Source organism: Lepisma saccharinum, chromosome 8, assembly GCF_977018435.1.
Source record: "Lepisma saccharinum chromosome 8, izLepSacc3.1, whole genome shotgun sequence".
Classification (NCBI taxonomy): domain Eukaryota; kingdom Metazoa; phylum Arthropoda; class Insecta; order Zygentoma; family Lepismatidae; genus Lepisma; species Lepisma saccharinum.
Window position 1 is genome coordinate 47762211 of NC_139236.1, and position 237725 is coordinate 47999935.

Genomic DNA, 237725 nt, shown 5'->3' on the forward strand with positions numbered 1-237725 from the left:
ATTTTTCGAAAGCCCTTGACACTGTAAATCATGATGTACTACTTAGTATATTGGGCATTTTCAACTTTTCCTATCCTCTCAGGAAATTTATGGCGTCATACTTAATGAATAGAAAACAATATATTTCGTATAAATGTCATACATCCAGCGAATTTCTATTACGTTCCGGAGTACCTCAAGGGTCCAACATAGGACCTCTTCTATTTCTTGTATTAATAAACGACTTACCAGAACAATTGATTAATTCTAGGAAACTGTTATATGCAGACGACCTAAAATTCTTCCAAAGAATAAAAAAGTATTGAAGACTCTGTTTGTCTACAACAAGACTTAAATAGATTTAGTACGTGATGCTTATGCAACTGTCTTTCTTTGAATGCAGCAAAATGCTATTCCGTTACTTTTTCTAAACAGAGAACGGTCTTAACTTTTCAATATAAAATTAATGATATCAATCTTAAAAAATCGGAAACGGCTAAGGACCGAGGATTCTATTTTGATTCTACGCTAAATTTCACTCACCATATTAACAAAGTAATAAACGACGCTTACAAACTTATCGGGTTCATTATTAGAATGGACAGTGGCTCTCGAGACACCCAAACCCTTAAAGTATTATATTACTCTTTACGAGTAGTACGCTCACAACTTGAATTCGCGTATCTTATATGGAACACTGACAGTAAAGCACAGACTACAAAAATAGAGCGAGTACAATCGAAAATGAAGGTACTTATCCCAGATTTGATTCGTACAATAATCTAATTGACGAGCTCCGAATACACAGGCTTGACGATCGAAGGACAGTCAGCGACCTATTGCTGCTCTGTAAAATATTTAGTGGGAAACTTCTCTCTCCTCTTTGGATCTCAAAATTTAAATTACGCGTTCCTGACAACAAGACGCGACACAATCATCAAACATTTTTTGCGAATAGAGCGCGAACAAATATTGTCAAGAAATCCCCTATCTGGAGAATGAGTGTCCTCTACAATGCATTAGAAAAACGTAAAGAAAATATTGATTTGTTCTGTATGCCATATATGCAATTTAAAAATAATGTAATGAATACACTATCAAATAACGCTCACTGAAACATGTATGATAAGCAGTAGTGTGATTTGACCTATAACCAGCACGAGAAATGATGAACCCCTCTCAGGCAGATTTGGCTACACTTAAAACTTGCTCAACATGCCCATATGAGCTTTTTGCTCAAGTGTGGAACCCTGTCTAATCCAAGATTTTTGTAAAAATGCCCTCGGGAAGTTCCTGTGAAATGATGAGCCCCCTCAGATTGATTTGTCCACACTTACAAAAGGCACTTCTGTCAGATTGTTGTCCATAAGCTTGTTAAAAATATGCCCCTCTTGATATTTTTTTGCCCACACCTAAAACTAAGCTACACCCACCCACACCCACCCACACCCACCCACACACACACACATTTACTTCCGGTCCACTTCCGGTCCACTTCCGGTTCACTTCCGGTCCACTTCCGGTTTGCCTACTTCCGGTCCACTTCCGGCCTACTTGTGACCTATTTCTGGTTTATTTCAATTGCATCATGTTGTGCAACAAATTATTAGACATGTGTTGTTTTCTGATTGGTTGGTTATGACATAATGTGATGATGTGTTATATTCTGATTGGCTTATTGTTTCAGATGTTTTCAATGCGGTCTGTGCTTAGGCTATATAAAGAGATTTTGCATTGCATGTCAGCCAGTATTGTGAGAGTTGTTGAAGAGTAAGGGTGTGTTGTTGCAGTGCTGCTCATATTTTTTAAACACAAAAATATTGCAGATTTGTATAAATTGAATTACAAATCTATTTGATTTAATATACAGAATTTTTGACAACCTGTCATAGGTTTATTAAGTATAAAGTTTTGATTTGGACCCCAAGAAATTTTATATAAATAGCAAAGCCAAAAATATTAACACACACACACACACACACACACGCACAAATCACACTGCTTAACCCAACTGATATTTTTTATTAAGCATAGAATTTTGATTTGAACCCCAGGAAATCTTATATAATAAACAACAACAAAAATGCCAAATGAAAAATATTGTAATCAATGCAAAAAGAATATAACCAGCCCCAATTGGGCCAGGCATCAAAGGAATTGTAATCCAGACAAATGCAGAACTCCCACAAAAATATGCCCTAAATGCCATAGAAAATATAATCTGGAATATTTCACATATAAACATAAAGGTACTTGCTCTGCACAGTCATCAACATTGCCCCCACAACCATGTACATCTGGTCTGAAAAGGAAGCATGAAACACCTGTTAATGCTGGACCGGCAAAGCAGCCACGCTATGAACCCATCCATAGCAGTTTTGCTGGCCAATTAAGGGATTACCGGTTTGTATCAGAGCCAAGATGTGGTATTAAGAATTTTTTGAACAGTTTAAATCCTGATGTGCAGGCAATTCTATATGCACAAAATGGCTCTTATAAGCTGTCCCTCAAATTGTTTACACAATATAAGAAGCCAAATGGCACAAAATTTACACAGCCCCACATAACAGAAACTGTACCTGTATATTCAAATACAAATTCAGACAAAATAATAAGCAGTTTGATAGATCAATTGATTATTAAACACTCTGAATTTGCTGCAAAAGAATCTGGATGGAGCCTATGCGGAACTCCACACAAGCTCTATGTTAATATTTCTGAATTCAGCCCATTACAAGGATCTATATATTTGCCATTACCTGCCAATATTAAAAACAAACAAGCCGTGGTTAATATAAAAAATAATGATGAGAAATGCTTTTTGTGGTGTATTTTAGCTGCTTTGTATCCAGTTTCAAGGAATCCTGATAGAATAACTTATTATAAACAACATGAAAATGATTTTGATGAGGCAATGGAGGGTTTAGAATATCCAATGTCTGTTCAGAATATTGATAAATTTGAAAAAAAGGCCAGGAATATCAATGGCAAACAATTATCTATTAATGTATTTACTTGTTCTACTGGCCGTGGCAATTGCTTGATAGATCCTCTCAGAATCAGTACACTTGATGATGATTCTGCTGTTCCGATTGATCTGCTCTTAATTGAAGATGATGGCACATATCATTACACTCTGATACATAATCTTGAAGCTTTAGTCAGAACACAACTAGACAAATCCAATACAATATTCAAGTTGTGTAGAAGATGTTTAATTGTATTTGATGGTAGAAAAATGGTGAATGGTGTTTGTCAAAAGAATACAGAAATTGCTAAAAACAAGTTAATTGAGCATCTGAAATACTGTGGCAACCATAAACCTGTTCATATGCTTATGCCTAACCCAAATGAAAATGCCAAATTCAAAAAATTTGAAGCCTTGTTGGAACACCCAGCATATATAGTCTGTGATTTTGAATCAAACCTCAAACCTCTTGCATTCTGTAGCCCAGATCCTGATGAATCTTCAAGTACATCATACCAGTTACATGAACCTTCTAGTTTTTATTATGTGATTGTACAGGATGGTGTTGTTAGTAAAGAAAATTTATACATGGCAGCAGATGCCATCAAAAAATTTGCAGATGAAATAGAAAATGAGTGCCATGACATAGCATCTAATTAAAATCAAAACCCATGTTGCCTTTAACAGAGGATCAGATTGAAGATTTCAACAATGCAGAAAAATCCCCGGTATGTGATTGTGAATTTTCAGATGCAAATATTAAGGTGAAACACCATTCCCATACAGATGGTAAATTCTTAATGGCCCTGTGTAATAGCTGTAATATTAAGATCCAGAGACCAAAATTTGTTCCCATATTTTGCCATGGTGCATCCAATTATGATTTTCATCATTTGATCAGGTACGAGGGGTTTGACAAGCAGAATTTAAATATTTTAGCTGAAAATAATGAGAAATATATTGCCATTAGCAAAATAATTAAAGTTAATGGTGTTCCTATTCACTTAAGATTTCTTGATTCCTACAGAATTTTATCGGCTAGCCTGGCTACACTGGCCACTCAATTATCTGATGATCAATTCAATATCACATGTGCTTCGTTTCCAAATCAGGACCTGAAATTAATTAGGCGGAAGGGTTTATATCCATATGATTATGTTATAGATTTTTCTAAATTTGATGAGTGTTCTCTGCCACCACAACAAGAGTTTTACAGCAAAATCAGAGGATCTGGAATCACTGATGAAGATTATCACCATGCCCAGTTGATGTGGAACAATTTAAAATGCCAGACATTTCGTGATTATCACAAGGCTTATTTAAAACTTGATGTGACCCTCTTAGCTGATATACTGCAGGCATTTAGAAAATCTTCCATGCAAAATTATAAGCTGGATCCAATGTATTTTTACAGTGCTCCGGACCTAGCATGGTCTGCAATGTTTTTAAACACTAAAATGCAATTGGATCTGATCCAGGATCAAGATATGTATCTGTTTATGGAGCAATGTATAAGAGGAGGCATGGTGCAATGTTCTCAGAGATATGCCAGAGCAAATAACAAATATATTCCTGATTATGATCCAGCACTGCCATCAAATTATATACTGTATGTAGATGCCAACAGCCTCTATGGTTATGCCATGATGAGAAAACTGCCATATGCAGGGCTTGAGTGGGTCGAAGATTTCAACATTGAAGATCTTCATGATTTTGATGACAGTAACTATGGCCTGTTCTTAGAGGTTGATCTGACAATTCCTGATGATTTACACAACACATTTTCTGATCTGCCCCCAATTCCCGACGTTAAGTGTTCACCTGGCTCTAAACAGAAGAAATTGATGATGACTCTAGAGCCGAAACAGGATTATGTCATATATTACAAAAACCTCCAGTTCCTGATGAATCATGGTGTTCAAGTGACCAAAGTTGGAAAAGTTTTGAGGTTCAGGCACTCAAGATGGTTGAAACCATACATTGATACAAACACAGAGCTTCGAACATCTGCAATGAGCCAATTTGATAAGACCTTGTTTAAATTGATGGTCAATTCTGTGTATGGCAAAACAATTGAAAATGTCAGAAAACATATTGATGTTAAAATAATTACTGACCCCAGCCGGAGCAAAAAATTGATTGCAAAGCCCAACTTCAATTACTGAAGAATTTATGATGAGAATATGGCACTTTTCAACATGAAAAAAACAAAGATTAAGTTTGATAAGCCTATTTATGTAGGGGCTGTGATATTGGAATTGGCCAAATTACACATGTTAAAATTGTATTATGATGTGTTGAAGCCTTTTTATAAGGATCGTGTAAAACTGATGTACATGGACACAGATAGTTTTGTTCTTGATATTCAAACAGAAGATGTTTATCAAGATATAGCACAGCCTGAATTGTTTAAATATTTTGATACCAGTGAACATACAGAGATTCAACACCACAACAAAAAGGTGCCTGACAAGTTAAAAGATGAAACACTTGGTGATGTTATTGTGGCATTTGCTGGGTTAAGGGCCAAGATGTACAGTTTTGAAACATGTAGTGGCGCTGTTGCGAAAAAGGCCAAGGGCATTGGCAGAGTGACTGTAGACAAAGAGCTTGAATTTGAAGATTACAAAAATTGCCTCAAATTATGTAGTACAATCAGAACATCAGAATCCAGAATTCAGAGTGTCGATCACTTGTTGACTACAAATATTGTAAGAAAAGTGGCTCTGGATCCACATGGTGATAAGAGATGCATTTTATCATGTGGCATACATACTCTACCATGGGGTCATTGTGATTTGAAAAGTGGCAAACAATGCCCAATTACAGAGCATGATTTGAAATAAATAAACATGCCTATGAACTTATTTGGGTTCAAAAAACAGGCTATTATGGACCTGCCAACACCACAACCCTCTTCTGATATGATATCTAAACTAAGTGCTTTGTTAATTATTCATCTGAACAGCATACTTACAGATGTTGATGATGAAACAGGTAAAACATTGTACATATTTAACAATAATTTAAATCATTACCAATTACCTGTAGGTGGTCAATTACAATTTATTACAACCCCTGAGGGTAATGTCAAGATTTCAATAGGGAGAAATATTTATAGAATTAAGCACTCAAACATGGTTTCTGGCACTCTATACACTGTTTCTGCTGGTGACTGCTTATATATTGAGGTTCCGGCATCCTATGACAAGCTAATACCTTTTTTTATAGAATTAAGAATTAGATATTCAATAATAAATAACCACTAAAACAAAATGCCTAATTATATATTTGGCCATACAAAACATGAAGATCACAGTGATGAGATTCTTATGCTTGATGTCAGAGTCAAGAAATTAAGAAGTGATTTACAAGCTTTACAAACCACACTCAATGCCAGTCTTCAACTAGAAATTACAAATTTGCAATCACAATGCATGGACCCTCTTCTTAAAATTGATTCTGAACTCAAATTGCTGCTTCAAAAATATACTGACTTGGCCACTTTAGATAATTTTCAAAATTTAGAAGAAGCTGTAGCAGCTCTTCAAGCCAAATTTAAGACCCAGGCCACCAACTCTGAGCAATTGAAACAGCAATTGGAAGAGCAGATAAATAATATCCAGGCACAGCTCCAAACAATTGTCAAAAGCATAAAATCACAAGAAGATTTTGATCTAGTGATTTCCACTCTAAAGGAACAGATTCAATCACTCCAAATACCTAATCTGGACACCTTGAACAATGCCATAGCCGAGGTTAAAGAAAAAATTGAGACACTTGAAAATTTTATGAACAACTTGCCATCTTCTGATGCTTTGAGTGCAATAACTCGGAGTGTTGCCAACATCAAGCTGCAACTTGAAACATATGAAGATTTTGGAAAAATTCAAAGTACCATAACCCATCTTGAGGGTACAATAGCAGCAGTGCAAAGTGATTTGACAAGTGTACAAGAATCTCTAGAATCTCGCCTGCCTGGTATTGTAGACACACTTGTCAGTGTCCAGCAACAGATCACAAAGCTTGAAAACCTCAACACTGAATCTGAGCTATCTCATTTTCATCACTTGATCGATGATATCCAAACAAAACTTGAAATTTTACAACAATCAACAACCACTCAGGCAGATATAGCCCTGCTCCAAAATGCTATGCAAAATGTGGCTGATGCTTCTGAATTAAATAATGTGAAATTGGCACTTGAATCTTTGCAAAATACTGTATCAAATCTGCCTACATCACAGGAACTTAAAAATATTAAGACAGCAGTGAATCGCATATTGAAATCAGAAGATATCAAGAATATCCAGACAGAGATCAAACAACTTACTCAGACAGTGGCCACTCTACCAACCAATCAACATATTAATGAACTGCATGCCCTGTTTGAGGATATCAGAAGACAGGTCCATGATCTTACTGCTCAAAATTCAAAATTGGCAGTTATTGAAAATTTGCAACAAATTGTAGCTAATATCAAGCAACAGCTAGGAACCATGGAATCCAATCAAGCAAATGCTCTGTCTGTTTTTGCCACCGAGCTACAAGAAATTGTGCAACAATACAAGAAACTTGTTGTGGACATAAAAACCAAGCCAGGCCATGATGATGTTGTTAGGACCATCAATGAGCACCTTGAAGCTGTAACAAGCAGATTGCTTACAGCAGAAAAAGAAATAACAGGCATAATCGAGAATCCTAAACATACAGTAATTCTTGAATTGTATTGCATCCCCAACAAATAATATGATTCACCATTTACACCAGGTGACAAAATATATATGCTGTCCCCTGCTCAATTTTATTACCAGTTTTTTGTTGGGGGCACACTGAGACCAATCAAGATCAAATATTGGCTTCAACCACAGGCACACCACTACCCCACCTTATCAATAACAAATGCTGACAACAAACCAAAAATCACCAGTGTAGAGTTAGAGGATTTTACAGATCCCAATACATTAGAAACATCTTATGCTGAAGATGAAGGCTCTCTGGAATTTCTTATACAAATAGGAGACAAATTATATTTAGAAAATCCTGTTGTATCAGCTGCTGAACACACCATAGTTGCAATATTCTTGTTTTCATATTATGTCTTGACAAATTATTGTTGATGAATTACACAGACAAGCCAGACATAATTAAAAGAGACTGGCAGAAGTCACAAAAGTCATAGATGATTTATGGCAGAGCGACTTGATTGAGATGGCAAGTGGACAGCTGAAAAACTTAGACAAAATCAACAAGGGCTACAAATATCTACTCACTGTAATAGACACATTTTCAAAATTTGCCTGGGCTGTGCCACTCAAATCCAAGACTGGAAAATGTGTTACAGAAGCCTTCAGGACAATCATCAATCAGAGTGGAAGATCACCGCGCTATTTGCAAACAGATAATGGCAAAGAATTTTATAATTCTGTGTTCCAACAATTTATTAAAAGCCAGTCAATACAACATTATTCGAGTTACAGTGATCTCAAAGCCTCAATTGTAGAGAGATTCAACAAAACCCTAAAAAATCTTATGTATAAACAATTTACACTTCAAGGTAATTATAAATGGCTTAATATTCTTCCAGAACTTCTACATAAATATAACAACTCGGTCCATTCCACAATCAACATGAAACCCTCTGAAGTAACTTCATCTGATGAGCAAAAATTGATCAAGACTGTTTATTATCCTAGATACCAGCCAACAACAAGAAAGGCTAATACAAGGTGGGTGATCAAGTAAGAATCAGCAAATATAAGCACTTATTCAAAAGAGCCTTTACAAGAAACTGGAGCACGAATTATTTACAGTGGTTCAAGTTAAACCTGGGACCCTTAACACATATATAATAAAAGACCACCGAGGAGAAATTCTCAAAGGCAGATTCTATGAAGAAGAACTCAGCAAAACTAAACAGCCTGACACATATCTCATAGAAAAAATTATCCGCAGAAAAGGCAACAAGTTATTTGTCAAATGACTTGGACTTCCAGAACACAGCTGGATCGATGCAGACAAAGTGATAATATGAGCACCTGGGATGTTATAAAAAGGCTGCCAGAACCTGAACAGCAGATTAAGAGAAATGGCAAGTTGCTGCCTGAAAATATTAGATGTCTTATTGTTGGGCCATCAGCTTGTGGTAAAACTACACTAACGATGGATAATTTTTTATTGGCACCCAACTGGTTAGACTGGAAAAACAGGCACTTGTATGTTTTCTCTAAGAGCTTGGAACAATTAAAATATCAGCAGCTGATGAAGCTATATGATGGATTGGATATAGCCACTTTTGAATCAGATGTTAAGCCACTCCATGAATGTCTCGATAATTCTGTTGTTGTGTTTGATGACATTATACTGGATAATCAAAACAAGGTTAGAAATTTCATTACACAGGGGCGGCACAAAAACATAGATTGCTTCTACCTGGCACAGACTTTTTCAAAAATACCGAAGCAGCTGATCCGAGACAACAGCAATTTTATATGTGTGTTTCATCAAGATCATACCAACCTCAAACACATACATGATGAATATGTAGGTGGGGACTTGAGCTACAATGATTTTTCCAAGTTTTGCAGTGGGTGCTGGAATCAAGACAGTTATGGGTTTGTCACAATTAATATGACAAGAAAACCCAATAGTGGCAAATACAGAAATAAAATCAACAATTTTCTAGACATTGAAACATATATAAATAACCATGAAAAGGCCAATCATTGATGATCTTAAATTAAGAGATTATCTTGTAAAAAGATTTAAGGGATGGAAATCACAGAACCGAGGAATTTATGAACAACACAAACAAAAAACAGAACAGCCTATTATTGATGCTATTAGTGAATTAGGTAAAAATATCAAAACTGTTACAGAGCAAAATCAAAATTTGATCACAGAGCTTGTACCTGTAGCTGCAAGGAACATATTAGATTATCCAATCACCCCACTTTCCAGTATCCATACACCTAGTCCTGTTGCTCCTCGAAGAATTGAAGCTACTCTGGATCCTATTGAATTGGGTCTTCTTGCTCAAAAATATTTAAGCACACCTAAAGACAACAAAGATGAGCTCTTTGGCTTATATGCTGACACAGAGCGTGATTTTAGCATCATACATAGAATTGGCAATTTCAGAGTAACATTTATGGGAGATGATCTAATTGTATATTCAGAATCTCATCTTGGAGAAAAAGGTGGTTTTGTTAAATATCCCGGCACACCTGGGTTGTGGGAACTGATGACTAGGAAAAGGCCTGGCAACTGTACAGATCAAGATTATGAGCATTACAAAGAAATATTAATAAAATCAGATGCTCTATACCAGAACAATGATCCCACACAAAAAAGAGTCAAGTCTAGCAGTGGAGCAAAATACAACAATTTAATCAAGCCCATATGGTCACAGATCAAGACTGGCAGTGGAATCAAACAATACAACACCCTGCCTAAAGAATTTGTCTGGGTTGATGATGTCAGGAAACTTGTAGACAGGTTATTGGTGATAGCTGGGGAGGAAAATGCTGGCAACCACAATTTTTACAATGAAAAGGTTGGAATTATGGACATGATAAGCACAAAATACTCTAATTATATAGTGAATGACACTAAGGGGATTGGATATCTTATAAAAATTATTAATACTCTACCACCTAAATTTTGGAATATTTCTGAAGGCCGGGGGTTGGTTAATGACATTATAAACAAGCTGCCATTTGAACTACACATTCCAGGCTATCAGTATTGTGGTCCAGGCACATAATTGGACCATAGATTAAACAGAGGGGACCCTGGTGTTAATCCCCTAGATGCTGCTTGTAGAGACCATGACATAGCATACAACACACATTGTGATCTAGACAAGAGACATGTTGCAGACAAGAAATTAGAAGAGGCTGCATTTGCTAGATTTGTAAGCAAAGATGCTTCTTTGAGTGAAAGAATAGCAGCATTGGGGACCACCATAGCTATGAATACCAAACAAAAACTGGGGTGGGGGCTGTGAATATATATATAATTAACCTAGAATGAAGGCCAAGGGTGTTATGTATCAAATACCTTATGCAGGTCTTAAATCTCTTAAAACTATTGATAGCCTTTTAACCAAAAAGCAGCGCAAGAAAAAAAGCTCTTGTTTTGCCAAGGGCCATGGTATGAAATTGTTGCTTAGTACCCCCCAATTAAAAAAATTACAACAATCCAGGAAAAAATCACATGTGGGTGGATTCATATTTACTATCCCGGCCATCTTAGCAGCACTTGAGGCTGTTGGGAGCTTGGCTGGGGGATCAGCTGCCATAGCAAAAACAGTAATAGATGCCAAGAAAAATAGGGCAGAATTAGATGAATTGAAGCGCCATAACCTGGCCATGGAGAAACAAGGCAAGGGTGTTAAGAGAGCCATAAATAAGTTTAAAAAGCAAGAGCCGCTTACAAACCAAGATATTGAAGCTTTAATCAAGCCACTGGGCATCAAAAATTTTAGAGGTGTGTACATGTCTGATTCTTTACCAGAACAACCACTCAACAAAGAGTGTGGCATTGTTAATTTGGATAAGTACAAAAATCAGGGCACTCACTGGATTTGTTATCTTAAATATTTAAACAATGAGGCATTTGTGTTTGATTCATTTGGAGGTGTTCCACCTGAAAATTTAGTACAATATCTAAAATCAGCTAATCTTTATTACAATAATGCCCGTGTTCAAAATTTCAAAGATGTTAATTGTGGACATTTGTGTTTATCTGTTCTTAGATATCTGTCTCAAATAAATAAACCATCAATTGAAAATTTTCAAAAAGCCTTGTGGTATTTAGAACATCATGGGGGTATTCCATCTCACCAGCCAAAATTCAATATTGAAACTCAAATTACATGATGATATAGTGTATCCCAAAACAATAGCTATCAGAGCATTTTATGGCATGTACTTGATCCCTAATATTACACACCACAACAACAAAATTGCAGTAGGGGATCAAAAAATTGTCATCACTCCAGGGCAATATAATCTGTCCACTCTAAATGCTCAATTACCCAGAGGTATAGTATTAACTCAAAATTCTGTCACTCACAGAGTAGAGATTGTATCTGCTACAGAAACAGTGGATCTGGGTACTATAGGAGAGCTGTTAGGCTTTGAGAACAACACAAAACTTGAACCGGTCATCAAACACACTGCTATTAATATACCTAAATTCTTAGCCATAGAGACTCTGAATATTCACTGTAATGTGGCTGAGGGTATGATCACCAAATCAAATGGCATAGGCACTGACAAACAAACTGGCATCATTGCAACATTTAAACCTAATTCTGAATTTATGGAGCCCACCATCTACACTCCATCCCCAACATTATATTTTCCTGTGTGCCATAATAGAATAGATAACATTGAATTGATGGTCACTAATGAAAAAGAAGAATTAGTTGATTTTGCTGGAGCCACAACAACTGCAATCATAGAGATTAATATTTAAATAAAAATACATACAAAAAAAATGGAAAATATTGAGAGTTATGAGCTACGATCATTCCCTCCAAACAGGAGGACATTTGCAAATTTAAATAAACCCAACACAGAGATTGGGGTTGATCTTGATGTAGGGGATGGATTTATACACCCCCACAGAGCAGATCTATACATCAAATTTGATGTTGTAAAGCTCGATGGAACAGATTATCCGGCAAATTCAAATATAAGATTGGTAGATAATTTTGTGCATCATCTGTTCTCTGGAATTGAGATCAGAAAGCATGGTGTTGTTATAAACAGAGTGGATTATCCCGGCATTACCTCCACAGCTTTGGCCACACTAAAATTATCCAAAACCGAGGCTTCTTACTACAAAATAGGTGGATTTGAGGCTGGTGATAAAATTATATCTAAGAGCCACACAGTGCTGTTCCCTATGCGCCTGTTGCCAGGATTCTTCTCAGATTACAAAGATATTATGTGGAAGGGTGGTTTAAGAATCACATTTAGAAGAGCTGCCAATGATAATAATGCTTTGATGAGGTACAGCACATTAAACTCTACAGGGGAAGCTCTGCCCAATATCCTACCTGATGAAGGCAAATGCATTATTCAGACTATGGAGCTAAGAATCCCAGTTGTTGAATATGAAGCCAGTTATGCTCTTAAATACAAAGCAGATATAATAAAAAATCCACAGATTCCTTTACAATTTTATACATATCAATGTGTACAGAAGCCTGCCGCTGGTACTTATTATGAGATTGATGCTACAAATTCATTCTCCAGTATACAATATGACATGCCGGATTTTGTGGTGGTATTGTTTCAGACTGGAAGACACAATAATCAGAAAAAAAATTCAAGTAGATTTGATAACTGCAACATCAAGAACATATATCTTAAAAATGGCAGAAATGAGGTATTCCCTAGAGAAAATTATAATTTAGACATGTCCAAGGATGATTTCCTTAAATTATATGAAGCATTTACAGCATACAAAAGGGTCACTACTGGTAATACTGACATGTATTACACACCAGATGAATTCAAAGCACAGAGACCCATGTTTGTAATCAACACTTCAAAAAGGAAACTAGTTGTGGTTAATGACAGGACAAACATTAAAATTATGTGTGAATTCCACGATACACTCCCCGATGACACCATATGTAGTGTTATTCTCATAGGTGAAAAATCATATGTTTATGATGTAAGAAATGAGAGAGTCACAGAGCAATTCTAAAAGATCTTTGCATATTACATTGTTTTAATATTAGATAAACAAATTGAACCTGGTATCCAATTGAACTTAAACCGGAAGTAAATATGTGTGTGTGTGGGTGTGTGGGTGTGGGTGTGTGTAGCTTAGTTTTAGGTGTGGGCAAAAAAATACCAACAGGGGCATATTTTTAACAAGCTTATGGACAACAATCTGACAGAAGTGCCTTTTGTAAGTGTGGACAAATCAATCTGAGGGGGCTCATCATTTCACAGGGCATTTTTACAAAAATCTTGGATTAGACAGGGTTCCACACTTGAGCTAAAAGCTCGTATGGGCATGTTGAGCAAGTTTTAAGTGTAGCCAAATCTGCCTGAGAGGGGTTCATCATTTCTCGTGCTGGTCATAGGTCAAATCACACTACTATAAGCCGTATCACTGTTCCATTATGTAACATGAATTCTCTAACTGAGCATCAGCCTGTTGGGTTCATTTATGTAAATAAATAAATAAATAAATTTCTAGGTGAAAATATAATAATATAGGGGCATGGACGTCTGAAAGTGGGGCAAAGATGGCCACAGTCGAATTCGATATCCTTGTTCGGATCGTTGAGGTTGCCGAACATTCTCCTGTTCGGAGGGAAGGTTTGCAGTTCGTAGCTTTCTATTCCGTCCATCGCGCAGCGATACTAGTAATTTCCGCCGGCTATTATATTGCGGCGCGACTATTTCATCATGCTATTGCCAGCACGGCGGTGCTTGTAGCTCCGGCGAAAACCATGAGTTCGCCTCTCTCATTCGTGACGGACAGTTCCACTTCGCTGAAATTATCGTGCTGGAGGCGGAAAAAGATTGGCGTGGCCGGTTCGTAAAGGATCGGCTCCAAGAATTCTGAATTTGGCTTGAACATACCGATTATGCCAGTTTTCTTGTGCGTCAGTCCCCGCTGATTCGTCGTCACGGCCATGCCCTGTGCCAGGTTACGGTGCACGTTCAAAGTTTCTATAGACAATAATTTGGGGATGGATGACTCGACGTGATTGATTCCCGGTGCCAACTTGCTGTCCTTGGGAAAACCCAAGAGCTCTACCATGGATCCGAGGTATACTTCCTCGGTGGCGGTCGTGATCCTCACGCGATGGGTGACCGAACTTTCGGAAAGGATCATGTTACAGGGTTTGTCCGGAAAGTAATAGGACTGAATTTTTTTCGCCGCGACTGTACTTTGGAGCGCGCGCACACTGACTGTATTCGGTAGAGGGGGTTCCTACCTAACCTACAAGCGGCTAGTCAGTTGTCTCCGAGCACCCGGAGAGTCAGGACAGGCTTTTTCGCGCGACGTGTTTCTGTGAGTGGTGCAAGCCGAAAATGCAGCGTTCGTTAGAGCAGAGGTACGCGATTAAATTCTGTGTGAAACTCGGTAAATTTGCGACAGAGACGTTTGATATGATCAAGCAGGCTTACCCAGATGATACTTTAGCAAGAAGTGGTGTGTTTCGGTGGCACAAGGCCTTTTCGGACGGCCGGGAAGAGGTCGCCGATGAAGACCGTGCTGGAAGACCTTCGACTTCGACAAACACCGACAATGTGACTCGTGTGCGCGCAGTTTTGAACTCAGACCGTCTACTGAGTATTCGCTTAATTGCCCAGATGTTACATTTACCTAAATCTGTGGTTAATGACATTGTGACGGAGCATTTGAACATGCGCAAGGTGTGCGCGAAGATGGTCCCAAAAGTGCTTACTGACGACCAAGTTGCGGCGAGTGGAAGTGTGCCAAGAAAATTTGAAAATGTGTGAAAGTGACCCCCAATTTTTGGATAACGTTAACACAGGTGACGAGTCATGGATCTTTGAGTATGATCCAGAGACAAAGAGGCAATCTTTTGAGACGACAGAGGGGATCCAAGCATCTTGCACCGCGGCTCTAAAGGCTATTCCGGAGAATGCCTTCCGTGACGCCCTCAATGATTGGAAATCGCGCTGGCAGCGCTGTATCGAAGCAGAAGGAGACTACTTTGAAAGTTTTTAAAGAATTGTAACGATTGGCTCAATATTTTTTTTTTAAATCGACTCAGTCCTATTACTTTCCGGACAAACCCTGTAGGTTACAACTGGGTCTGCAACGTGGTCAGGTTGTACTGGCCGGGCGGAACGGTGATCTTCCTGCTTCCCACGTAAAGAATGTTGTATTCGGTGACGTTGGGAATGAGGTACATGCCGTAGAAAGCCACGAGCGCCAAGGATTCTTGCTGCAACGTGCCCTTCACCACGTCGATGCAGTTTCACCCTGAGGACCGAAGTGTCGCTGGACATGTGAAGGACCAGCATTGTTGTTTGTCACAATTCTTTTATCAAATTCGTGGCTCTCTGAAACATTTCCAAGGGGGTTTAATCGCTGCGGCTGCTGCTGATGGTTAGTCACGAAAGAATGACCAGCATGACGATGCACAGATGACCGCACACCACTTCGTCGAAACCCTGTATCCTTTGGCTGTTGTACAAGATTTCGGCCGTGGCGGCGGATGATTTCAGGTAGTACGCGAGCGAAAGATGCAGCACGCCACCGAAGGAGTGGAACACGAAAGTGGCCCTTCCGTCATCGGTGATCCAGTAACATACCCAGTGGGTTCCCGGGTTGCGAGAAGCGTCCAAGTTGACCAAGCCGCTTTCGTCGTCGCTTTGAGGTTCGTCTTTCGGCAAGGTGTCGGACATGAACACTCCTCTGAAGTTTCTCACGTCGAACAGTTCCGCTAGAGATTCAATATTTTCGTTTGGAAGGGGCACTATTTTTAAGGTTGAATTTCTTCAATACTGCAGCGGAAATTTTCTGCTTCTTCGTTCTTCTTCGTCGTCGTCCCTCTACGTTAGCATACCGTAAAAGGCTACAAAAATATACACCGTAAAAGGCTACGACTCGCCCGCTTTGCTCGTACCTCGCCCGATTTGCTGGTACGTACACTAACGCACGAGAATAGCTCGTAAAGGTTTACGGCTCGCCCGATTTGCTCGTTCCTACACTAACGCGCAAAATAGCTCGTAAAAGGCTACGGCCCATACGAACACACGTACGCTCAAGTACAAAAAAACTGTAAAAAGAAGCTCGTAAAAGGCTACGACGCGCCCGAGGTGGCAACACTACTATTGAGGTTAACACACACCATAAGAGGGAACGGCTCGCCCGGGCAAGTAAGAGGTGGCAACACTGCTAGTGAGGTTAACACGCACCGTAAAAGGCTACAAACCATCAGATTTGGCAACACTGCTAGTGAGTAACACACCATAAAAGCCCACAAATCGTCAGAGTTGGCAACACCGGTACTGAGGTTAACATACACCGTAAAAGGCTACAAAAATATACACCGTAAAAGGCTACGACTCGCCGGATTTGCTCGTACGTACTTCGGGCTCTTCAGAACCACCCTTTGCTACCTACTATCTGCCTTCTACAAAATGTTTCGTGGACTGGCAACTCCGATTCATTCTTCCACAAGAACGCTATGTTTTCGGGGATAGCTGTGGGAGGTTGTTGACTTTTACTTTCTTCTGTCGTGTGAAATTTGCAGTGAGTGTCTCGTTCATATTATTTGCATTGCAGGATATCTATTGATTGTCGATGCAGTGAAGTGATAGATTAGGTTATAGGGGAAACCGGGAATTATTGATGATATTCTGGAGAAGGAATTTTCGGCATTTACGAAAAAGTGCAAACAATCCGAAATGGAAGGTCAGTAGTGTAATTGGATAGTTTCAAAATAATACTTTGTAGGTATCCCTTTTTTTATCAATTGAATATCAGTTTTTGACATATTTTGACAATTTTTGTCGATGTTTTAGCGTTCAGCGATGTTTTAGTACAAATTTTCACTGCACCACTTTTTCCCCCACTCATACTTGGTAGGTATATCACGATCTTACGTGATATAACTTAACCTATCTTTTTTTCTTACGATTTTTTAATTTTTTTACGATCCTAAGTGATATAACTTAACCTATCATTTTTTTTATTTACGCACCGAACAAACTTACATTGGACTCCGTTTGTTTTATTTATTTCAGTATTTTAAAGTTTTTTCACATATTTTTTATATACCCTAAAAATGTGTAGATTTTTTTAGTATGTGGCAATTTTGTTTACGAATTTTAAAACTGTTCCGTAACCCTCTCGTTCTTCACGTCGTACGCGAAGGACTTCTCTGCAATCAGGATGACGCTGCACACGGTATCATCGGGCAGCGCGTCGTGGAACTCGCACACGACCTTGATGTTGGTGCGATCGTTGACCACCACATGCTTCCTCTTCGTCGTGTTGATGACGAACATGGGTCTCCGTGCTTTGAATTCGCTGGGCGCGTAGTACATGTAAACGTTTCCCTCTCTTACTCTCTTGTAAGCGGTGTAAGCTTCGTAAAGTTTGAGGTAATCATCTTTGGTCATGTCGAGGTTGTAATTTTCGCGCGGGAACACTTTGTTCCTGCCATTCTTGAGATAAATGTTCTTGATCTTGCAGTCGTCGAATTTGCAAACAGATTTTTCCTAAGTCTTACCGTTTCCAAGATAACCCCACTTCCGGTCGCCATTTTGGATTTCCGAACATAGGTTCTATTCATATTTTACTCACATATAGGCGTACGTGATGAATCCGCAAACAGATTCTTGCTAAGTCTTACCGTTTCCAAGATAACCCCACTTCCGGTCGCCATTTTGGATTTCCGAACATAGGTTCTATTCATATTTTACTCACATATAGGCGTACGTGATGAATCCGCAAACAGATTCTTGCTAAGTCTTACCGTTTCCAAGATAACCCCACTTCCGGTCGCCATTTTGGATTTCCGAACATAGGTTCTATTCATACTTTTTCTCAGATATAGGCGTACGTGATGAATCCGCAAACAGATTCTTGCTAAGTCTTACCGTTTCCAAGATAACCCCACTTCCGGTCGCCATTTTGGATTTCCGAGCACAGGATCTATTTATTCTTTTTCTCACGTATAAGTGTACGTGATGAATCCGCAAACAGATTTTTCCTAAGTCTTACCGTTTCCAAGATAACCCCACTTCCGGTCGCTATTTTGGATTTCCGAACGTAGGTTCTATTCATACTTTTTCTCACATATAGGTGTACATGATGAATCACCAAACAGATTTTTCCTAAGTCATGAATTGGAGGGTTCTATGAGAACCTATATTAATTCTCGTAAGAGAACAGAAAACACAAAAAAAAAAACAATACTGTGGTCACTACAACAAATAGTCTTCTTCAACCCCAATCCAACAACCCAAAAATCATCATCCTAACTAGAACCATGTAACTATCTGCCCTCTGTTAGAGGTTTTGTGAACTAAGTGGTGTTTTGTTTGTGTGTAAAAGAAAAGAAATGCAATGCTTTTTATCATCACCTAACATGTTATTAATTTTTTTTAAAATTAATTACAACTGAAAACTAATAATTAATATTATCTAAAGTTACTAATTAATATTATACAAGTAATTGATATATTTTTTTGTTTTTGTTGCTAGTGTTGGGTAATTATAGTTGTTGCAAAATATAGCTCTCGCGTAGGACAGTTTCTGAGTTTTGTTGGGTATATAAGAACAATTTTACACGACCTCTCTCGGTTCTCCTCCGTAGCCGTGCGTGTTAAGGCGTTCACTCGTTCTTGTCATTGTTCGTTCTACGTGTGGCCTATAGGTTCGAACCCGGTCGTGGTCGAAAGTTTTTCAGCGTGTCTAGGAGTCTTGATCAGCGTGTATATTTACTTCCCAAGTGTTGAATCTACGGATTCTGATCGGGGTTGTTTAATGTATATGTTGTTCTTGATATATATATATATATGGTGTTCATGTATGTATCCAAAGCACATTGGAAACAATATTCGATCATTAGCTGCGTTCAACCACTGCTGCGGTGGAGTGACCACCCCCTGTCCACCGGGGGTCCCCCCTGTCCCTGGACCCCTGTCCCCGGGGTCCTATTCCTGTCCCTGGGCTCGTGTTCCCGGGAGTCCCTTTCCCCTTGTCCCTGGACACCTGTTCCCGGGGTCCTATCCCTGACTCGGGGCTCGTATTCCCGGTTAAGTTAGGTTAAGTTGTCTAATGTCTATGTCTATGTGTAATGTCTATGTCTATATGTAATGTCTATGTCCATGTCTCTGTCTTTGTAGGTTTTTTTTGTCCTAAGATTTTTTTTTAACGCAGGACTTGGAAAAAAATTTCGATTGATGAAAAAAGAAATGGTTCCATGACGACCTATGTTTATTTTGGTATGGGTGGACAGAGGACACCGAGACTCGACCGACGCACTAAACCCGACCTCTCTACGACTATTTGTTCAAAAGTTACGAGTGATCAAAGTTTTTTGGGCGGGTGGGCTAACTTCTTAACCCTTGACCCCAGGACCACCAAAACTTGGTATACGTATTCTACACCTCCAAAATCGACAGGTGGTATCTAACGATGCCGTATGGGGGTGTTTTTCGATATATTTTTTCGATAACTCTTACCATTTTCGAGATATTTGCAATTTAAGATTTTTTAACGCTGGACTTAGAAAATTTTCGGTACATTTTTTTTGTTCCATGACGACCTATGTTTATTTTGGTATGGGAGGACAGAGGACACCGAGACTTGACCGACACACTAAACCCAACCTCTCTACGCGTACTCTACGTCACCAAAAAAGGTTAAAGGTTCCAAATAACAATAGTTAGAGTTTCCCCAATCTAGTAAAGTGGATTGGTTGAAATCTCCAAGGCGTATTTTGCATTTTTTTTCAAATATGAACACGTTAAAACTGAACTGTCTCGGATTTTGAGTTTTGTAATTACCCCGAGAAATTCTATATAAAATAACATACCTGGAAATTATATTCACGTTAAGTTAAATTTTGATTTTTGTAATCGCCCCGAGAAAATTCTATATAAAATAACATACCTGGAAATTATATTCACGTTAAGTTGAATTTTGATTTTCGCAAATCACCCCAAGAAATTCTATATAAAATAACATACATGAAAAATATATTCACGTTAAGTTGAATTTTGATTTTTGTAATCACCCCGAGAAATTCTATATAAATAACATACTTGAAAATTGTATTCACAGTAGATTGAATTTTTTGAGTTTTGTATTCACCCCAAGAAATTCTATATAAATAACATACTTGAAAATTGTATTCACAGTACATTGAATTTTTGAGTTTTGTATTCGCACCCAAGAAATTCTATATAAATAACATACCTGAAAATTGTATCGCTATATACTAGACTTTTTGATTTCTGTGATTTTGGAGAAAGCATAATGGCATCCACCACCTGTTTCGATCGTAAAAATGATAAAACTGAATGTGTTACTTGTGGGAAGCTAATCTCAAGGAACAATTTAACGGTACACAGGGCAAGATGTAGCGAAACAGGTTCGAGAATTAATCGTTCGTTACATTCTAAGCCCTGTGCTCGATGCGGAAAAATGATCAGCATTGCAAATTTAAGTAAACACCTCAAAATTTGCAAACCATCGACCGGACAAGCATCGAAAAGGAAAATCGATAATTCAGAAACGGAAGATTCCACTTCCAAGCAAATTAAATTATCCAATGAACCCAAACCAATTAGATCTGCATTCAACGACCAACTCCAGGATTTTTCAATTAAGTCAGAACCAGGCCGTGACATCCTTAGTTTCTTGGATGAAACAAAAACATCTGTACTAAATATTTTGAAAGATAAACTTGAAAACAACTCTATAAAAGTATACGTTGTTCTGTTTTCTGAATACGAGAAAGTTGATGGCACAACGAGTATTTTTTATCATCGTACAAAAAACCAGACTCTTTATTTTGCCGACGTCGAAAATTTGGACAACTTATATTATAAAGTTTCCAACGAGCTGGTTAAGAAACATGACGATTTCGAGGCTAAAGGGTCGGGATGGTCTCTGTGTGGAAGTCCTCACACGTTAACTGTTTACGTGAACCAATTCTTGCCTCTTCCCGCTTCCAGCTACGTTCCTCTTCCACCGAACATTCAACACAAGAGGGCTGTGTTAAATATACAGAACAGCGATAACAAGTGTTTCCTTTGGTGTATATTGGCTGCACTGCATCCTGTTCATTGCAAAAATAATCCACAGTGGGTTGGACATTACAAACAATACGAGTCCGAGTTTGAAAGTGTAATGTCTGACATTGAATACCCGGTGACATTGTCGGATATAACAAAGTTCGAAAATCGTGCAGGAAAACGCATCGCTATTAATGTATATTCCTTCACGTCAGATAAATATCTCGTGCATCCAGTCAGGATAAGCGATATCGACGATGACGATGCTTGTGTAATAAATCTCCTTCTGATTTCCAACGAGGATGTCTATCATTACACGCTAATTCGTTCTCTATCACGTTTGGTCAGAAGTCAAACTACCAAGTATGCAAACAACATCGAAGTTTGCCCGAGATGCCTAACCACGTTCGACGATCGTGACCGACGTGATCATCAAAATCTTCATAGTCGTCAAATTGCTATCGAGAAACTTGCCGAACATAAAATTTATTGCGGTGACAACAGACCGGCTAGAATTTTGATGCCCGAAACGAACGAAGTCGAAGAATTCAAAATGCACAAAGCATTGTTGGAACATCCCGCAATCATCGTCGCAGATTTCGAGTCTTTCCTGAAACCACTCTCCTACTGCGAACCGGATCCTGAAATTTCCTCCACAACGCCGTACCAGCTTCATCAACCTAATAGTTTCGGCTATGTTGTTGTGCGACGTGATAAAATAAATGAAGCATATATATACCGCGGGCCAATTGTAATCGAACACTTCCTGGAAAAAATGGTGGAGGAGGTTGAGGTAATTGGTAGCGTACTGCTTACATCAAAACCGATGGCACCTTTAACTGAAAATGAACTTCAAAATTACAATTCCACTGAGGTGTGTCCGGTATGTGATCAAAGTTTCACTGATGAGAACAAAAAAATATTCCACCACGATCATTTTAGCGGAAACTACATAGGTGGAATTTGCAACACGTGCAATCTTAAAATCCAGAAACCTAAATTCATCCCCATATTCTTTCACAACGGAAGCGGATATGATTTTCACCACCTGGTGAGACATCTTGGCTACGATCCGAAACGTATAGGTGTCTTGGCCGAGAATGAACGCTACATTAGTCTCAGCAAGCAAGTGTCGATTCCGGGAACGAAAAATACAATCGAGATGCGCTTCCTGGATTCGTATAGATTTCTCTCTGCAAGTCTGGATGCTTTAGCGAACAAAATCACCGACGATCAATTCAAAATAACTAGAGCTAGTTTTTCCAACGTAGACATATAACTCGTTAGACGTAAAGGGGTTTATCCTTACGAATATGTTAGTGATAATTCTAAATTTAACGACGACGCTCTCCCACCTCCAAGAGAATTTTACAGCAGACTCAGAGAGAAAGGAATCACGGACGAAGAATACCAACACGCGCAACGCATGTGGGAGAAATTAGAATGTAGGACACTCGGAGACTACCACGACGCATACTTAAAATTAGACGTGACGATACTCGCGGATGTTTTACAAGCGTTCAGGAAAACGGCAACGAATATTTATAAATTAAATCCAGCGTATTTCTACAGTCTACCGGGATTAGCGTGGTCGGCAATGTTATTCCAGACAAAGGTCAAGCTGGAACTGATATCGGACGTTGACATGTTGCTATTTATCGAAAGAGGGATACGAGGTGGACTGGTGCAATGCGTACAGAGACATGCAAAAGCTAATAACGTACATATGAAAGAAGATTACGATTCAAATCGAGCATCGAATTACATTTTCTACTCCGACGTTAATAATCTCTACGGACATGCCATGGTTCAGAAACTTCCTTACGGGGGATTCGAATGGTTAGATCCCACTTCGATAGACATTATTCATTTCGACGATAGCGAGTGTGGTTTCTTCGCAGAGGTAGATCTCCAATTCTCCGACCACATGCACGACACGTTTTCGGATTTGCCTCCGACTCCCGAAATCAAATGTCCACCCGACTCGGTTAAAGACAAGCTTTTGTTAACATTGGACCCTAAACAGAGATACGTCGTCCACTACAAGAATCTCCGGTTTTTGATTGGGAAGGGTGTTCAGATAGTAAATGCTAGAAGAATACTAAAGTTTAAACATTCCACGTGGTTAAGACCTTACATAGAAACGAACACACAACATAGAACAGCTGCCACTTCCGATTTAGACAAGGATTTCTTTAAATTAATGAACAATGCGGTGTACGGAAAGACCATGGAGAATGTTAGAAAGCACGTAGACGTGAAATTAATTTCTGATAAGAATAAATGTCGGAAGTGGATAGCCGATCCTACATTCAAGTCGAGAAAAATTTACAACGAGAATTTGGCACTTTTCAATCTAGATATAAAATTGATAAAATTCAGAAAACCAATTTACGTTGGCGCAACGGTTCTCGACTTGCCGAAACTTTACATGTTCGAATTTCATTATGACGTGATGAAACCCTTCTACAATGATAAAATATCACTTTTGTACACGGACACCGACAGCTTTATTTACAGCATACAAACACCTAACCTATACGAAGACATAAAAAATCCTTCCATGCTTGAGTATTTCGATATTTCTGCGTATCCTCAACCCAACAGATTTGGAATTCCATCTCGTAACAAAAAAGTCCTAGGTAAACTGAAAGATGAATGTAACGGTGATATTATTGTCGAGTTCGCGGGTTTGCGTTCGAAGATGTATGCCATGAGAACAGAGAGTAGCGTCACGAAGAAAGCAAAAGGTGTGGGCAAAAATACGGTGGAGAACAAACTCACCTTCCACGATTACATCGATTGCCTCCTTCCACGATTACATCGATTGCCTTTATTCACAATCGACGATACTAAGTATAGAACAAAGAATCCAGAGCGTCGACCATATCATCAAAACAAACAAAGTTAGAAAAATTGCGCTGGATCCCGATGACGATAAGAGGTGTGTCCTCGAGTGTGGTATTCACACATTGCCTTGGGGATATCGTCGTTTAGAAATAAATAAGAATTGCGCACAGTGCAAATAATTAGCACTCACCACCACACACAACAATATTCACTAACTCAAAAAAAAACATTTTGTTACTCAGTAAAAAAAACACTTTGACTGTCATTACAAAATAAAACTTTGACCGTATCCTTAAATAACCAGCATGCCTATGAACTTGTTCGGTTTCAAAAAACAGATCATCATGGAAACTGCACCGTCCATACCAGATCATGAAGTCTTACCTTCCGTGTTACCTAAACTCAACGATCTGTTGATCATTCACCTCAACAGTATTTGGACGAAATTGGATGAAGACGTCGGCAAAACTTTTTACATCTTCAACAACAATTTACATTTTTACGAAATTCCGATCGGTGGGAAAATTCAAATCACCGTGAATCCGGAAAACGTAGGCGAAATCAAAATATCTACCGGCAAGAACATTTTTCGAATGAAGCACGACAAGATGTTTTCTAACATTCCGTACGATGTTTCGGCAGGAGATTATCTTTACGTGGAACTCCTCGGAGATTACGACAAACTCGTTCCTCTTTTCGTAGAATTACGAATCACCTATCTTATAATAAATAACCGTTAACAAAATGCCCAACCACATTTTCGGCCACACCAAGCGTGTAGACCACGCAGAAGAGATTATCATGCTCGACGTTCGAGTTAAAAAGTTGAGGAGCGATTTGATCGCTTTGCAGGAGACCTTAAACAAAAGTTTAGAGTCGGAGATCGCTACGCTCCAAACGCGATGTCTCGATCCTATTCTGAAAATCGATTCCTAACTGAAAACGCTCATAAAAAATTATGTTGACGTACCTTCTTACGACAACGTTCAAAATATACAGTTGAGCGTGGATTCGCTTCAAAATGATTTGCTCAAATTACAGCAATTTCAATCGAAAAATGAAGATTTGGAAAAATTGAAACTCGAAATCGAAGAACGAACTTCCGCAATCGAAAAGAATTTCTCTGAACGTCGTTTCTAAATTACAAGAAGAATTCACCAGCACGTTGGAAGAAATTAAATCCAAGTTACAGACTTTGGAAGATACCATGACGAACCTATCATCGTCAGACGAACTGCAGGTCATCGGTAAAAGCGTCGCGAACATAAAAATTCAATTGGAGGCTTATCAAGATTTCGAACACATTGAAACCACCATCGCTACGCTTCAGGCGTCTTTGGAGTTGATCAACGAAGAGATTAAAAATATTCACGCTCAAGCAAGCGCGTTGACGAGCATACAAGACACGTTAAGCACGGTTCAGCATAAAATCGAATATTTAGAAAATTTGAACGTCGAATCGAACCTTGCTCATTTTCATCACGTACTCGACAACATACAGGTTGACTTGGAATCGTGCGTGCCTTCGAAGGAAGATTTGGAAAAATTGAAAACGGCGGTGACGGCGCTATCTGATTCGAGTGACATCAAAAGTTCATTGAGCGATCTCGAAAGTACGGTGACCAATCTCCCCACCTCCAAAGAATTACACGCTTTGAAAAGGAACATATCTCGAATGCTGAAACGACTAGAAACGGAAACGGCGAACGTGGAACAGATTCGAGAGGAAATTAGTTCGCTGGTGTCGACGCTGCCCACTTCGCAGAGCGTCGCGGATCTTCACACGCAGTTTACCGAGATGCGAAGCATCGTGAAAGATCTTACCGAGAAAAGCTCGAAATTGAATCAAGTCGAGAACCTTCAGAACATTGTCGTCAACATCAGAGATCAAGTTGGAGTGCTGGAATCCACGCAGGAATCGACGCTGGCCTCTTTCGGTGCCAAGTTCCAAGAACTGAACGAAAACTACAAGCAGTTGAACGTGGAAGTGAAAATCAAACCGTCATTTTCTACCGTAACGGATACCATAGTCGAGCATCTGTTGCCCATTGAAAATAAACTTGGACACGTTCACAGTAATTTGCTCAGCGTCGACACTAAAATCGCCAAATTGTTCACCTTGCAAGCCATCGAAATCAACAGCTTACCCAATCAACAGAGAATCTCCACGTTCGTCGAAGGTAACAAACTGTACATGTTGCATCCTTATCATCCGTACTACAAGTTTCTCCTCGATGGCACGATTCAGATAAACGAATTTTCGTACTGGTCTCACGGCAGAAAAGCTAGCGTTCCCACCATGACCTTGATATCGAATCGTAGTGTCCAGAAAGCAGGAAACATTCCTCTGGCACGTTGGAACGAAACGCACAACATATATGAAATACACGAAGACGAAGATCTTACCGTTTTCGACGAGAGTGCCGGCGATAAGCTGATCATTCAAAACACGAGCGAGGTGCCACCCTCTTTGAATCCCATCACGCTGGTGCTTCTCTTCAAACGTAATCTCTAAAAAAAAATGTCTAGGCAAGCCATCGTCGAAGAATTGCATAAACCTGCACGCCGCAACTACGAACGTTTAGCAGTGGTAACCAAGGGCATCGACGACCTCTGGGAAAGCGACCTCGTGGAGATGAGTAGCGGCAAGTTAAAAAATGTACATAAATTGAACAAGGACAACAAGTACCTCCTCGCCGTCATAGACACATTTTCGAAATTCGCATGGGCTCTGCCGTTGAAAGCCAAAACGGGGACATGCGTCACGGAAGCATTCAAATTAATTTTTCGCGAAAGCGGCAGACGACCTCGGTTTCTGCACACGGACAAGGGGAAGGAATTCTACAACGCCGTATTCCAAAAGTTTATTCAAAAACACGACATTCGACATTATTCCACCTTCAGTCACGTCAAGGCCAGCATCGTGGAAAGATTCAATAGGACTCTGAAATCGCGCATGTGGTCACGCTTTACGCTTCAGGGAAGCTACAAGTGGGTCACCATTCTTCCGGAACTCGTCAACGACTATAATCACACGGTGCACAGAACGATAGGCATGAAACCAGCTGACGTTACCAAGTACGACGAACAGCGATTAATTTCTACCGTTTACTGTCCAAAGTACACACCCACGACAAAAAGACCTAAATACAAAATTGGAGTCCAGGTGAGGATCAGTAAATTGAAGCGAACGTTCGACAGGGGTTTCACACGAAACTGGAGCACGGAACTTTTTACAGTGGTTCGAGTTTTACCCGGGAACCGTCACACGTATATAATAAAGGACAGTGGCCGTGAAATTTTATTGGGGCGCTTCTACGAGGAGGAACTCTCTAAAACTAAATACCCCGACACGTACCTTATCGAAAATGTTTTGCGTAAGAGAGGTGACAAACTTTTGGTGAAATGGCTGGGACTTCCGGGAACGAGTTGGATCGATTCGAACGAAGTGATTCTATGAGTACGTGGAATGTTGTGAAACGTTTACCTGATTCGGAAAGTCAAACGAAAAAAAAGAACGGCGAATTGCTCCCCGATAGCATACGATGTCTGATCGTAGGTCCTTCGGGGTTCGGAAAGATGACACTGCTCATTGATAATTTTATCCTCGCACCCAATTGGTTAGACTGGGAAAACAGACACTTCTACGTATTTTCGAAAAGTCTCGAACAACCGACTTTCCAGCAACTTATGAAACTGTACGAGGGACTGGGATTGCAACTTTCGCGTCTGAAATCATTCCACTGGACGATTGTCTCGAGAATTCCGTTGTGGTGTTCGACGACATGATCCTGGAAAATCAAAACGAGATTCGTAATTTTTTCACTCGAGGTCGTCACAAAGGATTAGATTGTTTCTACGTGGCATAAACTTTTTCCAAGGTTCCGAAACAACTGCTACGCGGCAACGCTAATTTTATTTGCTTGTTTCGAAAAGACCACACCAATTTAAAACACGCACACGATGATTACGTAGGGGCTGACATGAATTATAATCTATTTTCTAAATTCTGCTCCCACTGTTGGAACAGTGGTGATTTCGGATTCGTGACCATTGACATGACTCGAAAAGCAAACCATGGAAAGTATAGGAATAAAATAAACGTTTATCTAGACGTCTCAGAGTATATTAATCACCCTGAGGCTAACAAGAGGAAAATTTCAGATTTGCAACGAGAAGAAAATCCCCCCCAGAAAAATCAAAAGGTCGTGAGAATCTAAAAAATAAAATTTGAAAAAACGTTCTTTTTTTTCAAACGTCTGACAAGCATATATAAAATAACCATTACAACAAAAAGTGAGTGTTAGAAAAAGTGGATAGTCTCAAGCGGGTGACAGCAAGAAAACTACGAGAACCGAACGTATAGGCTGAGAAGTCGACGTTTCAGAAACGTTTCAACGTATATAGAAAAATGTCAAAACGTCAATTTCAAGAAAAGTACAATCTCAAGTTGCGTGAATATCTAGTGAAGGGATTCAAAGGCTGGAAATCCGAGAATCGCGGATCCTACGAAGAGAAGAAACGTCAAGATCAACCTGTGATCGACGCCATCAGCGGTCTAGGTAAAGAAATTGAAAGTGTCACGGAACAAAATAAAAATTTGATCAACGAACTCGTACCACTCGCAGCTAAAAGTTACGCTGTACCCACGCCCATTTCGACCATTCCTTCGACGCCGTTCGAACTGAAGGACGTACCGGCACGACGTCAAGCATTAAACAGTACCTCTTCGTCTTCGGATGAGATCGAGTTGGGACCTTTGGCACGAGACTACCTGAGCACGGGGAAATTCGACAAGGATGAAGTGTTCGGATTATATCCGAGCCTGGAAACCAACGAAGGCGGTGTGGTGTGGAAGATAGGGAAATCGAAAGTCACCTTCGATGGCAACGACATTAAAGTTAATTTAGGCGATGAGAACAGTTGGACCAGGTATCCGGGTACGGTGGGACTGTGGGAACTCGTTGCCAAAAAGCAACCGAAAGATTACACAGACGAAGATTACCAGAGTTACAGGGAAATTCTAATCATGACGGATGCCATGTACCAGAACAACGATGCCTCGCAGAATAGGGTGAAATCGAGTAGCGGTGAGAAGTACAGGAATCTCAACAAACCGATTTGGAACGAGGTGAAGAGTGGAAGCGGCGTCAAACGCTACAACACGTTACCCAAAGAATTCGTTTGGGTGGACGACGTGAGGAAGCTCGTGGATCGATTGTTGGTGATAGCCGGCGAAGAGAATGCAGGCAATCGTAATTTCTACAACGAGAAGGTTGGCATCGTGGACATGATCAGCACGAAACTTTCCAACTTCATCGTGAACGACGACAAGGGCATCGGCTACCCGATCAAAATTATCAACACGCTGCCTCCGAGATTCTGGAACGTGGCCGAAGGAAAGGGACTCGTGAACGACATCATCAACAAGTTACCTTTCGAGATGCATTTACCTGGCTACCAGTACTGCGGTCCGGGTACCAAACTCGAGAAAAGATTGGAGAGAGGAGACAAGGGTGTGAATCCGTTGGACGCTGCATGCAAAGATCACGACATCGCCTACAACAACATTCGCACCGATCTGGATGCACGTCACGAAGCAGACAAGAAATTGGAACATGCCGCTTTCGAAAGATTCGTCAGCAGAGACGCATCGTTGGGAGAAAGAGTTGCGGCACTGGGCTCCACCATCGCCATGAACACGAAACAAAAATTTGGGTGGGGTGTATAAATAAATAACATACAGTAAAAAAACAACATGTCTTGTATAACCAACTTACCGCACGAACTGTTATGTAAAATATTGAAACACGCAGTAAACGGAGATGTAGGGAAACTTTTGATCATAGCAAAAACGACGCCGGAATTTCGTATCCCTTGTGAAATGGCTGTCAAGGATTATCTTCGGGAGATCAGTGGCATGAGGTGCGGTGATCTCGACACTCTTCTTTCGGCCGCAGGGGAAAAATTAAACGAGAGAATGGACGAACTGCACGAGGCGAGGCAGGGGAGAAGACGATACACGGATGATTGGCGCAAGTCTAAACAGGAAACTGAAGATATTATTACGCACATCATCGCGCTTTCAGAAGCACGGGCTTTCTTCCTCCGTGAAAAAAATAATAATAATATACATGTCAAAAAAAAATGTACAAGTAAAAAATAAACTTGATATATAAATAACACACATCGTGAAAAAAAATAATCTTCGGTATATAAATAACACACAAGTAGTATAAAAGTATATAGGGAGAGGACAGAATTTTTCAGAAAGGAAGAGCCCCATCTCATGCAGATTTGCTACACTTAAAACTTGCTCAACATGGCCATATGAGCTTTTTGCTCTTGTGTGGAACCCCGTCTAATCCAAGATTTTTGTAAAAATGCCCTCGGGAATTTTTCAGAAAGAAAGAGCTCCCTCAGATTGATTTGTCTATACTTAAAACTATGGTAAGTTCTCTTATCATCTTATTGTTTCTGTCAAAATCCCAGGAATCTTGAATTGATATTTATTGGGTTCTGAGACCCAGTGGAGTGTGGTGCATGGTTTTTATTGCCTTGTAATCAGGAGGTTTTTGGGTGTGAATCCTGGTAAAATGTGAAGCCTCCCCTGATGGCAAAATGTTAATATTGTTGTCTTGTAAACAAGGGGCTCTGGGTTCGAGTCCTGATAGATTGAAATATGTGTGGCAAAATAATATCTCCACACGTGAGATTTTGAGAACTCCCAGATCTGAAAACATGGTAAAAAGTGTTTTACAACAATATATTGTATAAAAACTGAATTTCTCAGTTTCCTTATTTTTTCATGTTTTATAACCACTCGCTCAATACAATAGGAGAAGAGCGGGTAAGCATAATTAATTGCCTCCATGTCTTGCCGGCACGCAAGAGATAAAATCTACACGCTAGAAGGGAACATTAATGATTTTTCTGTACGATTCACTGAAGGGGCCATTAATTTTTCTGTGTGACAGGGGAAAAAGTGTAACATGTCTGCAACATGTAAAAGTGTAACAAAGATTATTGAGATAATTTCACACAGTGGCAATGAACTGCCCCCCTTCATGCTGAAAGCAATTCTATTCTGATAATATGAGCCTAGGCAAAGACTTAGAAAATATTATGGCAGTTCAAAATCCAATTTTGTCTGTATTAAGGTCCCAGAACCCAGTAAAATGTGGGCATATTCCATATTGAGAAGTGTTAATATTGTTGCATTGTAATCAGGGGCTTTGGGTTCGAGTCCTGATATAAGATTGAAATATATACAACTGCCCACACATAAGATATTCACTGCTAGCTGATAATACAGTTGAGGTTTGTGTGTTGTATAACAGCATAATAGAAGCAAATATCTTCTAGAATTGCTCTGTGACCCTCTCATTTCTTACATCATAAAGATAAGATATTTCACCTATGAGAATAACACTACATATGGTGTCATCAGGTAATGCCTCATGGAATTCACAGATAATTTTAATGTTTGTCCTGTCATTCACCACACCTTGTTTTCTTTTTGAAGTGTTGATTACAAACATGGGTCTCTGTGTCTTGAATTCATCTGGTGTGTAATACATGTCAGTATTGCCAGTGGTGACCCTTTTGAAAGCCGAAAATGCTTCATATAATTTGAGGAAATCATTCTTGGACATGTCTAAATTGTAATTTTCTCTAGGAAAGACCTCATTTCTGCCATTTTTAAGATATATGTTCTTGATGTTGCAGTTATCATATCTACTTGAATTTTTTTCCTGATTATTGTGTCTTCCAGTCTGAAACAATACCACCACAAAATCCGGCATGTCATATTGTATGCTGGAGAATGAATTTGTAGCATCAAACTCATAATAAGTACCAGATGCGGGCTTCTGTACACATTGATATGTATAAAATTGCAGAGGAACCTGTGGATTTTTTATTATATCTGCTTTGTATTTAAGAGCATAACTGGCCTCATATTCAACAACCGGGATTCTTAGCTCCATAGTCTGAATAATGCATTTGCCTGCATCTGGTAAGGTATTAGGCAGAGCTTCCCCTGTAGGGTTTAATGTGCTGTACCTCATCAATGCATTGTTATCATTTGCAGCTCTTCTAAATGTGATTCTTAACCCACCTTTCCACATAATATCTTTGTAATCTGAGAAGAATCCTGGCAACAGGCGCATAGGGAACAGCACTGTGTGGTTCTTAGATAATATCTTATCACCAGCCTCAAATCCACCGATTTTGTAGTATGAAGCCTCGGTTTTGGATAATTTTAATGTGGCCAAAGCTGTGGAGGTAATGCCGGGATAATCTATTCTGTTTATAACAACGCCATGCTTTCTGATCTCAATTTCAGAGAACAGATGCGGTACAAAATTGTCCACCAATCTTATATTTGAATTTGCCGGATAATCCGTTCCATCGAGCTTTACAACATCAAATTTGATGTATAGATCTGCTCTGTGGGGGTGTATAAAGCCATCCCCTACATCAAGATCAACCTCAATTTCTGTGTTGGGTTGATTTAAATTTGCAAGTGTCCTCCTGTTTGGGGGGAATGATTGTAGCTCATAACTCTCAATATTTTCCATTGTATGTATTTTTATTTAAATGTTAATCTCTATGATAGCAGTTGTTGTGGCTCCAGCAAAATCAACTAATTCTTCTTTTTCATTAGTGACCATCAACTCAATATAATCTATTCTATTATGGCACACAGGAAAATATAATGTTGGGGATGGATTGTAGATGATTGGCTCCATAAATTCGGAGTTAGGTTTGAATGTTGCAATGATGCCAGTTTGTTTGTGAGTGCCTATGCATTTGATTTGGTGATCATACCCTCGGCCAAATTACAGTGAATATTCAGAGTCTCTATGGCTAAGAATTTAGGTATATTCATAGCAGTGTGTTTGATGGCTGGTTCAAGTTTTGTGTTGTTCTCAAAGCCTAACAGCTCTCCTATAGTACCCAGATCCACTGTTTCTGTAGCAGATACAATCTCTACTCTGTGAGTGACAGAATTTTGACTTAACACTACACCTCTGGGTAATTGAGCATTTAGAGTGGACAGATTATACTGCCCTGGAGTGATGACAATTTTTTGATCCCCTACTGCAATTGTATTGTTGTGGTGTGTAATATTAGGTATCAAGTACATGCCATAAAATGCTCTGAGAGCTATTGTTTTGGGATACACTATATCATCATGTAATCTAAGTTTCAATATTGAATTTTGGCTGGTGAGATGGAATACCCCCATGATGTTTCAAATACCACAAGGCCTTTTGAAAATTTTCAATTGATGGTTTATTTATTTGAGACATATATCTGAGAACAGATAAACACAAATGTCCACAATTAACATCTCTGAAGTTTTGAACACGGGCATTATTGTAATAAAGATTAGCTGATTTTAGATATTTTACTAAATTTTCAGGTGGAACACCTCCAAATGAATCAAACACAAATGCCTCATTGTTTAAATATTTAAGATAACAGATCCAGTGAGTGCCCTGATTTTTGTACTCATCCGAATTAACAATGCCACACTCTTTGTTGAGTGGTTGTTCTGGTAAAGAATCAGACATGTACACACCTCTAAAATTTTTGATGCCCAGTGGCTTGATTAAAGCTTCAATATCTTGGTTTGTAAGCGGCTCTTGTTTTTTTTAAACTTATTCATGGCTCTCTTAACACCTTTGCCTTTTTTCTCCATGGCCAGTTTATGGCGCTTCTGCTCATCTAATTCTGCCCTATTTTTCTTGGCATCTATTACTGTTTTTGCTATGGCAGCTGATCCCCCAGCCAAGCTCCCAACAGCCCCGAGAGCAGCTAAGATGGCCGGGATAGTAAATATAAATCCCCCCACATGTGATTTTTTTCTAGATTGCTGTAATTTTTTTAATTGGGGGGTACTAAGCAAAAATTTCATACCATGGCCCTTTGCAAGACAAAAACTTTTTTCTTGCGCTGCTTTTTGGTTAAAAGACTATCAATAGTTTTAAGAGATTTAAGACCTGCATAAGGTATTTGATACATAACACCCTTGGCCTTCATTGTAGGTTTATTATTTATATATATTCACAACCCCCACCCCAGTTTTTGTTTGGTGTTCATAGCTATGGTGGTCCCCAATGCTGCTATTTTTTCACTTAAAGAAGCATCTTTGCTTACAAATCTGCCAAATGCAGCCTCTTCTAATTTTTTGTCTGCAACATGTCTCTTGTCAAGATCAGTATGTGTGTTGTATGCTATGTCATGGTCTCTACAAGCAGCATCTAGGGGATTAACACCAGGATCCCCTCTGTTTAATCTATGATCCAATTTTGTGCCTGGACCACAATACTGATAGCCTAGAATATGTAGATCAAATGGCAGCTTGTTTATAATGTCATTAACCAACCCCCGACCCTCAGAAATATTCCAAAATTTAGGTGGTAGAGTATTAATAATTTTTATAAGATATCCAATCCCCTTAGTGTCATTCACTATAAAATTAGACAATTTAGTGCTTATCATGTCCATAATTCCAACCTTTTCATTGTAAAAATTGTGGTTGCCAGCATTTTCCTCCCCAGCTATCACCAGCAACCTATCTACAAGTTTCCTGACATCATCAACCTAGACAAATTCTTTAGGCAGGGTGTTGTATTGTTTGATTCCACTGCCTGTCTTGATCTGTGACCATATGGGCTTGATTAAATTATTGTATTTTGCTCCACTGCTAGACTTGACTCTTTTTTGTGTGGGATCATTGTTCTGGTATAGAGCATCTGATTTTATTAATATTTCTTTGTAATATTCATAATCTTGATCTGTATAGCTGCCAGGCCTTTTCCTAGTCATCAGTTCCCACAATCCAGGTGTGCCGGGGTACTTAGCAAAACCACCTTTTTCTCCGAGACGAGATTCTGAATAAACAATCAGATCATCTCCCATAAATGTTACTCTGAAATTGCCAATTCTATGTATGATGCTACCATCAAGCTCTGTGTCAGCATATAAGCCAAACACCTCATCTTTATTGTCTTTAGGTGTGGTTAAATATTTTTGAGCAAGAAGACCCAATTCAATAGGATCCTGAGTAGCTTCAATTCTTCTAGGAGCAACAGGACTAGATGTATGAATACTGGAAAGTGGGGTGAATGGATAATCTAATATGTTCCTTGCAGCTACAGGTACAAGCTCTGTGATCAAATTTTGATTTTGCTCTGTAACAGTTTTGATATTTTTACCTAATTCACTAATAGCATCAATTACAGGCTGTTCTGTTTGTTTGTGTTTTTCATAAATTCCCCGGTTCTCTGATTTCCATCCCTTAAATCTTTTTACAAGATAATCTCTTAATTTAAGATCATCAATGATTGGCCTTTTCATGGTTATTTATTTATATTTCAATATCTAGAAAATTGTTGATTTTATTTCTGTATTTGCCAGTATTAGGTGTTCTTGTCATATCAATTGTGACAAACCCATACCTGTCCTGGTTCCAGCACCTACTGCAAAACTTGGAGAAATCATTGTAGCTCAAGTCCCCACCTACATATTCATCATGTATGTGTTTGAGGTTGGTATGATCTTGATGAAACACACATATAAAATTGCTGTTGTCTCGGATCAGCTGCTTCGGTATTTTTGAAAAAGTCTGTGCCAGGTAGAAGCAATCAATGTTTTTGTGCCGGCCCTGTGTAAAGAAATTTCTAACCTTGTTTTGATTATCCAGTATAATGTCATCAAACACAACAACAGAATTATCGAGACATTCATGAAGTGGCTTAACATCTGATTCAAAAGTGGCTATATCCAATCCATCATATAGCTTCATCAGCTGCTGATATTTTAATTGTTCCAAGCTCTTAGAGAAAACATACAAGTGCCTGTTTTTCCAGTCTAACCAGTTGGGTGCCAATAAAAAATTATCAACCATTAGTGTAGTTTTACCACAAGCAGATGGCCCAACAATAAGACATCTAATATTTTCAGGCAGCAAGTTGCCATTTCTCTTATTCTGTTGTTCAGGTTCTGGCAGCCTCTTTATAACATCCCAGGTGCTCATATTATCATTTTGTCTGCATTGATCCAGCTGTTTTCCGGATGACCTAGCCATTTGACAAATAACTTGTTGCCTTTTCTGCGGATGATTTTTTCTATGAGATATGTGTCAGGCTGTTTAGTTTTGCTGAGCTCTTCTTCATAGAATCTGCCTTTGAGAATTTCTCCTCGGTGGTCTTTTATTATATATGTGTTAAGGGTCCCGGGTTTAACTTGAACCACTGTAAATAATTCAGTGCTCCAGTTTCTTGTAAAGCCTCTTTTGAATAAGTGCCTATATTTGCTGATTCTTACTTGATCACCCACCCTGTATTTGGCCTTTCTTGTTGTTGGCTGGTATCTAGGATAATAAACAGTCCTGATCAATTTTTGCTCATCAGATGAAGTTACTTCAGAGGGTTTCATGTTGATTGTGGAATGAACCGAGTTGTTATATTTATGTAGAACTTCTGGAAGAATATTAATCCATTTATAATTACCTTGAAGTGTAAATTGTTTATACATAAGATTTTTTAGGGTTCTGTTGAATCTCTCTACAATTGAGGCCTTGAGGTCACTGTAACTCGAGTAATGTTTTATTGCCGGGCTTTTAATAAATTGTTGAAACACTGAATTATAAAATTCTTTGCCATTATCTGTTTGCAAATAGCGCGGTGATCTTCCACTCTGATTGATGATTGTCCTGATGACTTCTGTAACACATTTTCCAGTCTTGGATTTGAGTGGCAGAGCCCAGGCAAATTTTGAAAATGTGTCTATAACAGTGAGTAGATACTTGTAGCCCTTGTTGATTTTGTCTAAGTTTTTCAGCTGTCCACTTGACAACTCAATCAAGTCGCTCTGCCATAAATCATTTATACCCTTTGTGACTACTGGCAGTCTCTTATAATTATGTCTGGCCTGTCTGTGTAATTCATCAACAATAATTTGTCTAGACATAATATGAAAACAAGAATATTGCAACTATAGGGTGTTCAGCAGCTGATACTACAGGATTTTCTAAATATAATTTGTCCCCTATTTGTATTTTAAATTCCAGAGAGCCATCATCTTCAACATAGGCTGTTTCTAATGTGTTGGGATCTGTAAAATCCTCTAACTCTACACTGGTGATTTTTACTTTGTTGTCAGCATTTGTTATTGATAAGGTAGGGTAGTGGTGTGCCTGTGGTTGAAGCCAATATTTGATCTTGATTGGTCTCAATGTGCCCCCAACAAAAAACTGGTAATAAAATTGTGCAGGGAACAGCATATATATTTTGCCACCTGGTGTAAATGGAGAATCATATTCTTTGTTGGGGATGCTGTACAATTCAAGAATTACTGTATGTTTTGGATTCTCGATTATGCCGGTTATTTCTTTTTCTGCTGTAAGCAATCTGCTTGTTACAGATTCAAGGTGCTCATTGATGGTCCTAACAACATCATCATGGCCTGGCTTGATTTTTATGTCCACAACAAGTTTTTTGTATTGTTGCACAATCTCTTGAAGCTGGGTGGCAAAAACAGACAGAGCATTTGCTTGATTGGATTCCATGGTCCCTAGCTGTTGCTTGATATTAGCTGCAATTTGTTGCAAATTTTCAACAACTGCCAATTTTGAATTTTGAGCAGTAAGATCATGGACCTGTCTTCTGATATCCTCAAACAGGGCATGCAGTTCATTAATATGTTGATTGGTTGGTAGAGTGGCCACTGTCTGAGTAAGTTGTTTGATCTCTGTCTGGATATTCTTGATATCTTCTGATTTCAATATACGATTCACAGCTCTCTTAATATTTTTAAGTTCCTGTGATGTAGGAAGATTTGATACTGTATTTTGCAAAGATTCAAGTGCCAATTTTACATTGTTTAATTCAGAAGGATCAGCCACATTTTGCATAGCATTTTGGAGCAGGGCTATATCTGCCTGAGTGGGTGTGGATTGTTGTAAAATTTCAAGTTTTGTTTGAATATCATCGATCAAGTGATGAAAATGAGATAGTTCAGATTCAGTGTAAAGGTTTTCAAGCTTTGTGATTTGGTGCTGGACACTGACAAGTGTATCTACAATCCCAGGCAATCGGGATTCTTGTAGATTTGCCAAATCACTTTGCACTGCTGCTATTGTACCTTCAAGATGGGTTATGGTACTTTGAATTTTTCCAAAATCTTCATATGTTTCAAGTTGCAGCTTAATGTTGGCAACACTCCGAGTTATTGTACTCAAAGCATCAGAAGATGGCAAGTTGTTCATAAAATTTTCAAGTGTCTCAATTTTTTCTTTAACCTCGGCTATGGCATTGTTCAGAGGATCCAGATTAGGCATTTGAAGTGATTGAATCTGTTCTTTTAGAGTGGAAATCACTAGATCAAAATCTTCTTGTGATTTTATGCTTTTGACAATTTTTTGGAGCTGTGCCTGGACATTATTTATCTGCTCTTCCAATTGCTGTTTCAATTGCTCAGAGTTGTTAGCCTGGCTCTTAAATTTGGCTTGAAGAGCTGCAACAGCTTCTTCCAAACTTTGAAAATTATCCAATGTTGCCAGGTCAGTGTATTTCTGAAGCAGCAATTTGAGTTCAGAATCAATTTTAAGAAGAGGGTCCATGCATTGTGATTGTAAATTTGTAATTTCTAATTGAAGACTGGCATTCAGTGTGGTTTGTAAAGCTTGCAAATCACTTCTTAATTTCTTGACTCTGACATCAAGCATCAGAATCTCATCACTGTGATCTTCATGCCTTGTATGGCCAAATATATCATTAGGCATTTTTGTTTTAGTGGTTATTTATTATAGAGTATCTGATTCTTAATTCTATAAAAAAAGGTATAAGCTTGTCATAAGATCCAGGGACCTCAATATATAAGCAGTCACCAGCAGAAACAGTACATACAGTGCCAGAAATCATGTTTGAGTGCTTTATTCTATAAATATTTCTCCCTACTGAAATCTTGACATCACCCTCAGGGGTTGTAATAAATTGCAATTGCCCACCTACAGGTAATTGGTAATGATTTAAATTATTGTTAATATGTACAATGTTTTACCTGTTTCATCATCAACATCTGTAAGTATGCTGTTCAGATGAATAATTAACAAGCCACTCAGTTTAGATATCATATCAGAAGAGGGTTGTGGTGTCGGCAGGTCCATAATAGCCTGTTTTTTGAACCCAAATAAGTTCATAGGCATGTTTATTTATTTCAAATCATGCTCTGTAATTGGGCATTGATTGCCATTTTTCAAATCACAATGCCCCCAAGGTAAAGTATGTATGCCACATGATAAAATGCATCTCTTATCATCATGTGGGTCCAGAGCCACTTTCCTTACAATATTGCTAGTCAAGAAGTGATCCTCACTCTGAATTCTATTTTCTGATGTTTTGATTAAATTCTGGGATTTGAGGCAATTTTTATAATCTTCAAATACAAGATCTTTGTCAACAGTCACTCTGCCAATACCCTTGGCCTTTTTGGCAGCAACACCACTACATGTTTTAAAACTGTACACCTTGGCACTTAACCCAGCAAATTCCACAATAACATCACCAAGTGTCTCATCTTTTAACTTGCCAGGCACCTTTTTGTTGTGGTGGTGTTGAATCTTTGTATGTTCACTGGTGTCAAAATATATAAACAATTCAGGCTGGGACATATCTTGATAAACATCTTCTGTTTTAATATCAAGAATAAAACTATCCGTGTCCATGTACATCAATTTTACACGATCCTTATAAATAGGTTTGAACACATCATAATACAATGTTAACATATGTAATTTGGACGATTCCAATATTGCAGCCCCTTCATAAATAGGTTTATCAAACTTAATCTTTGTTTTTTTCATGTTGAAAAGTGCCATGTGCTCATCATAAATTCTTCTGTAATTGAAATTAGGCTTTGCAACCAATTTTTTGCTCAGGCTGGGGTCAGTAATTATTTTAACATCGGTATGTTTTCTGACATTTTCAATAGTTTTGCCATACACAGAATTCACCATCAATTTAAACAAGCCCTTATCAAATTGGCTCTTTGCAGATGTTCGAAGCTCTGTATTTGTATCAATGTATGGTTTCAACCATTCTGAGTGCCTGAACCTCAAAACTTTTGCAATTTTGGTCACTTGGACACCATGTTTCATCAGGAACTGGAGGTTTTTGTAATATATGACATAGCCTTGTTTTGGCTCCAGTGTCATCATGAGCTTCTTCTTTTTAGAGCCAGGTGAGCACTGAACCTCGGGAATTGGGGGCAGATCAGAAAATTTATTGTGCAAATCATCAGGAATTGTCAGATCAACCTCTAAGAACAGGCCATAGTCACTGTCATCAAAATCCTTAAGATCCTCAATATTGAAATCTTCGACCCATTCAAGCCCTGCATATGGCAGTTTTTGCATCATGGCATGACCATAGAGGCTGTTTGCATCTACATACACTATATAATTTGATGGCCGTGCTGGATCATAATCAGGCATATATTTGTTATTTGCTCTGGCATATCTCTGGGAACATTGCACCATCCCCCCTCTTATACATTTCTCCATAAACAGATACATATCTTGATCGTGGATCAGATCCAATTGCATTTTAGTGTTGAAAAACGTTGCGGCCCATGCTAAGCCCGGGGCACTGAAAAAATATATTGGATCCAGTTTATAATTTTTCATGGAAGATTTTCTGAATGCCTGCAATATATCAGCTAAGAGGGTGACATCAAGTTTTAAATATGCCTTGTGATAATCACCAAATGTCTTGCATTTTAAATTGTTCCACATCAACTGGGCATGGTGATAATCATCATCAGTTATTCCAGATCCTCTGATTCTGCTGTAAAATGCTTGTTGTGGTGGCAGAGCACACTCATCAAATTTAGAAAAATCTGTAACATAGTCATATGGATATACACCCTTCCGCCTAAATAATTTCAGGTCCTGATTTGGAAACAAGGCACGTGTGATTTTGAATTGATCATCAGATAATTGATTTGCCAGTGTAGGCAGGCTAGCAGATAAAATTCTGTAAGAATCAAGAAATCTTATGTGAATAGGAACACCATTAACTTTAATTATCTTGCTAATAGATATATATTTCTCATCATTTTCAGCTAAAATATTTAAATTCTGCTTGTCAAACCCCTCGTACCTGATCAGATGATGGAAATCATAATTGGATGCTCCATGGAAAAATACGGGGACAAATCTTGGTCTCTTGATCTGAATATTGCAGCTATTACACAGGGCCTGTTTATATCGACCATCTGTATGAGAATGGTGTTTCACCTTGATATTTGCATCTGAAAATTCACAATCACATAGTGGGCATTTTTCTGCATTGTTGAAATCTTCAATCTGTTCCTCTGTTAAAGGCAACATAGGCTTTGATTTTAATAAAATATTAGATGCTATGTCACGGCTCTCATTTTCTATTCTATGTTCAAATTCTTTGATGGCATTTGGTCCCATGTATAAGTGTGGCTCACTAGCTACACCATCCCGTATAACTATATAACAAAAGCTGGAAGGTTCATGTAGCTGGTATGGTGTAATTGAAGATTCTTCAGGATCTGGATTGCAGAATGCAAGAGGTTTGAGGTTCGATTCAAAATCACAAACAATATATGCTGGGTGTTCCAACAAGGCTTCAAACTTTTTGAATTTGCAATTTTCACTTGGATTGGGCATCACCATATGAACAGGTTTATGGTTCCCACAGTATTTCAGATGCTCAATTAACTTGTTTTTGGCAATTTCTGCATTCACTTTACGAACCCCTTTTATTATTTTTTTACCATCAAATACACTTAAGCATCTTCTGCACAACTTGAATATTGTATGAGTTATGTCTAGTTGTGTTCTCACCAAAGCTTCAAGACTGTGTATCAGAGTGTAATGATATGTGCCATCCCCTTCAATTAAGAGCAGATCAATCGGAACAGCAGAATCATCATCAATTGTACTGATTCTGAGAGGATCTATCAAGCAATTGCCACGGCCAGTAGAACAAGTAAATACATTAATAGATAATTGTTTGCCATTGATATGCTTGGCCCTTTTTTCAAATTTATCAATATTCTGAACAGACATTGGATATTCCAAACCCTCCATTGCATCGTCAAAATCATGTTCATGTTGTTTGTAATAACTTATTCTCTGAGGATGGCTTGAAACTGGATACAAAGCAGCTAAAATACACCACAAAAAGCATTTCTGGTCGGTATTTTTTATATTAACCACGGCTCTTTTGTTTTTAATATTGGCAGGTAATGGCAAATATGTAGATCCTTGTAATGGGCTGAATTCAGAAATATTAACATATAACTTGTGTGATGAACCGCATAGGCTCCATCCGGACTCTTTTGCCGCAAATTCAGAGTGTTTGATATTCAGTTGATCCATCAAACTGCTTATTATTTTGTCCGAATTTGTATTTGAATAAACCGGTACAGTTTCTGTTATGTGGGGCTGTGTAAATTTTGTGCCATTTGGCTTCTTATATTGTGTAAACAATTTGAGGGAGAGCTTATAAGAGCCATTTTGTGCGTTAAGAATTGCCTGCAGATCAGAATTTACACTGTTCAAAAAATTCTCAATGCCACATCTTGGCTCTGATACAAACCGATAATCCCTAAGTTGGGCATTAAAACTGCTGTGGATAGGTTCATAGCGTGGCTGCTTTGCTGCTCTGGCATTAAGAGGTGCTTCATGCTTTCTTTTCAGACCAGATGTGGATGGTTGTGTTGATGATTGTGCAGAGCAAGTATTTTTATGCGTATATGTGAAGTATTGCATGCTGTATTTTCTATGCATTTGGGGCAAATTTTTGTGGGAGTTCTGCATTTGTCTGGGTTACAAATCTTTTGGTGTCTGGCCCAATTAGAGCTAAATATATTTTTATTGCACTGATTACAATATTTTTGATTCGGCATTTTTGCTGTTGTTTATTATATACAATTCCCTGGGTTTCGATTCAAAACTTTATACTGAATCAGTTGGGTTCAGCTGTGTGCTTTGTGTGTGTGTGTATATGTGTGTAGGTGTGTATGTGTGTATGTGTGTTAATATTTTTGGCTTTGGTATTTATATAAAATTTCCTGGGTTTTAAATCTAATCTCTATGCTTATTATGACAGGTTGTAAAGCCAATAGCTTACAAAATACCTACACAGACATGCAGGACATGGGACAAATATAAGCTTGACTAAATATGAGTGGATTACAACAAATATCAGATTTTATATTGTTCAATATGAATATTTAAACCAGTAAGTATGAGAAGCACTGTATCAACACATCTGTTCTCCTCAGTCACTCTCACAATACTGGCTGATGCAATACTCGGGAATTTCTGTAAGTACTGGCGCTGAGGAGAAACATGCAAAGCAAAAATCAATACTACCGTCTCGGGAATTGTACACACTGACACAGAGGAGAAACATGCAAACATATAATATAAAAAAATGAGAGTGTCATGGAGCAATTCTAGATATTGCATTGTTTTAATATTAGATAAGCAAATTGAACCTGGTATCCAATTAAACTTAAACCAGAAGTAAATATGTGTGTATATGTATGGGTTTTTGCTTAATTTCTGGTGTGGCCAAAAATATATCAATTTTTGACAAATTTATGGACAAAAATCTGGCTGATGCAACTTTTGTAAGTATGCACAAATCAATCTGAGGGAGCTCTTCCTTTCTGAAAAATTCCCGAGGGCATTTTTACAAAAATCTTGGATTAGACGGGGTTCCACACTAGAGCAAAAAGCTCATATGGCCATGTTGAGCAAGTTTTAAGTGTAGCAAATCTGCATGAGATGGGGCTCTTCCTTTCTGAAAAATTCTGTCCTCTCCCTATATACTTTTATACTACTCACACATTGTGAAAAAATTAAATTTCTATAACACCCTGAAATTTCTCCTTCGATATGACTGAAAAAATGAGTGATCTCCAAGCATTAAAACAAATGCTAAATTTGTCAGTCGAGTATGTAAAAATTCAGGAATTGGAAGTCGACAAACCTTACACGATAACTTCCGGTTCAATTGTTTCTACCCAGTATGGTCCCAAGGTGCGTTTGTTGCTCAACGGACAATACAGTCTATTTTTACCAGATCGATACGCTAACATGTTATCCGACGAGAAGCTATCTATTTTAATCGAGAACAAAACTCGAATCGTGTACAAGGGGACAAAGGAACTTCTTGGTAAGAAAACAAAGCACGTAATAGAATTTGTGTAACGGGGCTGCGCGGAGTATATATAAAATAACATACCTTGAAAAAAAATTACACGAGAGAGGGAAACAAAAAAAATCTCACAAGATATATATAAATAACATACTGTAAGAAAACCATGAAGCCCAAGGGTGTCGTGTACCAGATACCATATTCGAATCTGAAAACGCTGGGTGCCCTCGATGGGTTACTCACCAAGAAACAACGCGAGAAGAAACGTTCTTGCTTGAGCAAAGGACACGGAATGAAATTACTTCTCAGCACTCCACAATTGAAAAGGTTGCAGCGTTCGCGGAAACAGCAAAAGATCGGAGGTTTCATATTCAGCATCCCGGCCATCCTGGCAGCATTGGGGGCCGTTGGAAGTTTGGCTGGGGGTAGCGCCGCCATCGCGAAAACCGTCATCGACTCGAAGAAGAACAAGGCGGAATTGGAAGAACAGAAACGTCACAACCTGGCCATGGAGAAGAAAGGGGGGAAGGGCGTGATGAAAAAGTTTAAAAAAAGAAACAGCACTCACCAACCGAGACATTGAATCTCTGATCAAACCGTTACGAATCAAACACTTCAGAGGCGTTTTCATGTCCGACTCGTTACCTTCAACCGTTAAAAGAAGAGAATGCGGAGTAGTCAACTTGGACAGTCAAGAAAATCCAGGCACGCATTGGATATGTTACCACAAAAATGATAAAGCATTCGTTTTCGATTCTTTCGGAGGTGTTCCACCTACAAATTTAGTTCATTATCTGAAAACGAACAATCCTATATACTACAACGACGAACGCATTCAAAATTTCGGAGACGTGAACTGCGGTCATCTCTGCCTCTCCATGCTCGCGTTTCTCTCTAAAATAAATAAACCACAGGTGGAAGATTTCCAGAAAGCATTGTGGAACCTGAAACAGCATCACGATGGGCGTGTTCCATCTCACGAGCGAATCTTCGATCTTGAAACTCGTGCTGCACGACGACACCGTCTATCCTAAATCCATAGCTCTGCGTGCATTCTACAGCATGTACCTCATACCTAACGTCACCCAGCACAACAACAAAATTAGCGTCGGAAGCGAACATATCGTCGTCACGCCAGGCCAATACAATCTTTCTACTTTGCAAGCTCAATTACCCAAAGGCACGTACCTTTCTCAAAATTCGGTCACGCACAGAGTGGAAATCGTGTACGCGACGGAGACCGTGGACCTGGGCACCATAGGAGAACTTTTAGGTTTCGAGAACGACACAAAACTCGAAGCTGGCATCAAGCACACGGCAGCAAACATTCCTAAATTCTTGGCCATAGAAACTCTGAACGTTCACTGCAACGTAGCGGAAGGCATGATCACGAAATCCTCGGACGGGTTGTTGGGTAGTCACAAGCAGACGGGAATCATAGCCACGTTCAAACCAAGTTCCGAATTCATGGAACCGATCATCTACACACCCTCTTCGCCGATCTATTTTCCAGTATGTCGCAACCGCATAGACAACATAGAGTTGGTGGTGACGAACGAGAAAGGAGACGTGGTGGATTTCGCAGGTGCCACGACAACGGCATCGTGGAGATCAACGTATAATAAATAACACACATAGTGGAAAAAAATGGAGCAAATCGAAAGTTACGAATTGCAATCCTTCCCTCCGAACGGCCGCACGTTCGCAAATTTGAACGAAGCGAACAGGGAGATCGAATACGACGTGGACGTAGGCGACGGGTTCGTTCATCCTCACAGAGCGGACCTCTACCTTCAATTCGACGTGGTGAAGAAGGAAAGCGGACGCGTTCCCCGCAACAGCAAATTTGATACTCGTGGACAACTTCGTGCCTCACCTGTTCTCGCAGGTGGAGGTGAGGAAACACAACACCGTCATCGACAGAATCGATTATCCAGGCATCACGTCGACGGCAGTGGGAACATTGAAATTATCCAAAACGTACGCAGCATACTATCAGGCGGGAGGGTTCGAAGCGGGGAGGAAAATATCGACGAGAAGTCACACGGTGCTCTTTCCCATGCGTCTGCTTCCGGGATTCGTCTCGGACTACAAGGAGATCATGTGGAAGGGAGGACTGAGAGTCACATTTCGAAGAGCGGCCAACGGCAAGGACGCAATGATGCGATACACCAACTTGAACGCAGACGGCACGCCGATAGCCAACACTTTACCCGAAGCAGCCAAATGCGTCATCCGGAGCATGGAGTTGAGAATGCCGATCGTGGAATACGAAACGAACTACGCCCTCAAGTACAAGGCGGAGATCTTGAAGAGTCCGCAGGTGCCGATTCACTTTCACGGTTACCAGTGCGTGCAAAAGATAGCGTCGGGAAGTCACATGGAATTCGACGTGACGACGCAGTTCAACAACATACAGTTCGACATGCCAGATTTCGTCATTGTACTCTTTCAGACCGGACGCAATAACAATCAGGAAAAAGATTCCAGCAAGTTCGACGACTGCAAGATCAAGAACGTTTATCTCAAGAATGGCAGGAACGAAGTCTTCCCGCGCGAGAATTACAACCTCGACATGACCAAAGATGATTACCTCAAACTTTACGAAGCTTACACCGCTTAAAAGAGAGTAACAGAGGGAAACGGGGACATGTACTACGCCCCCAGCGAATTCAAAGCACGGAGACCCATGTTCGTCATCAACACGACGAAGAGGAAGCAGGTGGTGGTCAACGATCGCACCAACATCAAGGTCGTGTGCGAGTTCCACGACGCGCTGCCCGATGATACCGTGTGCAGCGTCATCCTGATTGCAGAGAAGTCCTTCGCGTACGACGTGAAGAACGAGAGGGTGACGGAACAGTTTTAAAATTCGCAAAAAAAAATTGCCACATACTAAAAAAAATCTACACATTTTTTGGGTATATAAAAAATATGTGAAAAAACTTTAAAATACTGAAATAAATAAAACAAACGGAGTCCAATGTAAGTTTGTTCGGTGCGTAAATAAAAAAAATGATAGGTTAAGTTATATCACTTAGGATCGTAAAAAAATTAAAAAATCGTAAGAAAAAAGATAGGTTAAGTTATATCACGTAAGATCGTGATATACCTACCAAGTATGAGTGGGGAAAAAAGTGGTGCAGTGAAAATTTGTACTAAAACATCGCTGAACGCTAAAACATCGACAAAAAATTGTCAAAATATGTCAAAAACTGATATTCAATTGATAAAAAAAAGGGATACCTACAAAGTATTATTTTGAAACTATCCAATTACACTACTAAGGTCTTTTCCTGATTTGGATGACTTGTTTCAGGCAGGAGTTATGAAGGAAGGTAAGCAGTATATTAAAAATTTTCAGAAAAAAAAACTATCTGCAGAGTGGCTGGCAGTAGAAAAACCGTGAAACTTTATTGTTGGCCTCTTCCGTCTGTTTCCTCTGAGAAAGGTGATGTGAAATAGTAGAGGATATCGAGATTTATCAAATTTATCACATGCGATTTAAAAGCACGAAAAATGGATGTGCCATTTCTTTCACGTTCAATGTTCATCGCACTGCATGAAGGAATTAATTGAAGTACAATTGTTGGACTCTACGTAACTACTATCAGAATATATTTGCGAATATAAAATATCGTACATATATTTTACATTGGTACATTTGGATAATAATACAAGGATGAGAATTTTCCCGTTATGAAATTCTGGAAAGAAGTAATTTTCTGAATAACACGATGACCCAAGATGAGGGAGGGTCTGGCCCCCATAACCCCCTTCCGTTCGCAAATGTTGCGTACCCTAGTTTAAATGTCACCTCACGTCACTGAGGTCTCTGTAATTGTTACGACACTATAATTGTTAGATAATATGTTTTGAGAGAACATCTGCATTTTAGTACGCAACCCGGGAACATTTTGGTACACTATGTTCAATATTTAATCTCAGAACTTACGTGTTTATGTTTGTGGGAGTTGCCCCCGGGCTGGCATTGTTCCTCCGTTGCTCTCACTGTTACCACGTCGCTTGGGGAGGGGTGGGATGTGAGAGGGGATGGGGATTCCCGACCATCCTTTTCATACTTCCATAGAAGCTGCACGTACATCCCCATCCACATATCTTGGATGTTTTGGATGTCCACGTTCTTTCAGCTGCAGTTCCAGACACTGGCGATTGTCCACTATGTGAATAAGTGGGAGGAAGTCCTGCTGTTTCCGCAGAGTTAGTCGACTTCCTTCTTTCTGGGAGATTAGTGGGGTCCTTTGTTCCAAGATGTTGCCAAGTTTACCTCTGCGTTTCGGGGACTTGGTGAAGGCGGATTTGACGAAACACTGCCAGGGGACTTTAGTTCATCCAGGGTATACGGTTTTCCATTTATAAGTAGCTTCTACTGTAATTTAGCATGCTGCCCACGAGCATTTGCTTCAATAAGAAAAGGTATTAGTTCCGAACGTACCAAGCGCGTTTTGCCTGTGACGTCCTCTTGGATGAAGACCGGCATATTTTCGGCTCTAAAACTGTTCATTAATATATCCTCCCTCTTCTTGTAATATGATAATTTAATAATAATTGGTCGGGTTCTACCGTTTGGTCTACCGAGACGATGCGCTCAGTCAATATCAAAGTCGTCTGTTTCGATACCCATCTCCGTCGACAAAAACTCTCTCACCAAGTCCTCTGTTCTGGCCCAAGTCTCGTCACGTTCCTCCCTTATGTTATAAAGAACAAGGTTATTCCTTCTTCATTGGCCTTCCAGTCGGTCTATGGCGTCCTCGTTCAGTAGCACTTGTTGCTTAAGCCTGGCATTTTCCTCTCTCGTATCATAAAGTTCCTTTCTAAGTTTTGATATTTCAACATGGCCGTATCTTTCGTCACTGCGTTAAGATTTTCATCCATGGAGTCCAGTTTGGCCATGACGTCCTCGATGGTGCAGGGGCCAGGATTCTCTTCCACGCCACTCATCACTAATAACACAAAAGTAATCATGTCCACAAAAAGCAAACGCACATCCTTAGAGGGGAGCTGCCCTCTGGCTTGCCCCGATTGGGGCCTCCACCTGCCGCAACACGTGCCTATAGACAGGTGCCACTGCACAATACTGATCCCCAATCCGTCAGGAGCTCCGCGAAAACACATCCGTTCGACTCGCTCTACAAACTATAGGATTGAGGAATCTTATCCCCGTTATTAAACTATATTAAACTCTTAAAGAAAATGAAGCAATTTCAAGCCGATTGAAGTTCAAAGCAATTACGGGGAAAGGGTGTTCAGTGGCGGAACCATAGGGGGCAGGGGGCATTGCCCCCAAAACCTTGGACGGAAATCAATTTTAGGGGGCAAGCATGGAAGTAAAGAAAAGGTAGACTAGCAGAATCTAAGACTAGCAGGACAAAAGTATACTCAAGATGGAATTAGTTTTCACGTCTTTCTTGCATTATTTCTTCCAGACGGCAAAGAGCACCTGCAGGGGGGTCACAGAGCTGAAATTGCTCCCTCGATTTTAAATTTTATACAAATAAAAATACATTTGGTAAAATTTTCTTGATCTAAATGAAAAGATTGTAAAATAGAATGCCATGGCGTAAAATGAATATTTTTGCGCCATATAAAATAAAAATTGTTTTCATTTTGCAAAAAAACTGGATTTGAAAATTTTCTTGCTCACTTCGCTCGCAATTAGTTGTCTGTAATGCACTGTAAATTACCAGGGAGAGAAGTACTGCTGCTAAACGGTATGAACAATTGTTTGGAGGAAAAGAGGCGCGCACATTTGAGAGACAATTTATATGATTTTTGCTGTTGGTTTGTTATGGGGCAGATGAATTGATTATGTATGTATGCAATGCACACACACAACATACATATATATGCTGCAAACACCGAGGCATTCTTGATAAGACGCTTGAGGAGCGTCGAACAAACTTTACTGAAAAGCTCAACTCCAGTATCGAAGTTCATGTGAATTCTATCATTCACTACAAAGCAATAGCAATAAATATTAGATAAACCTGATACGAGGGGTTAGTGTTCATCATAAGAGAGTTGCAGCAGGTAGAACAAAATACATATGTAAGGAAGAGGTGTGTAAGTGTACGTTTCTATGTGAAAATTGACTGAGTGGTAGCACTAGACGACTTTACGTCAGGGATCCTAGATTCGAATACTAGTCTGGGCATTGGTGTTCTATTCATCACAATATTCACTTATCTTCATCATCGCGATTGCCCAAAAGTGGCAGAAAAGCAACTCTCAATAACAAAAATAAGAATATATGTGAAAATTAAAAGGTAAATTAAAAGCTGAGAGGTAAACATATTTCATGAGCGATGTTCGATAGAAGGTCTGTGAAGATGTCAAACCTGTAGCAAGCAAATAGTGAAGTTGTGTGAAGGGTTGAAGATAAGCTTCCATCACATTTCATCTAAGCTCACACGAAGAGCTAGAGCAATGCAAAGCACAGAAAGCGCTTAATTATTGAGAGAAACAATGAATTTCAAGGCTGCAAATTTCTACAAATGTCAGAATTTAAAATATAAAATAATAATTCTTATGTATCGAATAGTATCATGTTTTAAGGCAGTGGGGTTTGAGGTGCATTGCGTATTGTTGCTTTTCGAAATTATTTTCGTTGTTACCATTCTTGATATAGGCAGCATTTTGCGACAAGTTCTTAATTAGTTTGATTGTTTTTTTCTTTCAAGTCCATTTTATGCACAGATAGGATAATTGGAATTGGGCCTACAGTTTACAGTTGGATCCAAACCTTTATGTGTTTACACCGGGTATGGAACCCTGAGCCCCTTGACTGCAAGGTTTCACTTGATCACTACGTCATCCTGAAGACCCTTCGTAATGGGTTACACCTGCATGGATTAACATAAATTTATTTTAAACATATTTCGCACACTAAATAGAGTTCGTTATCACCACACTGGAAATTAGTTTTTTGCGAAAATACGAGGAATACTTATCGCTCTTCTCTTGTTACTATTCATTAGAAAATAAGAATCATTTCATTTCTATCGTTCCTATTGATTGGCGAAACAACAATGCTTCAAACTCAGAAGCCAATATCGAAGATTATATTTTTGTTATTGCACGCAATTGTTCTACAACTCTCCATTAATTGCGATGATAAAGATTAAATATGTAAGGTGGAGGTGGGACGAAGACCAGGTTCTAAACCCAGCTACTCGAGTTTGAAGCGCGTTACGCAAACCAATTTGCCACGTTGTTGGCTTTCTCGTGTATGTCAGTTCATCAAATCAATCTATTCGTCATTCAAGTTCCAGAGGTAGCAAAGCAACGTAAAGTAACGAGAACAGAAAACAATAACATATACACTTATCATCACCCAGCAAATCCACACACAAACCTCTTCTGGCATTCGTTTTGCAGAATAGCCTTGGTGATTAAAGATCGCCCATTTTCTGGTTCAGCTCGAGACAATTCAGGTGCCTTATCAAAGCTGCCCTGCAGCACTCAGGGTTCCTAACCCACTTCGCCGTGCTGTCTACTATTATCTTTGCCGTTGATTGTACTTTTAGGTGCCCACCCGGTACACACACACACACACAATCACACACACACACACACACACACACACACACACACACACACACACACACACATATATATATATATATATATATATATATATATATATATATATAAATGTGTGGGAAAGTACATATAGACACATACCCATCGATACAATAAAAATTAAACAGTGAAATAAAATTAGGTTTATCTTTTCCGACTGAACATTCATCAAGGCTTTGCCCCCCCCCCTAATCAGAGGGTCTGAGCACGCCTATGCTCTTGGGTTACGTCACCTTTCACGAAAAAATGTATATGTTATACGTTACGTGTAGAAAAATGTCTGGTGTTGAAATTTACCATGTACAGAGGCACTGGAGTAAATCAATAGTCGTGCATAAGTGATTGCTTTCGTGCATGCACCGACATTCAGTTGCACAATAAGTACTTATATTCTGTGAGCATTGCGAGTTCATTGCACAGAATAATGGAACCAGTAATTTTAAGAAAGGAAGCCAAACTCTTCGATACATTCAGATCATATCAGGCCAGGTCAGGTCATATCAGTTACATCAGAACAAAACGTCGCATTTTAGGGCTATATTACTAAACGATGTTGCTACGAAATGTCACGCGAGGTAGAATGATAAATAAATTAAACACGACAAAACACTGAATAGATCCATGGCTCAGTTAACAGAACGCTTAATGCCTCATTGTAAGTAAAGCAGTTGCTATTTTTCTTGCTGAAAATTCTCTGTTGGAAGTGGGTTCAAATCCACACATGATTCTATTTATAGGAAATATAGTTCATGATATAAAACACAATGGATAATTATTCCATGCTGCATAACACTTTCTAGTTTCGAAGAAATGATTTGCCGTGGATTTGCATTCAAGTTGGCACTGTAGAAATAAAATCAATAGAATAAATATCTAAGTTCTCACATGCAATTAATTATTAATTAGTATAATTAATATTATTAATTAATATTCTACCTTCTATTATATAAGCAAATTATTTACACATACATTGACAAAGAAGAGGCGGGCGACATCGACAATAATAATTAATTGACCAGTGCCAAGAATACTTACAGCTTGATCATAACATCTGCCTTGTGTATACTTGCTACTTCGAATACGCCTCGACTCTTCATTGATAATATACAGAACAACAGATATGACGTGTGGGTGAAAATAATTCTACATTCTTTGATTTGTAACATATTATTGCATGTCACCACATGTTAAGATTTAAGTAGATGTAATAAAGGCTAATATGTAATAATAATAATAATTGAAAAATGTTCAACAAGCATAGTATGTTATATATTCTGCAGGTATGCCGTATTCTCCACCACATGAAACAAACCACCGTTAAGCGAGTAGATCAGTGGCGGCTGGCCAAGTGCAACAAGTGCAGATGTTTTCACCTAATTTTCAAATTAATATTGACATTTTTCATTTGCTTGTTAAATTAAACTATTTCTCAGCAGAACGTACGCGATAATACTCAAATTACGCCGCTCTGCGCTACGCACGTGAGTTCGTCGAAGAGCAAACCTCGCCAGGGTGCGGAAGACTTAGCCGGTTGTCATGGCAACGGTGACGTCACCTAGCGTTGGCCTTGAACATGGTGTCGCCCTCTACGTGAATCAGTTCTCTCGTCGGAGAAAACATTGCATCCAGTGGTTGTGACAAAATCTTTGCGTTCTCGCGAGATCTTGTTCCGCGTGTGTGTTTCGCGTTTCCTAATCGTGTGTTGTGTTCATGTGTTGAGCTGTGGTTTGTACAATGAACCCAGTAAATGACTTAGTGTGTAATTTGTTGCAGACACCATTTTCCAGATGGACGGATCAAGACAAAAAAGACGTTTTAAATTGTGGGCGGCCAACTGACATTCTTCAAATATCAGTTAAGCGAGAGAACAAAAAGGCAGGGAAATCATACAACATTAAATTTAAAAGTTCCTGGTTTGTCGACTTTCCTTGGTTGTGTAGTAGTCGATATTTGCAATCGTTGTTCTGCTGGCTTTGTTTACTGTTTAGCAACAAATACAATGTGTGGAATAAAGAAGGGTATAACGATTTTGTCAATATAACGCGTTCTCTGCATAAGCACAATGATTCGGTGGAACATTTAAAGTGTAAATTACAATTCAAAGTTTTTGAAAAAAACAGGAATACCATAGCAGATGCCCTTCAAGAAAATAGTAGGCTTTTAAATGTACGGTTCAATGAAAATGTAAGATTAAATAGGCTTTTCCTACAATTAATAGTTGACGCAACGCTGTATTTATGTAAACAAGAACTTGCGTTCAGGGGTCACGACGAAAGCGTGTCTTCGCTTAATCGTGGGAATTTCAAAGAACTTGTTGCATTATTAATATCGAGAAGTTCGTTAGAAATACAGAACCATTACAAAAAAATAAAAAACGTGTTCAGTGGTGACTCTAAGACATTACAAAACGAACTCATTGCATGCATTTCTGAGTACCCTTCCATGAAGACATTATCGATAGATTTGCAGCCCTGAAAGATAGAAGGATCGATTTGATCTACAAAACGTAGGTGAGTCAAGCATGATTCAGTTCAACTTACTATTTGTTTTTCATTGCCTATAAATGTACTTCTTCACCTGTTATTTTAGGCACGAGCCGCTACTGGAGTAGATACATAAAAAAAGATGCGTACGTATCTGGAAAATGCGCTGGGCGACACAACTTTTCATGGTTTAGGAGAAATTGTGAAGAGGAAAAGCTTTTGTGGCGACAGGTAATGAAAAAAATTGTGATAGAGTTTTGTTAAATTTGATAAAAATTTGCACGTCTTCTTTTAGACTAAATGTAAAGAAGCATTGGAGAAAATACGCTTGGAAATTCTTTAAACATTGAAACTGGACAGTAATTCTCACCATGCTGGAACGGTTATACTATGTTGGGTTGGTCTCAACAAGTTGCTTTAAAACATTTTCTGTGTTTCGTTTTCTCATTCAGGACGTTGTGGGCTCTCCTCTTCATGGCTGGAATTGTAGCAAGCGCCGTCCTTGTCAACCAATCATGGCAGAAGTTCCAAGAAAATCCAGTGGTCGTCACGATAGAAAGGAATTACAACGAGTGGAAAATGTCTTACCCATCTAATATCGTTTGTCCCGCCAAAGCTCTGATTCGGAAATACAAGCCTGTGGTTTATGAGTACGTATTATATAGCAGGCTCGGATTTAGTGGGGAGATTAGGGTGGCTACAGCCCTTGCCTCCGCTAGGGGATTTGATTTGAAAAGGGGGATAAAATGAAAACATTAGATATTTGAGATGTAGTATAAAAATACAACTACATCATCTAACGAACTGTCAAACTTGGCCTAAAAGTTAAAAATGAAATTGTGTATTGGGGGACACGATTTGTCAGCACCGGCCTCCACATGTATAGATCCGAGCCTGCTAAGCAGATTTTAAACTCTGAAATACTTTACGAAACATTTTTTCTTCGTATCATAGGGTAATACCTAAAAATGATTTAGCAAATATTTTGATTTAAAATTTTAATAGATTTATACTAATAAACAGCTCTGAGTTTCGTTTTTTTTTCAAATTTGAATTAATAAAAGTTATTTAAGTAGGTTATGTAAGAATTTTACAGAAATTTAATTTTGCATGCTTTCCTTTAATTTTAAATATTTAATTGATAAGCACACTAACAAGTTAATTATACGTACATCAGTGGCGGCGATTAGGAGAGTAAATGAGGCCTTTCCCCCACTTTTCGCCACTTTTGTCCCCGCACTATGCTAAGCCTTATCTACAAAGGGAAATAAACTGTCTTTGCCCCCCATTTTTGGCACTTTCCCCCCTTCCCGTTTTGGAACCCATTCGTCGCCACTGCGTGCACCTTACATTAAAAACAAGATATAAATGCCTTACATTGCATTCACGGATAGGAATTTTGTGCTTACAAATTTCAGATTTTCTTGTGTTGTTTCACGCCATTGTACGTTTCTGTAAGATCAAATAAAATGTGCTCTTTATTAATAGGTCTTGGTACATTGCATTATTCTAAAACTCTTTGGTTTTGTGAAATGCTAAGGATAGGCCTTACTTATTTGGAATAGGTGATCCTAAAGAGACCAATTTCAAAGTGTTCAGAAAATAATTTTCTGCAGCTATGCTGTTTATGTTAGACAAATTTTAATATTTATACTGGATAGCCAACACAGTGCGGTTTATTGATTGATTGATTGATTTGGTATTTTAAGTCCACTATATGCGCAGTGGGTCTAATCAGAACTGGACGTACAGTTCAAATTGGGACTTATTGTCTCCAACGGGTATCGAACCCGGGACTCCTTACACTGCAATATATTCTACAATTTTCTCCGACTTGTAACTCGCTCAGAAAAAATACAAAAAGCACCAAACGTTAGGTTGGCCTTAATTGCTACATGGACTTTGTGACGTTCCTAGTAATACGATTTCTCTGATTTTGTTATTATTTAACATTCAGCGTAAAGTCTTTCTCTTGGTTCATGTAACTTACGCAATATTTATACACAATTCATTATAGTGTGCATTCATGATTGTTGTATCGAATCCATTCACCTCCAATTTTAACAAGAATAAATGAATGAACTATTTTGAATAATAAATATATATTGTCGATTGAAAGAGAGAATGTATAATATTTTATTAAATAATGAAAAATATTCAAGTAGTATGTAATTTTATTTCAAGTTGTTTATAAAACGTACCTATGTTCTCAAAAGTGCAGTTTTCCAAACGGCTGGTTTTCAATGTTCAGTTATTTTTTCTGTTAACTATCTGCCAATTGGAGATAATCGCCACTCTTAACAAGCACCGGGTTTTTCAATGTGAAAGTAACTGGCAGTTAGCAAATCGTAAGTTTGTACTACAAAATAGTATGTTGGTAATGCTGAAACGCGTAAAAATAGATAATCGATCTGCGCGCCATCTATTAGTATAGCTTCAAACCGCGTCGATTGGCACACAGCCTGGCGTTTAAAAATAGAACTACAAGCACGCCTCGCTCGAAAGGATGTTGTTGCATAGGAAACGAATGAAACAATGGCTGCGTATCCATTCTGTATGCTTACGAAATAAATTAACCTTCTAATAAAGGTCAATTCCATATGGGGGAAATACTATTATGAGGCGCAAGCGTAGATACTTTCTTGTAGAAGAAGCGTGATGAACTGGAAAGTCGATACATTAATAATACCTGTCTGTTGATATTGTACATTTGACTGCATGCTTTATACTTATCTATGTATGAATGTTGAGCGAAAAAAAGAACATGTTAGTAAGCATTCCTTGTATGTCAGGTTCTAAAAATATGAAGGTACGAGTAAAAATATGTTTTGAATTTACTGAAATATTTTTAGAGAAGATAATTCAACAAAAAGCTCGAATTGAAGGCAAGATACGTAATAAATAATTGACAACGGAAAAAATATCCGTAACCAGGACGCGAAAGCTTATTACAAAACACAACACGCTCCGCAAGGTTTTACCGCTAACCACTGCACAAAATTACCCTTTTTAGATTGTCCCGCCTGGTAGACCGGATATCCTTGTCGCAAATTCTATAACACGACCTCGCCATGCTGATTCTAGCAAATAAGCTGCTTAATTTTCATATTTGCATCGACATTGGTGAGCTCTGTCAAACAAAACAAGTTTTCTTCTGTACCAATTTAACATTTTTATGAATCATATCTTCATAATCTGACAGTGAAGTTGCGAGTGTGGAACTTCGATAGCTGCATGAGGCAGCCATATTGCTTCGCAACTTCCGGTTAGGCTGGTAACAGCAAGAAGAAGTAGCAGTAAAGTTAATCGCCACCAGATTTTCAGTTACGAGATAACTGTACATTGAAAAACCGAAATTTTCACAAACTACCAGTTACGTGGTAACATGAACCTTAACTGTACATTGAAAAACCGGCTCATCAAGAAATAACATAAGTGCATGGTTATCAGTACCGTGTATCAATTTTTTATGTGATTTACTTGTACGTTGGCTTTCTATTTAGGACATTCGGTCAGGTGGACAAGGAAAAGTTACAATATTACAAGAACTTCATGGCAGAGTTGGCTGTATTGAGTGGTTCCAGTATGAAGAATATGATCCAGTACGAAAACGATACGACACTCGCTAACCTCAGTTTAAACGATTTTCAACAAAAGGTAATATTCGAATCCATTAGGTCAGGATTCCTATAACTGTTTTTATATGCACCTGGGTCTTCCGTTGAATGTAACACACATGTGCATCCAACAGATGTATTTCAAGTGGCGAGTTGAAAGTGTTTTGGATGTTGGATAGTTAATTCTTCTCTTTCAATTTATTTATTTGACAGAGGATTCCAAATACAGCATTAACCATTTTACACTAGAATGTAATAGCTTTGACATGCACGTTGGATTTTCACTAAACCGAGATCAAGGTGGTTAAAATTAAAGAAATAAAACCCTTGCTTAAATGTCAACAATGACCATAGGAGCATTTTTATGTCTTACGTGCTTCGGTTTAGGACTTATTGTGAAACAGGAATTATGCTAACAGGCACACACAATGTTAAAAAGAACAAACGCTACAAATCACAAGAAAGATGATATCGAGAGCTGTGGTGCCAACTTCCAATTATTTTGGGTGGCAAAACAACTACGTATTTTACATGGCCGTAGGCAGGAAATATTTTCGGGGCGGGGTTCATTCATAATTGTTCCCATGGGCATCGCCATAAATTTGAATAATAGATATACTTACTTACTTACTTACTCCTTGGCTGCTACAGCCCCTAAAGGGCCTTGGCCTCTCTCACAATGATAGCCCTTTCTCTTCTGTCTTCTGCTCGACGTCTCCACCGTCTTACTCCCATCCTCCTAAGGTCCTCCTCAACGTCCTCCAACCATCTTTTCCTTGGCCTTCCTCTTAATCTTCTCCCTCCTGGTGTCCCTTTATAGACCTTTTTAACCGCTCTGTCTTCAGGCATTCTTACCACATGTCCTAGCCACCTCAGTCTCATGCTTCTTATATCGGAAACTATATCTAGTATTTTGTAGAGTGCTCTAATTTCATAGTTTCTCCTTATTCGCCATTGTCCATTCTCATTTACTGGCCCGTATATTTTTCTCAGTATCCTTCTTTCCCATCTTCGCAAAAGTTCTTCATCTGCTTGCACCAAAGTCCATGCCTCTGCTCCATATGTCACCACTGGCTTTACGACTAGCTGATATACTTTGATATTCAAATTTCTACTCAGGCTGTGAGATTTGAAAACTCTTAACAGTGAGAAATAGCTTCGATTACCAGCTTCAATTCTTGCTTTTATTTCTTCCTTAATATTATTATCCAGGGTAACTAATGTTCCAAGATATTTAAAACTTTTGCATTTTTCATAGGTGCCTCCATTAAGTTGTATATGTTGGCCTTTCCTGGATTCCATATTTCGCGCTGAGAACATGTATTTAGTCTTGGGTTGGTTTATTTGGGGTCCCATCTCACTAGCTGTGTTCTCTAATCTTTCCAGTCTTTCCTTCACTTCTTGCAATTATGACGAGACTAGGCAGACGAGGTTTCCCCGTTCCCATATATGTCCACCTGCAATAACTCTTCAAATACTAACTCTAAAATTTAGAGTCCTTGCACTTTGGACACACCCGTCAGGCAACGCACGATCACGCAGCAATGTAATTACTGTCGCGGACTTATTCCCTTAAAAGGATATCAAGTTAAAAAAAATATTATCCAACACCAAAACGGAACATTGATCAACCGTTAAAGATGATCAACCTCATGAGTGAATTTAGATTTCCCTTTCCCCTTACTTTTAGTTTAAACTCCCAAAATTCAAATGAAAGTTCAAATACTCCTCAAAAGAAAAATACAACTTTTAGACTTAACCAAAAAAATGGGGGTGCTAACTTACTGTGCGCCCCATCCTAAACATCAGACTCGAACTTAATACACTCTTGCTAAATGGACGTCCAGATAATTGCCTTTAAGGACCAGAGCAAAATGAACTCTCCCCGCCTGAAAGAAATTATGGTCATTAACATAATATTACATTGAGAATATACTACCACTTTTTCCTTTTCAGGTGAAAACCACAAACTCAGAGTCCGAAATGCTGGTTTATCCACATCAATTTATTTATGCCTGAACAAAACAATATTTGTTATGAAGTGTCCCTCTCATATACAATATTTCAAAGGTACGGTAATAACTCCCTTTCTAGGACTTGAAGAAAATGTTCAATGTACTGTAGTCGTACTTTCCGGGAATATATGAAACCAAAACATTCATCTAAAGAGTTTTTGATTTTATATCAACCAAAGATTATAATTGCCCTCCAACGTGCAACAAAATATCTTGGTCTCTCAATACTGATACAACGAACACAAATAGGTCAATTAAGTCAATTTCAAATTGAGACCTATATCATGCTTTATGCTCGATAAAATTGTTACAACGTATTCTAAAATGGCTACCTAGGACGCCGCGTTTCCCGCTAAAATTCACCACGAGGAATACACACGAATTATGGCCATAATTATTCATAGGGATGCTAGCATATATGGAATCGGGGGTGAAACTTTGTACAGTTCACATTCCTGCACGCTCATCAATTCCACTGCAAGAATTATCCAAAGATTTGTACTTACAGTTGGCTACCATCATGGAAAAATTCTCTCAACTTCAACTTATGACATCCATTTTTACACAGAATGGAGAATAAATGTTCCTTGGAATTTTCGATATACGGTCCTTGATAAACAATTTTAGCTAACTGGATCCATTTCTCAATTCCTATCGAGTCCGATTTCCATCTATACTTTTTACTGGTTACTTGACGACTGCCATAGGTTTTTCCTTCTCCCAGACCGAGTCCATGAATCGTTCCGCCCCTCCGATTCCTGAACCGATTCCATCTACGACAACTCCACGGCTTTTGCACAGTCAATGGGTCCCGCGATCAGCTCTTAGAACCAGTTCATTTTCAACATGTGTTTACCACCGGTTTTGTCGAACGTTTCACATTTCTTGCCAATTTGCAAAATACATTACTAATTGTGAAGACATTACTAACATACATAACCTAATTTGGAAAATATTGTCCTTCATTGCTTTTATAAAACAATCTTATACTTTCTCCGCAAATACTATCATTTGTATCAATTTATACCTAGGGTACTGTGAGGACATCTGTAATGAATTTTTTGTATTAATCCTCAGTTCAATGAGCTATTTGGCACTCAACTGCCATCTATCGGTAAATACTATCGGCCAGATTTTACAATTCAAGGCCGGACCATAAATATTATTTCACCTGACAGTTACTAGGACAGTTACCGTCATACAATCTTCGTGCCATCATATCAATGTCATCAGCATATGCTAGATTTTGGTTCACTCTGTTGAAGAGTTACACCCTTGACCCACTCTTCTCATGATCTTTTCTAAAGCTATATTGAACAATATCGTAGATAGCACATCTCCTTGTCTCAAACCTTGGTTCACTGCAAATTCCCTTGTGAGCTCTCCTTCAATCTTCACCTTGCATTTAGTACCCCTAAGCGTCATTCTGGTTAATCTTATTAGCTTGTTTGGGATCGCTAGCTACTTCATTGCCTCATACAATTTTCCTCGTATGATACTGTCATATGCCTGCTTAAAGTCTATAAATAACTGATGAATATTAATGTTATATTCATAACATTTCTCCATTATCTGCCTTACCATAAAGATTTGATCCATAGTGGATCTGTTTGGTCTAAAAACCACACTGGTAATCCCCTATTACTCCCTCAGTCAGTGGTGACAATCTGCCTGCTAGGATCTTTGCAAGCACTTTGTATATTACGCTCAGTAGGGCTGTACCTCTATAGTTCTCACAGCAAGTTTTATCGTTCTTTTTATGTATAGGGCAGATTATTGCCATACTCCATTGATCGGGCATCTGTTCATGTTCCCATATATATCAGATAACAATTTGTGTATATACTTTATTAGTTGATTTCCTCCATTCTTAACCATTTCAGCAGTGATATTATCAATACCTGGGGCTTTGTTATTCTTAAGAAACTTAATAGCTGTTCTAACTTCTTCGAGTGTTGGAGATGTTCCAGTTTCGTCATCATGGTCCTCCTCTGGGTACTCCTCTTCATCACTCAATTCTAGATCTTGGAACCCATCTTCCACATTAAGTAGCTGACTGAAGTATTCTGCCCATCTCTCTAAGATCTCATTTTTCCCACCTATTAGGTTTCCTACTTGGTCTTTACAGAAAGCTGTCTTCGGTTGGAAGCTTCTCCTTGTATCCTTCACTCTCATATACATTTTCCTTATTTGCTGATTACTATTATATTCTTCAAGTTCCTCAATCCACTCTTTCTCAAAGCATCGTTTCTTTCTCCTGCACACAGAGTCTGCTTTCTTTCTTCTAAGTCTGTATTGTTCTGTGTTATACCTGGTTTTCCTATTAAGCATTCTCTTTCGTGCCTCATTCCTTTCATTTATTGCTGTTCTACATTCCTCATCAAACCATTTACCTCTTCGGATCTTCGTCTTCTCTCCCATCACTTCCTGTGCTGTTTCATGTAGTATCTCCTTTACTATACTCCACTTCTTCAACACTTTCGCTTTCCCACTTTTGACTTCTTTGTTCAAGTTGGTTGCCTACCATTAAACGGAATTGTTTGGCAATGGCTTCATCTCTTTTTAACTTCTCATCATCATACCTTCAGGTCACTTTCGCTCTTCTTCCATCCCTATATGTAGCTATTCTCTGTGTATATTTAATGCGTACTAAATAATGGTCCGAATCACTGTCTGCTCCTCGACAGCTATCTACTTGTAGTATATCAGAGGCATGTCTTCCGTCTATCAGCACATGGTCAATTTGGTTTTGTGTTACACCATCGGGTGAACACCATGCCATTTTCCTCACGTTCTTCCTCTGATGCCAGGTGCTTCTAATGACCATGAAGTTACACATAGCCAGATCTATCAGTCTCAGACCATTATCATTTGAAAATTCATGCAAACTTTCCTTTCCTATAGTGTCTTGGAATACTTCTTCACGTCCAACCTTGGCATTAAAGTCTCCCATTATTATCTTAATGTCATGTTTTGGTATACGATCGATTACCTGATCCAGCTGCTGGTAGAATCCATCCTTTTCATCTTCTTCTGCCTCTTCCGTTGGGGCATATACACATACTAAGGTAATATTGAAGAACTTGGCTTTCTTTCTCAGCGTACATAGCCTCTCATTTATTGGTTTGAAGTTCTTTACTACAGTTTTATATTTATTGTTTAGTAGGAATCCTGTGCCACCTCTTGTACTTTCACTGCTTCCACTATACATTAATGTATAATCCCCAGTAGATAACATTCCATTTCCTTGCCACCTGATCTCCTGCAATGCCGCTACTATTATTCTGTATTTCTTCATTTCATCCTTTAGGTTTTGCAATGCACCTGGTTTACTTAATATTCTAACATTCCATGTGGCCAGGTATATATCATTCTTCCGTTTACATAGTCCTTTAGCATGCCTGTTTCTTTCCATAGAATCCTTCCGGCTATCATTGTTTCTGAGTTCCGTAACAATGTTTGTTTTATGGGATAGGGTCGTTAGCCCCATGCTCAACCCCCAACCTGGAGGACCAGGTTTGTATCAGGTTTGCTCCTTTAGAACGGTTGCCATCACTACAGCTGAGGAATCCGCTCCATCCTCCTCGTAACCTTGAGGACGGGACTAGGGACTAGGTAGGAATATTGGGATAGGATACAATAGGTAAGATGGGACGTTGCAGAACGCCTTAGTCTGGCTTCTCTTCTGAGAGCTGTCCATCATGGGTGACCCTGCTGGTAGAAAATCTACCGCTGGCATAGCTCTCAGCCTCAACAAAGCACGCAAACCCCTCCGCCCACACGGTCAGTGCTACTATAAGGCGGCGTTAATTAGAGAGGAATAATAGATATAATAACAATAATTATAATTTGATTATAATTTTTGGCAACATAATAATAATAATAAATATTATTATTATGATTGCTGTTGTTATATTCTTTAGGGGGCTTACTCAATCCAGCAGATGAGTGAATATCCAGTACAAATTTTTCTAATTTACGTTTCATACAGAAATGCATAATTATTACACTTTGTTATTAAATTTTAGGTACCTTCAAGTAAAAAGATTTATAAGTTAGATGGACATTTTAGTCATAAATTTTTGTTGTATGACTTTAAACTGTGGAACCAGTTACTATTTTTAATGCTACGAAACTGGAGATCCTAGTTTTGAACTTCTATCGGACAAGTAATTTAAAAGATGAAAAGGGAATATTAGGACAATAGTAATGGAATTCTCAGTTTTACCGAGGAACAACACTGGAAAGAGGACAGCAAAAGTAAAAATGGAGGAGTTGCGGATGGGCTGGGATTCAGGGAATAAATCCTGTTTCACTCAAGTTTCAGAATTCCAAATGTATGAAAATTCTAGCTCGATAGTTTCAACATTGTCAGCTTCTATTTTTGTGAATATTCGAAGAAAAGGTTTGAAAATGAGTTACAGATTATGGTGTTTGAACTTCCATTAATCCAACATGTCAGACGTTTCTAGGGGGGAGAGTTTGAACCCTAGAAACCCCCTCTAAATACGGCCATGGTATTATATACGTTTGCAAGATGTACACAATGGGCTGATTTCTTTGCAACCTAAAGAGACTCTGTCGTCTGGACCCACAGTTAGTATAATCAGCTATAGGGGTAGTTGTGTACCATCGTTATCTATTTGTTGTTTCTTCAAACATATTTCCACCATAAATCGCTATCGGCGCGATTAGCCAAAAGTAACAGAAAAGTGAAGTAATGTAAATTACACTACATCACACACACACACACAGACCATCACACACACACACACACACATATATGTATATATGACCTTGACATTATATTGTACAATGTTCCCCGTGCACATTGCCATGAAGGCACAACTGGAGATGTAGTCCCACGCATTCTCGATCTCGGCCATTTTTGGCGGTGATTTCATCAGCACCAGGCTCCGGCTGATTTCCCATGGTTGTCCCAGTTTGCATTTATTTCAGACCGCATGAACCCCAGGGAATCGAACCCTGGTCTGGCTCCCTACCGACTAGAATACGGAAGCCCCTACTTTGACACTATATATATATATATATATATATATATATATATATATATATATATATGGAGTTTATACAAATAAGTACCGTGATTCCTTAAAGATCCGAGATGGTTTCATCTTCGGAACGTATTACAGTATAAACATAAAAAATTCTTGTATTTCATGAACGTACAATTAAAAATAATTGTCAAGCCATTTTATTATTTCAGCTGAGAGAAAAGCCAAAGATAACGGTAACGAATTATGTTACCAAGAAATCGATCATTGGCGAATTCCTTAGGAGTTCTTACGGAGGGTGCGTTGCTTACAATTCTGCACTGACTCTATTGGCCAGGTAAGAAATGTTGGAGTTACGTTTACGCTCTGCAATCGTAATGTTTTCTAATAGTAACAATCAGAATAAATAAATTTGCCTATATTTCATGTTCAGAAGAGGAAATCAATGTCAAACTAAAAGTACGTAGATGAAACCTCAGGTATCGATGCAGTGATTGGAACGGTTGGCCAACGATTGAAACGACCTTTACAAGTCTTCATGAAGATTGTGACTGTCCAAAGTTGATATTCATAATTAGGATGAGCTTATTTGGTAAGAAAATCTTTAGTGTCAGATTGTTGCACATGTGTGTCGGATTTGGTAGTGAAACTTCAAACAACAATAGCTCGGTGAAAAGAAACTTCTAATAATCAAAATAGACACCATTAGATGCCAACGAGATACTAGTGCATTAATGTCACCTTCATAGACGTTCGACGTTCTGGACTGCAGAAACCCTTCAAAGGCCTTTCTGACAGCTGCTTCATTGGTGAACCATGCTTAAGAAAGTGCTAGTCTGTTTGCGAGAGATCTGGCGAGTATGGTGGATGCGGAAGAGTCTCAGAGTACAACCTGTGTAGTTATTGCACTCAGTGACGTAGCATGATTCTATGAAAGGTGTAAGGCTTCCTTAGATAAACCTGATCTGAATATTGGATAAAGAAAACCCAAAGATATTTTAACTAAATACAATCTATTTGAATGTAAGTCATGCATGGGCATACTCAATTTCAAACACAAAATGCACACACTCTATGTTAACAATAATAGCATTTGTATGTATTACTTAATAAAAATTCTCATTTATACTGTAACTCGATCCGACGATCCTTTAGTCTGAACACCTCCATCACGTCGTCGTAGAATCGGGAGTTTCTGGTCAATTTCTTTAGCAGCTCCTTTTCAATGGATATCAGTCACAAGTCAGATTTCCTTGCCTGAGTCTGTGTGCTGCGTTGAAATGTATGAATCCTCTTCAGTGCAGAAAACTACTTTTCCACCGACGAGCTTGAGGCAGGAACAGTGAGGAAGAATTCTGTTAGTTTGTACACTTGTTCAACAGCTTCATTCAAATGGGTAGTACGCAAGTACTCATGAAGTTCAAACACACTCTTTACTCGATATTCGGCTTCAGAATAAATTATCTGTAGGTCAACTTTCAACTGGTAGCAATTGACAAATTTCGCATACAGCTTAGTTAAGGACACAAACTCTTCTTCTGGAAAGGCCTTGCCATATTTTTATTCTTATTATTCTTTTTCTTTCACTAAAAAAACATTTGTGGGAAATTAGTAGGATACAATTTGCAAATGCTAATGCATTCGAGAATATTACTCATTATCATGGTTACGATATTTGCGCAAATTTTGAAAAGCATATCAAGCAACTTAGTCAAAGGAAAAGGTAAAACAAATCTGTAAATCATAACGCTAAGTATTACGCGTATGCTTTTAACATTACGGGCAACTGGGATGCAGGCGCCTAACTTTGCGGGCGCTGCCGGATCTAGGATTGCCAGACATTCGTCTTTTATCTTTAACTTTGCTGCTTCTAATGAATGTAATATCCAACATTAAAGCATCTCTTTGTGAACTTAATAGTTAGTTTACACATTTAAAATGACACCCGTTTTGTTAGCAACACTTCCCGTCAAGCATTGTTGAAACAACTCGGGAGTCGATTTTCTTGGTTCTCTTCCGACCGTGGCAAACAGACGCAGCGGGGACAGAAATCTGGTCAGTCAGCACCCACTGGTGATGCGCTTTACAGTGCGTGAGAATCGGGGCGCCCTGCCATTGGTTGAGAAGATACTACGTAAGCAAACACACCCGCCATGGGCGAGTCCAAATCATTTCTTCCATTCACCCGCACGTAAGTCCTCTCAAAAAGCCTTACAGAGAAACAACTCGAATCAAAACAAGTCCTCAATTGTGTCGTTAAAAGTTCTACTTGAAATCTGATATTCCTATGTGTGTTCAAGCGATAAATACGGGAATGAAATACGTTTTCTTCAATAATTTCAACTTGTAAGGTGGACTTACAAGCCTTACGTGGGCACTACGCCGCTGATTGCACTGTTGTTCTTGCCACATGGGCCTCGCGTTGTCGTGAAGCACTAATACTTCATTTCTGTTGACCCATCTAGGCTCCTTAATTCCTAAACTTTGATGCATTTCATCCAGCTGGGTTCAGTATTTCTCAGCACAATTGTTTCACCAGTTTTCAAAAATGGATAGTAAAGAATACGAAGAACATACCACCAAACTGTCACCATTATCTTCCTCGGATGACGGGTCGGTTTTGGCATATGTTTTGGGGCCTCATCAGCATATAGCTATTGTGCAGATCGGCGACGATTATCGTAAAATATTCTCACTTCGGAGTTCTAGTGGTTACTGAAATACAAAGAGTTGACGGAGATATACCAGTAAGGGGATGTAGTACTTGTCCGTAAGTATCTGTACAATTGCATTACGTACGTTACACCAATTTAAAAATCATTCTTATACGTAGTTATGAATGTAATCCTCCCGCTTAGCCGACAGGTTTCCATACAGCACAAATCTCCATATGATATCCTTTGGATATCCACAATGTCTCGATTAGATCCAAGGGTATTATGGATATCCATTTAACATCCATTAGATATCCAGTTAAGGATATATAATTCTGGATATCCAGTGGACGTTCATGGTATGTCCAGAACTGGATATCTATTGGACGTTCATGGGATATCCAAAACTGGATATCAAAAACTCATCCAAGTCTAGATATCCAATACATAGCCCAAGCGTGCATAGAACTGGCTATCAAATTCTATCCAATACACAGAACAAACTGGTTTGTTTGGAATTACCAAAAACGTTTGGTTGAGCTGTTTGGTTATGCTTTTTGTTTCCAAAAACCAAATGTTGCTTGTAATTACTAAATAATTTTGTTTAAGAATAACAAAAAATTTGGTCAAACAAAATATGGCATTCGTAAACAAAATGATACATATGTAAGTAAAGAGAAACAAAACGTTTGTTTAAATTTACTATATGTGCGTGAGCGTGCTTTCGAATTTGAAATAACGATTGTCCAGTTTCGTCGAGTGTAGTATGAAAATCCTTTGTCGAAAATTGAAACTCCTGTAGATAGATAATTACTCTTAGCGAGTCTTTAGGTTGTTGTGTAATCAGGGCCGTATCAAGGTTTGTGGAGGCCCCTCGGTAAATTTTTGGTGGGGGGGCCCATTTTTTAAATTTTTTACTAGGAGCTTTATTAGCTCAATATGTTAACCAACAATTTTCAGCAGTTGAAATGGTAGACCTGATTTTAGAATCAGTAGTCATTCACAATCGAACATATCGCAGGCAGGTTTGCAGGGAGAATAGCGCAGTAAAATAATGTTACAGGACGAAAATTGTAGCGCTATAGCAGCAGTAAAATTCTGCGTTTAAATGTCTACAGTATATTATGAAGAGTGAACACCGTAACTACAATATATAGTAAATACTAAGGGGGTTCAGACGGAAACAGAGAACTGAGCAGTAGACTGTACTTACGTACATAATTTATTATGAATGATATTATTTACAATTAAGACTAAACATGTCACTACATATGCACGGTCCATCTACTGGACAATTACCGACAGGTTCATTGTGGAAATTGTAATAACTACACTTTGTTCAAGAAAATTCCCAAAGTCTTATAGTAGACACACTTTTCTTGCCTTTTTCGTCGAAAATTCATGTACTATATCATCGAAGTCCAACTCACGAAGAAGTTCATGATCAATGTTTAATAAACAAAGATTGGATAAGCGATCCTGTCCCATGGCAGCACGAAGTCTGTTTTTCATTAATTTTCTTTTTGAGAAAGATCTTTCTTTGCTGCAGTTCGTTACCATTAAAACCAAATAAATTCTAAATAGAATTTCGACATTGGGAAATGTACTGCGGAACGTGTCCTTACATACAATAGTATACATAGACATTTCCATTGGGATGTCTTCCTGATGTTTGACATTGCTACTGCTTACTAGGTGTGCAAACTTTATCAGCTCATTCTCTAGCGAGGGTTACAGATCCTCCTCGTAGATGCTCACAAGCTTGCGAGCTGGAGATGTAATTTTGATGGAGTTGCCACTGCAAGTTCATTTAGAAAACTGAACCTCTTTACGACAGTTTCATAGGGAAAAATCCTGTCTGCGAGTGATGAGGTGATTTGAGAAATCACTGGTAGAAAACTTTCCACTCTGAAACGTTCACTAGGCGAGAGGTGGATTTGAGGTTCACTTTCATAGTCAAGAGGATTCAGTCGGACGTTTCTCACCCGCTGACGTGAGTGTTCCTTACTGTACTCTTCTGTGCCACTTCTTCTTCTGGCTATCTCCTTACATTCAGAAAACGAGTTCCTTTTTGATTCTATACGAACTTCTATACATATCTCAAAATGTCAATGGCAGACTGAAGAACTAACCTAGGATCCTGGAGTGTTTTGCTCGTAACATCAAATGCCTCTAAAATGTAAATCCAGAAGACGGCTAACAATGCTATTTCCAGGGATGACATCTGCCGTGAGAGCTCATTCGTTTCACTTCTTACAATACCCTTCTCTTCTTTGTCATTGCCTATTTCGACAAGAGCTTCCTTAAATTTTTCGTAACCTTGGACTATGACTTTTGTGGCATCTGCTCTATATGCCCACCGAGTTTCACTTAAACTCTTGGGAACATAGTATTTCCCTTCTGCTTGTCTTAACTTATCCAATGATTGATAATGGTGAGGTGATGCTGTAAAGAACACATAAAGACGTTGTACAAAATCGAAGAAATGAACATGCAGGACATCCATTAGCCGCTGCTTTCCCTACCCGATTCAAAGGGTGGGCACAACATGGTACTAGCTCTGCTAGTTTATTTAGCCGAAAGGAAACAATCAACTCATTCCGCCGTCCGTTAGCTTATGTTAGCGCGGTTCACAAAAGCGCTGCTTAAAGTTAGGTGTCCCTTAGTTCACTTATGCACCGAGAGAGAGCGCTAGTATCTCCACAATTGTGTTCCCTAGAGAAACTCACAGTTCTAAAACGATGCTATTAACGAAAGAAAGTTATGTAGTTCGTAGGATTATTTATTATCTTAATCGTATCTGAGAATTTATTGTTTGAATAAGTGTGACTTATTTCTACACCACATCCAAATCAATCCATGGTATAAAGTATACTGAGCTTCAGATATCTACAAACAGATCGACTGAGAGCTGTGCAACAATTGGATCCAGAAGAGTGTAGACATACGACAATATTGAAGTTTTTTTGTTTTTAAAATAAAACTTCTTATGTAATTTTTCACAAGCATAGCCAGCTGGTTAAAAGATTTTTTGGTGGAGGCCCTTCACAGCTTCCTTTTGGTGGGGGCCCTGGGGCAATTACCCCAGTTACCCATAGGTTAATCCGGCTGTGTGTGTAATCTAATATTCTTAAAAAAAGCTCAGAATATACTTACTTTATACTGAGTTTCCTACACCGGCCGCTAGATGGTTCTGTCAAAATGTGTAGATGAAACAAATAATCGTACGTTTGATTGTAATCGTAGTGAAAAATTGTGCTTTAACACTCTTCGAAAGATACGTGAACATCAAAGCTACAAATTAAAGAAGAAAATGTAGTGCAGTGAATAAAAGTGAATCTCCTATGAGCAACCTTTTTGATTCTGGACCATATAAGTAGAAGCTAAGTGTGGCGCAGAAAAACAAACACGCTCCAAAAACGGTTAGTTTATGTGAACTTTCTATTCTGAATGTGTATTTTGAGCTGCAAACTATCCATCCTAGCTAAAATTAGCCAGATTGTAACATAAGTAATTATGAATAAATTATTTAACAAATCGCTTCGTAATTTTCACTAAATTATTTGGTTTTCCTAAAAAATGGGCTACATTTTGTTAGATTCACCATAATAATATTTGGTTTTGGTAACCAAAATAATGTTTACGACAAACAAATAGAACTTGACCAAATCTTTTGGTTGATGCCTATTTAAACAAACGATATGTTCACCACTACCATTTTTGGTTAATCCAAACAAACATTTTTTTCTGTGTATGATGACAGATCTTGTCCAAAACTTGGGTATGCAGAACTCATACAATTGTGGATATCCAATAGAGATCTAGAACTTGCACAAAACTGGATATCTAGAACTCATCCAATTTTGGATATCCAATAAATAGCTAGAGTTTGTCCAAAACTGGATATCCAATAATGGATATAAATAGTATGTGTTTCGGATATTAGAAAATGAACATAGATGTTTTTCAACGCTCTCATATTTGATAAGAATGTTTCTCGCAATTGACGCCCAGCGGAAATCTCAAAATTTCGGTGTTGAAGTAGTATCGTGAGTACAATTGGAGAGCGACGTGTGAGAGGAAATAACTGACTTGGATCTAGGTAGCCACATGACAGATGTGATTGGGCTATATTCGCATCAAATTGTGAAAATCTGCCCTGTTCCTCCAGTAACTTGAATATAAATTAGAAATTATTACAGAATAGCCTTCACATATAATAATATTTAAGTAGTTTAATTAAGGTTTTGTATTTATAATGATTGTTTCTTTTCTTAATATTTCAGGAAAGGTTTGGAATATACAGAGAAAGAGATTTTAAACAATTCTGTTGAAAGTAGCGATGTAGAAGTGAATGTTTTGATCAGTTTCCTACAAAAAGGAATGAAGGTAAATCTCCTCGTTATAATAAGGCAATACTAGTGACATTTATGGTTAGGCCAGCAACTTCACATGGTTCTAATTTACACAAATATGTAATTATGACAACAAAGTAATAACTACACTATAACGAGAGATAAACGTGCACGTATATCTGTGCTCGTGGGCGTCGGGAGGGGGTTCGAACCGGTCCGTCGACCTCCACTGGAAATTGGCATTGTTCATTTCGAGTTAAGAATAGGAAGAAAGGTTGCTATTTTTATTGTTAATAACAGAAATAAGGTTCAATTACTTAGTATTCTAACAGAATTACCAAAGCAAAAGTTGCGTTAGATCGAAAAAAAATAGTGTAAAATACAAGAGCCAGGATCTATTTCCATGTTCTACCATATAATTCAAGAAATAAATAGTTCAACAGTTTTCAAAATTCCGAATAGTAAGACATTTTTATTACAGAATAGCTTAATGACTAAAAATGTCCCAAAACTTTTTTGTGTGAATTTCAATAACAAATAGAATAAGTATGCATATCAGTACACTGATTGTATGATATATAAAAAAAATATAGAAAAATTGTTTTGTTAGATCTTCATTCATCTATGGATCGGGTAGAAAAGTCTTCCCTTCCATAATGATAATAACAATAATTTCCTGTACAAATTGCAAATTTCTTTCAGTTTATAATAGTTCTTATTGTATACAGATAATAACAATCATAACCATGATAATAATTACTATTATTTTTACATTTAAATTTCATCAATGGTCTGAGCCACCTACAAAAGTTTCTGGCGGTGCCATAGATATCATCATGATATTACTATTTTGTATGTAACTTCAAACCTTCAATGCTTTACTTACTCCACTAATGTCCTGAAACTGCATCTGGAACAAGAGCTGTAACAACCGGGTACTATTCTTGGCCATCGTGTGGAGATCTGACCAAGACTGTCGCATCTCCCTCATCTCCTTCCCCAGCTCATCCATGGCCTTCTTCGTCGCCTACCGCTTTGGGGGGGGGGGTTCCATCTTAGAGCATCTCTCTCTCTCTCCACCACATTCCTTCAATACAAATTATTTAAAACCCATTAAAACCCTTGCGATTATTTACATTTCATTTATATGTTTTGCAATTTTACGTTGCTTTTCTACCTATTTTGGCTAATTGTCACGACGAGTGTGAGTGATGATTAAGTAAATGGAATTTATGAAAGACCTTATAAAGATTTTTTTTTTATTTCGCCACCAAAGATTGCGTGTTCGAATCCCGGCCTTCGAGCTAATATTTATTTTTCAAATTGTATGTACCAGACGATTATAATATAGTGTTCGAATTGGGGGTGCAATCCTTTCAATTGATTTACGCAAAGCATACCCCACCTATTCCCAGAACTTGAACATACTTCTCCCTTATCTATTTACTATCGGATTAAAAATTATGGATGCTCTAATTTGGACTCTCTTTGAAATTCTATAATTAAAAGAAACGGGTATCCGATCGTGATGAAATTTTAATAGAATGCAGCCAGAAAGATTGTAAATACAATTCTTAATTTTTAAAAATGGTCAAAAAAATTGTTCTTATTAATTTTGTGAATCAATTATTTCCTAGTATTGGGCAGTCCTACAAATATGATATTAGTATTGTATATTTAAGCTCTTTGCATTTATTTTTAAAATCCATTATCATTGTCAATTCATATAACGAATCATACTTTTTATTCAACGGAGTACAGATGTACGTGGAACGTGGCAACACCGCACACAGCGTAGTCCGTTGACCGTGGAAACTGCAGGCTGTCACTTGTTGCATATTACATTACACCTATACGGCCACGACAACGCTGTGTGTATAAGTATACCGGATGGGCTACCTAAAAGTACCCCCAAAAATATTTCGTGAACTACAATAAATAATGAAAATCTGCTTTCGCAGAAATATAGGTATGAGATGGGCTCATGAAATTGGTTTACACAATGCGTTCAACTACGTAACGAAATATGCTTTTAACACAAAATTAGTTTCTTAAATGGAAACCCCATTTTATTTTTAGCTCATTTGAATGTACTGAAAAATTAATATAGAATGGTGTTTGTTAGATTGTAATACGTCAAGTAGTTCTCAAGTAATTGTAACGTAAAGTTGAGCATGGATGCACATCCGACTATGCCTGTCGGCAGAGCCGAGTGTAAATACCGTCGTGCATACAACCCGCACGCTTGTGCTGCATTTTTCCTACACTCGCCATAAATAAGTATTATGTCGGCTTTTTCAGAGTTTGAAAATACTATTTTCTCAGCAACAGTTCTGACGTAAATACACTATCGCAAACGTCTGGTTAATCAATGTTCTTTGTTAAGCCCTTACTTTATTTGATAAATTTGATAAATCAATTTGAAAGAACGAAAGAAAGAAAAAAATATAGTTTGTCATGACCAAAGGAGAAAAGTTGATTGTTCCAATGTACTAAAAATTATGACGTAAATGAATGAACGACATTTTAAAGTTAGAAAGACGTTAATGTACTAACATTTATGTATGTAACTGATGGTGGAGTGTTTAAAATTTATACTTTTTAATTAACAAATATTTGTTAACTCAGGAAGATGTATCAGAATATTTTAGATAATTTGTCAAAGCTTACTCATGTATAAACTAACATATTTTATTGTAACCCGCAGTTGTTGGATCGTAACAACTTTCCTAAGCACAACGCATAGTTTGCAGAAGAGTAACAGGTTTGTTAGGATGCCCGAATGGCGTCAAGAGGGGGGAATATGTATGTTACGACATACGAATCAACTTCTGAAATGTTTGTTTCAAGCGTCAACTTCATGTTATAGTTACTTGAGAACTACTTGACGTATTACAATATAACAAACGCCATTCTTAATACATTTTTCCGAACTTTCAAATGATCTAAAACCATAATGGGTTCTCCATTTTAAAAAAACCCAACTAAGTTTGTGTTGAAAATCGTACTTCCTTACGTATAGTTGAACGTATTGTGTACACTAATTTCATGAACCCCTCTTATACCTATATATCTGCGAAAGCAGTTTTTCAATATTTATTGTTCTTCACGAAATAGGTGCCCCATCCGGCATACATGCACACTTTATGTATTGAAATAAATATTTGACTTTTCATCAATTTTAAATTATTATCATATATCTAATTGGATTGGAGTTAAGTTACATTGTATTTCTGAAAAACTCAATATGATGACCAAGACAGTAATTTATTTTATTATAAAACATAAACTAAATGTAACGTTTCAACTTTCTAGCAAGGTCTTCTTCAGACTCTGTATCAAGTACAAATGTAACAAGATATAAAAACAGGACGATATATATATATATACACACACATTACTCACCTCCAGACTATTGACTATTAGAAAGTTGTTTTGGAAAATTCTAGCAGGTGGAAGGAGGCCAAGGAAATAGAGAAGAAAGGTGAAGAAGACACAATGAACTGGAATGGGGGACTGAAGTTAAACAAAGAATGGAAGAAGGTGTTAGAAAGAGTGGAAAGGACAAGAGAGAGAAAGAGGAGAGACGAAGGAAGAAGAATGAAGAAAAATGAGCGTGAGATAAAGAGTCCAACCACATTCTATATGGAAGTAAATATGTTTAGCCTTTTAGGTGAAAGTACAGTTGACAAGGGAAAGCCACCTGCTAGAATGTTCCAGAACAACTTTCTAATACTCTGGAGGGGAGTAATGTTTGTGTATATATATCGTACTGTTTTTGTATCTTGTTACATTTGTACTTGGTGCAGAGTCTGAAGAAGACCTTGCTAGAAGGTTGAAACGTTTAGTTTATGTTTTATAATAAAATAAATTACTGCCTTGGTCAGCATATTGAGTTTTTCATATCATGGAAACAAGGCTTAATGTTGTTATAATTGTATTTCTGTGTAAGTATACTACGATGGTAAAATACTTGACTCCTCAGATGGGTGATACTGCAATACAAAAACTAAAGTTTGTATTCCAATCAGGTGTTTCTGAACTCACCCTACGAATATCCACAGACGATAATTAATTTTCACTATCACGATGTCAAGGGGAACGAATACAACGCATTCTACAACGGCTTGATATTGCACACAACTGTGAGCACACCCGACCTCAGGAGACTGAGCATCACCCAGAGGAAGTGCGTTTTCCGAGACGAGGTGAAGCTTCAAGTCAGCCACATCTACACTCCTGTGGCATGCCAGGAAGAGTGCGATTACGAGAAGGCCATTGAAGCTTGCAAGTGCTGTCCTCTGACGTTTTACAATCTAGGTAGGAAATAGTATTAGTTTTGAAGAACTATCAAATCTGCTAGTGATGTTATGTAACTTGTGGAGAACAGCTAGAAATTTATTTAATACCTCAAAGGAATTTGCAAACTTGTGTATTTATACTTATGCCTGTCTCCATGGCAGTGATGTCGGAAGTATTATGTGACTTTGGGAAGATATAAATTCAGATAATGTGCGGAGATACTTATTTTGAGTGTCGCATGAGACTCCAGCAATCGTAGTTCACTAAAAAGCACTGCTTTTACTTTAGAAAAGATTTTTTCTCCGAAAGTATCAGCAGCAAGTGTGCAATTTTTTCCACACGAATGGTACACCTATCGGCAATACTCAGGTATGTTTTGAACTTTCACGTTCTGGCGTTGCCTACGTAGGGACCTGACGAAATTCAAATTTCGTTGAATAAATAAGATTTTTAAAATTTTCGTCTTCTTCTTCCATTTGGTCAAGGAAAATTAAGGCTTTTGGACTATAGGATTATAGTCTAATCGTTAATAAACAAAACGAGGTATAATTTGTAACTATAGTGTTTGTAGTTTCCAAGTTAAAAATTAGTATATCGAACAAAAGAAGCAAATCGATGTGTATGTAGGCAAAGCAAACTGCATGTTGGTTGTTAATAAGTACTTATGTTACAGCACCTTGTATAACGTAGTGTGGAAAACGACCCAAGCAACTGGTTCCCGAGACGATGACAACATAGATGGCAGTGCGATCAGTACAGGTGCTAATTTTGTTATGAAAGTAATGCGGCTTAATTAGTTTTTGGAATATATTGTGTAGATTTGTTTGTCTTGAAAGGCGGTAAGTGAATTGATGGAAAGAGTTATATTTGTGGAGTGATTTGCAGTCACGAAATGGCATTAATTTACACAGAAAAGTAACATAATTACGTTTTATGTGCAACACAACACGAGCAGTAACATCGCAATGTGAGGCTGGGCCTCGAACGTTGGATTGTGTACACAAGTTTATTTTTGTATGCTAATAACATTTATCTTTTTGTTTGGGAACACTAAATATTCAAATACCCTTTTCTTTACTTGAACGATATCCACTAGAACAACCAGGCACAAAAGAGTGGCGATCATATCTTCGAGACATAGTGAAAATATAACTCAACCAACGTGTTGCTTACATTCTTCCAGTAAGCGGGAAACGAAAAGTGTTATATTTCAAGCTTGCGAGTTTTTGGGCGGTAAGTTAGTGGGTGGATGTAAAGCAGATGTTTGAAAAATTAACGAGTATTGTCTGTGTGAATTTCCATAAAAATAATGTTTGTGACAATGACAATTATAATGAACCTTTCAGGATAATGCATACACAATATTAATTCTCGCGGCAATTGTCATATTACGAGTTACGAGTAACAATCCATACCTATGTTTTCTTCCGCATTGTTAATAGAAGATTCAAGGACAGGTCATGATCGACGGTTCATAATGTTCTTTAATATTTTCGCGACTACTGTACCAAATATCAAAACGCTTTTCTGATACAAAGAAATGTTACAAGGAAAAGAATCAGACGTTGCAGCAAAAACTCCATTTACTTCCATTATAAGCAGATGAATACCATCACCTGTGCCGACACCAGCGCCTCTAGCGGTATCATTTCCGAGTGGAACCTGCCAGAGAGGCCAGAACCGTCCGTTTTCCACACTACATTATTCAAGGCACTGTACTTATGTGATTTCGTCCTCTAATTAATAATATTGCCTTCAGTGACAACTCTATCTTCTGTACTGTGTCTCTATATATCTTATTTCTTGCGCATGCCAATATGTAATCATATAGGCCTATTTTATTCAAACTTTGTGTTCTAATTATTTGAAACACGGAAACCAAAAAAAATAAAAATGTCGAAGTTAGTTCCTCAGAATGGACCCATAGTTTAAAATGCCACCCCAACCTGTGCATAATGAAGCTTTAGCGGAAACGAAGATCTACCAAGGCATCTAAAACCATGGCGTGGGAGCAGTGGCGCTAGTGTCGCCAGCTTAAGCTATGGGGAAGCCAACAGATCGCATATTTTCCGAGGTTTCAGAAAGCTTGCGTTTTATACAAGACAACAACAGTAGATATGGAAACCCCAATACTGGCACAGTCGCTAATTTTCCCTCATTGAAAACTCTTGACCGGTGAAGAGTTTTCCCCTTCTCGACTCGAATAAAGTGTGTTGTGTGAGATGAATCGATGAAATTCAGTCAAAAAAAGTGTGTCTGATCTCATACCGACTCATATCGATCTCGGGTATGAGAGTTGTTGTAGAAGGGTACAGTTCGAAAAATGATAGCTTGTTCCCTTTCAGGCTATTTCTAAACCTATATGTATATAAGCGTTTGATACATTCTTGCATTATTCTAAACTTTTTTGTTACCCGTTTTTTTTGTTTGTTTTTTTCAATCGTCTCTCATCTCATACCGGAATTCGAGTCCCCTGTCAGGCTATTTCTAAACCTACATGTAAGCGTTTCTTGAAAATGAACAACTCGTTCGCGCGCGTGTGTGTGTATGTGTGTCATAAAATATGAGCTTACCTGCGTTAAAACTGTTCCGCGATCCTCTCGTTCTTGACGCCTTGGACGAAAGCTTTCTCTGCCACCAGGATTACGCTGCAGATGAAAAACTAACCTCCATTTTTGCCAGCGTTCGAAGACAAGGAGATAAAGTGATCAGCCTTTGAAATATTTTCTTTTTTACTATCTCCCTTACAATCCTTGGTTGGAGTACAAGAATTTTAGATTGATGAGAAAAGGGTATCGCAGTTGTCAATCGAATAACACTTTTAGAATTCAACGGATTGTCAAAGAAACACTAAGAAAAGTCACTGGGTGGAATTTTTGAAACTATACGGAATGTGAAAATGTATTGTTTTTATCTATTTCTCATAAAGCTACAACATGCCATCAGAAAGTATCATATCTGTGAAATTGCTGCATGAAGAGTTGTAAAAAGTCTTGAAAAAGAAAGTCAATTTTTATGTATAGTAAAGTTAATCGCAAGTGAAACTAGTGACGGTTATTCATATTTCCAACACGGAACACACAAGGGCTGAAGGTTTTTTTGTTTGCTTTTAACACCAGCAGCGGAAGATAAAAATCATTGGACGGGTGCTCTCTCCTTCCACCTTGCTAATGGTTGAGATTTGTTTTTAAAGTTCTGTTTAGTTTTGTTGTTTTCGTATGAATTGGGTCTTATAGTATAAAATATTTCTGACCTCTTTTTTTATAAAATAGGTGATGGATATGAATGTGATTCCCTTTTCCCTTTATCAAAATGAGTTGGTGATTAACTTTCATTGCGTAATTTGAAGTATCGATAAAGGACGTTCATTCTATTGAAGGTATTACTGTATTGTGAATGGTATTGCTTGTAAATGTGGTATATTCGAAAAGTTCAACCCTCAGGTCAAATAGTATAAAAAGAACAATTTCAGCATGGGATGTTATAAAAGTTATTGATGATTATATATTTCGTTTAGTTATTAGTTATAGTTCTTCTGTTTTGTAATCAAGAAGTCCCGAGTTCGATATCTGGTGAAGGTACATGCCACTATAGAAACTGTAATAAAAATAGACACACATATCAGTCTAGCAATATTTTTGTTTTGCTTCTCCACTCTCCAGAGAGCTTTTTTTTGGACAATGTTTCTAAATTAACTGCTCTTAAATTAACTGGCGTCCAGAAACAAATGCATAGACTATAAATTAAAAAAAGAGAAACAGTAAAATTTTTTAATGATAGGATATCATATGCAGTTTTACAAGGTAAGTTTTTAATAAATGTTAATCTACCAACGGAAGTTAAAGATGATTTTTATGCAGAGTTAGAACAGGTTTTTTGATAAATTTTCCTAGTATGATATGAAATTTCTGTTAGGTGACCGTAATGGCAAAAAATGGCATTGGTAAAGAAAGTCTTCATGAATTAAGTAATGACAATGGTATAAGATTAATTATCTTTCTAACTTCAAAAAAAAAATTATTGTGGAAAGTATCATTTTCTTCTGCTTTTCTCCAGAAGTAGTATGATTTGTGGTATTATGAGCGCACTTATAGCGTAGAAAAGAAGAGCTCATATGATTAAACAGCCCGATTTGCCCACACTTAAAATTATGCCAAGATGCTCTTATTCCCCATCTCTTCAAGTCTGATATGCTCTTAATCCTAAGAATTTTGAATCCTAGTGTAGAAAAGAAGAACCCTTAATAGACAGATTTGCCTACACTTAAAACAATGTCAAGATGGCCATATGCCCCAATCGGCCATGTGTGTACATATTTAAATCTAAAGAATTTTGAATTCAAGTGTAGAAAAGAAGAAGCCTCAACATACAGATTTGCCCATGTGTGTAAAAGCTACATCTCTCAGTTTGTTGTCCATAAACTTGTCAAAAATATGCCCCTTCTTGATTTTGTTTTTGCTACACTTAAAAACTAAGGCAAAAATGCTTATATTCTCATCCTCTACAACTTACAGATCAATACAATAGGACAAGGACAGGCAAGAAGTTTCATGTTTTTTCTAATCTTTTATCAGTTTCATGTCCCGGCCAGCAATAAATTATGCACGCCTGGGAGATTTTAAATGCTTGCATGCATGAGATAAAATCTACACTGTGCCCTTTCAGGGAAAATTGCCATGCCATCAAGCTATTAACTCCAATTTACTGGAAGAGCATAAAACTTCACTCTTGCATGTTAACATATATGCCTAAATCCAATTCAGGTTTTGCCTTGTTCAGATAATATATACCCGAGTGAGACTTAAAGAGAATATTCATTGCACAGTTCAAAGTCCTACTTTGAATTGTATTTAGCTGATATAGAGCTCATAACTCCTGGGTTCTGATATTCAATGTGTATTGCATGTGGACATGGTCCCATGGCTTATATGCTTTATAATCAAAGGCTTCTGGGTTTAAGACCTCTCTATGGAGAAGTGCTAGTCTTGTTGCCTTGTAATCAAGAGGCCCCCAGGTCTGAAACCTGGTAGAGTGTGTGGGCCTCCCCTGATGGCAAAGTGTTAATATTGTTGCCTTGTAAACAAGAGCTCTGGGTTTGAGTCCTGATAAAATATGTAAGATTGAAATACATGTGGCAAAATAATATCTCCACACGTGAGATTTTGAGAATATTCACTGCCAGCTGATATACAGCTGAAGTTTGAAACCTGGTAAAGTGTGTTGTACAACATAAAAGAGCAAAACTATTTTATATTGGGGATCACCAGAGCCTAGTTATTGCTGTTGTTTGGGTATAAAAGCACCAGCTCATCCACTAACTGCTGTTATAATTGTTTTGGCATATTGTCCATAGTTCTGTTTTTTTTTGGGACCAGGAAATTTTATATAAATAAACAAAAAAAAATGCCAAATCAAAAATATTGCAATCAATGCAGAAAAAATATATCTAGTTCTAATTGGTCTAGACACCGGCATATTTGTGACCCTAAGAAATGCAGAAAGGCTACAAAAATGTGTCCAAGATGCCATAAAATATTAAACAAGGCTTATTACAAATGGCATAAGTGTATTTGTTATGAACAGTCATCAACATTGCCCCCACAACCATCTACATCTGGTCTGAAAAGGAAGCATGAAGCACCTGTTAATGCTAGAGCAGCAAAGCAGCCACGCTATGAACCCATCCATAGCAGTTTTAATGGCCAATTAAGGGATTACCGGTTTGTATCAGAGCCAAGATGTGACATTAAGAATTTTTTGAATAGTATAAATCCTGATGTGCAGGCAATTCTAAATGCACAAAATGGCTCTTATAAGCTGTCCCTCAAATTGTTTACACAATATAAGAAACCAAATGGCACAATATTTACACAGCCCCACATAACAGAAACTGTACCGGTATATTCAAATGCAAATTCAGACAAAATAATAAGCAGTTTCATAGATCAATTGAATATTAAACACTCTGAATTTGCTGGAAAAGAGTCTGGATGGAGCCTATGCGGATCTTCACACAAGTTATATATTAATATTTCTGAATTCAACCCATTACAAGGATCTACATATTTGCCTTTACCTGCCAATATTAAAAACAAAACAGCCGTGGTTAACATAAAAAAATAATGATGAGAAATGCTTTTTGTGGTGTATTTTAGCTGCTTTGTATCCAGTTTTAAGGAATCCTCAGAGAATAACTTCTTATAAACATCATGAAAATGATTTTGATGAGGCAATGGAGGGTTTAGAATATCCAATGTCTGTTCAGAATATTGATAAATTTGAAAAAAAAGGCCAGGGATATTAATGGTAAACAATTATCTATTAATGTATTTATTTGTTCTACTGGCCGTGGCAATTGCTTGATAACACCTCTCAGAATCAGTACATTTGATGATGATTCTGCAGTTCCGATTGATCTGCTCTTAATTGAAGGGGATGATACACACCATTATACTCTGATACAAAATCTTGAAGCTTTAGTCAGAAAACAACTAGACAAAACCAATACAATATTGAAGTTGCGTAGAAGATGTTTAACTGTATTTGATGGTAGAAAAATGGTGAATGGTGTTTGTGAAGAGAATGCAGAAATTGCTAAAAACAAGTTAATTGAGCATCTGAAATACTGTGGCAACCATAAACCTGTTCATATGCTTATGCCTAACCCAAATGAAAATGCCAAATTCAAAAAATTTGAAGCCTTGTTGGAACACCCAGCATATATAGTCTGTGATTTTGAATCAAATCTCAAACCTCTTGCATTCTGTAGCCCAGATCCTGATGAATCTTCAATTACATCATACCAGCTACATGAACCTTCTAGTTTTTATTATGTGGTTGTACAGGATGGGGTTGTTAGTAAAAAAGATTTATACATGGGAGCAGATGCCATCAAAAAATTTGCAGATAGAATAGAAAATGAGTGCCGTTGCATAGCATCTAATGTCTTATTAAAATCAAAACCCATGTTGCCTTTAACAGAGGAACAGATTGAAGATTTCAACAATGCAGAAAAATGCCCGGTATGTGATTCTGAATTTTCAGATACAAATATCAAGGTGCATCACCATTCTCATACAGATGGTAAATTCTTAATGGCCCTGTGTAATAGCTGTAATATTAAGATCCAGAGACCAAAATTTGTCACCATATTTTGCCATGGTGCATCCAATTATGATTTTCATCATTTGATCAGGTACGAGGGGTTTGACAAGAAGATTTTAAATATTTTAGCTGAAAATAATGAGAAATATATTGCCATTAGCAAAATAATTAAAGTTAATGGTGTTCCTATTCACTTAAGGTTTCTTGATTCATACAGAATTCTGTCTGCTAGCCTGGCTACACTGGCCACTCAATTATCTGATGATCAATTAAAATCACATGTGCTTTGTTTCCAAATCAGGAGCTGAAATTAATTAGGCGGAAGGGTGTATATCCATATGATTATGTTACAGATTTTTCTAAATTTGATGAGTGTTCTCTGCCACCACAACAAGAGTTTTACAGCAAAATCAGAGGATCTGGAATCACTGATGAAGATTATCACCATGCCCAGTTGATGTGGAACAATTTAAAATGCCAGACATTTCGTGATTATCACAAGGCTTATTTAAAACTTGATGTGACCCTCTTAGCTGATATACTGCAGGCATTCAGAAAATCTTCCATGGAAAATTATAAGCTGGATCCAATGTATTTTTACAGTGCTCCGGGCCTAGCATGGTCTGCAATGTTTTTGAACACTAAAATGCAAATGGATCTGATCCAGGATCAAGATATGTATATGTTTATGGAACAATGTATAAGAGGAGGTATGGTGCAATGTTCTCAGAGATATGCCAGAGCAAATAACAAATATATTCCTGATTATGATCCAGCACTGCCATCAAATTATATACTGTATGTAGATGCAAACAGCCTCTATGGTTATGCTATGATGAAAAAACTGCCATATGCAGGGCTTGAGTGGGTTGAAGATTTCAATATTGAGGATCTTAAGGATTTTGATGACAGTAACTATGGCCTGTTCTTAGAGGTTGATCTGACAATTCCTGATAATTTACACAACACATTTTCTGATCTGCCTCCAATTCCTGAGGTTAAGTTTTCACCTGGCTCTAAACAGAAGAAATTGATGATGACTCTAGAGCCGAAACAGGGTTATGTCATATATTACAAAAACCTCCAGTTCCTGATGAATCATGGTGTTCAAGTGACCAAAGTTGGAAAAGTCTTAAGGTTCAGGCACTCAAGATGGTTGAAACCATATATTGATACAAACACAGAGCTTCGAACATCTCCAATGAGCCAATTTGATAAGACCTTGTTTAAATTGATGGTCAATTCAGTGTATGGCAAAACAATTGAAAATGTCAGAAAACATATTGATGTTAAAATAATTACTGACCCCAGCCGGAGCAAAAAATTGATTGCAAAGCCCAACTTCAATTATAGAAGAATTTATGATGAGAATATGGCACTTTTCAACATGAAAAAAACAAAGATCAAGTTTGATAAGCCTATTTATTTAGGGGCTGTGATATTGGAATTGGCCAAATTACACATGTTAAAATTGTATTATAATGTGTTGAAGCCTTTTTATAAGGATCGTGTAAAACTGATGTACATGGACACAGATAGTTTTGTTCTTGATATTCAAACAGAAGATGTTTATCAAGATATAGCACAGCCTGAATTGTTTAAATATTTTGATACCACTGAACATTCAAAAATTAAACACCACAACAAAAAGGTGCCTGGCAAGTTAAAAGATGAGACACTTGGTGATGTTATTGTGGCATTTTCTGGGTTAAGGGCCAAGATGTACAGTTTTGAAACATGTAGTGGCGCTGTTGCAAAAAAAGCCAAGGGCATTGGCAGAGTAATTGTTGACAAAGAGCTTGAATTTGAAGATTACAAAAATTGCCTCAAATCATGTACCACAATCAGAACATCAGAATCCAGAATTCAGAGTGTGGATCACTTGTTGTCTACAAATATTGTAAGAAAAGTGGCCCTGGACCCACATGATGATAAGAGATGCATTTTATCATGTGGCATACATACTCTATCATGGGGTCATTGTGATTTGAAAAGTGGTAATCAATGCCCAATTACAGAGCATGATTTGAAATAAATAAACATGCCTATGAATTTATTTGGGTTCAAAAAACAGGCTATTATGGACCTGCCAACACCACAACCCTCTTCTGATATAATATCTAAACTAAGTGCTTTGTTAATTATTTATCTGAACAGCATACTTACAGATGTTGATGATGAAACAGGTAAAACATTGTACATATTTAACAATAATTTAAATCATTACCAATTACCTGTAGGTGGTCAATTACAATTTATTACAACTCCCGAGGGTAATGTCAAGGTTTCAATAGGGAGAAATATTTATAGAATTAAGCACTCAAACATGATTTTTGGCACTGTATATACTGTTTCTGCTGGTGACTGCTTATATATTGAGGTCCCTGGATCATATGACAAGCTTATACCTTTTTTTATAGAATTAAGATTCAGATATTCAATAATAAATAACCACTAAAACAAAATGCCTAATGATATATTTGGCCATACAAGGCATGAAGATCACAGTGATGAGATTCTTATGCTTGATGTCAGAGTCAAGAAATTAAGAAGTGATTTACAAGCTTTACAAACCACACCGAACGCCAGTCTTCAACTAGAAATTACAAATTTGCAATCACAATGCATGGACCCTCTTCTTAAAATTGACTCAGAACTCAAATTATTGCTTCAGAAATATACTGATTTGGCCACATTAGATAATTTTCAAAGTTTAGAAGAGGCTGTAGCAGCTCTTCAAGCCAAATTTAAGACCCAGGCCACCAACTCTGAGCAATTGAAACAGCAATTGGAAGAGCAGATAAATAATGTCCAGACACAGCTCCAAACAGTTGTCAAAAGCATAAAATCACAAGAAGATTTTGATCTAGTGATTTCCACTCTAAAGGAACAGATTCAATCACTCCAGATACCTAATGTGGACCCCTTGAACAATGCCATAGCCGAGGTTAAAGAAAAATTGAGACACTTGAAAATTTTATGAACAACTTGCCATCTTCTGATGCTTTGAGTGCAATAACTCGGAGTGTTGCCAACATTAAGCTGCAACTTGAAACATATGAAGATTTTGGAAAAATTCAAAGTACCATAACCCATCTTGAGGGTACGATAGCAGCAGTGCAAAGTGATTTGACAAGTGTAGAAGAATCTCTAGAATCCCGCTTGCCTGGCATTGTAGACACACTTGTCAGTGTCCAGCAACAGATCACAAAACTTGAAAACCTCAACACTGAATCTGAGCTATCTCATTTTCATCACTTGATCGATGATATCCAAACAAAGCTTGAAATTTTACAACAATCAACACCCACTCAAGCAGATATAGCCCTGCTCCAAAATGCTATGCAAAATGTGGCTGATGCTTCTGAATTAAATAATGTGAAATTGGCACTTGAATCTTTGCAAAATATTGTATCAAATCTGCCTACATCACAGGAACTTAAAAATATTAAGAGAGCTGTGAATCGCATATTGAAATCAGAAGATATCAAGAATATCCAGACAGAGATCAAACAACTTACTCAGACAGTGGACACTCTACCAACCAATCAACATATTAATGAACTGCATGCCCTGTTTGAGGATATCAGAAGACAGGTCCATGATCTTACTGCTCAAAATTCAAAATTGGCAGTTATTGAAAATTTGCAACAAATTGTAGCTAATATCAAGCAACAGCTAGGGACCATGGAATCCAATCAAGCAAATGCTCTGTCTGTTTTTGCCACCCAGCTTCAAGAGATTGTGCAACAATACAAGAAACTTGTTGTGGACATAAAAATCAAGCCAGGCCATGATGATGTTGTTAGGACTATTAATGAGCACCTTGAATCTGTAACAAGCAGATTGCTTACAGCAGAAAAAGAAATAACCGGCATAATTGAGAATCCAAAACATACAGTAATTCTTGAATTGTACAGCATCCCCAACAAAGAATATGATTCACCATTTACACCAGGCGGCAAAATATATATGCTGTCCCCTGCTCAATTTTATTACCAGTTTTTTGTTGGGGGCACACTGAGACCAATCTAGATCAAATATTGGCTTCAACCACAGGCACACCACTACCCCACCTTATCAATAACAAATGCTGACAACAAACCAAAAATCACCAGTGTAGAGTTAGAGGATTTTACAGATCCCAATACATTAGAAACATCTTATGCTGAAGATGATGGCTCTCTGGAGATTCATATACAAATAGGAGACAAATTATATTTAGAAAATCCTGTAGTATCAGCTGCTGAACACCCCATAGTTGCAATATTCTTGTTTTCATATTATGTCTAGACAAATTATTGTTGATGAATTACACAGACAAGCCAGACATAATTATAAGAGACTGCCAGTAGTCACAAAAGGCATAGATGATTTATGGCAGTGCGACTTGCTTGAGATGGCAAGTGGACAGCTGAAAAACTTAGACAAAATCAACAAGGGCTACAAGTATCTACTCACTGTCATAGACACATTTTCAAAATTTGCCTGAGTTGTGCCACTCAAATCCAAGACTGGAAAATGTGTTACAGATGCCTTCAGGACAATCATCAATCAGAGTGGAAGATCACCGCGCTATTTGCAAACAGATAATGGCAAAGAATTTTATAATTCTGTGTTCCAACAATTTATTAAAAGCCAGTCAATACAACATTTTTCGAGTTACAGTGATCTCAAGGCCTCAATTGTAGAGAGATTCAACAAAACCCTAAAAAATCTTATGTATAAACAATTTACACTTCAAGGTAATTATAAATGGCTTAATATTCTTCCAGAACTTCTACATAAATATAACAACTCGGTCCATTCCACAATCAACATGAAACCCTCTGAAGTAACTTCATCTGATGAGCAAAAATTGATCAGGACTGTTTATTATCCTAGATACCAGCCAACAACAAGAAAAGCCAAATACAAGGTGGGTGATCAAGTAAGAATCAGCAAAAAAAGCACTTATTCAAAAGAGGCTTTACAAGAAACTGGAGCACTGAATTATTTACAGTGGTTCAAGTTAAACCTGGGACCCTTAACACATATATAATAAAAGACCACCGAGGAGAAATTCTCAAAGGCCGGTTCTATGAAGAAGAACTCAACAAAACTAAACAGCCTGACACATATCTCATAGAAAAAATCATCCGCAGAAAAGGCAACAAGTTATTTGTCAAATGGCTAGGACTTCCAGAACACAGCTGGATCGATGCAGACAAAGTGATAATATGAGCACCTGGGATGTTATAAAAAGGCTGCCAGAACCTGAACAGCAGATTAAGAGAAATGGCAAGTTGCTGCCTCAAAATATTAGATGTCTTATTGTTGGGCCATCAGCTTGTGGTAAAATTACACTAATGATTGATAATTTTTTATTGGCACCCAACTGGTTAGACTGGAAAAACAGGCACTTGTATGTTTTCTCTAAGAGCTTGGAACAATTAAAATATCAGCAGCTGATGAAGCTATATGATGGATTGGATATAGCCACTTTTGAACCAGATGTTAAGCCACTCCATGAATGTCTCGATAATTCTGTTCTTGTGTTTGATGACATTATACTGGATAATCAAAACAAGGTTAGAAATTTCTTTACACAGGGCCGACACAAAAACATTGATTGCTTCTACCTGGCACAGACTTTTTCAAAAATACCGAAGCAGCTGATCCGAGACAACAGCAATTTTATATGTGTGTTTCATCAAGATCATACCAACCTCAAACACATACATGATGAATATGTAGGTGGGGACTTGAGCTACAATGATTTTTCCAAGTTTTGCAGTAGGTGCTGGAACCAGGACAGTTATGGGTTTGTCACAATTGATATGACAAGAAAACCCAATAGTGGCAAATACAGAAATAAAATCAACAATTTTCTAGACATTGAAACATATATAAATAACCATGAAAAGACCAATTATTGATGATCTTAAATTAAGAGATTATCTTGTAAAAAGATTTAAGGGATGGAAATCACATAAGCGAGGAATTTATGAACAACACAAACAAACAGAACAGCCTATTATTGATGCTATTAGTGAATTAGGTAAAAATATCAAAACTGTTACAGAGCAAAATCAAAATTTGATCACAGAGCTTGTACCTGTAGCTGCAAGGAACATATTAGATTATCCAATCACCCCACTTTCCAGTATTTATACACCTAGTCCTGTTGCTCCTCGAAGAATTGAAGCTACTCAGGATCCTATTGAATTGGGTCTTCTTGCTCAAAAATATTTAAGCACACCTAAAGACAACAAAGATGAGGTCTTTGGCTTATATGCTGACACAGAGCGTGATGGTAGCATCATTCATAGAATTGGCATTCAGAGTAACATTTATGGGAGATGATATAATTGTATATTCAGAATCTCATCTTGGAGAAAAGGGTGGTTTTGTTAAATATCCCGGCACACCTGGGTTGTGGGAACTGATGACTAGGAAGAGACCTGGCAGCTATACAGATCAAGATTTGAGCATTACAAAGAAATATTAATAAAATCAGATGCTCTATACCAGAACAATGATCCCACACAAAAAAGAGTCAAGTCTAGCAGTGGAGCAAAATACAACAACTTAATCAAGCCAATATGGTCACAGATCAAGACTGGTAGTGGAATCAAACAATACAACACCCTGCCTAAAGAATTTGTGTGGGTTGATGATGTCAGGAAACTTGTAGATAAGTTGCTGGTGATAGCTGGGGAGGAAAATGCTGGCAACCACAATTTTTACAATGAAAAGTTTGGAATTAAGGACATGATAAGCACCAAATTGTCTAATTGTATAGTGAATGACACTAAGGGCATTGGATATCTTATAAAAATTATTAATACTCTACCACCTAAATTTTGGAATATCTCTGAGGGTCGGGGGCTAGTTAATGACATCATAAACAAGCTGCCATTTGAACTACAGATTCCAGGCTATCAGTATTGTGGTCCCGGTACAAAATTGGACCATAGATTAAACAGAGGTGATCCTGGTGTTAATCCCCTAGATGCTGCTTGTAGAGACCATGACATAGCATACAACATTCATTCTGATCTTGACAAGAGACATGTTGCAGACAAAAAATTAGAAGAGGCTGCATTTGGTAGATTTGTAAGCAAAAATGCTTCTTTAAGTGGAAGAATAGCAGTATTGGGGACCACCATAGCTATGAACACCAAACAAAAACTGGGGTGGGGGTTGTGAATATGTATATAATAAACCTAGGATGAAGGCCAAGGGTGTTATGTATCAGATACCTTAAGCAGGCCTTAAATCTCTTAAAACTATTGATAGTCTTTTAACCAAAAAGCAGCGCAAGAAAAAAAGCTCTTGTCTTGCCAAGGGCCATGGTATGAAATTATTACTTAGTACCCCTCAATTAAAAAAAAATACAGCAATCTAGAAAAAATCATATGTGGGTGGCTTCATATTTACTATCCCGGCCATCTTAGCAGCACTTGGTACTGTTGGGAGCTTGGCTGGGGGATCAGCTGCTATAGCAAAAACAGTAATAGATGCCAAGAAGAATAAGGCAGAATTAGATGAAATGAAGCGCCATAATCTGGCCATGGAGAAACAGGGCAAAGGTGTTAAGAGAGCCATGAATAAGTTTAAAAAAAACAGGAGCCGCTTACAAACCAAGATATTGAAGCTTTAATCAAGCCACTGGGCATCAAAAATTTTAGAGGTGTGTACATGTCTGATTCTTTACCAGAACAACCACTCAACAAAGAGTGTGGCATAGTTAATTTGGATAAGTACAAAAATCAGGGTACTCACTGGATCTGTTATCTTAAATATTTAAAAGATGAGGCATTTGTGTTTGATTCATTTGGAGGTATTCCACCTGAAAATTTAATAAAATATCTAAAATCAACTAATCTTTATTACAATAATGCCCGTGTTCAAAATTTCAAAGATGATAATTGTGAACATCTGTGTTTATCTGTTCTTAGATATCTGTCTCAAATAAATAAACCATCAATTGAAGATTTTCAAAAGGCCCTGTGGTATTTAAAACATCATGGGGGTATTCCATCTCACCAGCCAAAATTCAATATTGAAACTTAGATTACATGATGATATAGTGTATCCCAAAACAATAGCTCTCAGAGCATTTTATGGCATGTACTTGATCCCTAATATTACACACCACAACAACACAATTGCAGTTGGTGATCAAAACATTGTCATCACTCCAGGGCAATATAATCTATCTACTCTAAATGCTCAGTTACTCAGAGGTATAGTGTTAACTCAAAATTCTGTCACTCACAGAGTAGAGATTGTATCTGCTACAGAGACAGTGGATTTGGGTACTATAGGAGAGCTGTTAGGCTTTGAGAACAACACAAAACTTGAACCAGCCATCAAACACACTGCTATTAATATACCTAAATTCTTAGCCATAGAGACTCTAAATATTCACTGTAATGTGGCCGAGGGTATGATCACCAAATCAAATGGCATAGGCACTCACAAACAAACTGGCATCATTGCAACATTCAAACCTAACTTTGAATTTATGGAGCCCATCATCTACACTCCATCACCAACATTATATTTTCCTGTGTGCCATAATATAATAGATTACATTGAGTTGATGGTCACTAATGAAAAAGAAGAATTAGTTGATTTTGCTGGAGCCACAACAACTGCAATCATAGAAATTAATATTTAAATAAAAATACATACAAAAAAATGGAAAATATTGAGAGTTATGAGCTACAATCATTCCCCCCAAACAGGAGGACATTTGCAAATTTAAATCAACCCAACACTGAGATTGAGGTTGATCTTGATGTAGGGGATGGCTTTATACACCTTCAAACAGCAGATCTTTACATCAAGTTTGATGTTGTAAAGCTCGATGGTACACATTATCCTGCAAATTCAAATATAAGATTGGTAGACAATTTTGTGCCACATCTGTTCTCTGAAATTGAGATCAGAAAACATGGTGTTGTTATAAACAGAGTAGATTACCCTGGCATTACCTCTACAGCTTTGGGCACACTAATATTATCCAAAACCGAGGCTGGTGATAAAATTATATCTAAAAGCCACACAGTGCTGTTTCCCATGCGCCTGTTGCCAGGATTCTTCTCAGATTACAAAGACATTATGTGGAAGGGTGGTTTAAGAATTACATTTAAAAGAGCTGCCAATGATAATAATGCTTTGATGAGGTACAGTACATTAAACTCTACCGGGGAAGCTCTGCCTAATACCCTACCTGATGAAGGCAAGTGCCTTATTCAGACTATGGAGCTAAGAATTCCAGTTGTTGAATATGAAGCCAGATTTGCTCTTAAATACAAAGCTGATATCCTAAAAAATCCACAGGTGCCTTTACAATTTTATACATATCAATGTGTGCAGAAACCTGCCACTGGTACCTATTATGAGTTTGATGCTACAAATTCATTCTCCAGTATACAATATGACATGCCAGATTTTGTGGTGGTATTGTTTCAGACTGGAAGACACAATAATCAGGAAAAAAATTCAAGTAAATTTTGATAGCTGCAACATCAAGAACATATATCTTAAAAATGGCAGAAATGAGGTGTTCCCTAGAGAAAATTATAATTTAGACATGTCCAAGGATGATTTGCGTAAATTATATGAAGCATTTACAGCATACAAAAGGGTCACTACTGGCAATACTGACATGTATTACACACCAGATGAATTCAAAGCACAGAGACCCATGTTTGTAATCAACACCTCAAAAAGAAAACAGGTTGTGGTTAACGACAGGACAAACATTAAAATTATCTGTGAATTCCACGATACACTCCCTGATGACACCATATGTAGTGTTATTCTTATAGGTGAAAAATCATATGTTTATGATGTAAGAAATGAGAGAGTCACAGAGCAATTCTAGAAGGCTTCTGCTTATTACATTGTCTTAGTACATTGTCTTAGTAGATATATGAGTTGAGCCTGGTGTCCAATTGAACTTAAACCGGAAGTGAACCGGAAGTGGACGGGATGTGGGTGAACCGGAAGTGGACTGGAAGTGGACCGGAAGTGACCGGAAGTGGACCGGAAGTAAACCGGAAGTAAATATATGTGTGTGTGGGTGGGTGTGGGTGAGTGTAGGTGGGTGTGGGTGGGTGTAGATGGGTGTATCTTGGCTTAGTTTTAAGTGTAGCAATAAACAATATCAAGAAGGCCATATTTTTGACAAGCTTATGGACAACAATCTCACAGAAGTGGCTTTTGTAAGTGTAGGCAAATCAATCTGAGGGGGGTCATACTTTCACGGGAAATTCCCGAGGGCATTTTTACAAAACTCTTGGATTAGACAGGGTGCCACACTTGAGCAATAAGCTCATATGCACATCTTGAGCTAGTTTTAAGTGTAGCCAAATCTGCCTGAGGGGGCCTCATACTTTCTCGCCCCAGTAATAGCATCAATTACACTACTATATTATTATGGAAGTAACTATTAATCGCTATATAACTTTGGATTAATTTTATTTGTATGTGTAGTGAACTTTCCCGCCTAAGCAGCAGCCACAGCGTCTGAATTTGAGGGTGGAGGCCAGAGTTGTTAAAGGTCCAGGAATATTAAATACATTCAATTCCCATCCAGAGAAAATCAGCAAGCCTAAATGGGTTCTGGACCGTAAGGAACCTCTTCACCTGTAACGTTTTCAATTCGGTCCATGATTTTTTTCCAGATGAATTTAATTTCGGTCCAGGAACCTTATTTCCTGAAGAATTTAAATACGGTCAACGAACATTGTTTTCCGGATCAATTTAAAGGGTCAAAGGTCCGCATTGAAATGAAACAATTCGCAACTTGGTACGAATTTAGATTGTGCAAGAGAATAGGTTTCGGTCCTATAACGGAATCCTATAGAACAAATAAGAGTGTATGCGTTCCCTAATCTTTAACAATCCCAGGGTTGTTAATGGTCCTGGTATTGTAAATAAATTCATTTCCCTTCCGGGAGAGAAAATGAGCAAGTGTAAATGGGTTCTAGGCCTCAATTCGGTCCAGGAACCTTTTTTCCGTATGAATTTAAATACGGTGCAGGAACTATTTTTTACGGTAAAATTTAAATACGGTCCAGGAACCGTGTTTTGCGCCTGAATATAAACACTGTCCAAGAACCTTTTCTCCATGATCAATTAAAATTCGGTGCAGGAATATTTTCCGGATCAATTTAAATATGATCCAGTAACCTTTTTTAAATAGAACAATACACTACTAGGACCGAATTTAAATTGTGCGAGAAGAAAGTTTCCGGTCCTGCAAGGGAACCCAATAAAACACATAGAAGTTATAGGTAGATGGACCTTTGACAACCCAAGTGAAGGCTAAATTAAGAAAAATCACATAATATACAGAATTTTGAAACATTATTTGTAGAGCATGCACACTACTATATAAAGTTGACTACATACCTCGTTTCCTTCCTTAATTGAAATGTGACTTATTCTTCATCACATGTGAGATCAACTGCCCTGGGAGTCAAACCCGGTCTCCTGTGTGGTAGTCGGACACCAATTTAGAAAGTCAATGTGTTGGACATTTGGTCGATCGGTCGATCCTACTTCAAATTTTTCGAGGAGGAATACAAGCTGGCAGATTCACACTCGAAATTTCACTTCGCCTACCCCCGTGGCAGAGTGGTTAGCACATCATGCTACGATGGCAGGTGTGCCGGGTTCGAATTCCGGACTGAGCATGGGTGTTTGTGAGTGTCCATTGATCAATTTAATCATATCATCACTCATCCCCATCTTCGCAATTAGCCAAATGTGGCAGAAGAGAAAAGTAAAATGAACCAAATCAATCAAAATTTCACTCGCAATGCATGAAAATGAGATCTCAAGCACTCCGTGATCCTACCGGAATCTCACGTTTACAGAAGCTAACTATAAAACCACTTCTTGGAACAAACTCTTCTTCGAACAAGCTGACAGTCATCAATTGTCGACCAATCAACACAGTAGGGCAAAAAGAAGCAGAAGGATATAATGTCGGTACATTACAAAGGCTTATTATGGCCTTTCCCTTCATTGCAGGTTATGAGCACAAGGGTTGAGTGTGGGAACCTGAAGGAACCGCGACATCTTTGTCATTCATCTCCCGCCAGATAAGGGACAAACATTAGAATTTTGTCTCTTGCAATTTGAAAAGCCTATGTCCATGCTGAACCATAATGTAATTAACCCAGAAAGTCCTAGCTACCTGCAGTGTATTTCGGCGCTGCCGATAACCAAACCCAGATGAAGAGAAGATTTTGTGGGAAGGGGGTGACCTGGCTTAGGCCCCCTGGTGTGCATGAAGGGAAAGTGTGTTTTCAAAAGGTCTCCGACTTCCCAGAAAGGGACGGCCCATAAAATCACTGCGTTTCCTACCAATGCATCCGTTTGTGTTCAACCAAAGTATATGTCACCGCAGGATCCGAGCGCTTCGAGTTCTGTAGGTTGCGGGACTTCTTGAGTCTTTTGTCAACATGGTGTCAATCAGAGTTTCTTTCTGCCAAGGTCGTTGCACCTATGAATCGGCTCTTCAGCTTGAGTGGCAAAAGACATGTACGGAGGAAAGTTGCACCGGAAAAATTACCTTCAAAAATACGATGAAACCTGTAAAACATCCACACGTATTTATTCGGGGATGGTTCCTTTGACAAAACATCAATATTCTAAAAATTCTTCGAACGGACTGTATAAAACATTGCAATACTCCAAAAACTGAACCTGCTCTGCAACACAAGGAAAATGCCTCATTTAGCAATCAATGTGCCTTTGATAAGTTGGTAAGTTCAGTATTGCACTACATTTTAAATAATGCTGATGGAATAAACCAATAAAGTTTGTTAAATGACAACGACTCCTTACCACAAGAATATAATTATTCTTTACGGATATCCCCTATAACGGTTGGGGGGAGGGGTCGACGTAGACCAAGGTCCTTCAGGGCTGTCGAACCACGGGTTATTATTTATTTATAGATGCTTAACTATATGTGCAACCTCACATGTCTTTCCAGTGACTTATTGTAAGGGTTTGTTATTGTACTTGACTCAACAAAATAAGCTTACTGTGTGAGGCAGATTCATACGAACCAAAAATACCCAAAATAATAACAACAATAATAATAATTTACTTCAAAATTACAAGAATGTATTTACTTGTTCTGGTTTAAATTTTCGATTCTTCGAAAACTTTGTCAAGGAGTTGAGTTGGTGATTTTAAGTCCACTTTATGCACAGTAAGGCAAATCGGGACTGGACCTACAGTTTAAAGTAAGATCCGGACGACTGTGTACCTCCACTCATGTATCGAACCCAGGACCCCACGATTACAAGGCAACAACGCTATCACTGCGCAATCGGGGAGGCATCGTTTGTTAAGGAGGATTCTCAAAATCGGTCTTCACGATATCGAGAAAAATATGCGACTCGAGAAATCGTACAGTTTGTGAAGATAATTACTTTTAACACGTTGCGTGTTTTTGACTGTTTCAATAGTAGAATAGATATTTGGTAATACTACTTACCTGGAGATATGAGGCATCCTGCCACCATTATACTTATTTAGCGTGTATTGCACTCTGATTCGGGACCAGTTGTAACAGTAGTGCAGGTCGACCGGTTGACAGTCACCAAGTGGGGTTCACCAAAACCTCAAAAACTCACTTTCTATCCACGTTCCGCGCCTTATTTATTGCGCTGACGATGTTTCACAGCGAAGAAAACAGCACCAAAACCTCAAAAACTCACTTTGACCAATTGGGATTCACCAAAACCTCAAAAACTCACTTTCTCTCATTTATTGCGCTGACGATGTTTCACAGCGAAGAAAATATCACCAAAAAACCTAAAAAAAAACTCACTTTCTCTCTACGTTCCGCGCCTTCATTTATTGCGCTGACACAGCGTGATGAGTAAATGCACTTTCTCATTCTTGAAGGATGAATGCACCTTATCGTAATTATCCAAGTCCGGCAATGTTTATATATCGTGACATTTGTAAACCTCTCGGGAACGATGTGCCACACACACATATGCGCGTGCGTGCCTCTCATTATTTCCGTATTGTGACGCAAGCAAACAAACAAAATAATAATTGTTTTTTTTTAGGATTCCTGGCCACTATAACCTCGCCAGGGTGCGTGGTGCCCAACCAAAAAAAGTAAAGGTTCTAACGGCTGCGGGTATAGATAACCACACCTCTATAGAGTTTCACGTGTTTTTTTTTCCTCTCAAACTTCCATGAAACTTGACAGAGGACCTCCGTAATGCATGCAACGTGTACTAACGACTCTAGTGTTATTTGATGTTGTAAATTTTGGATATAGAGTTTTATTGTGAGATAGATAAAAAATTATGTTTATTATAATATTTTCTTGATGATGATGGAGAATATGTGTGTGTTACAAATAAAGTTGCATGCTTTTTTTTGTGTTTTGTGTTTTTGATGTTCGACAGCATCTGAAACAATAATAAAAAAAGAATTTTATTGTTAATTTTCTCATGTAAAAACAACAAAAATTTTGTGCAAATTCTGATTGTCTCGTGCTATAGTGCAAAAACTGATGAAAAAAAAAGTAACTGATAATTGATGAAATTGACATTGTAACTGATCTGAACTAGTGAAATTCGTATTGTGCCATTGTAACTGATTGTGCTAGTACAAAATTCTTATTGTAACTGATTGTGCAAGAAAAGATGTTAAACCTGTTAAAACTGCTCTGTGACCCTCTCGTTCTTCACGTCGTGGATGAAGGACTTCTCTGCGACCAGGATGACGCTGCATATGGTGTCCTCGGGTAGCGCGTCGTGGAACTCGCAGACGATCTTGATGTTGGTTCGATCGTTGACCACCACCTACTTCCGTTTCGTGGTATTGATGACGGACATCGGCCTGTGGGTTTTGAATTCGCTGGGCGTGTAGTACATGTCGACGTTTCCCTCGGTCACGCGCTTGTAAGCCGTGTAAGCTTCGTAAAGTTTGAGGTAATCATCTTTGGTCATGTCGAGGTTGTAATTCTCGCGCGGGAACACTTCGTTCCTGCCGTTCTTCAGACAAACGTTCTTGATCTTGCAGTCGTCGAACTTGCTGGAATCTTTTTCCTGATCCTTATCGCGCAGGGTCTGAAAGAGTACAATGACGAATTCCATGTGACTTCCGGACGCTAACTTCTGCACGCACTGGTAACCGTGAAAGTGAATCGGCACCTGCGGACTTTTCAAGATCTCCGCTTTGTACTTGAGGGCGTAGTTCGTTTCGTATTCCACCACCGGCATTCTCAACTCCATGCTCCGGATGACGCACTTGGCTGCTTCGGGTAAAGTGTTGGGCAGCGGCGTGGTGCCGTCCGGACCCAAAGTAGCGTATCGCATCAGTGCGTCGTTGTCGTTGGCCGCTCTTCGAAAGCTGATCCTCAGTCCTCCCTTCCACATGATCTCCTTGTAGTCCGAGAAGAATCCCGAAAGCAGACGCATGGGAAAGCGCACCGTGTGACTTCTCGTCGATATTTTCGTCCCCGCTTCGAAACCTCCCGCTTGATAGTATGCTGCGTCCGTTTTGGATAATTTCAATGTTCCCACTGCCGTCGACGTGATGCCTGGATAATCGATTCTGTCGATGACGGTGTTGTGTTTCCTCACCTCCACCTGCGAGAACAGGTGAGGCACGAAGTTGTCCACGAGTATCAAATTTGCTGCTGCGGGGAACGCGTCTCCGCTTGCCTTTTTCACCACGTCGAATTGAAGGTAGAGATCCGCTCTGTGAGGATGAACGAACCCGTCGCCTACGTCCACGTCTTACCTTTTCCAAGATAACCCCACTTCCGGTCGCCATTTTCGATTTTCGAACATAGGTTCTATTCATACTTTTTCTCACGTATAGGTGTACATGACGAATCCGTAAACAGATTTTTAACAAGTCTTACCGTTTCCAAGATAACCCCACTTCCGGTCGCCATTTTCGATTTCCGAACATAGGTTCTATTCATACTTTTTCTCACGTATAGGTGTACATGACGAATCCGTAAACAGATTTTTAACAAGTTTTACCGTTTCCAAGATAACCCCACTTCCGGTCGCCATTTTCGATTTCCGAACATAGGTTCTATTCATACTTTTTCTCACGTATAGGTGTACATGACGAATCCGTAAACAGATTTTTAACAAGTCTTACCGTTTCCAAGATAACCCCACTTCCGGTCGCCATTTTCGATTTCCGAACATAGGTTCTATTCATACTTTTTCTCACGTATAGGTGTACATGACGAATCCGTAAACAGATTTTTAACAAGTCTTACCGTTTCCAAGATAACCCCACTTCCGGTCGCCATTTTCGATTTCCGAACATAGGTTCTATTCATACTTTTTCTCACGTATAGGTGTACGTGATGAATCCGCAAACAGATTTTTCCTAAGTCTTACCGTTTCCTAGATAACCCCACTTCCGGTCGCCATCGCTTCTTCGAAAAGATAATCGAGGAGGTTGGGAAAATTGGATGCATGCTAAAATTTATATATAAATACCGAGAAACTTCTATTTAAATAACATCTTGTAAAAATGACAACTTGTATAACTGACTTACCACTTGAACTGCTGTACAAGATTTTTGAGTACACAGTCGACGGAGGTGAGGATGTTGCGAGGCTCGTTGAGTTAAGCAAAATAGTGCCTGAATTTCGTGCACCGTGCGAGATGACTTTTATGGATAATCTTCGCAAAATAAGCGGTACTAAAAGTTTGCAGAATTCCGAGTCTCTTTTTCTGGCTGCAGGCAAAAAGTCAGCCGATAGGATGGACGAGCTTTATGAGGCGAGAGAAGGAAGGAGACGATATACAGATGATTGCTATGAGTCAAATGCGGAAACAGACAACATCATTACACAACTTATCGCATTGACTGAGGCGCGAACTTTCTTTCTAACCTGACATGATATATAAATAAAATACTATTACTATGAAACCCAAAGGTGTTGTCCATAGGCGGACTGGTGGTTTGCTTGGCTAAGGGAAATTCTTTCTATTCTAAAATATTCCTATGTGTGTGTGAGTGTGTGTGTAAAGATTGATGCACTTATGTATGTGTAAATATTAAGGCATTGACCTGTTAAGAATGTTTGTACTTACAATTATGTGTGGACATTAACTTGTTAAGAATGTCACATCAATAATACTGGCTCGGGAATGTCATGACCCCTGTAACAAAGTTACGTGAATTGTGTTGATCGGAATTCCCTGATTAGTAAATTGAGGTTATAAATATAATATATTCTTACTACTTATGTGCGTCTAGTTTCTTACACCACAGATAAACGGTTACACAGTGCAACATTAATTCGTCTATTTTATTGATTTGGTGTTAAGTAGTGTATTTGGGTGTTAGTATGTGTAGTATTATGTCTTGGAGGTGTGGTGTATGGTGCAAGCTAACTAAACAAAATGAATGTTTAAAGCAGAGGCAATTGTTGAATTTTTTTTGAACTTGAATACAGCTATTCGCCTATTTAGTTGAATACAGTTTTGCTCTACCTGCACTCCACTATATTTCTAAAAGTGCAGCGAACTAGACGGGGCTAATAATTTCTTAATTGCAATTATTTTTCCAAAGAAGCTAACACACACAGCGTAAATTTATTCTTGTAGTGTTCTATTGATTAAACTGCTTCATTTTACTTCGCTCTTGCTGCGACTGTTGAACATTTAAAGAAGGTAGGGAACATGTTTCTAAGAGGTAGGGATATAATTGATTGAGATAGAGATTATGTGAAAAGAGAAAATGTGTAAGCAGAGGATAAGGAAAATTCTATATTTTGAGTTTCTTATCGTGATAGAACAAGGAGATAAACAGATTAACTTTTGCAGGTGACCAAATCTCATGAAACATCGATAAAGGATGTGCTTTCTATCGAAAATATAATTACTTATAAATGTGCAATGCATGATATTCTCGAAAAACTCAACCCCTTCAAGAATTCGAATCCAAGCGATATTTTAAACAGATGGAAGAACTATTTAAATGTTCATGTAGGAGATAAATCGGAAGTAAATGAAGTACATACAGCAGAACCTAATTTGATTGAAGTTAAAGATGCTATTAAAAAACTAAAAAAATAAGAAAGCGCATACCAGCTGAGTTAATTAAATATGATGAGAATTCAATAATATGTCAAATTCATAAATTAATTTGTTTAATATGGAATAAAGAAGAAATCTCTCAACAGTGGAAAGAATCCACAATTGTTCCTGTGATAAAATGAACTGCAATAATTATCGTGGAATTTCTCTAATCTAAACAACATATAAAATATTATATAACATTTTTTTTACAAGACTAACCCCCATATACTAATGAAATAATATATGTGGTTATCGATGTGGATTTAAACGTAACAGATTATTATTTTTTTCACATCAGGCAGACACTTGAGAAAAGTGGGAATATAATTAAAATGTCCTATCAGCTATTCACTTATTTTTTTTTTAAAAAAATGCATATGATTCGGTCAAAAGAGATTTAAAATACAATACAATAACAGTAATTGCGCCTGTGAATGCGAAAAATTGACCCCTTGAAGATAAAGTGAGGTGTATTTGAAAATAAGATTCTTAGGAAAATATTTTAGCCTAAAAGGGATGAAGAAACAAGTGAATGGTGAAGGTTCCATAATTTAGAAATACATAATTTATGTTAGTTTCCAAGTATTATTAGATTGATGATTAAATCACGAATACTTAGGTGGACACGAATGAGAAAGGAATAAAGGAGATTTTACAGGAATCTTGTTGGGAAACCTGATGGTAAAGGACCAAAACGAAGATGGAGATGAATCTAAAAGAAATCTGTAAAGATTGGAATAGAAAATAAGTAGTGGGAAAGGCCATATTATAAACCCGATAAATGAGGAGGTGTTTTGACTGAATAGAAATACTTAAAACTAAGGCAAAATATCTATACAATTTTATTGTTACTGTGTAAAACCTACGATTTTTTTAAAAAAAAGCTTCCGAGAAAAGAGGACCCTCTCAAATTGATGTGGCTAAACTTGAATTTGCTAAAATATCTGTTTATAAATTTGTTAAAAATATGGCTTTTCACGATAATGTTTTAACCACACTTAAAACTAGGCCAAGATGCTTTTATGAGCCACACCCACACCCACCCACCAACACACCTTCCCATACTCATACTTACCTATCTACACATATTTACCCACACATATATATACCTATCTACACATATACCTATATCTATACATATTTATTTCTAGTTTATTTCTAATTATTTCTAGTTTAAGTTTAGAGTATTAATATGATAACTTGAATATTTTGATTGGATACCAGGCTCAACTTGTTTATCTAATACTAAACACAATATAATATGCAAAACTCTTCTAGAATTGCTCTGTGACTCTCTCATTTCTTACATCATAAACATATGATTTTTCACCTATAAGAATAACACTACATATAGTGTCATCGGGAAGTGTATCATGGAATTCACAGATAATTTTAATATTTGTCCTGTCATTAACTACAATTTGTTTTCTTTTTGAAGTGTTGATGACAAACATGGGTCTCTGTGCTTTGAATTCATCTGGTGAGTAATACATGTCAGTATTCCCAATTGTGACCCTTTTGTATGCTGTAAATGCTTCATATAATTTAAGAAAATCATCCTTGGACATGTCTAAATTATAATTTTCTCTAGGAAATACCTCATTTCTGCCATTTTTAAGATATATGTTCTTGATGTTGCAGTTATCAAATCTACTTGAATTTTTTTCTTGGTTATTGTGTCTTCCGGTCTGAAACAGTACCACCACAAAATCTGGCATGTCATATTGTATACTGGAGAATGAGTTTGTAGCATCAAACTCGTAATAGCTACCAGTGGCGGGCTTCTGCACACATTGATATGTATAAAGTTGTAAGGGAATCTGTGGATTTTTATTATATCTGCTTTGTATTTAAGAGCATAACTAGCTTCATATTCAACAACTGGAATTCTTAGCTCCATAGTCTGAATAATACATTTACCCTCATCAGGTAAGGTATTAGGCAACGCTGCCCCAGTAGAATTTAATGTACTATACCTCATCAAAGCATTATTATCATTGGCAGATCTTCTAAATGTAATTCTTAAACCACCCTTCCACATGATATCTTTGTAATCTGAGAAGAATCCAGGCAACAAGCGCATAGGAAACAGTACTGTGTGACTCTTAGATATTATTTTATCACCAGCCTCAAATCCACCTATTTTGTAGTATGAGGCCTCGGTCTTGGATAATTTTAGTGTGGCCAATGCTGTGGAAGTAATACCAGGGTAATCTACTCTGTTTATAACAACACCATGCTTTCTAATCTCAATTTCAGAGAACAAATGTGGCACAAAATTGTCTACCAACCTTATATTTGAGTTAGCCGGATAATCTGTACCATCGAGTTTTACAACATCAAATTTAATATATAGGTCTGCTCTGTGAGGGTGTATAAATCCATCTCCTACATCAAGGTCAACCTCAATCTCTGTGTTGGCTTGATTTAAATTTGCAAAGGTCCTTCGGTTTGGAGGGAATGATTGTAACTCATAACTCTCAATATTTTCCATTTTATTTATTTATTTATTTTTTGTATGTATTTTTATTTAAATATTAATTTCTATGATAGCGGTTGTTGTGGCTCCAGCAAAGTCAACTAATTCTTCTTTTTCATTAGTGACCATCAACTCAATATCATCTATTCTATTACGGCACACAGGAAAATATAATGTTGGTGATGGAGTATAGATGATCGGTTCCATAAATTCAGAGTTAGGTTTAAATGTTGCAATAATGCCAGTTTGTTTGTGAGTGCCAATACTATTTGATTTGGTGATCATACCCTCGGCCACATTACAGTGAATATTTAGAGTTTCTATGGCTAAGAATTTAGGTATATTAATAGCAGTGTGTTTGATGGCTGGTTCAAGTTTTGTGTTGTTATCGAATCCTAATAACTCTCCTATAGTGCCCAGATCTACTTTTTCTGTAGCAGACACAATTTCTACTCTGTGAGTGACAGAATTTTGAGTTAACAATATACCTCTGGGTAACTGAGCATTTAAAGTAGACAAATTATACTGCCCTGGAGTGATGACAATTTTTTGGTCACCAACTGCAATTTTGTTGTTGTGGTGTGTAATATTAGGTATCAAGTATATGCCATAGAATGCTCTGAGAGCTATTGTTTTGGGATAAACTATATCATCATGTAGTTTGAGTTTCAATATTGAATTTTGGCTGGTAAGATGGAATACCTCCATGATGTTTTAGATACCACAAAACTTTTTGAAAATTTTCAATTGATGGTTTATTTATTTGAGATAGATAATTAAGAACAGATAAACACAAATGTCCACAATTAATATCTTTGAAATTTTGAATACGGGTATTATTATAATAAAGATTAGTTGATTTTAGATATTTTACTAAATTTTCAGGTGGAACACCTCCAAATGAATCAAACACAAATGCCTCATTGTTTAAATATTTAAGATAACAAATCCAGTGAGTGCCCTGATTTTTGTACTTATCCAAATGAACTATGCCACACTCTTTTTTGAGTGGTTGTTCTGGTAAAGAATCGGACATGTATACTCCTCTAAAATTTTTGTTGCCCAGTGGTTTGATTAAAGCTTCAATATCTTGGTTGGTAAGCGGCTCTTGTTTTTTTTAACTTATTCATAACTTTTTTAACACCTTTGCCTTGTTTTTCTATGGCCAGATTATGGGGCTTTTGTTCATCTAATTCTGCCTTATTTTTCTTGCATCTATTACTGTTTTTGCTATGGCAGCCGATCCCCCAGCCAAGCTCCCCACGGCCCCCAATGCTGCTAAAATAGCTGGGATACTAAATATGAATCCACCTATATGTGATTTTTTTCTAGATTGCTGTAATTTTTTTAATTGTGGGGTACTAAGTAATAATTTCATACCATGTCCCTTGGCAAGACAAGAACTTTTCTTTTTGCGCTGTTTTTTGGTTAGAAGACTATCAATAGTTTTAAGATTTTTTAAGACCTGCATAAGGTATCTGATACATAACACCTTTGGCCTTCATTTTTTGGGTTTATTACATACATATTTTGGGATTAACTACCTCAATTAAATTGTATCTAATTTACTTAATATATTACAACCCCCACCCCAATTTTTGTTTAGTGTTCATAGCTATGGTGGTCCCCAATGCTGCTATTCTCTCACCCAAAGAAGCATTTTTGCTTACAAATCTACCAAATGCAACTTCTTCTAATTTTTTGTCTGCCACATGTCTCATGTCAAGATCGGTATGTGTGTTGTATGCTATGTCATGGTCTCTGCAAGCAGCATCTAGAGGATTAACACCAGGGTCACCTCTGTTTAGTCGATGGTCTAGTTTGGTACCTGGACCACAATACTGATAGCCTGGTATGTGTAGTTCAAATGGCAACTTGTTTATGATGTCATTAACTAGCCCCCGACCCTCGGAGATATTCCAAAATTTAGGTGGTGGAGTATTAATAATTTTTATAAGATATCCAATGCCCTTAGTGTCATTAACTATAAAATTAGACAATTTGGTGCTTGTCATGTCCATAATTCCAACCTTTTCATTGTAAAAATTGTTGTTGCCAGCATTTTCCTCCCCAGCTATCACCAATAACCTATCTACAAGTTTCCTGACATCATCAACCCACACAAATTCTTTAGGCAGGGTATTGTATTGTTTGATTCCACTACCTGTCTTGATCTGTGACCATATCGGCTTGATTAAGTTATTGTATTTTGCTCCACTGCTAGACTTGACTCTTTTTTGTGTGGGATCATTGTTCTGGTATAGAGCATCTGATTTTATTAATATTTCTTTGTAGTGTTCATAGTCTTGATCTGTATAGTTGCCAGGTCTCTTCCTAGTCATCAATTCCCATAATCCAGGTGTTCCAGGATACTTAACAAAACCACCTCTTTCTCCAAGATGAGATTCCGAATATACTATCAAATCATCTCCCATAAATGTTACCCTAAAATTGCCAATTCTATGAATGATGCTACCATCAAGTTCTGTGTCAGCATATAAACGAAAGACCTCATCTTTGTTGTCTTTAGGTGAGGTTAAATATTTTTGAGCAATAAGACCCAATTCAATAGGATCCTGACTAGCCTCAATTCTTCGAGGAGCAATAGGACTAGGAGTATGAATACTAGAAAGTGGGGTGATTGGATAATCTAATATGTTCCTAGCAGCTACAGGTACAAGTTCTGTGATTAAATTTTGATTTTGTTCTGTAACAGTTTTAATATTTATACCTAATTCACTAATAGCATCAATAATCGGTTGTTCTGTGCGCTTGTGTTGTTCATAGATACCTCGGTTCTCTACTTTCCATCCTTTAAATCTTTTTACAAGATAGTCTCTTAATTTAAGATCATCAATAATTGGTCTTTTCATGGTTATTTATATATGTTTCAATGTCTAGAAAATTGTTGATTTTATTTCTATATTTACCACTATTAGGTTTTCTTGTCATATCAATTGTGACAAACCCATAACTATCCTGGTTCCAGCACTTACTGCAAAACTTAGAAAAATTATTGTAGCTCAAGTCGCCACCTACATATTCATCATGTATCTGTTTGAGGTTTGTATGATCTTGATGAAACACACATATACAATTGCTGTTGTCTCGGATCAGCTGCTTCGGTATTTTTGAAAAAGTCTGTGCCAGGTAGAAGCAATCAATGTTTTTGTGTCGGCCCTGTGTAAAGAAATTTCTAACCTTGTTTTGATTATCCAGTATAATGTCATCAAACACAACAACAGAATTATCGAGACATTCATGGAGTGGCTTAACATCTGGTTCAAAAGTGGCTATATCCAATCCATCATATAGCTTCATCAGCTGCTGATATTTTAATTGTTCCAAGCTCTTAGAGAAAACATACAAGTGCCTGTTTTTCCAGTCTAACCAGTTGGGTGCCAATAAAAAATTATCAATTATTAGTGTAGTTTTACCACAGGCCGATGGCCCAACAATAAGACATCTAATATTATCAGGCAACAGATTGCCATTTTTCTTAGTCTGCTGTTCAGGATCTGGTAGTCTTTTTATAACATCCCAGGTGTTTATATTATCACTTTGTCTGCTTCGATCCAATTGTGTTCTGGAAGTCCTAGCCATTTGACCAGTATTTTATTGCCTTTTTTGCGAATGACTTTAGTTTTGTTAAGTTCTTCTTCATAAAACCTGCCTTTAAGAATTTCACCTCGGTGATCTTTTATTATATATGTATTACGAGCCTCATGTTTAACTTGAACCACTGTAAATAATTCGGTACTCCAATTTCTTGTAAAACCTCTTTTAAATAAGTACTTATATTTGCTAATTCTTACTTGATCACAAATTTTGTATTTAGGTTTTTTTGTTGTTGGTTGGTATCTAGGATAGTAAACAGTACTGATCAATTTCTGCTCATCAGATGAAGTTACCTTAGAGGGTCTCATAATAATTGTAGTGTGAACTGAATTATTATATTTATCTAGAAGTTCTGGTAGGATAGTAAGCCATTTATAATTACCTTGAAGGGTAAATTGTTTATACATATGATTTTTAGAGTTCTGTTGAATCTTTCTACAATAGATGCCTTGAGATCACTGTAACTCGAGTAATGTTTTATTGACTGGCTTTTAATAAATTGTTGGAACACCGAATTATAGAATTCTTTGCCATTATCTGTTTGCAAATAGCGCGGTGATCTTCAACTCTCATTAATAATTGCCCTGAAGGCTTCTGTAACACATTTTCCAGTCTTAGATTTGAGCGGCAATGCCCAGGCAAATTTTGAAAATGTATCTATGACAGTAAGTATATACTTGTATCCTTTGTTGACCTTGTCTAAGTTTTTCAACTGTCCACTTGCTATTTCCACCAAGTCACACTGCCATAAATCATCTATGCCTTTTGTGACTACTGGTAGTCGCTTATAGTTATGTCTGGCTGGTTTGTGTAATTCATCAACAATAATTTGTCTAGACATAGTATGTAAACAAGAATATTGCAACTATGGGGTGTTCAGCAGCCGATACTACAGGATTTTCTAAATATAATTTGTCTCCTATTTGTATTTTAAATTCCAGAGATCCATCATCTTCGGCATAAGATGTTTCTAATGTATTGGGATCTGTAAAATCTTCTAACTCTATTTTAGTGATTTTTGTTTGTTCTCAGCATTAGTTATTGATAAGGTAGGGTAGTGATGTGCCTGTGGTTGTAGCCAATATTTAATTTTGATTGGTCTAAGTGTGCCTCCAACAAAAAACTGGTAATAAAATTGTGCAGGGGATAGTTTATACAGTTTCCCACCTGGTGTAAATGGTGAATCATATTCATTATTAGGGATACTGTTTAATTCAAGAATTTCTGTATGCTTAGGATTCTCGATTAGGCCAGTTATTTCTCTTTCTGCTGTAAGCAATCTACTTGTTACAGATTCAAGATGCTCGTTGATAGTTCTAACAATTTCATCGTGGCCTGGTTTTATTCTTATGTCTACAGCAAGTTTTTTGTATTGTTGCACAATTTCTTGAAGCTGGGTGGCAAAAACAGACAGAGTATTTGCTTGGTTGGATTCCATGGTCCCTAGTTGTTGCTTGATGTTTGCTACAATTTGCTGTAAATTTTCAACAATTGCCAATTTAGAATTTTGGGCAGTAAGATCATGGACTTGTCTTCTAATATCCTCAAATAAAGCATGCAGTTCATTAATATGTTGACTAGTTGGAAGAGTGGCCACTGTATGAGTAAGTTGTTTGATCTCTGTCTGGATATTCTTGATATCTTCTGATTTTAGTATGCGATTTATTGATCTTTTAATATTTTTAAGTTCCTGAGATGTAGGTAAATTAGATACAGTATTCTGCAAAGATTCAAGTGCTAATTTCACACTATTTAATTCACTAGCGTTAGCCACATTACGCATAGCATCTTGGAGCAAGGTTATGTCTGCCTGAGTAGGGGTCGATTGTTGTAAAATTTCAAGTTTTGTTTGGATATCATCGATCAAGTGATGAAAATGAGATAGCTCAGATTCGGTGTTGAGGTTTTCAAGTTTGGTAATCTGTTGCTGAACACTGACAAGAGTGTCTACAATACCAGGCAAGCGAGATTCTAGTGTTTCTTGTACATTTGTCAAATCACTTTGCACTGCTGCTATGGTACCCTCAAGGTGGGTTATGGTACTCTGAATTTTTCCAAAATCTTCATATGTCTCAAGTTGCAGCTTGATGTTGGCAACACTGCGAGTTATAGCACTTAGAGCATCAGAAGATGGTAAGTTGTTCATAAAATTTTCAAGTGTCTCAATTTTTTCTTTAACTTCGGCTATGGCATTGTTCAAGGGGTCCAGATTAGGTATTTGTAGTGATTGAATTTGTTCTTTTAGAGTGGAAATTACTAGATCAAAATCTTCTTGTGATTTTATGCTTTTGACAATTGTTTGGAGTTTTGCCTGGACACTACTAATCTGCTCTTCTAGTTGTTGTTTCAATTGTTCAGAGTTGGTATTTTGAGTTTTTAATTTGGTTTGAAGAGTCGCTACAGCCTCCTCTAAATTTTGAAAATTATCCAATGTTGCCAAATCAGTATATTTTTGAAGCAATAATTTAAGTTCTGAATCAATTTTAAGAAGAGGGTCCATGCATTGTGATTGTAAATTTGTAATTTCTAGTTGAAGACTGGCATTGAGTGTGCTTTGTAAAACTTGTAAATCACTTCTTAATTTTTTCACTCTGACATCAAGCATCAGAATCTCATCACTGTGATCTTCATGTCTTGTATGGCCAAATATATCATTAGGCATTTTTATTTTTATTTTGTTTTAGGGGTTATTTATTATTGAATATCTAATTCTTAATTCTATAAAAAAAGGTATAAGTTTGTCATAATATCCCGGGACCTCAATATATAAACAATCATCGGCAGAGACGGTATATACAGTACCAGAAATCATGTTTGAGTGCTTAATTCTATAAATATTTCTCCCTACTGAAATTTTGACATCACCCTCGGGAGTTGTAATAAATTGTAATTGACCACCTATAGGTAATTGGTAATGGTTTAAATTATTGTTAAATATGTATAATATTTTACCTGTTTTATCATCAACATCTGTAAGTATGCTATTGAGATGAATAATTAGCAAACCAGTTAGTTTAGATATTATATCAGGAGAGGGTGCTGGTGTCGGCAGGTCCATAATAGTTTTTTTTTTTTAAATCCAAATAAATTCATTGGCATGTTTTATTTATTTCAAATCATGCTCTGTAATTGGGCATTGATTACCACTTCTCAAGTCACAATGTCCCCACGGAAGAGTATGTATACCACATGATAAAATGCATCTCTTATCGTCATGTGGGTCCAGAGCCACTTTTCTTACAATATTTGTGGTCAACAAATGATCCACACTCTGGATTCTATTTTCCGATGTTCTAATTAACCTATCTGATTTAAGACAATCTTCATAATCTTTAAATTCAAGCTCTTTATCTACAATTACTCTACCAACGCCCTTGGCTTTTTTAGTAACACCACCACTACATGTTTTAAAACTATACATCTTGGCCTTTAACCCAGCGAATCCTACAATAACATCGCCAAGTGTCTCATCTTTTAACTTGCCAGGCACCTTTTTATTGTGGGGTTGAATTTTTGAATGTTCACTGGTATCAAAATATTTAAATAATTCAGGATGTGATATACCTTTATAAACATCTTCTGTTTGAATATTAAGAATAAAACTATCTGTGTCCATGTACATTAATTTTATACGATCACCATAAAAAGGTTTCAACACATCATAATATAATTTTAACATATGTAATTTTGCCAATTCTAATATCACCGCCCCTACATAAATAGGTTTATCAAACTTAATTTTTGTTTTCTTCATATTAAAAAGTCCCTTATTCTCATCATAAATTCTTCTATAATTAAAATTCGGCTTTGCCACTAATTTTTTGCTCCGGCTGTGGTCTGTAACTAATTTAACATCGGTATGCTTTCTAATATTTTCTATAGTTTTGCCATATACTGAATTGACCATTATTTTAAACAATGATTTATCAAATTGGCTTACTGCAGATGTTCGAAGCTCGGTGTTCGTATCAATATATGGTTTTAACCATCATGAGTGCCCGAACCTCAAAACTTTGCCAATCTTAGTTACTTTAACACCATGATGCATCAAAAACTGAAGGTTTTTGTAATATATTACATAATCCTGTTTTGATTCCAAAGTCATCATCAATTTCTTTTGTTTAGAATTAGGTGAACACTTAACGTCAGGAATTGGGGGCAGATCAGAAAACTTATTGTGTAAATTTTCAGGAATTATCAGATCAACTTCTAAGAATAGACCATAGTGACTGTCATCAAAATCCTGAAGATCCCCAATAATAAAATTTTCAACCCACTCAAGTCCTGCATATGGCAATTTATCCATCATAGCGTGACCATACAAATTATTGGCATCCACATAAAGTATATAATTTGATGGCAATTCTGGATCATAATTAGAAATATATTTGTTATTAGCCCTGGCATATCTCTGAGAGCATTGCACCATCCCTCCTCTTATACACTGTTCCATAAATATATACATATCTTGATCTTGGATTAAATTTAATTGAATTTTAGTTTTAAAAAACATTGCAGACCATGCTAGCCCTGGAGCACTATAGAAATAAATTGGATCTAGCTTATAATTTTCTATTGAAGATTCTCTAAATGCCTGAAGTATATCGGCTAAGAGAGTTACATCAAGTTTTAAATATGCCTTATGATAGTCACCAAGTGTCTGGCATTTTAAATTAGTCCACATCAACTTGGCCTGGTGATAATCTTCATCAGTAATTTCGGATGCCCTAAGTTTACTATAGAATGCTTGTTTTGGTGGCAAAGCACACTCATCAAATTTAGAAAAATCTGTAAAATAATCATATTGGTATACACCTTTTCGCCTAATTAATTTCAAGTCCTGATTTGGAAACATGTCACAAGTAATTTTAAATTGATCATCAGATAATTGACTGGCCAGAGTAGCCAAGCTAGCCGACAGAATTCTGTATGAATCTAGAAATCTTAAGTGAATAGGAACACCATTAACTTTAATTATCTTGCTAATAGATATATATTTTTCATCATTTTCTGCTAAAATATTTATATTCTGCTTGTCAAACCCCTCATACCTAATCAAGTGATGAAAATCATAATTGGATGCACCATGGCAAAATATCGGGACAAATTTTGGTCTCTGGATCTTAATATTACAATTATTACACAGTGCCATTAAAAATTTACCACTTGAATGGGAATGGTGTTTCACCTTGATATTTGTATCTGAAAATTCACAATCACATACCAGACATTTTTTTGCATTATTGAAATTTTCAATTTGTTCTTCTGTTAAAGGCATCATAGGTCTTGATTTTAATAAAATATTAGATGCTATGTCATGGCACTCATTTTCTATTCTATGTGCAAATTCTTTGATGGCATTTGGTCCCATGTATAAGTGTGGTTCACTAGCTACACCATCTCGTATAATTATATAACAAAAACTACAAGGTTCATGTAATTGATATGATGTACTTGAAGATTCCTCAGGATCTGGGCTACAGAATGCAAGAGGTTTCAGGTTTGACTCAAAATCACAGACTATATATGCTGGGTGTTCCAACAAGGCTTCAAATTTTTTAAAATTGGCATTTTCACTTGGCATAGGCATTACCATATGAACTGGTTTATGATTCCCACAATATTTTAAATGTTCAACTAACTTGTTTTTAGCAATTTCTGTGTTACGTTCACGAACCCCATTTACTAATTTTTTACCATCAAATACAGTTAAACATCTTCGGCACAACTTAAATATTGTATTAGATTTATTTACTTGTTTTCTTACTAAAGCTTCAAGATTATGTATCAAAGTGTAATGGTATGTGCCATCCCCCTCAATTAAGAGTAAATCAATCGGAATAGCAGATTCATCATCAAGTGTACTAATTCTGAGAGGTTCTATCAGGCAATTGCCACGACCAGTAGAACAAATAAATACATTAATAGATAATGGTCTACCATTGATATCTCTGGCCTTTTTTTCAAATTTATCAATATTCTGAACATACATTGGATATTCTAAGCCCTCCATTGCGTTATCAAAATCGTGTTCATATTTTTTATAATAAGTTATTCTCTCAGGATGCCTCAAAACTGGATACAGAGCAGCTAAAATACACCACAGAAAACATTTGTCATCATTATCTTCCATGTTAACCACGGCTCTTTTATTTTTAATATTAGAAGGTAATGGCACATATGTCGAACCTTGTAGTGGGTTAAATTTAGAAATATTAATATATAACTTGAGTGGACTTCCACATAAACTCCATCCGGATTCTTTTGCCGCAAATTCAGAGTGTTTAATAATTAATTGCTCTATCAAACTACTTATTATTTTGTTTAAATTTGTATTTGAATATATAACTACAGTTTCTGTTATGTGGGGGTGTAAATTTTGTTCCATTTGCTTTCTTATATTGTGCAAATAATTTAAAAGATAATTTATAAGAGTTATTTTGCTTATTTAGAATATCCTGCACATCACGATTTATATTATTCAAAAAATTCTCAATATCACATTTTGGCTCTGATATAAAACGGTAATCACTTAGTTGACCATTAAAACTACTATGAATAGGTGCATAGCGAATCTGCTTTGCTGGATTATAATTAATAGGGGTTTCAAGTTTTCTTTTTAGACCAGATGAAGATGTAGATAGTTGTTATAAAGTAGAAAACTTTGCAGAACAATTATTTTTATGTTTATATAAGAAATATTCCAGACTATATTTTCTATGACATTTTGGACAAATTTTTGTGGGAGTTCTATATTTGCCTGGATCACAATTCTTTTGGTGTCTAGTCCAATTATGGCTAGATATATTTTTATTGCATTGATTACAATATTTTTGATTTGGCATTTTTGTTATTAGTTATAAAATTTCTTGGGGTTCAAATTAAATCTCTATATTTAATATATAATATGAATTGGGTTCAGGAGTGTACTTTATATAATTATTGTATATATTTAATATGTTAATATTATTAATTTTTATCCTCGGTTTATTATATCAAATTTCTCGGGTTTCAAATCAAAATTTTATACTTAATAAAACTAAGACAAATTGTAATGCCAATATAGCTTACGTGCAACAAAGGTAGAATAAGTATGGATCGACAGAAAAACAGTGGCCTACTGAAACACTAACCTTCCTCAATTGCCTGCGCAAACATGCACGTCAGTGGCAATGACCTAATGCGTATTGATCTTGTATAACACACAGAAACAGATTGCAACAGCAGCAGATCAAAACTCAAAATATAAACTAATTACAACTAGATGTAACAAATATCAAACTCTTTTATATAAAATATAAGATTCTTGTTCAATATATTAGATATATGTCTAATATAAATAATAAGAAATTCAATATATCAAACCAAACGGAACTATAATATGAGGAGCACTAGAACAACACGTCTGTACTCTTCAACTATTCTCACAATATTAACTATTATAGTTAGATCCAGCTTTTTATAGATGTGGCTAAACTCGGTCTGAGAAGAAAAGAAAAACGGGAAATTCCCGAGAATTTTGTTTTTACGGGGAATTCTGAGGAGTCATACTTTTTACGGGAAATTCCCGAGGAGTTATATTTTTTACGGGAAATTCCCGAGGAGTTATATTTTTTACGGGAAATCTTGAGTTAGACACTATAATCAAAAAACTCATAAGAGTATCTTGGCCTAGTTTTAAGTGTGGTTAAAACATTATCGTGAAAAGCCATATTTTTAACAAATTTATAAACAGATATTTTAGCAAATTCAGGTTTAGCCACATCAATTTGAGAGGGTCCTCTTTTCTCGGAAGCTTTTTTTTAAAAAAATCGTAGGTTTTACACAGTAACAATAAAATTGTATAGATATTTTGCCTTAGTTTTAAGTATTTATATTCAGTCAAAACACCTCCTCATTTATCGGGTTTATAATATGGCCTTTCCCACTACTAATATACATAAATTTTGCTCAGGATAAGTACAAATTGAACTGTAACTACGAATTTTCAGAATCAAGAGTGCTAGAGAATTAGTTAATTAATTAATATTTAATGTAATAAAGGTAGTAATATAGTATTCTTATTGAGAAGAGAATTTCTACAAAACTTATTTTTCCTCGTACGTTTACTAATAGCAGTTATATTTGGCATGTTTGACTAATCGCGAATCAACGTACGGAATCTGTTGGAAGCAGTTTGAAGACTGAAATAGCTATAGAAGGACACTTATTATAATGTTAATATTTTAGTATAATGTATCTAGGAATTGCTTCTCTATAATGTTTGGTATTTAATTTAATCTGTTGTTAGATAAAATAATTATTAGAATTTAAGGATGGAAAATATGAACAGCGAATGAATGATACGTTTGACTAATCGTGAAGATGAATATCACAGTACGTTTTATCGTTCTTTTATAAAACGTTAAAACGTTTAAGAACGTATAAGAACGTATAAGAACGTTTACCGAAACATTTCAACGTTGTTTTCAATATTGAACTGATTGTAACTGATTGTGCAACTTCTTATCTAAAACCTGTTAAAACTGTTCCGTGACCCACTTGTTCTTCACGTCATGGATGAAAGACTTCTCGGCGACCAGGATGACGCTGTACACGGTGTCCTCGGGCAGCGCGTCATGGAACTCGCAGACGACCTTGATGTTGGTGCGATCGTTGACCACCACCTGCTTCCGCTTCGTCGTGTTGATGACGAACATGGGTCTGTGGGTTATGAATTCGCTGGGCGTGTAGTACATATCCACGTTTTCCTCGGTCACGCGCTTGTAAGCAGAGTACGCTTCGTAAAGTTTTAGATAATCATCTTTGGTCATGTCGAGGTTGTAATTCTCGCGCGGGAACACTTCGTTCCTGCCATTCTTGAGATAAACGTTTTTGATCTTGCAGTCGTCAAATTTGCTGGAATCTTTTTCCTGATTCTTGTCCCTCCCGGTCTGAAAGAGTACAATGACGAAATCTGGCATGTCGAACTGTATGTTGTTGAACTGCGTCGTGACGTCGAATTCCATGTGACTTCCGGAAGCTATTTTCTGCACGCACTGGTAACCGTGAAAGCGAATGGGCACTTGTGGACTTTTCAAGATCTCCGCTTTGTACTTGAGGGCGTAGTTTGTTTCGTATTCCACGGTCGGCATTCTCAACTCCATGCTCCGGATGACGCATTTGGCTGCTTCGGGTAAAGTGTTGGGCAGTGGCGTACCTTCTGAGTTCAAGTTACTGTATCGCATCAGTGCGTAGTTATCGTTGGCCGCTCTTCGAAATGTGATTCTCAGTCCTCCCTTCCACATGATCTCCTTGTAGTCCGAGAAGAATCCCGAAAGCAGACGCATGGGAAAGCGCACCGTGTGACTTCTCGTCGATATTTTGGTTCCCGCTTTGAAACCCCCCGCTTGATAGTATGCTGCGTCCGTTTTGGATAATTTCAATGTTCCCACTGCCGTCGACGCGATACCTGGATAATCGATTCTGTCGATGACGGTGTTGTGTTTCCTCACCTCCACCTGCGAGAACAGGTGAGGCACGAAGTTGTCCACGAGTATCAAATTTGCTGCTGCGGAGAACGCGTCTCCGCTATCTTTCTTCACCACGTCGAATGGAAGGTAAAGGTCCGCTCTGTGAGGATGAACGAACCCATCGCCTACGTCCACGTCATATTCGATTTCTCTGTTCGCTCCGTTCAAATTGGCGAACGTGCGACGGTTCGGAGGAAAAGATTGCAATTCGTAACTTTCGATTTGCTCCATTTTTTTCACTATGTGTTATTTATTATACGTCGATCTCCAGGACAGCCGTCGTCGTTGCACCTGCAAAATCCACCACGTCTCCTTTCTCGTTCGTGACCACCAATTCTATGTTGTCTATGCGGTTGCGACATACTGGAAAATAGATCGGCGAAGAGGGTGTGTAGATGATCGGTTCCATGAATTCGGAACTGGGTTTGAACGTTGCTATGATTCCGTCTGCTTGTGACTTCCCACCAACCCTTCAGATTTCGTGATCATTCCTTCCGCTACGTTACAGTGTACATTCAGAGTCTCTATGGCCATGGAATTTAGGAATATTGGCTGCTACGTGTTTGATGCCAGCTTCGAGTTTGGTGTTGTTCTCGAAACCTAAAAGTTCTCCTATGGTGCCCAGGTCCACGGTCTCCGTCGCGGACACGATTTCGACTCTGTGCGTGACCGAATTTTGAGAAATGTACGTGCCTTTAGGTAATTGAGCTTGCAAAGTAGAAAGATTGTATTGACCTGGCGTGACGACGATATGTTCGCTTCCGACGCTAATTTTGTTGTTGTGCTGCGTGACGTTAGGTATGAGGTACATGCTGTAGAATGCACGCAGAGCTATGGATTTAGGATAGACGATGTCGTCGTGCAGCGTGAGTTTCAAGATCGAAGATTCGCTCGTGAGGTGGAACACGCCCATCGTGATGCTTTAGGTTCCACAATGCTTTCTGGAAATCTTCCACCTGTGGCTTTATTTTAGAGAGAAACGCGAGCATGGAGAGACAGAGATGACCGCAGTTCACGTCTCCGAAATTTTGAATGCGTTCGTCGTTGTAGTATAGGTTGTTCGTTTTCAGATAATGAACTAAATTTGTAGGTGGCCGAAAGAATCGAAAACGAATGCTTTATTGTTATTTGCATTTTTGTGGTAACATATCCAATGCGTGCCTGGATTTTCTTGACTGTCCAAGTTGACTACTCCACATTCTCTTCGTTTAACGGTTGAAGGTAACGAGTCGGACATGAAAACTCCTCTGAAGTGTTTGATTTGTAATGGTTTGATCAGAGATTCAATGTCTCGGTTGGTGAGTGCTGTTTCTTTTTTTTAAACTTGCTCGCGACGCCCTTCCCTTTCTTCTCCATGGCCAGATTGTGACGTTTCTGTTCTTCCAATTCCGCCTTGTTCTTTTTAGCGTCGATGACGGTTTTCGCGATGGCGGCGCTACCCCCAGCCAAACTTCCAACGGCCCCCAATGCTGCCAGGATGGCCGGGATGCTGAATATGAACCCCCCTGTCTTTTGCTGTTTCCGCGAACGCTGCAACCGTCTCAATTGTGGAGTGCTGAGCAGCAATTTCATTCCGTGTCCTTTAGTCAAGCAAGAACGTTTCTTCTCGCGTTGTTTCTTGGTGAGTAACCCATCGAGGGCACCCAGCGTTTTCAGATTCAAATATGGTATCTGGTACACGACACCCTTGGGCTTCATGTTATTTTCACGGTATGTTATTTATATATATTTATGTTCTGAGATTTTTTTTTGTTTCCCTCTCGTGTAATTTTTTTTCAAGGTATGTTATTTTATATACTCCGCGCAGCCGTTACACAAATTCTATTACGTGCTTTGTTTTCTTACCAAGAAGTTCCTTTGTCCCCTTGTACACGATTCGAGTTTTGTTCTCGATTAAAATAGCTAGCTTCTCGTCGGATAACATGTTAGCGTATCGATCTGGTAAAAATAAACTGTATTGTCCGTTGAGCAACAGACGTACTTTGGGACCATACCGGGTAGAAACAATTGAACCGGAAGTTATCGTGTAAGGTTTGTCGAATTCCAATTCCTGAATTTTTATATACTCGACTGACAAATTTAGCATTTGTTTTAATGCTTGGAGGTTACTCATTTTTTCAGTCGTATCGAAGAGAAATTCAGAGTGTGTGTGTGTGTTAGAGACTTTTAATTTTTCACAATGTGTTATTTGTATATACCGAAGAATTGGCCATTACCTGCCAATATCAAAACAAAACAGCCGTGGTTAATATAAAAAATAATGACCAGAAATGCTTTTTGTGGTGTATTTTAGCTGCTTTGTATCCAGTTTCAAAGGATCCTCAGCGAATAACTTATTATAAACAGCATGAAAATGATTTTGATGAGGCAATGGAGAGTTTAGAATATCCAATGTATGTTCAGAATATTGATAAATTTGAAAAAAAGGCCAGGCACATCAATGGCAAACAATTATCTATTAATGTATTTACTTGTTCTACTGGCCGTGGCAATTGCTTGATAGATCCTCTCAGAATCAGTACATTTGATGATGATTCTGCTGTTCCGATTGATCTGCTTTTAATTGAAGGGGATGGCACATATCATTACACTCTGATACATATTCTTGAAGCTTTAATTAGAACACAACTAGACAAATGCAATACAATATTCAAGTTGTGCAGAAGACGTTTAATTGTATTTGATGGTCAAAAAATAATAAATGGGGTTCGGGAAGTGAATGCAGAAATTGCTAAAAACAAGTTAATTGAGCATCTGAAATATTGTGGGAATCATAAACCTGTTCATATGGTGATGCCCAATCCAAGTGAAAATGCCAAATTCAAAAAATTTGAAGCCTTGTTGGAACACCCAGCATATATTGTCTGTGATTTTGAATCAAACCTCAAACCCCTTGCATTCTGTAGCCCAGATCCTGAGGAACCTTCAATTACACCATACCAGTTACATGAACATCCAGTTTTTATTATGTGGTTGTACAGGATGGTGTTGTTAGTAAAGAATATTTATACATGGGAGCAGATGCCATCAAAGAATTTGCACATAGAATAGAAAATGAGTGCCATGACATAGCATCTAATGTATTATTAAAATCAAAACCCATGTTGCCTTTAACAGAGAAACAGATTGAAGATTTCAACAATGCAGAAAAATGCCCGGTATGTGATTCTGAATTTTCAGATACAAATATCAAGGTGAAACACCATTCTCATACAGATGGTAATTTCTTAATGGCCCTGTGTAATAGCTGTAATATTAAGATCCAGAGACCAAAATTTGTCCCCATATTTTGCCACGGAGCATCCAATTATGATTTTCATCATTTGATCAGGTACGAGGGGTTTGACAAGCAGAATTTAAATATTTTAGCTGAAAATAATGAAAAATATATTGCCATTAGCAAAATAATTAAAGTTAATGGTGTTCCTATTCACTTAAGATTTCTTGATTCTTACAGAATTTTATCGGCTAGCCTGGCTACACTGGCCACTCAATTATCTGATGATCAATTCAAAATCACATGTGCTTTGTTTCCAAATCAGGAGCTGAAATTAATTAGGCGGAAGGGTGTATATCCATATGATTATGTTACAGATTTTTCTACATTTGATGAGTGTTCTCTGCCACCACAACAAGAGTTTTACAGCAAAATCAGAGGATCTGGAATCACTGATGAAGATTATCACCATGCCCAATTGATGTGGAACAATTTAAAATGCCAGACATTTGGTGATTATCACAAGGCATATTTAAAACTTGATGTGACCCTCTTAGCTGATATACTGCAGGCATTCAGAAAATCTTCCATGAAAAATTATAAGCTGGATCAAATGTATTTTTACAGTGCTCCGGGCCTAGAATGGTCTGCAATGTTTTTAAACACTAAAATGCAATTGGATCTGATCCAGGATCAAGATATGTATCTGTTTATGGAACAATGTATAAGAGGAGGGATGGTGCAATGTTCTCAGAGATATGCCAGAGCAAATAACAAATATATTCCTGATTATGATCCAGCACGGCCATCAAATTATATACTTTATGTGGATGCAAACAGCTTCTATGGTTATGCCATGATGAAAAAACTGCCATATGCAGGGCTTGAGTGGGTTGAAAATTTCAATATTGAAGATCTTCAGGACTTTGATGACAGTCACTATGGCCTCTTCTTAGAGGTTGATCTGACAATTCCAGATAATTTACACAACATATTTTCTGATCTGCCCCCAATTCCCGAGGTTAAGTGCTCACATGGCTCTAAACAGAAGAAATTGATGATGACTCTGGAGCCAAAACAGAATTATGTCATATATTACAAAAACCTCCAGTTCCTGATGAATCATGGTGTTCAAGTGATCAAAGTTGGAAAAGTTTTGAGGTTCAGGCACTCAAGATGGTTGAATCCATATATTGATGCAAACACAGTGCTTCGAACATCTGCAATGAGCCAATTTGATAAGACCTTGTTTAAATTGATGGTCAATTCAGTGTATGGCAAAACAATTGAAAATGTCAGAAAACATATTGATGTTAAAATAATTACTGACCCCAGCCGGAGCAAAAATTGATTGGAAAGCCCAACTTCAATTACAGAAGAATCTATGATGAAAATATGGCACTTTTCAACATGAAAAAAACAAAGATCAAGTTTGATAAGCCTATTTATATAGGGGCTGTGATATTGGAATTGGCCAAATTACACATGTTAAAATTGTATTATGATGTGTTGAAACCTTTTTATGGTGATTGTGTAAAATTGATGTACATGGACACAGATAGTTTTGTTCTTGATATTCAAACAGAAGATGTTTATAAAGATATGTCCCAGCCTGCATTGCTTGAATATTTTGACACCAGTGAACATTCAAAAATTCAACCCCACAACAAAAAGGTGCCTGGCAAGTTAAAAGATGAGACACTTGGTGATGTTATTGTGGCATTTGCTGTGTTAAGAGCCAAGATGTACAGTTTTGAAACATGTAGTGGCGCTGTTGCAAAAAAAAAGCCAAGGGCATTGGCAAAGTGACTGTTGACAAAGAGCTTGAATTTGAGGATTACAAAAATTGCCTCAAATCATGTAGCACAATCAGAACATCAGAATCCAGAATTCAGAGTGTGGATCACTTATTGACTAGCAATATTGTAAGGAAAGTGGCTCTGGACCCAAATGATAAGAGATGCATTTTGTCATGTGGCATACATACTGTACCATGGGGTCATTGTGATTTGAAAAATGGCAATCAATGCCCAATTACAGAGCATGATTTGAAATAAATAAACATGCCTATGAACTTATTTGGGTTCAAAAAACAGGCTATTATGGAGCTGCCAACACCACAACCCTCTTCTGATATGATATCTAAACTAAGTGCTTTGTTAATTATTCATCTGAACAGCATATTTACAGATGTTGATGATGAAACAGGTAAAACATTGTACATATTTAACAATAATTTAAATTATTACCAATTACCTGTAGGTGGGCAATTGCAATTTATTACAACCCCTGAGGGTAATGTCAAGATTTCAGTAGGGAGAAATATTTATAGAATTAAGCACTCAAACATGATTTCTGGCACTGTATATACTGTTTCTGCTGGTAACTGCTTATATATTGAGGTCCCTGGATCATATGACAAGCTTATACCTTTCTTTATAGAATTAAGAATCAGATATTCAATAATAAATAACCACTAAAACAAAAATGCCTAATGATATATTTGGCCATACAAGACATGAAGATCACAGTGATGAGATTCTGATGCTTGATGTCAGAGTCAAGAAATTAAGAAGTGATTTACAAGCTTTACAAACCACACTCAATGCCAGTCTTCAACTAGAAATTACAAATTTGCAATCACAATGCATGGACCCTCTTCTTAAAATTGATTCTGAACTCAAATTGCTGCTTCAGAAATATACTGATTTGGCCACATTGGATAATTTTCAAAGTTTAGAAGAGGCTGTAGCAGCTCTTCAAGCCAAATTTAAGAGCCAGGCCACCAACTCTGAGCAATTGAAACAGCAATTGGAAGAGCAGATAAATAATGTCCAGGCACAGCTCCAAACAATTGTCAAAAGCATAAAATCACAAGAAGATTTTGATCTAGTGATTTCCACTCTAAAGGAACAGATTCAATCACTCCAAATACCTAATCTGGACCCCTTGAACAATGCCATAGCCGGGGTTAAAGAAAAAATTTTCAAGTGTCTCATCATAAGCTTGTCATATGATCCAGGGACCTCAATATATAAGCAGTCACCAGCAGAAACAGTATATACAGTGCCAGAAATCATGTTTGAGTGCTTAATTCTATAAATATTTCTCCCTACTGAAATCTTGACATTACCCTCAGGGGTTGTAATAAATTGCAATTGCCCACCTACAGGTAATTGGTAATAATTTAAATTATTGTTAAATATGTACAATGTTTTACCTGTTTCATCATCAACATTTGTAAATATGCTGTTCAGATGAATAATTAACAAAGCACTTAGTTTAGATATCATATCAGAAGAGGGTTGTGGTGTTGGCAGCTCCATAATAGCCTGTTTTTTGAACCCAAATAAGTTCATAGGCATGTTTATTTATTTCAAATCATGCTCTGTAATTGGGCATTGATTGCCATTTTTCAAATCACAATGACCCCATGGTACAGTATGTATGCCACATGACAAAATGCATCTCTTATCATTTGGGTCCAGAGCCACTTTTCTTACAATATTGCTAGTCAATAAGTGATCCACACTCTGAATTCTGGATTCTGATGTTCTGATTGTGCTACATGATTTGAGGCAATTTTTGTAATCTTCAAATTCAAGCTCTTTGTCAACAGTCACTTTGCCAATGCCCTTGGCTTTTTTTTTGCAACAGCGCCACTACATGTTTCAAAACTGTACATCTTGGCTCTTAACACAGCAAATGCCACAATAACATCACCAAGTGTCTCATCTTTTAACTTGCCAGGCACCTTTTTGTTGTGGGGTTGAATTTTTGAAAGTTCACTGGTGTCAAAATATTCAAGCAATGCAGGCTGGGACATATCTTTATAAACATCTTCTGTTTGAATATCAAGAACAAAACTATCTGTGTCCATGTACATCAATTTTACACAATCACCATAAAAAGGTTTCAACACATCAAAATACAATTTTAACATGTGTAATTTGGCCAATTCCAATATCACAGCCCCTATATAAATAGGCTTATCAAACTTGATCTTTGTTTTTTTCATGTTGAAAAGTGCCATATTTTCATCATAAATTCTTCTGTAATTGAAGTTGGGCTTTGCAATCAATTTTTTGCTCCGGCTGGGGTCAGTAATTATTTTAACATCAATATGTTTTCTGACATTTTCAATTGTTTTGCCATACACTGAATTGACCATCAATTTAAACAAGGTCTTATCAAATTGGCTCATTGCAGATGTTCGAAGCACTGTGTTTGCATCAATATATGGATTCAACCATCTTGAGTGCCTGAACCTCAAAACTTTTCCAACTTTGATCACTTGAACACCATGATTCATCAGGAACTGGAGGTTTTTGTAATATATGACATAATTCTGTTTTGGCTCCAGAGTCATCATCAATTTCTTCTGTTTAGAGCCAGGTGAGCACTTAACCTCGGGAATTGGGGGCAGATCAGAAAATATGTTGTGTAAATTATCTGGAATTGTCAGATCAACCTCTAAGAAGAGGCCATAGTGACTGTCATCAAAGTCCTGAAGATCTTCAATATTGAAATTTTCAAACCACTCAAGCCCTGCATATGGCAGTTTTTTCATCATGGCATAACCATAGAGGCTGTTTGCATCCACATAAAGTATATAATTTGATGGCCGTGCTGGATCATAATCAGGAATATATTTGTTATTTGCTCTGGCATATCTCTGAGAACATTGCACCATCCCTCCTCTTATACATTGTTCCATAAACAGATACATATCTTGATCCTGGATCAGATCCAATTGCATTTTAGTGTTTAAAAACATTGCAGACCATGCTAGGCCCGGAGCACTGTAAAAATACATTTGATCCAGCTTATAATTTTTCATGGAAGATTTTCTGAATGCCTGCAGTATATCAGCTAAGAGGGTCACATCAAGTTTTAAATATGCCTTGTGATAATCACCAAATGTCTGGCATTTTAAATTGTTCCACATCAATTGGGCATGGTGATAATCTTCATCAGTGATTCCAGATCCTCTGATTTTGCTGTAAAACTCTTGTTGTGGTGGCAGAGAACACTCATCAAATTTAGAAAAATCTGTAACATAATCATATGGATATACACCCTTCCGCCTAATTAATTTCAGCTCCTGATTTGGAAACAAAACACATGTGATTTTGAATTGATCATCAGATAATTGAGTGGCCAGTGTAGCCAGGCTAGCCGATAAAATTCTGTAAGAATCAAGAAATCTTAAGTGAATAGGAACACCATTAACTTTAATTATTTTGCTAATGGCAATATATTTTTCATTATTTTCAGCTAAAATATTTAAATTCTGCTTGTCAAACCCCTCGTACCTGATCAAATGATGAAAATCATAATTGGATGCTCCATGGCAAAATATGGAGACAAATTTTGGTCTCTGGATCTTAATATTACAGCTATTACACAGGGCCATTAAGAATTTACCATCTGTATGAGAATGGTGTTTCACCTTGATATTTGTATCTGAAAATTCAGAATCACATACCGGGCATTTTTCTGCATTGTTGAAATCTTCAATCTGTTTCTCTGTTAAAGGCAACATGGGTTTTGATTTTAATAATACATTAGATGCTATGTCATGGCACTCATTTTCTATTCTATGTGCAAATTCTTTGATGGCATCTGCTCCCATGTATAAATATTCTTTACTAACAACACCATCCTGTACAATCACATAATAAAAACTGGAAGGTTCATGTAACTGGTATGGTGTAATTGAAGGTTCCTCAGGATCTGGGCTACAGAATGCAAGGGGTTTGAGGTTTGATTCAAAATCACAGACAATATATGCTGGGTGTTCCAACAAGGCTTCAATTTTTTTGAATTTGGCATTTTCACTTGGATTGGGCATCACCATATGAACAGGTTTATGATTCCCACAATATTTCAGATGCTCAATTAACTTGTTTTTAGCAATTTCTGCATTCACTTCCCGAACCCCATTTATTATTTTTTGACCATCAAATACAATTAAACATCTTCTGCACAACTTGAATATTGTAATGGATTTGTCTAGTTGTGTTCTAATTAAAGTTTCAAGATTATGTATCAGAGTGTAATGATATGTGCCATCCCCTTCAATTAAAAGCAGATCAATCGGAACAGCAGAATCATCATCAAATGTACTGATTCTGAGAGGATCTATCAAGCAATTGCCACGGCCAGTAGAACAAGTAAATACATTAATAGATAATTGTTTGCCATTGATGTGCCTGGCCTTTTTTTCAAATTTATCAATATTCTGAACAGACATTGGATATTCTAACCCCTCCATTGTCTCACCAAAATCATTTTCATGCTGTTTATAGTAAGTTATTCGCTGAGGATCCTTTGAAACTGGATACAAAGCAGCTAAAATACACCACAAAAAGCATTTCTGGTCATTATTTTTTATATTAACCACGGCTGTTTTGTTTTTGATATTGGCAGGTAATGGCACATAAGTGGAACCTTGTAATGGGCGGAATTCAGAAATATTAACATATAACTTGTGTGGAGATCCGCATAGGCTCTATCCAGACTCTTTTGCAGCAAATTCAAAGTGTTTAATATTCAATTGATCTATCAAACTGCTTATTATTTTGTCTGAATTTGCATTTGAATATACAGGTACAGTTTCTGTTATGTGGGGCTGTGTAAATTTTGTGCCATTTGGCTTCTTATATTGTGCAAACAATTTGAGGGACAGCTTATAAGAGCCATTTTGTGCATTTAGAATTGCCTGCACATCAGGATTTACACTGTTCAAAAAATTCTTAATACCACATCTTGGCTCTGATACAAACCGGTGATCCCTTAATTGGCCTTTAAAACTACTACGGATAGGTGGTGCATAGCGTGGCTGCTTTGCGGGTCCAGCATTAACAGGTGTTTCATGCTTCCTTTTCAGACCAGATGTAGATGGTTGTGGGGGCAATGTTGATAACTGTGCAGAGCAAGTACCTACATGTCTATTGAAATATGCCTTGCTAAATATTTTATGGCATTTGGGGCATATTTTTGTGGGAGTTCTATATTTGCCTGGGTCACAATTCTTTTGGTGTCTGGCCCAATTGGGGCTGGATATATTCTTATTACACTGATTGCAATATTTTTGATTTGGCATTTTTGTTGTTGTTTATTATATAAGATTTCCTGGGGTCCAAATCAAAACTTTATACTTAATAAAAAATATAAGTTGGGTTCAGCTGTGTGCTTTGTATATTTTGTGTGTGTGTATATGTGTGTATGTGTGTTAATATTTTTGGCTTTGGTATTTATATAAAATTTCTTGGGAATCAAATCAAAATTCTATGCTTATTATGACAGGTTGTAAATCTTATAGCCTACAAGTGGAAAAAGAGAATAAATATTGATCTAAACTGACCTTCCGCAAATGCCTGCACAGACATGCATGTCCTAGAATGGCAATGACCTAGCGCTGAGTGTTATGTATTGATTTTTGTATAACAGGCTGGGACAGATATAAGCCTGACTCTAAATAAGAGTGGATTACAACAAACAAGCTGGATGCAACAAACATCAGATTTTTTATACAAAATATAAGCCCTTTTTGTTCAATATACCAGAAATTGAATAATAAGAATTAAACCAAACAGGCCTGTAGTATGAAAAGCACTGTAACAACACACCCTTACTCTTCAACAACTCTCACAATACTGGCTGATATCCAATGCAAAATCTCTTTATATAACCTAAGCACAGACCGCATTGAAAGCATCTGAAACAATAGGCCAATCAGAATATAACACATCATTACATTATGTCATAAGCAACCAATCAGAAAACAACACATGTCTAATAATTTGTTGCAAAACATGATGCAATATAAATAAACCAGAAATAAGCCACAAGTGGACCGGAAGTGGACCGGAAGTAGGCAAACCGGAAGTGGACCGGAAGTGGACCGGAAGTGGACCGGAAGTAAATATGTATGGGTGTGGGTGGGTGTGGGTGGGTGTGGGTGTTGGTGAGGGTGGCTTAGATTTAAGTGTATCCAAAAAAAATATCAAGAGAGGCATATTTTTGACAAGTTTATGGACAACAATCTGGCTGATGCAACTTTTGTAAGTGTGGGCAAATCAATCTGAGGGGGCTCATCATTTCTACACTAGGATTCAAGATTCTTGGGATTTTGACAGAATAACACACTATAAACAATAAAATCATATGGGTACTTGACGTAGTTTTAAGTGTGGGCAAATCAATCTGAGGGGGTCATCATTTGTACACTAGGATTCAAAATTCTTGAGGATTAAGAGCATATCACACTTGAAGAAATGGGGAATAAGGGCATCTTGACATAGTTTTAAGTGTGGGCAAATGAATCTGAGGGGGCTCATCATTTGTACACTAGGATTCAAAATTCTTGGAATTAAGAGCATATCACACTTGAAGAATTGGGGAATAAGAGGATCTTGGCATAATTTTAAGTGTGGGCAAATCGGGCTGTTTAATTATATGAGCTCATCATTTGTACGCTATAAGTGCGCTCTCCCTAGGCTAAATCACACTACTCCGTTATGTCAGAAAATGACGGTTTGATTTTCACTTCCATGTTCAACTGCTTGTAGTTTTCGTTCAGTTCTTGCAACTTGGCACCGAAAGAGGCCAGCGTCGATTCCTGCGTGGATTCCAACACTCCAACTTGATATCTGATGTTGACGACAATGTTCTGAAGGTTCTCAACTTGATTCAATTTCGAACTTTTCTCGGTAAGATCGTTCACGATGCTCCGCATCTCTGTAAACTGCGTGTGAAGATCCATGACGCTCTGCGAAGTGGGCAACGTCGACACCAGCGAAGTAATTTCATCTCGAATCTGTTCCACGTTTGCCGTTTCCGTTTCTAGTCGTTTCAGCATTCGAGATATGTTTCTTTTCAAAGAGTGTAATTCTTTGGAGGTGGGGAGATTGGCCACCGTACTTTCGAGATCGCTCAATGAACTTTTGATGTCACTCGAATCGGATAATGCCGTTACTGCCGTTTTCAATTTTTCCAAATCTTCCTTCGAAGGTACACTCGTCTGTAACGATTCCAAGTCACCCTGTATGTCGTCCAGTACGTGATGAAAATGAGCAAGGTTCGATTCGACGTTCAAATTTTCTAAATGTTCGATCTTCTGCTGAACCGTGCTTAACGTGTCTTGAATACTCGTCAACGCGCTTGCTTGAACGTGAATATTTTTAATTTCTTCGGTGATCAACTCCAAAGACGCCTGAAGCGTAGCGATGGTGGTTTGAATGTGTTCGAAATCTTGATAAGCCTCCAATTGAATTTTTATTTTAGCAACGCTTTTACTGATGACCTGCAGTTCGTCTGACGATGGTAGGTTTGTCATTGTATCTTCCAAAGTCTGTTTCTTCCAACGTGCTGGTGAATTCTTCTTGTAATTTAGAAACGACGACATGCAAGCGTTCTACATCGATATCATTCACAACGGTTTGAAGTTCAGAGAAATTCTTTTCAATTGCGGAAGTTCGTTCTTCGATTTCGAGTTTCAATTTTTCCAAATCTTTCGATTGAAATTGCTGTAATTTGGTCAAATCATTTTGAAGCGATTCCACGCTCAACTGTATATTTTGAACGTTGTCGCAAGAAGGTACATCAACATAATTTTTTATGAGTGTTTTCAGTTCGGAATCGATTTTCAGATTAGGATCGAGACATTGCGTTTGGAGCGTAGCGATTTCCGATTGTAAACTATTGTTTAAGGTCTCCTGCAAAGCGATCAAATCGCTCCTCAACTTTTTAACTCGAACGTCGAACATGAGAATCTCTTCTGCGTGGTCTACACGCTTGGAGTGGCCAAAAATGTCGTTAGGCATTATGGTTATTTATAATAGGGTAGGTGATTCGTAATTCTACGAAGAGAGGAATGAGTTTGTCGTAATCTCCAAGGAGTTGAACGTAAAGATAATCGCCTGCAGAAACATCGTACGCCATGTTAGAAAGCATCTTGTCGTTCTTCATTCGAAAAATGTTCTTGCCGGTAGAAATTTTTATTTCGCCTGCGTTCTCCGGATTCACGGTGATCCGAAGTTTTCCGCCGATCGGAATTTCATAGAAATTTAAATTGTTGTTGAAGACGTAAAAAATCTTGCCGACCTCGTCATAGGATTGGTACATGTGGAATTTAGAGAGTTCAAGGACGGTGGCACCTATGCCAATCGGCTTGTTGAGCATCACTTGCTTCTTGTTCTTCTCGACGAATATCAGATTCTCGTCGAAAATGGTGAAGTTTTTGAAGTAGGGGGATGCGACAATCTTCTCGAATTTCTTTTCGTCTGTGACCAACGTTGCGTCGATGTAATTGCGCACGTTCTCCATCGTCTTGCCGTAGATGGCGTTGTTGAATAGTTTGTACAGATCCTTGTCTGCAGGGGATGTTGATTGTGCTCTGCGTTGTGTGTTCTCGGCTATGTACGGTTCCAGCCACTTGCTCTGTACAAACTTCAATCCTCTATGTATTTTCTTCAGCTGCAACCCGTGACTCATGTAGAATTGAAGGAGTCTGTAGTGTAAAATATAATTCCGCTTGTTCTCCACGCTTAGTATCAATTTTGGCTCCGATCCTCCAGCTGGCTTCTCTTTGGTGGGGGCCAGGGCCAATCCGTGATGTTTCTCGTGAAGCGTTTCGGGATAATCGAGATCCACTTCCAAGAAACAGCCCCATTCGTTATTTTCGGTCCAGTTGAGAAAATCCTCGGAGGAGAGTTCCTCTTCGTTCATCCATTCGTAGCCGCTGATGGGAAGACACTGAGACATGGAATGACCGTACAAGTTGTTGACATCCCAGTAGACAATGTAGGTGTTGGGCTTCGATGCATCGTAACCAGGCGTATGAGGATTGTTTGCGAGAGCATGGCGTCGGGGACATTGGACAATACCACCGCGTATCGCACTCTTCATGAAAGCATACTTTTTTTCCTCTGCGATGAGCCCCAGTTCTACGTTGGTGTATTTCATCATAGATTCCCAAGTCAATCCCGGCGTCGTGAAGAAATACGCAGGATCCAACTTGTAGATCGCGATGCATCTCTTGCGAAATGACTCGAAAATGTCCATGAGAAGGGTCACATCCAATTTCAGATACAGATCGTGATAGTCGCGAAAAGTTTGGCAATTGAAGGCCGTCCACACACTACGAGCGTGTTCGTAGTCCTCTTCGGAACAGGCGTCCTCCGTGAGATGAGAATAAAATGCCTCCCGGGGTGGAAGTTCTGTCTCGTTAAATTTGTTGAAATCATTGACGTACTCGTAGGGGTAGACGCCCTTGCGACGCAACAGATTCAAATTCTCATCCCCCGAAAACATTTGCTTGGTGGCCACAAGATCTTCGTCGCCAAGTTGAGTTGCAAGGGTGGCGAGGCTGGAGGACAGGAAATTGTAAGAGTCCAGGATTCTAAATTCCACACTTCCTCCTTCTTCAAGAGGGATCCACACTCTTACTGCAATATACTTCTCGCTCGTTCTAGTTATGATGCTGATTCGAGTCGTGATATTGTACAACTCTTTGATGAACAGATGCGTATCATATTTTTCTGTGTAATGCAGATACACAGCAACAAAATGCGACTCCTTAATTTTAAGACTACAGGAATTACAGATGGTGTTCAGGAAAAATCCATTCTGATGGTTATGGTGTACGACCTTGTGATTTTCGGGGGTGAAAGCCTGGTTACACTCCGCACATCTTGTTGCCGTGTCATGTCTCCGTTGTTGTTCCGTTGTGAGAGGAGGTGGAGAAACGTAAGAGCCTTTCAGGCTGGGTGCAAGTTCTCTTGCACATTCCGCTATCTTCTTAACAAAATTTTTTGCCGCATCGGGTCCGCAATACAAGATGACATCATTTAATTTTTCTCCGTAAATGGAGAAACTGCAAGGTTCGTGTTGAAAAATTTGTATTGTGCTTGAGGTAGAGGGATCAGGGTTGCAAGACGTCATGGGAACTTGGAAGCTTTCAAAGTCGGCATAAAGGACAAAGGGATGGTGGAGAAGAGCCTGGTGTTTCTGAAACTTCATCTTGGTTCCGGGTTCCGGCATGACATCTTCGGGTTCTGCATTCACGGAGCCAAAACACTTGTGCTGTTCTTTCATCTTCTCTCCCCCGCGAAAGATTCTCAAACACCGATCGCAAATTTCAATCTTATCGTGATGCTTGCTGATCTGTCTTCCGACTAGGCGAGAAAAAATGCGAATCAAACTGTAACGGCCATCTACAAGCAAGAGTCGAATTACATTATTCTGGCTTCTCGCAGGTCTTAACACACAAATGTCGCCGCAATCGTCAACCTGAAACACAGAAATATCGACATCTTCTCTTTTTTCCTCTCTATAGTTTTTTTAAAAATTTATTGATCTTATTCAGGGGTACAGGATAGGAAATTCCTTTCATCATATTCTTATATTTCCTCTCGTATCGGGTGTAATTGGACAGACGACGGATTTATCATTATTAGCTGGGTGTAATGCGGCGATGACAGACCATAAAAAACTCTTCGCATCATTACTTTCTATGTTTAACACTGCATTTTTTTTGAGCGCTGCGTAACGGTTTGAAGTTGCTAACTCGAAGCTGTAACATGTGGCTGCGACCGCAAAGACTCCAACCACTTCCGCGGTCGTTCTTCAATCTACTCAAGCTCAAAACATTGTTTGGACGCAACGGCAACACTCAACGCCCAACCCTGCGTGTTGTTGGCCTGCGACTGCTAGGGGTGGAAAGACAGCTCCCTCAAAATTCCGAGAAACAACGAAGTTCTAGGTTCCTACAGTGACATCCACTATAGCTAGAACCAGGAAAACAAGAAAGAGATGTGGCTTTGGGTTCGTGCCACTCAAATTAAGAACAGTGTTTCTAACTGACAGAAAAAAATACTCAAAAATTATTTTGCAATATTTGTCATGAAAGTAAAATTTTCAGCAAATGTAGAACAGTTTGCCGGGGCCAATTGAACGTTTCGGGGGGCCAGTGGCCCCCCGCGCCACATTCTAACGACGTCCCTGAATGGAAGGACTACTACTTAAATGTTCATGTACACACAGCAGAACCTAACTTGATTGAAGTTAAAGATACTATTAATAGACTAAAGAATAAGAAAGCACATATCATTGATTTTAATACCAGCTTAGTTAATTAAATATGATGGGAATTCGTTAATATGTCAAATTCATAAATTAATTTGTTTAATATGCAATATAGAAGAAATCCCTCAAGAGTGGAAAGAATCCATAATTGTTCCAGTGATAAAATGAACTGCAATAATTATCGTTGAATTTCTCTACTCTCAACAACATATAAAATACTATCTAACATTCTATTAGCAAGACTAACCCCAATTATATGTGATTATCAATGTGGATTTAAAACGTAACAGACCAAATATGTATATGCATATGTAGATGATGTAAATATAATTAAGAATAATGCTAAAATATTTTTCAAAGCAGGTAAGGAAGTTAGTAAAGAATAAATTACAGGAAGAAACTAACTTGTCTGAACCAGTTTTCAAATTCAAGTACTTAGGAGTAATACTTACGCATGAAAATGATATTAAAGAGGAAATGAAAAGAAGGATTAATGCATGTTATTTTTCTCTGTCTTCTCGTTTAATATCTAAGAAACTAAAAGTTAAAATATACAAAACAGTAATTTTGCCTGTGGATGCGAAAACTTGATCCCTTGCAATGAAATTGAGAGTATCTCCATCTTTGTTTTGGTCTCTTACCATCAGGTTTCCCAACAAGAACCCTGTAAACTCTCCTTTATTCCTTTCTCATTCGTACCCATCTAAGTGTTCGTGATTTAATCATCAATCTAATAATATTTGGAAATTAACATAAATTATGTACTTCTAAATTATGTAACCCTCTCCATTCACTTGTTTCTTCATCCCTTTTAGGCTGAAATATTTTCCTAAGGATCTTATTTTCAAATACTCTCAATTTTAATGCAAGGGATCAAGTTTTCGCACCCACAGGCAAAATTACTGTTTTGTATATTTTAACTTTTAGTTCCTTAGATATTAAACGAGAAGACAAAGAAAAATAACATGAAACTGGCAACAGGCGCATAGGGAACAGTACAGTGTGGCTCTTGGTTAATATTTTATCGCCAGCCTCAAATCCGCCTATTTTGTAGTAAGAAGCCTCGGTCTTGGATAACATCAGTGTGGCCAAAGCTGTAGATGTAACACCAGGGTAGTCTACTCTGTTTATGACAACACCATGTTTTCTGATCTCGATTTGAGAAAACAGATGCGGTACGAAATTGTCTACCAGTCTTATATTTGAGTTAGCCGAATACTCTGTGCCAACGAGCTTTACAACATCAATCTTGATATAGAGCTCTTCTCTGTGGGGGTGTATAAAGCCATCTCCTACGTCAAGGTCAACCTCAATCTCTGTGTTGGGTTGATTCAAATTTGCAAAGGTCCTAAGGTTCTGGGGGAACGACTGTAGCTCGTAAGGTTCAATATTTTCCATTTTTTGGTATGGTATTTTATTTAGATATTGATCTCTATGATAGCGGTTGTTGTGGCTCCAGCAAAATCAACTAATTCACCTTTATCGTTAGTCACCACCAAATCGATGTGGTCGATTCTATTATGTCACACAGGAAAATATAATGTTGGTGATGGAGTGTAGATGATTGGCTCCATGAATTCAGAGTTAGGTTTGAATGTTGCGATGATGCCAGTTTGTTTGTGAGTGCCTATGCCATCTAATTTGGTGATCATACCTTCGGCCACATTACAGTGAATATTCAGAGTCTCTATGGCTAATAATTTAGGTGTATTCATAGCAGTCTGTTTGATGGCTGCTTCAAATTTTGTGTTGGTCTGGAAGCCTAATAGCTCACCTACAGTACCCAGATCTACTGTCTCTGTAGCAGACACAATCTCTACTCTGTGAGTGCAGGAATTTTGACGTAACACTACACCACAGGGTAACTGAGCATTTAGAGTAGACAGATTATATTGCCCTGGAGTGATGACAATTTTTTGGTCACCAACTGCAATCTTGTTGTTGTGGTGTGTAATGTTGGGGATCAAGTACATGCCGTAGAATGCTCTGAGATCATGTAGTTTGAGTTTCAATATTGAATTCTGGCTGGTAAGATGGAATACGCCCATGTTGTTTCAGATACCACAAGGCTTTCTGAAAATCTTCAATCGATGGTTTATTTATTTGAGACAGATATTTTACTTTTACTTACTTTTGTCCACAATTAACATCTTGGAAATTTTGAACACGCTCGTCATTGTAATAAATATTAGTCGCTTTTAGAAATTTTACTAAATTCTTAGGTGGAATGCCTCCAAACGAATCGAATGCAAATGCTTTGTTTGAATATTTAAGATAGCAGATCCAGTGAGTGTCCTGATTTATGTATTTATCTAAATTGACTATTCCGCACTATTTTTTGAGCGGTTGTTTTGGTAAAGAATCAGACATGTACACACCTCTAAAATTTCTGATGCCCAGTGGTTCGATTAAAGCTTCGATATCTTGGTTGGTAAGCGGCACTTGTTTTTTTAAAACTTATTCATGACTCTTTTAAGTCCTTCGCCTTGTCTCTCTATGGCCAGATTATGGCGCTTCTGTTCAGCTAATTCTGCCTTTTTTTCTTGGCATCTATTACTGTTTTTGCTATGGCCGCTGATACCCCTGCTAAGCTACCAACTGCTCCTAGCGCTGCTATGATAGCCGGGATACTAAATATGAAGTCCCGAACATGGGATTTTTTCCTGGAATGCTGTAATTTTTTTAATTGGGGGGTACTAAGTAACAATTTCATACCGTGGCCTTTGACAAGACAAGAGCTGTTTTTCTTGCGCTGCTTTTTGGTTAGAAGACTATCGATAGTCCCAAGAGATTTGAGACCTGCATATGGTATCTGATACATAACACCCTTGGTCTTCATTGTAGGTTTATTATATAAAATTGACCAGCTTAAGATCCAAAATTTAAGTTGTAACAATTATTGGTGGGCTAGTCTTTATATATATATTTTACAACCCCCACCCCAGTTTTTGTTTGGTGCTCATAGCTATGGTGGTTCCCAACGCTCCTATACTTTCTCTCAAAGAAGCATCTTTGCTTACTAATCTACCGAATGCAGCCTTTTCTAATTTTTTGTCTGCAACATGTCGCCTATCAAGATTGGCATGTGTGTTGTATGCTATGTCATGGTCTCTACAAGCTGCGTCTAGGGGATTCACACTAGGGTCCCCTCTGTTTAGTCTCTGGTCCAATTTGGTACCAGGACCACAATACTGATAGCCTGGTATGTGTAGCTCAAATGTCAGCTTGTTTATGATGTCATTAACCAGCCCCCGACCCTCAGAGATATTCCAAAATTTAGGCGGTAGAGAATTAATAATTTTTATAAGATATCCAATGCCTTTAGTGTCATTGACTATGAAATTGGACAATTTGGTGGCTATCATTTCCATAATTCCAACCTCTTCGTTGTAAAAATTATGGTTACCGGCATTTTCTTCGCCAGCTATGAGCAGCAACATATCTACGAGTTTACTGACATCATCAACTCAGACGAATTCTTTAGGCAGTGTGCTATACTGTTTGATCCCGCTACCTGTCTTGATCTGTGTCCATATGGGCTTGATTAAGTTGTTGTATTTTGCACCACTGCTAGACTTGACTTTTTTTGTGTAGGATCGTTGTTCTGGTACAATGCATCCGATTATATTATTTTTTCCTTGTAGTACTCATAGTCTTGATCTGTATAGTTGTCAGGTCGTTTGCGAGTTCCCACAATCCAGGTGTTTCAGGATACTTCATAAAACCACCTTTTCTCCAAGATGAGATTCTGAATATACAATCAGATCATCGCCCATAAACATTACCATAAAATTGCCAATTTTATGTATGATGCCACCGTCAAGCTCTGTGTCAGCGTATAAACCGAAGACCTCGTCTTTGTTGTCTTTAGGTGTGCTTAAATATCTTTGAGCAAGAAGGCCCAATTCAATAGGATCCTGAATAACTTCGATTCTTCGAGGACGAACATGATTAGGTGTATGAATACTAGAAAGGGGGGGGTGATTGGATAATCTAATATATTCCGAGCAGCTACCGGCACAAGCTCTGTGATCAAATTTTGGTTCTGCTCTGTAACGGTTTTGATATCTTTACCCAGTTCACTAATACCATCAATAATAGGTTGTTCTATGCGCTTGTGTTGTTCATAAAAACCTCGGTTCTCTGATTTTCATCCCTTGAATCGTTTTACAAGATAGTTTCTTAATTTAAGATCGTCAACGATTGGTCGTTTCATGGTTGTTTATATACGTCTCTACGTCTAGAAAATCGTTGAATTTACTCCTATATTTACCACTATTGGGCTTTCTTTTCATATCGATTGTGATAAACCCGTAGCTGTCCTGGTTGCAGTACCTACCACAAAACTTAGAAAAATCGTTGTAGCTTAAGTCTGCACCTACATACTAATCATGTATCTGTTTGAGGTTAGTATAATCTTGACGAAACACACATATGAAATTGGTGTTGTCTCGTAGCAGCTGTTTCGGTATTTTGGAAAAGGTCTGCGCCAGGTAGAAGCAATCTATCTCTTTGTGCCGCCCCTGTGTAAAGAAATTTCGAACCTTGTTTTGATTATCCAGTATAATGCAATCAAACGCAACAACAGAGTTATCGAGACAGTCATCGAGTGGCTTAACATCTGATTCAAAAGTGGCTATATCCACTCCATCGTATAGCTTCATCAGCTGCTGATATTTTAATTGTTCTAAGCTCTTAGAAAAGACGTAGAAGTGCCTGTTTTTCCAGTCTAACCAGTTAGGTGCCAGTAAAAAATTATCAACCAGTAGCGTAGTCCTACCGCAACCCGACGGCCCAACAATAAGACTACGAATATTATCAGGTAGCAGATTCCCATTTTTCTTAGTCTGCTGTTCGGGCTATGGTAGTCGCTTTATAACATCCCAGGTGTTCATAGTATCACTTTGTCTGCTTTGATCCGGCTGTTTTCTGGGAGTCCTAGCCATTTGACCAGTAGCTTGTTGCCTTTTTTGTGGATGACTTTTTCTATGAGATATGTGTCAGGCTGTTTAGTTTTGCTGAGTTCCTCTTCGTAGAATCGGCCTTTGAGAATTTCACCGTGAAAGTCTTTTATTATATTTGTGTTACGGGTCCCAGGTATAACTAGAAGCACTGTAAATAATTCAGTGCTCCAGTTTCTGGTAAAGCCTTTTTCGAATGTGTATTTATATTTACTAATCCTTACTTGATCACCGACCTTGTATTTAGCTTTTCTGGTTGTTGGTTGATATTTAGGATAGTAAACAGTGTTGATCAATTGCTGTTCGTCGGATGTGGTTACATCAGAGGGCTTCATGTTGATCGTGGCATGGACCGAATTGTTATATCGATCTAGAAGTTCTGGTAGGATAGTAAGACATTTATAATTACCTTGAAGCGTAAATTGTTTATACATATGACTTTTTAGAGTTCTGTTGAATCTATATACAATAGAGGCTTTGAGATCGCTGTAACTTGAGTAATGTCGTATTGACTGGATCTTAACAAATTGTTGGAACACCAAATTATAGAATTCTTTGTCGTTATCTGTTTGTAGATAGCGTGGCGATCTTCCACTGTGATTGATGATTGTCTTGAAGGCTTTTGTAACACATGTTCCAGTCGTGGATTTGAGCGGCACAGCCCAGGCATATTTAGAAAATGTGTCTATGACAGTAAGTAGATACTTATAGCCCTTGTTGATCTTGTCTAAGTTTTTCAGCTTTCCACTTGCCATCTCAACCAAGTCAGCTTGCCACAGATCGTCTATGCCTTTTGTAACCACTGGCAATCGCTTCTAGTTACGTCTGGCTGGTCTGTGTAGCTCGTCAACTATGGTTTGTCTAGACATAGTACGTAAACAAGAATATCGCAAATATGGGATGGTCGGCAGCAGATACCGCAGGATTTTCTAAATACAACTTGTCCCCTATTTGTATATTAAACTCCAGACAACCATCATCTTCAGCATAGGCTGTTTCTAGTGTATCGGGGTCTGTAAAATCCTCTAACTCCACATTGGTGATCTTTGGTATGTTGTCAGCATTGGTTATCGATAAGGTACGGTAGTGGTGAGCCTGCTGTTGAAACCAGTATTTGATCTTGACCGGTCTGAGTGTGACCCTCACGAAGAACTGGTAGTAAAATTGTGCAGGGGACAACATATACAGTTTGCCACCTGGTGTAAACGGTGAATCGTAATCTTTGTTGGGGACACTGTACAATTCAAGGATTACTGTGTGCTTAGGATTCTCGATTAGGCCAGTTATTTCTCTTTCTGCTGTAAGCAATCTACTCATTACAGATTCAAGATGCTCGTTGATAGTCCTAACAATCTCGTCGTGGCCTGGTTTGATTCTTATGTCCACAGCAAGTTTCTTGTATTGTTGCACAATCTCTTGAAGCTGGGTGGAAAAAACAGACAGAGCATTTGCTTGGTTGGTTTCCATGGTCCCTAGCTGTTGCTTGATGTTGGCTACAATTTGCTGTAGATTTTCAACAACAGCCAATTTTGAACTTTGGGCTGCAACATCATGGACTTAGGTTCTGATATCTTCAAACAGCATATGCAGTTCGTTAATATGCTGATTGGTTGTAAGAGTCGCCACTGTTTGAGTAAGCTGTTTGATCTCTGTCTGAATATTCTTGATGTCTTCAGATTTCAATATGCGATGTACTGTTCTTTTAATATTTTTAAGTTCCTGTGATGTAGGCAGATTGGCTAGATTCTGCAGAGACTCAAGGGCCAATTTAACAACACTGAATTCAGTAGCATCAGCTACACTACGCCTAGCATCTTGGAGCAGGGCTATGTCTGCCTGAGTAGGTGTTGATTGTTGTAAAATTTCAAGCTTTGTTTGGATATCATCGATCAAGTGATGAAAATGGGATAGCTCGGATTCGGTGTTGAGGTTTTCAAGTTTGGTGATCTGTTGCTGGACACTGGCAAGGGTGTCTACCATACCAGGTAAATGGGACTCCAGAGTATCTTGTACATTTGTCAGATCTTTTTGTGCTGATGCTATAGTACCCTCAAGATGGGTTTTGGTACTGTGAATTTTTCCAAAATCTTCGTATGTTTCTAGTTGCAGCTTGATGTTGGCAACACTACGAGTGACGGCACTCAGAGCATCAGAAGATGGTAGGTTGTTCATAAAGTTTTCGAGTGTTTCGATTTTTCTTTGACCTCGGCTATGGCATTGTTCAGGGGGTCCAGATTAGGAATCTGTTTTTTCAGAGTAGAAATCACTAGATCGAAATCATCTTGGGACTTTATGCTTTTGACAATTGTTTGGAGCTGTGTCTAGACACTACCAATCTGCTCTTCTAGTTGATGTTTCAGTTGTTCAGAGTTGGTAGCCTGAGTCTTAAATTCGGCTTGAAGAGCTGCTATGACCTCCTCTAAACTCTGGAGATTATCGAGTGTTGCCAAGTCAGTGTATTTCTGGAGCAACAATTTGAGTTCTGAGTCGATTTTAAGAAGAGGGTCCATGCATTGTGATTGTAAATTGGTAATCTCTTGTTGAAGACTGGCACTGAGTATGGTTTGTAGAGTTTTAAAATCACTTCTTAATTTTTTGACTCTTACGTCAAGCATCAGAATCTCGTCGCTGTGATCTTCGTGTCTTGTATGGCAAAATATATCGTTAGGCATTGTGTTTTTTAGCAGTTATTTATTATAGAGTATCTGATTCTTAATTCTATAAAAAGAGGTATAAGCTTGTCATAGTGTCCCAGGACCTCAATATATAAACAGTCACCGGCAGAGACAGTATATACAGTGCCAGGAACCATGTTTGAGTGCTTAATTCTGTAAATATTTCTGCCTACTGAAAACTTGACATTGCCCTTGGGGGTTGTAATAAATTGTAATTGACCATCTACAGGTAACTGGTGGTGGTTTAAGTTATTGCTAAATATGTACAATGTTTTACCTATATTAACATCAACATCTGCAAGTATGCCATTCAGATGAATAATTAACAAATAACTTAGTTCAGGTAGCATAAATTGTATATCAGGAGAGGGTGCTGGTGTTGGCAGGTCCATAATAGCCGGTTTTTTGAACCCAAATAAGTTCATCGGCATGTTTATTTATTGCAAACCATGCTCTGTGATCGGGCATTGATTGCCACTTATCAAGTCACAATGACCCCATGGTAGAGTATGTATACCACATGATAAAACACATCTCTTATCGTCATGTGGGTCCAGAGCCACTTTTCTTACAATATTCGTAGTCAACAAGTAATCCACACTCTGGATTCTACATTCTGATGTTCTTATTGTACTACATGCTTTGAGACAATCTTCGTAATCTTCAAATTTGAGCTCTTTGTCTACAGTTACTCTACCAATACCCTTGGCTTCTTTGGTGACAGCACCACTGGTTGTTTCAAAGCTGTATATCTTGGCTCTTAACCCAACAAATCCTACAATAACATCGCCAAGTGTCTCGTGTTTTAACTTACCAGGCACCTTTTTGTTGTGGGGTTGAATATTCAGATAGCCAGGCAATTTGCTAGTATCGAAATAGTCAAGCAATGCATTGTCTGCTATATCTTGATAGACATCTTCTGTCTGAATATCAAGGATAAAGCTGTCCGTGTCCATATACATCAGTCTTATACGATCATCATAAAAAGGCTTGAGCATATCGTAATAAAGCTCCAGCATGTGTAATTTGGCCAATTCTAATATTACAGCCCCTACATAAATAGGCTTATCAAACTTGATTTTTGTTTTATTCATGTTAAAAAGCGCCAGATTATCGTCATAAATTCTTCTGTAATGGAAGTTGGGCTTTGCTACCAATTTTTTTCTCTAGCTGGGGTCAGTAACCAATTTGACATTAGTATGTTTTCTGACATTTTCTATGGTCTTACCATACACAGAATTGACCATCAATTTGAACAAGGTCATATCAAATTGGGTTACCGCACGTGTTCGAAGCTCGGTGTTTGTATCAATGTATTGCTTCATCCATCTTGAGTGCTTGAACCTCAAGACTTTGCCACCCTTGGTCACTTGAACACCATGACGCATCAGGAACTGGAGGTTCTTGTAGTATATGCCATAACCCTGTTTTGGCTCTAGAGTCATCATGAGCTTCTTCTGTTTAGAGCCAGCCGGACACTGGAACTCAGCAATTGGCGGCAGATCAGAAAACTGGCTGTGCAAATTATCAGGAATTGCCAGATAGACCTCTAAGAACAGGCCATAGTCTCTGTCATCAAAGTCTTGAAAATCCTCAATGTTGAAATCTTCGACCCACTCAAGCCCTGCATATGGCAGTTTTTTCATCATGGCATAACCATACAAACTGTTGGCATCCACATAAAGTATATAGTTCGATGGTCGCGCAGAATCTTAATCGGGAACACACTTGTTGGCTCTGGCATATCTTTGAAAACATTGTACCATGCCCCCTCGTATACAATGTTTGATGAAAAGATACATGCCCTGGTCCTGGATTAGATCCAATTCCATATTAGTCTTCAGAAACATGGCAGACCATGCTAGGCCTGGAGCACTGTAAAAATGGACCGGGTCCAGCTCATAATTTTGCATCGATGATGTTCTAAATGCTTCACGTACATCGGCTAAGAGCGTCACATAAAATATGAAGTATCTCTTATGATAATCACCAAGCGTCTGGCATTTTAAGTTGGTCCACATCAACTGGGCATGGCAATAATCATCATCACTAATTCCTGATACTCTTAGTTTGCTGTAGAACTCTTGTTGCGGTGGCAGAGCACACTCGTCAAATTTGGAAAAATCGGTAACATAGTCGTATGGGTATACACCCTTACGCCTAATCAATTTCAGGTCCAAATTTGTAAACATGTCACATGTGATTTTGAATTGGGTATCAGATATTTGGCCACCCAGAGTAGCCGAGCTAGCCGACAGAAATCTGTATGAATCTAGAAATCATAAGTGTATAGGCCTGCCATGAACATTGATTATCTTGCTAATAGCAATATATTTTTCGTCATTTTCTGCTAAAATATCTAAATCCTGCTTGTCAAATCCCTCGTATCTGATCAGATGATGAAAATCATAATTGGATGCCCCTTGACAAAATATCGGGACAAATTTTGGTCTCCGGATCTAAATGTTACAACTACTACACAGAGCCTTTTCATATTTGCCGTTTGTATGACAATGGTGATGCACCTTCTTATTTCTGTCCGAAAATTCAGAATTGCATACCGAGCATCTTTGTGCACTGTTGAAATCTTCGTTCTGATCCTCTGTTAAATGAAGCATAGGTGTTGATTTTAATAATATATAATAGGCTATTCGACGGCACTCATTTTCTTATTTACGTGCAAATTTTTTGATAGCATCTTGCCCCATGTATAAGTGTGGATTACTAATAACACCATCCTGTACAACCACAAAACAAAAACTAGAAGGTTCATGTAGCTGATACAGTGCATTTGAAAACTTTTGGGATCTGGGCTGCAGAATGCAAGCGGTTTGAGATTTGATTCGAAATCACAGACTATATATGCTGGGTGCCGCAAAAAGGCTTCGAATTTTTTGAATTTGGCATTTTCGTTTGGTTTAGGCATAGCCATATGAACAGGTTTATGGTTGCGACAGTATTTTAAATGTTCAGCTAACTTGTTTTTAGCAATTTTGGTATTCTCTTCATAAACACCTTTTACTATTTTTTGACCATCAAACACAGTCAAACATCTTCGACACTACTTGTATATTGTATTGGATTTGCCTAGTTGTTTTCTAACTAAAGCTTGAAGATTGAAGATTCCGTATCAGAGTGTAATGGTATGTACCGTCTCTATCAATTAAGAGCAGATCGATCGGGACAGCAGAGTCATCATCAAGTTTGCTGATTCTAAGAGGTTCTATCAAGCAATCGCCACGTGCAGCAGAAAACACATTAATAGATAATGGTCGCCCATTGCTATCTCTGGCCTCTTTTTCAAATTTATCGATATTCTGTACAAACATTGGATAATCTATGCCATCCATAGCATCATCAAAATCATGTTCGTGCTGTTTATAATGACTTATTCGCTGTGGATGATTTAAAACTGGAAACAAAGCAGCCAAAATACACCACAAAAAGCATTTCTGGTTCTTATTTTCTACGTTAACCACGGCTTTTTTGTTTTTGATATTGTCAGGTAAAAGGCAGATATGTAGAACCTTGTAGAGGTCTGAATTCATAAATATTAACATAGAGCCTGTGTGGAGATCCACACAAGACTCCATCCTCATTCTTTAGCAGCAAACTCAGAATGTTTGATAAGCAATTGGTCTATCAACCTGCTTAGTATTTCGTCTAAGTTTGTATTTGAGTATACAGGTACAGTTTTTGTTATGTGGGGCTGTGTAAATTTTGTACTGTTTGGTTTCTTATATTGAGTATACAATTTGAGGGATAGCTTATAAGAGCCGTTTTGTGCGTTTAGAATACCCTGCACATCAGAATTTACACTATTCAAAACATTCTTAATATCACATTTTGGCTCTGATACGAAACGGTAATCCCTTAGTTGACCATTAAAACTACTATCAATGGGTGCTTTGCATGGCTGCTTTGCTGGTCTAGTATTATCAGATGGAACAAGCTTTCTTTTTAGACCAGAAGAAGATGTAGATGGCGTAGGGACGATGTAGATAGTTGTGCGGAACAAGCGCCTATATGCCTATTGAAGTATGCCATGCTAAATTTTCTATGGCATTTTGGGCATATTTTAGTGGACATTTTGCGTTTCTCAGGATCACAATTACGTTGGTGCTTAGCCTAATTAGGGCTAGATATATTCTTATCGTATTGATTACAATATTTCTGATTTGGCATTTTTGCTTTTGGTATTTATATATAATTTCTTGGGGTTCAAATCAAAGACTATATACTTAATACAAAATTTCGGTTGGGTTCAGCAGTGTGCTTTGTATACTTAGTGTGTATACTTGGTGTGTTACTATTTTTGGTTTTGGTATTTATATATAATTTGGGGGATCAAATCAAAAACTATATACTTAATACAAAATATCAGTTGGGTTCAGCAGTGTGCTTTGTATACTTAGTGTGTATACTTAGTGTGCATACTTAGTGTGTTACTATCTTTGGTTTTGGTATTTATATATAATTTTTTGGGACTCAAATCAAAAACTATATACTTAATACAAAATATCAGTTGGGTTCAGGTGTGTTTTGTATACTTAGTGTGTACACTTAGTCTGTTACTATTTTTGGTTTTGGTATTTATATATAATTTTTTGGGACTCAAATCAAAAACTATATACTTAATAAAACTATATACTTACAAAAACCTGGAAAAACCCACAGGTGTCTGTCAAGTAAACCGGAAGTAGACCGGAAGTGGACCGGAAGTAAATATGTGTGGGTGTAGGTGTGGGTGGGTGTGGGTGTAGGTGTGGGTGGGTGTGGGTGTAGATGTAGCTAATAAGATTACACTTTACAGAGTATTACACCAAAGGCAATAAGCTCATATGAGCATCTTGGCTTAGTTTTAAGTGTAGCCAAAACAATGCCAAGAGGGCCATACTTCTTACGATCCTATGGACAACAATCTGACAGATACAGCTTTTGTACGTGTAACCAAATCAATCTGAGGGGGTCATACATTTCACGGGAAATCCCCGAGGGCTATTTTACTAAATTCTGGGATTCGACAGAGTAGCACACTGTAGGCAATAAGCTTATATATAAGCATCTTGGCATAGTTTTAAGTGTAGCCAAAACCAGTCTGAGGGGGGGTCATACTTTTGTCGCCCAGTGATACCATATTTTATACTACTATCCTTCTTTTCATTTCCTTTTTAATATTATTTTCATGTGTAAGTATTACTCCTAAGTACTTGAATTTAGAAACTGGTTCAAACGAGTTAGTTTCGGCCTGTAATGTTATCTTTAGTAACTTCCTTACCTGCTTTCAAAAATATTTTAGCATTATTCTTAATTATGTTTACATCATCTACATATGCATATGCATATTTGGTCTGTTACGTTTTAAATCCACACTGATAATCACATATAATTGGGATTAGTCTTGCTAAAAGAATATTAGAAAGTATTTTATATGTTGTTGAGAGTAGAGGAATTCAACGATAATTATTGCGGTTCATTTTATCACTGGAACAATTATGGATTCTTTCCACTCTTGAGGGATTTCTTCTATATTCAATATTAAACAAATTAATTTATAAATTTGACTTATTAACGAATTCCCATCATATTTAATTAACTCAGCTGGTATTAAAATGAATGATATGTGCTTTCTAATTCTTTAGTCTTTTAATAGCATCTTTAACTTCAATCAAGTTAGGTTCTGCTGTGTGTACATGAACATTTAAGTAGTTCTTCGATCTATTTAAAATATCGCTTGGATCAGTCAAAAAAATCACCGCTATTATCTTTTATCATGTTGCCACCCCTTTCTAAATTCATTTACACTCACACATTTTTTTTTTTTTTGCTGTTTGCTTCAATTTCGTTAATCTTGATCTTTTTTACATCTAAAGATGCGATTAACTTCTCAATTTATTGCATAGATTTTGTCTAGCCTGATTTCTTATTTCTATTAGATTGTGACATTCGCTATCAAACCATGGCTTACTTTTTCTTGGTTTATACTTTCTTTAGCTGCTGATTCTATTGCATAACGTACGTGCTCCCAATCTGTTTCATCATCATTTAAATCCTGCAAAACATCAAATCTATTTTGACAGTTTAATTTGGTAATTTCATCAACAAATTTTCCTGTATTATATTTTAGATTTTGTTGCTTATGAGTCTTTCTCTTAATTTAGCAATTACTAAATAATGATCAGCACCTCTATGTGAACGAACGTCAGCCTTCTCTTATCAATGAGAATATGATCTATCTGATTATGAGTTTTATCATCTGGAGAAGACCAGAAGAAAATGGTACTTTCCACAATTAAATTATTTGAGGTTGCAAAAGTACCATTATCATTACTTAATTCATGAAGACTTTCTTTACCAAACGTGGGTTTAAATGTCTCATCTTTACGAATCTTCACCTAACAGAATTTTTATATCATTTTGATCAAAGTCTGTTCTAACTCTGAATTAGTATTATCTTCTTTATCTTCCGTTGGTGCATGTACGTTTATTTAAATAATGTTACACCATGTGACATCTTGTTCCAATTCGTTCTTGTTCATGACAATCCGTCACAACCCATTTTTTATTATTATTGGAAGTACGTGCGTTCCCTTGAATATCTCCCTGTAATAGAAAAAAACACCCCCCCCCAAAATACATGCGCAAATATATATATACATTTAGTTGTTCTATCACGGGTGGTTCGCGTGCTGTTAGGAAGAAAACCAAGGATCAGACAAATCAAAATGGGCAAAGGTCAAACTACTAAATCCCAGTTTTCTAAGTACTAAATAATGCGTCGCCCCAATTCCTTCTCGCATATACCGCCAGCTGGTCCGGAGTTTTGTAGCGGGCTCGTCTAGTCCCACTCCCGACGAACTAACGTGTATATGACTGAAAACATAGAACCGCTTTTTTTTTGCCCTTCCAAAAAAATACCTGCTACCCAAGAAATCATACAGGGGAAGGTGAACTTATCCTAAACGGCGCCCAGCACCCTGCTTCATTACCTGAACAGTAAGATTGGGTATTTTCTCAATATACTTTTTATTTCTTTAACAAGTGCAGCTTTTTTTGATTTCTTACAACAACAGTAGTCCCTTCAAAAAAGAATCTGTTAACAATTACCCCCTTGACAAGTTTCACAAAAATTTACTACGACGATCAACGTCGACCATTATTTTTATTTACATTTTTCTTTTGATTCCCACTATCTCTTACAAACACTTATCCTTACAAAAACTATGTCCATATTCATTCCTTCTCTTAACTACTCTCATATTTTGCAGGAATTATCCCCGGCGATAGGAAATTATTTGCAACTGAAGTCACGATGTTTCTAGACTTTTTAGTAAAAAGGGGGGAAAAGGGAGGTGAACGATTCAAGATTTGTCAATTAAAGTAACACGGTAAACTAAACCCTTTTGGTAAAATACTTAACTCCATGTCCGTAAGGTTCCACGTTCTTGTCGACGTCCCAGGTGTACGGGAAGATAAAGGCTGAGTCACGCCCACATTGGCTCAGGCGGCTATCACGTCGTGGAGCACCGTTGCTGGAGTTAATGTTATCGCGGTCGGCTGGGAAAGAACACTGGCTCGCCCAACAAGGAAAACGTCTGCACCAAGAAGCTCGCTAGGTGGCAGTCTCGTCGATAACATGCGAGTTTTTGGGAAACAAACGAAGTTTCTCAGCGAACTAACAATCCTAAGAGTAGTGTAATTGGCTATAATATAAACCCGAGAAAGTATGAGCCCCCCTCAGGCAGATTTGGCTACACTTAAACCTAGCTCAAGATGTGCATATGAGCTTTTTGCTCAAGTGTGGCACCCTGTCTAATCCAAGATTTTTGTAAAAATGCCCTCGGGAATTTCCCGTGAAAGTATGACCCCCCTCAGATTGATTTGCCTACACTTACAAAAGCTCCATCTGTGAGATTGTTGTCCATAAGCCTGTCAAAAATATGCCCCTCTTGATATTTTTTTTGGCTATACCTAAAACTAAGCCAAAAAGCCACCCTCACCCACCCACACCCACCCACACCCACACATATTTACTTCCGGTCCACTTCCGGTTTAAGTTTAATTGGACACCAGGCTCAACTTGCACATCCAGTATTAAGATAATGTAATTCTTCTAGAATTGCTCTGTGACTCTCTCATTTCTTACATCATAAACATATGATTTTTCGCCTATAAGAATAACACTACATATGGTGTCATCAGGGAGTGTATCGTGGAATTCACAGATAATTTTAATGCTTGTCCTGTTATTAACCACAACTTGTTTCCTTTTTGAGGTGTTGATGACAAACATGGGTCTCTGTGCTTTGAATTCATCTGGTGTGTAATACATGTCAGTATTGCCAGTAGGGACCCTTTTGTATGCTGTAAATGCTTCATATAATTTAAGAAAATCATCCTTGGACATGTTTAAATTATAATTTTCTCTAGGAAACACCTCATTTCTGCCATTTTTAAGATATATGTTCTTGATGTTGCAGTTATCAAATTTACTTGAATTTTTTTCCTGATTATTGTGTCTTCCAGTCTGAAACAGTACCACCACAAAATCTGGCATGTCATATTGTATACTGGAGAATGAATTTGTAGCATCAAACTCATAATAGGTACCAGCGGCAGGCTTCTGTACACATTGATATGTATAAAATTGTAAAGAAACCTGTGGATTTTTTAGGATATCAGCTTTGTATTTAAGAGCATAACTGGCTTCATATTCAACAACTGGAATTCTTAGCTCCATAGTCTGAATAATGCATTTGCCTTCATCAGGTAGGGTATTAGGCAGAGCTTCCCCGGTAGAGTTTAATGTACTGTACCTCATCAAAGCATTATTATCATTGGCAGCTCTTCTAAATGTGATTCTTAAACAACCCTTCCACATAATATCTTTGTAATGTGAGAAGAATCCTGGCAACAGGCGCATAGGAAACAGCACTGTGTGGCTTTTAGATATAATTTTATCACCAGCCTCAAATCCACCTATTTTGTAGTAAGAAGCCTCGGTTTTGGATAATTTTAGTGTGGCCAAAGCTGTGGAGGTAATGCCGGGGTAATCCACTCTGTTTATAACAACACCATGTTTTCCGATCTCAATTTCAGAGAACAGATGTGGCACAAAATTGTCTACCAATCTTATATTTGAATTTGCCGGATAATCTGTACCATCGAGCTTTACAACATCAAATTTGATGTATAGATCTGCTCTGTGGGGGTGTATAAAGCCATCCCCTACATCAAGATCAACCTCAATCTCTGTGTTGGGTTGATTTAAATTTGCAAATGTCCTCCTGTTTGGAGGGAATGATTGTAGCTCATAACTCTCAATATTTTTCATTTTTTTGTATGTATTTTTATTTAAATATTAATCTCTATGATTGCAGTTGTTGTGGCTCCAGCAAAATCAACTAATTCTTCTTTTTCATTAGTGACCATCAATTCAATGTAATCTATTCTATTATGGCACACAGGAAAATATAATGTTGGTGATGGAGTGTAGATGATGGGCTCCATAAATTCAGAGTTAGGTTTGAATGTTGCAATGATGCCAGTTTGTTTGTGAGTGCCTATGCCATTTGATTTGTTGATCATACCCTCGGCCACATTACAGTGAATATTCAGAGTTTCTATGGCTAAGAATTTGGGTATATTAATAGCAGTGTGTTTGATGGCTGGTTCAAGTTTTGTGTTGTTCTCAAAGCCTAACAGCTCTCCTATAGTACCCAGATCCACTGTTTCTGTAGCAGATACAATCTCTACTCTGTGAGTGACAGAATTTTGAGTTAATACTATACCTCTGGGTAATTGAGCATTTAGAGTGGACAGATTATACTGCCCTGGAGTGATGACAATTTTTTGATCACCAACTGTAATTGTGTTGTTGTGGTGTGTAATATTAGAGATCAAGTACATGCCATAAAATGCTCTGAGAGCTATTGTTTTGGGATATACTATATCATCATGTAATCTAAGTTTCAATATTGAATTTTGGCTGGTGAGATGGAATACCCCCATGATGTTTTAAATACCACAAGGCTTTTTGAAAATCTTCAATTGATGGTTTATTTATTTGAGACATATATCAAAGAACAGATAAACACAAATGTCCACAATTAACATCTTTGAAATTTTGAACACGGGCATTATTGTAATAAAGATTAGTTGATTTTAGATATTTTACTAAATTTTCAGGTGAAATACCTCCAAATGAATCAAACACAAATGTCTCATCTTTTAAATATTTAAGATAACAGATCCAGTGAGTGCCCTGATTTTTGTACTTATCCAAATTAAGAGGGAGGTGGAGTTTGGCGAAGGTCGCCGTGGAAAGTGCTTAAATTTAACATGGGCTTTTTTGCATTTTGTTGAATATAACGTTTTAGGACAAAAATTTGCCGGAAAACACGCAGTAGATGTGAACTTACTTTATGAAACTTTGAGTACATGACACATTTATGCAATTTCAGTCCGATAAATGTGCACAAATTCCATTATTGTTTTTCAATTTCCCATAAGGAAATACGTAAATAAGCACAGAATGGTTATAGGATTTGTGGGTAGCATCAACGAAAATGGCCATTATGATGCATACTAACGTAATGCTCAATCCTTTTATGACTAAGCTAGGGAGGGCTTTTCTTTTAAAAATCACTTGCACAGCCCAAAATGATTGTTTAAAAATGTCATGTATTATCGACGGCGAAAGATACGGCCGCTTCAGCCGAATTTCATTCATCATAGTTCGACACTTGGCCACTAGATGCCTCTGTTGCAAAATTGCCCCAGGCTGACGGCGAGGGCTAGTACGCGCGGGTGTTTGAATCCTCTGCACAGCTGGGTTCCGTCCCCTCGTCAGAAGGTCCCGTAGCTGTCACAGCTTGATTTATTGCCTCTTCCCAGGCAAGAAACCAAGAAAGCAGGAAGGCCATGAGTTTGTGTATGTTTGATTGTAGAGAAGCAGAGCATATTTACCATGAATTGGAACCAGTGACACAGTAACTTTATCTCGATCTTACCGCGAAGGACGTATTTAGGGGGGTCCAGGTGTCCCAACGTCCCCCCGAAAGACTTACCAAGTACAAAAAAATTAAATAATGAGATCATAAAACTTCAATTAAGTAATGAAAATAAGGTGGTTGTTTAATCGCAAATTGTTTATTTCCGCAAAAATATTGGAAAGTAATACGACTTTGAATGACAGTACCAAAGAAGATTTATGCAAGAATTATTACTACTTATAATAACATGCAAAATATTACCAGGAATTTTACTTTCGTCAACTGATTCTAACATCATGTTTTTCATACTCAATAAATATTATATTCTTTATCTATTTGACATTAATTTCCTTGCCAGGGCAGTTTCTATTTTTTTAAAATTTTGCCGACCTTAACTACACGTAAGCTAGATAATGAATACGTGATGTTATACTGTATCACTGTTGTTATACCGCCTTCTTACCTATTCATCTTATAAAAATATATTAATTAATTTAATATAATTATACTTATTTTAATTTAACATTATTAATATTATTATTTTGAGACATTACGTTAGGACGCCGCTCCGAAATATATATCTAGATACGTGCCTCGTGTTCGATTTGAATAAAATGTAGAAAAGGCGGGGAGGGTGGTGACGCTTCTTCTTTTTACATTTCGATAGTTTTACCTCACATGTAGTACTTTGTGAGTCAACGATGGGACGCGCGCAGGTTGGAGTCTCGTGGATGAGCGTGACAACTTTTCTCCTGATATTTCGGCCAGTCAAACTCGCGGACCGCATGTGAGCCCCAGCATTCGTTAATGCGGCCCGCCTTGGCCCCACTTAACACTTCATGCTTGAAATTATCTATACATTTGTAGTTATCCCGTTTTCTCTTTTCTTGTGATACAAGACCAGACTCATCCAAACTTCAACACATTGACCAATTTTCCCTACACAGGTATACATTCCCTTATAGAGTAGGTGTTGTGTCAACTAAGCAAGCTGATTGACAGGTTACTTCTGAAGTACGAAAATATCTTGCCAGCTGGGGGATGGCAGCGTGCATACTTTCTGTCGCCTATGAGTCTGTTTCTTGATTTTTAAGGATTTACCTGGAAGAAAAGCCAGTTTCTGTAAAAGTTTCAGAGAACCATATCGCTTCCCAAACTTCGTGGGAGTAAGAAAAGGACTATAGAAGAGGAATGCAGATTTTTCAAGTGAAATGCTTACTTTTGTTGTGAAGTGAATACTGAAAAGCGTAGAAATTTTGTACCCTGATAAAGTAAATTCATTCAGAAATATTTCTTTATCACGAAATAAATTTACCATAATCTGTGGCGGAGTGGTTAGCACAACCCGTCGCGACACCAGAGGTTGCGGGTTCGAATCCTGGCCTGAGCATGGGTTTTCTTTGTATGTGTCCCTTCATCAATTTCATCATATCATTACTCATCCTCATCGTCGCCATTAGCCAAACGTTGCAGAAAAGAAACGCTAATAAAAAAATCAGAGGAGAGGATTTATTACTTAGTCAACGAACAATTGAAAGCGAAAATTGTTCGTGTTGTTGCCTTTTCGCTCACAATATGCGATATTACGGACGTCTGTGAGCTAGCTCGGTTTGCTCCCTTCACTCGTGGATGTGATTCTTATCTCGATATGACAGTAAAACTACTTGAATGATTCCTCCCCGTGACACAAGAGCTGATATTTTGAAGGAAGTGGAGGCCATTTTGCAAAATTACAGTCTTCCGTTATATTAAAACTTTTTAATAAAGTTATAATTTGTCCAAAGTAAAAATACTACGTGATGAAGTTGGAAACAGGTTTCAAGACTTCATAGGGTGCGAAGGGCAATAATCTTGTTCTGCTCTGCTCCCTTTTCTTTAAGATGGTGCGTGTGAAAGTCCTGACTTCGAATGGAACTTATTTAATTGCAGTGCAACTCGTATTGAAAAATAAATATTGCGAGGTGGGCTATCCTTGATTTTTCTTATATCTCCAATAGCAGTACCCTCGAATAAGCTATTTTGCTGTAGAAATTTTATTAATTTTGGTTGCACTTGCCTTGGTGAAAAGTTGTTTTCCATAATGAAGATTAATGAAACAGCCGAATGATCAAGAATGACTGACAAATCATTTGTTGTCTGCATTAAGAGTTTCATGCTAACAAAAAACTTATTGCAGACTTATGAGAAGCTTGTTAAAAAAAAAACAGTGAAATCTGTGCGAAACGAAACTTTAACTGCACACAAACAGTTACAATTGTAACCAATTTATACTCGAAACTAACATGTAAAATACTATAACCATGAAAAAATATGGGGGGAGGTCTATATAATTTACATATCGATGCTGCAATAATAATCACTGGAATCCCCCCCTCCCCAACCCCATTGGGTCGAACCACTTAGTTCTGGATTTTAAGGTGTTGGGGTTCTAGATATGTGGCCCGGATAGTTTTGACATTATCGTTATGCGGCCCTACTCACGAATTGAGTTTGACATTGCTGGTCTATAGTACCTGTTGAGGAGATATAACGAAACTTTAATTGCACACAAACAGTCACAATTGTAACCAATTTATACTCGAAACTAACATGTAAAATACTATAACCATGAAAAAATATGGGGGGAGGTCTATATAATTTACATATCGATGCTGCAATAATAATCACTGGAATCCCCCCCTCCCCAACCCCATTGGGTCGAACCACTTAGTTCTGGATTTTAAGGTGTTGGGGTTCTAGATATGTGGCCCGGATAGTTTTGACATTATCGTTATGCGGCCCTACTCACGAATTGAGTTTGACATTGCTGGTCTATAGTACCTGTTGAGGAGATATATGCGTGTGTGTGTGTGTGTCATAGAACATCACTACTTCCAAACAAACTTGATGTGGCTCTTACAGAAACATCTGTTTTGGAGTGGAACAATGACGAAAAGTTTACACTGGCCTCCCCGATGGTGCAGTGGTAGCGTCGTAGCCTTGTTACCAAGGGGTTCCAGGTTCGATACCCGGTGGAGGCACGTAGTGGTTCGGATTCAACTTTAAACTGTAGGTCCAGTCCCGCTTAGCCTTACTGTGCATAAAGTGGGCTTAAAACACAAAATCAATCAACCAACAAAACGGTTTACCGTTTCTTTGCAAATCTTCAATTAATGTAAAATTTAGTATAAAAACATATTTTTTGCTGACTTTCTAACTTGAGATTTAAAGACAAATTATTACTTCGAATTCTTCATTAAAAATAACAAAAGTGATATAAAATATTGGATAAAATTCTTGCCTTCGCTGAGAATCAAATTAGAGATGTACAGGTTAGGAAAGTGGAGGGAGGATTTCCTGGCGTCTTCCCCTTCAATGTGAACGGTGCCTCCTTCGTTCTACATTGCATTCAAAATTTCTTCTTAGTTTCAGATATATTTTGCATCCCCTATAGCATAATGGTAAAGGTGACCCTTGTAATTTAAAATATCCTGAGTTTGGTATCCGGTGGACGCCTAATAGTTAGTTTAATCCCACTATAATTATAGATCCAGTCCCGATTAGTCTATCTGTATATAAAGTAGACTTAAAACAGAAACTCAAGATACTCAAACGATTATCATAGGGTTGGCGGCGATTGGTGCAGTTAGAGAGCCCCCTCTGCTCAATCAAAATTATGAAACATAAACTTTTCAGTCAGTAAAACCATCGTGGTACGAACATTAAAATTTTTGTTTCAATTACATATTCGACGTTGATCTTGTCCAGCAGATTACCAATTGTGATAACTTTTCTCTTCTTTAAAAACTACACAAGGAAACAAGTTGAAAACGTAAATTGGAGAAGGTTTCTTCTCTAGAACTGATTTTTAAAAGACCATGTCTTAGAGAAGCTCTGAAGGATATTCTATTCTTAAAACGCCAATCAGAATAAGGGATCAGCACTTATGTATATTTTCTACCGCAGGCACGTGACCGGGGGGGGGAGGGTGAAGCTGAAGACCGTTCCGAAATCCTACAAATATGTAATTAAAATAGGGTATAGCGGTGATTAATTTTACTTACATTAAACATCCTGTACAATAACTTGTAATATACTGAGAAATTCATTTTCAGGGGTTCTATTCCCCACTTTTTCGCCCTTAGATGGCAGCTGCTGATAAGGGATGAGCCTTCCCCCCGAAATAAAATTCTGGCTACGGCCCTGCTGTTCTGCATCGTGACTGTATGGTCCGATGCATCATGGTTTGAGCTCCGTCTACGGGACGCGCGCAGGTTCGAGTCTCTTAGGGGAAACGTATCAACTTTTCTCCTGAGATTTCGGCCTGTGTATAGGGCCGGTTGCCACCCACCATCGTGAGGAGATTGGGAAGCTATGAATGAGTCACGGAAACCTACAACAAATATTAGGGGTTCGTCGTGCTGACCGCACATAACTGGTTGGACTGGAAGTGAGGCCTACAGTCGGTAGGTGGGCTCTGGCCCTCAGGGGCTGTAGCACCACGGGTTTACTTACGTATATTGGCGTAACCAAGTGTGGGTCCACAGAGGCTCGAAATTCTGTCACTTTATTTTGGCCAATTCACTGGGATTTTTTTAAGAGTACTTTGTAACACGTATAGTGCTGATCTTGAAGATCATACTATAATTAGTTGGACTGAAATTTCACTTGGCAAGCAATCAATTAACATTGGGAAAAATCACAATAGGAGAGAGCAACTAATGTGATGCAGGAACTGGTCATATGTTTCCACAGGGGATTCCCATCATCACTGAGAGTTTGTCCCCACCCTTGGCCGATTAGCCGGCCCCGTGGCGGAGTATTTATCTCATTTCGCTACGACGCCAGTGGTCCCGGGTTCGAATCCGGTCTGGGCATACGTGTCCTTCGTGAGCGTCTCTTCATCGATTACATCATATCATCATTAGCCAAGAGTGGCAGAAAGGCGAAGTAAAATAAACAAAATCAATCAATCTTGGCCGATTAAAGCTGCTGTGAACTCCAACGATGAGAACTGTGCAAAGGGACTTCATTCAGATCATAACAAAGAAAACTACTTCATCAAAGTGTATGTTCAATATTATACTATTGTTTCCTGACATCTTTGTTACTACTGTACATTTTGTTACATTGTTTTGTCCGTCTTTCTCCTTTTCAGTTTTTTCATATGTTATTACGCATGTCCACGTTTCCCCTTTTTAAATTCCAGGTAGTTTCGCTCCTGCCCATCTCTAATAGGGACTCGATTCGTTAATAGTTGAAATAATAATTGTTACTAATTCTTGCCTTATTATTATTATTATATTGATTTTGTATAAAAAACACCCCCTTCAAAGGGAAATACTTTCTTTCAACTGATATTCTCTACCGCCTTCTTTACTCTCAATTGATAAAATTCCAACCTCAACAAGAAAATTCAACATAATTATAGTAGCCACTGTAATCAACCAAATTTATTCAATCAAAACTTTAGTCAAGAATATTCTGTCTCTGGAGCCTGCCACTCGTCTCGCTCCATGCAAGAGTCAGCCAGCAAGCAGAGAAATGCGAATTGCTTTGCCAGTGGAGAAATTTTAGCCTCCGAAACCAGAATTAAAAGAAACAGGTGGGTGTCCTTTTCCTGGAAACCTCGCTGCGGGAGTCACGCGGAGGGGAGGGGGTGGTGAAGGAAGGAAGGTTCTCTGGCCTCAGGCTTAGGACAGCCGAAAAGAATTCCTAGTCCTCTGATATGTCGCTAGGTGTCTCTGTATCGCATCGGGCCAGGAAACTACTTTCATGCCAACCTCCAGCCCACTCTTAACTATGCCACACTCCTTGTTGAGTGGTTGTTCTGGTAAAGAATCAGACATGTACACACCTCTAAAATTTTTCATGCCCAGTGGCTTGATTAAAGCTTCAATATCTTGGTTTGTAAGCGGCTCTTGTTTTTTCTAAACTTATTCATGGCTCTCGTAACACCTTTGCCTTGTTTCTCCATGGCCAGGTTATGGCGCTTCAATTCATCTAATTCTGCCCTATTCTTCTTGGCATCTATTACTGTTTTTGCTATGGCAGCTGATCCCCCAGCCAAGCTCCCCACAGCCCCAAGTGCTGCTAAGATGGCCGGGATAGTAAATATAAAACCCCCTGTATGCAATTTTTTTCTAGATTGTTGTAATTGTTTTTAATTGGGGGGTGCTAAGCAACAATTTCATACCATGGCCCTTGGCAATACAAGATTTTTTTTTATTGCGCTGCTTTTTGGTTAAAAGACTATCAATAGTTTTAAGAGATTTAAGACCTGCATAAGGTATCTGATACATAACACCCTTGGCCTTCATCCTAGGTTTATTATATACATATTCACAACCCCCACCCCAGTTTTTGTTTGGTGTTCATAGCTATGGTGGTCCCCAATGCTGCTATTCTCTCACTTAAAGAAGCATCTTTGCTTACAAATCTACCAAATGCAGCCTCTTCTCATTTCTTGTCTGTAACATGTCTCTTGTCAAGATCAGAATGTGTGTTGCATGCTATGTCATGGTCTCTACAAGCAGCATCAAGGGGATTAACACCAGGGTCACCTCTGTTTAATCTATGGTCCAATTTTGTACCGGGACCACAATACTGAAAGCCTGGAATATGTAGTTCAAATGGCAGCTTGTTTATAATGTCATTAACCAACCCCCGATCCTCAGAAATATTCCAAAATTTAGGTGGTAGAGTATTAATAATTTTTATAAGATATTCAATGCCCTTAGTGTCATTCACTATAAAATTAGACAATTTGGTGCTTATCATGTCCATAATTCCAACCTTTTCATTGTAAAAATTGTGGTTGCCAGCATTTTCCTCCCCAGCTATCACCAGCAACCTATCTACAAGTTTCCTGACATCATCAACCCACACAAATTCTTTGGGCAGGGTGTTGTATTGTTTGATCCCACTACCTGTTTTGATTTGTGACCATATGGGCTTGATTAAGTTGTTGTATTTTCCTCCACTGCTAGACTTGACTCTTTTTTGTGTGGGATCATTGTTCTGGTATAGAGCATCTGATTTTATTAATATTTCCTTGTAGTGTTCATAGTCTTGATGTGTATAGCTGCCAGGCCTTTTCCGAGTCATCAGTTCCCACAATCCAGGTGTGCCAGGATATTGAACAAAACCACCTTTTTCTCCAGGATGAGATTCTGAATATACAATTATATCATCTCCCATAAATGTTACTCTAAAATTGCCAATTCTATGTATGATGCTACCATCACGCTCTGTGTCAGCGTATAAGCCAAAGACCTCATCTTTGTTGTCTTTAGGTGTGCTTAAATATTTTTGAGCAAGAAGACCCAATTCAATAGGATCCTGAGTAGCTTCAATTCTTCGAGGAGCAACAGGACTAGGTGTATGATTACTAGAAAGTGGGGTGATTGGATAATCTAATATGTTCCTAGCAGCTACAGGTACAAGCTCTGTGATCAAATTTTGATTTTGCTCTGTAACAGTTTTGATATTTTTACCTAATTCACTAATAGCATCAATAATAGGCTGTTCTGTTTGCTTGTGTTGTTCATAAATTCCTGGGTTCTCTGATTTCCATCCCTTAAATCTTTTTACAAGATAATCTCTCAATTTAAGATCATCAATGATTGGCCTTTTCATGGTTATTTATATATGTTTCAATGTCTAGAAAATTGTTGATTTTATTTCTATATTTCCCACTATTGGGTTTTCTTGTCATATCAATTGTGACAAAACCATAACTGTCCTGGTTCCAGCACCTAGCACAAAACTTAGAAAAATCATTGTAGCTCAAGTCCCCACCTACATATTCATCATGTATGTGTTTGAGGTTGGTATGATCTTGATGAAACACACATATAAAATTGCTGTTGTCTCGGATCAGCTGCTTCGTAATTTTTGAAAAAGTCTGTGCAAGGTAGAAACAATCAATGTTTTTGTGTCGCCCCTGTGTAAAAAAATTTCTAACCTTGTTTTGATTATCCAGTATAATGTCATCAAACACAACAACAGAGTTATCAAGACATTCATGGAGTTGCTTAACATCTGGTTCAAAAGTGGCTATATCCAATCCATCATATAGCTTCATCAGCTGCTGATATTTTAATTGTTCCAAGCTCTTAGAGAAGACGTACAAGTGCCTGTTTTTCCAGTCTAACCAGTTGGGTGCCAATAAAAAATTATCAATCATTAGTGTAGTTTTACCACAAGCCGATGGCCCAACAATAAGACATCTAATATTTTCAGGCAGAAACTTGCCATTTCTCTTAATCTGCTGTTCAGGTTCTGGCAGCCTTTTTATAACATCCCAGGTGCTCATATTATCACTTTGTCTGCATCGATCCAGCTGTGTTCTGGAAGTCCTAGCCATTTGACAAATAACTTGTTGCCTTTTCTGCGGATGATTTTTTCTATGAGATATGTGTCAGGCTGTTTAGTTTTGTTGAGTTCTTTTTCATAGAACCGGCCTTTGAGAATTTCTCCTCGGTGGTCTTTTATTATATATGTGTTAAGGGTCCCAGGTTTAACTTGAACCACTGTAAATAATTCAGTGCTCCAGTTTCTTGTAAAGCCTCTTTTGAATAAGTGCTTTTTTTGCTGATTCTTACTTGATCACCCACCTTGTATTTGGCTTTTCTTGTTGTTGGCTGGTATCTAGGATAATAAACAGTCCTGATCAATTTTTGCTCAGAGGGTTTCATGTTGATTGTGGAATGGACCGAGTTGTTATATTTATGTAGAAGTTCTGGAAGAATTGTAAGCCATTTATAATTACCTTGAAGTGTAAATTGTTTATACATAAGATTTTTTAGGGTTTTGTTGAATCTCTCTACAATTGAGGCCTTGAGATCACTGTAACTCGAATAATGTTGTATTGACTGGCTTTTAATAAATTGTTGGAACACAGAATTATAAAATTCTTTGCCATTATCTGTTTGCAAATAGCGCGGTGATCTTCCACTCTGATTGATGATTGTCCTGAAGGCTTCTGTAACACATTTTCCAGTCTTGGATTTGAGTGGCACAGCCCAGGCAAATTTTGAAAATGTATCTATGACAGTGAATAGATACTTGTAGCCCTTGTTGATTTTGTCTAAGTTTTTCAGCTGTCCACTTGCCATCTCAATCAAGTCGCACTGCCATAAATCATCTACGCCTTTTGTGACTACTGGCAGTCTCTTATAAATATGTCTGGCTTGTCTGTGTAATTCATCAACAATAATTTGTCTAGACATAATATGAAAACAAGAATATTGCAACTATGGGGTGTTCAGCAGCTGATACTACAGGATTTTCTAAATATAATTTGTCTCCTATTTGTATATGAATCTCCAGAGAGCCATCATCTTCAGCATAAGATGTTTCTAATGTATTGGGATCTGTAAAATCTTCTAACTCTACACTGGTGATTTTTGGTTTGTTGTCAGCATTTGTTATTGATAAGGTGGGGTAGTGGTGTGCCTGTGGTTGAAGCCAATATTTGATCTAGATTGGTCTCAGTGTGCCCCCAACAAAAAACTGGTAATAAAATTGAGCAGGGGACAGCATATATATTTTGCCGCCTGGTGTAAATGGTGAATCATATTCTTTGTTGGGGATGCTGTACAATTCAAGAATTACTGTATGTTTTGGATTCTCAATTATGCCGGTTATTTCTTTTTCTGCTGTAAGCAATCTGCTTGTTACAGATTCAAGGTGCTCATTAATAGTCCTAACAACATCATCATGGCCTGGCTTGATTTTTATGTCCACAACAAGTTTCTTGTATTGTTGCACAATCTCTTGAAGCTGGGTGGCAAAAACAGACAGAGCATTTGCTTGATTGGATTCCATGGTCCCTAGCTGTTGCTTGATATTAGCTACAATTTGTTGCAAATTTTCAATAACTGCCAATTTTGAATTTTGAGCAATAAGATCATGGACCTGTCTTCTGATATCCTCAAACAGGGCATGCAGTTCATTAATATGTTGATTGGTTGGTAGAGTGGCCACTGTCTGAGTAAGTTGTTTGATCTCTGTCTGGATATTCTTGATATCTTCTGATTTCAATATGCGATTCACAGCTCTCTTAATATTTTTAAGTTCCTGTGATGTAGGCAGATTTGATACAGTATTCTGCAAAGATTCAAGTGCCAATTTCACATCATTTAATTCAGAAGCATCAAACACACCACGCATAGCATCTTGAAGCAGGGCTATATCTGCTTGAGTAGGTGTTGATTGTTGTAAAATTTCAAGCTTTGTTTGGATATCATCAATCAAGTGATGAAAATGAGATAGCTCAGATTCATTGTTGAGGTTTTCAAGTTTTGTGATCTGTTGCTGGACACTGACAAGTGAGTCTACAATACCAGGAAGGTGAGATTCTAGAGATTCTTGTACATTTGTCAAATTACTTTGCACTGCTGCTATTGTACCCTCAAGATAGGTTATGGTACTTTGAATTTTTCCAAAATCTTCATATGTTTCAAGTTGCAGCTTAATGTTAGCAACACTCCGAGTTATTGCACTCAAAGCATCAGAAGATGGCAAGTTGTTCATAAAATTTTCAAGTGTCTCAATTTTTTCTTTAACCTCGGCTATGGCATTGTTCAAGGGGTCCAGATTAGGTATCTGTAGTGATTGACTCTGTTCCTTTAGAGTGGAAATCAATAGATCAAAATCTTCTTGTGAATTTATGCTTTTGACAATTGTTTGGAGCTGTGTCTGGACATTATTTATCTGCTCTTACAATTGTTGTTTCAATTGCTCAGAGTTGGTGGCCTGGGTCTTAAATTTGGCTTGAAGAGCTGCTACAGCCTCCTCTAAATTTTGAAAATTATCCAATGTGGCCAAGTCAGTATATTTTTGAAGCAGCAATTTGAGTTCAGAATCAATTTTAAGAAGAGGGTCCATGCATTGTGATTGTAAATTTGTAATTTCTAGTTGAAGACTGGCATTGAGTGTGGTTTGTAAAGCTTGTAAATCACTTCTTAATTTCTTGACTCTGACATCAAGCATAAGAATCTCATCACTGTGATCTTCATGTCTTGTATGGCCAAATATATCATTAGGCATTTTGTTTTAGTGGTTATTTATTATTGAATATCTGATTTTTAATTCTATAAAAAAAGGTATAAGCTTGTCATATGATCCCGGGACCTCAATATATAAGCAGTCACCAGCAGAAACAGTATATACAGTGCCAGAAATCATGTTTGAGTGCTTAATTCTATAAATATTTCTCCCTACTGAAATCTTGACATTACCCTCAGGGGTTGTAATAAATTGCAATTGACCACCTACAGGTAATTGGTAATGATTATATTATTGTTAAATATGTACAATGTTTTACCTGTTTCCTCATCAACATCTGTAAATATGCTGTTCAGATGAATAATTAACAAAGCACTTAGTTTAGATATCATATCAGAAGAGTGTTGTGGTGTTGGCAGCTCCATAATAGCCTGTTTTTTGAACCCAAATAAGTTCATAGGCATGTTTATTTATTTCAAATCATGCTCTGTAATTGGGCATTGATTACCACTTTTCAAATCAAAATGACCCCATGGTAGAGTATGTATGCCACATGGTAAAATGCATCTCTTATCATCATGTGGGTCCAGAGCCACTTTTCTTACAATATTTGTAGTCAACAAGTGATCCACACTCTGAATTCTGGATTCTGATGTTCTGATTGTGCTACATGATTTGAGGCAATTTTTGTAATCTTCAAATTCAAGCTCTTTGTCTACAGTCACTCTGCCAATGCCCTTGGCCTTTTTGGCAATAGCGCCACTACATGTTTCAAAACTGTACATCTTGGCCCTTAACCCAGCAAATGCCACAATAACATCACCAAGTGTCTCATCTTTTAACTTGTCAGGCACCTTTTTGTTGTGGGGTTGAATCTCTGTATGTTCACTGGTATCAAAATATTCAAGCAATACAGGCTGGGACATATCTTTATAAACATCTTCTGTTTGAATATCAAGGATAAAACTATCTGTGTCCATGTACATCAGTTTTACACGATCCTTATAAAAAGGCTTCAACACATCATAATACAATTTTAACATGTGTAATTTGGCCAATTCCAATATCACAGGCCCTACATAAATAGGCTTATCAAACTTAATCTTTGTTTTTTCATGTTGAAAAGTGCCATATTCTCATCATAAATTCTTCTGTAATTGAAGTTGGGCTTTGCAATCAATTTTTTGCTCCGGCTGGGGTCAGTAATTATTTTAACATCAATATGTTTTCTGACATTTTCTATTGTTTTGCCATACACAGAATTGACCATCAATTTAAACAAGGTCTTATCAAATTGGCTCATTGCAGATGTTCGAAGCTCTGTGTTTGTATCAATATATGGCTTCAACCATCTTGAGTGCCTGAACCTCAAAACTTTTCCAACTTTGGTCACTTGAACACCATGATTCATCAGGAACTGGAGGTTTTTGTAATATATAACATAATCCTGTTTCGGCTCTAGAGTCATCATCAATTCCTTCTGTTTAGAGCCAGGTGAACACTCAACCTCAGGAATTGGGGGCAGATCAGAAAATGTGTTGTGTAAATTATCTGGAATTGTCAGATCAACCTCTGAGAACAGGCCATAGTTACTGTCATCAAAATCCTGAAGATCTTCAATATTAAAATCTTCAACCCACTCAAGCCCTGCATATGGCAATTTATCCATCATAGCATAACCATACAGGCTATTTGCATCCACATAAAGTAATTTGATGGCAGTGCTGGGTCATAATCGGGAATATACTTGTTCTTTGTTCTGGCATATCTCTGAGAACATTGCACCATGCCTCCTCTTATACATTGTTCCATAAACAGATACATGTCCTGATCCTGGATCAGATCCAATTGCATTTTAGTGTTTAAAAACATTGCAGACCATGCTAGGCCCGGAGCACTGCAAAAATACATTGGATCCAGCTTATAATTTTTCATGGAAGATTTTCTAAATGCCTGAAGTATATCAGCTAAGAGGGTCACATCAAGTTTTAAATAAGCCTTGTGATAATCACCAAATGTCTGGCATTTTAAATTGTTCCACATCAACTGGGCATGGTGATAATCATCATCAGTGATTCCAGATGCACTGATTTTGCTGTAAAACTCTTGTTGTGGTGGCAGAGAACACTCATCAAATTTAGAAAAATCTGTAACATAATCATATGGATATACACCCTTCCGCCTAATTAATTTCAGGTCCTGATTTGGAAACAAAGCACATGTGATTTTGAATTGATCATCAGATAATTGAGTGGCCAGTGTAGCTAGGCTAGCAGACAGAATTCTGTAGGAATCAAGAAATCTTAAGTGAATAGAAACACCATTAACTTTAATTTTTTTTGCTAATGGCAATATATTTCTCATTATTTTCTGCTAAAATATTTAAATTCTGCTTGTCAAACCCCTCGTACCTGATCAAATGATGAAAATCATAATTAGATGCACCATGGCAAAATATAGGGACAAATTTTGGTCTCTGGATCTTAATATTACAGCTATTACACAGGGCCATTAAGAATTTACCATCTGTATGGGAATGGTGATGCACCTTGATATTTGTATCTGAAAATTCAGAATCACATACCGGGCATTTTTCTGCATTTTTGAAATCTTCAATCTGATCCTCTGTTAAAGGCAACATAGGTTTGATTTTAATAAGATATTAGATGCTATGTCATGGCACTCATTTTCTATTCTATGTGCAAATTCTTTGATGGCATCTGCTCCCATGTATAAATATTCTTTACTAACCACACCATCCTGTACAATCACATAATAAAAACAAGAAGGTTCATGTAGCTGGTATGATGTACTTGAAGATTCATCAGGATCTGGGCTGCAGAATGCAAGGGGTTTGAGGTTTGATTCAAAATCACTGACTATATATGCTGGGTGTTCCAACAAGGCTTCAAATTTTTTGAATTTGGCATTTTCACTTGGATTAGGCATCACCATATGAACAGGTTTATGCTTGCCACTGTATTTCAGATGCTCAATTAACTTGTTTTTAGCAATTTCTGTATTCACTTCCCGAACCCCATTCACCATTTTTCTACCATCAAATACAGTTAAACATCTTCTACACAACTTGAATATTGTCTTAGATTTGTCTAGTTGTGTTCTAATTAAAGCTTCAAGATTATATATCAGAGTGTAATGGTGTGTGTCATCCCCTTCAATTAAGAGCAGATCAATCGGAACAGCAGAATCATCATCAAGTGTACTGATTCTGAGAGGATCTATCAAGCAATTGCCACGGCCAGTAGAACAAATAAATACATTAATAGATAATTGTTTACCATTGATATCCCTGGCCTTTTTTTTTCAAATTTATCAATATTCTGAACTGACATTGTATATTTTAAGCCCTCCATTGCTTCATCAAAATCATTTTCATGCTGTTTATAATAACGTATTCTCTGAGGATTCCTTAAAACTGGATACAAAGCAGCTAAAATACACCACAGAAAGCATTTCTGGTCGGTATTTTCTATGTTAACCACGGCTCTTTTGTTTTTAATATTGGCAGGTAATGGCAGATATGTAGATCATTGTAATGGGCTGAATTCAGAAATATTAACATAGAGCCTGTGTGGAGATCCGCATAGGCTCCATCCTGACTCTTTTCCAGCAAATTCAGAGTGTTTAATATTCAATTGATCTATCAAACTGCTTATTATTTTGTCTAAATTTGCATTTGAATATACAGCTACAGTTTCTGTTATGTGGGGCTGTGTAAATTTTGTGCCATTTGGTTTCTTATATTGTGTAAACAATTTGCGGGACAGCTTATAAGAGCCATTTTGTGCATTTAGAATTGCCTGCACATCAGGATTTATACTGTTCTAACAATTCTTAATGTCACATTTTTGCTCTGATACAAACCGGTGATCCCTAAGTTGGCCATTAAAACTGCTATGGATGGGTTGATAGCGTGGCTGCTTTGCTGCTCTAACATTAACAGGTGCTTCATGCTTCCTTTTCAGACCAGATGTAGATGGTTGTGGAGGCAATGTTGATGACTGCGCAGAACAAGTACCCTTATGTTTATAAGTGAAGTATTCCATGCTATATTATCTATGGCATTTGGGGCATGTTGTTGTAGGGGTTCTGCATTTATCTAGATCACAATTATTTTGATGCCTAGCCCAATTGGGGCTGGATATATTCTTATTGCATTGATTACAATATTTTTGATTCGGCATTTTTGTTGTTTGTTTATTATATAAAATTTCCTGGGCTTCAATTCAAAACTTTATACTGAATAAAAAATATAAGTTGGGTTCAGCAGTGTGCTTTGTATATTTCTTGTATATATTTAATGTTAATATTATTAATTATTATTAATATTATTATTAATTTTTATCCTCGGTTTATTATATAAAATTTCTTGGGTTTTAATCAAAACTCTATGCTTACTATGACAGGTTGTAAAGCTAATAGCTTTACATAATAAAGAGAATAAATATTGATCTACACTGACCTTCCACAAATGCCTGCACAGACATGCATGTCCTAGAAAGGCAATGAGCTAACACTGTGTGTTATGTATTGATTTTTGTATAACAGGCTGGGACAGATATAAGCCTGACTCTAAATATGAGTGGATTACAACAAACAAGCTGGATGTAACAAATATCAGATTTTTTATACAAAATATAAGCCCTTTTGTTCAATATACCAGAAATATATTTAATATGAATAATAGGAAATGTTATATATTAAACCAAACAGGCCTGTAGTATGAGAAGCACTGTAACAACACATGTATACTCCTCAGCCACTCTCACAATACTGGCTGATATGTAATGCAAAATCTCTTTATATACCCTAAGCACGGATTAAAACTTAAACAATGAACCAATCAGAATATAACACATCATCACATTATGTCATAATTAACCAATCAGAAAACAACACATGCATAATATTGGATAATAATTTGTTGCACAGCATGATGCAAGAGCTCTTGCCTTATAATTTGTTGCATAATATTGGATAATAATTTGTTGCACAACATGATGCAATAGAAATAAACCAGAAGTAAACATATGTGTGGGTAGGTGTGTGTGTGTGTGGGTGTGTGTGTGTGTGTGTGTGTGTGTGTGGGTGTGGGTGGGTGTGGGTTTTATGAGAATTTTTGGCTTAATTTCAAGTGTATCCAAAACAATATCAAAAGGGGCATATTTTTAACAAGCTTATGGACAACAATCTGGCTGATGCAACTTTTGTAAGTGTGGGCAAATCAATCTGAGGGGGGTCATCATTTCACGGGAAATTCCTGAGGGCATTTTTACAAAAATCTTGGATTAGACAGGGTTCCACACTTGAGCAAAAAGCTCATATGGGCATGTTGAGCTTGTTTTAAGTGTAGCCAAATCTGCCTCAGGGGGCCTCATCATTTCTCGAGTTTATATTATAGCCAATTACACTACTCCTAAGCATCGGGTCTAATTCCTCTTATACAGGGTGGGCCGAAGAATGTGGCGAAACGGGATTAAAGAGTCCCGATTCACCACAACCTCATACCCTGTAAAACTCCTATCATTAACAAATTCTACTGTTTTATGAGCCGAGATAATTTTATTATTTATGATGAAGCCTGTTGCAAAATTTGCATACACACATACGTCACGGGGCACAGTTAGTTCAGTTGTCAGAATGAGACACGACGCCTCGTTCACATCAACGCTGTTTACAATGGTAAAACATTTTGAACAAGAGAGCAGTTGTGTAAAACTTTTTTTCGATCAGAACAAAAATTTATACACTTTGCATTCATTCTGGACGCCAGTTAATTTTTTTGCACCTCTTCAAAGAAGCTCAGAGAGTGGAGATGAATGTACAGAAGCAAAAATATTGCAACATTGATATGTCCGTTTATTCAGAGAACTGTGAAAGTTTTAACATCTATGGACAATTCTGTAATACGACTTTTGGAAAGAATCACGCCCTTATGTCATTGGCTGAACGTAAAAATGAGGATTGGAAAATCCATGCTCGAAACTCTTTTGCTTTCAACTTGGCCACTGGAATAATAGTATTTTTTTAAGTATATAGACGAGTGGTTAACAAGTCGACAGCCACAACATTACGTAATAACTTGTTGCAAAATATTGTGCAATAGTTTACCCTTGTAATACAAAAAAAATAGATGGCTCTGTCATCGTCTATCAAGATTCCAACATCCGAGAGTTTCAATTTTTTACTCATAGATGACTCTGTAGTCGTCGTCCATCAAAATTCCTCGATCCTTCCGGAAAAAGAATATAAATTCGAAAATCATAAAAATTGCGACCGGAAGTGGACGTATCTCGGAAACCTCCCTTGTCGATTTTGAGACTCTAGAATACATATAGCAAGTTTGGAGGTCCTGAGGTCAAGGGGTAGAAGGGGTCAATTGCAGAATTTGTTTTTTCATCGTTCGTATCTTTCAAAAGGATGATCAAAATCTTCTGTTTGCGAATTAGAAAGGACATGCATACGTAGGTTAGTTTAGTCAGTAATAGATCGTAAAAAAAAATGCTCTCGTGACAGATTACAATTGGAGTGAATATGTTACCTAACTCGTGAACGATCGTAAAAAAATAATAGTAATAGGTTAAGTTATATCACGTAAGATCGTAAGACAGAAAATACGTAACCATAAAAAAAACACTTGCAGGTTAACGAGAAAGGTCGTAAAAAAGTGAATAAGTTAAGTTATATCACGTAAGATGGTGGCATACCTACAAAGGATGAAGTAGGAAAAACCGAGTTGCGATGAAAATTGTACTGGAACGCTATAAAATCCACAAAAAAAATCGTCATAATATGATACGACTATTTATTTATTGTTAGGTTAAGTTGCGTGGAATATCGCCATATTAGGTTAAATTGTATCACTTAAGATCGTGAGCCTCACCACAGAAAAGGAAAAACGCGAAAGAAAGTGCTCCCAATTCTTATTTAGGTCTGTTTCCTGGAAAATATCGAATCTATTTGATAATCTTTCATCAGCAAATTTTCCTATATTAAATTTTAGAGGTTTTAGATTTTGTTACTTATGATTTATCACCGAGAGTCTTTCTCTTAATTCAGCAATTACTAACTAATGGTCACCTGTATGTGAACGAACATCAATTATGTTAATATAGCTTCTTTTATCAATGAGAATATAATAATTTTACCATCTGGAGAAAAGCAGAAGAAAATGATACTTTGCACGATTAAATTTTTTTTGAAGTTGGAAAGATAATTAATCTTATACCATTGTCATTACCTAATTCATGAAGACTTTCTTTACCAATGCCTTTTCTTTGCCATTACGGTCACCTAACATAATTTTCATATCATACTAGGAAAATTTATCAAAAACCTGTTCTAACTCTGCATAAAAATCATCTTTAACCGTTGGTAGATTAACATTTATTAAAAACTTACCTTGTAAAACTGCATACGATATCCTATCATTAAAAAATTTTACTGTTTCCTTTTTTAAATTTATAGTCTATGCATTTGTTTCTGGACGCCAGTTAATTTAAGAGCAGTTAATTAAAAAAAAGCTCTCTGGAGAGTGTAGAAGCAAAACAAAAATATTGCTACTCTGATATGTGTGTCTATTCTTTAATTACAGCTTCTATAGTGGCATGTACCTTCACCAGATATGGAACTCGGGACGTCTTGATTACAAGACAGCACAATTATTACTAATAACTAAACGAAATATATAATCATCAATAACTTTTATAACATCCCATGCTGAAATTGTTCTCTTATACTATTTGACCTGAGGGTTGAACTTTTCGAATATACCACATTTACAAGCAATACCATTCACAATACAGTAATACCTTCAATAGAATGAACGTCCTTTATCGATACTTCAAATTACGCAATGAAAGTTAATCACCAACTCATTTTGATAAAGGGAAAAGGGAATCACATTCATATCCATCACCTATTTTATAAAAAAAGAGGTCAGAAATATTTTATACTATAAGACCCAATTCATACGAAAACAACAAAACTAAACAGAACTTTAAAAACAAATCTCAACCATTAGCAAGGTGGAAGGAGAGAGCACCCGTCCAATGATTTTTATCTTCCGCTGCTGGTGTTAAAAGCAAACAAAAAAACCTTCAGACATTGTGTGTTCCGTGTTGGATATATGAATAACCGTCACTAGCTTCACTTGCGATTAACTTTACTATACATAAAAATTGACTTTCTTTTTCAAGACTTTTTACAACTCTTCATGCAGCAATTTCACAGATATGATACTTTCTGATGGCATGTTGTAGCTTTATGAGAAATAGATAAAAACAATACATTTTCACATTCCGTATAGTTTCAAAAATTCCACCCAGTGACTTTTCTTAGTGTTTCTTTGACAATCCATTGCATTCTAAAAGTGTTATTCGATTGACAACTGCGATACCCTTTTCTCATCAATCTAAAATTCTTGTACTCCAACCAAGGATTGTAAGGGGGATAGTAAAAAAGAAAATATTACAAAAGCTGATCACTTTATCTCCTTGTCTTCGAACGCTGGCAAAAATGGAGGTTAGTTTTTCATCTGCAGCGTAATCCTGGTGGCAGAGAAAGCTTTCGTCCAAGACGTGAAGAACGAGAGGATCGCGGAATAGTTTTAACGCAGGCAAGCTCATATTTTATGACACACATAGACACACAGACGCGCGAACGAGTTGTTCATTTTCAAGAAACGCTTACATGTAGGTTTAGATATGGCCTGAAAGTGGGACTCGAATGCCGGTATGAGATGAGAGACGGTTGCCAAAAAAAAAAGAACAAAAAAAAAAACGGGTATCAAAAAAGTTTAGAATAATGCAAGAATTTATCAAACGCTTATATACATGTAGGTTTAGAAATAGCCTGAAAGGGAACAAGCTATCATTTTTCGAACTGTACCCTTCTACAACAACTCTCATACCCGAGATCGATATGAGTCGGTATGAGACCAGACACACTTTCTTTGACTGAATTTCATCGATTCATCTCGCCCAACACACTTTATTCGAGTCGAGAAGAGGAAAACTCTTCACCGGTCAAGAGTTTTCAATGAGGGAAAATTAGCGACTGTGCCAGTATTGGGGTTTCCATATCTACTAACAACACAAAGCACTTCTGTATCGAGGAGGCCCTAGAATATATACAATATTCACAGTTCATCCCCACAACCAGTGTCAAACACGAGGTGTGTGGGGGTCATGAATCCCCTTTAGCCCAGTATTTCTAAATAAATAATAATAAAAAAATAGAACAATGTCAAAAGCAAATACATATGGCAAAATGAGTTCTGTGTACTAAGAAAAGTGTACGTTACCCCATCTTTCAAAAATCCCGGACACGCCACTGTCCACAACTTAATCACATCTTCTTTAATAAGTCTATGGGTTAGCCTATGTACGGGTATACATAAACTACCCTCCATACTATGCAATAATTATAATAATAATTGTTCACTAAATCTTGTGAAACAATAAGTAATTAATAAATTATGGTTTTCAATGCTTTGACAATATATTTACATTCAGTAACTGAAGTGTATTGTTTGGTATATTAGCATGTTAAAACAAGTTTCATTTAGAAGTATAGCTCTTGTGTGATCTTAAGGTGGGCGGCCAACATGTTGACAAGGGAAGTGGTGAGCGGGGAAGCGACCAATCAAGCGCGATGAAAAACAAAGCAGCTTGTTGAACAAAGTGCACGCAGCACCTCCTCCCGTGACGTCGTAACTCCCGGCGCCACCGCTGTTGTCGGGTTGGTCTTCGGCGTATGCCCCACTTCCCTTGCCAGCATTAGGCCGCTTGCCGTAAGGCTAGACAATAGCTTAAGCACGTTAATACACACATTGTATTTCTCTCATGTAGGTCCCTACGAGTATTGTGACATCAAAGGACTGACTTGTATCGCTCGCCAACAAGGTAAGTAAGTGTTAAATATTTTGTACTCGTCTGTAAATGTTAAATGCTTAAGTGTTAAAATTATAAAAAACAATATAACTTTAAAAAAATTATACTTTATTAAGGTCGTACTAAAGGCAATTTTGTGGTAATTTTTCGATAACAGATGGCAGCACCGTTTGCCATGGCAACCAAGTACCATGTTGCCAGATCTCTGGGTAAATATAAACAAGGTAGATACGTACAGGTTAGTCAATTAGGGTACTCGATGTGAGGTGACGCCATATTGATTAGAGGTGAGTTAGTGGATTAAAAGAATGGTAAATCAAGGAAATTGATAATAATCAGATTTTAGTTACATGTTCTTATTAGAGAAATAAGCAATATATCATCAGTGGAAGGTAGTAAATCCGTTGTTTTATATTAAGTATTTATTTTAATATTTAGAAAGCAGAGAAGAAAATACAATAATAACTGTAGTTGATTCAAACACGAAACGGGCCAAGTGAGGACATTAATTGAAATAATTGAAAACATTTTGTGAATTCGTTTGAAGCAAATGCTGCGTTGACTGTACACTTCATTTTGTATGACAGTACTTTCTACCTTTGATCGGAGACTTTATACTCTGTCCCGACTATCTCTGCTGCAACAAGGCTGCACATAGCGGCAGAGAAGGTTGAAAAAAAGGGGGGGGAGAGGGGGTGGATCGAGTGGGCAGAGCGAAGCAGTACACGATGCTGGGAACGCTGGTAACTTCAGCCGCTATCCCCCGTTCTCTCTCACGTGTTCATTGGTACTCGTAGAGCCGTCTCGCGTCATTACTTGCGCAGAGACGTTTCCTTTCGCTTGCTCCAGCGAAGTTGTTTTCTTGTGTATGGAGTGACCATTCAAAATTTTATTGGGTAGAACGCAACGCAACGCACCGTTCTTTGATTGTTGAAACACCATTTACAAGATATTATTTTCCGCACCCTGTATTAGTAAAATGAAGTTAATGGTAAAACAGATTTTCAATTTTTTTCAATTATAAACATTGTTGAAAAATGCTTAAAATTAGTAATGTTAATTTTTTCACAAGGCCGTAAATTTCAGTTTCTGAATGTAATTTTGTTACAGAATTCCAATTGATACAAAAAGTGTTCCATTTTGTCAGAATGACGACAATACCAAATTATATTTTAGTTTATAATATTTTCGGGTATATTAAAATCTGCAAAAGTTCTTATTCGCAATATCAGAAGAAAACTGAAGATGGAAATTAAAGCTCAAGTTACTATACTAGAAGAAAAGTATTTATTTGAGGGCCTTGAATTGATGTTTTAAGTCCTTTTTATGCACAGATAGGCTAATCAGGACTAGACCTACAGTTTAAAGTGGTATGCGCCTCCACCCAATCAAGTTCCGAGCCGTAGTTAGGGGGCGCAGAACGATGTAAATGAAAAAAGTTGTAAAAGAGAGAATGCCATGGCACCCCGTGAAATTATTTACTCCCCATTAAATAAATATTGTTTTAAGTTTGCAAAAATTGTATCTGCAAATTTTCTTGGTAGCTTCGCTCACAATTTAGTTCTTTTCTAAAATGTATTGTAAATTACTAGAGAGAGACAAGTAAGACAAAATGTGTACTTCAGACTGTTGTTGCTAAACAGTTTTGTTTTAAATGTATGAAAATCGTTTTGAGGAAAAGGAGCACATAAATGTGAGAGACAATTTATATAATTTTCGCTGTTGGTTTGTTATGATGAATTGATTATGTAAGATATTTACATAATATTCTTAAATGTATTCAAGAAACATTGAATACTTGCACAATTTTGTGTTAAGATGTTGCATATGTATCTTCTTATTTTACGTCGCTCCATGTTGCATATGTGTAAAACATATGTTCTACATGAAAGTTTCACGTATCATATGTAAAAAAGGAATTACATTCGTCATTTTGTCTCAAAAATACAGTTTGTGTGCTTGTTTTCCGTTATTAGCTAATGTGAAATTGAACGTGTTGAGAAAATACCAGACAAAAATGCCAATAATAATAATATTGTCATTATCATTAATATTCCTATTATTATTATTGGAACGTTTTTCCTCCTGGTACTTGCCGCCCCCCCCCTCCCAGACAAAAAATCGTGGTTCTGCCTCTGCCTCCATGTATCGAACCACTTGAGTACAAGGCGACGACTTTACCACTACGCCATCGGGGAGGCCTTTAATTGATTTTTTGATTTGATTTGATTTAGTTTATTTTACTTCGCGTTTTGTGCCTCTTGGCTAATTTGCGAAGATGGGGATGAGTGATGAAATGATGAAATTGATGAATGGACATTCACAAACAACCAAGCCCGACCGGGATTCGAACCCCGGACCCTTGGCGTCGCAGCACGATGTGCTAACCACTCGGCCACAGGGTCGGGCACCTTTAATTGAAAACCGGGAATAAAGGTAAACGAGCAGCACAGTGATTATTTATTCGTTTCATACTACTTAAGTACAATTTTACACACGTTGCCTCCGCACAATGCCCAAAGTCCTGTTTCACAGTTCTTCACGAATTATACGAGTACTGGTTTGTTTTGCAGCTGTCTTTGGAAGTAACCGTAACATTTTCGAGTAATAGTAACTGTAAACTACTTACGTTATGCAATTACTACCTGAAATTTAGTTTTTTTCCACCTAACTAGTAACTAAATTGAAAGTTAGTTGTACACTCCTGTTCACATAAAGTGTCACTCTTTATAGGGTCGAACAGTTGAAGTACGTTCCACTTGATCTGAACAGAAGTGTACAATTACTATTTTTTCGCATAGAAAGGAATTTTCTTCTGTTCCATTTATATAATTTGTTGAATCATATGCTCGCCTGTCGAATTAATGATTATTGAAATCGTGAGACCACGAGAACAAACTTATTTATTGCCAAGAACCAGAATGTATCTATTCCAAACGTATTTTAATTAGAATAATTTCAACATAAAGTTATACAATCTCCAACAATCCAATCCTCATTGGTATACCACAGTTCAACAGTGAATAATATATTGTTTGCGTAACAAACATAGCTACAATAAAATACTATTTTATCATCTTTAAGTAAAAGATGGGGATTTTATTGCCTCTGTATTTATATATAAAATATATTAACTTAGTTATAATCATATGGTTGAGATTGATTTAGTTTATTTTCCAAAACTTTTCTGCCATTTTTGTCTCATCACAAAGATAAGAACCAGAGACTCCTAGCTTCGTAACGCGCTGTTCTAACCATTCCAACACGGAGACCAGCAGTTATAATTATATATGAAACTAATGCTAAGTTCTTGGTGATCATCTATGATAAAATGATTTACATTACATTATTACAACCTGAGACAAGTTGAATTAATAAAAAGATAAAAACAACTTAGAGATGTTGTGTAATTGCATGTGAATATAATTGATCTAAACTGTCCCATAATGATTAACGAAGCAGTCCTGTTATAACAGAATTATTAAAGGTTTCATTCACGGTATCAGCTCACTTCAGTGACTGACTCAGATCTATCTTTACAGTGCATGTGAAATATGACTTGGACTTCAGTAGGTTATTGAATAAAATATTCGGAACATAATCAGGACAAATTTTATATTTCTATGAAAATCAATCAATTTTACCCACAAATAAATGATTGCCCTTGCACTTGTAAAATATGTGAACTAGTAATCTTTTCTAATCTATACTAATTTGTAAATTCTGAGTAAACACGCAAACTATTGTTTGGTAGACGGTTAGGACTTTACCCTTTTAGCTGTTAGGGTGTACTTGTACACTTTAAATACATAAAGCATGAACGTATTGGAAATGCTGCACTACCATTACAAGGCGTTCAAAATTTTGAAAGAACGAGAAAACCGAAGAGTTCTATACAGCTTACAAAACCGGTTTTCTGACCTGATTCTGTGAAAGAAGATAACAGAACGTTTTCCACAACTTGAACAACATTCGGGAATCTCACATTAAATCTATTCCAATTCAACCTAAATTAGCTTTGAGAAGGTAGACACGTTGAAACGATATTCTCACAGACATTATATCGGAAGGTATATCCTCAACATATAAATAGATCATACATTCTGCATCAATCTTGCATATTACAAATGCTTTACTTTTGATGGATTAAGCAACAAGCTTAAGACTTACCTTTGAGTTTTGTCCGATGTTTCCTTCTTCGAACATGCACTGGATTCGTTATTCTCTGGTAACTTGGTTTAACCCACGATTTCGACGCACTCGCATTGATCATATCGTTAAAAAAAAACACGGAGTGAAATCTCAGCAACAGTGTTGGCTAAAATCTGCACCACGGAGTATATTGCGACGAAACGCCGTTCAAAAAATTTAATGATAAGCACTACTATCTGAAGGTACGAAATGTTTTCATTTTTTCACATAGTATTTCAGATGCTTGCGGGAAGAGCATGTGATCTTTGTTTCACCACAAAATCTTCCATACTAGTCATAAAAGAAAAACAATGCACCGGTATTGACAAATCTATCACTTCAGCGCCGTCTGTACGCAGAAGTTTGAACATGACGAAGATCTTTTATTTTCTGTTATTTACTTAAATATCTTTAATCGTAACAAAATTATAAGGCTCACAAGTTCTATTGCTTAAGACAATATTTTATATCGAAAAAATTCTTCCTGGCCGAATCTACTATAATAGTTGTACGCTTATCCAATGAAATTTGGGCTTATGCTTTAACATGGCTTTAGAACCCCCCTAAGTCATTATTCTTTTATGATATTGCTGTTTGCAAATATCTACTTGACTTTTATATTTTCCATTGGAACTCTTATTTTCTGTTAGTTTTCTATTACTTTTGCCCAATCTCAACGATGTGGATGAATGATGTTCAGTAGGCGTTGTTGAAGTGACACATGGAACCATGCGTTCACATGGTTGACAGATAATTTAGTATAGATGGCATTTACATCACACAGATTTTCATTTCATTCGTTACACTTTTCCACCAAATCCTCCATTTCTTCCTTCCCATTTCCACTTCATTCTCCCTCTTCCTGCATTCCCTTTTTCATTTCATTCCTTACTTGTCTTCCATGTCTTTTCCCTTTCGCTCTTCCCACTATCTTTCATTTCATTTGCAGTTGTGCTTTTCTCAATTTACGTTCTTTCCCTGTCTTTCTAGCCAACTGTTATGATAGGGACGAATGACGGTCAGGTGGAATTAGTGAAGTGACACTCGCCAAGGACTTGAACCCGAAGCCTTCTGTTGCGAGATTTATAGTCGACAACTCATGGTTTTACATCACTAGCCTCGTTTATTCCTATTCTCTTCAATTTTACCTTTATTTTTTATCTTATTTTATTTTGTTCTCTCTGGAATGTTTTCCCACAGTTGTGGAAAAAATGGCTTGTGAAAAATCTGCCAAATTTATAATATAACGAATTCACGTCTTTCAGAGCATTTCAAAGGGAAGCATCTGAAAAGTTGCAATTGCCTACCATCATGCGATGAAGAAACATTTGAAGCCATGTTGTTCTCACGTTTCAGGTGAGTTAGAAACTTTTTTTATGCTAGTTACTATATCTGCATAACACTGCATTTCTTGCTAGAAACTAACTTTAAGCGATAGTAGCGAGAAACGCTGTTGTAATTAAATACTTTGTTGGAGATTATGACATTATCTGGCGGACGCGCCATTGGCATTGGGGTGGATGGGTACCCCTGTATTGCTTGTACAATGCTAGGAAAAAAAGCTTCAGTTGTGCACGGGTACTCTAAGAAATGTTCATTGATTTTCCAAGAATTCGGGTCTTTCGTATTCTTACGTGGTGTAATGAGTATAAGCAGCTCAAACTGGTGAGAAATAAATTTGTTCAAACTTTTCAAAATTTGATATTCCCCAGCTGCATCCACTCAACCACTGAGTTTCATGAACTACTATCACGGGTCTGCTCCTCGGATTCCTGTTCCCATGCCTTTACTTATATGACAAGATCAAACAAATTTGAAAAATGTTTATTTAAATTCTTACAAATTTCAATATTTCCACAACTAAAGCATGAGTCACAGGTTCTACTATAACCTTATCACCGCTCAAACTTTCAACATCCGATACAGTAATCCATGTGATTATGTAACACTTGGAACGCTGACAAATGATACAGATTGGAACAAAACCCAAAGTATTATTACTATCGAAATTTATCTTTAAAAAAAAGTGTGTCTATATTACATAATTTTAAAACTGATGTGGATTAACTGAACACACTGTTACCAAAATTATAAATTAATACTAGCTCTCTCTGGACAATAAAGGAATCCAAATACAGATGTTAGAATGTAAAGTAAAACAACTTCAGCGAATCCTTTGCCCCTAGTTGTATATGCAATCAGGCATGCACCGATACTAATAATATTGTACAGATGCAATCTCACTCTTATTATTATCCCTTTATGAAAGACAAAGTGGGGCCCTTAAACAGGATATATATTATTTACAATATTGACCTGGTATAGACTTGCCCTTGAAGGTCATGCAGCAGGTTCAATATTCAGTTTGACTAAAATAAATGGCAACAAAGTTCAGTATAGTCATGAGACATACCCCGCCTGTGAGAGAAGACACCATTAGTACATGAGTTGTATATAAACACTTTGGGTGGTTTATTTTATGGATTGAAAGTCACAAACATGAATACACAAAATACTATATGTTTATTATGAACTTTCTATTATGTACATCACACGAATAGATTACTGGGAATCTATCAAAGATGAAAGATAAAAATATAATGTATTACAGAAGTTGTTCGCTTTATATCCGACCATTCTTGACGGGTACTCACCTTAAGAGATACCGCGCCGCCACCACCGATCATGTTCTATTGGATCCCCAGCATTGTGGACTATCGCCCGGCATCGCAGTTTCCATTGCAGCAAACTCAGGCGTAGGACAGGCATGGGAATTCTGTCCCACTCCTCCCTGTAAGCTTTCCTTAGAGCATCCAGGGTGCGCGGGCGGATGGATCATCATCTGGTTCGCGTCCATTCTATACAATTGTGGGATGTCTCTCCGATAGATAGGTGTCAGAATGGAGTCTTGGAAGTATCTGGCATTCACCTTCACGTTTTTGTCCACCTTGCGTATCATCAACTTACCCTCATATCCGAATCCCCTCACAACCATAAAGCCACGAGGGAAACTTTCTCTGCACTGACGAACAAAGTTGCTGCGCCCTTTAGCACTACGGGTGACAATTTGCTTACAGCCCTTCTCCTGGAGGTTTTCGTGGGTGAATGTTTCGCAAGGAGAGCCTGTTGTGTGTAACGGGCCACAATTGCTTTCGCAGTAGTCACCCCGAGTGTTAACCCATTCTTCCGACACTGTTTCACAATGCGTACGTATGCAAACTTAGCATAGAAAGGGCCATTACGTAACCCTCGCAATACCGGTTGATTTTCGGCGCCATTTGATAACATTCACTACCAACACTCACGCACCTACAAGGTCATACACAACACTACTCCCGCCAGCAGACCCATAGTTCCAGCATGATACGCCAGGTGGCAGCACCGAATCGAAAATGGTCGGATATAAAGCGAACAACCTTACTGTAGATTCCTTGTTATATTAAAATGTACTTGTACCTGTGTGTACAGTATGTAATTTATCAACAAGATATCATTAACATGACATACCCTGTATCTAGCAACTCATGGAAAGCTAAACCATTAAAAGTTGATATCAAATACTGTTTTAATTTATTTTTTCCTACAATCTTTAAATTACAGTTGCCAAAATTGTACACATCTAATTTAATGTCAGATGGTGTATTTGAATGTAAGATGCACACATATCCATCAAACTCTTATTCACCTGAGAAGTTTCTATAATAATAATAATTTTAATACTACAGAAATTTGAATGCATTCAGATTACTTGGTATGAGTTCAATATGATTACCATAACCATACACTGTCAATGGCCATGACAGAACATCAACTATACCTAATGCATACTACCTTATAGTGCCCCATTATGTGTATTCTCAGATAAGCAACAATTAAATTTTCTACACAGCTCTTTTACAATAGGATTAAATTTTGTAGAAATTAACTGATAAAATCGATACGCCGAACATAACATGTCTCTGTTGTACTTGATCTAGAAATAGTTACGTACAACAGTGTAGGTTTACATGAAACTTCGCGTAATATCAACGCAATTAACCACACTTGGAATTTTAAGAAAAGCCGATCATTATCACCCACAAGGGTCGATGATTTTTCACATTGTATATTGATACATGCTTTGAAAATTCACAATGCTTCCTTGTAGCATAAAATAAGCCAACCAACTTGTATTTCAAAATGAGAAGTTCGAAGCAGCACTAAAACTTTTGTGTCTTTGATCGGGGAACGTATGTATTGAATGAACTGAAGCTAAATGCAAGTGCACTTACCAAACCGTGGACATATTTACATTTGCTATCTACATAAAATTCACGATAGATTCTTCCTGAAATCGACGTGAAACAAACTTCAGGATCTTTGTTTGAGATACTTGTGATCTTAACTCATCGATTGATGGCTGAAATGTTTCGAAAACCAGTGTAAACCAAGTTTTTTTCAATATGGCGTCATCGCCCATTTTGTATGCGAACGTGATCGTAATTGAACAATATGGTAAAAAGTTCAAACAAAAAAGGCTCAAAACGTAATTCGCAACGGGACGTTCACGAACTTTTTCTTTGTGAAAAGTAAGAAACGGTATCTTACTTTCTATACGTGCATACCACCATGGATGATGCAATCTCGGATCTACCTTTGTTCTTATAACGGGGTGTAGTGGTGCCAGGGCGGGGCAGGGCGCTGTCCCGATCATTTTTTTTAACCCCTGGGACCGCCCTAGTTCTTTTTTTTGTTTTTTGTAACAACTATTTTTCCTTTAAAAGTCTTCCTTAAATTATATGTAGGCCTACATCGAAAACATATTAACTGATATATAATAAATACATCTACTCTGTTATGAATCTAAGAGGCCAGTAAAGCAACCCTTATTTAGGCGAAAGAATCAATCAGCTGGCTGCATTGTGTCGGCAATGGAAGTTAAGACCGACACCGCCAGCATTTTCGCTCTCAACAATGGATTTTAGTTGCGATAAGACGGTGAAACATAAAAAATGGAGAATTTGTGACTGACTCTCACTTGCGTCTGTTCTTCTATCCAAGACGTTTATATGAATCCGACCAGATGTAAGAATAATGATGTTTATAGTTTAAATTCTTATCCAATATTAATCCTAAATCATTGATTACATCTACTCGTACACTTCCATTAAGAATATAATTAGGAAGTACGACTTTTGTTGTATTTGTAAACGTTATTGTTGAGCATTTACTAATATTAAAATATAATGTATTCTGAACGCTTCATTGATAACAAGCATCTATATCTTTTTGTAATAAGATAGCATCTTCTGGAAGTATAATGCCTGTAAAAATCTTTAAATCATCTGCATACAATAAGCAGCGTGAAAACTTTATAACAGATGGAAGATCATGTATATATAACGCAAAAATAAGGGGACCAAGATAGCATAGTTTTAAACCACTTTGTATTTTCTGTTTTTCAAATAAGAGATAATTGTTTTTAATAAAACATCAGATAAACCAAATGAAGAAAGTTTATTTAATAATAACGTATGATCAATCTTATCAAACGCCTTAATAAAATCAGTGTATATAACGTCTACCTGAATGTTTTCATTAAAAGAATCAGAAATATATTGAGTAAAATACATTAAACTAGTGAAAGTGGATCTTTTTGATAAAAACCATGTTGAAATGAGAGATATAAGGCTGAACATGAAATAAAATTTTACTATACAGGATCTGTTCAAATATCTTCGCTGGGGTTGAGATTAGCGCAATAGGTCTATAATTTTCAATGTTATTAATATTCCCTTTCTTAAAAATAGGCGTAATGTTACTAATTTTCCATAGATCAGGAAAGGTTTGTGTCGATGAAATTAGATTATAGATAAAACATAGTGGAAGCCGAAGAGGGTCGGCACAACCTTTATAAATATATTAGGGTATTTCATCTGGACCACTTGATTTCTTAGATTTCAGTTTTTTCAATGCTTTCATATAATCCCTTGAAGTTATAGTATTTATATTTAAACAGTGAGAAACACCCAAAGTTTCGCCTCTAGGAATATCATATGTTGGATTTACCTTAGCATAAACACTGCTAAAGAATCTTGCAAATCCATCTGCAATATCCTGATTAGACGTTAGTAGTATCGGAATACGATAAGGACAGTTGCTATTTAATATTCGCAATTCATTTGCACGTACTTATAACTAATTTGCACGTGTTTTAATTAATTTGCACGTACTTAGAATTTATTTGCATGTACTTAGAATACTTTACATTTATGTATTTGCATGTTTATAACTTTTTATGAATATATAATTATTTATTTTATGAAAAATATGTATATAGAAGGTAATTAGAGGTACTAAACGCTATGCATATGGTTTTATATTCATTATTGCAAAGTATGTAATGTATGAAACTATAATAATTAATGTTTATAATATTGAAAATAAGTTTTCTATGGTTTATGAACCGCTATGAACGGTGGTAATGGCTGTAGGTACAGGTCCAATTACGATTGGGGAAGGTCCCGGTACTCGAACCCGCGATATGTAATGTTATTAATTAGTACTATGCAATAATTGCATTATATTATGTTATAAAAGACGGTGGTTTCAGACGCTAGACAGAATACTGTCTCAGAATTTCGACTCCGCTCTGATGCCAGACAGAGAGAAAGAATTAATATTCCGCGCAGGTAGACGAGAAAGGATTTTCGGGAAGTGTGGTGATGCCAGACAGAGAGATTGAATTAATATTCCGCTCAGGTATCAAGAATGAAGCCTCTGTTAATGTAGGTCAAGGCGAAAGGGTTTGCTGACGAGACGGGTTGTTGTTGTTGTGATGGGAGAAATATACAACAAGTCATTTTGGAGAAAATAAATTGGTTAGAGAAACGAACCGCTTCGATTTCAGGTGGAAAAAGAAAATGTATCACGGGGTGATTGTGTCCCTTGAAAAAGACAAGAGATTGTAAAATGCTAATTTTAAAAGTCTCCCGCTAAGCGGAAACTCCCTCTCTGTGTGGGTGTGGAGGGGCGATACGGACTTTAAAATAGTAATCGCCAAACCAGGTAGAGAATTTGGACGAAAAAGGATTTTAAGTTAAAGGGACATGAGTGGAAGGTGATATAATTCAAGGCGGGTGGACGTAAGAAATTTATCTAATGGAAAGAGAGGCTGTGGGTTTTAAATTTGGACTCGTAGAGTTAACGAGGCAGCGTGAATTTAAAGGGAATGTTAGTTTCCAGTATGGAAAATAGGGGCGGCCCGAATTTTGGGGTATTTAAACTTGGGAATCCGAATTTGTCCTCAGATTTCTACTTTTTTCTATTGAGTTTGTTGGTGTGTTTGTTTTCTGAGTTTTTCTTCACCATGATGATCCATATTGTAAGTATTGCATTTTTTTATCTAAGTACAAGTGTTATACGAGAATGGAATTTGACTAGTGTTTTATCCGAAATACAAACTAATTTGTCAAGTTCTATCTCGGTTGTGTTTTTTTTGTTTTAGCGGCAAAGTGTTTAGCGTGGCGAGACGGAATAAAAGTGAATTGTAGTAACACTCGCGATTAATGTATTTGAGATTTGTGCAAGATCCCTAACAAGGATCGAACCTAGGACCGTTTGCACCAACAATATTAGCTTTTTTTTTTGTTACTCTACATATAACTATAAACCTTTTATTTTTTAAAAGAAATAAAACGCACAAGTCTACTACATACAAGTTTATTGTTCTAAAACTAATCTACTACAAAATAAATACAGAGTCAAATTAATTTTACAAATTATTTATACATAGCGTTTACACAACGCTTTACAGTTTTTATAAGTCATTTTGTACACATGTTGTAATACATAGCGTTTACACAACGCTTTACAGTTTTTTATAAGTCATTTTGTACACATGTTGTAATACATAGCGTTCACACAACACTTTTCATTTTCTCAATCATTTTGTTATGTACCAGCACATGTAAACCATATTCAAATGACAGTGTTAGTTTTATAGAAAGTTTTTTCTCTGGACTGTCAACCTTGACACGCCAGAAGTTTTTCATTTTTCTCACACCAAGTTTATGTTTTGAACATGTAGGGTTGGGATAATATTCTACTATTGCTTGTGCAATAGAGAAAATAAGACACTGGTCTTCGATGCAGTATTCACTGCAGGCACACTGTAAATTAATTAAAGGCACTTGAGAATTTTGTCCATACAATTCTGTCATTTCTTTTTAAGTTTGTTCCAAACAATGACAGAAAATAGGTTAGGGGTAACTCACGGCACATATAATGTAAAAACATAATACAATAAATTCCACATATGGATGAGTTCGGGTTTTGAACCACCGTTTCACTGATGCACCATGAAATACAGTTCTTTTTTATAAATTTTAGTACATTTGCACTAGGAGGCTGACCAAAACTATCAAAGTACATGGCCTCCTTATCACTGTTTATAAACAAACTTGTCCAGTGTATTCCTGGTCCAGATTCATTGTCGGTGTTAATAATCAATGCAGCAGGCAATTGCACACTTTTTGGCAATGTGTTATTAGCAAAAACACCTCGAAAAATAAAAGACAGACATTTGTCTGATTGAACAGTTTTTTCAATTTCAATGTTATTCATTGTTCACTATCCGAAAATTCACTATTTTTGGAACAGCAACCTTGGTCGGATAAGTAATGCACACTTGAAGCCTTGTTGTAAAACGAAGCTAATGAAGAATATCCACTGTCTGATGTTTTGGTGTTCTGTTTAGGTGCAGTCCTTGTGGCTTCTCCTATAATATGCTGTTGAAGCATGAAGCTACGGAGATAAGATGCGTATAAATGTGCGTCTCTAAGAGCACATTTGATTGTCCTTAATCTGTGATAATTGCGACAGCAATTTTGTGCAGGGAAGGCTAACAGTGACGCTTTAGGGCATCCTAGGTCCTCGAGGTTAACCACAGTGCGGTGAAGTACTTTAATCAGAAACTTGCATTTATCAGCTCCAAAAGAATAAATAACTGATGCGTTTTCGGTGTACTGGGAAAGTACAGAAAACAATTTCGAATAGCAAAGTTCACCGATAGGCCATTCGAGAGAATGCTTGTTTTGTGTTTGCCACATATTTTTGTTTTTTGCTCCAATATCTAAAGTATCCCATTCGTAAGGTGGTAGAAATATCCATGATTGCATACTATCTGAGTCTGCATCGACTATAGCTAGTTCTTTAGGAATAAAGTTGCCAGAATTGTCTCGGAATCCTTGAAAATCAACGACAGCCCTCATATTGTGATCCGTACTCCTTCCTGGCTGGTACTCAACTGATTATTATTTTGTATTATCTGGGAAAACACCTCTGTGTCTGTCTATTTGGATCAGAGAATCGAACTCTCCATAAATAATGCATGTGACCGCCGTAGGCAACGGCGCAGAGAATGACAGTTTAGCACTTACACTCCCATCACGTAATATGTCCCAAGTAGAGTCAATTTCCATTGTGGGTGAAAGAATAAAGGGATACAAAGCAAATCCATTATCAAAATCTTCTCGGGAGAGACTATTTCCTGTATCCTGGTAATGTATTCCCGTTCCAGAGAATAAATTGTAATATGCTTGGATAATATTTTTGTCTGTGAAGCTGGGGCAGAGAGGTTGGTTTGGAATGGTTCTAGTTCCAACTTGGAGTTGAATTTTATTCAATCCGAAATGATGGAAATTAAAGGGGTTTTTATGTATTTGACCATTGAAAGCTGAATTTTCAACAAAACCTAATATTACACGTTTAGGAACAGTACCTAAAAATATATTATCTAGATTATAAGAAGTAATATTTTGAGGGATAGTTATTGATTTTACTTCCACGCGTGTAATTGGGTATTTAGCTGTAGTAGTTTCAAGAGCATTTGCATGAGCAAGACCTATTTCTGGAGATACAGTAACTCTTTTTACATAAAGAGAAATGTCCTGTATTTCTACACGATAAGAAGAATTCTCGGCGGCCATCAATGAAAATGCATCGTTTGTTCTATGTAATTTAATTCTCATGGACACATTGTTCAAGAGAAGACGAGGTTGGCACATAAAATCAGAATACAGTCGCCCATACATGTCGAATGACCGACTTTGCGCGGCAAGACTCATTCGTTTTTCAATTCCTTTATTTTCAGTTAGATTTTCTAATTTCCCAGGCGTATCGCGATACCAGAGAGCAGCAGTGAGATGAGATTTTTTAGCCTCATTAGAATAGTTGAGTAATGTTTCAATGTATGCCCTGTAAGCGTAACACCCTGCAGAGGACGAAATCAATTTGTCATTTAACGAAACGTCGACCTGACTGAATGCTGTATGTAGAAAATTGTTTCCGGGGGCAACCAGGTTATCGGCAGCTAAGGCCGTACCATCTGGTTTAGTTATTTTACATTTTAGGTACAGATAAATGTGTGCTGGATCAATGTATTCCCCACTGTCTCCAGTAATGGCAAACTCGACTGGACTTTTACTAGTTAAAGATGAAATGGGACGATACTCCACTAAACAAGAATTTTCAATGCTAGTTTGAGTTAATGGCAGAGAAAACAAATCCAATTCTGTATTTGTGCATTCCGATGAGTTACAGTTTACTAACGACATGGTAGTTAATTAGCGAATATATCTCTGTGTACCCTTCGCCTCTTTTTGCGTGACTGGCAGGTAATAAATGGAGGTTCGAATTTTATAGTTTTAGCCTTTCTTTTTTGTCTGCCTTTACCTGAAAGATTCTGAGAAATTTTTCTCTCGCCTTTTTCACGAAGAGCTTCTCCCGCCTGATTTACACGATCTCTGAAAGATTGTTTGAGAGGCCTGTTTTGTAGAACATCCCCAACAAATTCCATTCCCGATTGTAATGCTTGATGGCCAATTGCTTTAGCACCCTGTTTTAATAAAGGGGCCGCAAAACGAAACAAGCTTTTAAATATTGAACCGAGGGCTCCGTGGCCTTTTTGATAAGGAGGACCGGAAAAATAAGGTAAACCTGTTCCCGCCTGGTTGAGATAATAATCTCGATATAACTGACGTCTATCGTATCTCATTGCCGCTTGAAATGTAGTTTAACACTCAGATCTCCGAAGGCAAATGAGAGTTTACGACCTGTGTTGTCTCTTAAAACTATTTCTATTGTATCAAATAAATATTTCGATACAGGCATATAATGAACGGGGTTAAATATTATAGATTGTGACCGGCCATAAGGGACCGAAGAAAATGTAAACATTCTTAAAAGAGGTGCCTTTGTATCTCCTACAAACTGGTAACTGAGTACATTAGTGTATACTAAAACCTGCTGGGGATAACCAATATTTAGGTTGGTCTGTTTCGAACTATGCTGTTGTTTAACAAGATTTCTATTTGGTTCGAATCCTAACTGCAGAGCCAAAATATCAGAGAGGTTCAGTGTAGATAATTGTGCATTGTATTTTCCCTCAACAATATTGCTGGACGGGTTATAACCGAATCGAAATAGCCCTTCTCCAATATGATCTTGATTTAAAACTTGTAAAACAGACTCCACACTTGAATAATATCCAGGGGGAACGATTGTTTTACCGCTCTGTTTACTTGACTGATCCGAGTCTTGGTTATAATAAGTCCACATAATTTCATTTTGTCCTTTTTGAATATTAAACAGACTGTTTGTGAAATGAATTTCAGACAGACCCACTAACCAGCCTCCAGACTCGAGCTTAACAGCATTAGAAAGTTTAGTTAAAAAATGAGAAGGTGTATTAGCCGGAAAAATATTTTTGGATGCATTTGAAACCAAAGTTACATAGTAATCATTATCACTGCCTTCAGAAATCATTATTCCACTTTTTTAAAATGTAATGTAACGCTTGACGCTCCAAACTCAAATGGAAGCAAAGTTCCATGCTCTGTTTTTAATATAATTTCAATTGTTTCAAAGTAACGCTTCTCTACTTTTAGATACTGCCTGGGCTCAAATATATAACTTTTTATTGCTCCATATTCATAATCAACCACACTAACCTTTCGTATTACGGGACCTATATTTGCTTGATATTTGACAATATCTGTGCATATGTTGATTTCACGGGGAATATGATAATCTAAATTACAAGGATAAATAGAACTTGATCTTGCCGTACCTGGACCAATAACCGAATGTAAAGATATTTCTGACTTAGGAGTATCCAACGAAAAACCAAACACTGGAGCTAATTGTGGAGATATATACAATTTCATAATTTCATCTTCCTCTAGCGTTGTTTGTGTATACATACTATGCGTGGACAAAGTATAGCCAAATCGGACATGTTGAGCAAGCAGTTTTCTTTTTGAAGGGGGAATATTGTTTAATAATAATTGAATATTGGAGTAGTAACCTTTAGGAACTATACTTTCACTATAAAAAATCTGGTCCTTTTTTTTTCGGTTTAAATTGATATGAAATGCTATTTGTATCGGAAACAATATTATAAAAACTCCAAGTTAAATGAAGCTCTGTGGCCGCCACCACCCATTGTTCATTTAATTCTATTGATTCCCTCAGCTTAGTACGGTAATGTGCTATTTTATTATCAGGAAACAAGTTCAAGTTTACATTGGAAGGTAATGTAACGTAGAATTCGTCCAGCGGCATAATGGCAACTAACCTAAACACGCGTAATATCTGATTTATGTACATAACTTGCACATGCGAGGGGGTAGTTTTTCCATTTTACTAGAACAAAGTCTCCCTTTCGTTTTAGAATTTTCTCGATAGTAAATGGCTTGTCTGGATCAAGTGTAATTTTTTGTAATTCTGGTTCATAGAAAATGCCTTTGACAGGATCGTTACTCCAGTCTTTTATACGATATGTAGGGGGATCAGTACTCATACGATCGCTAATTATAAAAATTTCCTCTGTCCAACTAGGTAGATATCCTTTCTAGAATTTCATTTTGGCTTTACTTATCCTTACGTAGTTACCGATATTAAATTTAAATTTGATATTATTGGTTTTTTGACTTGTATTGTTTCTAGACTGAGACCAAACCTGCAGCGCATTATTTTCGCTCACCTCAACAGGAGCCATTTTTATAGAACGGTGATACGAGTGATTATATGATTTTACTACAAGGGGGAGAATATCTACATAACGATACGTATTATTGGCTGAGAAGTGTTTATACAATTTTGATTTTAAAGTACGAATAAATCGTTCCACTACTGCTGCCTTTAGTTCTGAATAAACGCTATAATGAATAATATTGTACTTGTCAAACACTTTTTTCACTTGAGCGTTATAAAACTCTTTTCCTTGATCTGTCTGGCAGTAAACAGGAGGATATTCTAACATGTTTATAATTTTAGTGATTGCTTTTGCCATAATTTCACCCGTTTTGCTTTTCACTGGTATACAGAACGCTTGCCTTGAAAACACGTCAATTGCACAAAGTATATAGCACATATTTGGCGATATTCTGCATATCTGCCAAATCCATTTGCATAAGTTCCAGGGGAAAAGTGGTTTCGTAACGTTTACGTGGGAATTTTTTTCTAACTGGAACATGTAAAGTATATGCATCTTGTTTTGATAGCCATTCAGAAATATTCTTTCGTGATTGCGTAGAATGTTTGGATAATTTTTCAGTATTGGAAAATGAAGTCGGTAGTTCATGTGTATAATACAATGTTTTAAGATCCATACTTTATATATCTTCCCATATAAACTCAGCTTTCCTATTTTTTGAAGGGGTTGGGGGCGTGCGTGTAACTATATATTCTTTGGGTATGTTTAGAGAATGAAGGATAGATTGGAACTGATCTCTCCCGACAGGATCTCTACTTTTCTTACGGGGGCGAACAGAATCATTTATCAGATCTATGATATTTAAACCCTGAATTCTTTTTCCATTTATGTACACTGTTCCATATGCGTCCCAATTTATATATTGAGAAGAGAATAGTCTTTTAAGTAAAAGTTCTGTTTTCTTCTGAACAGTTTTCGGTACTGAAGCAAGAATTTCTTCCCTGAGAGTAACACTAGGAGGGGGGTCGTCTTGTTGCACTGGTTCACTTATTTGTGGCAGCTTATTTTCTTCTTCGATCAATGGTAGGTGTGTGGGAATAGGCTTAGTAAAATTAACAAATTGTCGAAGTGCCTGTTGGTAAAGTTTCCATTTTTCACTTTCCCCTATATCTTCACGTGCTAATATTGTACGAATATTAGAATCTAATCTTGATTCGTGTCTCTGAGCTTTCTCAACGGAGGCATGCATATTAGTGGCAAAGTCCTCGGGAACAAGAATCATTTTTCTCACGCTCATTGTGAAAACAATGCACTACCTAACGCTGATATAATCGGACCGATTAAAAATGGCAAAAAGCCGGCGCCTTTTTGAATTAATATTTTCTTTTTATTTTTGAGCGAAGTGCCCTTCGCCGCTAGTTTACGCAAACTGGCCTTATACTTTTGAAGCTTAGTTTTTTGTACCCCTGAAAGCGGAATATTACCGCGTACTGTATTGGCTGCACATTGTCCTAGTACACGAACTAGTCCTGGTGTTGCTCGTTGCAAAAGGCGTTTCCGTTGAATAGGTTTTAATTTACACAATAATTTAAGTGCCGGAGCATGTTCTTTTAGTTGTGATGTCATTCTGACGTTCGCACAAGAAATGGTTTGTTGACATGCTTTCCAGTGGCATAAATAGCCATTTGTTCATCTGGGAAAATATGTGCCCTCATACGTAAAATTTCAGGTGTATTTTGTGTTAAATCGAACATTAAATAACTGTGTGGTGTTTCAGTTGCATCTTGAAAAGCTTCCAAAACACTTTTACTATTGTCAGGTTTGAATTGTCGTGCTAAATGGTATATTTGGTGTTTGTCACGTGGATTTTTGAATATCACAAGATAGTGTGAGTTGAGGCTTATGTCTCTCATTTTAGCACCTTTGTGAAATAAATTTTGTACTATAAAAATAACACTTATATTTTTGTGATGAGAATATTTTGTAAATATATCTGCGACTGCTGAATCTTTGCTGCTTTCATTCATTAGATCATCAATGACTATTAATCCAGGAGTTTCAATATCCATATTTGCTACATCAGGGATTCCTTCAATAAACTGAATATTTGTATTTTGGCTTAATTTTAATCTGGGAGGAACCGCACCATACGCCCATATTACTGTTTTTGGAACTTGTGTAAACATTTTATGTTTATAAAATAGAAGCTTATCCACAAAAGTGGTTTTTCCACTTTGTGAGGGCCACAAACCATCATTGCAAACGGGTGTGTAAAACGCAGTTCCATGTTGAACAACACACGTTCTCTGCTTGAAGCGCAGACACACAATGGCCCAAATATATACCGCAAATTAATTTTATCTTTTCTTTTCAGGATGAAATAAAAAGGGAATGTTCTGTGTGCTGGGAGGTGGGATTTAGGGGCAAAAAGGCCCTCGTGGACCACGTGCGTGCTGTTCACCACCTACGCCTGGTGTCCCCTCCCTCGTCGCGCCAAAGGCGGCGAAGAACATCTGACAGATGCGGTTTCTGCGCCAGACGGCGCGTCAACGGGGAGTGCCCATGGATATCCCGTCAAATTTAGATTTTGCAGACAATCTTGGGGCTTTAAGAAACAATAAAAAATAAAAATAAAAAAACACTCGTTTTTTATTTAGATTCCATATGGAACCGTCTCAAAATTTTCAATTTTTCTACGTTTCGTGTGGACTGCTTGGTGTGTTTTCTGCTCAGATTCAGAAACAATTTCAAAATTGGCTTTTCGTTTAATTTTACGTGGGTTCTCAACAACTCGCTTTTCAATTTCCCCTTTGACCAGTTGCTTAAAATAATCAAAATTAATCTGGAGTCGTGTTCTGTAATTCATGGTAATGCCCCTTACTTTAATAACATGTTTCTCATCCTGAGGATCATGTTTGTTCACCATTTTATATGCATAGTTTTTGGGACCTCCACCCAAAAAGCATGTAATTTGGTAGGGCTCTTTAATCTCATCCGTCATTTCACCAAGAAATGAGCCTGTAGGAATAAGTTTTTCATGTTCTCTTTCTACATAGAACACAGAGTCCGTATCCACGTAGTGAATACTTTCCTTGACTTTGTCCATAAAAGAATATAAATGCATTCTTCCATAAGCAGTAATAAACGCAGAGACAAGTACATTTGAAAGTACTAACGGTTCATTTTTGCTTTCCAGATCAATATAATTCACTAATAAACAAGATTCGGAAATAGGGACAACATTACTGATTTCATACTGTGGATTAAACACTATATCATGGAATTTCTGTTCTGTATTTACAAAAATAGACTTAGTTTTTAAAGGATTTTGCGCGAATTTCCCAAAGATTGAATTCAGCAGAATTTTGGAAATAAAACGAAGCCCTGGGTTAAGTGCAATTTCATCTTTTACAAGTTGAATTCCCTCACGATCGAAATAATCTTGAATATACTTGTCTTTGTCATTTTCTGAACTGCAGCCGGAAGGATATCCTGAAGACTGTTGTTTCAGTCTAAGAAATGTGTCTACATAGTCTTTGAATACATTATCATTCTGATCAGCCGAAGGAAAATCCCAAATTTCATATATTTTGAGTATTTTGTACCCTTTTTTTACAGCTAGTTTCAGTTCTTCCGATAGCCAGGTGCCATGTAAGTATCTTTCTTTATCTGCGTGTGTACATTGTTCTTGATTCTCGCTTTGTGCACAAGTTCTGCATAAAGCAAACATTAATTTGTTATTGCATGACATGCCCAGTACTGGTAAATATAAATCTTTAGGGGGGAGAATATCACATTTTACAACCCCAAACACATTATCCAAGGTAGGAAACTCTGAAGTGTAAATCACTGGTTTCCCTTTAGGCATTTTTCTTTGCTTCATCATTGCAGGGTAAAGGGAAACTACATCTAGCAGTTTCATGCTCGTATTTTCATTCTCTTGTTTTTCATAAACTGCCCTGAAAAGTTCAGTGCGTCCCCCATTAAAAGCTTCTTTTGGGATAAGTGGGTTATTCAGGGAATAACAATTCTCAGCAATAAATTTGCGTAATTCTGGATCTTTTTTAATTTCCTCATTGAATTCACATTCCCATTTTTCTACAACCTTGTACCCCATTTGCTCTAATATTTCTTTACGGGTAACAGTACGTTCGTACCTATGGTCTAGGGTCTCGCCAGTCTCGTTAAGAGGCTTATCTCTGTTGTCAGGAAGACAAATCGGGCAAGCATGGTAGTAGCAGCCTTGGAAACTATAAACAGTTTTACTTTCTTCATGGAGCCCGTCCAACTTATAACGACCTATTTTAGCCTCCCCGAGATTACCTGCGTGTCTTAGAGTGATCTTTTCAGTATTTTCTACCCACTTTAACCATTTTAATGCAATTAGAGACTGTTGGTCTTGTTCCCGAAATCCAAATGGGGGAACTTTAATAAGAGTGTTTTCTTTAAGATATTTACTTCTAAATATCAAAGACGCTAACGACGCAAGAGTCGCGCAGCGAACAAAGCACTATATTCCAGTCAGATCTTCGATCAGATTAGAGAATTTAATACATGCAGCCGCAAGAATTTCCACATCTTTAATACAGTATTCGCGCAACTCTTTTTGAAAATCAAAAATTTTCCCTGCTTGGACAGTTTCCTCGTGCCATTTTAGCATCTCTTCTCTTTCTTTGTGGGACTTGGAATCTATGTCATAATATTGAATATCAGGGAATGGACCTACATAATTCTGATTTGCAGGGGTTGAAAACCAATACGGAAAATCGCCTTTCTGCAAATCTTCCGCTAGTCCCAGACTTGCTGGCAAGTCTTTCAATTTCATGAGCATGAAATTCAACGAGTCCCTGAAAACTATTTTCTTGGTAATAGACATCTCTATTATTTTCCTGCCCTGCATAATTACGGAGGGGGTAATATTCTGTTTAGTAATCAGATAATTTAAAACAAAATGTGAATCGTATCGTCCTGCATTATGTGCAATACACACAATTTTATCAAACCCTTCCCTTGGAGTTTGAATATATTGCATAAATTCTTGAATATTGGGGAAAATATAGACACGGGGACCGCACGTCTCGCAGAAATCTGCATCAGTGTCTTTACAGACATGACAGGCTTGCTTAGCAACAGCCAAATTAACTTCGTGTTTCTGGTCATTTTCTCTTTCTACCAGCATACACTCGAAATCATAGAAAATATAAAGAAACTTTGCACTTGGTTCGGGTTTTACAGGGTGAATATAGCATTTGTGTGCTGGCTCAACAAAAGCATTACAGCTTTTAGAAAAGAATTCATCGCATTTGTGAGGTGTTTTGCGATTTCTTTTGTTCACTACTTTGTAACAAACGTTGCATTGGTGTATAGTTTGACAAACACTTGATTTCCGCCCTTCGGTGCGCAAATGATTTTCATAACATTCCGGGGACAAAAATCTCCTGTTACATGCAGTGCATTTTCTGGGGATAGTGTTAGTGGATTCATTGCCATCATGAGTGTATTCACATAATGAACAATACCTAGTGCATTCAGTATGTTGATACTTGTGGGCGAACCCGACTTGGCATTTGGGGCAGTAATAATTTTTCACAAGAAGTGTGGGGACAGAATTAACTATATCAAAATGTTGATCGTGATACAGTAAATTAATCTGTTTAGGGGCGAACGGTGTTGACCGGATAACTTCATACTCCCTTTCCCCCTCTTTCATTGAAAACACTACAATTTGGTACTCTGGTCCCAATTGGTTTTGAAATTTAACAATGTCCTCTACAGTGCATCCATTGGATGGATCAACGCGTGCTTCATGGCATAACCGCATAGCGGCTTCTTTCAATTTATTATCAGATCTTTGAAAGGATTTGATTTTCTTAGTATTCTTGTCAATTTTGGCTTGGGCAAATGCAATAGCGCGTGGCAAGCACAAATTGTCATCGTTAGTTAGAACAGTGATAGCCCGCTGTCTCTGGTTAGCATTGTTTATTGATAGTAAAGGGGCGTACTTTCTGTACAGAGGGTACTTTTTCTTCCCTCTACCGCGCTTGGGTTCGACAATATGAGCCATGCATTTGATGGAGTTATCTACAAAAAAAGATTCATTGCTGTTCAGCACTTTGGTCACATAGTGCTGAATAATTTTGGGATTTAATGCCGAAAGTGGGCGCCAAGGGATATAAATATCCTTATTGGTTTCATTGCCGAAAATAATCAAACCAACCTGACTGTCCGGTGCCACATCAAAAAAAATCTTTTTCATCAAAAATTGAAACATAGACCCAACCAAATATTCAGGGTCCCCCACAACCTGATTAGGTATTTCAATGGATACCTCCCGTCCTAGCATTCCAAACCGTCTAAAATATCTTTCTCTTTCATCCACAATTGAAAACTGATTTGCCCCCACCCCTAATTGACACATTGCTGTTTGCACTGTCTCGCAGAAAAAAGTCGGATCACATGAAGGAATATCGTCGTGGAAAATAACTCTGTCACACATATCATAGTATGCATTAACGAGTTCTAGTGGGGAAGTATACTTTCCAGAATGAAAATTACATATAATTTCGTTCGAAGTACTCACCGCAGTGTGGTTAGCCTCGTTTGTGGAGCTTGAAGACGCCATTTTTCACTAACAGATCCTTCCACTCACACGCACCCAGACAATAGAATCACCTGTAAAAAAATAGAAAAACAGTTGTAGTACTAGTTCACATTACGCATATTTGTTTCTTGCTTCGGTTCATTATTTGAATTACATATTATTTAAAACACAATACATATATATAACAATTCACTTACCTTAATTATAGCTTCTTTTGAGTTCTTTGTGTTCAAATCTCAGACAATAATCACAAGTTGATATCTTTTCTGACACAATGGTTCAGAAATTCTTCTCAAACTAACATCTTCTCGCATTTACGCGTTTTTTTATACTTCATAAACAAAACTGACGCCTTCTCTGATTGGTTGAAATAAAACCGACGCGTTTTCTAATTGGTTGAAATATAAACCGACGCTTTCTTTGTTCTTGCGTTCTAGTTCACCTTGAACTCCTTCCCATCATCCTTTGTTCTAGTGTTCTCGGTAACCTTGGCATACTTTGACAGAAACATGTCGTAGCATGCAAGCGACGCTCAGTTTCAGAGATTTGACCCTTGCTGCGCATTCTCAGACTTTCTTTGTTGTCTGGCTCAATCCCTCCCCTGCCCTACAATATTGCATAGCTTTCTCCTGTTCTTGCGTACTGGTTAACCTTGGAAAAACCGGTTCTGAAAATCTACCGACGCATTCTCTGATTGGTCAATCAGATTCCTTCTTTGTCCTGACGTTGTGACGTCATTTGACCTTGAACGCACACTCCCCAAAATTCCTTTCTCCTCTACCTGCGCGGAATATTAATTCATTCTCTCTGTCTGGCATCACCGCCGAGTCGAGAATCGGAGACAGTATTCTGTCTAGCGTCTGAGACCACCGTCTTTTATAACATAATAACATACATTATTACATAGTACTAATTAATAACATTACATATCGTGGGTTCGAGTACCGGGACCGTCCCCAATCGTAATTGGACCTGTACCTACAGCCATTACCACCGTTCATAGCGGTTCATAAACCATAGAAAACTTATTTTCAATATTATAAACATTAATTATTATAGTTTCATACATTACATACTTTGCAGTAATGAATATAAAACCATATGCATAGCGTTTAGTACCTCTAATTACCTTCTATATACATATTTTTCATAAAATAAATAATTATATATTCATAAAAAGTTATAAACATGCAAATACATAAATGTAAAGTATTCTAAGTACATGCAAATAAATTCTAAGTACGTGCAAATTAATTAAAACACGTGCAAATTAGTTATAAGTACGTGCAAATGAATTGCGAATATTAAATAGCAACTGTCCTTATCGTATTCCGATACTACTGACGTTAGCGTAGCCTGTTGATATGTCATAGTAGACGGTTTTAATTGAGGTTGCTTCTTATTTTTGATATATTGCCAGAATTGTTTTGAATCATTACGAATTTCATTTTGCACATTGTTTACATAGTTTTTGTAGGCTAAGTTTATTAACTTCTTAGATTATCTTCGTAACTTAATAAACCATTCATTATGATAATTAGAAATATGTCTTTTAGGCCTATGTAATTCCTTGTGTTTAAATATTCTTATTATTTCAACATTAAATCAACAAGGATACGAGTTTGTTTTATGAATTCTTTTCTTTGGAACATGTTTTTTAAGTATATCGTAAAAGGTCTGATAAAACTTATCAACAGCATTATTTGGGTGTTTACATTGAAGCAATTCTTCCCAACTACCACCAGCAAGATCTTGATACAACTTCAAAAAGTTAGCTTGCTTAAAGTTAAAACCCATAGCTGAATATAATTTATTTCGAGAGCACTTAAAATTAAAAGGTAAATTAAATATAAGAGGAGGCTGGTGTCCGTCAACTGGTAGGAGCGGAAACGTACTTTTTAAAACATTAATACGGTCTTTAACATTGCTTAACACTAGATCCAAAATTTTATTGTTATAATTTTTTATGCCATTGATACTACTTAAATCCAATAAATTCATAAAATCATTAAGTGCATTTGCGATATTTCCACACCGCGTAAGATCAGTATGTGAATCCAATATTGTTGGGATATTAAAATCTCCAATAATAAATATATTACCATTATAAGATATATACACCTCTTCTAACAAAGAATATAGGTTTAAATATTTATCCAATTTAGTATCAGGAGGAATATACAATGATATAAATAAATAACTTTTGACGTCACCACATATACGCAAAAATACAATTTCTATACAATCAACTGACATCTCAATACATTTTACACAAATAGTTTCTCTGACGGCGACCAACACACCTCCCCCTCTACTTCTTTTTCGATCTCTTCTAAATATCTGATACCTATTTTCTAATAGTTCTGAATTTCGACCATCACTTGCCAAACAAGATTTCGTAAGAACAATGATATCATAATCAGTTGCTAAGACACCCAAGTACAACTAAGTTAATTTGGTATTCATGACCCTTACATTTTGATAATAGCATAATAAGTTATTGTTCTCTATTGGCGACATTGCAAATTAGGGCATGCACATCATCCACACTGTTTAAAATGTACACCTGGGCGTCATTAGGGGTCTTTCTAAGCTTAATAGTCCCCGTCATGTCAATCCAAACATAAGCAAAGTTCTTATCTTAAGTTCTTATTCACATCGTGTATTCTCTCAAGACACATAATACCACAAACAATTACACCTTTTGTGTCAGATGCAGACTTAGAATAAATGTCGGACTATAATAGGGAATAAATGTCGTACTATAATAGGGAGTGTATAGTCCGAATATCGTCATATGAGGACTTCTCATGCTCATCTCACCAAAAGAGGCAGTTGAGCTGTTTGTTTTACTCTACTTCTGTATGGTATTGTGCAAAATATACAATGCAGACATTTATCGCTTTTGCACATGGGGCATCTATAAGGATCAGTCAGTGAAAAGCAAGCCACCTCGCATATCTCGACGTGCAGATGCCGCGGCTCCACGAAACTCCTGCTACTGGGAAGTTTATTCCGTTGTCGCCCGGTAGATGGCAGTCGCGTCGCAGGCTTGTGTCAAGCAGTGCGAGTGTGAGCCGTGTGAAGTTCAGGAATATCAACGAGCCCTGTAAGAAAGAGCAGCAAGCAGTCGTGCGTTTCATGGTGGCGGAAGGCGCTAGTACACGAGACATTCACCGTCGAATGATGGCAGTGTGTGGGGAACATCCTTTATCTCTGTCGCGGGTGAAGGAGTGGAGTCGAAGGTTCCTTCGCGAAGGAAGAAAGTCACTGTAGGACGATCCACGACCTGGACCATATGTCGCTGTCGCAAATGATGACCTACCTCATCCAACGTGTGAATGACATCATTCAACAGTATCGACGGCGTACAGTGGAGCGCACGACTGCTCATTGCTCTTCCTTACTGGCCTCCACGATATGCCGGACGGCAAGTTCTTGCACGTCTGCACTTCACACGGCTCACACTCGCACTGCTTCACAAAAGCCTGCGACGCGACTGCCATCTCCCGGGCGACAACGGAACACCCTTCCAGTGGCAGGAGTTTCGTGGAACTGCAGCATCTACACGTCGAGACATACGAAGTGGCCTATTTTCCACTGACTGACCCTTATACTTTGAGGCACACGTTCGGGTATATGTATAAACTATGGTATATGCATGCGTGTTTCTAGTAACCGCTCGAAGATGTAAAAAAATGTAAATTGTTTTGATTTTAAAGATATTCCTAATAATACTTGACTCTTGTTAAAAGGAAAGCACTTGTCCAAACAAAAGAAATGATAAAGTAAATATAATTAATTACAGATACCATACGCCTCTCATAGCGTATCATATGGGAGAATTTCCGAGAACCAGATTCAAAAGGGACATCATGTTCGGCGATTTAGAAATGTTAGGTAAGGAAATAAACTTCTTCTCCTAATAAAATTTTAAATCTTTCTGAATACGAAGGAATTATTTTTATGATTTGAAAATGTATTGCTCATTCAAGTGTTCATAAATTAGAGCTAGTTTGTATTATGTATCTTCATTATTCTACCTGCTCTTAATTGTATGTTGAATGTGTTTTCAGTGTCATTTGGTGGGATTGGATGCCTGTTCTTCGGTGGTAGTTTACTCTCTGTTGTCGAGGTGGTGTACCTCGCCATTCTTCACTTCTTTCGGTCTACGATGAGGACATACAGAAGCGAGCCTAAGCTATCCACTGTAAAAAAGCTATCAAGACGAGAAAACATTTTGGGGAGATTGAGGCAAATGCAGAAGCTGAATGATGTTGAGGCTAGAAATGAATTTGCACCATTGAGGATGAGGAGAATGCCCAGGAGAGATGCATTCGTCCAGAGAGTTAAATATCCGCGGTCCTTGGATGACGCGAGGTTTCGAAGGAGAATTCATGGGTTTCATGAAGATGCAAGGTACGTTGCACATATTTTAAGTAACATAGACTGTTTCTTATCACCGCCCGACGTTAGTATAGATTGTAGCTAGTACACATATACCCCCCACGTGTACGGACGACTGTATAGTATCTTGAGGATGAGTAAGTGTTGCGGGTAATTTTCAACAATGCATCACCATTTCATGTAAAGTAACGTTGAAGTAGATGGTGGTATGCGGGAGGTTGGGGTGCAGCAGTCTTCCTACAAAATAGGTATTGATGACAACTTCATCGCTGATATTTAGATGAGGCAGACTGTTCAATGCTCTGTAATGTTTCCTTGTAGGCTAGAACTTAAAATCATCTTGGGAAGTCTCCAAATTGTTTGCATAATTTACTAGTTGCTGTAGCTTCAGCTTCTTATCCGTGGTTATGTCGTGTTATGTGTTCACCTTGAATTCTATGCATGTGGATCATAGCTACCTGCGTCTCATAAAATGTATCCCAAATAGTAGTCAAATAAAATGCTGTGGCGTTTTCAGTTTTACCTTTCACATTATACTAAATATATACTAAGATTTCTCTGAATTGTACCACATGAACTTAACTTTAAATACATATTTAAAATGTTCTAGACCATCAACTTTGGGGGGCTGAGACAGCTAAACCATCAACATTGGGGGAGCTATGACCAGAGACAGCAAGACACATGACATATTACTATATACTAAGTATATAATTATGAGTATTGTTAACATTTTTACTAAAAAGAGTTTCAAAAGACGATGTGCATGAACTACGGGAGTGGATGGGACGTTCGGGCTACAAACGGTTCTCACATGACATTCAGAACGAGATCATTGATATATGAGGGAGATTTGGTTTGCGCTCCGTGGTAGCCGATATTAAAATCCGGGAATATTTTGCTACATATTATGATTCACGAAACTTGTGACATATCCGTGAACAATTGACATTCTGCATTCGAACTGTGAATGAAAATGTTGATATTTTTGAGGAATTCATTATATCAAACGTACTAATAGAAAGCTTCCTAATTCTATCCGAGAAAAGTATTGAAGACAAGAGTAGTGTAAATTTGTGACTCCCACCGCAACTCTGATTTTTTGACCAAACGACTACAAAAAGTTGAAAAACTCACTTTCTCTCCTCGTTCCGTGCCTCATTTATTGCGCTGACGATGTTTCACGGGCGCAAAAAGGCAGTGATGAGTGAAAGATGAGCTCTCATCCTCTCATCCTTCTCATCCCTCTTATTCTCCTCTCATCTTCTCATCTTCTCATCTTCTCATCTTCTCATCTTCTCATCCTCTCATCTTCTCATCCTCTCATCCTCTCATCTTCTCATCCTCTTATCCTCTCATCCTCCAAAATGTTTGTAGATCGTGACCTTTGTAAACCTCTCTCTCGAGAACGATGTGCCACACACACACACACACACACATACACACATACACACATACACTCATTTTCTCTCCACGTTTCGCGCCTCATTTATTGCGCTGACGATGTTTCACGGGCGCAGAAAAGCAGTGATGAGTGAAAGATGAGCTCTCATCCTTTCATCTTCTTATTCTCTTATTCTTGAAGGATGAATGCACCTTATTGTAATTTTCCAAATCCCGGTCAAAATGTTTGTAGATCGTGACCTTTGTAAACCTCTCTTTTTCGGGAACAATGTGGTGCACACACATAAACACGCATGAGGTGGAACTGTCAACGGGGTTCATTGCCATCCGCTTCCGCAGTGGACGACTCCACCCTCGGCAACCACAAACGGCAACAAACTCCCCGATTGAATACCATGATAAACACGCATGAGGTGGAAGTGTCAACGGGGTTCATTGCTAGGACATTGACTATAGCCCTCATTGTGTTTTCACCAAGGGGGTCGCGGTTCCTATATAACGCACCAGTTTCTCTTTTTGTACATCATTATCATAGTGAACCTCAATCGTGGCAGTTTAGTATTCTTAATTGTTTGTCTGATAGTATACATATATATCATCGTGGAAGTTTTAGTGAGCTACAAGTTTTATTTTAAAGTCTCTCTATCTCTCTTGAAAGGTGAACGTCAATCGTGGCAGTTCAGTATTCTTAATTGTTTATCTGGCAGTATACATATATATCATCGTGGAAGTTTTAGTGAGCTACAAGTTTTTATTTTGAAGTCTCTCTCTCTATCTCTCTTGAAAGGTAAGTTTTTATTTTTTCATGATATATTAATATTTTTGTTTTGCGTCTGACACACACATATTCGGAGGAGTCATAAAAAATTGACACACACTTACATGTCGTATATTTTTAACCTCCTACAACAGTGCAGACACACATACATACATACATACATACATACATACTGTTCGCGTCTAATATATATGTGGAAGGAAAAAATGTCTAGCATTTTTTCAATTTTTTTTTCTTCTGTTTCAGTGCGCTTTCCACTACCACCACCACAACCCCCCCAAAAAATTTCTCTGTATATATATATATATATAAATATATAAATAACAGAGGGAAAAAATGGAATCGCAACCAGGTCCCTCCGGTCTTTACGGGAAAGTGGCATGTCGCAACTGTGAGAAGTTGATTTCTAAACCTAACATTGCTAGGCATTTGAAAAAATGTCGTCTAGCGGATCATGATGTCGTAGTCCCGCCGGCAAAGAAATCTCGCATTGATGGGCATGAAGGCGGTGCTTTGAATAAAAGTGCACGCATCATGACCTATAAATCTGGAAGTGAAAAGTGTGACTCGAGCACCTTCCTCGACAAAGTGAAATCGCGGGTAGTTGATCAATTACGTGATTGCCTCGTCAATGTTGCAATTAAAATTCATCTCGTCTTGACCCTGCTGTATGAGAAAGTTGTCTCGTCCGAGTCAAGCACTTTCAGTTTTTACGTAGGGTGCGAATGCTTACACGATGACAATAACGAGGATCTGGAGGAAATTGTGACACGGCTATTCGAGCACTTGGGAGAAAAACAAGAAGACTTTGAAGGTAGAGGAAGTGGGTGGACTCTTTGCGGTGAGAATCATGCGTTAGAACTTCGAGTCTGCAATTTCAAACCATTACGCAGCGCTCAAAAAAACAAGCAAAAAAAAAAGCAAAATGCAGTGTTGAACATACAAAGTAACGATGCGAAGAGTTTCCTGTGGTCTGTCATCGCCGCATTACACCCAGCAAATAATAATGACCCCCAACGCCTGTCCAATTACAGAGGATACGAGGGGAGATACGAGAATATGATGAGAGGAATTTCCTATCCTGTGACCCTGAATAAGATCAATCAAATTTTAAAAAACTATAGAGAGGAAAAAGGAGAAGATATCGATATTTCTGTTTTTGGGGTTGACGATTGCGACAATATTCGTGTCTTAAGACCTGCTAGAAGCCAGAATAATGTAATTCGACTCTTGCTTGTAGATGGCCGTTACAGTTTGATACGGAATTTCTCAGGATTAGTAGGAAGACAGATCAGCAAGAATCGCGATAAGATCGAAATTTGCGATCGGTGTTTGAGAATTTTTCGCGGGGGTAACAAGATGAGAGAACAGCACAAGTGTTTTGGCTCTGTGAATGCAGAACCCGAAGATGTCATGCCGGAACCCGGAACCAAGATGAAATTTCAGAAACACCAGGCTCTTCTCCACCATCCCGTCGTCCTTTATGCCGACTTTGAAAGCTTCCAAGTTCCCATGACGTCTTGCGACCCTGATCCCTCTACCTCAAGCACGATCCAAATTTTTCACCACGAGCCTTGCAGTTTCTCCATCTACGGAGAAAAATTGAATGATGTCATGTATTGCGGACCCGATGCGGCAAAACATTTTGTTACGAAGATAGCGGAATGCGCGAGAGAACTTGCACCCAGCCTGAAAGGCTCTTATGTTTCTCCACCTGCTCTCACGACGGAACAACAACGGAGACATGACGCGGCGACAAGATGCGAGGAGTGTAACCAGGCTTTCACCCCCGAAAATTACAAGGTCGTCCACCATGACCACCAGAATGGATTATTTCTGAGCACCATCTGTAATTCGTGCAATCTTAAAATTAAGGAGTCGCATTTCGTTGCCGTGTTTCTGCACTACACGGAGAAGTACGACACGCATCTCTTCGTCAAAGAGTTGTATAACATAACTTCTCGAATCAGCATTATTCCGAGAACGAGTGAGAAGTATATTGCGGTAAGAATTTGGATCCCTCTCCAAGAAGGAGGAAGTGTGGAAGTGCGAATCCTGGACTCTTACAATTTCCTGTCCTCCAGCCTCGCAAGCCTTGCATCTCAACTTGGCGACGAAGATCTTGTGGCCACCAAGCAAAAATGTTTTTCGGGGAGAGATGAGAATTTGAATCTGTTGCGTCGCAAGGGCGTCTACCCCTACGAGTACGTCAACGATTTCGAGAAATTTGACGAGACGGAACTTCCACCCCGGGAGGTATTTTATTCTCATCTCACGGAGGACGTCTGTTCCGAAGAGGACTACGAACACGCTCGTAGTGTGTGGACGGCCTTCAATTGCCAAACTTTTCGCGATTATCACGATCTCTATCTGAAATTGGACGTGACTCTCCTCATGGATATTTTCGAATCGTTTCGTAAGAGATGCATCGCGATATACAAGTTGGATCCTGTGTATTTCTTCACGACGCCGGGATTGACTTGGGAATCGATGATGAAATACACCAACGTGGAACTGGGACTCATCGCAGAGAAGGAACAGTATGCTTTCCTGGAGAGTGCGATACGCGGTGGCATCGTCCAATGTCCCCGACGCCATGCTCAGGCAAACAATCCTCATACGCCTGGTTACGATGCATCGAAGCCCAACACCTATATTGTCTACTGGGATGTCAACAACCTGTACGGCCACTCCATGTCCCAGTGTCTTCCCATCAGCGACTACGCGTGGATGACCGAAGAGGAACTCTTCTGCGAAGATTTTCTCAACTGGAGGGAAGATAATGAATGGGGCTGATTCTTGGAAGTGGATCTCGATTATCCCGAAACGCTTCACGAGAAACATCACGGATTGGCCCTGGCCCCCACCAAAAAAAAGCCACCTGGAGGATCGGAGCCAAAACTCATACTAAGCATGGAGAACAAGCGGAATTACGTTCTGCACTACCGACTCCTCCAATTTTACATAAGTCACGGCTTGCAGTTGAAGAAAGTTCATAAAGGATTGAAGTTCCGACAGAGCAAGTGGCTGGAACCCTACATAACCGAGAATACGCGCCGCAGAGCGCAATCGACATCGCCTGCAGACAAGGATCTGTACAAACTGTTCAATAACGCCATCTACGGCAAGACGATGGAGAACGTGCGTAATTACATCGACGCAACGTTGGTCACGGAGGAAAACAAATTTGAGAAGATCGTCGCGTCCCCCTACTTCAAAAACTTCACTATTTTCGACGAGAATCTAGTATTCGTCGAGAGGAACAAGAAGCAAGTGATGCTCAACAAGCCGATTGCCATAGGTGCCACCGTCCTTGAACTATCAAAATTACACATGTACCAATCGTACTACGATCAGTTTCAACTTTTTTATGGGGATAACATCCAAATATGTTACATTGACACGGATAGCTTTATTTTTCTAATTCAAAACACACCAAACCTCGAACGTGATCTGACTAAGATGAAGCATCTGTTTGATTTTAGCAACTTACCATCAGGCCATCACTTACATTCGGCAGAAAACAAAATGACCATAGGAAAATTCAAAGATGAAGTTGGCGGGAAGTACATCAGCGAATTTGCGGGGCTTCGTGCCAAAATGTACTGTGTAAAGATTGCAGAAGAAAAAGAGATCAAGAAAGCGAAGGGTGTGGGAAAAATAAGTACCAGCAAATTTAGCATGCAAGACTACAAGGAATGCCTTTTTCATAGTAAAAGGCAACTCAGCGCCGATCATCGCATTACAAGTAAATTGCATGATTTGTACACGACGCGCGTAACCAAAGTAGCATTGGATGCAACAGACAACAAGTTACATGTTCTCGATTGTAAAATCCACACGAGAGAGTGGGGGCACTGCAATGGAAGCGATAAATGTGAGGTGTGTTAACTGTAACCCCATAGCCATGAAGTCCGCTGTGTTTTTTGCTATTCTTCAAACAAACAGACGGAGGAAAAGAGGGGCCCTCGGGCGATGAAAAGTTGCAAGCTGTTATTATGCTGTTAAGCCCGCTCCAAACCGAGGCTCATTAAATTCAACTCTTATTTTTTTCTTCTTCTTCATCGTGATGTAATCAGATAATTACATGTTCTTGAGCTTTTTGAATTTCATCGCCTGAGGGCCCCTCTTTTCCTCCGTCTGTTTGTTTGAAGAATGACAAAAGACACCTCATGTAGAAATTTAATTTAAATAACAGAACAATGAATCTTTTTGGTTTCCGTAAACAAGGCATCATGGACACTACACAACCAAATTCCAATAACCTCTTACCTTTCGTGTTATCTAAACTCAATGGTCTGTTGGTTATTCATCTCAATAGTATCTGGACGAAACTAAATGACGATGTGGGCAAGATATTTTATGTTTTTAATAACAATTTATATTTCTACGAGATTCCGATCGACGGGAAACTTCAAATCACCGTGAATCCGGAGAACGAAGGGCAAAATATTAAAATTTCTAGCGGCAAGAACATTTTTCGAATCAAGCACGACAAGATGCTTTCTAACATTACGTACGATGTTTCCGCAGGAGATTACCTGTACGTGGAACTCCTCGGAGATTACGACAAACTCATTCCTCTCTTCGTAGAATTACGAATCACCTATCCTATTATAAATAACCGTTAACCAAAAATGCCTAACGACATTTTCGGCAACACGAAGCGTGTAGACCACGCAGAAGAGATTCTCATGTTGGACATTCGAGTTAAGAAGTTGAGGACCGACTTGATCGCTTTGCAGGAGACCTTAAACAAAAGTTTAGAGTCGGAGATCGCTACGCTCCAAACGCAATGTCTCGACCCCATTCTAAAAATCGATTCCGAACTGAAAACGCTCATAAAAAATTATGTCGACGTACCTTCTTACGACAACGTTCAAAATATACAGTTGAGCGTGGATTCGCTTCAAAATGATTTGGCCAAATTACAGCAATTTCAAGCGAAAAATGAAGATTTGGAAAAATTGAAACTCGAAATCGAAGAACGAACTTCCGCAATAGAAAAGAATTTCTCCGAACTTCAAACCGTGGTGAACGATATTGATGTAGAACGCTTGCACGTCGTTGTTTCCAAATTACAAGAAGAATTCACCAGCACGTTGGAAGAAATTAAATCCAAGTTGCAGACTTTGGAAGATACAATGACGAACCTACCATCGTCGGACGAACTGCAGGTCATCGGTAAAAGCGTCGCGAACATAATAATTCAATTAGAGGCCTATCAAGATTTCGAACACATTCAAACCACCATCGCTACGCTTCAGGCGTCCTTGGAATTGATCAACGAAGAAATTAAAAATATTCACGCTGAAGCGAGAGCGTTGACGAGCATTCAAGACACGTTAAGCACGGTTCAGCAGAAGATCGAATATTTAGAAAATTTGAACGTCGAATCCAATCTCGCTCATTTTCATCACGTACTGGACAACATACAGGGTGACTTGGAATCGTTACGGACGAGCGTACCTTCGAGCGAAGATTTGGAAAAATTGAAAACGGCGGTGACGGCACTATCCGATTCGAGTGACATCAAAAGCTCGTTGAGCGATCTCGAGAGTAAAGTGGCCAATCTCCCCACCTCCAAAGAATTACACGCTTTGAAAAGGAACATATCACGTATGCTGAAACGAGTAGAAACGGAAACGGCGAACGTGGAACAGATTCGAGACGAACTTGCTTCGCTGGTGTCGACGCTGCCCACTTCGCAGAGCGTCGCCGACCTTCACACGCAGTTTACAGAGATGCGAATCATCGTGAACGATCTTACCGAGAAGAGCTCGAAATTGAATCAAATCGAGAACCTTCAGAACATTGTTGTCAACATCAGAGATCAAGTTGGAGTGCTGGAATCAACGCAGGAATCGACGCTGGCCTCGTTCGGTGCCAAGTTGCAAGAACTCAACGAAAGCTACAAGCAGTTGAACGTGGAAGTGAAAATCAAACCGTCATTTTCTACCGTAACAAATACCATAGTCGAACATTTGTTGCCCGTACAAAACACACTGGGTCAGCTTCACAGCAACCTCGTTAGCGTCGATACTAAATTCGCTAAACTGCATTCTCTGCAAGCCATCGAAATCAACAGCGTACCCAATCAACAGAGAATCTCCACGTTCGTCGAAGGTAACAAACTGTACATGCTACATCCTTATCATCCGTACTACAAGTTTCTCCTCGATGGCACGATTCAGATAAACGAATTTTCGTACTGGTCTCACGGCAGAAAAGCTAGCGTTCCCACCATGACTTTGATATCGAATCGTGGTGTCCAGAAAGCAGGAAACATTCCTCTGGCACGTTGGAACGAAACGCGCAACATATATGAAATACACGAAGACGAAGATCTTACTGTTTTCGACGTGAGTGCCGGCGATAAGCTGATCATTCAAAACACGAGCGAAGTGCCACCCTCTTTGAATCCCATCACGCTGGTGCTTCTTTTGAAACGTAATCTCTAAAAAATAATAAAAATGTCTAGGCAAGCCATCGTCCAAGAATTGCATAAACCTGCACGCCGCAACTACAAACGTTTGGCTGTGGTAACCAAGGGAATCGACGACCTCTGGGAAAGCGACCTCGTCGAAATGAGTAGCGGCAAGTTAAAAAACGTGCATAAATTGAACAAGGGCAACAAGTACCTCCTCACCGTCATAGACACATTTTCGAAATTCGCATGGGCTCTACCTTTGAAGGCGAAAACAGGAACGTGCGTCACGGAAGCATTCAAGACAATTTTTCGCGAAAGCGGCGGCAGACGACCTCGGTTTCTGCACACGGACAAAGGGAAGGAATTTTACAATGCCGTATTCCAAAAGTTTATTCGGAAACACAACGTTCAACATTACTCGACCTTCAGTGACGTCAAGGCCAGCATCGTGGAAAGATTCAATCGCACTCTGAAATCGCGCATGTGGTCACGCTTCACGCTTCAGGGAAGCTACAAGTGGGTTACTATTCTTCCGGAACTTGTTAACGACTATAATCACACACGGCACGCAACGATAGGCATGAAGCCAGCTGACGTTACCAAGTCTGACGAGCAACGTTTAATTTCTAGCGTTTACTGTCCAAAGTACACGCCCACGACAAAAAAAGCTAAATACAAAATTGGAGAACAGGTGAGGGTCAGTAAATTGAAGCGAACGTTTGACAGGGGTTTTACACGAAACTGGAGCACTGAACTTTTTACCGTGGTTCGAGTTCTACCCGGGAACCGTCACACGTATATAATAAAGGACAGTGGCGGTGAAATTTTATTGGGGCGCTTCTACGAGGAGGAACTCTCTAAAACTAAATACCCCGACACGTACCTTATCGAAAAAGTTTTGCGCAAGAGAGGCAACAAAGTTTTGGTGAAATGGCTGGGACTTCCGGAAACAAATTGGATCGATTCAAACGAAGTGATTCTATGAGTACGTGGAATGTTGTGAAACGTTTACCTAATTCGGAAAGTCAAACGAAGAAAAAAAACGGTGAATTGCTCCCCGACAGCATCCGCTGTCTGATCGTAGGACCTTCGGGGTGTGGAAAAACGACACTGCTCGTGGACAATTTTCTCCTCGCACCGAATTGGTTAGATTGGAAGAACAGGCACCTGTACGTGTTCTCGAAAAGTTTAGAGCAATCCAAATACCAGCAACTGATGAAACTGTACGATGGTCTGGACATTGCAACGTTCGCCTCGGAAATAAAACCACTCGACGATTGTCGTGAAAATTCAGTCGTTGTGTTCGACGACGCCATCCTGGAAAATCAAAATGAAATTCGCAACTTTTTCACGCAAGGTCGTCACAAAGGAATAGATTGTTTTTACCTAGCTCAAACATTTTCCAAAATTCCAAAACAGTACGCGACAACGCTAATTTCATATGTTTGTTTCGTCAAGATCACACCAACCTCAAGCACGCGTACGATGACTACGTAGGCGGAGACATGAACTAGAATCAATTTTCGGAACGCTGCTGCTCTACTTGCTGGAACGGTGACGATTTCGGATTCGCTACGATCGACATGACGAGGAAACCCAACGACGGAAAATACAGAAACAAAATCAATGACTTTCTAAACGTTGCAACGTTGTGAGAAACAACGTATATAAATAAACGTCATGACGAAACGAAAAATCGAAGACGAAAATCTCAAGTTGCGAGAATACCTCGCGAAACGCTTCAAAGGTTGGAAATCCGAGAATCGCGGATTCTACGAAGAGAAGAAACGTCAGGATCAACCTGTGATCGATGCCATCAGCGGTCTAGGTAAAGAAATTAAAAGTGTCACAGAACAAAATAAAAATTTGATTAATGAACTCGTACCGCTCGCAGCTAAAAGTTACGCTGTACCCACGCCCATTTCGAGCATTCCTTCGACGCCGTTCGAACTGAAGGATGTACCGGCACGACGTCGAGCTATTGGTAGCACCTCGTCGTCTTCGGATAAAATCGAGTTGGGACCTTTGGCACGAGACTACCTGAGTACGGGGAAATTCGACAAGGATGAAGTGTTCGGATTGTATCCCAGCATGGAAACCAGCGAAGGCGGCGGTGTGGTGTGGAAGATTGGGAAATCGAAGGTGACCTTCGAAGGCAACGACATTAAAGTCAATTTAGGCGACAAGGATAGTTGGAACAGGTATCCGGGTACGGTGGGACTGTGGCAACTCGTCGCCAAAAAGCAGCCGAAAGATTACACCGACGAAGATTACCAGAGTTACAAGGAAATTCTGATCATGACGGATGCCTTGTACCAGAACAACGACGCCTCGCAGAATAGGGTGAAATCGAGCAGCGGCGAGAAGTACAGGAATCTCATCAAACCGATTTGGAACCAGGTCAAAACGGGCAGCGGCGTCAAACGCTACAACACGTTACCCAAAGAATTCGTTTGGGTGGACGACGTTAGGAAGCTCGTGGACCGATTGTTGGTGATAGCCGGCGAAGAGAATGCAGGCAACCGTAATTTCTACAACGAGAATGTTGGCATGGTGGACATGATCAGCACGAAACTTTCCAACTTCATTGTGAACGACGACAAGGGCATAGATTACCTGATCAAAATCATCAACACGCTGCCTCCGAAATTTTGGAACGTGGCCGAAGGAAAGGGACTTGTGAACGACATCATCAACAAGTTACCTTTCGAGATGCATCTACCTGGCTACCAGTACTGTGGACCGGGTACCAAACTCGAGAAAAGATTGGAGAGAGGAGACAAGGGTGTGAATCCGTTGGACGCCGCATGCAAAGATCACGACATCGCCTACAACACCACGCAGACGGATCTGGATGCACGTCACGAAGCAGATAGAAAGTTAGAGCACGCAGCTTTCGAAAGGTTCGTGAGCAGAGACGCATCGCTGGGTGAACGGGTCGCCGCACTGGGTACCACCATCGCCATGAACACGAAACAAAAATTGGGGTGGGGTATATAAATAACATACAGTAAAAAAAACAACATGGCTTGCATAACTGATTTGCCGCACGAACTACTATCTAAAATATTCAAAAAGGTAGTTAACGGAGATGTTAATAAACTTGTGATCATAGCAAGAACAACGCCGGCATTTCGAATTCCGTGTGAAATAGTTCTCAAGGACCGTCTTCGGGAGATCAGTGGCCTGAGGTGCGGTGATCTCAACATTCTGCTTTTGGCTGCAGGAGAGAAATTAAACGATAGGTTCGATGAATTGCACGAGGCAAGGCAGGGGAGAAGACGGTATACTGATGATTGGTACAAGTCTATGCAGGAGACGGAAGATATCATTACGCACATCATCGCGTTTTCCGAAGCACGGACTTTCTTCCTCTGTTAAAAAATAATAATATATATACGTGTCAAAAAAACTTGATATATAAATAAATAATCTTCGGTATATATAAATAACACACATCGTGAAAAAACAATTAAATTTCTCTCTAACACTTTGAAATTTTTTTTGATATGACGACTGAAAAAATAAGTGATCTCCAAGCATTAAAACAAATGCTAAATTTGTCAGTCGAGTATGTAAAAATTCAGGAATTGGAAGTCGACAAACCTTACACGATAACTTCAGGTTCAATCGTTTCTACCCAGTATGGTCCCAAGGTACGCCTGTTGCTCAACGCACAATACAGTCTATTTTTACCAGATCGATACGCTAACATGTTATCCGACGAGAAGCTATCTATTTTAATCGAGAACAAAACTCGAATTGTGTACAAGGGGACAAAGGAACTTCTTGGCAAGAAAACAAAGCACGTAATAGAATTTGTGTAACGACTGCGAGGCCTTGAAAATATATAAATAACATACCGTAAAAAACTACACAAGAAAAAATCTCAGAATATATATATAAATAACATACCGTGAAAATAACACATAGAGCATCAACATGAAGCCCAAGGGTGTCGTGTACCAGATACCATACTCCAATCTAAAAAATCTAGGTGCCCTCGATGGGTTACTCACCAAGAAACAACGCGAGAAGAAACGTTCTTGCTTGTCGAAAGGACACGGAATGAAATTGCTGCTCAGCACACCTCAATTGAAATGATTGCAGCGTTCGCGGAAACAGCAAAAGATCGGAGGTTTCATATTCAGCATCCCGGCCATCCTGGCAGCATTGGGGGCCGTTGGAAGTTTGGCCGGCGGAAGTGCCGCCATCGCGAAAACCGTCATCGACTCGAAGAAGAACAAGGCCGAGTTGGAAGAACAGAAACGTCACAACCTGGCCATGGAGAAGAAAGGGAAGGGCGTAATGAAAAAGTTTAAAAAAAAGAAACAGAAGCACTCACCAACCGAGACATTGAATCTCTGATCGGACCGTTACAAATCAAACACTTCAGAGGAGTTTTCATGTCCAACTCGTTACCTTCAAGCGTCAAAAGAAGAGAATGCGGAGTAGTCAACTTGGACGGTCAAGAAAATCCAGGCACGCATTGGATATGTTACCGCAAAAACGACAATGATAAAGCATTCGTTTTCGATTCTTTCGGAGGTGTTCCACCTACAAATTTAGTCTATTATCTGAAAACGAACAAAACCTCCATATACTACAACGACGAACGCATTCAAGATTTCGGAGACGTGAACTGCGGTCATCTCTGCCTCTCCGTGCTCGCGTTTCTCTCTAAAATAAATAACCCTACGATCGAGGATTTCCAGAAAGCATTGTGGAACCGCAAACAGCATCACTAGGATGGGCGTGTTCCATCTCACGAGCGAATCTTCAATCTTGAAACTCACGCTGCACGACGACATCGTCTATCCTAAATCCGTGGCTCTGCGTGCATTCTACAGCATGTACCTCATACCTAATGTTACGCATCACAACAACAAAATTAGCGTCGGAAGCGAACACATCGTCGTCACGCCAGGACAATACAATCTTTCCACTTTGCAAGCTCAATTACCAAAAGGCACATACCTTTCTCAAAATTCGGTCACGCACAGAGTGGAAATCTTATCCGCGACGGAGACCGTGGACCTGGGCACCATGGGAGAACTTTTAGGTTTCGAGAACGACACCAAACTCGAAGCTGGCATCAAGCACGTAGCAACAAACATTCCTAAATTCTTGGCCATAGAGACTCTGAACGTACACTGCAACGTGGCGGAAGGTATGATCACGAAATCTTCGGACGGATTATTAGGAAGTCACAAGCAGACGGGAATCATAGCCACTTTCAAACCAAGTTCCGAATTCATGGAACCGATCATCTACACGCCCTCTTCGCCGATCTATTTTCCAGTATGTCGCAACCGCATAGACGACATAGAGTTGTTGGTGACGAACGAGAAAGGAGACGTGGTGGATTTTGCAGGTGCCACTACGACGGCCATCGTGGAGATCAACGTGTAATAAATAACCATACATGTAAAATGGAGCAAATCGAAAGTTACGAATTGCAATCTTTCCCTCCCAACCGTCGCACGTTTGCCAATCTGAACGAAGCGAACAGGGAGATCGAATACGACGTGGACGTAGGCGACGGGTTCATTCATCCTCACAGAGCGGACCTCTACCTTCAATTCGACGTGGTGAAGAAAGAAAGCGGAGACGCGTTTCCCGCAGCAGCAAACTTGATACTCGTGGACAACTTCGTGCCTCACCTGTTCTCGCAGGTGGAGGTGAGGAAACACAACACCGTCATCGACAGAATAGATTATCCAGGCATCACGTCGACGGCAGTGGGAACGTTGAAATTATCCAAAACGGACGCAGCGTACTACCAGGCCGGGGGATTCGAAGCCGGGACCAAAATATCGACGAAAAGTCACACGGTGCTCTTTCCCATGCGTCTGCTGCCGGGTTTCTTCTCGGACTACAAGGAGATCATGTGGAAGGGGGGATTGCGCGTCACATTTCGAAGAGCTGCCAACGACAACGATGCACTGATGCGATACTCTACTTTGGGTCCGGACGGCACCACGCCGATAGCCAACACTTTACCCGAAGCAGCGAAATGCGTCATCCGGAGCATGGAATTGAGAATGCCGGTAGTGGAATACGAAACGAACTACGCCCTCAAGTACAAAGCGGAGATCTTGAAAAGTCCGCAGGTGCCGATTCACTTTCACGGTTACCAGTGCGTGCAGAAGATGGCATCCGGAAGTCACATGGAATTCGACGTAACAACGCAGTTCAACAACATACAGTTCGACATGCCAGATTTCGTCGTAGTGCTCTTTCAGACCGGGAGAGACAACAATCAGGAAAAAGATTCCAGCAAGTTCGACGACTGCAAGATCAAGAACATTTATCTCAAGAATGGACGCAACGAAGTGTTCCCGCGCGAGAATTACAACCTCGACATGACCAAAAACGATTATCTCAAACTTTACGAAGCGTTTTCGGCTTACAAACGCGTGACCGAGGGAAGTGTGGACATGTACTACACGCCCAGCGAATTCAAAGCACGGAGACCCATGACCGTCATCAACACATCTAAGAGGAAGAAGGTTGTGGTCAACGATCGAACCAACATCAAGATCGTCTGCGAGTTCCACGATGCCTTGCCCGAGGACACCCTATGCAGCGTCATCCTGATTGCAGAGAAGTCCTTCGCCTACGACCTGAAGAACGAGAGAGTCACAGAGCAGTTTTAACAAGTTTTTAACATCTTTTCTTGCACAATAAGAAATTTTTTGTACTAGCACAATCAGTTACAATGGCACAATACAAATTTCACTAGTTCAGATCAGTTACAAATGTCAATTTCATTAGTTATCAGTTACAATATCTTTTTTCATCACTATAGCACGAGACAATCAGAAAATTTGCACAAAAAAATTTGTTGTTGTTTTTACACAAGAAAATTAACAATAAAATTTCTTTTTTTTATCGTTTCAGATGCTGTCGAAACATCAAAAACACATACACACACACTAGAAAAAAAGCATGCAACTTTATTTGTAACACACACATATTCTCCATCTTCATCAAGAAAATATTATAATAAACATAATTATTTTTATCTATATCTCACAATAAAACTCTATATCCAAAAATAACACAACATCAAAATAACACTAGACTCGTTAGTACACGTTGCATGCATTACGGAGGTCCTCTGTAGGGTTTCATGGAAGTTTGGGGAAAAAAAAAAAACACGTGAAACTCTACAGAGGTGCGGTAATCTATAACCGCAGCCGTTAGAGAACCTTTTTTACTTTTTGGTTATAGGGGCCAGGTATCCTAAAAAACAACAATTATTATTTTGTTTGTTTGTTTGTGTTACAATACGGAAATAATAAAAGGCATACGCGCACGCGCGCGCGTGTGTATATGCCACATCCTTCCCCCAAGAGAGAGGTTTACGAAGGTCACGATATATAAATATTTGTTCCCGTTGATTCCAGCACTCCAACTTCATCTCTAATGTTGACGACAATGTTCTGAAGGTGGAGAGAATAAGAAGATGAGAGGATGACAGGATGAGAAGATGAGAGGATGAGAGGATGAGAGGATGAGAGCTCATCTTTCACTCATCACTGCTTTTCTGCGCCCGTGAAACATCGTCAGCGCAATAAATGAGGCGCGGAACAGGGAGAGAAAATGATACACGCGCGCGCGTGTGTATGTGTGTGCCACATCGTTCCCGAGAGAGAGGTTTACAAAAGTCACGATCTACAAACATTTGGTCCTTCAAGAATAAGAGAATAAGAAGATGAAAGGATGAGAGCTCATCTTTCACTCATCACTGCTTTTCTGCGCCCGTGAAACATCGTCAGCGCAATAAATGAGGCGCGAAACGTGGAGAGAAAATGAGTGTATGTGTGTATGTGTGTATGTGTGTGTGTGTGTGTGTGTGGCACATCGTTCTCGAGAGAGAGGTTTACAAAGGTCACGATCTACAAACATTTTGGAGGATGAGAGGATAAGAGGATGAGAAGATGAGAGGATGAGAGGATGAGAAGATGAGAGGATGAGAAGATGAGAAGATGAGAAGATGAGAAGATGAGAAGATGAGAGGAGAATAAGAGGGATGAGAAGGATGAGAGGATGAGAGCTCATCTTTCACTCATCACTGCCTTTTTGCGCCCGTGAAACATCGTCAGCGCAATAAATGAGGCACGGAACGAGGAGAGAAAGTGAGTTTTTCAACTTTTTGTAGTCGTTTGGTCAAAAAATCAGAGTTGCGGTGGGAGTCACAAATTTACACTACTGACAAGTTTCTTTGTAATATACGTATATTACAAACAAACTTATATATACATATCATGTATATTTAATATGTTATTTCGAGATGTATATGATCATGTGGATAAATATATAATGAGTTTTTGTTACTTTTGAAAACATGTTGCACCCCGTGTTATGTAGCTCTATTTAAGGTAGTACGTTAAAGAACAATCCACAGGTAAATAGGAACAGAATGGATTCTTTATCTTGGAATGACCCCCCCTCTCTCTCTCCCTTTCTCCCACTCTCTCGAAATAGTGTAATTTCCGAAACCCTATAGAACTTAATGATAAGTTATATAGATTTAAGTCATACAGTATTAAACAGGTTGAGTATTTTTTGGAAATAAATTATTTTATATACGAGTATTTTCAAATTATGTATTACTGTAGTTTTTTAATATGCAACATTTTTGTACGTACAAAAGTAAGTAAGTAAGTAAGTAAATATGTAAGTATCCTTGGTTTGAAACATATAATTAATAAATATTCCGACAGAGCACAAATTGAAGCGGATTTCTGGCATCTGTTTGAGAGAAAAACACTGTAAAAGTTGAATATAAATTCTTAATTAAAGTTTTTTTCTACTGTTACGGCGGCCGATCCTAAAGCTAGCAAGGAAAGTGGGGAGCGGGGAAAAGACCAATCCAGCACTATAAGAAACGCAGCACCCAGTAGAACGAGCTTCACGTAATACCTTTTTCCGCCGCGTTTTGTCTTTCAGTGCCACTGCTGTTGTTTGTTAGTCTGTGGTGTATAGTCACGGTGACTATAATAATAGTGGGTTAACACTTAGGCCCGAGTCATTAGCAACGTGCATTATTTAATAGGAGAGTCCATGAGTCGATCCTGTATTGTAGTTCCTTTGCAGGGCTTGGTTTAGGATAATTGCCTCCTAATCATATGTGCTTACTTAACTCTGAAACCAATGTACATACATGATGGAACGAAGATAAGAAAGTTTCGGCTTGATTTTCTTCACGCATTGCTCATGCGGCATTACCAATATGGTAGCAAAGATTAATAATATGTAAAAATTTACCTTTAGAAGAAGAAAATGAAGCATAGCATGTGTAGAGCCTATATAGATACGTATTTGTCGTTCATTTTAAAAGAAAGTTTAGTTTTTCCCATTTTCATTCATTGTTCTCTGTCGTAATATGGGTGACTTCCCAGTTCACAGATTCCCAATTCACAGACTGCCTGAATTCCTTCCCGATTCACCGATCACGACCCCCGGCGGAGTGTGACACGGGCAGTCTTCTCTTCACGTTCAGAACCTCTTCCCAATTCATAGATTTCACCCCTCCACTCCCCACTTTCTTGATTGTAAGTGGTCGCACTGATACGTCATTTATTCTTGTTCCAAATTGCACGTTGTCTTGTGTTACAAGCCAACCTTTACTGCAGTTTGATCATATAGCCGAGATTCTTGAGAAGTTTCCCGATGTCATTGTCTGTCTCGTACCGAGCCAACGCTAAGCCAATCCTTCTGTCAAGCTCGACATATTTTGCCTTCCTCCTCTTCGTGTCCATGTGAAGTTCGGCCCTAACCTGTAAAGGATCGTAATGTTTCGCATCTTCCAGCAATTACTTTGCCAACTCGAACAAATCCCCTACACAAAAACAGCCACCCTTCTTCGGCATTTGTTGTTCCGTGACTGGCCGTAGCAGTTTCACATGTTCCTGACAAGATTATTTTCTAAAAATATTATTTTACTAGATTAGGTTAGGTCGAGTATCGAGAGGATGAGCCAAACAGTTTGCATATAGGCGTTTGTGCCGCTCTGGCCTTTTTAAAAACGGTGGAAATTTATGATGGATGGATGGAAATGCACCACGTGCCGACTTTCGAGATTATGTTCTAGGAGTGGTAAGGTACTTCCTCTGAGGAGGTGGGCGCGTATTGTGGACGGAGGGAGGGGAGAAATTTGTGAATCTGGAAGAGTTTCGATAAGACTGTACGTGTCACACCCCGCCGGGGGTCATGATTGGTGAATCGGGAAGGAATTCAAGCAGTCTGTGAATTTGGAATCTATGAATTGGGCATGAATGGTAATTGAAGGTTTTCTGCTGCAAGCTCCAGGCTTCTCCCAGCTAACCATTCCTCTTAGTGCGCCTTTTAGGAGGCAGTTTCTTCATAATTACTATCCCAGACAATGGATGATATTCAGCGAACAAGTTTCCTCACAACGCCCGCTGCCATGATTCCGGCAAACGTTTCGGAGCGTGTTGGAAACCCGTTTCACGATTATATGCCAAATGTAATCTGTCATAATTTTATAAGACTAGAAACAAAGACAAGAGTATCTAAAAATATGCTGTATGCTGTATAAAGCTACTTAACATACGAATGACATTTCACCCTGGATTGGAAAAATCACGCCATCTTAACCACCAACGAAACTGTATAAAGGTATGATGTTCTCTCACAATTGATACATAAACAATGGCATACACACAACACACACACACACACACACACACACACACACACACCTGAACAACATATTAATTAACCAAAATGAAACTACATTTAAAAATCTACAATAATATCCTACAATTAAAAATGATAAACATCGAGTCATTTTCATGCATGCAGCATATGCTTCGCTTCACGCTTGCTGTGGTTTGCCAGACTGAGCCGGACCACGTGCGGATTTGGCCAGATTTCCCATCATGCTCTGCGTCGCTGACGTCACATTGAATATCATCCATTGATCATCCTTCTCATCTTCATCACTTCCAGCAATGCTCTTCTTTCCCCAACGCTTTTCAACACAGTTTTATTTCTTGTTGACTATGTATTACATAATAACATGAGATAAGAAAGGAATGTAACACATACTTCACTTTACCGACTTTACCGAACTTTAATAAATATTCAGACTTACAGCAAATACATGATTATGATGTAACTTCTGTTTCTTTATACCCACATCTTGTCTAGTCTTACGGCGAGCGCTCTACATGCTAACAAGGTAAGCGGGGAGCAGAGGAATACGCAGCAGCTTAACCAGACAACAGCGATGGCGCCGAGAGTTACGACGTCGGGGGAAGAGGTGCTGCGCAATACCTCGTTCTACAGGCTGCTGATTTAATCGCTTCCTCGCTCCCCACTTCCCTTGACAGCATGTAGAGCGCATGAAGTAATAGTAGGCAAGACCTATAGTAGTAGTGATATCTTTCTTTTCCTTCTATTACAGTTTATGTAAGAACGGCAAGTTTAAAAGTCACGTGACTATTGTATACAAAGCCTTCAGAGAATCCTTCAAGGAATATATGGCTGTCTCTACAATATGTGGCGTTAGGTACATCAGGGAAGCGCCGAACCATCTCATCCGGTAAATATATCTAAAGACAATCATAACGAACAAGAAAATTAAAAATAAATATTGTGTGTATACTTTCTGCCCAATAATTTTCGAACAGTCATTTGATACAACATTAGTACAAATATTGTATTTTTTTTATATCAATCATGTTACTAAAATTAGAAAACGAACAAATCCCCTACACAAAAGCAGGAAAATATAGAGTGAAGCGGGATAGAGAGGGCGTGTAAAAGTTTGCAGTAATCCATTGGAAGTTAGGCTGGCAACTATGAGTGAGCCTGAAAGGTGTCATGGCGGAATGTAATCAGATGTAGTTACAGGAATCTGGAACAATGTACGTTGAAACCATGATGTAAGTGTCATATGTAGTCTTCTTAGTATAATATTTTGATTATTTGCATACTGGGATTCATAAGAAATGAACTTTAGTAAATGACTGGCCACATGTTTTGAGTAAAGCACTTGTGGTGTGAGTGTCATAATGCATTAAATGTTTCAAATTTTTCTCCATAAATGAGAGCACCTGCTGGTAACGAAAAATAGGTGTTTTGCGGTAAAAGTTCGCGCAAAGAACTGTGCATATCGGATCTGAATCTAAGTGCACACTCTTACATCGCTGTACTCTACAGTAATAATAATAATAATAATAATAATAATAATAATAATAATAATAATAATAATAATAATATCGTCTTTATTGAGAATGCGTGTTTCGGCCTCGCGGGCCGTTCTTACAACAAACCATTTAATAAAACATATTACAATTGACACTTTCCACTTCTTGAAAATCATTGTTGCAGTAAAAATAATAAAAATACAAAAAATTAAAAATTAAAAAATAAATAAATAAAAACATTCCTACTTATAATGTAAACAATTAATGTACTGAAGGTACAGAGTTAAATCTAAAACCACAATTAGAATACAATTATTTCAGCTAAATCTACAACCAATACCTCATTCCCATTCATTACAGACAAGACAAAGCCAGGCACTATTGTTTGGACAGTAGATGCTTCTTTAGATTTATTTTGTATGTTGCAGGTTGGAGCTCCCCTGAGGTCAGTGGTGGGGGGAGGTCATTCCATTCTTTTATTGCGGTGACCATGAAAGAATTCCCATAGAATGTTGTTCTGTGTGCAGGAATCTTGAAGTGTGTTTTTGACGAAGGTTAATTTGTTTTCCTTTCTTCCAGTACCGAGAAATTTGATCAAATAAATATCTGGGTTCCTTATTGTTCAGGATCCTGTACAATAAAGACAATGCCAAAAATGTTCTCCTATTCTTAACGTTTAACCAATTAAGTTCCTGTAAGTACGGGGATATGTGTTCTCTTCTTTTGACATTCAGTATAAATCTTATGCAACTGTTTTGAAGTTTTTGTATCTTGTAATTTAGAGCACTGTGGATGTTTATAAATACAGGGGAAGCATAATCAATTTTTGGCATTACAAGTGTGTATACTAGGTGAGTTTTCGTTTCTTTGCTGAGCATATGTTTTAATGGAAAAAGTGATTTCAGTTTGGCTATGGAGTTTTTAATTATATGTGTGACATGAGAACCCCATTGTAGATTCTCGTGCAATATTATGCCGAGGTTGCGTGCTGTTTCTACTTTCTGTATTTTGGAATTATTCAGTGTAGGGAGGGGGAGTTTTAATTGTTCTAACTTTTTGAGGTTACTCGTTGTGCCTAAAGTTAAAATGTAAAACTTAGATGAATTCAATTTGAGTGCATTACATTCGGACCATTTAGATATTGTATTTAGGTCCTGTTGCAATGCTTCTAGGGCCATTGCACTGTTTCTTAATGGTGTTTGTATATATATTTGTGTGTCATCCGCATACTGGTGGTATTTGCAATGTTTTAGTGAATCATTAAAATCTTTGATGTATAGCGAAAATAGGATAGGTCCTAGAATACTTCCTTGTGGTACTCCTTGTTTGATATCAAGCCATTTAGACATGCACTATTTATTCTCGTGTACTAATTTGACACATTGTTGCCTGTTCGTTAGATAAGACCGAAACCATAACAATTCCTTATTTCTTATGCCGATAGATTTCAATTTCTCTGCCAAAAGGTTGTAGTTTATGGAGTCAAATGCCTTGGTGTAATCAAGGAGTACCAGGAACGAAATTTTACCATTATCCATCCCCTTGGCTATGTCATCAACAACGCTAACTAAAGTAGTTACCGTGCTGTGCTGTTTTCTGAAGCCTGATTGACGTGGAGAATAGTGGGCATTTATTAGGACATCCATCTTCCCATTTTGATTCATGGTCACGCAAACGCCCTGTATATGCATTCTGTGATATTAATAGAATAATCAATCACGAAGACTTCTTTGGGGACGTCAATGGGAGAATATAGAATAGCTTAGAGGTTTACAAGTGGGAAATCTAATGGTAAGACCTGTTGAAAGACCAATTCAAAGATTTGATGGCAATATTGAACTGGACCAGAAGGAAATTAGTAAGGATGGTCAAAAAGCATTGGTCTTTCCCATGAAAGGTACAGGTGGAAGACGTATGTTGCTGTATCAAAAAACCTTCCAGTTCAGTAATTACAAGAAATTCATGAGTTCTAACAAGCTGTCATTAAAATGGCGCCCGCAGACCACAGAAACTTAATGAAGACATGGAAAGCAGCTGGTCTATCGTACCATTTTTGCCGTTGGTGCTTTCAAAAAGCGGCCGTTTTGCCGCCTCTATGCTTGCAACCCAACATAACACTTGATCGCATCTGTGGCCTTGCTTGCTTTCGTGAATCTGCGCGTACTAGTGTTGTTAGGATTATATATTCTGCAAAAAAAAAATGTATCATGTGTTGTGAAACGTAACAAGGAACACTTTCCGCAGGTAAGTGTGTAGCTGGGTTTCTACAGACCCAAGCGCCGTTACAGCCCCTCTCCATCTACAGAGAGAAGCAAGTTTACGCTGGATAAAATGTACGTATTTCAGAATAAAAGCATAACCCTGAAAAGGAAGGAGCGCGGAGCTCATCCCTCCTGGCCAACAAGAAGTACAAGCACCAACATTATAGATACACCAAGGCATTTAAAACCCTGGCATAGTAGCAGTGGCGATATACTGGGTGAGTCTGTTAAAAGAGGCCCCGTTGAAAATGTGCTCCTTGCATGTAGGCAACCCTGATACATCGAAGAGAAGAGCGGTGTAGAGAACAGTGCCAAGCAGTTTAGACAACTTGACATAAACGTAAATGAATTAAATATCTCTTCTGTAAATACAGTACAGTGAGACAACATCCTACCTAGTGAAGGGGCTGGAAATGTCCTCCGTTGACCTCTAGGCACGTGTGCAGACAATACCACATGTTCTGAAAAGCACGGGCGAAGATATCCTGCGGGATAGCCTGGATAGCTGTCATAATGTTGTTCTGGAGTTCTTCGAGTGTGTGAGGGTTGTTGCTATACACCTGTCCCTTTAGAGCTCCCCGCAAGAAGAAATCATAGATTTCGTTCTGGAGAACTAGGTGGCCAAGTTTGGTTCGTGCCACACTGAGAAAAAAGTCTGGTTGGCTGCAACAAATCCTAGTTACAGCAACCAAATCCCTTGTTTGTTATATGCGAGCAAAACGTGAAGGTTCATAGGACAAAATTATTTGATTGACTTACTCTTGTTCATCCAACCAAATCATCTGTTTGTTGTATCTAATTGGGTCGAGTTCTCTGAACAAGATGCTTGGTACCATCAACCAAACAATTTGTTGGCAGTAAAGGTTATTTTGTTCGAATTAGTATTAAAAATATTAAAAAGCGTGAAATCCTGGAGACAGGGGGGGGATTTCCCCCCACAAACAATTTTGTCCTGCAAATATCCAGTTGGTAAACGAACTGGTTTGTTAGTTTATGAATACCTGATGTGTATGTTTGTTTGTATATACACATATGTATATAATAATACACACATACTTATACGTATCAGGTATTTATAAAGTAGCAAACCATTTCCTATACCAACTGAATTTTCGTAGGACAAAATTGTTGGTGGGTTGAAAATCCCCCATGCACCAGGATTTTACAACACTGCTTTTTAACATGAACTATGACTATATATAAACACACACACACACACACACACACACACACACATATATATATATATATATATATATATCATAATAATAATAATAATTCTCTCACACACACATACATATGTATTTGTGTGAATTAGGAATTAGGTTTTCCCCCCTCCTTCACCAGTCTTCAATGATTTCTTTCCATCCTGAAGTAAAGTAATTCCCTGTTAATTACAGCGACATGCTGGTGCAAAGGGGGCATGGAAGGCCTCCATATATTTGCTTCTTATCTTCGAAAGTGGAGATGTGATCAGATCCATGCTGTAGCTTCCTTTACACCCCCAGTGATATGAGGGTGGATGTGTGCCATAGCTGCTTGTACAAGGACAGATCAAAAAATTTCCTCCCAAAATCACATATCCTGATAACCAAAACCAGGTGTCCTGGATGGTAGTCGGACATCCTACCGACTGAACCAACATGTTAAACAAGACCATCGGTTACAATGGACATAGGAAATCTACACTTAATGCTCTGTACTTAGCTAAAAAAAATGGAACTTTACTTTTGAGGCACTGCCTTGTGAATGTTGCAAAGACAGATTGCAATTTCATTATATTTTTTTGTATTATGTTTCGTAAAAGCAAATTCACCATAACTACAAAATCTATATGTTATATTCCATTTCTTCACACTGACATTATAGACAATAAATAATACCTTAAAGTATTATTAACCCTAGAACACTAGCACGTTCCCATATTACAGTGTAACCTAGAACACTAGCATGTTCCCATATTACAGTGTAACTAGCACTACATAATTCTACTTACATGAAGTAATCTATTTTCAACACAACCTCTACATCATTAAAACAGTGTGACGATTCCTTTTGAAAATCAACTTTTGTATATTGCTTATATTGGGGTTTTATTCTTAATTTTTAAAAGTATAAACATGGTTTTATTAATTCTAGTTTTTGGACTTTTAACCACTGTTAACTAGAATGAATAAATCACCACTGATTAGTTACAGAGAAGAATGGTGTTATTAAACATGTAATAATTTAAAAGAATGTCTTGATTGTCAAGCCAATATGTACATTAAGAATGAAGGTGAAAAGTTCAAACAATGAAAATTAAACAAAAAACTATTCATAACACTGTAAATAAGGAACGATATAGGGATATGGTTTGGTTATGTAATGTATTTAAATAATATTTGTTGTAGTTGTGCTGTCTAATTTGTTTGTGTTTGTCTTGTGTACTAGTTGTGGTGTGTAGTTTGTTTATGTTTATATTATGTAGTAGTTGTGGTGTGTTTGTGTTTATATTGTGTTATAGTTGTGATGTGTTTGTATGTGTCTTGTGTAGTAGTTGTGCTGTCTAATGTGTTTGTGTTCGTCTTGTATAGTAATTGTGCTGTCTGAATGTGTTTGTGTTTGTCTTGTGTAGTAGTTCCTCCATTCATATTGGGGGTTAGGCGAAAAGCTGACAACTCTGCACTGTAAAAAAAAATGTCAAGAAACAGCAAAATAAGGCCATGGATGTTCTCAAGGTAAAATATTCCGGAGGTAAAATAGTCCCCCGTTCGGATCTCCGGGTGGGGACTACTTTGGGAGGTCCCTGGACTAAGGATAAGATCTACATTAGGAATAAGGATATTAAATTAGGCACCTAGAATGTTCTGAGCCTTTACCGGCCTGGGGCATTTCAGTGTACAGTTAATGAGATAGTTAAGTATAAATTAGATGTAGTAGCTGTCCAGGAAGTTAGGTGGCCAGGAGAAGGGAATTGTAAAACTAAAAATTATACTTTTTTCTATGGTGGTACTGAAAATCATAATTTTGGAACAGGCTTCTTCATAAATAATAGAATTATCTCGGCTCTTAAAACAGTAGAATTTATTAATGATAGGATATCATATGCAGTTTTACAGGGTAGGTGGTGTAAAATTATTTTAATAAACATACATGCACCAACGGAAGATAAAGATGATAATACTAAAGATGATTTTTATGCAGAGTTAGAACAGGTCTTTGATAAATTTTCTCAGTACGATATGAAAATTCTGTTAGGTGACTGTAATGCACAGATTGGCAAAGAAGATACATTTAAACCCACGACTGGTAAAGAAAGTCTTCATGGATTAAGTAATGATAATGGTATAAGATTGATTACTTTTGCAACCTCAAAGAATTTAATTGTGAAAAGTACCACTTTTAAACATAAAGATATCCATAAATATACCTGGTCTTCTCCAGAAGGTAAAACTCATAATCAGATAGATCATATTCTCATTCAAAAGAGAAGGCATACTAGTATAATTGACGTTCGTACAGATAGAGGTGCTGACTGTGCCAGTGACCATTATTTAGTAATTGCTAAATTAAGAGAAAGGCTCTCAGTGATAAATCATAAGCAACAAAATCAAAAAGTTATAAAATTTAATACAGGAAAGTTTACTGATGAAAGAATTAAGAAAGATTACCAAATTAGACTGTCAAATAGATTTGATGTTTTGCAGGATTTAAATGATGATGAAAATATAAATGAAACAGACGTAAATAAGAATTGGGAGCACATACGTAATGCAATAGAATCAGCAGCTAAAGAAAGCATAGGATACCATAAACCGAGAAAAAGTAAGCCATGGTTTGATAATGAATGTCATAATCTAATAGAAATAAGAAATCAGGCTAGACTTAGGTGGTTAAATAACTCTGATGATACAAATCTAAACAATTATAATAGAATAAAGCGAGAAGTTAACCGCACGTTTAGAAGTAAAAAAAGAGATTACTTGAAAAGCAAAATTAACGAAATTGAAACAAACAGCAAAAATAAAAATATCAGAGATTTATATAAAGGTGTGGCAACCTAAAGTAAACTTGATAAAAAATAAAGACGGTGATTTTCTAGCTGACCCAAGCGATATTCTAAATAGATGGAAGAACTACTTTAATGACCTTTTAAATGTCCATGTAGGAGATAAATCAGAAGTAAATGAAGTCCACACAGCAGAACCTTCAGTTCCAGAACCTAACTTGACTGAAGTTAAAGATGCTATTAAAAGGCTAAAGAATAACAAAGCACCTGGCATTGATTTAATACCAGCTGAGTTAATTCAATATGGTTGAAATTCATTAATATGTCAAATCCATAAATTAATTTGTTTAATATGGAATAAAGAAGAAATCCCTCAACAGTGGAAAGAATCCATAATTGTTCCTGTGTTTAAAAAAGGTGATAAAATGAACTGCAATAATTACCGTGGAATTTCTCTACTCTCAACAACATATAAAATATTATCTAACATTCTTTTAACAAGACTAACCCAATATGCTAATGAAATTATAGGTGATTATCAATGTGGATTTAAACGTAACAGATCAACTACAGATCAAATTTTTCACATCAGACAAACACTTGAAAAAAAGTGGGAATATAATCAAAATGTCCATCAGCTATTCATTGATTTCAAGAAAGCATATGATTCGGTCAAAAGAGATAAATTATATAATATATTAGTAGAGTTTGGAATACCTAAGAAGCTTGTTAGTATGATAAAAATATTCACCAGTGAAACAGAAAGTAAAATTCATGTGGGTATTAATATGTCTGACAAATTTACAATTCATGATGGGTTAAAACAAGGAGATGCATTATCTCCATTGCTCTTTAATTTTGCCTTAGAATATGCTGTTAGGAAGGTAAAAGAAACTAAAGAAGGACTAAAATTAAATGTGTGACTCAGTTGTTAGCATATGCAGATGATGTAGACTTACTGGGGGATGATGTGAATACAATTAAGAATAATGCTAAAATATTTTTCAAAACTGCTAAAGAGATAGGTTTGGAAGTTAAGAAAGAGAAAATTAAATATATGCTTACAGAAAGAAACCAAGTGTTAGGTAATAATCAAAATCTAATTATTGATATCAACTCGTTTGAACCAGTTTCCAAATTCAAATACTTAGGAGTAATATTAACAAATGAAAATTATATTAAAGAGGAAATAAAAAGTAGGCTTAATTCAGGAAATGCATGTTACTTCTCTCTTCATAAACTTTTGTCTTCTCGTTTAATATCTAAGAAACTAAAAGTTAAAATATACAAAACAGTAATTTTGCCTGTAGTATTATATGGATGTGAAAACTTGGTCCCTTACATTGAAAGAGAAACAAAAATTGAGAGTATTTGAAAATAAGATCCTTAGGAAAATCTTTGGACCTAAAAGGGATGAGGAGACAGGTGAGTGGAGAAGGTTACATAACTTAGAACTACATAATTTGTATTCATGTCCAGATATTATTAGAATAATTAAATGAAGAAGACTTAGGTGGGCAGGCCATGTGGCACGAATGGGAGAGGAAAGAGGAGTTTACAGGATTCTTGTTGGGAAACCTGATGGTAAGAGTCCTGTAGGAAGGCCAAGACGAAGATGGAGGGACAACGTTGAGATGGACCTAAAGGAAATCGGTAGGGATGGAAAAGAGTATATAGATCTTCCTCAAGATAAGGAAAGATGGAAGGCCTGTGTTGCTGCAGCCATGAACCTTCGGGTTTAAGAAGGCTAGAGAGTTAGTTAGTTAGTTAGTAAATAAGGAACGAATGCAATATTGTAATCCTAGAAGAAAATAGTGCATGCTTCTAAACTTTTTTTCAAAATCTAACTATCCAAGTCGAATTTACGAATGTCAAAATTATGTGAAAGATTTTTCTCGTTTTACTAGAGCTATGCAAAATTGACATTGCACAACATAACACACAAAATCAAGATGATCAGCACTTACCTTCTCCTTACGTCTGACAGACTGGTCGAGGCACTGCTAGGTGGAGGGATGTGTATGTGAGAGGTAGGGAAGGGAATTGAGGGAACACCACATGTAAATTTTACCTACACTAGTGTTTTAGGGTTAAACCATTCGATATATGGAAAAAATATATAAATCAGCCCTATTGTTGTGTTCAAAGATAAAATGCAGGTCACCCTTTGTCACACAGGCAGAGTGGTGAGATTGTTTGCAATAGAAAGAGCCAACATGTGGTCGGAAGTTATTAAATGTTAGGAAGGTGGGTGGTTTTGGTTATTTTTGCGTGAACTTGTGCTTGTTGATATTTAATGATGGTTTTTGGAGCAGAAGTAGTCAAGTAGTTGCGAAGCACATGGCAAAGTGTCATCAGCTCACAGACCTATCACATCACACACAATACATACACAATGATGTCTCGCATAATGAACACAATCCATTCCAGGACAGCATGTGTTAAGTGGCACACTGTGTTAAACCAGATTACTACAGGAATCAGTTTAGTCTGTTCCCAAGCCAGGATCAAGACCTGGAAACATCATAAAAAATCTAGTAGTGGAAATACAGAACACACCACCAAGGCAAGAATGTTGAAAATGCTATGAATTTACCAAATTATAAGTTGTAGAAAATACAGTATGTACTGTACAATAGTTCTAGCCTGTGTGTACACGTTTGTTATGTGGGATGTTCACTGTGTGAACAACCTCTGTATTTTTATAATGCATCGTAATATTCAATGAATGATAAAGAGAAAGGGGAAAAAAGTATGAATACTTCTTTAATGATATGAAGTTTCTGAATATATTTAAATTTGGACTTTCTTCCACCATTACACTACTCCAGTGCACAAGTATACAAAAAAAATATTAACGCTAGGGGATTTAAAGTTACAGCAGTTGCACTAAATTGCTGTAAAAAGTAGGCGAACCTCAATTAAAAAAATAATAATATTATATCATCAATGATATATGCATGAGAAAGAATTAAGGCACATATTAGTGTTCCAAAATGCCTGCGAAGCTTACATGCATTTTAGAAACTTCTTTTACACGTGTGAGCAGAAGTAGTTAATTAGGTGCCACAATGCTTAAAAAAACATACCACACAAACAATTTAAGAGTACCAAAATTCTTCTTGCACATGTATCAATTAAACATATTGATGTGGAACAATAATATTTTTATTAGGAATCATCAAGTATCATGATCTTTTGTGTACATACTCACACATACACTACATATTAAAACTTTTTTGTTCACATATAAAAAGTTCTTCTGTATTAGATTTCTGGAGACATTCAAAGGATGAAGTACAAAAGTTGATAACGTAAATATTGATTCAATGTTCCATATCCTCCTGAATCAAAACATGTCTGGTTACTTTTTCAGCTGGCAATCCATCAAAATAGGAATAAAAAAAAATCCTCGACTGTTTGAAACAGATAGTGCTCTCCAATGGATTCACAGAAGGTGTTATTTGCTAAGAAAGAAAGAAATATATAATAAATAACAGTTGGTTGGATTATCAGATCAATTAGAATTATACAATTCTATGACCATTGAAAAACATTCTGAACTTACAGGTAAAGAAATATTTGCTGCAGAATGTATTGTCAAAATAACGTTCTGTAAAGTATAGACAGTGGTTCGAATTCCAGTTAGGGCTAGTCCCAGTTAGCCCATGTGGAATTTGCAACTTTTTTAATATTTATTTAACCAAAAAAACTGTTTTCAAATTATCCTCTTTCTTTTGTATGTGCAGTGGATGTACGAGTGTTGTTCGGCAAATTAACCATGACTATTTCCATTGATTTTTTTCTCTTGCACCCTGAGTGTTTTTAAGCTGGGTTTTCACCTGGTGGTTGCAGTGTTTGTCAGCAGCTTGTTTGGCATGTTGTTTCAATTTTGTTCCTTGAATGTCTCATTGTCTAAAACAAGGAATAAACACGTTCGGGGAAAATTTGCTTGGGAATACTTATATATATTTCACCCTCAGTGTCAGCAATTATGGGGGGCAGTTGCCACCCCTCCCACTTTTCATCACTTTTGCTCCCGCACTATGCTAAACCTTATCTATACTATCTTTGCCCCCCCCCAGTTTTGGCACCTTGCCCCCCTGGTTTTGGAACCAAATCACCGTCACTGATCACACTGTACATATTGCTTGCATTGTAGCTTCTTTCTTATAACTTACAGTTATTACAAGCAAATGAACATATTTCTTGTCGGAAAGTTTGGAGGCAACACACACACACACACACACACACACACACACACACACAACCTGTGTGAGACATTTACATTGCAATAAATGTGTTAATACTTGCAATTACAAAGTTGTAAGAAGGAAGGTTGAATAATACTTAAAATGCAATATTTTACATTTCCTAAAAGTGAACATAATTTGTGCAATACCATCCATGAGAGGGAAATTAAAGTGTGTGTGTGTGTCTCTCTCTCTCTCTCTCTCTCTCTCTCTGCTTGTTAAATAGAATAGGAAAAATATCTGCTTATTTATCTTGTGCTTTATGATCATATTCTCGATAAACACAAAGATATATATTATGTAGGCCTGCTGGTAGTTTCCGATTAATGTATTTTGTCCACTGTACAACTATTCGTGCATATGTAATTACCTGGGGGCATCAAAAAGTTTTGCCTGTTGAGGTATAATTTGTTTAATAATGGAAAGATTGAAACATTGATCATATATAGTTTGCTTGTAATGTCCTCTACTCAGAGTTACCCTTACACATAGTTCCCATCTCGTTCGATGCATCTAAGCGAGCGTTTTACCCGGGGCCTCAAAAGAAGTTTGGAAAAATTCTACAGAATACTCCCTGTCCTACTGTTGACCAATGTGATAACATTATGAAACTATTACATCATAAAAATATAGTCAGGAAATATCCTTTGGTCAATAAGAAATAGCAATGGAAATACTGTATACACCACCCAAAAATAGGAAAATGAAGCTCCTGGGAAAGATAGATGTGTGTAGCACCCAAATAACAAGAAACCAAATCAACAACAGAAAAGCATAATTGTTTGATTTGTACAAAGTATTGAGCAGTTTAAATTGTTTATAAATATTTCAACTTATTCCCTTACAAATAAATGAGATAAGTGCTTACCAATATACGTACATCCCAGTTTCTGCTGTAGCACTGCCTAATTATCCAGGTATTGTGGCAATGCTTTAGCACCTCTGGCAATGGTTCATTGCGTTGGCCAGCCAAGACTTACTGTTTTATTGGTTGTCTATAAGATATACAGAAAACAAGGAAATATTAATCTACAGATTCCACTCCAATACATTTCTGAACTTCAGTATTGATACAAATAAATTTAAAATATTTTATTTTTGGCTAAGCTCATAATTCCATTGATTCCTGTCATATTAATTCTTGAGTATTTCTCAGAAATTTAAATAAAGCTAAATATATGCTAGAATGAATGAAAGTTTTTAAGCAGGCTAATCGAGAATACACAGGAGTAGGTTAAGTGATTATGCTTAGCCTTCCCCCTCTCCCCAAATTACATTTAATTCATGTATAAATGTATGATTTTTATTATGATTTGATTCACACATTTCAGGCACAAATTATGCAGCTCCATTGTGCAAGAAACATACCATTTCGGAATACATTCTAACTACCATAACTCCATAACTTTAAAACTTCTGACATCACCTATATGTAGTATATGTGTATGTGTGTGTGGGGGGGGAGGGGGTGCACAACAAATTGTCAAACTAGACTAGTTACTTTCACAATTTAACTGCTTAACATACTAAGCGTAGGGATTTTTCACAGATTATATATTCAGTCACACTGAACCTAACAACCAGATCAAACAAGTGTGATTGTTCATGCAAACCATAAGTAACTACATTACTTATGAACTAAAACTGAGCCTGTATCCAAGTGCCTAACCTAATCATCATTACGATTAAGAAATAAATCTTTTGTGGTGAAGACCACTTTCGGGCTACAGTTTTTTTTTTACCCCTTACAATTGCATTTGTATCTGTACGTGTATTCATTTTCGTAATACTAGTGACTTTCGTATATTGCCCCCAAAAAAGGAAGAAATTCAGAAATTGCTATTCACATAATTTTGCGCCTCTCTTACATTTGATGCCTTTCTTTACACTCCTGGCAACCCTGCGCTACCAGGCATTATCGTTGCTTCAGCTGCGTTCATGTCGCTTACTTCTGATTTTAATTCGGTGCTAAGATGACGGACGTAAGGTAAATTGTTATAAAAATTATCTTAACTGTTGGAGAAATGCCTGCTTGGCTCAGATCACGTAACCCGAGGATCGAACCCAGGTTGTCCGTATGGCAGTCAAGATGCTAGCCTATATCAACTGAGCTATCGCGCCTATGTTAACGTAAGACACGCTTGTACCACTTGTGATGTATCGTATTTTATATTCAGCATGATCAGATATATATTACATATTTGCATAAGACAAAACCACCTCAAAATTTACATACGCCTGTATTTATATATTTCTATAATTTACACTTCCTACTTAACATATTTATCAACATTTAACATCAATACTGTTACACTTACCAGCAAATGTAGGTATCACGGTTTCAAATCCCCACGACTTTAAAATAAAATTGAAGATCTTCGATCCCTTTCTTTCGGGATCCGCCATGTTTCTTTTTGTCACACTTGCCAGTACAAGCATCAGGTTTGTTTCCGATAAGCAACAAATATGTTTCAGTGTAACAAGAGAGTGTCACGGGGCACAATGCATGTTTCGGTGAAACGAAATAAGGTGAAACAAATAGGTTTGTTAAGGGAACTGAACCAAATGGTTTATGTAAACAGTTGCACTGTAGCAGTAACGAAACTTTGTTTAACCGTAAGAAATTTTCTCCAGCAAAATATATTTTGCCTCTGCAACTAATCTGTTTTTTCAGTGCACGGCTGATGACTCAATGCGCGTGATCGTTGCACATGCTGTATGCGTCATGACTCCAACCTGCTGAAAGTAAGCGTTCCTTCGCTCATCCTCAGTCAGTTGTTCACCAAACAGGTTGAATATGTTACTGATGTAACAAGCCAAGTTCACAGTTTCATGGAAGAACACGGGGATGATGCGGCGTGACAACACGGCACACAAGACACCGAGTTTCTGGGCGTGCAGTAGAACCTCCATGAACACGTGTGGATTGTCACCTAACCAGTATCGCGTGTTCTGGGAGTTTATGTAGCCTGACAGATCGAATCATGCTTCATCGGAAATGAACAAGTAACCATCCTGCAGCACCTGAGGAGCAATATTGGACAGAAACCACTCACAAAACTGCACGCGAGCTGCCTTGTCCACATCCCGCACCTGATGCATCACGGTAACTTTGAATGCGTGCAAGTTCAAGTAATGCTTCAGGATCCACATAGCGGTTGAATGGGACACCTACAACTGTTGTGCCAAACGCCAAGCTGATTTTGGTGGACTGCGTATCATTAGCTGCACTGCGTGGCCCACCTTTGCTTCAGTGCGGACAGGCTTTGGACGCAGTTTTGGCCTATTCAGCACGGATTCGGTTTCCCGCCATTTTGAAATCAGTTTTTGCATTACTGATTTGTTTGGGGTCTTCGCTGGAACTCCATTCACCGCGAACTCTGTCGTAAACAAATGTGCACCCTCTTTCCAAGAACCGAGGCGTGCATACGTCTCAACAACAAAGATACGCTGCTATACCGTTAACACAAAACCACCCAACTACAATCACAACTATCCTCGCCGCTCAACTGACCTGCATGTTGCCTGCCTCAAGATCACTACTGGACACTTTCTTTTCAATCCCTCTCTATATCACGTTGTCGAAACTGCTTGGCACCGATATCCTGGACTGTTCTCTACCCCGCTCTTCTCATTGGTGTACCAGGGTTGCATACATGCAAGGAGCACATTTTCCAAGGGGCCTCTTTTAACAGACTCACCTAGTAGCTCTTGTCCAGTCTTACGGCAGGCGGCCAACAAGCTGGCAAGGGAAACGGGGAGCGAGGAAGCGACCAATCCAGCGCAATAAGAAACGTAGCAGCCTGTAGAACGGGGTGTGGGCCACACATTCTCCCGCTACGTCGAAACTCCCGGCACCACCGTTGTTGTCAGGTTGGTCTGCGGGGTATTCACCACTACCCACATCCCTTGTCAGCATGTAGAGCGTCCGCCGTAAGACTAGACGACGAGAGCTTTAGTATCGCTAGGTTAAGTCACGGGGAAGCCTATAGTCTGCATGTTTTCCGAAGTTTTAGAAGTCTTAAAGTTTACTATACCCGTATTCACACTACGCCGCCGACATTTGTGAGACGTCAGCAGCCAGTAAACATTAGAACAGCCGACATGACATCAGCCGCTACAAGAAATACGGAGGCCATCAAGCCTGAAGCTCCATTTATAGAACCCGTTGCGATGCGATACGATGGAAAATGAAAGTTAATTTGCAAGTAAATTAAATGTGTAGGTTGAGACATAAAAATAGTTGTTTGCCCTCGGATGTCGCCCCCGGAAGCAACTTCTTTCTGCGCCCTTGGGCATTCTCGAAGTTTTAGTTTTTAACTTCTCATTTCGATTCAGTCTCCACCACTTCCATTCAAATACGTTCTTTATATTTCCATTATTTTTCGAATCATTGGTTTGCTTCCGTTGGTTTACTGAATGCTTTGTTACGTTATACAACGCATAATGTGGTTGTTAGTATGATTTCTCGCAAAAATGTGTTTTTCACGAAGAAAGCAACGTCACAGATGCGATCAAATGTTATGTTGGGTTGCACTTATGGAAGGTGCAAAATGACCTCATTTGAATGTTCGTAGCTCCAAAACGACGCACTAACGACAAAAGTTATACGAAGGCCATTTACTTGATTTGATGTTCTCTATACGCTTCTATGGCTTGTGTATATACGACGGCAAATGAAAAGTCTTTGACCCTATTTTCTTTCAGCCGAAATATTGGTGTGATTGAGAAACCAAGATCTACATTCAATTCAATAGGTTTTTCT

General features: G+C 37.9%; 1 protein-coding gene and 1 pseudogene across 1 annotated transcript; both read left to right on the top strand.

Moving 5' to 3' along the window:
- The first annotated feature begins 15096 nt into the window (after positions 1-15096).
- Positions 15097-15450, top strand: LOC145991768 (protein GVQW3 pseudogene; annotated as a pseudogene).
- Positions 15451-72156: 56706 nt separating this feature from the next.
- On the top strand, positions 72157-202034 carry LOC145991769 (pickpocket protein 28-like). The gene is made up of 8 exons (XM_083127819.1): positions 72157-72215; positions 72453-72555; positions 76553-76841; positions 173442-173495; positions 178940-179030; positions 201060-201151; positions 201328-201670; positions 201980-202034. The coding sequence occupies exons 1-8, from the start codon at positions 72157-72159 to the stop codon at positions 202032-202034; spliced, it is 1086 nt and encodes a 361-aa protein (XP_082983945.1).
- The last annotated feature ends 35691 nt before the right edge of the window (positions 202035-237725 follow it).

What these genes read in the sequence shown, in the direction of transcription:
- LOC145991769 (XM_083127819.1), top strand. Translation starts at nt 72,157, where the DNA reads ATGTTTCTCGCAATTGACGCCCAGCGGAAATCTCAAAATTTCGGTGTT. An exon ending in TCCTACAAAAAGGAATGAAG is followed by an intron (nt 72,556 to 76,552) that starts GTAAATCTCCTC and finishes TATTCCAATCAG; the next exon opens with GTGTTTCTGAACTCACCCTA. An exon ending in GGGTTTCATGAAGATGCAAG is followed by an intron (nt 201,671 to 201,979) that starts GTACGTTGCACA and finishes GTTTCCTTGTAG; the next exon opens with GCTAGAACTTAAAATCATCT.